Source organism: Apodemus sylvaticus, chromosome 3 (genome assembly GCF_947179515.1).
Source record: "Apodemus sylvaticus chromosome 3, mApoSyl1.1, whole genome shotgun sequence".
In the NCBI taxonomy this organism is placed as follows: domain Eukaryota; kingdom Metazoa; phylum Chordata; class Mammalia; order Rodentia; family Muridae; genus Apodemus; species Apodemus sylvaticus.
The window spans coordinates 135,224,053-135,475,435 of NC_067474.1; the positions used below are offsets into that span (position 1 = coordinate 135,224,053).

Genomic DNA, 251,383 nt, shown 5'->3' on the forward strand with positions numbered 1-251,383 from the left:
TGAGAGAAGGACACACCCTGCTCAGAACTAGGACAAACATCTCTGTGGACCAGAAACACAGGGAGTGAACCTCAGAGAGGGTGCGATTCCAGTAGCAGGGGACCCTCTGGCCTCCACTCCCTTAGGGCCAGTGAGGCTACGTAAGCCACACATAAGGCTGGGCAAAGCTCACACCTGTTCAGGAGCTGGTGTGTGAAATCCTCACTCTTCGCCCAAGAGTACTGAGTTGTCTATTTAAAACCTGATTCTGGAATCGCACCTCAGAAAAGCTGCAAAAGAAAGTTCCAGAACAAAGTGGGGAAATAAAACCTGTGGCTTGTGAATGATTCCATTGCAGACAAACGGCAAGTCATGAGGCTATATGAAAACAATTTCAAAATAAAGCCAAGAATAGGGATTGTGAGGTGGCTCATTGATGGTGTGTTGGGGAACTTGCTGTCAAGCCAGATGACCTGAGTTTGATCCCCAAGCTCACATGGTAGAAGGAGAGAATCGGTTTCTACAAACTATCTATCCTCTGACCTCCACAAGTATGGCATGCACACTCACACACTAAATCTAAAAAGTCAGTAATAGCAACCATTCATAATAGTAGTTTATATATTAGATTATAAATCTAATATATAATAGTAGATTTAAATTATATTATATATATTTATATTATAATAGTAGATTATAAATTAAAGATGTGTAAACAGCAAGAATAATCCCTTTCAAAACACTGACAGTGATAAATAGGACATATATGTATACCACTTAGATAACCTCAGGAGACAGAATAAATCCGATTGAATATGGTAAATGGTAGAATTAAGTATTTGGAGGCAAGAATTGAAGATTTCACTTAGGATACAAGAGTCAAATTATAGGACACAGGAAATAAAGAATGTTCTGGGGAAGGTTGGTTTGTACATAGTGTCAGTGAACAGCCTACATTCCCCTGAGTGACCTAAGCAGTCATTTAGAACAGCATCTCTGACCACAAAGTCATGCTCAGTTTATAAAGGGGAAGACAGAGTGCTAAAGCAGGTTGCCCCAGAAAAGCTGCTGGGCCAGCAGAAGACATCAGTTCTTGGCTAAATGCTTTGGCTTCCTTTGAACTGGTGGGATAGTTAGGTAGTCCATTTGGCACTGGATCCTTTTAATGGTTTGAATGAAAATGCCCCCCCAAAGAAAGGCTCATAGGGATTGACATTTTTTGAAAGGATTAGGAGGTATGGCATTGTTGGGGTGGATGTGGCATTGTTGGAGTGGGTGTGGCATTGCTGGAGTGGGTGTGGCATTGCTAGAGGAAGTGTGTCACTCGGGGTGGACTTTCAGGTTTCAAGTGCTCGAGCCAGGCCCAGTGGTCACACTGTCCACCTGCTGCCTGCTGATCCACTGTAGAACTCTCAGCTACTTTTCCAGCACCATGTCTGCCTGCACATTGATCGGCACGCTCCCTGCCATGATGATTGATAATGGACTATATCTCTGAACTTGAGAGCCAGCTCCAATTAAATGTTTTCCTTTATAAGAGCTGCTGTGGTCATGGTGTCTCATCCTAGCTTCATAGAAACCCTAAGACAGTTCATATCCTTGTCTTGTCAGGATAAGAGTCAGTTGTATCCAGCAGTAACTTGCTCATGGCCCAATCTTTTGCTAGTCTTTCCTTCCTGTCTCATGGGACATTTTAGCTGTGTTTCTGGGGCCCATCCCTTGAGTAAATCATTTGCATGCAAAGCCTTGTTCCAGAGTTTGCTTTTGGAAACTGGAATGAAGATAAATAGAAAAGAACCATTGCTTAAGGCTGGAGCGGCACAGCCTTACATAGTGTAGGGCTAAGACAGCTGCATAAAGTCACCCAGTGCTGCCCCAACTCCAGCCATCACACACATCTTTCCTCCAAAGGCCAGCACACTCCTTTGCATTAAAGATGTTTCCCCAAGGCTCCTGGTTGCATTCAGTCTAGAACTATTGAGAGTGTAGTTTTATTCTAAGAGACCATGCGCCTAATTAAAGGATAGATTTTATTTGCTAAGGAAAGAGAGGTTAGGTACTGAGAAGTAAGTAGCATTGTATAGCCCTAGCAGCTCAGAGATGCAGGTTGGCAGGTGCTGTGGAGGGGTTCCAGAACCGAGGGATTGCCAGAGATGCAAAACTAAAGCAGTAAAGACTAAGACTTTTGCAGGATTAAAGGGGGATTTGAAATGCATACTCAAGGATGAATGAGAAAAAGAAAAGTACATTCATGCTTTGCCTGAAGAAGCCGTTCAAGGCCACACTTCTTCATTCTTCGTTGTGGATGCCCTGTGCTGAGCCCCTCAGACTCTTGAGCAATGACCGCTGACTTCTCAATTCTGAGCTCCATAATGTCCTACAGAAGCTTGAAATCAGCCACCACGGAGAGAGAACACGCATCACCCTCAAACACCACAGAGCTCCCCACTTCCAAGAGCACGAGGCTGTGCTGCAAGAGTGAGTCACTCACTGGCTGGAAGGCAGGAACTCTCTGGGATGAGTGTGGGATTTGGAAGCGGTGGACTTGGTTGGAGCCAACTCTCAACTATATCCCTTTGGGGAATGATTTAACTTCTTCCACTCAGTGTGATACAGAGCTAGGCCTGAGAGGGTGACTGTGAATACTAAATCTGCCAAAAGTGTGCCTCCCCCTTCCCAGAAGCAGAATGACCTGACCCACAGTCCCCAGAGTCCCTCCCTTCTTAGAAGCAACAAGAATGAAAGCTCCCGCTTCAGATTTCCCCAGGTTCCTGGTCGCTCCTCTTCCTGGAAGGTCTCTACCGCCACCTACTGTTCATCGTTTGTTTCTGCAGGCCAGCCTTTCTGGGGAGAATGGCTTGCTCCTGAAAAAGCCTTAGAAGAGCACTCAGCTAGATGGAGCCAAAGACACATTAGCTGTCTTTACATTCACTGTCTGGCCTGTCAACAAAACCTGCTCCCTGTTGCCCTCCAGCCCCTGCTGTGTGCCAGCCTTGCTGTGCATGCTGAGGGCAGAGAGCAGAGTGCAGGACCTGTGTCTTCAGCATCCACTGCCCTTCTGGTGCAACCATTCTAATTCAGTCCTTAAGATTCATGTGCCCTTATTCCTTATCTGAAAAAATGGAGGCTGAAACCAGGAAGCAGCATTCATTTAAGGTTACTAAGGTTACTAGGTGAGCAATTGAGGTAAGATTTGGTTTCAGAACCTCTTCCTGCAAGTCCAAGGATCTAAAAAAAAATCTGCTTGCTTGTGCATTTATTATTTATTTATTTGTGTCTGTGTTGTGTGTGTGTGTGCGTATGGAGGCCAAAGGATAACTTGCTGAAGTCAGTTCTCTGCTGTCTTGTGGACTCTGGGGATTAAACTCAGATTGTCAGGCTCATGGGCAAGTGCCCTTACCCTTTCAACCTGTGAGCCATTTCCCTGGCCCAAGTCCAAGATTGCTCTTTTTTCCCACAATTACATCTGTCACAAACTAGGCATTGAGATGTTCAGTGGGTCATTCTATGTATTAGTCTCTTTTAAAATAAGGAAGCACTGAGCAGGGTCAGGAGATCCACACCCAGGGTACATTCTCTCATTAGAACTGGCTGAGTAGGGCTGGAGGGATGGTTCAGTGGTTAGGCACTGGCTGAGTAATCTTAGTGACCCTCAGTGCTATTCAGCATCCCCAGGAAGAAAGGATTGGATCAGATGGTCCCAAAGGTTACCACAAACATCTGGCTGTGACCTCCAAAGATACTGGCAGCACCAGCCAGTCTTTGTTATTTCATAGATGTGCCACCATGAGCAAGGTATTCGTCTTGGCATACATTTTTCCTCTCTTCAAAAATAAGAATATGAAAGTCTTCATCTAAAAGAACCTTTGCAAACTGTTTAGTTTTTTTTTTTTCTGTTTTTTTAAGTCAGGGTTTCTCTGTGTAGCCCTGGCTGTCCTGGAACTCGCTCTGTAGACTAGGCTGGCCTCGAACTCAGAAATCCACCTGCCTCTGCTTCCAAAATACTGGGATTAAAGGCATGTGCCACCACTGCCCAGGTGTTTAGTTCTTAATAGATGGTGATTTGTGTTCATTTAAATATATATATCTTGAGTCTGCATGCTCCCTAATTCCTTTTGTTAAGCTGCTGAGACTGACCATGTGAAAACCTGGCTCGCTACGGGCAGGGCTGTGTCACTTGCTGCAAGGTAAATCTGCAGCACTATTGCACACAGAGCCGCAGACAAAGCAGCTGTTAAAGTCATTTGTTTGACATGCACATTCCTCCTAAGATTGCCAGGATTTACAATGTCAATAAAATGTGACATTCTTAAGACAAAGTGATCCCCAAAGAGCAATGTTCTATCCTGAGTTTCATCGTTTATGATGGCTTTGCTATGTAGAAACCCAAATCCTAAACTGGGCTATTGTGGGGTCCAGTTTGTGAAGCTGGGACTAAACTAGCCAGTACTCACAAAGACCCTTATTGTGTGCCACGTCCTAAGTAGGTTTCCATATAACTAAGTCAAAATGCGGTGTGTATTGGCAAAGGGACAAGATACTGTCTTCTCCTGGGTCACAGATGACAGGTATCAGGCTAGGGAGATAATTTAATAGGCAAAGTACCTGCCTTGAAACCACAAAGACCTAAGCTCCGTCCCCAGAACCCAGATAAATAAGAGACGGTGTGATAGCATGTGTTTGTAATCCCCGAACTAGGGAGCTGGAGATAGATGGATGGCACTCTGGGGCTGCCAGCCAGCTAGCCTAGCCTAGGTGGCAAGCTCAGGCCACTGGGGGTCCCTGTCTCAAAGCACTACTACCACTGATAATACAAGGTGAACATGAAAAAAACAAAGGCAGCTAGTGCCTGAAGAGAAACACCTTAGACTGTCCTCTGACCTCTACATACATGAACACACACACACACACAGAGGAGTACACGTTCACACACACATGGATATGTTCACACACACATGGTCAGTACCAATGCTGAGGAATGACACTCCTCTCTACCTTGCTCTTTGGGATCTTTTCAGGAATGCAGAGGGAGTGGTAGATGCCTCTTTCCTCAGAGTTTCAGGCTTCAGAACAGCTCAGGCCAGCAGACCTTGTTGGATGGTATGAGATCTGGTGTCTCTGCCTCCCTCTACAGAGAAGAGGAGGCACCATCATTCTGGCGCACTTCAACGGGGCTCAGTTTGACTCTGTTTGCTTTTAACTAATTTAAACTTGAATTGTCTTATACCTGACGGCCACTGAACTGCACCCAACAGCTTTGGAGCCATAAGGGAGACGGCCACCTTCCTACAGAAACCAGCAGGCACCTGATTACTAAGACTTGGCCTGTCTGTAGGCATTCCGTGAGCCCATCTTCACAACTACCCTCCCTCCCAACATTGCCGTTACATGCTTGGAGATTTTTTGGCTCTACTCTAAAATTTTCTTTGCTTAGGTGATCTGATGATAGTGTCCCTCTGACCCATACATACCCAGTCATGACATCTGAGATTGCATGGTGAACTCATACTTCAGACACCACCACCCATTCCTTAGCAGGTCCTTTCTTCCAAACCATCTTCTGGCAGCCTTTGTCTACTTAGCTAGGTTTACTTAGATACAAATGTGATGTCGTTTGTATCTATTTTTCACCTCTGCTTGATAACTATCCTCTAAACACAGACAGGGCGTTCTTCTTCCTGCCTCCAGAACCAAGCACAAAAGGCTGTTCAATAAATGTGTGCAGAATTAACCCATCAAATGCATCAGAAATCACAGGCTTTATACAAATCTAGGCTTGACTTAAGAGGGAGAAAGGGCTAGCTAGTTACTAGGATACCTTGCTTCTGATTGGGTCTCAGGTAAAGCTGCTGTGTAACTGAAGGGAAATTGTATCCCCTCTCTGGACCTAAGACAGTTGAACCAGATCATTTTTTTTAAGAAAGATTTTTTTTTAAGATTTATTTATTTATTTACTATATGTAAGTACACTGTAGCTATCTTCAGACATACCAGAAGAGGGAGTCAGATCTCATTACAGATGGTTGTGAGCCATCATGTGGTTGCGGGGGTTTGAACTCAGGACCTTTGGAAGAGCAGTTAGTGCTTTTAACCGCTGAACCATCTCTCCAGCCCAAATCAGATCATTCTTACATTTATGGTTGTGAGCCCAGCCTTTAATAGCTGAGCTCACTCTACAGCTTGGACCAGATCATTTCTAAGGTAAGCCTCAAGTTCCTCTTGGGGCATGGCCTTGAGAACCCTTGCCTCAGATAATTAGGCAGGTAGAGATGGAGCCACTGGAGGAAGCCGACGGGAGCAGTGGCTGAAACTGGCCATCATCCAAGGGCAGAATGGCTAGATATGAGGCTGAGATGATGGGACTCTGCTACTGGGAAATGCAGTGTGTCAGCTGCTGCTATTGCTGGGCAACCGGACCAGGAGAGCCCCAGGCACGCAGAGCCCTACTCGGGGAAAAGCTGAGAAAACAGAAAAAGCAACACAGTATTGAGAAAGCCATTTCCACCACCATTCAACCATTCAGCCACACAGTACACTCCTTCATCTACCTAAGTACTTCTCAGTGAGGGGCTCTGAGGGAATTCGAAAAAGAAACTGAGGGCTTGGGTGAAGGACTTTCGGCAGCAGGATGAAGGGGCTTAAAAGGGGGAGTATAGGGGGTTAGGTGAGTGTGGCTAGGCGGCGTGGGGGAAGGTGTCCAGGCGGGCCCTTGCCTGGGCACCTCTGCCCCTGAGGGACCACACACACACACAGACATGGTATAGAATAGAGTTTATTCAGAATAGGGGATGGGAGTTAGTGGTAGAGAGAGAGAGGTAGAGAGGAGAGAGAGAGAGAGAGAGAGAGAGAGAGAGAGAGAGAGAGAGAGAGAAGAAGAAGAAGAAGAAGAAGAAGAAGAAGAAGGAGGAGGAGGAGGTCGGCCATGACCACATGGAGGGGGGAAGAGCCCCAGGGTCAGAGAGGTGAGAGAGTGTGGGAGAGCGGAGAGCAAAGAGGGAGAGGAGGAGCAAGTAGCCCCTCTTATAGTGAGCCAGATCTCTGGGGCGGGGCATACCTGGCTATTGCCAGGTAGGTGTGGGGTGGAGCTTAGACAAAACCCCAACATTGGGGACATAGCTCCATACTGTAGCATTTTTCTAGCAAGTTGGAGACTTGAAATTCCATCCTGTAATGGGGGTAGTTGCTGGGGGAGGGGTGCAGTGAAGGAAAGAAAAGAAGGTAGGGGAAGGGTAGGAGGCAAGAAACTGAGGCATAAGGGAGGAGATTCACCTGCTCTCAGTCACACTGGGGAGTCACTAGCAAGCCTGCAGCGTGAGACCATCACCCTCTCAAACACCAAAGAACTGTGCTGATGAACAGGATAACTCACTGCTAGGAGTCAAGGCTAGGACAGGGTGTGCCAGACCAGTCAGCACCGGCAGCACTTCCAGACAAAGAAAGAAGATTCAGGGTGTTCCTGGATGCTATCGACATATCCCCTGGCACTGTTTGTTTGTTTGTTTGTTTGTTTGTTTGTAGACAGGATTTTACCATGTAACTGGCTTGGCCTTAGATTCATCAGAGATCGGCCTGCCTCTAGAAAGCTAGGACTGAAAGTGTTCATCACCACACCTAGCTAGGCACTGCCGTTTGTGGACTGGGAAAAGCCACTAATCTTTTAGTACCCTACTCCATAAAGCAGAGGCAAAGGTCCTCCCAGAGTCATCATGGGGCTGAGATGGAGCCTCAGCTGATGCCCCGGGAAGTAGAGGAAAAGGCAGCCTTGCCGGCACGCACAGCCAGGCTATGGGATTCTCCTACGAAATATTCAGGAGTTCACAGAACACCAAGCCAGGCAACATGGTTGTTATTACAATACATAGAGACAAAATGTACCACCCTGTATCTGCCTGAGGACTTAACGGGGACCAGCACACTGGTCAAGATCATTAAAAAGGTCAAACATCTCCACCCCTGAGCAAAGTCCTGGCGTCTCCAGTACTGTACCAATTACAGCTTCAGCCCTGCTCCAGTCTTTCCTGTCTTAGATAAAAATAAAAAAGACCACCAACTATAGAGTTACCTCCGCCCTCTGCCAGAACATGCTCCCATGGTGTGCTGTGTCCTTTGTACAGTGTGGGGTCATGCAGCTTTGAGGACAGGATGTGTTTCTGGGAAGCTTTGTTGTGGAATGTTAGAAAAGATTTAAATGGTAGATGCTCATCCCTGTACCATATAATAATGGAGGAATAGATAGAAACACACACCTCGGTACTTTTTTTTTTGTCACAAGATCTTTTCTTTAAATTATACAGAGTGGGTCACTTATTAACCGGGGAATTAGAGAAACAGAGCCCCTGGTCTAACCAGTCTCTAGCAAAATTTGGGCAATAACTTTCATGGGCAAGAAAAGAAATGAGGACAAGGAGAGAGAAATATTGGCAGGAACCTGTTTGTCTGCCAGTCTTTATCATGTATTCCTCCGTGACTAACCTGGAGGTAAAGTACTATAGCTGTCTCCCAGCTAGAAGACACGGAAATAAGTCCACGGAGCTAAGTGTGAAGGAGGTGTCTGTCAAGCAGGACTGTCCCCTCATTGCCTGTCACTCTATCCAGGCTGTGAGCACCTCTGCCTTTCCCAGAAAGAAGGGATGAGAGCTGGCCCACCCCATCCAGGCAACTCTACTGCCTCAATGCGGCCTCCCCCAGCCCTGTTCACAACCCACAGGCTAACATGTAACACCATTCTGAGGACAACACACTTGTCCTTCATGAATTCTCACTTTGTAATGAAACTGGGTCCAGAAGAAGTGAGGCCCTGCTTCTATCTGGAATTCCACCAGATAGGGAGGGGAGCCAGTCCCTTCTATTTTGCAAGGGGCAAGGACAGGCGCCTGGTATTGAGGGACAGCCTAGTGGTAACTACATCAGCCTTGGTGTACGACTCTCCACTGTAGATGTCAGCAAATGCACAGACAGGATTTCCTTTTCCCTTTTTTTCACTTTGGGTTGTTAAAGAAGTTCAATTTTCAAACATTTGCCAGCACGCCATTGGCTTCTTCTCTCTGCAGGAGAAGGGATAATATGAGTGGGGATGCTTGGGAACAACTTTGAGTTTAATATTAATATTCATGTGATTTATGACTACTGATATCAGAACAATCAAAGGGTCTTATTGAAAATGTTTGCTGGGCTGTTCTGAGTCAGGAGCTTATAGAGGGAGACCCTGGAATCTGCCTTTTCTTTCAGGTCTCTTAAGATGATACTTTGGTGTCTGAGTTTAGTTGTCAAAACTTTTTTATCCTCTCTGTCATATCGAGGGACACCCCAGCTACACACAGCAAAGGTTAGACCATCAAAGGAGGTAAAATTCTGCCTATTTCCTGAATGCCTGCCATATACTAGCTGAAGATAGGGGAAGCCAGGGTCTCCATTGGTTCTCTTCCTCTGAGATAATGTTAGAAGCCTAGTGATGAACAGATGTTGGAATCAGATAGACTCTGGCTCACATCACCTTTAGGGGTGAGTTTGCCTGCTAGATCTTCTGAAAGAATCTATTAACACACGGAAATGCATGGGAGTTTCTTAGTTGGTTAAACAATTTGAAGTTAGAAGAACTAAGTTAGAACCTGGATCTAATTTATATGATGTGTGTAATAAAAGGCAACCCCTAACCTCTCCAGGACTCCATTGCCCACTCTATAAAACCAGCTACGGAGGTTTGAGAAAACCAAGCAGAATGCTGTGAAAGCCTGCTGTTCACACAGTGCTGGGTAGATGTCCTTTCCCCAGCTCACTCATTCTTGCTAGTGGTTCTTCTTAGCGTTATGAGAACTGTCTCTGGGTGTGCTGAAAATTACTAAATATTTCTTGTTGTGCATGCATTTTAAATGAGAATACTGAATATAAACCTCAACTGTCAGAACCAATAGGGAAGATGGGTAGATGAATAACAGCATAGACAGACAGACAGACAGGTAGATAGGCTGACCAATAAGGTCTTGGAGGCTGAAGAGTTCCACACTCCACTGTGTAATACCTGGAGTCACAGGACTACTCCTGCTTGTGTAGTTCACAGTCTTGTAAACCTGAAAGCCTGGGCAGAGATTTCAGTCCAGATCTTAAGTCTGAGGAACAAGAGCACCAAAGGCAGGAGAACGTTAGTGTCCCAGCTCAGAGAGCCAAAGTAATCTTCCTCTGCCTCTCTGTTCTCTCCTGACCCTCAACAGTGTGCATGCTGCCCAGACACTTGGGGTTGGGCAGGGTGGGGGTGGGGGTGGCTCTGCTTCAGTCAATCCAAATACTAGTCTCTTCTGGAAACACCATTATAGACATACCCAAGAATAATAATCAGGTATGTGGGCATCCCATAGGCCATCAAGTTAACACATATCATTGGTTGTCATATGTAGGTATGAGCCACACAAAGAAAAATAAACCAAAAAACAAACAAACAAACAAAAAAACAATAAAACAAAAAACAAATCCTAAAAGCACACACAGAGCTACACAGAGCTACTGACTGGAGATTGCCACAGGGAGGCAGCATGGAGTTATAAACAAACCATTAAGCCACTGGTCAGGAATTGAATGCACTTCTACAGAAAACTACCACAGCCTCAGAAATTTAACCCACATGCCCGTGACCTGGGTTCTGTGGGTCAGGAGTCGTTGGAGGCATTTTTCAGGGCTGGAGACTCCTCTGTGCTTGGCTAGGAGAGATCTGCTTCCATAGTGCTTGTGGTTTGGGCAGAATTCAGTTTCCCCAGTTGCAGGCTTGACAGGTCAAGGAAAGGCTAGCTCGATCCCCACCCAGTACACTCTCCTTTGCAGCTCTCTGAAAGCTTTGTTCCATTCAGGAAATCTTTGTCATTCAACAGTGGTAATTGATATCTACCAAAGGCTGGCCCCATACTAAGAGTTCAGGTTACAGAGATGTCAAGAAAAAAGAAAAAGGGTGTGGATAATCCTTAGCACATTTTGTAACCCAAAACAGCCTAATTCAAAGCCAGACTCAGTTACTTACTGGCCATTTGACCTTGACCAAGCCATTTAACTTCACTTTTTCTTAGTTAAACAGGAAATAACAACAGCTACTCTACACACCTAGCATTCTGTAGAAGATCATTAAACTTTAGTGGCCTTTTCCTTTCAAGGAGAATTGAAATCACAGGCACTAACACATAGCACACATCACGTGCTATGATCAATGCTGTAACATTCAAAAGTGCAAGGAAAGCAAAAGGAGATGTTTGTTCTACCAGAGATGATGGGGAGGGACAGCTTCCATCAGAGGAGCTGACAGCAATATTCCAGAGCAGGAAGGGAAGCGTAGCACAAAAGCAACGTTGTCCTATACCTAGTCTGTGCCTTCGTCTGCTTCCAAATGAGGCAGCTTCTGTGCCCTGAAGTTAGCTCAGAGATAAGACAATCTCTCCCTTCTGTGACAGATGACTGACATTTTTATTTTTGTGCCATGCTGGAAAAAGTGCTTTCTCTCTCAACCAGAAATATGAAATAATCTTACTTGCAGCTAAGTTAACGCTGAGAATTGAAATACATTGAAATCCCAAATTTTGATTCCAAGAAGAATGTCAGGTGAGTCTGAGAGACCCCCCAACTCAATGTTTTTAGATCTCTAAACAACTAGCCCAGCACACAGTAACTTGTTTTCTGCTTTCAGCTTGAAAAAGATAGCCCACCGTGTTCTAGTTCCAATGTTTAACTATACAATACCCGAAGGATGTTTGCTCCAGATAATCTCTAGCCTTCCTTCCTTACTTCCTCATTCTGTACTTCCCCATTCCGTGTTTTGTCCTCCTCTCCTTGCCTTGTGAATTGTGGCCTCCAATCCTTGCCTTGTGATTTTTCCCCTTTAAATACCCCTGACTTCAGTTGCACGGGGTCCTCAGTCCTCTACCCCTGCCTGGGGTATGGCTGTGGAACCCAGAATTCTGGAATAAAGAAATCCTCATGCTATTGCATCGAGACCGTTTCTCGCGAGTGATTTGGGTGTCGCCTTCCGGGATGTGGGGTGCTGGGGCACCCTCGGTTTTTGGGGGGGTCTTATAAGTCCTGCCCCAAGTGTGTGTGTAACACATCTTGGAAAGTGTGTTAGATAGAAATTAATGCTGTGAGACTGAGGCACACATATAACCTAGGAGCCTTACAGTTGCCATAGGTACACTTGGGATTACCTGGTGTTTATATAGCCAGAGTTGCATGATCTTAATAACTTAGATTCCCAGAATCCCAGATGGTTAGTACGAAAAGGCCTCTCAAAGTTAGATTCTGATGGAGAAATCAAGGTCAAGACAAAAGCATGACCCATTCAGGCCCACAGAGAAAAGTCCTTAACTTCCAACTCCGGAGTGCAGCCCTCTAAGCCTGACCCAGTCTTCTTGCTTTTGTACCCTCATTACTTCCAAGAGACTGGTAAGTTTACAGTGGGTCTTCTCAGATTTTACACTGTAGTCATGGATGCGACTCAAGTAAGGCGAGTTCCCTTTGGTCCAAGATCAACACTGACATCTCCCAGGCTCTTAGCAATCTCCCCAGTACTAGGACCCTGAAGGCGGCAGAAGTGGGCTCTAAGGGCAAGAAATGCATTTCAGATATTTATCTCCTTCAATTACTTTTCTACAAAATAAGCACCCTTCTTGAATGGATTCATGAGTGCATTCAGCCCTTCCAAGGGAATGCCTGCCATGTTTTTTTAAGACTCGGGGGAGCCTTAACTTACTGGAGACCCCCTGAGTGAACAGGAATCATGCAAAAAAATAAGAGGAATTTTACTTAATCCAGCATGCTGGTTCTGCCCTGCACATGGGGAGAGAATGACCACATTCAGCCCTTGTAGCAGGCCTTTATACAGACCTCAGGGCCAATGATCTTGGAATAACCCTGAATACCTCCCTGTGGTCTGAGGAATATAATTTAGGCTCTCCCTTCTGGGAGGGGCAAGTGTTCCATGACCTTTCTAAAGCTCCTGAGCTAACCCTTTCAGTTTGACCACCATTCCAGGCTTCAGTGAGCAGAACTCTGTCTGATCTGTCATTTAGGAGGAAGGGGAAGGGGGTGCTGCTCACTAGCTGAGCACACACCTGCATTACCTGAGTGAGGAACTGCCAAGGCAAAGGCTGGCCTGGGAGTCTGTCCGGTAGGAATTATGTGTACTGCCTTAATTCACATGGGGAGACCTGGCCGGAAGCGGGTAGCATCATTCTCTAGTTCCAGACCCCAAACCACTGAGAGCAGAGAAAGTTCACTGAGAACAGTACATACTCACATTGACTTCTCTCCACTCTTGCCTGTGCATGTGCTGTGACTAGCTGCTTCAAGTTCCTGCCTTGACTGGCCCCAGTAATGGAGTGTGACCTGGAACTGTGAGCTAAAATAAGCCCTTTCTCCATTAAGTTGTTTTTTGTCAAGGTCTATTATCACAGCAACAAAACCAAAACTAGGGCAGCTCACATCACTTTTGTAGAGTGCTTTGTAAAGTGGGTGTCTTCCGGGCTGAATACCTCTTATCTAACTTATTATACTTGGGAACAGAAGTCTCAGACTTCAGAGTTTCTTCCATTTTGGAATATTTGCATGGACTTTCCCGGTTGGGCATCCTTAATCCAAAACACCAGAATGTGAAACTTTTAAAACTTTTTCCATGATGGTGTTCAGAAGCTTGTTTCATCTTTTCAGATTGGGTGTGTTCTCCCCATATCTCAATTTATAAGTTTAAAATCCAAAAGGTTTTGAGAGTTTAGAGAACAGGCTCAAGTTCAGAGGTGACAGGTACCAGATTCACTGTGTGTGCTCTCTGTCTTCGCTGTCTCTGGTACGTGGTTCTTTCGTGCAGCCCTGACAGCAGTCTGTGTTAAAGCTTTACTTTTAAAATCCGAACATCCTGCCAAACACCTCCGAAGGCTCTTGAATGCCCACTTGAGGTAAACAGTCCAAACGGTTTAGCTGAACAATCAAGACCTTTGACAATCTGGGCTCTAAGAAGACTTGATGTGCCCACTTTACTCCACTCTTCCAGTGCCCCGAGGTTTCCCCAAAGGATGCTTTTGAGTCTTTATGCATTGTGCTTGCCGCCATCATGCCCTGCCCCTCTCTTTCTGCCTAAAGAAATCATGATTTTCCTGTAAGGCTCCTTCAGATGTCACTTCCCTAGTGACGCTTGCTCATTCTCTTCTAGCAAAATACTCTTTCCTCTGCTTTCTCTAGTATGTTCTAGGGCTTTCTGCAAGAGCCTCTTTGGCCTTGTCTTGGTCCTGGAGGTCTACAAGCCTCAATGACAGGTATTGTATTTTATTTTTCTTTGAATCCTCCATTCCCAGTACCCAGTAGCATCAACATTTATAGAAGTAAACAGGCCTAATCCTTTCACGCATTCGTTTTTCAGTTTTTTGAAGACTTAAGGCCTTGCCATACTACCATCTTAGTTATGCCGAATAAATAGTCTCAAATAGTTAATCTGTTTCTTAGAAGGTCTCATGTACAGATTTCTTAGCTGGTTATTTGCTTCCAGGTGTCAACTGGTCACTTTTCTTCTTTCTATGTATGACACCAAGGTTAACACTTGATGGCCCAGATATAGCACCGACAGGAGAGTGTGAGGACTCTGATTTGTGACCTGGAGGGAGTGCTTCCTATACCATGGCCCTATGGGATCCTGCTCCTCCTGTATTTTCTCTCATTCCTCAGTAATCTGGTAGGTGTTCTTTCTCCTGTTTTAAAGCCGACGATCCTAGCCATCTGGTTAACATCACAAGCCCAGAGTACTGTGAGCCTTCGGTCAACTGATAACTGTAGATCATTTTAACATCAACTACTGTCAAGTTATTATATCTTCCAGTTACCAGCTAGCAGTAGACTTCAGGGCAACCAAGGACAAAAGGGATCAGTGTCTTTAGAAGGGTACAAAACCGAAGCACGGAGAAAAGGCATGTTGGATTAAAGACCAGCTGCCAACAGTACCAGCCTTGATCTAAGAGCTTAGGCAGTGACAGGAGTTTCTCAACCACATAGCTTCCAGGAACTATTTTTATTTGGTATTTTATAGGGGGAGAGAGAGAGAGAGAAGTGTTTCAGATAAATAGAGAGGCCCAGGGCTCAGCCGGCCTCTACAAAGCACTCACCTTATCAGAATCTGCATATCAAATGGGTGGGTGCTACCGGGAGACAATAAGGAAACTGTTTCTCTGGCCTGTGGCTTGGGAGGGAGAGGGTCTGCTGTGTACCTCCATTCCTTAAACATCTACAAAGCAACAGTGCTATTCTACCTGTGAGGTGTTGGGGATAGAGTGGACACGAAGCTCCTCCCTCTGAGCATAGCAGAAGACAGAAAGAATAACAGGCAACACATCTTAGTTAAGCAATGGAAGTATGCGTCCAGGCTGCCAGGGCAGCAAGAGGAGAGCTAGTTGTCCCATCTCTAGGTGAGGATGCAAGAGACATAAGAGACATTTAACATTTCCAGGGAAGGCACTCCTCATTCATGTGTAGGCGTTAACCCAGTGAAGACAGTGGGGGTGGGGAGGACTTCCAGGTATGGCAAATGCAAAAACAGAATGAAGTTTGCTAAGTGTGGGAGGAATTACAAGCAGCTCAAGGTCGATAGTTCAAGAGTCTGGGGAGGTAGATAGGTTTAAGTGTCTGGTGTGTGTTAGACCTTGTGGTGAACTTTTTACATGCTTTATTTCTGAATATTACCTTACCCTATGACTATGACCTTACTACATCTCTCTGGACCTCACTGGTAAAATGAAGACTAGTGAATTCTAATATACCACTTAAGATGGTATTCTTGAGTAAAAACATTCAAGTCTCTGGTTGGAGAGATGGCTCAGTGGTTAAGGGCACTGACTGCTCTTCTGAAGGTCTTGAGTTCAAATTCCAGCAACCACATGATGACTTACAACCATCTGTAAAGAGATCTGATGCCCTCTTCTGGTGCATCTGAAGACAGCTGCAGTGTACTTATAATAATAAATAATTTTTTTAAAAAAGACATTCAAATCTTATGATCTGTCTACCATGTTCACTGGTTAACTTAAGTGACATTTGAGCATCATGGTGGTCTTGTACCCAGAAGTTGTAGACAGAGTATTCCAGAAGACTCTGTTAGGCTTAAAGCCATTTACCTATACCTGTAGGATTTGGAAAATGTAGATTATAACTCCTGCCTGCCAGATTCACTGTGATAAAAGCCATTGGAAAGGGTCAGATGGTGAACTGTGTTCATTGAGAGCTAAGAGAGAGAGAGCCTGGCTGCCTTGGAGGACAGGTCAAGGCTTCTTGAAAGAGAGAGGTTGCATTGTGGTAGGTCATAAGATGCAGAGTGTTGTCAGGAGAGACTGATCAGGGGCATTCCAGGCCAAGGTAACAAGGAGAGCTTGGCAAAATTAACCAAATACCATACACATCTAACTGCCCACCCCACTGCTCACTCCTTCTACCTTTGGAATTCCCAGCTGACATTTGAGATTCTCTGTAACTAGCTCATGGTTCTAGGTCTCCTCTACCTGGACCCTCTGCTCTGCCCACACGAATCCACTTGTCACCTAATTGAGCTTTTTAGCTTTGTGTTCCTTATATACATGCTCCATACAAGGCCCCACTCCCTTAACTCCAGGACAAGCCCCTAATCAACTTTTCTTCCCAATTGTTGAAGGTCCACTTAAAATCCCACCTTGTCTTTGTAATCCTTCTTGGGTCTCTCTTCTATACATAACAGCATTTTGATTACATACCTGTTGTTTCATTTTCCTGTCTTACTTCATAGTCTGTCTCCACTGGATTCTAAACTCCTTGAAAAATACATCTCTCCCAAGGGTCTTACACATGGAGCCCCTCAGGTGTAACTGAGAGGATCAGCTCCTCAGTAAACATGTGAGCTCTGAGCTCCCTAAACTCAGGCATGCGCACTGGCTGTCCAAGCCACATCCAGTTCCAGCATCAGAACCTTGGCTAGCTTTTGACAGGGGATGTGTTTCTGATGGGAGCCTGAGGATGAAGCTGGCTGAGAGGCATGGAGTGGAGAGGCAGGAATGAGTCTAATGGGTGTAATAAAAATAAAATTGGGGTTATGGTAGCACAAGCCTGTAGTCTCAATACTAGGAAGACAGAGAGGCAGGAGGATCATTAGTTCAAGGCAACTGAGAGGTTACACTGAGTTCAAGGGCAGCCTACACACTGAGAGTACTTCAAACAAAACAATCCATCCTAATGGTCCCACAAAGAATACTTGAGAGCCACTGTTTGGTCACATTTACCAAATTGTGATGTAGATACACCGTTTTTACTTTACAGATGAGCAGACTCACGGAGGTTTGGGGCTTGCAGAGGCATTAATAAGGTGCTTGTTCTTGTCCTGTGGGAGATCAAGGAGTCTGTGCTAATGCATTCTCTCTCCACTGTGTTGGACCTGCCAGGTCATGTCACGGTTTTCTGTGAGGAGACAGTAGGTTCAGAGTTCCTAGTAAATCAGATTTTAAAAAACGTTCAACCCTCCTTCAGGTCCAAATCTGGAAAGCAGATGATAGGTCTAAACTGCCCTTGTAATGACCTCAATCAGACAGCCTCAAAGCAGAAAAGCAATCCCAAAAGACACACGGGAAGATGTGAGCTGGGTGCTACCAGAATCCTGACGGAGGCCAGCTCCTGTCCAGGCCTCTCCTTCCCCTACTACCCTTTAAGGACCAGAAGCCATGCTTTTCTGCTGCCTTTGCCAGTTCTGCCCTGAGATTGTCAAGGGCACAATCAAAGTAAAATGCTGACTTTCCGTTGGCAATAGCACACCAGTCACTCCTGTTTGCTATTCTTCTAGAAGGCTCTGCCAGGTTTAATTCTTTAATGGAATACATGTAGCATGCCTTCCTAGCATCCTTCCTTTTTTAAAGAGCTTGCATCTTGATTAATTTCTCATTCCCTCATTCCCCATTGTCTCTGTTTTTGCTTATGACCCCAAGGTCACAGCATCTGTCCAATTTCACTCTCCAGCTGCTTCTCCAGCTTAAAAACCCATTGATCTCTCTCTCTCTCTCTCTTTTAAATCCAAACATTAAACAATTAATGACATCTATGATGGCTGTATCCTGGGATACTAAGTGGAGTATAAATGAAACTCGTGTGTCCAAGGAAACCAGCCTCACTTAAAATATTCCAATATAATACATTTCATACGCTGGTGCTTATGAAGTGACCACTCAGAGAAGGGAACAGTGAGCCTCTTTTTTTACTTTTGTAAAACGACATGTCAGAGATGTTTTGAGCTGGATCTGAGAGAAAAGCAGGGAGCAAAAGGACAATGTGTAGTTTTATTTACTTTTTAGCAAAGTAGTCGGGAGTCCTCCTTGCTCTGTGAGCACTGGAGCTACAGGTGTGAAGGAGGAGCCTGCCTCTCAAGCAGCCTTCAGCCTAGAAAGAGAGGTTGCAGCCAGTTCACAGGAGATCAGAGAAATTCAAAGGACTCAGGTATGTAAATGTGCAAGCGGCTCTGTAGATGAGAGAGCTCATGGCAAGGCCTTTAAAGCAGTTCTCAGTTAACAGTGAGCAACGACCATGAAGAAATGAACTCTACCAACAACCCGAAGGTGCTGGAAGCAGACCTTTCCCTCACTGAGGCTCCAGAGGCCTTGGTTTCAGCCTTGGACACACTGAGCAGAGAGCCCAGTCACACTGGGTTCTGACCTCCAGAGCTTATCAGTAGGTATTGCTTGAAGCTGCTAATTTGTGTCAGCCTCTCTTGCAGCAACAGCATTGTTGCCATAGCTATTTACACGTTTGCTTCCTAACAAGGAGTCTGTACCTATCTCTATTACCTAGGTGCTTCTTACTAACTAAATTTCCACTGAATGAGCGTGTAAGACTCGGAGATGCAGATCACAGACACATTGTGTCTACTCTGCTTTCCCAAGGATGAGAGTCACCCACCTTACACAGAAGGATCCTTGGACAGAGAACAGCACCCCTCCTCCCTCTAGGAGGATATTGCAGGGCCCGGCCCCACAGCAAAACAAGTCATCAGCTTTGAGTGTCCCCAAGCATGGGTTAGATGGACTTTTTCCAAGGTGCTCTGCTGACACAGACACCATCCATCAGTACACGTCTTATGACACGAGAACTTTAAACTTTTAAACTTTTAAATTTTTTCTACTTGCAACCTGTTCTTGCCTGAAAAATCTTTATGTGACTTTGGATAAGTTTATAAAATAGGCATACAAATCAAATGTTGACATCATAAATTTGTTTCACAACAATTCTTTGCTAAACATAATTTTATCATTTATCAGAGATTAAAAGCAGGATAGGTACACTTATTTTTGTAGAAATGGTTATGTCTCAGCTGAGTATTTGAAGCTATATAAAGGTGGGAAGAAAATCAACTCCACCAAGTTGTCTTCTAGCCTCCACATGCACACTGCTGGATGTGTGAACTCCCATCCCACATGTGCACCCCCCCATACCCCAGGCCCCCACATGCACACTGTTGGACTGTTGGACATACCCCTCCCATCCCACGTGTGCACCCCCCACACCCCAGCCTTCCACATGCACACTGTTGGACTGTTGGACATACCCCTCCCATCCCACGTGTGCACCCCCCACACCCCAGCCTTCCACATGCACACTGTTGGACTGTTGGACATACCCCTCCCATCCCACGTGTGCACCCCCCACACCCCAGCCTTCCACATGCACACTGTTGGACTGTTGGACATACCCCTCCCATCCCACCTGTGCACCCCCCACACCCCAGCCTTCCACATGCACACTGTTGGACTGTTGGACGTGCCCCTCCCATCCCACCTGTGTACCCCCCACACCCCAGCCTTCCACATGCACACTGTTGGACTGTTGGACGTACCCCTCCCATCCCACGTGTGCACCCCCCACACCCCAGCCTTCCACATGCACACTGTTGGACTGTTGGACGTGCCCCTCCCATCCCACGTGTGCACCCCCCACACCCCAGCCTTCCACATGCACACTGTTGGACTGTTGGACGTGCCCCTCCCATCCCACGTGTGCACCCCCCACACCCCAGCCTTCCACATGCACACTGTTGGACTGTTGGACGTGCCCCTCCCATCCCACAAGCATGCTCCACACACTCCAGGCCCCCACCGAGAAGTTGGATTCTGAATGATATTACACCCAAGGCAATCTCAGCAGAGCTGGAGTCTCACGGTTTTTATTTTCCCATAGCACACTGCCTATATATGACATCTTTTGTGGCTAAAACAGAGCCTTTTATTCAAAAGTCGAACTCCATTTATTGACCTCTAGAAATGTTTTATACTGTTTTTAACATGAAAAGTATAGCTATACTATGAAAAAAACTCCACAACATGAGCTTCCTACGCTGTGAAGTTCTGCTCCTCCTTGATTCCTTCTGTCTGTTCAGGTGGTTTTTTGAGACAGGCTGGCAGAGAGCTCTTTACAAAGCCAAGGACAGACAGCCTTGCACTTCCCATCCTCCTGCCTTCACCTCCCAAGTGCTGGGATAACAGGTGTGTGCTGTTGTACACAGCATGACTCTTTTTTTCTTTCAACGGTTCAAAATGTAAGAACAAAGCTGGGGCCATGGATCAGCAGGTGAAAGCATTTTCTGTGCCAGCCTGACAACCTGAATTAATTCCCCAGGTCTGTGTAAAATGTCTGATGTGCTGGTGACCTCAGCAGGGCAGAGACAGGGGAGGAAGCTGGAAGTTCTCAAGCCAGCTAGCCTGCAGTATTCAACAACTGCAGCAATAGGAATAGTGGCAGAGAGCCTGCCTCAAACAGGGTAGAGGGAGAGAACCAACCCCCTAAAGAGTGACCTCTGACCGCTACGTGTACACGGTGGCACATGTGTGTCTACTCTCCTCCTCTCTCCTATTCTTCCTCCTGCATGCACAATAAATAAATGACAAAATTTCAAGTTTTTAAAAATCAAGCCATTTTGAGTTTCTGTCCAGAGGGGTAAAATTTAGCGCAAGGACAATTGCTTGGTGATCCTGCTCCAGATAATTTGTTCCTTCTTACTGGTCTTTGCTTATATAGTCATTCATTTGGGAATATTTATGAATTGCCTACCAGGTTCTGTTGCAGATTAGGCACTAATTAAAAACATTCTTTTAAGAAACTTATTGTATATGGAGGAAGAAATAATCATGTTAACCAGTGATGAGGCAAAAAGTATTAATAAATAAATGACCTTGGAGAAGGTCAGAAGATTATATGGCAGGCTTTGAGAGCTAATGGAAGATGGGGAAATCATCTCAAATTCAACAGTGGTTGAGAAAGGAGGACTGCTTGAGTTCCTTTGTGTGGCCACCACTTTCGGTGTGACACTGGTACTGGCAGACCCTCGGACAGCTCCCTTATTGTGTGCCTCGGTTTTCTTACCTACAAATAAGAATTGTTACACTACTTACAGGTTTGTTGTGAGAAGTCTGTGTCCCAGGAATGAATGAGTTAAGACAGTATGTGTGAAGCACCTACTGAGTGCCTGGCTTACAGTAAACAGTGGGAAATGCTTTGATATTCACCATTATGGAAGACTGCATGAAGGCTGTATTGAGTCAGTTGCTTGAAAGACAGGGAGGTCTTAGACACATGGTGATGGGAGAGAAAAGCATTCTAAGTTGGAAAGTTTATGGGGAAGCCTGGAGCACACAGAGGACAAATTAAAAACAAGTCAGTCAAAGGAGAAGAAAGGAGGATAGTGGGAAATAAATTTAGAAATGTGGTTATACCATGGAGAGCCTTGAATGCCAGGCTGAGAAGTTTGGATTGTGGCCCATTGCTAATGAGGTCTTATTAAGTTTTATGAAGTAGGAGACACGCTGCCAGAATCTGGCAACTGTGGGCGGCAAATTGGAGAGAACACAATCTGGATTTAGGTTACAGCCCCTATAGTTACTTTATTGGACCTGGGTAATGAAAGGAAATCATTTCAAAACCACCATTATGGTTTGCATCTTAAATATCTCCTAAAAGTTAGTGCATTGAAGGCTTGGTCCTCAGTGTAGCAGTGTTTAGAGGTGGGACATTTTGGGAGGTGGTTGGATCATGAAGGATCTAACCTTATGAATGGATAAATCAACAGACAGATTCATAACTTAATGGGTCTGGGGAGAAGGCCTTTGCTGTACAAATGAGTCTCTTATTGCTTCCTTACCACACACATAAAAGCCAATGGGTAGGGACTAGCAAGGCGGCCCAGTGGGTAAAGAACTGGCTGTGAAATCATGATGCACCCACGTAAAACCCGACACGGGGATGGGAAGTGAGGACAGGCAAATCCCTGGGCTTCACAGACTAGCCAGCTGAGCTAATTAGTGAGGTCGAGGTTCACTGAATAATGATGAAAAGCAATAGAAAAAGACATTGGGTCTCTACAGGTACTCACAGGCCCATGAACACATACACGCATGCAACACACAGTTAGCCAGGTGAAGGAACAAGGCATGGAAACCTCTGGAATGGTAAGGCCAAAGCTTCCTTTGATTTCTCTCAGGCTCGCTGGCAACAGGGTGCAGAACACAACTACCATGGCTCTACCCCCAGATGGCTGAGAGGCTGGCAGTGCCGTTGCCTGAAGTGCTGAGCAGAGACAGGGGAGGTCTAGGGAAGTCACTACTTAACTGCTTAGCCCGTGAAGTCCATGGGCTCCACACGGAACTGTGGAGTGGAAATGAAGCTGAAAGTGAGCCGGTCTGAGCACAGGACTGATGGCTGAAGCCAAGCGCTCTGGGGCAAGCCTTTCAGCAGCCCGAGACCGGCATCTGAGAGGGGCTCTCCACTCTTTGTTTTACTGTTTTGTTTGTGAAGCAGGGTCTTGCTATGTAGCCCAGGCTGGATTTGAGCTGGTGACTTTCTGTCTCCGGCTCTCAAGTGTTGGGAGTGCCAACCCATTTGAAAGTGAGGGAAACTGAAGGCAGAGATGGTGAGGTCAGCCTCATAGTTTATAACCAACTGCTCTGCCCCAGGTCTACCACGGCTAGCCTTTTCAGAGCTCCAACACAAACAGCCCCTCAGACTTTTGATCACGGGCTACTCAATGAGATTCTGGATTTCTTACTGTCCTGTGATGGTATATATATACACCATGGGTAAAGCAACTTGGGAGAAAAGGGTTTTTATTTTGCTTACACTTCCAGGTAACAGCCCATTATTGAGGGGAGTCAGGGCGGGAAGGGAGCAGGAGGAAGGAGCTGCCGCAGACCCTAGAGGGATGCTGTTACTGGCTCAACATTTCTCCTTTTCCTGGAGAGCTGTGGGCACAAGGATCTTCACGCTGTGCTTCCAACGAAGCATTATTTACTTTTATTTTTTTAATTTTTTTCCAACAAAGCATTATTAAGAAGAAGATACCCCAGTTCACTGACCCCTGAAAGGATCTTAGGGGCACCCTGAGTCTCAAGGTGCATATTACCATGAGCTCAAAACACCCAATTTGGATGACCTTTCCTTCCGTCTCTGCTTCATCCTTTGACTCCATCCTTCCTCCCATGAGTACCTTGATCCCCCTTCTAAGACGCACTGAAGCATCCACACTTTGGTCTTCCTTCTTCTTGTATTTCATGTGGTCTGTGAATTGTATCTTGGGTATTCCAAACTTTTGGGCTAATATTCACTTGTCAGTGAGTGCACACCACGTGTGTTCTTTCGTGATTGGGTTACCTCACTCAGGTTGATATTTTCAAGTTCCATCCATTTGCCTGTGAATTTCATAAAGTCTTTGTTTTTAATAGTTGAGTAGTACTCCATTGTGTAAATGTACCACATCTTCTGTATCCATTCCTCTGTTGAGAGACATCTGGGTTCTTTCCAGCTTCTGGCTATTATAAATAAGGCTGCTATGAACATAGTGGGGCATGTGTCCTTATTACATGTTGGAGCATCTTCTGGGTATATGCCCAGGAATGGTATAGCTGAGTGGTCAGGTTGTACTATGTCCAATTTTCTGAGGAACCTCCAGACTGATTTCCAGAGTGGTTGTACCAGCTTGCAATCCCACCAGCAATGGAGTGTTCCTTTCTCCACATTCTCGACAGTACCTGCTGTCACCTGAGTTTTTGATCTTACCCATTCTGACTGGTGTGAGGTGGAATCTCAGGGTTGTTTTGATTTGCATTTCCCTGATGACTAAAGATGTTCAATATTTCTTTAGGTGCTTCTCTGCTATTCACGTTTCCTCAATTGAGAGTTCTGTTTAGCTCCATTCCCCATATTTTAATTGGTTATTTGGTTCTCTGGAGTCCAACTTCTTGAGTTCTTTGTATATATTGGATATTATCCTTCTATCAGATATAGGACTGGTAAAGATCTTTTCCCAATCTGTTGGTTGCCGCTTTGTCCTATTGACAGTGTCCTTTGCCTTACAGAGCTTTGCAATTTTATGAGGTCTCATTTGTCAATTCTTGATCATAGAGCATAAGCCATTGGTGTTCTGTTCAGGCAAATTTCCTCTGTGCCCATGTGTTCGAGGCTTATCCTCACTTTCTCTTCTATTGGATCCAGTGTATCTGGTTTTATGTGGAGGTCCTTGATACACTTGGACTTTAGCTTTGTACAGAGAGAAGGAAAGGCCATCCAGAGACTGCTGCACTTACACTTGGGAATCCATCCCATATACAGTTGCCAAACACAGATGCTGTCTTAGTCAAAGTTTCTATTCCTGTACAAGGTTTTTATTCCATGCACATGGTCATGATGACCATGAAGCAAATTGGGGAGGAAAGGGTTTATTCATTTATACTGTGGAAACACTGCTGTTGATCACCAAAGGAAGTCAGGACTGGAACTCAAGCAGGTCAGGAAGCAGGAGCTGATGCAGAGGCCATGGAGGGATGTTTCTTCTAGCTAGCTGCAAATCATATATGTTAAGGTGTGTCCTTGTGTGTTAGTCAGGGTTCTCTGGAGTCACAGCGTATCGGCAGTCTCTATATAGTTAGGGAATTTGTCGATGACTTACAGTCTGTAGTCCAACTCCCCAACAATGGTCAGCAGCAGCTGTGGATGGAAGTCCAAGGATCTAACAGTTACCCAGTCCCACAAGGCAAGCAGGCAAGGAAGACAGAGTGAGTCTTCCTTCTTCCAATGTCCTTATATAGGTCTCCAGCAGAGGGTGTGGCCCAGATTAAAGGCTTGTGATACCTCACCTTTAATCTCAGATGACCATGAACTCAGAGATCTCCTTGTCTTAATCTTCTGGTATTCATAGCCTCTATGCTTCAAGATCTCCATGACAAGATCCAGGTCAGAAACTTGGATCTCTCAAGCTTCCAGATTAGGATCATAGGTGAACCTTCCAATTCTGGATTGTAGTTCATTCCAGATACAGTCAAGTTGGCAACCAGGAATAGCCACTGCAGATGCTACTGAAGATGCTGGGAAGTGCTTGCTTGCAGGACCTGAGATGGCTGTCTCCTGAGAGGCTCTGCCAGAGCCTGACAAATACAGAGGGGGATGCTCGTAGCCAACCATTGGACTGAGCATGGGGTCCCCAATGGAGGAGTTGGAGAAGGAACTAAAGGAGCTGAGGGGATTTGCAGCCCCATGGAGGGGTGCAACAGTGTCAACTGGCCAGACCCCCGGGAGCTCCTGGGGACTGGACCACCAACCAAAGAGTTCACATGGAGGGACCCTTGGTTCTGGCCATATATATGGCAGAGGATAACCTTGTTGGACATCAGTGGGAGGAGCGGCCCTTGGGCCTGAGGGAGTTTGATGTCCCAGTATACAGGAATGTGTGGAGGGGGGAAGGTGGAGGATGGGGGGGAGCAGGAATGGGTGGGTGGGAGAGCAGCTTTATAGAGGCAGAGGATGAGATAGTGGGTTTCCTGAGGGGAGACCTGGAAAGGGGATAGCATTTGAAATGTAAATAAAGAAAATATCCAACTAAGAGGGAAAAAACCAATTTGAAGTTCTAATCTAAATGTGCAAGGAACACCCATGCTTTGGTGCCCCTTCCCTCTCTAATTTTAACAGCTTCACCTCCATGTTCCCAGAGCTTCGCTGACTGATAGCCACCCCTGCCACACCTTTGCTCTCAGCCTTTGCTTATGCTGAGATGCCTTTCCTTGCAGCTCCCCTTAGGAAACAGACTGAATGAGCTTGGGGCTGAGTGTGGGCTGCGCTCCTGGAACCCTCGAGTTCTGGTGTGAGGTCCACAGCTGTGATAAAGACCACTACCAAAAGCAACTTGGGAGAGGAAACGGTTTATTTGGCTTACACTTCCACAACACTGTTTAGAGCAGCAACATGGAGACAGGAACTGAAGCAGAAGCGCTGGAGGGACATTGCTTTACTGGCCTTTCTTTCTATCACTTAGGACCACCAGCCCAAGGGGCACACCTCCCACATCAATCTTTAGTCAAGAAAATGCGCTCTCGGACTTTGCCTACAGGCCAATCTGATGGAGACAGTTCTGCAACTGAGATTCCACCTTCCCAGATAAGTGTAGATTTGTTTCGGACTGATAAAAATCAGTCTGCTCTTTCCCTAACACCTGACCCTTGGGGGCAAGAGCACAGCCTTTGAAATTGTCCTTGAAATTGTGTGACCTTGGGGAAGTAACTCTCCCTCCTAGGACTTCAGTTTCAGGCCAAAACATCACATTAGTGAAATGCAATTGTGTGTGGGGTTGAGGGAGCATCTTTGGAAGAACTCAGGGTCACCATCTGTAGCATGCTAAGATTCAAAGCCAACTCCGGGGCAAAAGAGAAGGCCTGATTTTGTAAGTGCTGTTGCGCCTTTGGGGCACACTCATTTTCTCTTCCTAGCATTCTTCCTCCTGCTTGAGCATAGGAAAGAGAAAAGGTGCGAAGGAACTCTTTTAAGGTCACTCCATAGTCGGCCACCAGCCGGGTGGGGGCTGAGGGCCTACAGGATTCGAACCTGGAACCTCAGAGGGAGACGCGAGCCATACAGTGGGTCCCGGCTCTTCTTAGGGCAGGCGGTCGCGAGGCCAGGAGGCGCGAGCGGGGTCGCCCCTTCCCGCCGCCCCGCGCGCGCGCGCCCGCGCGCGAGCCCAACGGCCGCGGCGCGCGCCACCTCGCGGCTGGAGTCCCTGGTGGGCGGGGCCGGGCAGCTCTCGCCCCCGCCTCCCGCCCCTCGGCCGCCGCCTCGGTGGAGCCCCCCGCCGCCCGCCGCCGCCTCAGCCGAGCCGCTCTCCTGAGCCGCCGCGCGCCCCTGCCGGCGTCCTCGCTCGCTCCCTGCGCAGCGGAAACATGGCGGCTGGAAGGGAGTGAGTGAGCCGCCCGCGCCCCGCGCCGCTGTCGCCCTCAGGTAAGCGCCTCGCTGCCACCGCCAGCCGGGCCCGGGCCCTGAGGGGCCCGCCTTACGGAGTCCCCGCCCGGTGACCCCTCTGTCCGTGTCCGCGGCCCTCGGGCGGTCGTGTCAACCCGGCCCGAACCCCGGCGGCCTGCGCCGCATCCGCTCGGGCCCAGTGTCCGGCGGCGGCCTGACGCGCCGGGGTCGGCCGGGGGCGCGGCGCGCGAGTCCCCACGCAGGGCCCCTTCGGAGCGGGGAGCAGGGCTTGGGGCGGATCCGGGAAGCCTGGCTCGGGCCCAGTGCGGGGGCTCTTTCGGGTTGGTGCGACGCGTCGCCAGGGATTCGCCTGGCTTCCAGCAGCGGAGCACCGGGGGCCGTGGGCGCTGTGGACGCCGTGGGCTGTGTGCCGGCGTCCCGGGGCTGGGAGGAAACTCACGTGTGCCACCTGCCTGGAGCCGGGCCAGCACCCGGCGGCTACAGCAGGTTTCGAACCTCAGACGGGGAGCGGCGGACAACCTTGGAGCACAGCAGTGAAAGGGGTTCCCAGGTAGATGAGTGAACCCCAAAAGCGAAGAGGACTGAGAGTCATCCAGGTTCCCCCTACTCTATTCGGAATGGAAGTATCTTTTAAATTCCGAATAATACCCTAATCATTTGGCGAGCCTTTTAGGACGGCTTTTATTCCGTCCTAATACCTTTCCAAAGTAAGACCATCCAGGCTGGCCCTGGGGGGGGAATTTGGTTCTAGGTAGAAAGGAACGCGGTCTCCAGGCTGTCTCCCCGCTTTCTGCTTCGTTTCCCTCAGGGGCAGCTGTTAAGAGTGAAGATAGTAATCGGGTCCCCTGAGTCTTATTTTGGCTAACTCCCAATTCCTTTAGTCTTTCCCTTTCCTCTGGTCTTGGATCCGCTCCTTTGATGAGCACTAGTTTGCCCATATTGCCCTCACAGAAGAGCTTATTGTGAGCAGAGAGACCACGCTCAACCGTTTCTGAGGGAAGAGCTTGGACCCTATAGGACTGACCTTAAATAAAAAGTATTCTCCCTTCCTCATTTCGTGCTGCGTTGAACTTAGCGGGTGGGGGCTGGGAGCCGTGAGGGAAAGCCTAGAGTAGCATGTGTTCGCCCAAGCTAAAAGAGATCATCCTGTTTTGTGGTTTCTCTTCCTTTGAAAAATTGAACACTTCATCAAGTGAGCTAATGTATATCAAAAGATTGTACAGTGTAATATATCATGCAGATAAAAGAGATTATTTTTGCTCTAAAAAGGACTGAGCCCTAGATTGATGCCAAGCTGCAATTTAATATTTGCTTGGAGAGAGAACTGCTTTACTACAATGAACTCTGCCTTTTCCCCTGCCAACAGAAGGCCTCAACTTACTGTGAAAAACAACACTTTCTGTTGCTCAATAAAAAACATTTCTTTTTTTTTTTTGTTAAGTTTATTTCTTTTAAGTCACTTAGCCTTGGTGGTACGGTAGGGTTAAAGTACTTAAAAAGGATCTTTTTTTCAGTTTCTTAGACCCTTTGCCTAAGCATCCCTTCAAACAAGTAATTTCTTAAGCCCATCAGAGAAGTGATGGCCTTGTAGATAAAATACTAAGCTCTGCATCTGGGACCTTGTTCAAGATCTGAGTGAAGTTTCACTGTTTTTATAACTAAGGCGAGCACATACCAGCAGTCAGAACCATGTTTATCTTTGTTCTTACGTCTTTGATTCTTGAATTGTTTGGTGATTTTAAAGTTTGTAGAACGTTTGTCAAAATTTTTAAAAGTATTTATTTTTAATTTGTGTGTGTGTTTATATGTAGTTGTCCGTGGAGGTCAGAGGAATAAGATCTCCCTCCAGCTGGAGTTATAGGCATTTGTAAGATAACAGTTGGGTGCTAAGAGCTGGGCTTGGTTCCTCTGGAAGAGAGATACATGATCTTAAACACTGAGCTATCTCTCCAGCCCCACTCATGTCAGATTTTAATTTCTGGTATGTTTGTACAAATCCTGTTTCACTTTTGTGTAACTTGTTAAAAAATTATATGGCACCATTCTGTACAGAACTGTATAGGTAGAGAAGTCTCTGAATCCTCCAGTGTAAGGATTCAAAACTGGGAACACACTGGTATGAGCATTGCAATGAAATTTAAACTTGCTGTATTGTAGCCTTTATCCTTCCCTGCTACCATGTGTCAGGCATTGTGTAATGTATAGTGTGGAGCTGGACTGATGTGGTGCTTACACAGACTATCTCAATAAGAGACCGAGGGCTTTTGAACTAAATAAGCAGGCTTTGAGGGAGGGCTGTGGGGAGAATGAACCCAGGCTTTGGTGATAAGGGGGCCAAGAGGAGTAGAATATGCCTTAGAGAAAATAGAACAAATAAAGGAAAAGTGTGAGAAAAGGAGTGACCCCCCCACACACACACACAAAACCCACAGCATTTTGTGACTGCCAATAATGTAACAGTAGAGATAAAATGTAGTAAATTATGAAGCTGCAGTCAGGCAGAGGCTGTGTCATGGTGGACCTTGTATATATAAACATTGTGAAATTAATTCAGTGGGGGATGTTCTTTAATCACTGAAGGCTTACTAAAAAATCTAGACATGATTGAAGTAACATTAAAAATGGTCACAGGGATGAAAAAGAAATGAGTTTGAGAAAGGTTATGAGGTCTTATGTGTTTGAGGGAATAATTTGTGTTGTACTCAGGCCTTAGACTTGGATGACCATGGGAGGATGGTGTCATTACTTGAAACAGGAAACATTTGAAGATGGCTTTATTTATTTTTTATTCTTAGGTTTAGCAATTTTTTGAGTTAGACCAGGGGACAAATATAATGGAAGTAATGTGGAGGAAAATAGATTGTGGTTAGAACATAAAATATTAGTTTATTATTATAAATAATAAAGTTGTCTGATGTGGAACTGTTCTAGGTGACAACTAGATATGTGTGTATATATGTGTGTTCAGGGATGGCTAACTGAAATAAAACGGAAGCGAAGGTCATTGAAGTGGAGTATGACGGAGCTGTGAGGACAGCAAAGTGATTTAGGATGATGGGATGACCCAGGTGCAGTTAAGATAAAGGATTAATTGAGGTAGTAGATGACACAGGAGGCAGGCGGGCAGAAAATGGTATTGCCAGATGGCACAAGCCTCAGAGGAGGACTTGTAAATGCAGGAGTGGATAAGTCGGGTTTTTACCTTTCCTTTCTTACAAGCAGGGTTCTGATCTCATTTTTATTCAGGGCTCACATCAAATATTGTTTGCACCAAAGAGTCTTTTGAGTCTTGAAAATAAGGGAAAAATACTATACATTGAATCTTTTCTGCCCATATACAAAGAGATTTTTCTCTGATGCTTGTAGGTAAGTAGGAAACAATTAGATAAAGCAGTGAGATTAACCCATGTTTTTGGGACAGTCTAGTAGAAGAGTCTTTGGTTTTGGATTTAGAAACACCAGGATTCACATCTATGCTCTGTTGCTTTCTAACCTTATGACTGTAAATACCCTGATAAATATTAAAAAAAAATAATAAATGAATAAAAAGAAATTCTTATTTCATAGAATTTCAAAGTTTACATAACATAAGAGGCACTAGAAAAGCAACTGGCTCTTTATATAAGTAAAGTAAATGTTAATTTTCTTGTCTCTATTTTTTAATCGGCTTATGCTCTGCTTGCAGAAATAAAAGCTTTCCCCCCGACACTTACTAAATTATTAGGCAGAATGCAGTAAGTGCTCTTTTACCCAAGGGAGCTAAAGGTACAGTAGGAAAGAGCAATCGCTTTCAACATTTGGAAATAAGTTTAGTCTTCATATTCAAGATAAATTTTCTTTGGTCCCTGGAGATATTTCAGTAGATTAAATAATAATTATGGTTAGATACCAAGTATACTCTATCAAGTATAGAGTATTTTTGTTTCAAATTATTAGATTTGACACAAATTTGGGTCTTTGTTTAAGTCAGCAACAGGCTATGTGGCTAGAGAAACGGACTGAGCTGTTCTGTGAAAGCCTCAACACTTATCAGTTTGGAATTGGTTCCAGATATATTAGTGAGTGATAGGTTGTCCTCTTTACCTACCTCAGTTCACTGTGTGTTCAATTATACGCATTAATTCAGAAGTTCAGATTTTTGTTTGAAGTAAATAAATCCTCTTTGAAAATAAGTCCTCCTGTAGGCCAATTTCAGATTAACAAAGTAACTGTTATGGTTTGTTCTGAAGCTGAAGTTTAATCCTTGCAAGGACCTTACTTGGTAGATAGGTTCAGTCAGACACTGGATTTTATTGGTAAAAGAGATTCTTTCCCATTATACTGTCTTAGACTTAAAACAAAGCCCAGGTCTCTCATTGTTGCTTAATATTAACTGCATAGAGGCAGGTCACTTTGATTCTCAGACACTCAGCGGCTTCTTTCTTTTTTAAAGTTTTATTTTATGTATGTGAGTACATTGTAGCTGTCTTCAGACATACCAGAAGAGGGCATCAGATCCCATTACAGATGGTTGTGAATCACCATGTGGTTGCTGGGAAGTGAACTCAGGACCTCTGGAAGAGCAGCGGTGCTCTTAACCACTGAGCCATCTCCCCAGCCCCGACATTCAGCTTCTTTATAAAATGAGGGAAGGTATAGCTGTAAGGTTGAAGAGAGTGAGTAAATTCTTGGTAGTTGTTGGTCACAGAAGACACTGAAATGTTGGGTCCCCTTTCCTTATCTGAAATTGATACCTTAGCCAAAGCTTTAATGCTAACTCTAGCTATCAAGAACCTTCTGCTATGAGTTGTTTTGATAACCTTATGGTTGGATAAACCCAGAAACTGTTGGTCTCCCAGCCTCTTTAGTCATTTGTCATCTTTGGTATTATTGTTCTTTTTTGTTGTTGTTGTTTTGTTTTTTTGTTTTTTTCAAGACAGGGTTTCTCTGTATAGCCCTGGCTGTCCTGGAACTCACTCTGTAGACCAGGCTGGCCTCAAACTCACAAATCCGCCTTCCTCTGCCTCCCAAGTGCTGGGATTAAAGGCATGCGCCACCACTGTCCGGTGACTGTTCTTTTTTTTTTCCCCCACACTTAATTCTTTTATTTTTCTTGTGGTAAAAACTCCTATGTGGTAGCCACAGCTGGAGCCTGGGTCCTCTGAACAGAGACTCTGGTGTGGGTTTTCACAAGATGATCAGTGAATTCCTGATAAGGAGACTTGGTGAACACAGTCTCTTTCCAGAGGTCCGGGGTCAGGTAGCTTAGGTCTTGGAGATGGCATCAAAGGTGGCCTTGGCAAAGTTGCCCAGGGTGGCAGTGCAGCCCCTGGCTGATGTGTAGCAGTCGTCTATACCGGCCATCATCAGGAGCTTCTTGGGCACAGGAGCAGAGACAATGCCAGTGCCTCTGGGGGCAGGGATGAGACTCACCAGCACAGAGCCATAGTGGCCTGTCACCTTACACGGAACCGTGTGGGGCTTGCCAATCTTGTTTCCCAGTAGCCTCTCTGCACAGGGACGATGGAGAGCTTGGACAAGATGATGGCCCCTCGGATGGCAGTGGCGACCTCCTTGGAGCATTTAATACCAAGACCAATGTGACCATTGTAGTCCCCAATAGCAACGAATGCCTTGAACCTGGTCCTCTGACCAGTCCGAGTCTGCTTCTGCACTGGCATTATTTTCAGAACCTCATCCTTTAGGGATGCGCCCAGGAAAAAGTCAATGATCTCAGACTCTTTAATGGGCAGGGAGAACAGGTAGATTATCCTCCAAGGACTTGATCTTCATGTCCTTAACCAGGAGGCCCAGCTTGGTGACGGGGGATTCACTCCTTGTCTTCAGCTTTACCTCCATGGCCCCTGGCCCAAAGACCACTGCTGAATTTTCCGCGGAAGCCGCCGAGGCCTCCTAATCTTGGGCCCCCAGGTTCTCCAGGCCCTACTGCTGAACCGGCGTCATCTGCCATTTGGTGTTTTCCCGAAGAAGAAGAAGCAACTGTTCTTTTTTTAAAGATGCATTTATTATTATATGTAAGTACACTGTAGCTGTCTTTAGACACTCCAGAAGAGGGCGTCAGATCACATTACAGATGGTTGTGAGCCACCATGCGGTTTCTGGGATTTGAACTCAGGACCTTCGGAAGAGCAGTCAGTGCTCCTAACCACTGAGCCATCTCACCAGCCCCTGGTATTATTATTCTTGTCTGTCCTGACTTCCTCTTTCTCTCTCTCCTAAGCCTTATTCTCTTCTTCTTAAGCATTTTTACATGTTCTTCCAAACTCCTGTTTTCCTGTGTTGACCATTTCACTGGTGGTGGTGTGTGTGCCCATTGAGTTCTGACAAGGATATTGATTGTTCTGTAACCCTTTAAAATATCATCTACATTCATCTCAATGGGAAAATTGAGGATAACTAATTTTTCTGTCACCACTATTTCCAGACAATGTCTTTTCCTTGTTAAAATGCCTATGGTTTTCTGGAATAGGTGCTACACACAGATCTTCTTTATCATTTAGGATATGGCACACACTGTCCCCCTTACAACCTTTACTCTCCTCATTCTGAGTGACTTCCGTGTTCACATAGATTATTTTCCTCCAAAATATTGGTTTCTTCTACTCAAGAGATCATCCCTGTATCAGATGCATGTCCCTGTTTTATCCTTTGTCATCTAGAGCTGCTCACCTCTGAAGTGATCAATGAAAGTGAGCAGTTTTGTTTAGAACTCCTCCTCTGCCTGGCCTTTGATTAGCCTCATTAGGTCATCCAGCGACCTATCACTCCTTCTCTTTCCAGGTCAATTTTGTTAGCATACTTTTAAAATTCACTCTCATCATTTCCCTCTAGTTCCATGTTCCAGTTTTCTGTCCCTGATGGCTGAAGTCATAAACCTTGTTGACTCAGACTGACCTCTTTCTTTGTCTGCATCAGTGTTACCCAGCCTGAGACAAGCCACACCGTTGCACTGCTGCTGCCATTGGACTTTTACTACACACTTACTTCTTTGTCCTGTTCTCTATAATGTCTTCTGTAAAAAGACAACAACGGAAACCCAACAGCTCTCTTTTCAGGCTTCTGACCTTTTTAATTCCTCTTCTTTGTCTCAACATATCAATATGGCCAACTGCTTAAAAATGTAGATACCATGAAAAGGATATTTGTCTCATTTTCCTTCTAACAAAGTTGCTCTAAATTACATATCTCTGTTTTCCTACATCTTCTGTTTGCCTAAACTAAATCTCTGAGCCCCATCTTTTCCTGGTTGCTAACCTTTTTCTCTCTTCTGATGCCTACACACACACACACACACACACACACACACACACCTTATCAATGAAATCTTGTAAACTGCTTACCCTTTATACAAACTTAAGTTGTATACACTGGATACACTGTATGTGTATGTATGTATGTGTATGTGTGTGTGTGTATGTATATATATATATATATATATATATACTTTCTCATCTTTTTAATACATTTTATTTTAGAGGTGTGTGTGTGTGTGTGTTGGTGCACATGTGAAAGTCAAGTCACAGGTCCTGAGATTTAAACTCATGTCATCAGACTTGGCAGCAAGCACCTTCACATGCTGAGCCATCTTGCAGATCCTCACTTTTTGTTTTTACCATGTCTTGACTTAATAAGGTTTAGTTTCCTAATCTGAAAATAGAAGCAGTTGGGTGCTACCTGTTGGGTTCTATAGAACCTCAAGATTTCTGCTAGTTTTAAAAAAATTCATAATCTATGTGAAGGAGTGCTGTACATTGGCTTTTCGAGACAGGGTTTCTCTGTGTAGCCCTGGCTGTTCTGGAACTGGTAGAACAGGCTGGCCTTGAACTCAGAAATCCACCTGCCTCTGCCTCCCAAGTGGTGGGATTAAAGGCGTGTGCCACCACCGCCCGGCTGAGTGCTGTACATTGTATATTGCATTCATGTATATATTAGTTTATTGTTGCTGCTTGTATCAGTTTCCCAAATACTCATGAAATAATAGTCTTCCTATTTCAAAAATAAAAGAAACAGATTTAAAGGTTTTTGGAATTCAGTTTAGTTACCACTGTAAAGTGGCAGAGGCCTGGGAACTGCTCTAGTCAAGGTCATCAGTTTCCTCCTTGGTGCTAAAGTGGGCAAAAGTATGAAAGGCGACAGGTCCGTGTCTTAGCAGTATTTTACTTTCATGATTATCCTTTCTTCCCTAAAACATTTGTTTTCCCCTTGGGACTCAGTGCCCTTCAGTGTTTGGCTACCTTGCTGGCTCCATCACTGCATGCGGTGTAAGTGAGGACTTTTCTTCCCTTGCCTGCCCCTCCGTTACATTCTCTTATCAGGCAGCTGCTCACTTGGTTTAAGCCCACCTGCATACTTAGGACTCATATCCTTCTGCAGTCCTGATAGTTCTTTGGAGTGTTAGCCTATCTTTAGCTACCCATACGCAACTTCACAAACAGCTGTCAGCCATATCTCCCTCAGTCACTAAATGGCCTTGTTCTTGGCATTTGTTACAACAGTACTAGCAATTAACCCTCAGAGCAGTTAATGTCCAGTTTGGCTATGGAGGTGCTACAGGTCACAGTAGAAAGGTAGAAGATGTGGAGAAGGGAAGATAATTATAACTACAGAATAGTGACATATGTTGTGTACATCTTTTTAAATTTGAAGTATGTACTAATCCTAATAATGGGATGCCAGACATTGTCAACAGGATTTTCTGATGAGAAACTGAAGTGCAGATTGAGAAAATGATATGCCCAATTGTGAACAGCTAGGAGTGTCAGAATGACTCCTCCAAACCAGGTCTTACTACACTCTGTTTTGTTCAGAGTGGCTCACTGCCTCTTTTGACCTCTTTCTAAAAATATGGTGTGTATTACTGAACCTCACAGTGGTTTTCCTGATAGTCATCATTTTCTTAATTTTTGATGCTTATAAGTGCTGCTGCATTTTTTTACCCTCATTATTGATTATAAATATTATTCACTTTTTTGTTTGTTTTTGTTTTTGTTTTTTAAAGACAGGGTTTCTCTGTGTAGCCCTGGCTGTCCTGGAACTCACTCTGTAGACCAGGCTGGCCTCGAACACAGAAATCCATCTGCCTCTGCCTCCCAAGTGCTGGGATTAAAGACGTGCGCCACCACCGCCCCACCCAACACACCATTCTTTTTTTTTTTTTAAAGATTTATATATTTATTATATGTAAGTACACGCTGTAGCTGTCTTCATACACTCCAGAAGAGGGAGTCAGATCTCCTTATGGATGGTTGTGAGCCACCATGTGGTTGCTGGGATTTGAACTCAGGACCTTCAGAAGAGCAGTCAGTGCTCTAAACCGCTGAGCCATCTCTCCAGCCCCCAACACACCATTCTTATTGTACTAGCTAGTTTTATGTTAGCTTGACACAACCTTGAGAGAATCATTTGGTAAGAGGGAACCTCAGTTGAGAAAATGATCCCACCAGATTGGCCTGTGAGTAAGCTGATGGTGCATTTTCTTGATTGATGGACAGTGCCACCCCTGGGTAGGTGGTCATGGGTGGTAGAAGAGAGCAAGCTGAACAAACCCTAGTGAGCAAGCTGACAAACAGCATCCCTCCATGGCCTCTCCATCAGTTCCTGCCTCAAGGTCCCTGCCTGATTTCTTTTGATAATGGTCTGTGATAAGAAAGTGTAGGATGAACTAAAAACTGTGCTATCCCCAAGCTGTTTTTGATTAGTGTTTTATCACAGCAGTAGAAATCCTAAAACACTTATATAAACATTCCTCTGGGACAATCTAACATGGTGGAAATGGGACTGTTTTAACTGTTGTGTCCTGTGAAGTATGAGAGAAAACAGAAAAGTCAATATATTCATTCATAAACAAATAAAAAGTTTAGACTTCCATTTCTGATTTTGTAGTATTTTACTGTTCCAGAAAGTTTCCAAATAATATTACATTTGTTTTTCAAAATTAAAGCAAATTCCAGGTCAGGCAGGGTTATGTAGAAAAATCCTGACCCAAAAAATAGAATAAAAATTAGGAGTATAAACACTTACATAAAGGGTCATAATTCCAAAGTAAGAGAATATTTATTTGAGTTTAGACCCATTGTTGTTGTTGTTGTTGTTGTTGTTGTTGCAGTTTTACAGGCTTTCATTTGTTCATCAACAAATATTTATTTGTGTCTAATATTTATTTGTATCTAATAAATATTTGTGTTCAGACACTACTATGACCCATGTCCTATGTCTTAGTTGTGGTTACTATTGCTGTGATGGAATTCCATGACCTAAAGCAACTTGGGGAGGAGAGGTTTATTTTGCTCACAGTTCCGTATAACAGGAAATCATCAAAAGCACCGAGGGCAGGGACTCACACAGGGCAGAACATGGAGGCAGAAGCAATCAAGGCGTGCTGCTTACTGGCTTGCTCCTCATGGCTTGCTTATAGAACTCAGGACTACCAGCCTTGGATTGGCACCACCCACAAAATAAGCTGGGTCCTCCTCATTTTATCACTAATTAAGAAAATACCTTACAGCTGGATCTTAAGAAGGCATTTTCTCTATTAAGGATTCCTCCTCTCTGCTGACTTTAGCTTGTGTCAAATTGACATAAAACTAGTACGTAAACTATTATAAAGATGGATACCATAATTAAAAAAAAAGATACGTCATAGAGTTGGAAAAAAACTTGTGTTACACTTAATAGCCAATATTAATACAATAATAAAAATCCCTTTTAGTGGATTAAAACAAGACAAATCAGTAAACAGATAAGACAGACTAAATGTTTATTAATCATTTGGACAAATTACATTCTTTTTTTTTTTTCTTTCCGAGACAGGGATTCTCTGTATAGCCCTGGCTGTCCTGGAACTCACTCTGTAGACCAGGCTTGCTTCGAACTCAGAAATCTGCCTGCCTCTGCCTCCCAAGTGCTGGGATTAAAGGCATATACCACGACAAATTAAATTCTTACAAGATGCCATTTTGTATTTGCCAAATTGGCAAAAATGAAGCCTTGCAATATCAAAAGTTATTGGAGATGAAGAAGAGCTAAAAGAGCTCTTGGCTACTGTTGGTGAGACTAGTAATTACCCAACTACAGCAGAAAACAATTTGGCTATACCTGCTGAAAGTAAAATGTTACACCCTAAAGCCTCACCAGCATGGCTGCCTAAACATGAGTTGAACAGGGATAACAAGAGACATGCTAAAGAGGCCGAAGGGGAAAAACAGTGGGTAAAGGAGTGGGGAAATCCAAAAGACCTCCTCCCTACTCAGAGAACTATAGACAATTAAGGAATGCCGAGAATGGGAGAGAGAGTCTTTCCCAAGGAAGAGGACATCAATCGGTTATCCAATACGGAAACATTATTACCTGAAAACATACATGTGTATAACATTATATAGACTAAGCAAGTTGTACTTATGTATACATATATGTATGTAACAAGAATGAAGAACAGATATGAATTTGGAAGGGAGTAAGGAAGGGTAAGTAGGAGGGAGGAAAGGGAAAGGGGAAATAATGTAATATTATAACCTCAAAAATAAATCACTAAAAAACAGAAAAAAGAAACAAAAAATATTCACACATGATTATAGCAAAATAATAAAACTAAGATCGGGCATGACGGCACATGCCTTTAATGCACATAGGAGGGAGTGGTAAGTGGATTTCTGTGAGTTTGAGGCCAGCTTGGTCTACATATTGAGCTCTAGGACAGCCAGGGCTACCTAGAGATATCCAGTCTCATAAAAGAAATAAAAACTAATTCAAATATCTTTCAACAAAAGAATGAAAATATTGATATTTTACCTAATATCATTACATGTGATAATGAAAATGAACTTGTAAATCTCACAAAAATTTGAGCATAGAGTAAATTTGAGAAAATAAGTATATAAAGCTTAAGTATTTCAGCTATGTAGTGAATATATGTATCTTATCTATCCATTATAGTTAAAAATATGATCTCGCCAGTTGTGTTTTAAATATCAATGTATAGCCCTTTTTATGAGTATAGTACGGGAAGAAGATAGCAGAAGTATAAAGACATAAAATTAAGTTGAATCATATGAAATTTCTGGTTTTGTAGGTCTGTAATAGCCTAATACAGGCTGTATTAAATTACCTAAACTCTTTGAATCTAGCATAACAAATGCTTTGGTTGGAATACATTCAAATTACTATCAGAATACAAAAGTGAGAGCAGCAGTCTGCCTAGGCAGAAGAGGAAGAGACCTTTGGAAGCCTCTGTAGTGAGAACAGCATATGAACTTTTGAGAAAGAGCTAATGAAAAGACAGCTTCCCATAGGAAGAGATAAAGACCCCTTTGAATGGAATAGTGTTGGCCAAAGAAATGCCTTGAAAGAAGGGATTAAGAGGAAGAACAGGTACAACAGCATGTGTCTATATAGCACCTAACAGCTGCATAGAACTTTAAAAAGTCTGCTCAAGGCCAGGAAGTTGGCTAATAGTAAAACTAAGATTTGAACTCTGGCAGCCTGGGACCACATTCTATGTATATGATCAAAACTTCTAAACAAAATCAGTTGGAAAGAGTGTTTTGAATGTCAAGGGGACAACAATAAGTTAAACAAAAATAGTTATCAGTATGAAAGACCCAAGGTAGTCAAAACAAAAATATTAAAACAGCATTCACTTAAAAAAGCCATTTGCTTTTAGTACATGACACCAACATAATAGAGGTACAGTTCTCAGAATACTAATTATTCAACTTAACTACCATTTCTCTGGGCTAGTGATTATAATCCTATTAATTTAAAAAGATGATAGGGTCAGATATAAAGCAGAGTTTAACAACCTGGAAATTGGGGTCAGGAGAAATAGTTCAGTGATTAAGAGTGGGCATTGTTCTTCCAGAGGATTTGAATTCAGTTCCCAGCACCTACACTGGGTAGATCACAGCCTTCTGTAACTCCAGCTCCAGGGGGTTCCAATGCCTTTGACTTCTAAGAGCACCTGCACATGTGTGCACACATACCCTGCTCCCACAGATACATCTAATTAAAAAAAAAAAAAAAACCTCAACAGTCTGGACATAGTTGTATGACTTGGTGGTTTGAAAGTCCCTCTTCAATCCTACTCTTCCATTTGCTGGCTTTGTGATTTAGGCAATGGCAATGTCTAAGACTTTTTCTAACTCAGGTTCTGGGACTGGTAGTTAGTTGTTCAGTGATAAAATGAGGCCCAATGAAAGGAATAGCTTGGCAAAGGCATGAGAACCAGAATCTAGCTCTATTGACTCTGACTCAAATATCATCAGGTATTTGATGAGCTGCTGTATATCATGCACGAACTAGTTTTATGGAGTAGGGGAGGGGAAAGCATGGGAAATTGCTTCAGAGTTTATCCAATGTATCAAAGTGGCAGCCAGATCTTCTTTATGTGTGTTTGTACATATTTTGTCTTATTCTAGAGTATAGTTTTTAGGACAGCTTTTTCACATAAGGTACTAAACTAAGCAGGAGAGGAGGGTAACCTTTCTTGAGTAGCTTGGGTATCTTCTAGATACACTGAAACATAGGAACATTTTCGCTAGCTGCTTGTATAAGTATTATTAGTTCCATTTGATATGTTAAAAAAAAATAGACCACAGTCTCAGATATTTGGCCACAATTAAGAAATGTATGCTAGGACACAGTTGTTTTTGTTTTTTGTTTTTTGTTTTGTAGCATTCTTTCATTTTTTTAAAATTGAATATATTCTTTATTTACATTTCAAATGTTATTCCCATTCCTGGTTTCCTTCCCTCCCAGAAAACCTCCAACCCATCCTCCCTCCCACTCCGTGACAATGCCCCTCCACCCAACCCACTCCCACCTGCTCTCCCTTGATTTCCCCACTCTGGGGCCTCTGTCAAGCCTTCATAGGACCAAGGACCTCTGCTCCCACTGATGCCCAACAAGGCATTCCTCAGCCACAGATGTGGCTGGAACCATGTGTACCCCTTGGTTGATAGCTTAGTCTCTGGGAGCCCTGGCCGGTCTGGTTGGCCGACATCATTGTTCTTCCCATGAGGCTGCAAACCCTTTCAGCTCCTTCAGTCCTCCCTCCAACTCCTCCATTGGGGACCCCACACTCAATCCAATGGTTTGCGGCTAGCATCTGCCTCTGTATCTGTGAGGCTCTAGCAGGAGATAGCCATATCAGGCTAGGACACAGTTTTAAACATAGGCCAGCCTGGCTTAACTCCATTGCCTTTCCCATTTACACTGTCCCCAGCAGTGTTCTACAATTTTAGGACTTTTTAAGTTGATTTATGACAGTTAGCACATGTTTATTGAATATATATTATTTCATCAAACAGTATAGGCAAACTAGAATCCTGATGCTATAGTTTAGGTATCAAATGTCCCCGCAAAAGGCCTATTTGTTAAAGACTTGGTCTCCAGTTTGGTGCTTTAGATGCTATTGGAACCTTTAAAATAAGGGCCTAATGGGAGGTCTCTGGGCTATTGGGGGCATGTTCTCAAAAGCAATAGTGGGACCTCAGTATCTTTCATTTTTTTCCTGCTTTCTACCATGAGATAGACAGCTTTATGCTGCTACAATGCTGTTTTACCTACCACAGGCCCAGAATGACAGGACCAATAGAATGTGGGTGGAATTCTCAAAAATTGAGCCAAAATAAATATTTTCTCTTCATTAGTAGGCTTTCTTAGGTATTTGTTAGTGACAGAAAATTGATTAACATCTAAGTAGAAGAATGAATTGCTTCAGTAAATTAATCAAGATTCTTTCTGCTTGTGTGGTATCCTTGCAGGTGGGATGCATGCATATGGAAGCCAGAGGGAAACCTCAGGAATACTGTCCACCTTGTTGCTGAGATGGGTTTTCATTGACCTGGAGCTCCCTTGTTAGGCTAGGCTGGCTGGGTAGCCAGCTGGCACCCTGTGGATCCTCATCCTGTCTTAGCCTTCCAGTTCGAAGTTTATAAGTTCACATTACCATATCTGGCTTTTCTTAAAAAAAAAAAAAATGGGTTCTGGGGATTACAACTTGCTTCATGGCAAGCACTATACCAACTGGGTCATTTTCTCAGCTTGAGGTTAATTTTGAATTTGAGAAAAATGTATGTTCTTTTTAGAAGAGTCTGTACTCTGTCATCCTTTGGTCTGCATCTGTTTTCCCATCTCAACCTGTCACTTACAAACTCTCTAATGATACAAAGGAGGATGAGATAGTTTCTTCCCTTGATGACTTTATTACCAATTCACTTGGTGGGGTTCTTTTGCTCTATTAGGTTAGAAGCAGTGATTAGGCACAGCAAAGTGCAAGTGTTAGTCCTTGGCATAGTGCCAGTTGGCATTTGACCGCAGAGGACACCACAGTAGACAGGTGGAGAAGCAGCAGACAGAGAGTACCTTCTAGTGTTAAAGCTTTCCTGCAGGCTTCAGGAAGCCAGGCCCTTAGCTCTACAGTATTCCAGCTCCCTCATTGGCTTGGGAAATTGAGATTTCCTAGCCTTTGACAGTTGTCAATTTTACAGCTCCTGGCCTGGGGTGCCTGAGACCTCTGGCTTGTTCCTAAGGGCTTGTCAGCTCTCAGGAACTCTTCAAGTGACTAGGGGGGCTGCAGCTTCTCTTCTCGGGTTCCTTATAACCTTCAGTTCTTTGTCAGCCTCAAGTCTATTCTCTTTCTTTTTTGTTTTTGTTATGTTTTGTTTTGTTTGGATTTGGTTTTTTTGAGACAGGGTTTCTCTGTGTAGCCCTGGCTGTCCTGGAACTCACTCTGTAGACCAGGGCCGGCCTCGAACTCAGAAATCCGCTTGCCTTTGCCTCCCAGAGTGCTGGGATTACAGGCGTGCGCCACCACTACCTGGCTATTCTCTTTCCACTTCTGCCATTCTCCTTGTTTCTGCCCTAGATGTTCAGTTCCCTCTTGTTACTATGACCTCTTTCCAGTTGCTACTGCTCGGAAGGTGTCTTCTGATGCTTTCAGCCACCGTTGTTGCCATTGCTGTGTGTGCTGCACTTGACCACCAGTCTTGTGGTCCTGTCCATACAGTCAGATCTGCTTTTGCAGTTCAGAATCCTGGCTGTTCCTCTGTCTGCTTTTCTGCTGTCTTGCTGTCGCTCCTGCTCTACTTTCTTTGCTGCTTCTCCCTTTTTGATACTAGTTCAGCCCCCACTACTAGTAGACAAGAAAAAGCCACCCAAGAAGCTTTTACTTGTGCCTAATTTTGCAATGGCAGAGGACTTGTTTCTCAGTCAAGTAACCAAACTGCTTGCTCATATAGCCAGAAAATGGGCATTTGCACTAGTCATAGCAATCCTGGCATTAAGATGAAGGTTTGTTTTACACCAATTGAATCAATGTCTTTTCAGCACCTGCCACAGTAGTCCCACCAGGAAAAATGCTCCTTCTGTCTTTGTTGGAAATGGTTACAGGATCATCTAGGGTTTACTCTGAGGCTTATAATAGCAAAAAGACAGGTACAAACTGTTTTTAAACAGTCCTGGCCAAGGCTGTACCTTTAGGAGCCAGAGAAATCAGCTTTAGTCCTTATGCAGTGTTTTCAAAGTGTCCATGGAATGTTGGAAACAGCTAGTGTTCCTGAAAGAGTAGTCTGGCTGGCTGTTTGAGCCCACTTCAACAATCAAGGAAGCAAGAGAGAATTCAATTGTAGGGTCACATCCTCATCTCTTAATATCTTTGTTCATTTTTAAATTAGTTTTAATGTCTGTGGATGTTTTATCTGCATATATGTATGTTTGTGTACCACTTGTGTGTTTGGTACTTGTAGATGCCAGATGAAGGCATCAGATCTATTTGTAGTTGCTGTATGGGTTCTGGGAACTGAACTCTGGTTGTCTGGAAAAGCACTTGGTGTTCTTAACCACTGACCTATCTCTAGCCCCTGCAATAAAATAAAAAAGAACTTACCAACATTAATTGTGACCTTAGTAGTTATTTTTATGTGTATACCTGTGTGTGTGTGTATGTGTGTGTGTGTGTATATATATATATATATGTATATATACCAAATCCAAATAAATAAATAAATAAATAAAAAACCAAAAAAAAAAAGGTATTAATTTGTGTGACAGTCTCTCACTGAACCTGAAACTCACAGATTTGACTAGACTGGCTAGGCAGCAAGCTCTAAGGATTCTCCCCTATTTTCCCAGCACTGGGATTACAGGTACATACCACCATACACATTTTACCTGTATGCTGGGCCTCAAACTCAAGAACACATGCTTGTACAGTCATCACTTTATAGACTAAGCCATCTTCTTAGTTCCCAGACTTAATCAGTTTTAATAGTACTTTAACAATGCTTGGTATTTTAACAGTAACTGCCTGGTGCTCCAGAGAAAGACTTACAATAGGTGAGCTCTCTCACCAATGTATTTTATCCAGGTGAGAGGAACTTCACTTCAGTGTCTTCCTTTTTTGTTTGTTTGTTTGTTGTTTTGGATTTGGTTTTTTCAAGACAGGGTTTCTCTGTATAGCCCTGGCTGTCCTGGAACTCACTCTGTAGACCAGGCTGGCCTCAAACTCAGAAATCTGCCTGCCTCTGCCTCCCAGAGTGCTGGGATTACAGGTGTGTGCCACCACCACCCGGCTTCAGTATCTTCCTTAACAAGCCTATATCACCATCTCCTTATTAAAGAGCATTAAAGACAAGAGCATTAAACAAATCCTAGCTGAAGACCAGTCTGAGAAATAGCTGTTTGGTACTGTTCAAAAATGTGTACATGATAAAAAAAAAAAAGAAGAAGTGTAAGAAGCTATCAAGCCAAGCCAAGCTTAAGAATATAGAACAAGTAAATATATTGTAATCACTTAGTTGTCATCTTGGAACAAAAAGAGTGTGTTAGGTGAAATTAAAGAAATGTGACTAAAAGATTAGATGCTATTTATTTGAAATTTAATTAAAACATATTTCTTCATAATGATATGCCAAATGGTTGACTCATTTTATAGGTCTGACAAACTGCAATCTATAGATAGACTTATATGCCAGAGTATATGCTAACTGGATGTCATATAAATTTTCTCATATCTATGCCATAAACGTAGGTATCAAAAATATGCTAAGTGTAGGTCAACTGAAAGCATTCAGACAAATGTAAACAATTCTTACCATATAATATTGTTTCTTAATTGAAAACACAATGCCATTATTTGGCAGAATTGTGAATATGTCCTCATATTGGCTTGTGAACAAAAATGATTTCATTCATATATATATATATATATATATATATATATATATATATAGTTTTTATTTGACTTGTTTGTGTGGTGCTTAAAAATGTTTTAATAGTTATTACCTTTGTATATTAGCATGAGTTGAGTAGGTATGATTTTGTGTGTATGAAAAATATGGGATAGAGCAACCTGCACAGGTGAGACAGGCCCTGCAGATCAGAGGATCCTATCTGGAGGCCTCTGGCAAGAGACTTCTGGTTTCCACTTTCTGATCGGGAACATCCCTGGCCACAGCCTGCCATCTCCAAATGGCTCAGGAAGCCAGCTATACACCCAGCGGTGCAGAGGAGACAGCAAGCACAACCTATATCCAAAGTTGATCGGAGCCACAGAGCTACATACCCAAATACAACTACAAGAGAGTGTCTCAGCCTCCATCTTTGCTCCTGTGACTGTGTAACAGATAGGTAGGCAGAGATCGCCAGAGTAGAGGATCACTTGGGACACACCCAACCAGGACTCTACCTGCACCTAGGTGCTTGGCAGCACCACAGCAATTTGTGCCAGGGGAAAGCAGGTCACCCAGGGTTGCTGAAATAGGCCTGCAGGTACACAGGAGGGGCAAGCACCAGGCAGTAACAGCAAGACCAACTAACACCAGAGATAACCAGATGGCAAAAGGCAAACGTAGGAATGTTGCTAACAGAAATCAAGACAATATGGCACCATCCAAACCTGTTTCTCCCACAACAGCTAGTCCTGGATACCCCAACACACCTGGAAGGCAAGATTTGGATTTAAAATCACAGGTCATGATGCTGATGGAGAGCTTCATGGAGGGCTTCAAGAAGGACATAGGTAACTCCCTTAAAGAAAAACAGGTAAACAGGGAGAAGCCCTTGAAGAACTAAGGGAAAACACAACAAAACAGGTGAAGGAATTAAACAAAACCATTCAGGATCTAAAGAAGGAGGTAGAAACAATAATGAAATCACAAAGGGAGACAACTCAAGACATAGAAAACCTAGGAAATAAGTCAGGAGTCATGGATCCAAGCATCAACAACAGAATACAAGAGATAGAAGAGAGAATCTAAGATGCAGAAGATACCATAGAAAGCATTGATACAACAGTCAAAGAAAATAAAAAATGCAAAAAGCTCCTGACCCAAAACATCCAGGAAATCTAGGACAAAATGAGAAGACCAAACCTAAGGATCATAGGTATAGAAGAGAGTGAAGATTTCCAACTTAAAGGACCAGTAAATGTCTTCAACAAAATTATAGAAGAAAACTTCCCTAATCTAAAGGAAGAGATGCCCATGAACATACAAGAAGCCTACAGAACTCCAAGTAGATTTGACTAGAAAAGAAATTCCTCCCGTCACATAATCATTAAAACTCCAAATGTACTAAACAAAGAAAGAATATTAAAAGCAGTAAGGGAAAAAGGTCAAGTAACATATAAAGGTAGACCTATCAGAATTACACCAAACTTCTCACCAAAGACTATGAAATCCAGAAGAGCCTGGGCAGATGTCATGCAGACCCTAAGGGAACACAAATGCCAACCCAGACTGCTGTATCCAGCAAATCTCTCATTACCGTAGATGGAAAAAACCAAGGTTTTTCATGACAAAAACAAACTTCATAGTATCTTTCCACAAATCCAGCCCTTCAAAGGATAATGAATGGAAAACACCAACAAAAGGAGGGAAACTACACACAAGAAAAAGCAATAAACCAATCTTTCAATAAACCCAAAAGAAGATAACCACACAAACATAAAAATTACATCAAAAAATAGCAGGAAGCAACAATCACTACTCCTTAATATCTCTTAACACCAGTGGACTCAATTCCAATAAAAAGATACAGACTAACTGACTGGATTCGTAAACAAGACCCAACATTTTTCTGCATACAGGAAATGCACTTCAGTGTCAAAGACAAACACTACCTCAGAGCAAAAGGCTGGAAAACAGTTTTCCAAGCAAATGGTCCCAGAAAACAAGCTGGAGTAGCCATTCTAATATCAGATAAAATCGTCTTTCAACCAAAAGTCATCAAAAAAGATACAGAAGGACACTTTATACTCATCAAAGGAAAAATCTACCAGGAAGAACTCTCAATTTTGAACATCTATGCCCCAAATACAAGGGCACCCACATTTGTAAAGGAAACCTTACTAAAACTTAAAGCACATATCACACCCCACACAATATTTGTGGGTGACTTAAACACCCCACTCTCTTCAATGAACAGATCAGGGAAACACAAACTAAACAGAGACACAGTGAAACTAACAGAAGTTTTGGACCAAATGGATTTAATAGATATCTATAGAACATTTCATCCTAAAACAAAAGAATATACCTTCTTCTCAGCACCTGACCATATAATTGGTCACAAAACAGACCTCAACAGATATAAGAAGATCGAACAAATCCCATGCCTCCTATCAGATCACTATGGAGTAAGGGTGGTCTTCAATAGCAACAAAAACAACAGAAAGCCCACATGTGGAAGCTGAACAATGCTCAGTGATACCTTGGTCAAGGAAGAAATAAGGAAAGAAATCAAAACTTTTTAGAATTTAATGAAAATGAAGTCACAACATACCCAAATTTATGGGACACAATGAAAACGGTGCTAAGAGGAAAACTCATAGCTCTGAGTGCCTCCAAAAAGAAGCTGGAGAGAGCATACACTATGAACTTAACAGCACACCTGAAAGTTTTAGACCAAAAAGAAGCTAATATACCCAAGAGGAGTAGAAGGCAGGAAATCATCAAACTCAGGGCTGAAATCAACCAAGTTGAAACAAAAAGAACTATACAAAGAATCAACAAAACCAGGAGCTGGTTCTTTGAGAAAATCAAGATAGATAAACCTTTAGCCCGACTAACCAAAGGGCACAGAGACAGTATCCAGATTAACAAAATCAGAAATGAAAAGGGAGAAATAACAAACTGAGGAAATTCAAAAAATTATCAGATCTTCTTACAAAAGCCTATACTCAACACAACTGGAAAATCTGGAGGAAATGGACAATTTCCAAGACAGATACCAGCTACCAAAGTTTAATCAGGATCAGATAGACCATCTAAATGGTCCCATAACCTTTAAAGAAATAGAAGTGGTCATTGACAGTCTCCCAACCAAAAAAAGCACAGTACCCTCCCAACCAAAAAAAGCACAGGACCAGATGGTTTTAGTGCAGAATTCTATCAACCTTTAAAGGAGACCTAATACCAATACTCTTCAAACAATTTCACAAAATAGAAACAGAAGGAACATTACACTTTTTTTTTTTTGGTTCTTTTGGGTCCCCCCCCCACCCCCACCCCCACCCCCAGACAAGGTTTCTCTGTATAGCCTTGGCTGTCCTGGAACTTACTCTGTATACCAGACTGGCCTCGAACTCAGAACTCTGCCTGCCTCTGCTTCCCAGAGTGCTGGGATTACAGGCGTGTGCCACCACCGCTCAGCCCCAACTCATTTTATGAAGCCACAATTTTGCTGATACCAAAACCACACAAAGATCCAACAAAAAAAGAACTTTAGACCAATTTCCCTTATGAATATCGATGCAAAAATACTCACTAAGATTCTTGCCAACCGAATCCAAGAATACATCAAAAGAATCATTCACCATGACCAAGTAGGCTTCATCCCAGGGATGCAGAGATGGTTCAATATACGGAAATCCATCAATGTGATTCACTACATAAAGAAAGAAAAAAAAACACATGGTCATTTCATTATGAAATGCATTTGACAAAATTCAGCATCCTTTCATGTTAAAGGTCTTGGAAAGAACAGGAATTCAAGGCCCATACCTAAACATAATAAAAGCAATATGCAGCAAACCAATAAATAGCCAACATCACACTAAAAGGAGAGAAACTTGAAGTAATCCTACTAAAATCAGGGACTAGACAAGGCTGCCCTCTCCATATTTATTCAATATAGAACTTGAAGTTCTAGCTAAAGCAACTAGACAACAAAAGGAGGTCAAAGGGATACAAATTGGAAAGGAAGAAGTCAAATTATCACTATTTGCAGATGATATGATAATATACTTTAGCAACCCCAAAAAACTCCACCAGAGAACTCCTACAGCTGATAAACAACTCAGTAAAGTGGCTGGATATAAAATTAACACAAGCAAATCAGTAGCCTTCCTATACTCAAAGGATAAACAGACTGAGAAAGAAATTAGGGAAATGACACCCTTTACAATAGCCACAAACAATATAAAGTATCTTGGTGTGACTCTAACCAAACAAGTGAAAGATCTGTATGACAGGAACCTCAAGTCTTTGAAGAAAGAAATCGAAGAAGACCTCAGAAGATGGAAAAATCTTCTATGTTCTTGGCTTGGCAGGATTAATATAGTAAAAATGTCCATCTTGCCAAAAGTATTATACAGACTCTATGCAATCCCCATCAAAATCACAACTCAATTCTTCATAGAGTTAGAACAATTCTCCAGCCGGGCGGTGGTGGCGTATGTCTTTATTCCCAGCACTCTGAGAGGCAGAGGCAGGCGTATTTCTGAGTTTGAGGCCAGACTGGTCTACAGCGTGAGTTCTAGAGCAGCCAGGGGCTACACAGAGAAACCCTGCCTCAAAGAAACAAACAAACAAAAAGCAATTCTCAAATTCATCTGAAATAACAAAAAACCCAGGATAGCTAAAACTATTCTCAATAGTAAAAGAACTTCTGGGGGAATCAGTATCCCTGACCTCAAGCAGTACTACAGAGCAATTGTGTTAAAAACTGCATGGTATTTGTACAGTGACAGGCAAGTAGATCAATGGAATAAAATTGAAGACCTGGAAATGAACCCATACACCTATGGTCACTTGATCTTTGACAAAGGAGCTACAACCAACCATCCAGTGGAAAAAAGATTGCCTTTTCAACAATTGGTGCTGGTTCAACTGGAGGTCAGCATGCAAAAGAATGCAAATCGATCCATTCTTATCTCCTTGAACTAAGCTCCTGTCCTAGTGGATCAAGGACATCCACATAAAACCAGACACACTGAAACTAATAGAAAAGAAACTGGGGAAAACCCTTGACATGGGCACAGGGGAAAATTTCCTGAACAGAACACCAATAGCTTATGCTCTAAGATCAAGAATTGACAAATGGGACCTCATAAATTACAAAGTTTCTGAAAGGCAAAGGACACTGTCAAAAGGACAAAACGGCAATCAACAAATTGGGAAAAGATCTTTACCAATCGTACATCCTACAGAGGGCTTATATCCAAGATATACAAAGAACTCAAGAGGGTAGACTTCAGAAAGCCAAATAACTCCATTAAAAAATGGGGTACAGAGCTAAACATTAAGAAGACTTGGCACTATTGGTGAGAGGAATCTCTAGTAAATGTTGATTGCTAGGACTGTCATTTCAATTTATTTTCCTTGCATTGAGCACATTAAAAAATTGCCACAGTGGTAATATGAAAGTAATGAACCTTCTAGAGGCCAGCTGGGGCACTGAGTGCTAACAGGGACCTTTAGGGCAACTGCCATTGTTATGCACAATTTAGTTAAAAGAGTGAGGTTTCTGTTTTATTTCCTTTGAAACATATACTTTCCAAAATCCAAATACTGTTTTAGTGCTATGTGCTTTCTAACTTGGTAAGAGTGTACTTTAATTTTATTTAGTTTTAAATTTTATTTTAAAAATTTAACGTGTGTGTGTGTGTGTGTGTGTGTGTGTGTGTGTGTGTGTGAGAGAGAGAGAGAGAGAGAGAGAGAGAGAGAGAGAGAGAGAGAATTATAATGTGATTTGAATGTTTTAAGTATGAACCAGCTATAAATGTTGTATAGAAGAGGAATTATTTACCAACGGAAAAGAGTCAGGAAGGCTGAGAGAAATTTAACTGATTTTTTAAGTTGTAAAAAATGAGTTGTAAGTTAGCAAGATGTGTCCCCCCCCCTCCCCCTTTCCGGTGTGTAGCAGATGAGTCTTGTAGGACAGCTTGGAGGAAGAAGAAAAGAGAAGATGAGCTGGAAAAGTGTCCTGAAGCAAATCTTAAAACTTTGAGTTTGCTGTGTACAAATATACAAATAACTAAAACAAATAAGTTACTATGTGAATCAGATGACTGAAAATTATAAAGGATTTTGAAACTGGATGAAATCACTATAGTTGAATTTTGTAAAATGATTTTATTATCCTTATTATTTAAAGTGCCTCTCTACTATAGCTGAGATAGTAACTTTGTTAGATGCCTTTCAGCAGTAAGTGACAAAGGAGCTGTAGAGACAGCTTGTTGGTTCACAACCAACATCACAAAGTTAATGGTAGAGATGACTTAAAGAGCCTGTGCTTTCAAGCCTATGTATAGATTTTGATCTCCAACTTGGCTGAGCTTATATTAATTGATATCAAAATAATTTGGTTAAGTTATTCTGAGACTCAGATGTGTATGTGTTTGTAGGCAGGTAATGATGTGCGTATTTATGTAGTTGAGATGTCATCTAACTTAAGTTTTTGAGAGGAATGGTCATTCTTTATAAAACAGCTTCCAAGCAAGTGTCCATTCTCTCCTTCAACCTCCGTTGTAGACTGAGACCCTTGCACTACTGCTGTCCTTCATTAAGCTTTATGGTGGCAGCTTCAGTAAAGCATTTAAACTATTTTTAATGTATACACTATAAGGGAGGAAACCATCTTCTTATCATAGGTTCATTGCCTATCTCCATATAATGGAAGACATTAACAAGAGAAAAGCACCCATTTAACTCTTGTAAGTTTTACCGCGACATCTGAGCCTTTATAAGGACATAATAATCAATGGTTTGTGTATTTTTATGCCAAGTTTGATGAAGTAGTCAGGGAGAAATAAAATTAAGCAAAGGAGATGAAGTATAATGGTAGTAACTTAGGGGCTTCAGCAATTAGGGCCAGACAGTCTGTTCAGATTTTTCCTGGCATCTGTGCCTTTGATTACTTAACCTCCTGGTGTAGAAGTAACTTTTACTGCGAGGGTCTTAGGACTTGTGTTGAGGGAAAGTGAGGAAAACTTCCTTAGCTTTTATAACCAGCTCTAAGGAAGAGAATGGGAAATGTGAGAGTGGCTTCTTCTGCTTTCTCCTTAAAATATTTTTGGAGTCAGGTGGCCGCAACACACACCTTTAATCCTTGCACTTAGAAGGCAGAAGCTGGAGGATCTCTGAGTTCAAGGCCAAGCTGGCTTATAGAGCTAGTTCTAGGACAGCCAGTGTTATATAAAGGACACTTTGAGCTGGTCTTTTGGGGATGTCTCATTTAGAGTGGATATTTTAAATTCTAGTCTTTGCTTTTCCCCCTTTAAAGAACTTTCAAAATGAATAAAAACAGCACTGCACAATTTGGACCTAGTAGCCTCAAGTCCAACTCGGTAGTTTTAACTTTCATGCAGAGTGGGGTGTTAGCATGGAGTTTGGAATCTTAGTTCTTCCCATCTTCTCTCTCAGGAAAATTAGACCTTTTGGTGGATCCAAGCGGTAAATAGGTTTTGTGGGTTGTTTGATTATTTGTTTACTGTGTTTGTTCAAAGAGATGCTCAGCTTTGAATGATTTTTTTCCAAAAAGCTCTGTTTGTTTATTTATTTATTTATTCTTTTCTTTTTTTGATTTTTGGATTTGGTTTTTTTTTCGAGACAGGGTTTCTCTGTATAGCCCTGGCTGTCCTGGAACTCACTCTGTAGACCAGGCTGGCCTCGAACTCAGAAAGCCGCCTGCCTCTGCCTCCCAGAGTGCTGGGATTACAGGCATGCGCCACCACCGCCCGGCTATTTATTTATTTTTAAGATTTTTTTATTTCATGTATGTGAGTACACTTGCTGTCTTCAGACACAGCAGAAGAGGGCATTGAATCCCATTACAGATGGTTGTGAGCCATCATGTGGTTGCTGGGAATTGAACTCAGGACCTCTGGAAGAGCAGTCAGTGCTCTTAACGGCTGAGCCATCTCTCCAGCCCTGTTTATGTTTTATATTACAAAAGTTCCTTCAAGTTTCTAGTTCTTTGGTGACACTCTTCTCTATTTCCAGTGCTCTAAGTAGCTGTATATTGTATTTTAAAAATCTTTTGTTGGAGAGAGGAGCATCTCAGGGTAGGAAGAAGGAAGATGGCTGCTGATATGTACCCGAGTAGCGTTTTCCAGCCACAAGTAGCTATGATTTTACAAGGTTAGAAATATTGGAATAAAACTTTGATTTTATCACTATCAATTGGTTCTGAAATTATTATATTGACATCTTGTAAATTGTGATATTATTGATACATAAATCTGATTGGTTAATTAAAAATTTTTTTCATTATTTGAAGGCATGACTTTTAATCAGCTAGAATTTGCCTTTGTGTCAATAAGTTGTGCAAACTGTATTCAGAAGTCTTTGTAAAGCTGAATTACAATCATTGTTACTCATTTCCTTCCATCATGAACATACCTTTAAACAATGATCTTATGAAGTTACAATGACTTACAGATAGATATTAAAGTGTTCATCTTATTTTTGTTTAATTTTAGGAGGTTTTCTGTCTCAGTAATTAGTTAAACCGCTTTGTGCTACTGAGAAGTCAGAAGGTGCACACCTGTTTAAGAGCTATCCGGATTCGCAAATGAAAAATTTGCACGCGCATGTGTACACACACACACACACACACACACACACACACACACACACACACACACACACCAGGTAATTTTAATATACCTTGACTAGCTAAGGCTGGACAGTTCTAATCCTCTCCGTGGCTAGCACACATTTCCCTCCAGTACTCCTGGCTTAATCTCTCTAATTCTATATTTTATCTTTGTTGCCCTGGATCCTTTGGGACGACCTCCTAGTCTTTGCTGCCCAAGACGCTTCTGGGCAGCCCTTCCAGGGGCCACATTCCTTTTCACCTACGTTTTGGATGATTTTTCTTCTGCGGCTCTAAATCTGATATGTTTTCCCCCAAATCATGGCGATTCTCTCTTCTTCCTTTTTTCCAGTTCCTAGCCTGTGTGAATCTAAAAGTTCTGCCTCTCTCTCTCTTTCTCCCCGCCCAGCCATTAGCAGTTGGCTCTTTATTGGTCGATTAAAAAAAAAAAAAAAAAACAATTGAGGACAAGGACCTTCAGCGTTTGCACACACAAATTCCCAATTGGTGGCCAGATTAATTCAAAGCATTAGAACCAATCCTAAACAGTTTTCATTAATTATTTTTCTCTCAGAAATCTCTTCATGGATTCTAATTACAAATGCTTCCAAGAAAAAAATTAAAAATTAAATTGTGACTGCTATGTCCGTTCTTATCCTATTTTTAAGAAAATGTGTACTATTTTTCCAGTTACTAGTACTTTTCATTTAACTCATAAAACATGAAACATTGCAGTAATGCAGAGATTCTTGGCCTCTCAGTAGAGGCTGGAGCATGGAGTGAGTGGTAAGAGCTAAGGGGTGGGTTAACAGAGAGGTAGGGGGCTCAGGGCCAGATCACCTCAGACTGTGGAGGCCATGGGAAGGTACTCTCAGCCTTTGGAAGATTTTAAACGAGAGTGATATCGAATTTACATTAATATATAAACCAGACAGGATTCTATGAAATGGTCAATACTGAGAGCCTCTCATATGCAAAAGATTGCATTTTCGGCTAAGTAAAATCAAGTATTCTGGTTTTCTTGAACAACCTTAAAGGTAAGAAATTTAACCAAATTCTTAAAGAATTTAAACAAATTCTATTGTTTTTAAGTAAATGCACCATTAACTAAATGTGTAAACTTAAACTAATTTTGCAATGACCTCATCACTACTGTAAGAATAATAATAGCTCTTGCCTTTACATGTGAAATTTAGAGAAAATTTAGTACATGATAAACTTTAATAGATGCCTATTAATATTTATCCTTTCAAGCTTGAATGTGACTTGAATTACTGTTTTTTAAACTTAATATAATTTTAAATTAGAAACTAACTTTCATTTAGGTTCTTGGAAAAAAGTATGTTTTTGAATACCTTGCTTATATGAGATGTTTTTTCAATTATAACCGTAAAAACCAAAATACAGATCATGATTTTCTGATGGAAAATTCCCATTTAAATGGATATGAGTTATACTTATAACTGCATATCAAATTTTGAAGACTTATTATGAAAAAGAATGAGTTTTTTATTAATGATTCTTATGTTACTGAAAATATTGATGCCTTACTGTTGTGGTGCACACCTTTAATCCCAGCACTACAGATCCCAGCACTACTAATCCCAAGGCTACACAGAAGAACCCTGTCAGATTTTTGCCTTTTTAAACTCCTTTTTTGTTTATGGCATACATTGCATTGTTTGGTTTTTATATGGTGAACCATCTTTGCATTCTGGAAATAATTTTTCTGATATTTGTAGTAATAATCCTCAGACCATGTGACTGAATTTTGTTTGCTAGTATTTTGTTGATTTTTCTATTAAATGTCTGTTACCTGTTTTTGAACACAACCATGCCCATTAATTTTTGTGCTGCTTGTGGTTGCTTTCATACCACAACAGAACTGAGGCATTTCAGCAGATACTGCATGGCTCATCAAACTAAAAATATTAACATTTTAAAAAGATTTTTAAAATTTTATTTTATGTATATGCATATTTTGCTGGCATATAAGTACACCACGTGTAGGAAGTGCCCTTGAAGACCAGAAGAGGACTTCAGATCCCCTGGAACTGGCATTCCAGAAGATTGGGAACCAAACCCAGGTCCTCTGCGAAAGCAGCCAATTCTTAACTACTGAGCCATTTCTCCAGATCCCACTAACATTTTACAGGAAAGCTTTGTCACTGAAGTGGTTCTACTCTGCCCAAGATTCTTCTCGTTTTCATGTTGATTTGGCATAGATGCCTTGTTAAGTTGAACAGTTCTGGTCATTGAAAATTTTAGGATGGTTGGCTTTTTTTTTTTAAATGGTATCCTAGTTTCCTTTGTTATTGTGGGCAAGCATGGTTTTTACTCATAAAAAATCTATTTTTTTAACAGAATTAATATTAAGAGTTCATAAAACTAAGGGAAGAATCCTAGAAACTGGAATCCTATCCAAAGTGCTGCTCTTGGGAAGGGTCTGTTTGGATACTCAGTCTGATAACTTCCTGTGATTAGAAACCTAATTTCACCACAAGTCTCTTTTAATCTACATTACTTCACTTTTCTATTTTCTCTCTATATATGTTTTTGCTTCCAGATTTTTCACAGCTTTCTAAGGAAGAATGATTTCCTATTTGGTATAACTGATGGTACTGTGCAAAACCAGATCTTTGAAAAGGTCAGCGTCTGTGTACATGGTATGAATATAGACTTATCCTCTGTTTAGCTGTGTATGAATGTTTTGTATTACAAAAACATACTGAATAATGACAATTAGCCCTTCTTGCCAGCTCATTCTATAGCTTTAACAAAGTCTGTAGACAAACTACATAGCTCTTTATAGTTTGAAAAGTACTTTTCACAAAATTATCTCCTGTAATCTTCATACTTTATCCATCATACATAATTCCATAAAGTGAATTGTATTTGTTAACTCTGTTATAGCAGTTGTGGGTTAAGAGACTTTCTTAGATTCTTATAACTCTTAACTGCAAGGTTTCATCACAGATAGTTTTTGCCTCTAAATTTTACCATTCTCAATCCTTTGCAAATCATAATCAACATGATTGAGTAAAATATTTTTCCAGCTTAATGGACATTAGAAAACTTACATATAAAATCTATAAAAAGCATTAGGACATTTTTGTAGTTGTAAGATATCACCAACAAATCAGATAGGAATAGAAAATGCCTGATTAAAAAATAACACAGCTGGGCGGTGGTGGCGTACGCCTGTAATCCCATCACTCTGGGAGGCAGAGACAAGTGGATTTCTGAGTTCCAGGCCAGCCTGGTCTCCAGAGTGAGTTCTAGGACAGCCAGGGCTACACAGAGAAACCCTGTCTCGAAAAATACCAAAAAATCACACACACACACACACACACACACACACACACACACACACACACAAAGAAAGAAAGAAAAGAAAAAAAAGAAAAAAAAAAGAAAAAATAACACAATCTATGGGTTGATATTGAAATCCTCTATAAATTGCATCATAGTATTTGATGCAAATTAATTTTTGGTGTTTCCAAGATACAGTTCATTTCTTAATAAAACTACTTAGCTCTTCAGTACTATGCATACTATGTAAAGCAAAATAGGCTCACATTCTTTACTACTGTGTTTCTAAAAAAAAGAAAATAGACTACATACCAAGTTATATTGTGGTAGATAAAGGGTATACAATTGAGCTGTGTCTTGCTGCTATTACTCCTGAGACTCACAGGACCAAGGGGACCTAAGATATGCAAAATGCCAGTAAATGAGAGATAAATAAGCAGAAAGCAAAGATGCTGCTGTATTATCTGTTCCTGTGTCACATTTCAGTAAGCCATCTGAGAGAGCTGATATTGTGTGTGTGCATATATAATATGCATAAATAAATGTACATAAACGTTCTCCTCAGTATCCTGGCAAGATGGCTCAGCCCGTAAAAGCACTGACAGATCTTCCAAGGGTCCTGAGTTCTTTTTTTTTTTTGGAATTTTTGTTTTGTTTTGTTTTGTTTTTGTTTTTTTTGGTTTTTTGGATTTTTTTTTTTTTCTGAGACATGGTTTCTCTGTATAGCTCTGGCTGTTCTGGAACTCACTCTGTAGACCAGGCTGGCCTCGAACTAGAAATCCTCCTGCCTCTGCCTCCCAGAGTGCTGGGATTACAGGCGTATGCCACCACCGCCAGGTTGGTCCTGAGTTCAAATCCCAGCAACCACATGTTGGCTCACAACTACCCATAATGAGATCTGGTGCCCTCTTCTGGTGGGCCTGGAGCAAGCAGGGTTGGCTGGAGCAAGCAGAGGTCCTAAATTCAATTCCCAACAACCACGTGAAGGCTCTTCACCATCTGTACAGCTACTGTGTACTCATATACATAAAACAAATCTTAAAATAATAACATTTAAAAAAATTGTGAGTTGAAAATCATTAGTCAAAAATATATTTAAGTACATCTGGCCTACCAAGCATAGTTTAACCTAGCCTACTTTAGAGACACATAGAACTAACAGCTAAATGAAGTAATCTAACATAAAACCTAATTTGCAATTGTGTTATCTGTTAAACACTATACTGTGAGAGAAAGAATGGTTGCATCGGGTACTGTGGTGGTTCAAATGAGAATGACTCCATAGGATCAAATATTTGATACTTGGTCCCAGTTGGTAGAAATATTTGGGAAGGGTTCAGAGGTGTGGCCTTGTTAGAGGAGGTGTGTCACTGGGGATGGGCTTTGAGTGTCTCTGCCTCCTAATTGTATCTTAAGATTGGAGCTCTCAGCTATTGCTCCAGTGCCATGCCTGCTTGCCTGCTGCTAAGTTTCTCACTCTGAGAGTTATAGACTAATTCTCTAAAACTGGAAGCCCCAAATAAATTCTTTCATCTATAACTTGGGTTATGATGTTTTATCATAGTAACAGAAAAGTAAGTAAGATGACTTACTTACAATAATTTGTATTATTGTAAGTTAACTCACAATAAATCACAAATCTATACTCATATATATGCAAAACTTCAAGTTTTGCTTATAGTTTAAAACCAGGACTTAGATTTAGAATATCAGATTCGGAAAGGACTTTCAAAGCTGCAGTCTAGTCTCTTTTGAAGTGGAAACTTAAGGATTCTCTGGAAAGTCAGTTATATCAGATGTTTATGGGGGCATACGTGAAGGAACATTTCACTGAAGTAGACACAGGTAAAAGGCTAAGGCAGACTCATGAAGGAATGTTTCACTGAAGCAGACACAGGTGAAAGAATGTTCTGCTACAGTAAGCATGTGAAGGGCCCTTGATGAATGATTCTTCACTAACAGCGACATGCATATATTGGGCCGCATTACATTAAATAGTTGTTTGTCGAGACTCCATAGAGAGAAACCAAAAACCTTCTGGTGGTGTGCCACAGCTTCTTCGGGCTGGTTGGCAGAGTGATGCCAGCTGAGACAGACTCACCTGCTGAGGCAAGACCTGTGGAGGACACTTGATGTTTGAGTATAAATAGGACCCAGTGGACTGTGATGGAGGCTTGGCTGAGCTTGGTTGGTTGCATTGCTAAATGCTTCTTGGTTTCCTGTCTTCACGGATTTTCAGTTTGCTGAGAGAGGCACAGCTGAGAACTGCTCCTGACATTCCTGTTGGCTCTGGTTCTCCTGCTGACTCCTGCAGATTCTATTCTTGCAGGCTGTGCCACCACTGCTGCTATCCTCACACTACCAGGCTGAACTGCTAGTATATCTGTGAAGTGTTTGGGAGTAGATCGAGCTGCCACTGCTGACTTGTGAACTGAACTGCTGATTTCCTGACAATACAGATGGGATTTGCTGCAAAGAACCATTTCTAAATAGGTTGACTTGCCCTATAACCTTTCTTTCCCACTACCTTTTAGGGTGATGGGCTAGTAGGGAGGTTAAAGCGTTTAAGAACCATCATTAAAAGTAGACTATGAAAAAAAATGAAGTTATACTCTTTTGTTTCTAATGATTTAAAATCTTGACCAAAGAGTATCTTACTTCTGCTTCCAAAGTCTCTGTAATGCCAAATTCACCCTTTCCTTTACAAGTGAGCTTATCTCATTTTTGGATACCTTTGACTGCCAAAATTTCTAAGTAATGTGCTCACATCTTCCTATTTGTAACTTCCACTCTCTAGTTGGCAGTTTCCCCCTAGAGTAATTATTGAACAAGAAGAGGAAACCTCATCACTCCTCTACATAAGAGGCCTCCAGATATTTACAAACAGGTTGTATATTTCTTCTAAGTCTTTTCTTCCTAACCATCTATACTTTCACACCCCAGGCTGGAGAGATGGCTCAGGGTTAAAAAACCACAGGCTGCTTGTCCAGAGGACCCAGATTCTATTTCCACCACCAACGTAGTGGCTCATAACCATATAACACTCAAGTTTCAGAGGATCCAGGGCCATCTTCTGGCTTCTGAAGATACCATCCATGCACACATATAGTACATGGATGGGTATGCATGTGGCCAAAGCATCCATACACATATATTTTTTTTAAAAAAATCTTTAAAAAATAACCTTTCTCTCCTTGTTGCTTTGAAATGAGATTATGTACCTGTAGCACACTCAGGGTTGCAGATCTAAATTTGAACATAAGGGCCTGTCTCTGATGTGTTCTGACTGACATAGAGTAGAGCATATAAGGCTATCATTTCCTTTATTCCAAATACTAACAAGGTTGAGCTTAGTAATACTCTAAATTGGAGATACTTCAGAAAATTAACCATTTGAAGTTAGCTTGGACTGCATAGTGAGACTTCATCTCAGCAGACAGAAAGCTAAGTACTAACTGGGGGAGGTGATGGTGATGGTGGGACATTACTTACTTCATGATATAAGGTCCACATTTGTATTCCTGGAAATACAACATGGTAATATTGGAACCACTAAGCACAAGCCAGAAGCATTCTAAAGAACAATTGCTTCTCTCTTGCTGTAGCTAACACGGAAGCCATTAGAAAAAGTTTGCATTATATATGTTGAGGTCTGTTTAGGCACCTTCATAGGACAAAGGGCATTATTGCCTATCAGCATGAGCCCTCCATTGCTAGCTGCCTTTGGTTGTTGAAAAAAATGTTGACATTCTCTGGGATTCTTCTCTTTGTATGTACACACAGATGCAAGATTTGTTACAAAGCAAGTGGTGTAAATCTATTCTTGTTTACTCATATCCACATCCGCTATGTAGAGGAACCAGGATTGCCTGGTTTGCTGCCCTTCCTTCTCCTAGAGCATATCCCAGAGGAATATTCTCACTTTTTAAAAAAATATATTTTATGTATATGAGTACACTGTAGATGTCTTCAGACACACCAGAAGAGGGTATCAGATCTCATCATGGATGGTTGTGAGCCACCATGTGGTTGCTGGGATTTGAACTCAGGACCTTCGGAAGAGCAGTCAGTGCTCTTAACCTCTGAGCCATCTCACCAGCCCCTTAATCTCACTCTTGTCTCCAAATGAGATATATAAATTAAGAGGCTCTGGAGGTAGACAATTGGCTGAGAGGCACTAAGAATATCTGCTAATGGAAGTGGTTCATCAGTTGTATGTCCCACACCACTTCCCTGCCTGTTTCGAACAGGTGTTCTATACCCAGGACTTACATTTTGAACTCTGTATATACTGGCATGGAATTATGTTTTATCCCAAACCAAAGGGGCTGTCTTTTCGTTGTGGGTCATCTGAGGTATGTTTGATGCATCTTTGTTTTCCAGGTTCATTTTCTAGGGGACCTTCCCTTCTTTCCTATTCCTTTGGTCCACTTCCTTCCTCACCCCTTTACATTTGTATGTACATTCAAACCTTTGGTCCTTTTATATTTTTCAAACTTTTATGAGCATTTGAAACATGGTGCCTATGAGCATTCTGCATTTAATCTAGCTTTACCTTTAAAAAAATAATTCACTATGCCACTCTTATTCAGCATCCAGGTTGAGGTAATAAATAATAAGGCGTGTTAGAAGCATTCAAAGGTTTCCTTATGTCATTTTTGTTAGGGTAGGACAGCACAGAGATGGAGATACTATAGTTAAACATGAAGGAATAATAGAGCTGTAACTCAGTGGTCAAGAGCACTTTCTGGCTGAAGAGATGGCTCAGCGGTTAGGAGCACTGACTGCTCTTCCAAAGGTCCTGAGTTCAAATCCCAGCAACCACATGGTGGCTCACAACCATCTGTAATGACATCTGCCGCCCTCTTCTGGGGTGTCTGAAGACAGCTACAGTGTACTTACATATATAAAATAAATAAATCTTTAAAAAAAAAAAAAGCACTTGCTACTTTTACAGAGGACCTGAATTTGGCCCCCAGTACTTATCAGCTCAAGAGGATTCAACACCCACTTCTGACCTCCACAGGTACCCACACACATATTCAAAAACACAGACATACTAAACCACTAAAAATAAAAATCAGGGCTGGAGAGATGGCTCAGTGGTTAAGAGCACATACTATTTATTCTTGGAGCGGGCCCAAGATTACTTCCCAGAACCCATGTTAGGTGTCTCACACCTGCCTGTAATTCCAGCTCCAGGAACTATGATGGGTTCTGGCTATTGTAGGCATTTGCGCTCATATGAAGGCACCACCCCCCCTCCACATAATTGAAAATAAACATTAAATAAATAAATGGGATAAATGAGCTAAGTACCACTTCTTATGATAAGGAGATTTTTAAAATAAATAATTAAAATTAAGTTGGTTTTGTTTTGTTTTTTGGGGGTTTTTTGGTTTTTTGGTTTTTGTTTGTTTTTTTTTTTCTTCAAGACAAGGTTTCTCTGTATAGCCCTGGCTGTCCTGGAACTCACTCTGTAGACCAGGCTGGCCTCGAACTCAGAAATCCACCTGCCTCTGCCTCCCAGAGTGCTGGGATTACAGGCGTGCGTCACCACCGCCTGGCAAAATTAAGTTTTTTTAAAAGAAGAATATTGTTTGAGTTCAAATGATTTTTCTTTCTTTTTTTTTTTTTAGTTCCACGTGGGACTTTATTTAAGATAGGGAAGGGGTAGCGGGCGGGAAGGAAGGAGAGAAAGAGGGAAGAGAAAAAAGCTTCAAATGATTTTTCTAATGAAAGAAAGTTAATTGACCTTTTTTGGTATCATTTCCTTAGTAGTAAAAGAAGATAGTAATATTGTGCCACATGGTGAATACGCAACAAGTTAGTATCAATTAATGAAATGCTTAGTATACTATCTAGCATATGGTGGACATTTTAGTGATAGTGATATAATGCTCAGAATTAATAGTAATATATGTTACAGTTTACAACTGATTTTTTAAATAGTATTATATATTGAATTTGTCTAAGCTTTTCTAGCTTCTGGGGTGGTCAGGGTGATGTTTTATTCCATTTATAAAGAATGTTTCCATAACCCCGTTGATATTTAAGCCACATATCTTTCTTTTAAAATTTTCCAGAAATACATGCAAGTATAGTGGAACATAAAAATAATCCTAGCACTTGGGCACCTGAGAAAATGGATTGTGAATTCAAGGCAAGCCTGGGTTACATATCAAGTTTGAGGTTATATAGTAAAACTTTTGTCATAGAGATAACATGATCAAACATGCTCATTGATGTTATATTCATAATACCCTGAATTTGGAAATAATCTTTATGGCCCTCAACAAAAGAATGGATAACGAAAATGTGTTACATTTAGTTTGTTAAACATCACTCCTCCTTTAAAAATAATAAAATCAGCAGCCATCTTCCAGTAACTCGCTAAAATGACGAACACAAAGGGAAAGAGGAGAGGCACCCGATATTTGTTCTCCAGGCCTTTTAGGAAACGTAGGGTTGTTCGTTTGGTCACATACATGCAAATCTACAAGAAGGGTGATACTGTAGACATCAAGGGAATGGGCACTGTTCAAAAAGGAATGCCCCATAAGTGTTACCACGGCAAACCGGAAGAGTCTACAGTGTCACCCAGCATGCTGTGGGCATCATTGTGAACAAGCAAGTTAAAGGCAGATTCTGGCCAAGAGGATCAGTGTGCGGACTGAGTACGTCAAGCACCCAGAGCAGAGACAGCTTCCTGGAGAAGGAGAACGATCAGAAGAAAAAGGAGGCCAAAGAGAAGGGCACTTGGGTTCAGCTGAAGCACCAGCCTGAGCCACCCAGAGAAGCACACTGCTGGAGCCCATCCCAAATGAGTTCATGGCCTCATGTACAAAAATGAAATAAAGGGCCCATACTACAAAGTGTTTTCCTTAAAAAAATTTTTTTAAAAAATCATGAAACTTGTAGATAAATAGATGAGATTTGAAAAAAAAAAATCATCCCGAGTGAGGTGACCCAGTCCCAAAAGGACAAATATGATCAGTCCCTAGCTCAGCCACCACCCAGAGAATCATCAGAACAAATACAGAGTCTCACAGCAAGACAGTACACAGAGACTGAGAGGCCTTTCATCCAGCCCTTTGTGGGATGTCTCTATCAAATCCTGTATCTCAAGGCACAGGAAAGAAACACTGTGGAAGAGGAGGATGAAATGACGTAAGAGCCAGAGGAGATGGTGCACACCAAGAAAACAAGGCCTTCTAAATCATTATGATGGGTGTATGTATGAACTCACAGAGACTGAGGCAGCATGCCCAAGAAGAGATTACCAACAGAAGATGAACCCAGTTACATCTTTGGAGGTTCATTGTCTCTCAATGTCATGTCAGGGCATTTCTTATTTTAAATTCTGTCCTTTAAAAATTTATGGTGGTAGGGGGATCCTCTGTAAAGTCTCAGAGACTTGGGATGTCAGAGGATCCCAGGACTCAGTGGGTGTGACCTTAGCCGAAATGACCAACAGTGGGGAGATGGAACCTGAAGAAACCACCTCCAGTAGATAGAAAGGACCCCCAGTGAAGAGATGGGTTCACCAACCCACCTTCAACCTTTTGACCTAGGATTGTTCCTATCTAAAGGAAATACAGGGACAAAAATGGAGCAGTGGAAGGAAAGGCCATCCAGTGATAGGCCCATCTTGGGATCCATCCCATGGACATGCACCCAAGCCTGACATTATATTATTGATACTATATTGTGCTTGCAGACAGGAACCTAGCATAGATGTTGTCTGAGAGGCCCTACTAGCAGCTGACTGAGACAGATGCAGATACTTACAGCCAACCATTGGAATGAAGTCAGGGACCGCTATGGAAGAGTTGGGGGAAGGATTGATGAAGCTGAAGGGATGGCAACCCCATAAGAAGACTAACAGTGTCAACTAACCTGGAGCCCTAGGATCTCACAGGGACTAAGTCACCAATCAAAGAACATCCACAGGCTGGTCCATGGACCCCAGCACATATGTAGCAGAAAATGCCTTGAGTGGCCTCAGTGGGAGAGGATGCTCCTAATCCTGTAGATACTTGATGACCCAGGGAAGGATGATGCCTGGGTGGGGTGGTGAGGTGAGGTGGAGTAGGTGGGGGAACATTCTCAGAGGCAAAGAGGAAGGGAATGGGCTGAAGAACTCTTGGAGGGGGAATAGGGAGGGATGACAACATTTGGAATATAAAAAAAAATAAAATTAAAATTAAAAAACAAAACCAAACAAAAAACTTTTTTAAAAACATCAAAATCTCTATATTCTATATATCTGCAATTTCCAATACAGTGGCCACTCCCTATCACTGTGATTTCATTTTATAGTAATTACCACCTTATAAAACCTATCTCCAGGGAGGTGATTGGAGAACGGGTGGAGAGAAGAAGACTTATGGGACATATGGGGAGGGGGGGAACTGGGAAAGGGGAAATCATTTGGAATGTAAACAAAGAATATAGAAAAGAAAAAAAAAAGAAAAGAAAAAACCTATATCTAAATATGTTGTGGGGTTCAAAACATGTATAGTACAGTTTAATTTATAATCCTTATTAGATTTTTGTGACGTTCGCATTTCCTAGCTTTATTTGGTTAGTCAGAAACTATGCTTATTTTCAACACTTGTATAGAAACAAATATAAAAATATTTGTATTTATTTCTATGAGTGTAAAGAGTCATTTGTACCTGTTATACTTGTTTAGGGTACCTTCTAATTCTGCAAACTCTAATAGCAAAAAATAGGTATTAAAATACATTTTTTCTTTTTTTTCTTTTTGATTGGATATTTTCTTTATTTACATTTCAAATGTTTTCCCCTTTCCAGGTCTCCCTTTCATAAACCTCCCATCCCATTTCCCCTCCCCCTGTCTCTATAAGGTTGCTCACCCACCCACTCTTGTCCTCCTTCCCTAGAATTCCCCTGCACTGGGGCATTGAATACCATCAGACCCAAGGGCCTCTCCTCCCACTGAGGTCCAACAAAGGCCATCCTCTGCCACTTGTATGGCCAGCGCCATGGGTCACTCCATGTGTATTCTTTGGTTGGTGGTCCAGTCCCTGGGAGCTCGGGGAGGGCTGGGGTCTGGCCTGTTGACACTGCTGTTCCCTCCATGGGGCTGCAAACCCCTTCAGCTCCTTCAGTCCCTTCTCCAACTCCTCCATCAGGGACTCCTGAGCTTCTAGGCTGTGAGTTGCAATAGTTGGCTTCCGCCTCTGTCTTTGTCAGGCTCTGGCAGAGCCATAACCTGACAGCCGTATCAGGCATCAGCAAGCACTTTCCGGCATCCACAATAATGTCCAGGTTTGGTGACTGTATGTGGGATGGATCCCCATGTGGGGCAGTCTCTGGATGGCCTTTCCTTTAGTCACTGCTCCACACTTTGTCTCCATAGTTCCTCCTGTATTTTGTTCACTCTTCTAAAAAGCACTGAATCATCCACATTTTAGTCTTCCTTCTTCTTAGGCTTCATATGGTCTGTGAATTGACTCTTGGGTATTCTGAACTTTTGGGCTAATATCCACTTATCAGTGAGTACATACTGTTCTTTTGTGACTGAATTACCTCACTCAGGATGATATTTTCAAGTTCCATTCATTTGTCTGTGAATTTCTCAAAGTAGTTGTTTTTAATAGCTGAATAGTACTTAAATGTACCACATTTTCTGTAAGCATTCCTCTGTTGAGGGACATCTTGGTTCTTTCCAGCTTTTGGCTATTATAAATATTGCTGCTATTGACATAGTGGAGCATGTGTCCTTATTACAGTGGTATTTTGCGCTGTGGCACAGGATCAGCTCCGGGCACAGGCAGAAACCAGAAGGCTCCTGTCCCAGGCCACTCCTCAGTTCCTGTGCTCAGTCTTGTCTGCTCTCCTGGGAGGCTAGCTCTCTCTTGGTGCTATTTGGGTATGGAGACCTGTGGCAGAGGATCAGCTCAGGACCAGATGGAAACTGGAAGGTTCCTAAATACATTTTTCTTAATAGTGAAGCCCAGAATTAGTACTGAGAGGTCTCACCATGGGATTTTAACCATCTGCTTTCTCTCCACTCCCTTTCTTTACAGATGGAGAGATTAATACACAGAGAAACTAACTTGTCAGAGGTCAGAGCAAGGTATAGGTGGATCCAGGAATAAGTCCCAAGCTTCATCACTCCTTGCTTAGTTTTAGTCCGTTGACTATGCAGCCTAGTGGTAAGTATTTACTCACATCATCTTATCAGTAAATAAAATTAAGGAGACCTAACAGTGATTGAATTTAAGAAATTTCTTATTGCTAATTAAATATCTTATTCTTTTTGTCTTAGAGTTTTATTGCTATGAAGAGATACCATGACCAAGGCAGCTCTTATGAAGGAAAACATTTAGTTGTGGCTGGCTTATAGTTCAGAGGTTCAGTCCATTATCATCATGATGGAAAGCATGGTAGCATGCAGGCAGATATGGTGCTGGAGGAGCTGAGAGTTCTACACTTGATCTGCAGGCAGCAGAAGGAAATTGTATGATTATGAATAGCTAGAGCATATCTAACCTCAAAGCCTGCTCCCACAGTGACACTTCCTCCAACAAGGCCATACTTCCTAATAGTGCTACTCCCTGGGGGGGCCAAACCCATTCAAATTACCACTCTTTTCCATTTAGTTTATTTTTAAATTTGGTGTATGGATCTACATGCATGTAGGTTTGTGTAGATGAGTAAAGGTGCCTATAGAAGTCAGAAGAGGACATTGGATTCCCCTGAAGCTGGAGTTACAGGAGTGAGAGTCACCTGACATGGGCATTGGGAACCAAACTCTGCTCTTCTTAAGAATTAATTAAAGGAGTAAATGCTTTAATTAATGGTGGCTGAGTCATCTCTCTAGGCTTCTTTTTTTAATACCTATAATGCCTTGTTGTCGGTTGTCGTTGTCGTTGTTGTTAACATGAGTTTTCCCAGTTGGAAAAGGAGATTGGAACTTTGACTTTTTTTTAAATTTTATTTATTGAATATAATCTTCATTTACATTTCCAATGGTAAAACCTTGACTTTTCAAATAGCTAAAACTATTTTCCTTTTTGGCCAGACTAGAGGTTATTAAGACTGGGAAAAGAAAGAAACAAAGAAAAGAAAAACCTAAAACTTAATGAATTTCTTGTCTGTGTGAGCACCACAATCTAAGCATTTTTTGTTGTTGGTTTTTGTTGTTGTTTGTTTATTTTTAATTTTTTTGTTTTTTGTTTTGTTTTTTGCGACAGGGTTTCTCTGTGTAGTCCTGGCTGTCCTGGAACTCACTCTGTAGACCAGGCTGGCCTCGAACTCAGAAATCCGCCTGCCTCTGCCTCCCAAGTGCTGGGATTACAGGCGTGCGCCACCACCGCCCAATATTTTTTAATTTTTTCCAAGATTTATTAATTTATTATATTTGTAAGTACACTGTAGCTGTACTTACAGTCCAGAAGAGAGAGTTAGATCTCATTACGGATGGTTGTAAGCCACCATGTGGTTGCTGGGATTTTGAACTCAGGACATTCAGAAGAACAGTTGGTGCTCTTAACTGCTGAGACATCTCTGCAGCCTATTTTTTAATTTTTGAGACAGGTTTTACTATGTAGCTCTGGCTGGCCTGGAGCTTGCTGTGGAGACCAGGCTGGTCTCAAACTCATAGATTCCTCTGCTTCTGCCTCCTGGTGCTGGGATTAAAGGGGTGCTCCATCATTCCCAGCCCTTCATGCTAGGCACTGTCTTTCTTTTTATTTAAGTATAATAAAGTAAGCAGCCATTGCCTTGCCATACTGAAGCACACCAGAGACCAGTGCAATTGTGTATGTAATTTAAATTTTTACATTAAAAAGATAAAATGCAGGGAAATTAATTTAATAATATATCTATTTTTTATATCTAAAACATTATTTTGACATGTGACCAACATAAAAGTCTAATAAAAAGGTGTTTAGAATCTGTTTAACAAATCTTAATTCAGGTCCTAGGTTTATCAGAAATAACTAATTTGTATTTATATTTAAAAAATAATTACAGGCTGGAGAGATGGCTCACCAGTTGGGGGCGCTTGCTGTCCTTGAAGAGGACATAGGTGTTCACAACCATCTCTAGGCACACACATTGTAAAAACATGCAGGCAAACACTCATGCACATAAAATAAGTAAATCTGAAAAAAAAAAAAAGATCACAGTTGGAAAAGTAAGTTCACCTATCCAGTTTTGTTCCAAATATATTTTAAGTTTTCTCAACTATACATCTTCTCAGTAGCTGCAGTCAGTTGTTTTTTAATTTAAATTAGTGAGAGTACATAAAACTGCATACATACTCACCTCTTCAGTGACTGTAGTACATTGCAAGTACTCTGTTGTTGACGTGGCCAGTGGCTGCCACGTCAGACTGGGCAGCAGGTGCAGTACTTGGCTTCGTCTTTACTTCCTGTACTTCACGGCTTCACTTTGCTGTCAGGATTCCAGCTCCAAGACTCAACAGAGTATTGATTTTCCCTTACATGCTTACCTTTTCACCCCTTCCTTTACTGAACTGGATCTTACCCTCATGTCTTCCTTAAGTCCCCATGCTTTGTTTTAATATAACATCTACAACACTTTAATGTGTATATTTATGTGTCTTTCCCCCTTTTCTAGACCAAAAAGTGGATGTCTTGCTATTTTTTGAGTTCTTATTACCTTTAGGCTAGGACCTATGTGTTGTCAGTGAATTTTCATTTTAAGCATGAATGAGTAGAATTTTAATAAGGAAGTAGCGGACAGTTTAGAGATTTATTTTTAAAATAGTATATTTGAAATTTAATTTCAATCCCAAATTGAATGACATAGAATATGAAGACTTCACTGCCTTTCTCTCTATCCATTCATTTCATTGAATCAGCTGTATGGAATACGACAGAAGATATGGCATAATCTATGCAGATTAGTAGCTCATAAGCAGGATGGACACATACTCTTAGTAGACACAAAGACATAAAAAATGTATCCATCACTGCCATGTCAGTACCCAAATGTCCTTTGGTGCTTATGAAAGAGAATTCAGATGTTTACTAGGGTCTTAATAGTTTATTTAGTTACTTCTCTTGTCTAACCTGTATATTCCTTCTCAGCTTGGAAAGTTTTCCAAATCTTTGGTAATAAGTGTTCATCCAACCTTTCTACTTACTCATTTTAGGGCATGACTAACTACAGAGCAAGTCTCATTATCTAAAAGCTTTTGATATGGACCTCCTTGCAATGAATATTCTTTAAGATACCTCAAATAAGGGTCTGTGGAAATGGCTCAGCCATTCAGAGCACTTGCTGCTCCTCCAAAGGACTAGAGTTTGAATCCCAAACCCATGACATGTGACTCTCAGCCACCTGTAACTTTAGATCCAGGGGATCCAATGCCCCTTTTTTAAATTAATTTATTTATTAATTTTACATCCCATTCACAGAATACCTCCCTCACAGTCCCACACCCCCCCCCCACCTCTCCTCCTCCCATTCTCTCTTCTCTAAGGGAAAAATGTATACCAAACCACCCTGGCACATTTGATGCTCTTTCTTGACCTTCATAGGCACCCATATACACATGTGTACAGACACCACACACATATACATACATGCACACACACATACACATATGGATACACATATTTGTGGAACCCTATGTGAGCAAGCACACACACATACACATCTGAACAAATATTAAAAAATAAAATCTTTAAGAAAAGATTCTTCTAATAAAAAAGATATATTTTTTGAAGTCCCTGGTGAGCACACCACAGACTATAAGCTGGGGCAAGGGTTTATCTGCTTTATCCAGTGATCTTCCTGTTAGAGTAGTGACTGCTAAATAGCAGATGATAACTATCTGTTGAATGAATAAACCTACATAAACACGTTTACAGATGTTATTTTTACTTTTCTTATTCTTTGACAACCTCATCTATGTATAGAATTAATTTTACTCATTTTACCCCCATTTCCATTGCATTTTCCCTCATCCTCTTCTGCTGAATCCTTTTTTCTTCCTAAGAAGCCCCTCCCCTCTCTTACTTTCATGTCTTCTGTGCTTGAATGAGCATAAATAGGAGGTTATTTACTGTAGTATGGGCAACTTTCCACTGAAGAAAATGACACTTCTCTCACTAGCAGCTATCAACTGCCAATGGTCCCTTAGGTAAAGGGTGAGGCCTCATGAACCTGTCCTCTATCCATGATGAAATGTTGGCTGGCCCAGTCTTGGCTGGTCTTGTTCTGATAACCACAGCTGGTTCATCGGTGCATTGGCCTTGTTGTGTTAAGATTTTTTTTCACAGCATACCTCATCATCCTCTGGCTTTTACACTCTTTCTGTCCCCTTTTCCATAATGTTCCTTGAGTCTTGGAAGGAGTAATAAATGTCCTATTTAGAGTAGTAGAACACAGTTGCTTATTCTTGGCATGTTGAACATTTTTGAATCTTTGCATTAACTGCTTCCAGCACCCAATTCGAAGTTTCTCTGGCAAAAGTTGAGAACAATACCAATCTGTGGGTGCAAACACTAGTAGTTAGAAGACAATTTGATAACTTGTCCATTTAGCAAAGAAGATTTGGAAGTTTTCCTTTAGGGCCTATGAGCCTCCCAAGTCATTGACTCTTTAGTAGGTTTACAGTACTAGGCACGATAGTGGATGTACCTCAGATCAGAAGTCCACTGCATGACTATCTTGGTAGGTCACTACTGTACCTTGCAAGGTTCACTGCTGGGTAAGACTTGTTGGTTGCTCTTTTTCCCTTAGCAGCCTGCATGGTACCTTCTGACACATTGAGCTAGCTAGCAGGAAGGAAGCTTCCAGCTTAGATTCAACTTGAATTCTCTGTGTTCTGAAACTATGTGGTTACATTTACAGAATTTTCCCATCAAATTCTGATGGGCATCCAAGAATAGTGGCAAAAATCTGTATTTGTTGTTCCAAGGAGTTTAGAAGGCTCCTAACCAAGTAGGGAGGTATCCCACTAAGTAGTATTTCCATTTATATATGGATTAACTTTTTTTTGTAGAATGTTATTGTTTTATTATCTTTCCTTGCTCTTGCCCTAACCAATCCTTAATACACTCTAATTTCTTACCTTTAAAATGATACTGATAATACCTGATATGATATATATGAGGCAGTTTGCTCTGGCCTAGTTCATGGGTATAGTAGAAGTTAGTTGAATCTAAAATAAAATGAATACACAAGTGCCTAAGCCTTCCTTCATCTAGATATGTGCCCTGTCTTCTTCCCAAGTGAGTTAACAATCTTTTGTCATTAGATAATGAATTAAGGATCAACTTGCCATAGGTGATCGACTTGCCATAGGTAGGGATTTCTGTGAATCAGGATATGGAAAACTAGCCCATCTGAGTATTTTTGTATGTTGACAGAGTACTATGTTAGTTCCCACAGCATACTTGATAAGACCCTGTGTAGCTTGTTTTTTAAAAAGGGTGGTGGGGGAAGTTTGTTTCCTCTGTCTGTCTGTCTGTCTGTCTGTCTGAGGTTCTGGTTAACAGTCTGCATCCTCTCTCTAGAACTCTTATGCTGCTCCTGTAGCAATTTCCTAGCAGACAGTTATGATTATCAGGGTGGCTTTGGTAGCCTACTTGCTGCAGAAACAGTCAAGGTCCATTCACAGACATTTGGGAGTTAGCAGGACCATCTTAAAGCCAGCACAGCAACCCTAGTTACTCTTCTGTCAATTGTATCTTCTATCTATCCACTTGTGCAGATGCTGCTTCTAATCTGCTATATTACCTGGAAGTTCTTAATTTGAACTTCCAAATAATCATAGGAAACTGATGTTGTTTTCTCCTTTTCATACAGTCTAGGAACACACCCATTCACATTTGTTGGTGTAATGGAGAGTCTTCTCACTCTAACCAAAGCTAGAAACTAAAAAGATATTCCCAGAAATTTTAAGTGATCCTAGATCTAGTCAAATTGAAAATATTAACCACCAGAAAGCTCTCTCTCACCAACTTAACATCCATATATATCACTTTAAGCCTCTCCCATAGGTTTATGGAAATCTGATAAGGCAGAAAGCCTCTGGTCCAACAGAAAATCCCCTAGTCTTGAACAGATTTAAGGTGTAAATGCAGTATTTTCTAAGACTCATGTAGTCTCTTAACTGTGAACACCTGTAAGCACCTTCTATACGTCCAGTGTACACTGGCACAGAATAAACACTCCCATTCCAAAAGGAGGGAATGGGAATATACCAGGGAAAGAGCCAACTAAAGCAAGCTTGAACCCAGGGAAGATACCAAATCCTGGAACACTTGCCTCTTTCTTTTATTGTATAGAAAAGCTGAACCTTTTCAAATAAAACCTTTTTCTCTATTTGTATTATTTCCTTAGAATGAAATCTCTGAGGTGCATTTCTTTATTAAGAACTACTGATGCATGCTGCCACTAATACTGAATCTTGTATTTTATTTCCTCGTGACATATCCTTATCTCTTTCTGTAACTATAGACTGGAATGATGTGAAAAAACATAAATATGGTCACTTGTCAGAGTCTGCATCTCAATATCAAGGTAAGAAAATACTATTTAGCATGAAAAATTGTATTCAGTATCTCTCACCATAAAAGTTGTTTCCTAGAAGTCTGCGTTTACAACCAACTGGCTCTTTAAATCAAAAAGCATATATTATCATGTGTAGAGGTGTCTGTCAAAAGAGATCTATTTTCTTTTGATCTGGAAACCTAGATTCTGAGTATAAATAATCACAAATTAGTGTTTTTTTTCTCTAGGCACAGTTGCTTGGCCTCTGCATTTCCAGTATATTCATTTAGGCTTAAAAGGAAGGCAAGATTGAATGTTATGTTTCTGCAGTTATTAATAAGCTCTTTTAAAATGAAATAGTTGTACTAGATAAACATTTAAGCCCCTATTTCATACCAGAACTTCACCTTTATATCATTCTGTTACAGTCTGTTACCTAATGACCTATGGTTTAACATTTGTTTTTTTTAATAGAACCTGGTGACATCCTGGAACTAGGTAAGATATTTTTCTTTTTCTTTTAAATGAGGGACTTACTAGACCAGGGATTTGATTGTAAGTCGTTTTAATCCACCAGGAAAAGAACTCCTTGTGTCTTTGTTTTATAATCCAGGAATCACTGTTTGCCTAATTGGCATGTAATTAACTTAGGTGTCATATCAAGTCCTACTAATCAGGAGGTTAAAGACCAAGATAACAAAAATAGAAGGAGTATGGTTGATTATATAGAATACAGGTAAGATGGGAAGCCAAACCAAACTGGAAGTAACTCCTTAATCTACCAAGTCCTGGCTAAAACAAACCTCCATTGTTCATAATACATTTAGTGCAATTTTTCTAAAGAAAATTATTAATAGGATATGTTGAGCCAAAACTAAACATAATGATATCTTGCATTTAAAAACTACAGAAAAACACAAATACATCTTTTTAAATAACAAGCCAGACTGATATTGCATTTAATTTTTAACTTGCATAGTATATTTCAGGACTAAGATTTGAGGAATAAAACTAATGCTTATGGTTCTCAGTCAGCTTTTAAGGTTTCTACGTAAACACCAGTCAGTTTCTTAGGGTTCTATGATATCCTGTGTAGCACAGAAATGTTGATATTTGCTCAAGTTTTGTTACTTTAATTCCATGTGTTCATCCGTATTATAGTTATTATCTGCTCTCTTCATGTTGTCTGTTCTTCCTATAAGATATTTCTATTGATCCTGATACAGAAAACAGCAAAATAGAAGAGTAGAGGAGGAGTTCAACAGAATTCTGGGTTGTTGAGAGCTGGCTCTGCCATGTCGTCACTTGGTGGCTCTGGTCCTTACTTTTAGCATTAGTTAAACAGGAATAATAACCTATCTTGTCCAGTCACAGGACTGTAAGATCACATGAGGTAATGAATGTGAAAATATCATAAACCTTGCCTATTCCTTTACACTGGAGAATTGTAATGTTTTTCATTCCTCTCAGCAGCTGAGCTCACATGTTAATTACAATCTGACATTCTTTGAAATGAAGCATTATGTATGTGGGCTGAAGAAATGAATGAAGTGAAATGATGGAGGGCAAAGTTCCTGGGATTTGGTGAATAATTAATAGATCTTACTTAATTCTTTAGATTTTTTTTTTCTCGAAAATCTTTTATGGCACTAATGTGTAAGTGGGAAAAGCATGAACATCGAGTCACACAGACTGGGTTCAATTCCTGTTCTCTACTCCAAGCAAATTAATCTTCCCGACATAATTCCTCATCTTTAAAATGATCATGAAACAGAGATGCTGAGCTAATCTAACATCATCAGGCAAAGGGGGCGCAGTTGTAACTGCTGCTGATTTTGGTCTTGTTGCTTATTTGAATCTTGGTATCAGTTGTAGCTCACGTTACTGCCTTGGGCATGTTGTAAACAGTATGTTACAGGGAGTTTTGTTACTCATTTTACATGAAGGATATCAGTTGGCATGGGAGTTTATAATTTGAAAGTATAGTTTTCCTTATGAGAGTAATTGGTGACACGGGCGTATTCTTCAATATACATTAAGGCTTCATGATATACATTAAGGCTTCATGATCTATTTTTCCCATGAGAATTGAGAGTCAAAGACTTCCAAAGCCTTCATTCTGAAAAAGACCCTAAGATAATCTGCTTTGGCGGGCTGTGATATAACTCATTGATAGTGTGTCTGCCTGGCATATTCAAAACCCTGGATTTGATAAGAGTAATAATTACTAATGCTTTGATGTAGCATTTCAAAATTTGACACTTAAGATTGCTTATTGAATATCTTGAGTACCTCAAATTGTTAGGAATTTAATTGCCTCTTCAGGTAAGTTGCTTCATATTAGACATGCATCTGTTGAGCCAAATATGTTTCTTCATAATTTCTGGTAACCATGTTGTAACTTTGGGCCATACAGAAGGGAGTCTGCTTTCAGGTTATTAGATAGCAGCTCCAGGTATGCCTTCTCTCTGCTGCTCTGCCACTTTTATAGTGCAGCCACTGTCACCTCAGATCAAGGTGCAGCTAAAGACTGCCCCTTAAACACATGAGTATTCTATTTCTCTTTAACATGGTGCATTAGTTCCTTGTCTTGATGTTATAGCAGAGTACTTGACAAAAGCAAGTTAGGAAGAAAGAAGGGTTTATTTAGTCTGAATTCATACTCATGAACAGTGTGTGTACATACAGAGCAGGGAAGTAGTGGCGTCAAAAGCTTCAGACAGCTACCATATACACAAACAGGAAGCAGAGGGAGTTGAATGCCTCTACTCAGCTAAATTTCTCCATCTTAGGTATTCTGGAACCCTTTAATGGTGTTTACAGTTAGTGTTTGTCTTTCCACAGTAATTAGCCTAATCTAGATAAACCTTTACAGACATGCTCAGAAATTTGTTTCTAGGTCCTATTGCGTTGAATATATTAACCATGTAGAATATATAAACCATAAAGTAAAAACCTTTAATACTCACACTTTTTCTATCTATAACCTCTTTTTGAAACTTTTCTCTGAAACAGTTTGCTTTAGCTTTGACTCCTGCTTATCTTATCCTTTTATACTTAGGAGCCCGAATGTTATTGCCTCTGGGAAGCCTTCCACAAACCTTCTGCGTGCTCCTACAGCACCCTCCACCTCTCCAAGTGCAGCCCTCACCACACCTTTCTGCCATGGATCACTTAGTTTCTGTCCCTCACTAGACTGAAGCTCACAAGAACGAGGGCAATATTTTGATCATGGTTGTATCTGCAGTGCCCAGCACAATACTGTAAATAAGTCTTGGAAGAATGGGTGAGGAAATGACTCAGAACTTGCTTTCTTACTCGTGACTAATGTTAATGGATTGTTTCTTCCGTTGGTTCACAGGTGACATACTTTCTGACCTCTAACACAAAGTCACCATTTTTAATTCTTGTGTTCTCTCTCTCTCTCTCTCTCTCTCTCTCTCTCTCTCTCTCTCTCTCCCTCCTTCCCCCCCTCTCTGTCTCTCCCTCCCTCCCTCCCTTCTTCTTCTTCTTCTTCTTCTTCTTCTTCTTCTTCTTCTTCTTCTTCTTCTTCTTCTTCTTCTCTCTCTCTCTCTCTCTCTCTCTCTCTCTCTCTCTCTCTCTCTCTCTCTCTCTCTCTCTCTCTGAGTCAGGCTAAACTTAAGTGCCCACATTGATGTTACTAGTCCAGGACAGAAGTAGGACTTGTTTGCTTTTTTCTTGCTTTCATTTACCCAAAAACTTTGACTAAGCTGCACTAAACTTTAAGGCTCTGTGTTTAACAATGAGGGTTGAAGAAACAGTCCCCATCCATATAGCTCATGACAGTGATAGGACGGGATGATTATGAAAAGAGCATAAAGGAGATAAGAAAACAAGAAGGCTTTGCAGATAAAAATAGTGGTTTTGTTGAGTTACTCTCAATGTATAGTGGCGGTATGGTACAAGGTAGTTAGATGTGAGGTGCTACCTACGGTAGGAGGCGGAGCCAAGTATCCAAAAGTTTGTTTGAGGAAACTCTTAAGCTTCCATCTAGCATAAGTTTCATGATTCTGAACCTGTGAAGCCTCTTGAACCCAGACCTTTTTCACCCCATATTCCTTGCCTGAACTCTACAGAAAGCATAACTGTACTGTCTGTTTTTGTGTATCAGTTGACACAGGCTGGAGGTTGCACAGAGAAAGGAGCTTCAGTTGAGGAAATGCTTTTATGAGATCCAGCTGTAAGGCATTTTCCCAACTAGTGATCAAGGGTGGGAGGGCCCATTGGGGGTGGTACCATCCCTGGGCTGGTAGTCTTGGGTTCTATAAGAGAGCACACTGAGCAAGCCAGTAGAATCAAGCCAGTAAGAAACATCCCTCCATGGCCTCTGCATCAGCTCCTGCTTCCTGACCTGCTTGAGTTCCAGTCCTGACTTCTTTTGGTGATCAGCATCAATGTGCGAAGTGTAAGCTGAATAAATCCTTTCCTCCCCCCAACTTGCTTATTGGTCATGATGTTTGTGCAGGAATAGAAACCCTGACTAAGACAAGTTGGTACCACCATAGTGGTGTATTCCTGTGACAACCTGACCATGTTTTGGGGAGGACTGTGAAAGGACTTTTGAACTTTGAGCTATAAGAGCCATTGGGATGTTAAAGAGCTCTGTAGGATATTGTGTAGGAGGTTGGAAAATAATGTTGAGAACAGTGCAGAAGATGGAGGCCTACCTTGTGAAATTTCAGAGGGAAGATTAAAGACTTTTATCAGCCATTGCTATTTTAATTGTGAAAATTCTGTGGTTTTGGTTATCTGGGGCTGAAGAATCAGCTGTGATTAAAAAGATACCAGAACTACTAAAGTGAAACCTTTGTATTACTGGGACTATTGATTCTGGTTAGCTGGAGCTAAGAAATTAGTGGTGGTTAAGAAGAGACCAGCATCACTGAGGTGAAATCTTCTGGGAACTGTTTTCTGAGAGCACAAAGACTGTTTCCAGAGAAAGCCAAGATTGTACCTTGTGCTCTGGCTGGACTTGGTAATGTGTAAAAGTCACCCAGGTGGTATTGATTTTGAAGGCATGAAGGGGTCATGAAGAGCAGCTGAGGCTCAGCTCTGTGAGAAGCTTTGGAAGGCCATTGGTGAAGGTGCAGCCTCAGTTGCAATTGATGGCCCAGGACTGAAGGGGTCATGCAAAGGAGTTGAGGCTTGGCACCATGAAGAGAGCTTATGAGAGGCTATTGGTGAAGCCTAGTTACAGCAGAAGGCAGCAGTGTTCTGGAGATGCCAGTGCCATGAGATGACCACCAAGAACAGCAGCAGCAGTTGAGTACAGGCAGCTGGAGCCTAGAAGACAAGGTGTGTGTTACAAAGGGCAGAGCTGGAGAAATGACCCAAGTGCTTGGAGGAGCCTAGAAGATTGTGAGTGAATCCCAGATATTGGATGGTTGGAGTTTGATTTTGATTGGACTATGTCCTGATATTTTTCCCTCTTGAAGAAAGAAAGTATTTTAGTGGAGCCCACAGTTAAGAGACTTTTAATTATAAAAAGACTTAGGATTTGAGATTGGATATTTTGAGTTGAATTGCTGATTTATATGAAAACCTGTATTTAACCTTTTAAGGAGCTTCCACATTGATTTCTAAAGCAGTGGAAATGTACTCCCACAAGTGGTGTATAAAGGTGCTACTTCATGAGAGTATATTTTGTACTGCTGGTGAGCCACTATACAGGATCATAATGAAAATAATTACTGAAAATTATTGGGTTATATATTTGTCTCCATTATGGTCCAAGATTCCAAGTCATGAGCCTTTTCCTGAAGGATAATCAAACAAATATGCAATTCATCTTGAATAGTTCTCAGGGCTTCTGTTCTTCTACCCCCTTCCAATAACTTAATTTACCAGGATTTATTGAAACTAAAATTACTTAGGTCTTACTGAAGACTAATTTTTAAAAGAATCTTATCTGTACAATGTTTGCCAGCATCGAAAAATTCCCACTATACATGCCCACATGTGGATAGACATTGTATCATTGACATTGTCTTCAGTCAGCTGTTTCCCCACTACTCTTGGACTAACATAATTATAAGATAATATGAATTGGAATGTGAAGATGATCAAGAAATATAAAAGGTCTTATACATTTTATCCTAATTCATTGTTGAGATGAGTTAAAATATTAACACCTGGCTGGAGAGATGGCTTAGTGGTTAAGAGCACTGCCTGCTGTTCCAGAGGTTCTGAGCAACCACATGGTGGCTCACAACCATCTGTAATGGGATCCAACTCCCTCTTCTGGTGTGCCTGAAGACAGCGACAGTGTACTCACATATATAAAATACCACTCCTAGGCATATACCCAGAAAGTGTTCCTACATGTAATAAGGACACATGCTCCACTATGTTCATAGCTGCCTTATTTATAATAGCCAGAAGTTGGAAAGATCCCAGATGTCCCTCAACAGAGAAATGGATACAGAAACTGTGGTATATATACACAATGGAGTACTATTCAGCTATTAAAAACAACGAATTCATGAAATTCTTAGGCAAATGGATAGAACTAGAAAGTGTCTTCCTGAACGAGGCATCCCAGTCGCAAAAGAAAGCACATGGTATGCACTCCCTAATAAGTGGATGCTAGTTCAAAAGCTCAAAATAAACAAGCTGCAATTCACTCAGCACAGGAAGCTCCAGAAGAATGACTTAAGTGAGGGAGCTATGGTTCCTCTGAGAAAGGGAACAAAATGCTCACAGGAGCAACAAGGGAGGCAATGTGTGGAGCAGAGTCTGAAGTAAAGGCCACCTAGCGAGTGCCCTACCTGGGGATTCATCCTATAAATAGTCAGCAAACCCCTGACACTACAATGAGAAGCATGTACCAAAGGGAGCATGCCATGGCTGTCTCCAGAGGGGCCCTCCCAGAGTCTTACGAATTCAGAAGCTGAAACTAGCAACCAAGCTTGGACTGAGCTTGGGGTCCCCAACGGAGGATCTGGAGGCTTGTCTGGAGGAGCTGAAGGGGTTTATAGCCCCATGGGGGAAAATGACGTCAGACACCCCAAGACTCCAGGGACTGAAGCATCAACCAAGGGGTATACATGGTTCCAGCCAAAAATGTGGTAGAGGAATGCCTTTTGGGGCATCAGTGGGAGGAGTGGTCTTTGGTCAGGTAAAGGCTCAATAGAGGCCACAACAAAAGGAAACAGATTGGGGAGGGGGAAGCTGGGGGAAAGTGAGACTGTGTTGGGTAGAGGGGCATATACATGGAGGCAGGGGGAGGTAGGAGGGGGAGGGAATCGTTGGGGAGGGGGAAATTGGGAAAGGTTTTACCATTGGCAATGTAAATGAAGAAGATAATAAAAAAATAAAAAATAAAAGATATAAAAAACAACAAAAGAATTTGCAAAGACTGTGAGACTTTTAAAGTTGTTTAGATCTTGGGGATGAATAAGAAAGTAAGGCTTGAGGCTTAATAGTGATGTGTTTGTGTGTCTAGTTGACAAGGGATCAATTGTACTGGATGGTTTTGTGTGTCTGCTTGACACATGCTGGAGTTATCACAAAAGAGCTTCAGTTGGGGAAGTGCTTCCAAGAGATCCAACTGTAAGGCATTTTCCCAATTAGTGATCAAGTGGGGAGGGCCCACTGTGGGTAGTGCCATCTCTGGGCTGGTATTCTTGGGTTCTATAAGCAAGCAAGCTGAGCAAGCCAGAGGAAGCAAGCCAGTAAGGAACATCCCTCCTTGGCCTCTGCATCAGCTCCTGCTTCCTGACTTCCTTGGGTGATCAACAGCAATGTGAAAAGAACTTGCTTCTTGGTTATGGTGTTTGTGCAGGAATAGAAACCCTGACTAAGAAGACACTAGCAGAGCCTCTTTTGTTCATCACCTAAAAAGAATAGTAACATTGTTCTAGATGCTTTATTTCTATCACAACAACACCTCAAGTGACCTTTTTATTTCTTTTTTTTTTTCCTGAGTGAAGAAACTACATGAAAATATTTTTCAGTGTCACAGCTGAAACTTGTTTTGGTTTGTTTGGGTTGGTTTTGTTTTGTGAGGTTTTTGCTGCTGTTTTGGGTTTTGTTTAAATGTTTGGTTTTTGTTTTACCCAACCTTCTGCTCTAGTCTCAAGGCATTTGATGAAAGACTATACATACTAACTCACTTATTCTTGTCTGTGCATGAATTTTTTTAAAAACCCCAAACCAGATGGTTGGAATGTATATTAATGAACTCTTAGTGCACTGATTCTGGGAGCTGAGCTGCCACTTGAAACTTCCATTTTTTAGCCAGGGTATTTGATGAACACTTTGCTTTTAGATACTAGGTTTCTTTGGGACAAATTTGAGAAACACTAATAATATAATTAAGTTATTTATTTTCAGAGGTTATATTTTGGTTTGATGTTTCATTTTCATCTGATCCATTAAAATATCAATTAATAATTTTAGAGGGTTCTGGATGAAGTATTGTGAGTACTATTTAACATTAGACATTTTAGAACAACTGGATTTTATTAGCGCTATATATGCTACCATTTAACTCATATCTATGTATGCCAAGAACACATAGATATGAGTTACTAAAAGAACCCATTCAAGCAAATTATTTAAATTGATTATGAAACTACTTGAAGCAGTGTTTCTGATGCTGGGATACACAGACTAATGAGAAGAACAGAATGGCAACCAGAAATAGATCTCAGAATGTATGAAAAATTAATACAAAAGCAAGGTGATTTCAAATCCATGGAGAAAAGATGGTGTGCTCAGAAGATGATATTGGAGCACATTCATTAGGGAAAAAAGTAAAAAAGGAAAGCCAGATGCTTGCCTTGTTTATTTTATAAATTACAAATAGATTAAATGTTTACATATATAAAGCAAAACTGGAGACATTCTTGAAGGAAAACATGAGTTCATAATTTTATAATATGGAAGTGAGGAAAGTGCAGTGTGAAACCCAAGCAGCCATGAAAGGGGCAGTGGGGACATAGGGAGACCCTACCAAATGAGACGCGCGTCTCAGTGATATACACGATGGGACTCTGTCAGAAATGGAAGCTTGTTCCTCCTTTTTTACCAGGAAGATGGCAAAAAATAAAAACTAGGTACTAAGCCTCCAAAGGTCTTCAACCTTATTAGTAATCAAAGAACTGTCCAAAAATTATATTAGCATTTTATTTTGTTTTATTTTTATTTATTTATTTATTTTACTGTTTAGATTTATCAAATTTCCTAGCACATGAGAAGCTAAGGCAGTAACAGTGCTAGGTTGAGGTCAGCCTAGATAAGTACCAAGTTCCAGGTCAGACTGGGGGTATATAAGTGAGACACTGTCTTTAAAAAAAAAAAAAAGCTAGAAATTGTCAAAACATACTTTATAGCAAAGGCATGAAATACATACTTACATTCTTTATTTTATTTTATTTATCTATTATTTGAGAATTTTATACATGTATACAATGTATATATACAATCTACCTTCCATTCATGTACTTGTGATAGTAGTAGAAATTGGAATACTCTTTGTAGAAGATATTTCAGCAATATATATTTTGTGTCAAAACCTAAAATATCCAGTTTGTCTATTAGTCCTCCTCTTTGGTATTTCCCTAGGAAGATCATTTTAGGCTTTCATCACTAAAACCTGAGAGTAGGAGGAAGCAAGAGAGGGTGGTGGTGTGAATATGACCAAAATGCTTTGTATGCATATACAAAGTATCCTAATGAAACACATTGTGTATGATTAACATGTTAATAAAAGCATAAAGGTTAAATAAATAATAGACAAAAAGCTAAGAGAATTTAAAGGAGGAGAGATTTATTTTGGTTTGTTTCAGAGGTTTTGGTCATGGTCAGCTGATCCTATTGCTTTTAGGTCTATGGGAGAGCAGATGTATCAAGAAGGAAGGAAGGAAGGAAGGAAGGAAGGAAGGAAGGAAACTGATTGTCTCATTGTAAACAAGGTAAAGAGGAGTAACAGAAAGGGGCCAGAGACTAGATAAACCCTTCAAAGGCACACTTAGTAATCAGCTTCTTAGACTCCATCTACTGTTTGACCACTTCCCAGAAATCTACTGACAGTCTCAATCTATCAATAGATTGCGTCATTGATTAGGTCAGAACCTTCATGATGTATTCATCTGTGGAAACACCTCAGAGGCCCAGGAAGATGCTTTAGTAAGCTCCTAGGTGTCTCTTAATCCAATCAAGTTGTTAATAATTAAGATTAGCCATCCCAAAGATAATTTTTAAAAGTACAGATGGGGGATGCCGGGCGGTGGTGGTGCACGCCTGTAATCTCAGCACTCTGGGAGGCAGAGGCAGGCAGAGTTCAAGGCCAGCCTGGTCTACAGAGTGAGTTCCAGGACAGCCAGGGCTATACAGAGAAACCCTGTCTCGAAAAAACCAAATCCAAAAAACAAACAAACAAAAAAACCAACAACAACAACAAAAAGTACAGATGGGTACACAAAGATAGACACTAAGACATCAGATGGCACTTTTATTTTTAAATAGGAGATTTATTATTGAACATGATTTGATGGGGTATAGGAGAGCACTGTGGAAGCCTTCAGGAATGCAGGCCTCTCCACTTGTCCAGAGGACAATGATTGGGGAATATTTGACACCACAGCCATCAGGAATGAGTGGCTTCTCAGCAACCATGTCTTCAGATTCATCTGCATTAAACTTGGTGAATCCCTACTTCTTTGAGATGTGGATCTTCTGTCGGCCAGGGAACTTGAACTTGGCTCTGCACAGAACCTCAATCACATCTTCCTTATTCTGCAACTTGGTGTGGATGGACATGATGACCTGGCTAATGTGAACCCTGGCCACTGTGCCCTGGGGCTTCCCAAAGGCACCTGTCTGGAGCTTAGATGAGGGACAGCATTGTAATCAGAGACTTGATTATCAACTGCCAGAAAATTGTTTCCAAGGTCCCTTGAGGCAACCCATATAGACAATAGGCTACATACACTACTAAAGGAGGCTGGTATTGGCAACCATTGCACACCAAAGTCCCCATGGGGACAGGGGGTACTTAAATGACCATCACAAGTTGTTAGGATCTACTAAGTTACAGGGCATATGCACAATGAAACAGTGTTTTGACAGTAATCTTGGAGTAGAATTTCCAATCTAAAGACATTTACCATTATTATTGCTCTTAAGGACTTTTCTTTCTACATCTAAGTAGAATGAAGTAGAGTTCTTAAAAGGAACATAACCAGAATAGTAACCAGTTAGAGTAGCTTTAATAGTAACCAGTTAGAGTAATCAGTAAGCTTGCTTCTTTGTTTTTTACATCATCTTTTACACCACTTTATTCCTTCCTTTCAAATGTTTATTACATTTTTTATTTATGTGCTAGGTGTGTCTTATCATACACCAGAATGCAAGGTAAATTCCATAAGGTAGGGATTTCTGTTAAAGTGCCTACTCTGAAAGATGCTCAATAAACGTGTTGGATAAATAATTGAAAACTCAAATTATAATATTTGAATGTTTTAAATAACATGAACACTTTTGAACCCTTGTTTTATATGTGCTTAAATTATAAAAATACTATATGTCTGTTAGTAATACTAGATAAGTGATTGCAGATCCCACGTATAAATTTCCCTTTACTGGGGTTGGAGAGGTGGCTTAACAATTAAGCCCTTGCTGCTCCTGAAGAGGACCTCAGTTTGGTTCCCAGCACCCAGGTCAGGTGGCTCACCTATAACTCTAAGGAGATCGGAAGTCCTTTTTTTTTGGACTCTGGACACCCATACACATATGTGCCTACTCACACTGACATAACTTACATAATTAAACACTGACATAACATACATAATTAAAATAACAAAAATGAAATATTAAAATTTTCCTATACTACATTCTCATAGTGATCTGTTCTACCTTGTTAAACTTACAGTATTACTTGTACAAGTAAGTTTAATAGTCTCCTTATCTAGTAACTGGAAGTGTCATAACATTTAACACAGTTCTATATACTTGAAAGGATATTATGTATTTATCAAATAAAGCATTTATATACAATTGTATGCATTATATATACACCTTTCTCCACCTTTCAGATGAGTAAACTCAGGCTTGGAAGGTTAAATTTGCCCAAGATATTTGCTATTAAAAACAACATTTTTGACTTCCAGTATATGTAAAAATAACAGTATTCCATAAACACAACTTCGATTACCAGTGTCCTTGAAGCTACTTAGTGAATATTTTGAAGAAATGACAGCACTTAGGAACATGGTTTTGAAATCAACAAGTTAGACCTTGTGTTGTTAAACTAACTGTTGGAGGTCCGTACTGAGTCTGCCAGCTGCTTTTATCAAGGTTTCCTAGATGCAAACTTTCACTGTTACTTCCAACTGTCTGCTGCTGCTGTCACATCACAGTGACTTAGTGTAAAAGCTGTGACATGGGCTAGGTGGCTTCCATCACATAATAGTTTTATTATCTTTTTAAAAAACTAACTCTTGATATATACCTTGTTCACTGTCATTTCTTTTGTGATTATTTTAATGCTTGCAGATTCAGAAGTCATATAATTGCTGACTTTATGATAAACATGAAAGAATGTGTTTAAATAATCTGGTTAGGTTTCTCTCATTTCCTCCCTCTCCTTCTCCCTCTGTCCTCTCTCACACCTGTCAATGACCCAGGCAATCAAATAGAAGAAAAAACAGTTATGGTTCAAGTCAATGGTGGATGAACTGTTTTTAGCATATTTCTCTTTACTTAGTAATAGGAGATTTCTTACATGGTATATGCCTGGGGTTTCTAGGCTCTTTACCTTATAGCACAGGAACTGTTTAGCATGGTTGATATGTGTGATAAGCAACTGTAACTAATACCATCATAATTCTTAAAACTAGAGTCTCTTAAGTACTTTTGATCAGAACTCAAGCTAGTAAGAACAGTTACCCAGAATTGGCCATACCTTTTAACCTGTGCTTCCTGACACATTAGTTATGAGCCATATGTGCATTTTAAAATTCTTTGAAGTTAAATAAAATTTAAAATTTAGTTCCTTAACACTAGTCACATTTAAAATGTTCAGAAGTTATATGTAGTATATATCTTACTGGATATGTAGTTCATTTCCGCCAGCTCAGAAAGTTGAACTGGACTTTCTGCTGTAAATGGTAGAGAGCTTAAGGGTCTCAGTCCAGTGGAATCCAAGATTTAAAATTTGACTTAAATCTTTCATTTGTAAAGATATAATAATACTTTGCAATGTTTCCTTTTTTAAAAAATAGCAAGTAATGACAACATTATTCAGTCTTCAACTTAAGACCTTCTCAGCTAATAATTATAACATAATACTATCAAAATTAAATTTTGGTAACCTTTTCAAATCTTCATTCTAGGAAATTACCCTCTCATTTACTGTATGGGCTGTCTAGTCATGTTGTTTAATCATTGGCTTGTGAAATATTTCAGAGCTGATTAGGATTTCTGGTCAGACTTACTTGCTTAGTTAAGGATGGTGGGAAAGTGACAAAGCAGAAGGTATAAAGTCAATAGAGTGCGAAGTCTTGGCATCGTCTTTGTAGTGATTTAGATATCATTATTCAGTGACTCATTTTTATTCCCAGCATCTAGTGCTTTTTGCATGGCCCAAAGGGGCCCTGTGCTGCTCCACTACAGAGGAAAATTCAAGAAATGCTGGTTTGCTACAGTGTTTTAGCTTGTGAGAGTCTCTGGGACCTTCCCTGCTCCATCATGGGGTCACCTCTAGGTGGGTATTAGGGGGAAACTGTAAATTGTTCTAACTTTTAAATAAAGAATTTGGTAATCTTTTTGTCATTCAATGATATTTGTATATAATAGCCTATGCCTTTCTATGTTGTCCTGGCCCCAGGATACTGTCAGTCTTAGATTGATTCTCTAGTTCACTGTTCTTTACACTTTGAAATACTTAAGGTAATACCAAGAGACTAAAAGATTCTGTAGACAGCCAGTCTCTCAACCTTATTGCTGCCAGGATTGCTTCCCAAGTCCTACTTTGGGCTAGATTGTCACATTCTTTTCATTCCACACCACAATACAGCATTTGTTGCCTGGAGTAGCAATTTAACAGGTGAGGACTGGAGTGTATTTATCTCAAATCATGTTGCTTTCCCTCCCCTGAAGTCTTCTTTCCGTGTCTCTAGATAGTCTTTGTTTTATACTTCCTAAGCTGAGGTATGGGATTGAACCATACTGGGTGCTAAATCATGCTGACTGACGCATTCCAGGGCTTCTTTAGGGGTCAGACTGTTCAAAACAAACAATTCTCCCACCACCTTCTGCCTTTTCTGCTTTTATGGGCTTCTTGGTACTTTTTTACTACCCTATATAGGGTAGACTAATATACCCTACTTCAGAATTTTCAGTTAGTATAGGGAGTAACAGGAAAAACAGCAAAAGTCATCTTAAAGACTGATTTTAAAATGTTAATTTAAAAAGACTCACTCGGGACACTTGGATTCTTCCCTCTAAGATCACCTTTGATTAAGATCAAATAGGAAAAAAAATTAAATTTAAAATCCATTAATGACTTACTTGCTCTTTAATGTAAAGTACATCCTAAAAGCACTTTTTAAAGGAAGTTGACTGTGATTGAGATTTCTATTTCCCTTACAGGTCATTTTACCTGGGACAAATACCTAAAAGAAACATGTTCAGTCCCAGCACCTGTCCATTGCTTCAAACAGGTAATTGATTTTCAACATGGTTAGTAGGTAGGAGATAGTGTTTTCTAGTGCTTGAGTAATCAGAGCATGAAGTAGGAGCCCTTTGACTTCTTACCAAGGAGCTCAATGTGAAATTTGATTAGAAAGATTGATACAGAAAATGTGGTATATTTACACAATGGAATTCTGCTCAGCAATTAAAAACAATGAATTCATGAAATTCTTAGGTAAATGGTTGGATCTGGAAAATATCATGCTAAGTGAGGTAACCCAATCACAAAAGAACTCGCATGGAATGCAGTTACTGTTAAGTGTATATTAGCCCAGAAGCTCTGAATACCCAAGACACAATTAACATATCAAATCATTCCCAAGAAGGAAGGAAGGAGAGGGCCCTGGTCCTGGAAAGTCTTGATGCAGCTTTGTAGGAGAGAGAAGTGGGAGGGGATTGATTGGGGAACAAGTGGAGGGAAGAGGGCTTATGGGACTTATGAGGAGTGGGGGGAACTGGGAAAGGGGAAATCATTTGGAATGTAACAAAGAATATAGAAAATAAACAAAAAGATTCAAGTAAAAGTTGGACACTGAGTTTAGCACCAGGCATCTCCCTGACTTAGATCGAAGTAACACTTTCTTTTCTTCAAGGTTATTCTGTTACTGATTATACTGAGTCTTTTCTTTTCTAACTCTCTTAATTCAGGGAGATAGAAAAGAGAATTGTGGATTTTAGATGGTTCTTGAATATGGAGCAGTGTTTTCCTATATTCAACATCTCTGCCACAATCTTAAATTTCTTTAAGAGCACTGAACCCAGTCTTACTGAAGGGCATTTTTGGAGTAATTTAGAGCCACATAAAATTAAGTGTTCCAGACAGCGTGTGGGTGGTGTTGCCATGTCAGTGTGTGAGAGAGCTGGTAAGTGAAGCAGTGCACTGTTGCTAAACTGCAAGATATCACAGGTTCCTTGTATTTAGTCCTCAACTGGTCCTTATCAATGTTTTAAGTTTTATCTGTTTTCTAAGAAAAAGTACATATTTCTGGTTATTTGAAATAATAGTCTAAATTCATATTTTTACCTAAAATATTCTTCAGTCAAAATATACTAAGCAATCGCTTTCTAAGTCATCAAAGATCAGGCAACTGAACAGTGATCTGAGAAATGGGAAACAAATGAGCTAAACCTGTGTGATTTGCCTTCTTACTGCCTAGATCAGATCATCTTCCAAGGATGGGGAATCTTGGGCTATGCCACTAGACTCTCTAATTCAAGCATATGTAGCAGAGTCCAGAAACATTAAAGTAGCTAGAATTTACAGGGAAGGGTGTTGGAGAAGATTAATGTTTAGCATAACAAAACCCAGCAGGACTACAGAGGATCGTCTTTAATTATTCAGGAAAGTACTGCTGTTGAGTGATGAGGAACTACTTACAACCAATGGGAAATCAATCTGAAAATATTAGAAGACAGCCTGATACTCACCCAAGACTGAGCATAGTTTCTGGAAAACCCTCTCATTGATTGGGCTTTGGGAGAACACTCAGGAAGCCCTTTTGATAATATGAAATAGTTGTACTCTGATCACTGTACTATTCTTTCATAAAAAAAAATCATTAAAGTAATACTTGCAGGGCTCAGACTGCCCTTAGGAAACTTTATCTAGAAACAAGTTACAAGAAATCTATAGAAAAATAAAATTCCCAGTACACAGTGTTAAAATTCACAGTACCTAACATGCATTCAAAGATTATTAGGCATGCAAAGAGGCAGAAGAGTGCAATAAGTAGTAAAGAGAATAGTTAATTGGTTCAGATGACTCAGGATCATACAGAACACAGGACAGCAGGTAACCTTAAACTTATTTTAATTGATAGGTTCAAAATATAAGTAGAGAAATGAAATATAGCAAGACTCAATTATGTGTAAAATTAGAAACACTGTTAATATTAATGTTAGAAGAAAATACTAAGCTCTGAGCCACAGAAATTGTCCAAAGTGAACCACAGAGAGGAAGCAGTTCAGATATAAATGAAAAGATAACAGCAAGCATTACACATAGATGTGTAATTAGAGTTCCCAAAGAGAAAGCAAAGAGAAAAGAGTGTGTGAGGCTAACATATTCCCATACGTTTTTTAAATGTCTGTGATTTAAAAAAGACATCAAATCGGCTAAAGATAATGGTGCAAAAGGGATCTCATGCTGTTAGCAAAACTACGCAGTGCCTTATACTTGGTAGAAAGCATCATACTACTAAAGGGGAAATCGCCCTTAGAAATGAATAATTTAACTAGGAAATTTGCCTCAGTATTAAATTAACATTCTAGTCAATGATTTAAAATAATCCAACAGCAAAAAACCCAAAAAAAACCAAAACAAAAAACAAAAAAAATTCAACGAAGCTGTGTCAAAAAATGAATAAATTTTATCCATGACCAAAAAAATAAAATAAAATAAAATAATCTAACAAGATATATAAACTTCCACTTAAAAATAGCAGCCAAAGGGGTGAGGTGAACTCAGAAATATCCACCTTACATATAGAAAATATCTGGCCAAAATATGATCTATAAAAAATTAAAAATCACCTGGACAGTGGTAGTGCACGCCTTTAATTCCAGCACTTGGGAGGCAGAGGCAGGTGGATTTCTGAGTTCGAGGCCAGCCTGGTCTACAGAGTGAATTCCAGAACGGCCAGGGCTACACAGAGAAACCCTGTCTCAAAAAAAAAAAAAAAAAAAAATTAAAAATCATAAAAGGAGGCACTGAGGCTTAGTCAGTAAAGTGCTTGTTGCTCTCACATGAGGGTCTGGCCTCAGATCTCCTAGTTCCCAAAGGGAAACCAAGTGTGATAGCCTGTGCCTGTAGCCAGACATTAAGGTGGAAGATGACAGAGAAAACATCCTGATGTCAGTTGTAGGGTTCCATAGCTGCCTGCAGCTATTACGAAGTGGGTTTCTGGAACAGAAGCTGAGGAATAAATAGGGAAGAGGGGCGAAAAGAAGTATGGCAAAGACAATATTCACTGATCAAAGCCCGAAACTTTAATGGCGGCAGACCTTTTAACAGTTTGGGCAAACCCTTCCCCCCAGACTCCAGGCTGAGTTCCGGTGGAAGTTGTCTAGCTTCTCTTGGAGGTCCTCGTCTTGACTGCTCTGGCAGCTGGGTGGGTCACCTGCTTAATTCAGGAATTCCTAGACCTGGAGGAACAATGAACTTAACCTTTACTTCGAGCACTCGGCCCTAGGTGGAGCAGGATCCTGGCTATCTGGGAGAAGTTAACCTTGACCAAAGTCAAACTCTGACCCAGTGCATGACTGTCCCAATATGGCTCTGTACATGTCCTCCCTTTTTTTATTAATTAGAACACGAGGAGGTAGAAAACAAGTGGATAAATATCCTTCATAAGAAGGCGGGCCTTAACCAGGAGGCATTGACCGTAATTCCTCTAAATATTGTATAACGTCTTTTTCAGAGGAGGGGTAATAGGCTCCCTTATTATTTTAAGGACAGCCTCTCGACGTTAACCCCTATGCAATTAGGTGTACTTCCTGGGACTCAGAAGCAGAAATTCACCTCCCCATGCGGTGCGTTGCCTCGCACGTCTCACTGGTACCCATGTTTGTTCATAAACAAACACACATAGATCTGAGTTCTATGTGGCTCCCTCTTTGGAGATCCACTTGTTTAAGTTTTGAAGCCAGGGGGGTCTGCAAGTGTCTTTAACAGACATGTAATCTCTCCATCCAGGTGAGCCTGGGTGGAGACAGCCAGTCTGCTTAACAAACAAGGTCAAGAGTTAAAGGTGGAATAGGATTAACTTGTCCCTGAAGTATCCAATTCAGTTGCAAATTAACTTTAAGGACCCAAAGCTTGGCCTCTGGGGTGGGAGAGGTAGCCTTATGTATAAAGAGATATGCTGTTACTTCTCAGGAAAAGTGGAGACTATATGTTAAATTAACACAGCTGGCTGAAGATTGTTAGCCATCTTCAAAATTGGAATCCTCAATATTGGAATTATTTCTAGACCAGTCTATGGTTGAGTCAGCTGAACACAATAAGGAGAAGAGTCATTTTAACTCTTCTTTAGATTAATTTTTCCTAAGCTAGCTTAACAGTCTCCATGTTCTGTCCCACAAAGTCTAAAAGCTTGAAGCTAGGCAATTTATCTAACCTGGGACATCTGACAATTGAGGTAAGTCAAGAACATATACCCAATATAGCTCTTATGTTACCATGGTCTGGGCATTCAGCAAGCACACAGTCAGCATATCTTCTGCAGCATTCTGTGGAAAAAACATAGGGGACATGCCTTCTCCCCCAATATTAAATCAGGATCATGGCATATGTCAATAAGTGAATTCCTTCATTTCACCTAGACATCAATATGCCTAATTACAAGATGTCATATACATTTAGCAAGGAGTTTCTTGGCATCCAAATTTTAAAAATTTTCTTAAAAACATGCAAGCATAATATAAATGATATGCACAGGGACACGATTTCCCCTCTCTTCTCTCTTCCAAGAAGATATTGTTTTATTAATTTAAGTTGGAACACAAAGTATAACCCATAACATAGGCAATAACTATGTAATTATATAAAATAAACATAGCATTTTTAGTTGCTTTTTCTGTTAGAGCAGTTGCAACTAGACAGCCTAAAAATGAATCATTAGTCACATGCACATATTTTTTAATCTTCTAAATTAGAAATATGAATATCATTTATCTGTAATAACTAAGTCCTCTAGGATTAACACCATTACGTGGTAGAGGTAGAAATTGAGGACATCAAGAACAAATCTTTATAATTTGATGTGCACAAAATATAAAATTATTTCAAATACCTAAAGGACAGTCATTTAGAGAACATATCCTTTGTTCTTAGAATTTTGAATCACATTTGCATAAACTGTAGAAATTAAGAATTAGCAGTATTAAAAATGGACCAATTTTAAGCAATTATAAACCATGAGCTATATATATATCTACTATTATTAAAAGCTTGACTTTTAACATCTTAAAAATAGCTGCTATAGCACCCAATTCAGGTATCTGTGTTGAAGCAGGGAGAAACTTAAAGGAATAAACATGTGATCTGATAGTACAAATTATCTTTTGGATAACAATTATTAATTTTGCCTAAAAATGCTTGCCATGTAATAGATCAACCATTAGTAATAAATTTGATTGCTGCTTGAAGCAAGGAACAAATGTTTCCTACCTTGAAAACAGAGGTTTAAGACCTTTTGTGGCAAGCTTAAAATGAGGTAAATATAAGATAAAGCCAATTAATATATCCTAACAACTTTTGAAAGCCATTTACCTAAAAATTCTAAAAGTCCATAGGAGCAAGGGCCTGTAACAAACATTTTATGAACATTATACACTGAAAATTTTAAGATCTTAACTTCTAGTATTGAAACAGAAACAAAACATTTTTTTTTTATCTGCCCTAGGATCCACCTTTAGTCCTTGGCAAGGACTAGATCTGAGCCTTTTATCTAAGACCAGACCCAAACCTGCTAGGACATTTTGAGGGTCTGGCCTCAGATCTCCTAGTTCCCAAAGGAAAACCAAGTGTGATAGCCTGTGCCTGTAGCCAGACATTAAGGTGGAAGATGACAGAGAAAACATCCTGATGTCAGTCTCTGACTTCCACGTGCATAGGGTCAGGATGCACACACATGTAATAAGAAAGAACAATTGAGGAAGACATCTGACATTGACCTCCAGCCTATATATCATAATTGTACATGTGCACGCACATGCACAAACATAAATGTGTACACATGGAGTATACCACGTGTACAGAAAAAACATAAAAGGAAAATTTCAGAAATATAAACTTCTGTTCTTCAAAAGCCATACCCAGAATTTGTAGAAGAATCAGGAGAAAAACAAATGAAATAAAGGCTAAAAGAACACAACGGATAAATAAAATAATCCTTTGAAAAGATTAATAAGCCTTAACTACAAGTGCGGACCCAGATAAAATTCTAGATGAAAGTAGAAACATCATAGCTTAGAGTACAAAAATTTAAAGGGTCTAGAAATTATTTTTGGAAAAAAATAGGAAATTCTAGTAAAATAGAAAAATTTCAAGACCTGTATAACCTACCAAAGTTGAACCAAGAAGACATAAGAACCAGAATGGGGCTCTAGAAAGGTGGCTCAGTGGGGAAGAGCACTTGTCTTGAGGACCCAATAAAAAGCCAGGCATGGTATGCCTATAGGTCTTGGACTGTGGATCTCTGTGGCGAACTGCCTGCCAGCCTAGCTCAAGTTCAGTGAGAGAGTGTCTCAAGAACATAGGTGAATGATACTGCAGGACACCCATTGACCTCTTCTGGCCTCTGCATGGATGTGTGCTTACAAATATGCACTTAAATTATACCTCAGCATACCCAAAAATGTAATCGATATTAAATAATATTGAAAGATTGAATTAGTAATAAAAAGTCTCACTAAATAAGAGAAATAAGAGCCCAGGACCAAATTGTTGCTGAATTTAATGCAGCTTTTAAATTTTTCTTTTTCATGTATGCATGCATGTGTGTGTGTGTGTGTGTGTGTTCCAAGTTGGCCTCAAACATCCTATAGAGTTGAGGATGACCTTGAACTTCTGATCCTCCTGCATCCACATCCTAGTTTATACAGTATTGGGAGTTGAATTCCAGGACTTTGTACACAGTAGGCAAGCACTCTATTGACTGAACCACATCCCACGCTCCTGAATTTATCCAAACTTTTAAAGATCTAACACTAATGCATCTCAAATCATGAAAGAAAATAAGGATCATTGTGTATATGCCTACAACAGGGAAACAAGGTTGAGAAGTAAAGAGCAAGTCATACTTTGTTTGAAAATGTTATAATGTTATCTAGCACCTGCGTGTGCTGAGTTTAGAAATCAACTGAAATGGAGGGGGGACCCTTCTCAGCTATTCTGTTCAGCTTGAAATACCTGTTACCAAAGCCTGACAACACAACAACAAACCATAGAACGATAAGCCCTCATAGACAAAAATACAATTACCCTCAAGAAATTAAAACCAAAAGCTTGTCAGAATAAATAGAGTACATGTAATCCCATGTCAGGACTTTCCAAATGTACAGTTTACTATATGTCAATTATGTTAGTTGATTTAATATTAAAATAAAAAAATGAACCTCTAATGTTCCATATGGTAGATATAGAAAAAAGCAAATGATCAGCAGACATCATTGGACACTCCTACCATTTCTTGTACTAGTAATGATTCAATATTTGATACGTCACAGGAAAGTAACCTTTTTCCTTCATTGTACCTTCTCATACTTCATTTGTATAAAACCTTTCTTAAATGTTTGGGAATAAGCAAGGCTGGTTGTCCTTGGCCCAGGTATAACCAGTTTGAATCCAAATGCTTGTATTTTCAAGTTCCATCTCCTTAGCATTCCTGTTGGCATGCAGTTTATCCATAGTCTGCCTAATTCCCTTGTTTTGTTCTCCTCAGTCCTACACACCTCCAAGCAATGAGTTCAAGATCAGCATGAAACTGGAAGCACAGGATCCCAGGAACACCACATCCACCTGTATTGCCACAGTCGTTGGACTGACAGGTGCCCGACTTCGTCTGCGCCTTGATGGCAGCGACAACAAGAATGACTTCTGGAGACTGGTTGACTCCTCCGAAATCCAACCAATTGGAAACTGTGAGAAGAATGGCGGTATGCTGCAGCCCCCTCTAGGTGAGTAACTAGAGCCTTGTTCTCCCTGGCCATTCGGCTAGCTTCCCAAAAGCTAAAAAGAGAGACAGCATAAACCTCTTATCAAACCCAATAAAAGATGAGAGAGAAAATTCACCTGGAAGAAAGGAGTTAAGGAGTGCCTTATGTCCTCTCCTGAGTTCTTCTCTCCTAGTTCTTACTTGGCCCTTGGAATTTTTCTCATTAAGAATCCATCTATTCTTTTAGTTAAACTAATAGTCACACTTCTCCTTCAGATTATAGTCATTCTTTTTGTTTTCTCAATGACGGAGAAAATCAAGTCACCTCATCAGTTATTGACAGTTACTATTGACTGTGCTGAGTCTTCATGAGACAGAGTCAGGGCTTCTGGGACATGTTCCTTTCAGGATGCTGAGCTTTATTAACTGTGCTCAAGGGATAGGTATCATTTTTTTCCATGTAAAAAATTATGTGGGAAAGTTTCAAGTATGTACAAAAGTAAAGAAAACAACACAGTTTTGTCAGTCTGTCTTCTATTGTTACAGTCATCTATTTTATCTGTACTTGATTGTTTCTGTCCTAAAGTACAAATATAGTACTACCTTATCAGAAAACACTATATCTCTCTTATAGGCAAGAATATTTTTTAAAACATAGCTATGACACATTATCACATGTATCCCGTCCCGTGGGACCTAGTTATTCGGGGAGTCGAGGAGGACCGGCCTGAAAGAGAGATGGGCAGGAAAGAAAAGCAGAGCCAAGCAAAAGAGGTGTCTTGTCAAGGCCTCTTTAATGAAAATCTCAACGACTGGTTTTAAACACACCGTGAGAAGAAGTAGGAAGGGGCTGAGGGGGAATGCTAAAGGCACAGAAAGAGGAAAGGTCATGGGGGATGCTGACTGTGGCATCCAGCAGCTTTTCTGGAATGCTGGTTCCTCCTAGACAACCCCAGGTGTTCGGCCAGGATAAGAACCAGTTGATCAGCCTTGTGTGAAGAAGGGGGTGGTTCAGCTGTAAACCGCAAGGTCAGTGGACTCTCAAGGTGAGAGCTATTGAAAGTCTGGTTTCCCAGTTTGGTCTCCCACACACACGTTAACAAAATTATTTTATTTTGTTTTTTGAAACAGGGTTTCTCTGTGTAGCTCTGGCTGTCCTGGAACATGCTCTGTAGACCAGCCTGGCCTCAAACTAGAGATATACCTTTCTCTGACTCCTGAGTGCTGAGATTAAAGGCATGAAATAAGCCAGGCTTATTTCTTACTGCTGTTAAATATTTCGTATTTAGAATTTGCTATTGTCGTACCACCTTTATTTTCTGTGTCTTCTCTGCTCTCTCCTTTCACATCCTTTGGTCTCCTCACCACCTTCACTTATCTTTCCCTCCCTCTCTTACCTCCTCTCTTTCCTCCTCCTCATCTCTCATATCCTTCCCTCTCTTCACATCCTCTTCTATATTCTTCCTCTTTCTCTCTCTCTCTTCTCCTCTGACCTTTCTCATCTTGAATTTCCTTGAATAAGATTGTTTGGTATGAAGACAATATTGGTTTGTTTGTTTTTTTTGTTTGTTTAAAGATTTATTTATTGTTATATGTAAGTGCACTGTAGCTGTCTTCAGACACACCAGAAGAGGGCGTCAGATCTCATTACAGATGGTTGTGAGCCACCATGTGGTTGCTGGGATTTGAACTCTGGACCTTTAGAAGAGCAGTCAGTGTTCTTAACTGCTGAGCCATCTCACCAGCCCCAACAATATTGCTATTTGGATTAATTTCTGGGTGGCTCTGTCACTAACTTAAGAATTAAGGTTCATCTGTGCATAGGTGCGTACTTGCTTTTTAGTTTATTGGTTTGCAAAATATATAAGTATATATATTTTAAAGTTTATGAAACAAAGTATTAAAAATTCTTCTCAGTATAGTTTTTCCTTTTTGAATAGGTTACCACTTTCTTTAACTTTATTGTTTATTTTTCATTCATAAAATATAGCCACAGACTTTAGATATAGAGCACTTGCATAGCATGCACAGGATCCTAGATACAGTACCCAACACTGAAAAAGTAATATAAAAGCAAACAAAACAGTTAGGTAAATATATGTGTGCATACACGAATATATAATTGTTATATATTAATATGAATATATTTGTGCCAGAAGATTGTTATTAATAGCTATATCAGAGAATTAAAAATAATAAGAGTCTGTATATATACATATTTGCATGTATGTAATGCATGTATATTACATGTATGCTTATAAAAGATAGCATACTTTACATACTTGTCTTAGTTTTGTCTTTTTTGTTTACTAGTATGTCCTAAAGATGACTTTTCAGTGAAATAGAAATAATCCTACTGCCTCTTCCAGTTGCATGGTGCTATTTTATTGTGTTACTTTTGGATGGCAAATTAGATACATCTTGCTGGGGATAGTTGGTAAAATGCTTGTCTTGCATGCATGAATCTCCAGCACTTCAAAACAATAACGACAAAACGGTAATAACAAAAGGAAGCCATTGTATGGACTGGGAATATAACTCAGTGGTAGCTAACTTCTCACTTGCCTATCTTAGGGAATGAAACTCTAGGGTTCAATTCTCAGCACAACAACAACAACAAAAAGAAACTCTTTAGTACAGAGAATGTAGCTCAGTTGGTAGAGAGATTAACTAGCATGTATGAGACTAAGAACCTTGTTTCAACCCTAAGCACTGAATAAACTGAGTGTGGTGGTTCATATTTATAATCCCAGCACTCAGGAGATGGAGGTAAGGTCATCCTTGTCTGCGTAATGATTTCAAGGTCAGCCTGGGATTCATAAGGCTATGTCTCCAAACAAACAATGAAATAGAAACATTTTCAGAGATTATTAAAACTATGTACTCTGTGATAATGATGCTTATCTAAATAAAGTAATAAAAAATTCTTTATATACCAATATATCAAAAAAGAAAACAAGGGTGGTTAGGGTGGGAGGGGAAAAAAGAAAACAAATCAAACCATTTGCCAATTCATATAAATATCAAATATAAATTTGAGTTAAGAATACCACAAATTAAACAACATTTTCATGGGAATATGAAGCTCTGATACCAGCAGAAACTAGAATAAGCAGTTTATGCAGGCAGAAACTGTATAAAAAGGAAGAGCAATGGAAATCTAACATAGAAATAGACCATATAGAGTAGAAGATATTCAAAACAAAGCTGAGACCGTTGACTCAGTTGTATGTTACTACATAATAAAGCAGGAGGGTCTGAACTGATAGTGTGAAGGACTAGAAAAAGAAGAAAAATATTGGGGAGAAAAAACACTGCTGTGGGAAAGGAGACTTAATGTTCCAACAGGGAACAAGGAAGCAAAGAGTGGAATTTAAGTCTACGTAGAAACTAAGAGAGTAAAAGTCAAAAGACATCCCTGTCTCCTCATTTCTTTCCAAAGTAGTCTGTCTTCTAAAGAAACTACATTTCATTATGGCAACTCAGAAATTAAGTTCCTGCCAAAATAGAACCTGTGGATTTTATTAGTCTAGGAAAAATAGACTCTTGAAAATGATCAGTCAACATCCATAAAAGGGGAGAAAAAAGATGAGGGTAAAACTGCTTCAGTTACTGAAAATCTTGTTGCCAAAACCAGTGACTAATCAGAAAGAACCTTGCACAACAACCTAACTTGAACTAAACAAGTGCTGACTGGTGGAGGAAAATACCTTGACTTACGATGAAAATCAGGCTAGAAATATGTGCTAGAAGATAAGAAGTGGAATTGTTCAAACTTGGGAAACACTGATGAATCAAAATAATCTCAATTAAAACTTCAGTTCCAAGATGACCAATGAGACAACAGATCCAAATAAAAATACTATAGGAATGTTGAGAATTAAAAACATCCAAGGGAATCAATTAGACTATAAAAGATAAAGTCTTGTAGAAAGGACATATGGAACATAGACTATGGTCTACAAAGATCCACCCTGGGCATGTGGGTTTGTTTGACAAACAAAACAGAACAAAATAATTTTTTCAAATATATTTAAAGTAAAAAAGAAAAAGATATAAATCTATGTTTAAGGGGGCTATTTTTCACTTCTTGGGAAGTATACTTCAGATTGATCAACTCTGAAAACGATATTCTAGTAAAAACTATTAAATTTGAAGGAAGAAGAAAAGAAGAGGAGAAAAAGCCAAGTTTTTTAAAAAAATTACTTATTTACATTCCAGTCATTGCCCCAACTCAGTCCTCCTCTCACAGTTCCTCATCCCATTCCTTCTTCCCCTTGCCTCCCCCAGGCCTTCCTTCCCTGGGGCCTCAAGTGCATCTTCTTCCACTGAGGCCAGACCAGGTAAACCTCTCCTGAGTATGTTCCAGGGGCCTCAGACAAGCCCATGTATGCTGCCTGGTTGGTGGCTCTGTCTCTGGGTGCTCCCTGGGTTCTGGGTAAGCTGAGACTGCTGGTCTTCTGTGGACTCACTCTCCCTTTCAACTTCAATCCTTCCTCTGATTCAACCGTAGGGGTCCATGACTTGAGTCCAATGGTTGGGTGTAAGTAACTGCTTCTGTCACAGTCAGCTGCTAGTAGGCCTCTCCGAGGACAGCCATGCTAGATTCCTGTCTGTAAGCACATCATAGCATAGTAGTGTCAGGCCTTAGTGTTCCCCCCATGAGATGGATACCAAGTTGGACTGCCTTTCCTTCAGTCTCTTCTCCATTTTTGTCCCTGCAGTTCTTTTAGACAAACAATTGTGGGTCAGAAATTTTGACTGTGCATTAGTAACCCCGTCCCTGCACTTGAGGCCCTATCTACTGGAGGTAGACTCTTTGAGTTACCTCTCCCCAATGTTGGACATTTTGGCTAAGGTCACTCCATTGAGCCCTGAGAGTATCTCACCTCCTGGGTCTCTGGTACTTTTCTGTCACCTCCCATTCCCCAAGGCTGCTTATTTCCATTCATTTTCTTGGCCCTCTGGGGTTCTCTTCTATCCCCCTTTTCCCCTCCCATTCCCTTTCCCACCAAGACCCCTCTCTCCCTGTGCCTCCCGTGATTATTTCCTTCCCCCTTCTAAGTGGGATTGAAGCCTCCTCACTTGGGCATTTCTGCTTCTTATTCTTCTTATGGTCTGTAGGTTGTATCCTAGGTATTCTGTACTTTTTTGGCTAATATCCACTTATCAGTGAGTACATTCATACTGATGTCTATCAATTTGCCTGCAAACTTCATGATCTCATTTTAATAGCTGAGTAGTATTCCACTGTGTAAATGTTTCCATTCTTTGTATGCTACATGGCTCAAAGATGGCAACCTTTCCTCAGAACTATTGTTGTTATTGACCCATTCTTCTCAATGTTCTGTTTAAACAGTGCTTCTAGAGCAGTAGGTCTAGAACTTGGATATCTGCTAAAGTCACTAGGGAGCTTTAAGTAATTTCTTTATCTAGGTTTTAGATTGGTAAAGTCAGAATTTGGGGCAGTAAAACTGACCCTGTAATTTCTCCTGAAGATTCTACTGTCCAAATTAGTGAGTCAATGGTTTAGAACAGCACTAAACATGTAGAATAAACTGCCTGCTCAGCAACATTGTTGCCATCTGATAGGTGTGTGCTATGCTATGTGAAAGGAACTCTGTCTGTGGTCTATATTGTTCAATCTTTTCATTTGCTATATTGCTTTCAGGGCCAGTGGAGAGATTTTTTCCAAAGATATATTTGTTAATTATTAAACTCTATAGAAACTTGTAAATTTTTGTGGAAGAAAAACAATCAAAATATTAGAAGAGTCTTTTACCATGGTGCCTTAAATGCTTATTTTATAAAGGTAATTTTTAAAGTTTTCACTGACCTAGTCTGCAACAAGGCTCTTGGCATTGATAATGCAAGAAAAATTTGTTGGACCGCATCTGCACTTTTGGCCAACATCAAGATCAGTCACAACTCCTATTGCCAGTGAAGTCTGAGCTGCAGGTTCAGCAGGGAAGCTGTTGGAGGGTCTTTCCAGAACCAAGAGGAATCCTGGCAGTCCTTCCCATATAGTCTCCTCCTGAGCACTTCTCTAGTTCTGTTTCTTCTGTCTTGCACTCTTGGGCTGAAACTTTGCTAACTAAAGCATGCTTGGAAAGTAGTGCTTTAGATCAGCATCATGTCTGGCAAATACAGAAGTAGGGAAAGCAGAGGAAAGTCCATAGAACTAATGAGTTATGACACCTCTGTATGCACATTCACATGCCAAGCTCTTCAGATAGGCTAGGTGCCATGGAGTCCTATCACTAGCCACGGTTTCTAGTAACTTCCCAAAGCTTGTTACAGAAGGCATGGGTAATGGTAAAGTGGGGTGGATCCACCCTTTTCCTGCAGTGAGGAATGTTCTATGACTTGCTCCCAAAGCATTCAAATTATAGTTAGAGTAGATCTCTGTCCACCTACATTTAAATCCATGATACGATAGTTCACTGAACAGTTTGGCTCTACTTCTCCAGTGACTCCCACAACCTCAGAAACACCTGGAAACTTCTTGAAAAGTGTAAACCAATCCTAGCCAAGTGAGCCCGAAGCAGGCCATACCAGGACTGACTTAGCATTGTGTGGCCAAGGATAATTTGCTTTACCTTAATTTTAACCTCAAGTTGTTTAAACTTAAACATCATTAGTAAGCTTTTTAGTACATATGGCTTGTGTGATAATTAAATGGAATTAACACTGTAAATCAACCATTAATTTCTGACACCCAAGCTCCTTTTCAATGTAAAACTCAGATCTATGACTTCAAGTGTATTCAAACATCTTGAATTTGGATAGATAGGAAGAGAGCCGCATTACCTGGAAAATCATGGAATAAGATATTACCTTGTCAACATGTATATCTTGCCCTTCTACCCCTAAAGATGTTTGCTAGGAGGTAATGAAATAAGGCACCATAAGATACAGGTCTAACAAACATTTAGGCAGAGCTTGGTGAATTCTGCAGAATGTTGGGGGAAGGTTTGTAGGAGACTGGGGTCAAGCAAACCACAAGAAAACCCACAGAATCTATTAACATGGGCTCACGGAGACTGAACTGCAGAGTCTGACATAGGCCCTTTACATAGGTGTAGTTTGGTCTTCTTGCAGGACTCCTAATAGTGGTAGTAGCAGGGGCTGTCTCTGTCTCTCTTCCCAGCAGCCTTCAGGACCCTTTTCTTTCTACTGGATTGCCTCATCCAGCATTAATATGAGGGGGAAGTACCTAATTCTATTGCAACTTGACATGCCATGTTTGGTTGGTATGCCTGGGAGGCCTGCCCTTTTCTGAATGGAAACAAAAGAGTAGTAAAGGGGGTTGGGGGGAGGTAGGAATGGGGACAGACAACTGCGGTGGGATGTAATAATACATTTTTAAAGATAGGGCAAACCATCATGTATTGAAATCTGTCCCTACTACACTAATGTGACCTTGGACAACCTACCACTTTATCTCTGTTTTATCTTCTATAAACTGGTGTTAAGTCATTGTGTCTATCTTATGGTATTATAATTTTGTATGTTTAATGGCATGTGACATGGATAATACATTCAAAACACAATGACTTGGTAACTCTTATATGGCTGAAAGGATTTCTTTAGCTCCTCAAGTTTCAAATGAGATGGAAGACTCTCAGTCACCTTTCTTTAAAATGGGGTTGAGTACTCTGGCAGATACTACTAATTAGAAACTAAGAGCATGAAACCTACATTTCCTAATTTTGCAAGCATCTAATTGAATATGCCTCCATGTTATCTTTTACACACACACACACACACACACACACACACACACACACACACAGAGCAGTCCCGAACTTCTGGAGGACTTTCATTTAAAACAAACAAACAAACAAACAAAAACCTATAATCAAAGCAAAAGTAACAGTCAAAAAACCAGCTCAAGCCAGATTAGAGAAAGAAAAAAAGGAGGCAAGAATTATTTAATCATATAACCAAGAAGGCCAAGAGATTGCCTCCTATTATGTCAGAACAGAAGGCTTTAAATGCTATAATTTAAATCTCTCCATCCCAGACCTACTTTGGTCTTATTTGGGTATGTTTTTATGCAACAATGATCAATCTATACATATTCTTACAGCTGTGGTCTTTTCTAGCATAGCTCAGATTGTATCATTTGCATACTTTGAAACCTTGAGTGGTTTACTGTCGCTTCCTTCCTCATCTAGAAAATGAAGATAATTTCTATGTTTTGAGGCTGTCTTAAGGCTTCATTAGTCAGTGGAAAGTGCTCGGCACCGAGCCTCACACTCAATTGCAGTTTCTGTCCTTAGTTCCATATTTTCAATGCTACACAGACTGACTGTCCTCTGACTATGATGAGAAGGCTAAACTTGGGAGACAGTTTTAAAACCTTCTCAGGATAGGGAGTTGAAGCCAAATTCAAAGGAGGACTTAGGGACCAAATCTGAGACCAAGTCTAATATTGATCTGAATTTTTACAACTAATTCAATGTTACATTGACTGAGTAGATTACACTGGGCAATTGAATTTTTAAGGCTTACTTTTTGGAAAATGAATAATTTGATATAGAATGATCTTTAGTTTCACCATTTATTGTTCGTATTAAGATGATAAAGTTAAAATGTATGTATAACATGTGTGACTGTCTTCAGAGAGCCATAGGAAAATGGTGTGTTATACTGAGTGATGTATTATATTTATAAATTGGCTTGATCAGCATTTTTTCTTAAGAGACTTAGGTCTTCTTTTATAATCTACTGTCTGGATCACTTGCAAGTATCTATTCATCCTGTCTTATACCTGACTTGGATTTATGAAGGAAAATGTTTGAGGAATTATGGTAGTATTTGGCTTAAAGTCAAATACTTGACTTTGGTTTTAGAGTCTAAATTGGTTTTAGAGACTGTTGTACTACTTTCTGCATTTCCTAGGATACATTTACATTTCCTTCCAAAGGGCCTCCTTTTCTTCATCTGTCTGAGCCATTACTTCTGTTCAACTTAAATAGAGTCCCTTTTCTAGGGTCTCTGATTCTGTGACTGTCACAGCATAGGTCCAGCAGAAATAGCTAGATTCCAAAGGGAGAACATGATATCACCTTGCATTTTAGAACATTTTTTAACCTGTTCTGCATTATATTTACTGCAGGATTTCGACTGAATGCCTCCTCTTGGCCCATGTTCCTTTTGAAGACACTAAATGGAGCAGAGATGGCTCCCATCAAGATTTTCCATAAGGTATACTGTCCCTCATCTATCGCCATCTGTACGCTTCCTAAGATCAAATATTTGCCTTCCATCAATTTCTGAGTCTCTGTTGTCTCTTGTGGCATGGGAATGCTTCTCAAAAGCTAGTTCAGCATAAGATTTTTTTTAAAAAAACATCTATAATAAACGGGTGCTATCTAAGAATTATTCAGCTCAACAATTAAGGACACATACTTTAAAATTTTTAATTGCCTTTACTTTTTTTTTTTATATGTATGGGTATTTTGCCTGTATTAATACTACATGCATGTCTGGTGCTGCCAAAGGCCAGAAGAGGATGTCAGATTCCCTGGAACTAGAGTTACAAATGTTTGTGAACCACTATGTGGGTGCTGGAAGCCAAAGCTGGGTCCTCTGAAAGAATAGCCAGTGTCCTTACCTGCTGAGGCAGCTCTCCAGTCCTTAGGAAGCAAGCTTCTGAATACAGAACTGTTCAGAATCACAAAGCTAGGAAACAGGACAGGGATGGGTAAGCTTGTTACAGACCAAAGTCTGCCATGGGATAACCAGGATTCTTTGGTCCAGGAAGGCACAGGTCCAGCTGAGATGACAGACAGAAACAACTACACACACACAGAGGCGGTTTGAATCTGAATATATTTTGGAGCTCTAAAGCAAGGATTTTTATACACAAGGAGTTGGTATTACCATTTCAAAAAATGTAGCCAGTGAGTCAGGCACAATTATCACAACCATTTAGTACAAGGAAATGCAAAATCAATCAGGTACCACATTTCTCAATTAACAGATACAGAGGATCAATTCACAGATGCCATCAAACTTCCTAATTAGAATATAGAGTCACTGTTAGTTTACAATAAACCTTCAGAGAGTTTGAAGTTTCTTATACCCCCTGGGTCTTAACAAGTTCTTGTGAGAAATCCTTATCTAACATTTAGCCTTCTACCTTGTAAAACAAAACTTCCTGACTTAATGCTTTCAGTACCAGAGTGCCAGAGCCATCCTCATCCACATACGCACAGCCCTATAAACCTGCATGTGGTTGGAAAGTTGTAATTCTGTAAACTATGAGGCAAAGCATTCTTAAAAGGGAGTTTGGTGGTCAGTGAGTCGACTTCAAAGACCAGATTATCAACCAGGCTTTAGGAATCCCCATGAAGAGAGAAAAGGAGGAAGTCAGGGCAAGCTGCTTCTTGAGAACTACGGACCCATCTTAAATAGCTAGGAAGTAAGAGAGTATAGTAAATTGCCAAGTGAGATTTTCAGCTTCTAAATTTACAGAGAGTTCCATTATTCCCAGGAGACTTTTTTTTTTCCGCCTGTCTGTAAAATATCATTTTTACAGACTTCACTGGGCCACTGTGGCATAAGCTGTGTTATTCTTTCTGTCCCTCAAAAGAGAAATGTTGGCTTGCTGGTAGTTGACTTCTCTAGAGGGGTGACAGTTCCTGAGGAGATAACTGAGTTAGGTTTACCAGTGTTGCTAGTTAGAGATAAATCAATATATTAGGCCACTTAAAACCTCTTTCAGTGATAGATACCTTAAACTGTGAGGTAGTTATATAGGGAAGAGCCAATGATACTCTCTTCTGTTGTGGTGTTTACTAGAAAGTAAGAAAAGCAACAGTGTTGTTAAAACATGTGATAAATGCATGGCTGCTTTGGGGGCTCTGCCAAACTTACTTTACTGTAGAATCTCACTGTTACATACCCATGGTAAAAGGTAAAACACAAGAACCCATGCCAGAAGAAAGTAGATCTTAAAGCCTGGCCAGATCTGTTAAGTTTTTATCTCTAAAGTGAAAAAGATGATGGCATTTCTAAGGAAGAGACCCCGGGGGTGTTGGATGCAGCCACTTTTGATTAGTCTTCTCCCCTGGATTAGGTTGTCTAGGGACTTAAGAGTTATACGAAGGTATTGCTAGGTGCCTGGCAGAAGCAAACCCAAAACTCCCTAGATGGTTTGATGTCACAGTAATACAGTAAAGGACTGCTCAGAATAACCAATGGGTCCTGCCTTACAGAGATCCCAGAAACTTTCCAAACACATCTTGCATGATACAGATGTAACAAACATCACACATCCACATAGTTTCAGACAGTATAAATATAAGCTAAAGGGCATAAGGTAAGTATTTTGCCTGAAGAACTAGAAGAAATAAAAACATTTCTGGTTTTAAATTTATCTTTATTCTATTTTGTGGGGAGGGGTACATGCCATACATTCATCTGTGGAGGCCAGAGGACAACGCATAGGAGCAGGTTCTCTCCTTCCACTCTTTGGGTCCTGGGGATGAAGCTCAGGTTACAGATAGGACTTGAATTACCAGGCTTGTCAGCAAGTGTCAGTAACCACCAAGCCATCTCATTGGCTCAAAATATCATTTTTTAAGTGCCACATTTTTAAAAGGACCAAACTGAACAGCTGAAAATAAAACTGAGAAATTTCAAACCTTTGAAATTAAAAATCATTAACACATATGTAACTTGAAAGATGTCCACCGTAATCTCGCGCCCTGCCTCGACCCACAAGGAAAGACGCAACAGGACCAGGTTCTTCTCTGCAGTGCTTTATTCAGGACTTTTTCTTTCTTCTTTCTGGGGCCCCGAGCCCTCTCCCTGCCGCCCTTATATAGCCTTTCAGCCTCCTCTGCAGAAGATAGATAGCTAGATAGCGCCGCTTCCTAATAGGTGTACTAAGTGAATTCTTCATAAGCATATAAGTGTGATAACATATACAGCATACTGCACATGTACTAAAGTTGTTTACCACCAGGGAGCTGCATCCGGTCAGCGCCATCTTGTAATGGCGATGAACAAAGGTGGCTTACTACACCATAATACATATGTATGTGTATTATATATGCATATATACACACATGTATATATACACATATATGTATTTATGGAGATTCCCTCTCAGACTGTAACATTAAGAAGAAATGAATACATACTAAGGAGAAAAAACAATGAGATATAAGGAGGTTTCATATATGGAAATCATGAAACCCAGAAAGACTAGTAGAGTAAAAGGGAAGTAATATTTGGTTTTTTGGATTTTTTTTTTTTCCGAGACAGGGTTTCTCTATATAGGCCTTGCTGTCCTGGAGCTCACTCCGTAAACAAGGCTGGCCTCGAACTCAGAAATTCGCCTGCCTCTGCCTCCCAGAGTGCTGGATTACAGGTGTGTGTCACCACTGCCCGGCAGGGAAGTAATCTTTGAAAAGATCGTAAGTTTTCCAGCGTGTGTAATAGAAACAAATATACATTGTTATAATAGGTATTATTATAACTGTAGAAAACAAAGGCCAAAATAGAAGACCTGAGCAGGTAATCAGCAGGATGCCTTCACAGTGGTTACATTAGACAGCAGCAGTTCAAGCCAAAGGCAATGACTATGTTTCAGAGTACTAAGTCATCTACCTTGAAGCTGATATCCAACCACACTGTCATTTCAGAATGGAAGTGAAAATCAGACTATCAAACAAACCAGTGCAGGTAGAGCCTAGCATAGCCCATGAGTATATTTCAGGAAGAAAGAAATTGAACCACAAAGTAAGAATAAAACCAAGAAGATTTGGTGAAGAAATGGGTTTGTTTTCATGTAGATTATTGTATGCTCTAAGTATAATAACAAAGTGGTTAACTGGGAGTAAAAACAACATAGAAATTAATTACTTATCTCTTTATGACTTAGAATTAGTTAAGACAGTCTGAAGTTCTTTCATTGTCTAGGTCTATTAGGATGGGGTAGACTTTGTATGCCACCTATGCAGTTAAATTCTTAAGGGAATCCTTAAAAGATTATAAATAGAGTAACTTCTGAGTTGGTAAAGGAGCAAGGGGAGAAATTTTAATAGAGATGTTTTAGAATTGTTTTAATTACCCATAAAGTTAAGTTCTTAAAGGAATCCATCAAACAGCTATAAATAAGAATGTTTAACTTCTCAGTCAGTGAAGAGAAAGTGGTGGAAATGTAGTTCATTGAAAAAAGTAAAAGAACCATAAATAAAATTAAATAGACTCATAGGCAGTAAGATCTCTTTAATAAATTCAGATGGGCTTAGTGGAACCTGCTTGTAGTTTTCAGAAAGCTGAGATGGGGCAATCCCTTGAGCGCAGGAGTTTGGGTCAAACTTGGGAAACATATCAAGACCTCTCAAAACACAATTAAGTAAATATTCTATTACTATCATCACGAAAAATGTTTTAATTACAACATACTATTTGTAATATACATATTTAAGCATAATAACATAAAAATTTTGGTAGTAGCCATTGGACATGGTAGTACACACCTTTAATCCTGGCACTCTGGAGGCAGAGATAGAGGCATGTGGAGCTCTATGAGTACAAAGACAGCCTAGTCTATATAGCAAGTTCCAGGCCAGCCATGGACTGAATAGTAAAACCCTGTCAAATATATATATTGACAGTGTAAAAACATAAGATATAGTACCAAGCAGACTTTTATCAAGATAAAATTTATATAAAGTAGAAGGTCAGACAGAGATGTTGATACTACTAAAAAACATTAGAGAAGTCACTAGGTGATGAGTTAAAAGTAACAGTTCATCAAGAAATCAAAACAATCATAATAGTACATATGCCCCTTAAAATAGCCTTAGAGTCCATGAAGAAAAAAATGATACTCAATGGTGATGTGGCAATTCTTTTCCTAGGAAGATAATAGCAATATCCAGCCTCTCCTTATAAGACCCAGTGACAAATCTAACTCCAGGCTAGGAACCCAGTGAGTCAGTGGAGCATGCTGTAAAACATGAGTGAGGGGTTGCTTATAAAATATGGGTAACCTCACAGCAGCTGCACTGGAAAGTCTTCATCCAGGATGGGTGATGGCTTCCTCATATCTACATAGGTGGGTGGAGCGCCTCTCTCCAGTTAACCTTTCCCATCCTATGTTCTCTAGTACCTTGCTAGACCCTAAGATTATATGCAGTTATGGCAGGATTGCATATAAATGACTGAGTGCTACAAGAGGGAGAACATCTCAGAAGAGGGTCCAGTGACTCTTCCTCTGCCTTCCTTCTCTGAGGGAACATCAACAGGCTGCTGGTGGTGGTCTGTTGTAAGCAGATGCACTACTCTGATCAAGATGGTAGCTGTTTTGCTCAGAGAGCCTCATTCTGTAACACAACAAAACTGGAAAACCTGCTTGGCAGTAGTGGCGCACCTCTTTAATCCCAGCACTTAGGAGGCAGAGGCAGGTGGATTTCTGAGTTGGAGGCCAGCCTGGTCTACAGAGTGAGTTCCAGGACAGCCAGGGCCACACAAAGAAACCCTGTCTTGAAAAAAAACAAAACCCAAAAAACTGGAAAACCTGCAATCAGTAGGAAATGTATATCTCTCAGTGATTGATAACTAAAGCAGGCAAAAATCCATATACCAATCGAGCATTGGTCAACTTTTAAAGCATTATTCATTTCTACTTTAACTAATAGTTTAATAATTAAAAGTTTAAAATACCTTTCATGGTAACAGTGGAACATTAATATACCTAGAACAAATGTTTGTTAATAGCATGAGGGGCTATTAAATGGCTCATGGGTAAAGATGCTTGCTGACAACCCAACTTTTATCTCTGGGACTCAGGTAGTAGAAGAAACCAACTCCTATAATGTGTGCCATACCAATACACCTCCACACATACCCACAACAAAATAGGTAAATGTAACAAAAAATTAAAGCATGATGTATTTATAGAGGAGATTTAAATTTTGTATAAAGGAGATATCTGTATTAACAAAGTTTTAAGTGGAAGAAGGGATTCATGGTCATAGATTAGGTTTAATGTTATCAGTAATAAAAGCTATTTCTTCCCAAATCAATCTATAAATGCTTTGCAGTTCCAGTCAAGATCCAAATAAGATTTTTCCATCTTAACTGCAAAAACCATTTAATTCATTTGAAAGATGAAGGAGAAAGAACAACTCAAAATAATTCTGAAGAATAGCATAGAGGGGCACTTCCACCCAGGTACTTATGAGGGGAAAAGAACTGAGTGGACAGTGAATTGATTTGCAGCTTGATCTGTGTTAGCTACCTTACAAATTAGAGAAAGGTCTGAATATGTCTGTTTTTCATCTAGGAGCCACCATCACCTTCCCACAACTTCTTCAAACTGGGGATGAAGTTAGAAGCTGTAGACAGAAAGAACCCTCATTTCATTTGCCCAGCCACTATCGGAGAAGTTCGAGGCTCAGAAGTGCTCGTCACCTTTGATGGGTGGAGAGGCGCATTTGACTACTGGTGCCGCTTTGACTCCCGGGACATCTTTCCTGTGGGCTGGTGTTCTTTGACTGGAGATAACCTGCAGCCACCTGGCACCAAAGGTAAAGAGCCACCTGTAGTTCCCTGAAACCAAACCTCAGATAATAAGAGAAATCACCCAAATTTAGTGTGGTCAGTGTGTCTTTACTAGCATACTTCATTGTAGCCAGGAAGAATGAGGACTGGCTCCTTGGTCCAAACCAAGGGCTCCCAGAGAAAAATCAATGAAGCCAGACATGAAATTTGGGGAAAAGTAAAAAATTCTCTATTCTAAATATCCCAACTTATTCTCAGGAAACTCCTGCTTTTGACCCCAACCCATTTAAAAGTTTGGAAGTGTCATTCTCAGCCTCCAAGGGTTGAGAATTATGTAGTGAACTGAGACCCACTATCAATAAAGTGCTCCACTATGTTCATAGCAGCCCTCTTTATAATAGCCAGAAGCTGGAAAGAACCCAGGTATCCCTCAATGGAAGAATGGATGGAAAAAATGTGGTATACATACACAGTGGAGTACTATTCTGCCATTAGAAACAATGAATTCATGAAATTCTTAGGCAAATGGATGGAGCTGGAGAACATCATACTAAGTGAGGTAACCCAGTCTCAAAAGATGAATCATGGTATGCACTCACTAATAAGTGCATTTAGCCTAGAAAAACTGGAATACCCAAAACCTAATTCACACATCAAATGAGGTACAAAAAAGAACGGAGGAGTGGCCCCTGGTTCTGGAAAGACTCAGTGTAGCAGTATAGGGCAAAACCAGAACAGGGGAGTGGGAAGGGGTGGATGGGAGAACAGGGGGAGGGAAAGGGGCTTATGTCACTTTCAGGGAGTGGGGGACCAGAAAAGGGGAAATCATTTGAAATGTAAATAAAAAATATATCGAATTAAAAAAAAACACTAAAAAAAAAAGTAGAACCTTTGGAATAAGGGAACAGAGGATAGGCCATACCTCTGCCTGTCACTAGCAGTTAATTCACCTCTAAACCTCAAATTTCTGTTTATAAAAGAACACCTGCCGGGCGGTGGTGGCTCACGCCTGTAATCCCCAGCACTCTGGGAGGCAGAGGCAGGTGGATTTCTGAGTTCGAGGCCAGCCTGGTCTACAGAGTGAGTTCCAGGACAGCCAGGACTATACAGAGAAACCCTGTCTCGGGGGGGAAAAAAAAAAAAAAAAAGACAAAATTCCCGCATATGGAAAATAGCAAGCTCCAAGACAATTTCTATTTTATTTCTGTGGCTATAACTATTATATGCTATACTTATTATCATTACTATATTATACATGTTATACTAGACTACATCAGCATTGTTATAATACCATTACTATAAAATTAACCATACAAATGCAGGAGTATAGTACCACACACTAAAACATAACAATACTTCCAATAATGATAATAGATATGATCTGTTAATCTCACAGATGTGAGAAGAAAGACCACTGACCCAAATCATGGCCAAATTAATTAAGGCAAGCTTTTTTTTTTTAAATTCACATACACAGGCTGTCTCCCCTTAAAGGCAGGGTTCAAGAGAGCAGCATTGGACATGGGTGAGATGAGACTCTATAGCTGAGGAGTAGGGAGTAGTCGGCAGGCAAATAGGAAGGGTTGCAAAAGCAAAACAGAAGATATTTGAAAAATATCTTAATAAAATACATATCAATGGTATCATTGCTATCATTGAAATAATATATAGATCTATCATCCCCCTAATTTATTTGTGGAGAATTATTTTTTCAGGAAATTTTGTAAGGTTTTCAATTGCAACCTTGGGGGATAAGAAGGAGCCATGTAGGGAAAGAGATTACAAGCATACAGAGAGAACACTGACATTGTGCTACTAATAACATGCATGAGCAAAATGAAGATGTTCTTACTAGAGTGTGTAGGCTGAGGGGGAAGGGGGTGTGCGTAGGTGCTGTAGAGGCAGGAAGTGGCGTGATCATGTAGGCTTTATAATCCTGAGTGGCAGTTTTGCGCTGCTATAGATTAATTGGGGAACCACATACAGATATCAATGTTTTCAAATTATTGTCTAAAAGTATTCTGGGTTGCATTCACGCAGCCCAGATACATGTAGCCTGGCTTCAGATGTGCCTGCAAAGAGTGAAGAGATTTGATTCATTGTTTGAAATTACTTTATAAAGTATAAAAGAACACTACAGCTCAGTGACAGAAAAGATAACCCAATTTTAAAATAGACAGGATGTCCATTAGCAAATGATTACATTTTGTGTGGAACTGTCAGATGAGGAAAAGTTGAGGGGAGGGAAAAAGGGAAATGTGGCAATAATGTAATTCTTGCACCACAAAAATGGAAGGTGTGACTGTAAGTGGTAAGGAAACCAACCAACAAGAGGGGATGTGGGTATGCTGTGTGGGAGGGGGTGAATAAAAACAACATATAGTTATATACATGCATGAAAATGCTATACTGAAACTATTACTTTGTATTCTAACTTGTAATCAGGCAAATTATTTGGGTAGACATTCTTCCTCCAGAGAATATATGCCAATGGCTATAAGGCCATGGAAAGGTGCATCATTCATCATTCTGGAGTGCTAATCACAGTCAGGGCCACTTCACGCCCACTCAGATAGCTGTAATCAGAACATGAGTAGTGACGAGTGTTGTGGAAGGTATAGAACAATTGGACTCTTCATACATTGCTGGCAGGGTTGTAAAATGCTGCAAACACATTAGAAAACAGTTTGGAAGTTACAAGAACTGGATGGAGTTACAGTATGAGCCAGAATTTCCACTCACAGGTATATGCTCCCCAAAACAGAAAACATTTCCATAAAACATGAGTGTCTTAGCAGCACTGTTCATTATAGCCCAGAAGCAGACACATTTCAATATATTCACTTCGTAAAATAGTATTTGGCAACAACAACAACAAAAAAGAAATGGATAGCTGACTGTGCTCCAGCAGAGCTGTGCCATACAATTGTTTGGAGTGAAGCGAGAATGCCTTGGTTTCAGGTAGTGGTGCTGAAGTAGTGGGATCTTGAACCAAGGTGAGGGGAAACAGGCTTTTTAATCTCAGGAAAATGCCACTCTTCTATAGGCTGCAAGAAACATATATCCTAGGTCTGTGCAAGGAATGTACTGCCATCTCCCAACTTGCTTGCAAGGCTCTGGAAACAGAAAGTGCCTTGGAACTGGTACTTGAATTATTTTTGTTTACTTAAAGCTAAAACCAGATAAGTGCTGTTCTCCAGACTCTGTTCAAAAGAAAGGTAGACTGATTTCATACCTTCTTGTCTAGAAAGTTCTGTTCTGTTACTGGAAAATCTAGACCAGTCAGTCAGGCCACTGAGCCAAATGGCTGGGAGGTTGTATCTAGCCACTACACATACCTTTCTGACTGAACCCTTGCTGATAAGAAGCATAACTCACTGTGGCTGATGCTTCCAGAGGAGTAGGCTGGCAGCTGGCAACTCTCATGTGTCTTTCAGAAAGCCATAGACTTTATTTCAATGACAGGTGGCCAGAAAGACTAGGCTCAGAGAGCAGAGACCTTCTTCCACAGCATTTCCAGCATTTATCATTCATCTTTCCTCCAGTAATGCTTCTCTTTCCTCCCTCCTGCCTCAGTATGTACAAAAAAAAAAGAGATTTATTGAACTTCCTGTCCTGACTAGGAAGCAACTGACACAGTATGTAAGGAATGTGATTATGCAGTCCATTTCACAGAACAAGATGTGTTCTGTCTAATAGTCTGTTTTTTCTCCTTTCTGATTATTATGTCATTAGAATGCAATGTTTAAAAGTTCAGAGTAAAATAGGAATGTTTCTTGTGATAAGAAAAAGTCATGTTTACTTATTATTCTTTCAAATGTTTTATTTTATTTTATTTTTCCTTTAACTCTAAATTAGGCATAAATATTTTCAGATACATTTTACTTATGAGAAAACTGAAGCTGAAAATGACTTGGCAAATGATACATGAGGCTACAGGAAGAGACAGCTATCAGGCTAGTACACTGTGCCACACCGCCCTTGTACATCCTCCCCACACATCACCCCATCCTCTGAATTTTTTTCCATAGGCCTGCACTATTCAAAGCTTCATTTGAGATCCTAGATTTGAGTCCTGGTACGAAACAGGAAAGAGAAAGTATTTATACTAACAGAACTCTAAAGTAGGTTCTGGGCTCAGTGAGACCACACATGTGTTTTGTCTTTAAGCAAATAATTGTGAATGAAAGAGGCTTAACTAGAGTTTGGAAGAGCCTTAGTTTCTAGAAGTCCTATGTATTAATGATCTTGGGACCAGGTAGCAAATGACTCATGACTTTATCTCCTACTTGATTCCAGACAGTCAGCTCTCCTACTACTCTATCTATGTAGAAAGAATACTGCATGCTATTCACAGCCTCCCCTCTCCTTTACTAAGCCAGGCATATGCCTGTTAGCACCTAAACTCATGGCACCAGCTACCAATAGGCAACTAATTCAGGATTCTTGGTTATCAGACAACAGCTTTTTTTTTTTTTTTTTTTTTTTTTAGTTTATAATTTTTAAGTGAAACAAATCTAAAATAGTGCACACTTTATTTTTTAATAGGAAAAGTAATAGAATTCATCCAACATGACATACTGTGATGCTAATCAGACTTCAGTCATAAGTCATTTAAATTCCTCTTGATTTGATAGCAGTTTCAGTATAGCTTAGCTTCCTAAATACTTTTATAAGAGTAGTTCCTAAGTACTTTAAGTACTTTTATAAGAGGAAGAAAACAAATATACCCTACATCATACTTATTTTCTTTTAAAAACCAGTATATTGCTATCCTGGATTATACCACACATTCTGTTAATTGGGACTGTCTGCTCCAGTCCAATGTTCAGTAGAGATACCACTCTGGAGCACATCTGATGACATACACGGTTAGACAGACCTCCTTTTCATACTTCAAAGACCATTCCCAGTGATATGCTTCCTCCAACAAGGCAACACCTACTTCAACAAGACCATACTTCATCTTTCTCATCCTTTCAAATAGCATCACTCATAATGGATAAACATTCAAATAGATGAGCCTGTTGATGCCATTTTTAGTCATACCATCAGACAAGACCACACTCTCTTCCAGATTATGAGACACAAATGGAGTTGGTTAAAATATAATCCTAGACTACAGATGGGAAGGAATAGAGATAAGATGAGCACAGGTGTGGCAAACTTGAGGTCATGCCTGAGTGTTAAAAGCTGGATTAAGGCCACCCTGCCTTTAGAGGTCACAGTTTTGAGTAGGGAGACCAGTTGTAACTTTAGAGGATTAAATATGCCAAAGAACCTTTAACCTAGGTAAAAGGACTGGAGATTGAAGATTTGGAAAGTTGTAAATTAAGTAACAACAAAGCTAAGTTCTTTTTTTTTTTTTTTGGTTTTTGGTTTTTGGTTTTTTGGATTTGATTTTTTTTTCCCCCCGAGACAGGGTTTCTCTGTGTAGCTCTGGCTGTCCTGGAACTCACTCTGTAGACCAGGCTGGCCTCAAACTCAGAAATCTGCCTGCCTCTGCCTCCCAGAGTGCTGGGATTACAGGCATGCGCCACCATCGCCTGGCCAAAGCTAAGTTCTAAAGAATAGAAAAGTAGAGAGAGGAAACAGATGAGCAGAGGTACAAAATTTTGTTGTTGCTGGTGGTTTTTTTTTATTTTATTTTCAGTGTTTGAGTATTTTGTATATGTATGCACACTATGTGCCTGCCTAGTGCCAGAAAGGGTCAGGAGACAGCATTAGATGTCAGGAGCTGGTGTTACAGATAGTTGTGAGCCTCTGGGTAGGTGCTGGGACGTGAACCTGGATCCTGTAGAAGAGCAACCAGTACTCTTAACCACTGAGCTAGCTGTCCAGCTCCTGTGGTAGCTTTGTAAGACAAGGTCTCACTCTGTAGCCCCAGCTGGCCTGAAACCCACTGTGTAGATGGGTATGTCCCATTTTGCAAGCAAGAACTTGCAGCCATTTTCTTGTTTCCTATGGGTAAGAGATACAGATGTATATCAATCTACCTGGCTCCCAGAGTTTAAAACTATAAAAAAGAAGAAGTTGAAGACCGAAAAAAGATTGAGTATCTAGATCTTAAGGAGAGGAATGGAGATGAGGTCCGAGAGGAAGGCACATGGAATGCAAAGCTTCCATGGTGGCCATTTGACACCTGGGTGTTTCCCCAATAAGCTGGGAAGTGTCGAATGGTGGCAAAGTTAAAGGTCACGTTCATCTTCAGGTGACCCATCTTGGCAGCACAAGATGGTGTCCAGAGCCAATGGCAAGAAGTGTCAGCTAGCAAGCCACTGAAGTCACTAGTATTCCATGTGACAGAGGAGAAGCATTTCAGGGAAAAAGAGCTAAGACTGGAGCCATCTCTCTGTTTGTTAAGGATACTAAGATGTATAGGTAGAAAGTAATGATTATTTTCACACCTTTTTTAATGGTAGTTTTATATTTATTTAGTTGTCTATCCCTATAAACTGAAATCAATATAAGGTTTTAGTATAAGCATTAATGAAGATCTAAAGTTCTCTCTTCCATCTCAAGGAATTTAGTTTTTTATTAACCTATACCTGTGTTAAATGGAACTAATTTGTTACTTATATTTTTATATCTCAGCACATGTCACATGAATTACCATGTTTATTGAGTGATTTTGGTGAGATAGATTATACTACTATTTGATTCCAGTTCAGATGATGCTCATGTGATGTCAGTATTCTGACATTATTCATTTGATTAAAAATGGCAGTACTAATATTTACTAAGGTTGTATGAGCAGATTAAAGCCATTTTAACTAGTGTTCTTTTTCTAATTTTGGAAACTTGATGGCTAGTGTTAAGAATGGCGCATATCACCTCTGTGTTTATAAATAGGTGTACACCTCTATACCTGGACCACCTCCTGCTTCTGCTCAGCTTCCATTTCTGATAAGCTTCAAGATACTGTCTCTTAGGATGGGTCTCATAAGGAAGCATTCAGTACCCATGCCAAAAAGAAAAAAAAAAGAAAAGAAAAAGTATGTGATTTTTAGTTAATGAGTAAAGTCATTGATGCCCTGGATGAGAACAACTGCTTTTCTCTTTTTCTTTTTTACCCCTCATTTTTTACAGTCCCAATAAATGGCATGTCATAGCTAATAAACTAGTTGTCTCCACCATTTCCCTGAATTGATAGACTAGTTCCTCGTTCAGTTCACACAAAGCATACCAAATGTCATTATTCCATCTTTGGTCTTGTGATGTTTTCACACCTAGCAACCTTGACTTTTATTCACACATCTCCTTAACATGTGTAGAGCATCTCCTGTTAGCAATGTGAGGCTCGGTGGAGGTTATGGAGAGTGTCTGCTCTAAAGGTAGATTGAAATTTGAAATGAAAAGGTAGGCTTGTAGGTTCAAAGCACTATAATAAATGGCATACTATGTGATACTTATGCCTAAATTAAAATGTCCAGGCATCCCGATAAAAAAGGAATTACACATTCAGTCATGGAGTATTCAAATTTGATCAGGAAGAACATGTATTATTTTTTGTGATGTGAGATTTGTGCAGTGAGCTGAGCCACTGTTCCATAAATAGTCCTGTCTTGATTGCATGCTTATTGGCACAAACAGAAGTAGAAATATGGAGAAATGAGATGTAGTGTTTGCTCTGTAATGCAGCAGAGAACTTAGGTTTTCTCACTGATTCTAATTATATCTGCTTAGATGGCCAAAATATCTTGCTCCTTGCCTCTCTTCTAAGTACTTAAGCTGTCCCTTAGTGTCCTTGCTGATGCCCAGAGAATGCTAGTAGGTTTGGGTATATGTTTTAGTATCTTTCAAATCCCTAGAAACAGTGAGATGTGACTTAAGTAGTTCACAGAATTGATCAAGACTGCTTATTTTGTGGAAATACATAGAACTCAGGGTGGTGTGATTAACAAGCTTTTATTGTATCATGGACCAGCATGAGTACATACTGACTTAGAAGACCTCCCTGCTTTTTACATTTTTATTTCATTAAATATTTCATACACGTATATAGTGTATCTTGATCCTTTCTTCCCCTTTCTTCCCCCTTCCAACTCTTCCAAGGATCCCCCAATCATATCTCCCTCCCAACTTCATATGCTTTTATGTTTGTTTGTTTGTTTGTTTACTAATTTATTTAACCCACTGAGTCCAACAGTACTGCATATACATGTGTGACCATGAGTCACCCACGGCAGCATAGGGAATCCAGTAATAGCCACATTCTCTGGGAAGAAAAAGATTCTTCTTTCCCTAGTAGCTGTCAGCTGTTCAGGGTTGGGGTACCCTCTTCCTGCTTCGTGCTGGAATTGCTAACTGGGTTGGTTTTGTACAGGTCTTATGTGTATAGGTAGCTACAACATCTATAAGTTCATGTGTGCAACAGCCATTTCAAGGCTAAGGGTCAGAATTTCATAGCCCTTCCTTATCCTCTGGCTTCCACTTCCTTTCCATTCCCCTCTGGAGATGTTTCCTGAGCTCTAGGGCAATAACACAGCTGTCCCACCCAGGCAAAGGACTCAGAGTCACTTTTTCTTAGAGCTTAGACATCCCCACTACAAAAAATAAACAGATTTTATAATAAATAAATAAATAAATAAATAAATAAATAAATAAATAAATAAATAAATAAATAAATAAAATAGTCTTTCCTCGGTTCCCTAGTTGGCTTGGGAGAAAACACTACAGTTACAAATGAGGGCTCCATTGTTTCTTTTTAAGTAATGGTATGTTAAACATATTTAGGCGTCTTTTTCTATGTTGAATATTAGAGCCTTAAGTTTTGGGTCCTAATGATCAGTAACCAGGGGAAAATGTAAACATTTATATATATCAAGAAGACAAGGGGGCTGGAGAGATGGCTCAGTGGTTAAGAGCACTGTCTGCTCTTCCAAAGGTCCCGAGTTCAAATCCCAACAACCATCCATAATGAGTGTCTGAAGTTCTGGAGTGTCTGAAGCCAGCTACAGTGTACTTACATATAACAATAAATAAATCTTTAAAAAAAAAAAAAGAAGAAGAAGAAGAAGACAAGCCAGGCAGTGGTGGTGCACGCCTGTAATCCCAGCACTCTGGGAGGCAGAGGCAGGCAGATTTCTGAGTTCAAGGCCAGCTTGGTCTACAGAGTGAGTTCCAGGAGAGCCAGGGCTATACAGAGAAACCCTGTCTCGAAAAAAACAAATCCAAAAAAAAAAAAACCACAAAAAAATAAAAACAAAAGAAAAGACAAGAATTTAGCAAATTCTTAAAGCAATGACAAATGAGAGGTTCTGAGGAAAATACAGTGAGAAGGTAAGAGTTTGTGACAATTAAAATTGATTGTCTCAGGTTGGAGATAGAGCTCCGTGGTAGAGCACTTGCTCAACATGTAAAAGGACCTAAGTTGAGGTCTCTTAGTGCCACATTAAAAAAATGCTTCTTAGGCTCGGGAAAGCTGGAATATGTTTATATGACTATGGCTGACCAACAAACAAGCGTCTGTCATGATACCTCTCAGGGTAGTCTGGATGGACTTGGCCAAATCGGCTAGCAGACCACCAGACATCTTTCTGGGTTGCTCATTTTAACTTATAACTTTGGTCAACTAAGTCTGTCATATCTTTGAATTTTGGTAGCTTGAGGCGTTTGAAGTTGCCTTATGACCCTGTCATGTATGATTTTACTTATCTTTCTACTTCCCCACTTAGAAGTCTCTGGGGAAACATAGTGTCTTTGTAGTTGTAAAGAACCTTTCCCCAGGCCACAGAGATGAGAGTTTGTAGTATAAAAAGAAGTATGCATAGAGTGCTGAAGGGTTAGCTGACCGGAAGCAGCAGGCATCCAGGCTGTATTAAGAAAACTGAAGTTAGATGTAATAGAGTTTCAGCCTTGGTGTAAGCCTAGCTAGTAACACAAGTAACACAGCAAAGCTGAGCAAAGCTAATAGAGAACATATTTTCTATATCACTATGCCCAGAGTGATGAGAGACCGTTGTAGGCCAGGCAGCTTCTCCTTACTTCAGTTGTTCAAATTACACACACACACACACACACACACACACACACAGAGCGAATTATATTAAATTTTATTTATCTGTTTCTAATTCCATTTGCTCTGTTATTGCTGTAGAGAGGATGATAAAATTAGCAATAACTACTTCTTTAGGACACTTATGACCTCCTACTAAGGATTATTTAGAAAAATATAGAAAGCAGTAGAATCCTAAAGTCATTCATTATTATATAGAGATATGCTTAATTTCTTATCATTCTTCACTTTATGCTCTATTGTTTCTTTTTAAGTAATATTATGTTAAACACGGTGAGACATCTTTTTCTATGCCAAATATTAGAGCCTTAAGTTAGAGTCTCAAAAATACAAGATATTCAAAGAAATAGATTATTTTTAAGAACCTTGAATGCATACTGCATTCTTACCTTTAAAATGTATTTTTCATGTTTAGCCAAAAATCTTTCTATTAAAACCAACCAGAAAACAGTATCCAATTGGAATTTTGGCTGCTTTTATCATGTGGGTCTAAGAGGTCAGCATTATATAGCATACAGATATGATGTTCCTAACTACAATTATTGTAAACCAGAAGCAAATAGGTTGATGGTTTTTTGCCTGTACATTTGCATATACATTCTTATATGTATGCTGTTGTTCGGAAGCAGACTTTATTTGGAGTTGTGACTGTGAAACTCAAAAGTATCCCCAGGGAAGAAAATGTGCATAATCTGTCTAAAATCTCTGCCTAATGCTTTGGCAGCTGCATGTAATGTTGATTAGAGTTGTGAGTCTATACTAAGGACTTTTAAAACAGAGCACTGAAAAAAACAACATACAGCAAAATCCTGAACTCAAATGCTGGATTATATATTATATCTATGCAGCTAACACCTAGCATGGGTAAAGATCAAGTTTATTAAGTATAGGTAATAGTATTGTCCTTAGTAATTTACATTTCTCAGGCTATAAATAAATAAGCAAAAGGCTGAAGACACAGTTCAGTGCATAGTGTTTGTGTAGTATGTGTGAAGCCCTGGGTTAAGTCTCACAAAAGAATAAGAAGAGATACATTTTTTTCTGGGGGGGAAAAGGAGAATGGGAAATAATTATTGCTAGGGAAATGGGAACATGGAGGTTTGTTTTATATAAGATAGACATGGAAAGTTTCACTAAAAAGTATCATTTGAGAAGTTATTTGATATTCATGTGTAATTACACTTTGCCTGGGGAGATAAAACACACAGGTATGCTCACTCCAGATAGGAGCCCACAGCAGACTACAATGCATATATCACCAAAGTCCAGCTTGGTGAACTAATAAGCTTTATTGGGGTTATCTATAGGAATATGGGTGAAGGGTTACTAACACGAGCAAAAATGATTCAAAGACAGCATCATCACCAAAGCCCCCTAGCATGGATGACAGCTCAAACTTGGAGACACTGCACAGCCTACAGGCAGTTTAACAGGTTGGATAGTGTTCTTTCCAAATCACTCAGTAGGTCTGAACCTGTTCTGGGTAACTGATCTGGTCTCAGAGTCTTCTTTGCAGTTTGGTTTGTCTGAGCTTCCCTGGATGACCTCAGCAGTCTGTTGTTTATTCTAGGAGGGAGGAGTCTAGTGAATCCTGTAGATCCAGAGACTTTCTGAAGCTATTTTGGATTGTTTAGCTTCTGCTTAAAAAGCTTCCTTGCAGGGTAGAATGTTTCCATCTCGTAGGAAACTGTTATACAATATTAAGTAAAATAAATTTAGCAACTATCATGAAATATACTTTTATTAATTTCAAGCTGATTTACTTGGTACATCCTTTCACGTTCAATATGTGCATGTCTTCGTCAGTGAGGAATGTTTCCTGCAGACAAGAGTTTGGATCTTAGTTTTAATTTAATCAGCTAGCCTCCTGAAATCTATTAATTGAAGAATTAAGGCATTTAGGGTTCTTGTAGAGAGGCAGTCAGAGTCCTGGAACATGGTTGGTGTGAATGTTGTCCTTCTCTTTCTTCCCTTTTCATTGTGAAGTTTTCCGATTAACTGAGCATCCAAGTTTGACTTTTCCCCCCTACTTCTCATATGATCATCTATTTCTATTCATATTCTCAATACTATTGAATTTTCAAACTAAAAATCTTTTAACTGAATTCCACCATAACAGAACATTTGCAGAAATACAAAGAATTTCTTTCCATTTTTAACCAAGATTTCCCTAAAATTAGTGTTGCATGCCATGATGCATCAGAGTCTCATTATATAATGAATATTTTTCTTGATACCACCATTTCATTGCTGCATATAGTAATTTTAATTATTTGATTCAGGAAATGCCTAACAGGTTTCTTTACCACAGAGTTTTTTCCCTTGTAATTAAAGATCTTGTGGAAAAATACTTAGAGATAAGGAATGTCCTGCTTTTCTTTTTTCATTATTTTTTCTTTTTTTTTCAGTGCTGCTACTCAGTTTATTACCATAGGATTATGCTCCCATTTGCTCTCCTCATCATTATTTTTTCTTAATTTTTTAGTTAGCATACAGAATATTGAGTTCCTATATAACATTTTTTTTCTGTTTTTTTTTTTTTTTTTTTTTTTTTTTTTTTTTTTTTTTTTTTTTTTTGATTTGGTTTGTTCGAGACAGGGTTTCTCTGTATAGCCCTGGCTGTCCTGTAACTCACTCTGTAGACCAGGCTGGCCTCGAACTCAGAAATCCGCCTGCCTCTGCCTCCCAGAGTGCTGGGATTACAGGTGTGTGCCACCACTGCCCAGCTCCGTTATGACATTTTTATGTGTATATATGATAGTACTTTAAACCTAAGTTTAAATCTAAATGCCCAGGGCTGGAAAGATGGCTCAGTAGGTAAGAGCACTGACTGATCTTCCAAAGGTCCTGAGTTCAAATACCAGCAACCACATGGTGGCTCACAACCATCCGTAATGAGATCTGATGCCCTCTTCTGGTGTGTCTGAAGACAACTACAGTGTACTAACATATAATAATAAATCTTTAAAAAAAAACTAAATGCCCACATGCAATATTTTCCTCCAAATATCTCATTTTTAATCAAAATTTCACCCTGTAGTATCAGCATATATTGGTAATCTTGATTGAATCATTTATTTCCTAAATGAATTTTCAAATATTCTAATTTTATTCATATTCATTAACTGAAATGATCCCCACAAGAAAGTTAAGTTATTGAAAATATGCTAAGCCAATTAAAAAACTTTTAGTTCTTTTATTAATGTCCAGAACAAAAACAGGCTCATACTCTGAAAAGTCTGGTCAAGCTTAGAGGTACAGCTTTTAACATCAGTGTTTGAAGGACAGACTGGGGAGCATGGCTAGTAACATCTGCTTTTGTTTTTTGTTTTGTTTTGTTTTGTAAAGGTCAGTGGTTACTTCCTAGTCCTTATGTAGTACATTTGGCTATTGTCAAGATCATGGACAATCCAAGGAACATGGCCAAGGCAAAGGTGGCTGTTAGGGGTAGAAGGCTGACAAGTGACCAGGCAGGCAGGAAATAAAGTTAGCATAGTATGGTGTCGCTTTAGTCATTTCATTAACTTGAATTATGCAATTATGCACAGAGCTTTCTCTTCCCCCCTTTTAGTTACTTCAGCATGAACTCATGGGTTCTTACTTTAACTAGTTATAGTTTGCAACTTTCATCTGTTCAGATATTCAGACTGTCCACTATTTGGTGAGTAAAAGCCTCTTATAATGTACTTATGTGTTCTTGGAGCACGGCTCCACCCTTCCTCCAGTAATCTCATTACTTTCTGATCAAGGTGTCCAGACTACCCTGTATCCTCCTCACCCTTCAATTTGTTATGCAAAATTCTACCAGTCTTCTTGAGACTATTCTTCTAGTATCACACTGGGTTATTTTATATTATCTTGTTCCAGTATAGATCCTTGACAGCTTTAATACCACTTACCACATTCTCAGAAGCTAATATGGTCAAGGTAATTAGCACACAAACTGCTGCTCCCAGGGCTTCCATGGTGAGGAAGCTGTGATGGTAGAGTACCCCAGCTGTCGGCAGGAGTATGAGGTGCACTGCTCAGCAGTCAGAAGCAGATGAATGCTGGTACTCACTGGCTATCTCCCTTTTGCTCAGAAAAAGATTTTTTCTAGACTATATAACAAAGTACTAAAGACTAGAATCATGTCTAGCTCTACCACTTTAACTTTTTAAAATTTTTTTTTAAGATTTATTTTATTTATGAGTACACTGTAGTTGTTTCCAGACACACCAGAAGAGGGCATCAGACCCCTTTATAGATGATCTTCTAAAGGTCCTGCGTTCAAATCCCAGCAACCATATGGTGGCTCACCACCATGTGGTTATGAGCCACTCTATGTGGTTGCTGGGAATTGAACGCAGGACCTTTGTTTTTTGTTTGGAAGAGCAGTCCGTGATCTTAACCACTGAGCCCTCTCTCCAGGCCACCACTTTAACTTTTATGAAGCTTGCTCTCTCCATTTGTTAGTGGAGGCACAACCAGTCGGCCAAGTGAAAGCCCAGGTGTATTAGAACTTAAGTACTGTGGATTAAGGATTCAGTTCTCTCCACCTTAGTAGCACTGAAATGTGTTGGAGTATACTTATATCCTTCATCCTTCTCTGATATAAGACAATCATTAAAGTGGTTAATCATCTACATCTAGAAAAGTGAGAAAAGATTATGTTTAAATGACAAATTCAAGGTCATATCTTAAGGGACAGAACTAGAATTTGGTCCCTGGTCCCTTGATAACATCTTTTTTGTCAACTAAGATAATTAAGTTAGAATGTGAAAGGCAGATCAGGGCTTTCTAATGGGAAGAACTTCCAGATCTTCCCCTGGGATAGCTTCTTTGGATGTGGTTATTATGAAACTATTAAATTAGCCTGAAACCTCATCTCATCATTGCTCACAAAAGACACACATAACCTGTAATATAATTGCTTCCTCCCTCTCTCTCTCTCTCTCTCTCTCTATATATATATATATATATATATATATATATATCACTATATATATTTATATTTATATATTTCAGTCCAGCAAACACTATTTCCTCCCCAGTTCATAGTTGTGTACTGTATGTTTACTCTTCAGGGAAAAGGGGAAACAAATCTATTAGAATTGCTGAAAAGAACTGGGGCAGAGGACTGCTCTTCTCTTGCTGTCTGGCATCATTTCAGTTCTGTGGACATGTACAAAGTATCAACTGAGAACCCTGTTTGTCATATGATTATCTCTTTACTCAACTTAGGTTCATAGTCTATCACTATCTTGGGACCCATAATAATCAGTTTAAAGTGAGGCCATTTGGCTAAGGCAGAAAATAAGAACACTGAATTTAATGAGTTAAGGTTTTTTTCTATGCAAGAAAGAGAAGAACTTTCTCACAGTATTGCTGTAAATAGAGAGGTCTAATATTGTCAACTTCAGTAGTATTGTATGTGCTGGGCTGTGGATATTTATATTGTTACTTTTCCAGTTGTTGTGACCAAATACCTAACAAATGTGGGGCAAGGAAGGGAGGCTTTCTCTGCCTCACAGTTTGAAGACAGAAGTCCATCATGGCGAGGAATGTGTGGTGACAGAGCAATTCTAGATTTTGGCAAGAATGTGAGGTGTATTGCATCTGCAGTCAGAAAGTCGGCAGAAATTAGTGCTGGAAATCCACTGGGTTTTCTACTCTCTACTTTTTATTTGGTCTAAGACCCCAGCCCGTGGAACAGGACCACCTACATTTTGAGGGCGATCTTCTCAGCTCCTTCAGACTTTCTAGAAATACCATCAGAAACACCTAGAAATATGTCCACTAAATGATTCTAAATCTCATCAAGTAGACAAGATTAACTGTCTAATATATTCTTAAAGACTTCAAGGAAGTTTTATATATCTTCGTATTGCTGCAGAAGAAATGAAAACATAGAACTTTAAAAATATATTTTCTCTGATTTATTTTTGTATTCTGTGTTTGAATGTTTTGCCTGTGAGCCTTGTGTGTGCCTGATGCCTAAGGAGGACAAGAGAGGATTTCGATCCCATGGGACTAGAGTTACAGACAGTTGTGAACTGTTGTGTGGGTGCTAGAACAGTTTCCAGCAGCTCTTCTGGAAGAGCAGCCAGTGTTTTTAACTGCAGAGCCATTTCTCCTGTCTAGACTGAACTTTTAAAAACAGGAATATACAAAGACATATTCACAGAAATAAACCTGGTGTCTATGAACAGATAAACAGAAATGTGGCATATGAAACTCAGTGTTAAAAAAAAGACTGGGATGAAGGGAGGGAGAGAAAGAATGAATACGAATATGAATATGAATGTTCTCTATAAATAATATGGACAAACCCAGAGGGCTTTTTCCTAAGTGAAATTAATCCAAACATAGAAGGATAATACTACATGATTCTACTCATGAAGTATCTAAAATAGTCAAATGTGTAGAAACAGACTAGAATGGCAATTGCCAAAGGGTATGGGAGAGAGAAATACGGGGTTGTTACTCAGTTGGTGTAAAGTTTCAGTGATGCATGGTAAACTCCAGAGACCTACTATATAACATAATACCTATATATACTGTGTGCTTAAGATATTGTTAGAAGTGTAGTTCTCATGTTAAATGCTCTTATCACATACACACAAAATGAACTCATAATGAATGAGAAACTTTTGGAGCTGATGACTATGGTTTTACTTTGATTATGGTATCATAAGTATGTGCATGTATCTAAACTCATCAAATGATGTACATTAAATTTGTACATAGTTATATACAAAAAATGTTTTTATTTTATTTTTATGTGTGTGTATGTTTTACATGCATGTATGTCTGTGTCCACAGGCCAGAGGAGGACATTGGAACTGAAGTATGATTGTGAGCTGCCGTATAGCCGTTAGTAATCAAACCTGAGTCCTGGAAAAGAAACTCAAGAAGGATCTTTTCCCTTTTTGTGTCTCTGTGTATGCATGTTCATGTGTACCAGTAAGCATATACATGCATGCACATGAGTTTGGAGGCCAGAGGCCAAACTTGGATATCATTCCTCTTCAGGCACTGTCTGTCTTGGTTTTTAGAAACAAAGTCTCATATCAGCCAGTTTCAGAGATTTATGTTCCCATCTCAACACTATTTGTAACAAGCACATACTACAATGCCTGGCTTTTTATATACATTCTGGTGATCAAACTCAGATCTGTGTGTTTGGGGAGCAAACACTTTACTGACTAAGCAGTGTCCCCTGAAATTCCCAGACCACAGTCTGAGAACTGCTATCTTCATAACATTTTTTTAAGACAGAGTCTCATTCTATGGTTCAGGCTGACCTTGAATTCACACGGTCTACCTGCCTTGGCTCCCCAAGTGCTTGTGATATAAATGTGAGCCACCATTCTTAGCTTAAATAGCATTTAAAAATCTGTTCCTCTTTTTTAAATGTATGTGTGCTTTAGGACAAACCCAGGACTCATGATGCTCACCAACACATGTTCTGCCAGTGACCAGCCTAAATCCATTTCACTAATAGTGCACATTTGGATAAGTTCGCCTTTTCAGATACTAAAAAATACTACAAGAGGACTATGTCTAGGTCCATGGTCCTGCTGCAGCCAAGAGCTATACTGATGCCTGTGGCTCTTTTACCACGAAAGGCCGGGTAGACATCCACTCTGTGCTGCCACCTGAAGCCGTGCTGATGCCCATGGGCCGGGCTGCCATGGCTGAGGCCCGTATTAGTGTCCATGGCCTGTGCTGTGGCTGAGGGTCATGTTGATGCTTATATTTTTGGCCTGTACTGTCACCAAGAATTATAATGGTGGCCATGGCCTGTATTTTCCCATAGGCCACATTGATGTGCATGATTTGTACTGTCACCAGAGACCATGTGGACACCAAATATGTTCTCCCTTACTGTAAAAGGCAAAAAACCCTACTTTTGCAGTTGCATCGATGACTGTAGACTTACAGTTGAGAAAGGCAGACATAGAAAGCTCTGACAACTCCAGCCACCCACTCCCACCACCTCCAAAAAAGTAACAATGTAGATGGCAAGCCATTGAGGAGAACTCTTAAAAACTGTGATAAAGTGATGCTGAAGTGTAGCTCTCCACAGTTGATAGCGTCTGGCAGGGGTGCATGTGAGGAAGGACTCAATTTCTTTAAGAGGCTGATCACTGGGAGTTTCACTGTGCTCCAATGAATATAGGAGAAATATAAATTGGGCGCTGCCACCACCTCCACTGCCTCCTCCTCCTCTTCTTCCTCTTCTTCCTCCTCTTCTTTCTCAAGGGGAGTCACAAGGGTGGGGAGGCAGACCTGGGAGAACTGGGAAGTGAGTGTGATCTGGGTACATGGTGTAAAATTTCCAAATAATCAATGAAAATATTATATTGGAAAAATATTGATTTTAACATACATGCTGATATATGTGCGCAAGAACCTCCCTGGAGTTTATACCTATGATTGCAATTGCTAAATCATATGGTAAATACATCTGATTTATTCAGTAATTCATATGCTGCCCTACCATAGTGTGACTCAGCAAGCCACATTTGATATCAGATGTTGCCAAAGTAAGTATGTAAATCCTCTTTTTTGTTGTTTTGTTTTGTTTTGTTTTTTGGATTTGGTTTTTTCAAGATAGGGTTCCTCTGTGTAGCCCTGGCTGTCCTGGAACTCACTCTGTAGACCAGGCTGGCCTCAGAAATCTGCCTGCCTCTGCCTCCCACAGTGCTGGGATTACAGGCGTTTGCCACCACCACCAGGCAAGTATGTAAATCTTATCAACTGATCTACTATCCCTTCTCAAATGTATATTCCCCCAGGCTCTAAGCCAAACTCACTCACTCTCTCTCTCTCTCTCTATATATATATATATAGAGAGAGAGATTTTATATATATATATATAAAATCTTTAACTGTATGTCACCTTCACCTTCAGAATATAGAATAATTCCTGTATTTTTCTCTCTGTAACATTGACAAGGCCAGTTATTTTGTTAACCAAACCTCAGTTTTGATGTTTTGGTGTTTTGATGTGTTTGACCTAAAAAATAACTGACTTGAAGGAAAGATGATGTAAATGTGACATTCTTGGTCCATCACATTGTAAGATAAACTGGGTGATGTTAGCCTTGATCACTAGGTCAAGGTGCTGGCTTTTCCACCTTTCTGGAGCTTCACACTCAGTTTCTTTTGGGCTCAGTTTTAGGCCACTCTTCAGTCTCTTTTGCTAGCTTGTCTTCTTTCTAACTGATGCATATTAATGTCTTAGAAATTATCTTTTTTCCTCTTTTCTTGATTATGTATTCATATTCAACAAAATCTCATTTAGTGTTATGGTTTTACATATCAGTAAACACACTGATGATCCTCAAATTTATATCTTCAAATCTAGCATCTCCTTTGGATTCCAGATTCAGATATATAACTCCCTAATTAACATTTCCATATTTTAACATCTAATAGGCAGCTCATAAGAAACAAGTTTAGAAATTCAATTCCAGGGCTGGAGAGATGGCTCAGCCGTTAAAGGCTAGGCTCACAACCATAAAATATAAGAAATTCAATTCCAGATCTTTCTCCAGTGTTTTCCATCTCAATAAAAGGCATCATTATTCTCCCAGCTGATCCAACTAATAACATTGTATCATGTATAACTCCTCTTTTGCATTAGATATAAATTAATTGAGTGTGTTCAATATATTTTCTGGTTTGATTCTAATGCTTGGCTACATCTAATCAAATAGATGTAACTTTTATGTGAATGCTGGGGATCTGAACTTGGACCCTCATTCTTGTGTGGCAAGCCTTGGCCTTCTCCTCAACCCTATTTTGTCTCCTCTGTTTCTTTTATTCTGATGCAGATCATTTTAAGCATCTCAAAATCTCCCTCGTAGTATCCAGTTTCTTCAAATTAATTTATCTTGTCAATCTAGATTACTTTTTTCTGTTCTTAAACTTCATAAATTATGTGTATATTCTGGCTTTTTCATATTTAATTTTTATTTGGCTTCTTTCATGCAGCATATTTCTATGAGTAGAGCTATGTTGTCACATATAAAAATGGTTAGCAGTAATTCATGTGTGTTTCTTGTGATGTTCTTCTGTATGAATATACTACTTTTTTTTTTTTTTAGAAACCTGTTCTTCTGCTGTTTGTCATTTGGATTGTTTCCATCACTTACCTCACAAAGTAATGTGATAAATGTTCAGCACATGTCTGTTGGTGGCCATATCTTTTGGGGGGTTATAAGGTATACAACTAAATAATTTTCCAGAATGATTTTTGTTCAGACTAGCAGTGTTGAATTCTAATTGCTTCACATCCTTCCCCACTGTTAGGGATGGATTTTATTCCTTTTGATTTTGGAAATTTTAATGGGATATAATTTCAAGTGTTTTGTATGTTTGTGTGTATATATTTGTTGTATGAATGCTAGAGATCAGAATTCAGATGAGCGTCCTCGTACAGCAAGCACTGTACTGACTGTTAGTGCGCCCCTTAGCAGCCCTCCAACCTGGTTGTTTTGTTTTGTTTTGTTTTGTGTTTTGTTTTTGAGATGGGGTCTCATTGGCCCAGTTTGCCTGGTAAATTTGGCTAGCTGACCAGTGAGCCCCAGGTGTCTTCCTATCTCCTGCCTTTCCAGAGCTAGGATTACAAGCACAAATCACCACACCTACCTTTTTTTAAATGGATTCTAGGTTCAGATAGGTCTTTGTGCTTGCATAGCAAGCAGTTCAGTGGCTAACCTATCTACCCAACTGGTTCTACTCAGCCCAATGCTACTCTTCTCTAACCTACTCTCCACATCGCTACTCATGTCCAGCTATTCTAACTTCAGACACACGAAAGTGTTCCCCTGAGGGAAAACTGTCTGTTTTGTTCACTGTTCTGTCTATCCCTAGGATTCAAAACCGTATATAACCAATAGCAAGTGCTCAGTTACTATTTGTGTGATGAATTAAGTATTCCTTCTCTCTAAATATTGTCAATTTAAGGAGAAGGTGAATGATTGGCATAAAACTAAGAAGTCCTATAACACAGATATCCACAGAATACTTTAGAAGTGTTCACTTAGTGGTATCCTGGTCAGAGAGGACTTACGTGAAAATGTGGCCCTGTATTAAGCTTTGAGAACTAAGTATTGATGCATGTGTAACCAAGAATAATAAAAAACTCAATACATAGGACAACTGGGATATAAAAGTAGATGACACAGTATGACATCAGGCATAACTAGAGCACAAAGCAGAGGCTAAAGCCCATACTTCTTGGAAATCACAATAAATAACCTTACAGTTAATAAGGAGCAAACATTTTAAGTTAAGGAGAATGATTTCCATATGGATTGTTCACTCCCCTCACTGCAGTTACAATGTGAAAACCTCAACCAAGGTGATGTGGTCTTGGCTGGCCGGACTCAGTTAAAAACAAAAGTTCTTGCTTTGCTGAGTAACCTGGGAGAGACATCACTTCCTCTTCATTTAGATCTTTATTCTCATCAGAAGAAGGGTGCAGACATCTGAGATCTGTCCCAGTTCTGAGCCCCTGGAACAGAAGTACAAGCTCTTTTTCCTTCTGTCTGGCTGATGTGCTGACTGATCTTATGTCAGATTTACACAAGCTAGTGTTATCTGAAAGGAGGGAACCCCAACTGAGCAAATGTGTTCATAAGATTCTGCTGTAACCATCCCTAGGCTGGTGGTCCTGGGTTCTATAAGAAAGTAGGCTGAGCAAGGCATTCAGAGCAAGTCAACAAGCAGCACGCCTCCAAGGCCTCTGCATCAGGTCCTGCCTTCCTTCAGTGATGGACTGCAATGGGGGAAGTAGTGTAATCCCAATACATTTCCTCTCCAACTTGATTTCTGGTCATGGTGTTTCGTAGTAATGGAATGAATCAGACAGATGGAACACAGTTAGAGAGATGATGGAACGAATCTTTTTTTCTTACAGTTGTGATTCCAAAGAATCCTTCCCCTTCGTCTGATGTGAGCACTGAGAAGCCCAGCATCCACAGCACCAAAACTGTCTTGGAGCATCAGCCAGGGCAGAGGGGCCGCAAACCAGGAAAGAAGCGGGGCCGAACACCCAAGATCCTTATTCCCCATCCCACCTCTACCCCATCCAAGTCAGCTGAACCTTTGAAATTTCCAAAGAAGAGAGGTCCCAAGCCTGGCAGTAAGGTAGGTAAAAATGTGGGTTTCCCAGAAAGAGTACAGGAAAGCAAAGAGTCAATTCATTTATGTTTCATCCCCCAAACAGCACATCTAGCCATCTTGCCCACCTGCTGATGGGTTTTAAGAGGAAATTCTGTATTATCATTCCTACTTAGCACTTATATGGAGTTTGCTAATGTTAGAGTAGGAAACAAATTTTGGTTTTTGAGAAGATCTATCTAATGTCTTCCATAGATAATGCCTTTCATTACCCTTCACAAAATAGATGTCTAACATGTAAACAGTACATCAATTCTATAAATACATTTCTTTTGTTATTCCTGTCATTTCTTTTAAAGAACTCCACTTAATTACTTAATGTCAGGCTATATTAGATGCTATCACATCCATATCATGATCATCACAAATCTCTGGGAGATACGATTAGCATTATTTTATTATGGAATAAGTTAAAACTTAGACATCTGAAATGATTTAAGACTGCAGTGATAGGTTCCTAGATCTAGTTCCAAGATGGCTACAGCATACACACCTTCTATACCTAAGAGAAATTATTTTCTTCTAATATGGGAAAAGACCAAGTCCAGCTTCACTAAGCATTGTTACTGAAAGTACTACTTCTTAAGTCATTCCACCTATTTATGGCTATCTTCCCTAGCAAAAGCAATAGTATGAAAAGCTTCTCTTTGGCCTCTGTTAGCATCTCACCTCTACTTGACTCTCAACGATCAAAGATTTCTCAGAGCCTCCTTCCTGACTTGGATTAATTGAATCACCCTATGGGAACAATACACTGTTCACACTGGATTTCCATTGCAGTTTCTATATTTCCCAGGGTTATTTGACTGACTTATTTTTATGCTTATTAGTAACTCTAACCTCTGTCCTTATAGAATATAAGCTCCTCAGGGTCAGTTACCTAATCTCTTTTCCTCCTGCAGTGCCTTATATCTCAGTCTCTTGGGAGATGTTCTATATATGGAAGATGCATGAATGCATGGATGGGTAGATAGATGGATAGATGGATGGGTATATGGATGAATGATTTTAGTCATGATGTCACCACTCTTAGTTGTCTATTTTTTGATTGGATAGAAATTCTCAATGTAACTGATTAATCTTTCTGGATAACATACAATGCTATTTCTGATCTGTTGCCACTAACACCTAACTTTTATCTACTACACTCTTATTAGTATTACTATTACCACCACCACTACCGCTTCTGCTTCTATGTCTTACACAGTTACTTTATTACACTCTTCTCTTTTTCATGTTGTAGAGGAGAGGCTGAAGGCCTTAAGGAGATGCCAAGGCCAGAGAGGAGGCATGAGGGTAATCAAAAAAGTGAATGTATGTGTCTGAGAGACTCCAAAGACAAAATAAGAGCCAATAAGTGGGAAATCACACGGAAGGTTTTCGGTTCAAATACAAGGAACTATCTCAAAGTAGTAGTGAGCCCTGTGGTTGCCAGTGTTTTCTCAGAGAAACATTGTAAGAGGCGGTCTGTAAGAGGGCTATTTCAGGAAGAGGAAGACAGAAATATTGAAGCTGATTATATTAAAGGGTTTTTAGGATCCTTTAAAAACCAAAACATACTATACTATGATTGCCTCTGCTCTGCCCCTCACAAAGTCTGCAGCACAGTAGCCCCTATTCTCTTTTCATCTTCTTGAAAATAACCATTCTCATGGTATTCTGTGTTTTGTCTTCTAACGTCTGATCCTAATTCCTCCCTTTTATTCTTTAACATAAACTATAAAATTATGTGCCTTCCATGTGATGACACCATTTCTTTTTGAAACAAAAAGGAAGTCTTAGAAACCAGATAGATGTAGGCTTTAGTCTCCTCTCCATTTATGGCCAAGTATGTGACTTCGGAACAGCTTCTTTGAGTGGGGTGCTGAGCCCCTTCTCCCTTGCAAAATGCAGCTAAGTTAATGCATGAATCTGTGTAATATGTGTGATTACACCTGTCTAAAATGCTAATAATACCTTCCATATTTTGACTTTGTTCTTCAGTATCCAAGTACTCCACTTACCAGGCTGCTTCCTGAGGGACCCTGGAAATCATAGCACCAACTCATTGAAGTTGAGCTAGAATTTATTTCCCTTTGATTCTGACTACTTACATGGAATTCTACCTTCAAGAGTATCTGATGAGATGAGCACATATCCATTTCTCATTTGTTTGGTTGGTTGAGTTGGTTTTATTCCAAGGCAAGGTTTCTTAGTGTAGCCAAGTTTCTGGTCACCCTGGAACTCCTTCATAGATTAGGCTGGCCTCTAACTTAAGGGATCCATCTGCTTCTGCCTCCCAAATGCTGGGATTAAAAGTGTGCACCACCACAACCTGGCTCATATGTCCATTTCTTTTTGTTTTTATTCGATCTATTCTTTATTTACATTTCAAATGATTTCCCCTTTCCTGGATCCCCCCCTCCCCCCGAAAGTCCCATAAGCCCTCTTCTCTCCCTCTGTTCCCCAATCAACCCCTTCCCACTTCCCTTTCCTGGTATTCCCCTACACTGCTTCACTGAGCCTTTCCAGGACCAGGAGCCTTTCCTTCTTCTTGGGCATCATTTGATATGTGAATTGTTTCTTGGGTATTCCGAGCTTCTGGGCTAATAATCCACTTATCAGTGAGTGCCTACCATATGTGTTCTTTTTGTGATTTCCCCAGCATGTAATAAGGACACATGCTCCACTATGTTCATAGCAGCCCTATTTATAATAGCCAGAAGCTGGAAAGAACCCAGATGTCCCTTATCGGAGAAATGAATACAGAAAATGTGGTATATTTACACTATGGAATACTACACAGCTATTAAAAACAATGAATTCATGAAATTCTTAGGCAAGTGGGTGGAACTGGAGAATGTCATCCTGAGTGAGGTGACCCAATCATATGTCCATTTCTAATAAGGGTTTTGCATGATGGCTTTCCCATTTGAAGCCATTTGATATATGGTCACTGCTGTCAGCAGATCTCTCTAGATTATGTATCCTTAGAAGGCAAGCACATTTATAGAGCTTCTAGCAGTACACCTTACACAAGCACTTTGTGAGAGAAGACTTTTGGATCTTGGTAGTGATTGTGTTTTCTTTGTATTACAAAAGGCTTTTAGAAACTGTTTCTGGAAACATTCTGAATTCCAACATAAAAGAGATCTGTTTCTCTCATATCTCATCCCCTTTATTTTTAATCTCTACTATATGATTCATGAGAAACACTTATTAATACTTATATGTCAAGTGCCATGTGAGGATTGGCACTCAGACTCTCAAAGAGTTGTAGGTTAATCAAGGCCATCAGTGGGTAAGCAGATAGTAATAGTTACACAAATATGGACAAAGGATGGAATGAAGAGGAAAGGTAAGAGTAAGAGAGGACATTTCCTATTGAAGAAGAAGCTTAAAATTCTAAAGGTGTTAGGCAGATAAAATTGTAGGGTTTTTAGAGAAGTAATATGTTTAGGGACTTTTAGATTATTAAGGGAAGCAACAGCAGGTAATGAGCTAAAGAGGCGGAAGGCAGAGGAAAGCATTTGGTAGAGTTAGAGGTTCATTGTTATTACTTTGTTCATTACTTGTTCATTGTTCATTGTTATTTCTTTGTTTAGAGAAAGAAACATTAAGCCATAGCATACTTTCTGCTTTTATATGCCCAAAGAATTTGGAGTTCTTATGATATTGAATCTAACATGGAAGCTCTTTCTCTTCAGAAGATCAAAATTATATACATACATTCAGAAAATGTTCACTAAGGACTCTCAATACATGCAACTTTGGGGCCAGTTACTAAGTAGAAAATAAAGATGGCATGTGGTTCCATTCATAAATATGCTGGTTTCATGGGAGTACTGAGTGATAGGGGTAGAGGAGGAGAGAAGTCTCCTGTAGTCACGGTTGCAAACTTTTCGGCATCCATTTCAACAGAGGAAGCCTCGGACTTTGCTTAGCCCACCACCCACCTCACCAACAACCAGCACCCCTGAACCGGACACCAGCACTGTTCCCCAAGATGCTGCCACCATCCCAAGTTCAGCTATGCAGGCCCCCACAGGTAAGAGCAGAGGGTGGGACTAGTTGCCGTTCCCAGGGGCATAGTCTCTACATTTCCTGTAGTCTTCTACCAAGGATGAGCCCTGTCCGTTTGTAAATCTAGGTAGGATTTTTTAAAAAAACAAAACAAAACAAAACAAAAAACTCTTTGCATTTGAAATTGTCTCAGAGAAGCTTTCATTTGTCAGAGCGGGGATACTAGGGCAACTGTTGTGTGAGCTCAGAGCTGGGGTCCAGGGATGATCTCACTTAGTTGGAACACTACCTTCTTTATATGATCCCTTATAGCATTCTAGTGAGGCTGCCACCATTCAGATTTGGATGAAAAGCTTCTTCTAAGTTTTAAAAAAATCTTGATAATAGTAAAGATGAATATTACTTTGTAGACCAGCTAACAAATGAATGATTCAAAGCAAAATCTAGTAGTTGATGAGGATGAACATCAACCTGGGGGCTAGGTTGTGAGTGCAGGTGCACATGTCCCCATTTTATAAAATATCTATAAAGGTAACTGTGAAATACCTATACCTTTAAAGCATATGCATACCATTCCAGTGGGGTGATCTTGAAGTACTCATTTGTATGTATGCATTGAGATACTTGTGTGAAAACTTATGATTACCTAATAGACATCCTTGTGGATGTCTACAAAATTAGAATGCTCTCCATGGCTGCTAGAGTAATCTTTCTCTTAGAATGAGTTAAGTGTATCTCTGTACAAACCCCCTCACAAGACAGAGGGGGTACTCAGCCATAGTTTCCCCTCCAGATAGCTACAAAATGCAGGGCATGCACAGGGTCTGTTGTCTAGGTGTTTGGTTGTTTGACTTTTTGGTTGGGGAAGGGTTCACATGAATTTTCAGTTTTTCAACACAATTTATTGAAGAAACTGCCTTTACACCTTTGTCAAAAACAAGGTGAATTCCTGTAAGTCTATTTCTGGACTCTATAATATTTTCTTCTGTTTGTCTATTCATTTGCCAGTATACACTCCATGGTTGCAATAATGGTACTAAGTTTTGAGGTTATGAAGTTTCAAGCCCCCAACTTTATCTTCACCATTAATATTCTATTGGATTGACTAAACCTCCTTTAGCTCCCAATTAAATGGTGTTTGTTTGTTTGTTTGTTTGTTTGTTTGTTTTTATAAGAGTTGCCTTGGTCACACTTGTAAGTGGTGGCACAGGCCTTTAATCCCAGCACTCAGGAGGCAGAGGCAGAGGCAGGCAGATCTCTCTAAATTTGAGGCCAGCATTATCAATATAGTATGTTCCAGGATAGCCAGGGCTCTGAAGGGGGAGACCCTGTGTCAAGAAAAAACAAAACTAAGAAACAAAAAAGAGTTGCCTTGGTAATGGTTCCTCTTCACAGCAGTAGAACAGTTGAATGACTACGACATTGGTATTAATCATATCATGTATATTTAAGCATATATGTATATATTCACATATAAGCACAGGTATCAAATACATTATTGATAATTATTTAAAATAAATTGTAGTAATTAAGAGTAAAAACATTTGTCTTCATTTAGTCTTTCTTATTTTCTTATTTATTTGTTTGTTTGTTTATTTATTTATTAGCTTTGGGAATCCAGCCTAGGGTCTTGTACATACTAGGCAAGTATTCCATCACTAAGCAATACTCCTTAGCCCTTCCTTTTTTATAATCTAAATTTCTGATCTATATCTTACTAAAGAACTTAACATTTCTTAGAAGATGCTATTTTAGCTTTTTTTTATTTCTCCTTCACATTTGAAAGAGAATTTTACAGGGTTCAGAAGTCTATGTTGGTGGAGCTTTTCTTTCAATAATTTAGATATTTTATATGTTCTCTTTGTATGATTCTGAGATATTATCCCATAGATATGATGGGGTTTTTTTTCTACCTGACTTTTAATTTTTCTTGTTCTGGTTTTGGTTGATGAGCTTTTTGTTTGTTTTGATTTTTTTTTTTTTTTGGTGTTTTGAGATAGTCTTTTAGCATTGTCCAAGTTGACTTTGAATTCTTTGAACAACTGATTCTTTGTTCATCCTAGTTTAGATTTTCTTATTGCTATGATAAAACAGCATGGCCAAAAACAATTTGAGGAGGAAAGGATTTATTTGGCTTACACTTTCACATAATAGTCCACCCTTAAAGGAAATCAGGGCAAGAATTCAGGGCAGCAACCTGTTCCTCAGTCTGCTGTCTTACACCATCCAGGACCACCTGCCCAGGCTTAGCACCGCCCACAGTTGTATGGACCCAACCACATCAATCATCAATTAAGAAAGTAAATGAGCAACAGATTTTCCTATAAGCCAATGGAATGGAGGCTTTTTTTTTTTTATATTGAGATACCTCTTCCCAGATAACTCCAACTTGTCCTAGTCACACACCCACTATTAATAGAAGGTTAATAAAGTCTAGTGGTTAGAAAGACTAATGCCCAGGCCCCAAACTTAGCATAGTGTTATTTCAACCATATTCTGTTGGTCAGTGAACTATGAAACCTAAATTTCAAGAATAGAGAATCCCTAATTGGACCTCACCTCTCAGTAGAGGAGGATTAAAGAATCATGAGCTATATTTTAAAACTACCTCAGACAACTCCCTAAATAGAAATTATTTATATTTTTCTTACTTGAGAAACTAATTCTCAGTCCTTCACAGTCCTTTCATCAAAAGTATCTCTTTACAATGTCAGGCAGCAGGTACCTCTGAACCTTCTAAGTCAATATTAACAATCATTCTAGCAAAAGAACTATCTTAACAGTTCGAGGAGTTTTTCTGAGTAGCATCAAGGTTCAAGGTGAGCCACAAGGGTCTTGAAGATAAACCCTTCTCTGCTTTGTGCCTTCTGAAGCTACAGCTAAAGGTTAGCACCTCGGAGAACCTTAATAAAGAATAAGAGGCCGTGAATTTGAGAGGGAATGGAAGGAGGAGTAAAATTTACATAATTGTATTTTAATTAAAATATTTTAAAATTATTGTATAGCAGAGTCTGCAAGGATTCCCCTTAGCAAATTCCTATGGAAATCCTTGGTCTAAAACAATTCTATGAAGCTTATTCTTGTATCTTTCTGACTTTTGTTTGGTTTGGATTTTTGAAACAGGATCTCAATATGTAGGCCTGGTATTCATGATGTAGACCAGCCTGACCTTAAACTCAGAGATCTTCCTGTCTCTGATATGAATTCTGGGATTAAAGACATGTGCCACCATGCCTCTTCTTTCTTGCCTCTTAAAAAAGGATTTTCTCTCTCATTTTACATTTTATCTTAAGCAGTAAGAAGACAGACAATGCTTTGATGGCTTTAAAAAGCCTTAGCTATTGCATTGAGCTCATCATGTACATTTGCTGTTTTGTTATTATGGACAGAGATCGTATGAAACCTTCAGCCCCTTCCAAGCACATTGTTCCCCCACGCCCATCCTTCACCTTCCAGTCACATTGTCTTCATTGTCCTTTAAACTCTCACTGATAGCTTTCTGGGCAACTTTAGGCTTCCATTAAAACTCTCTCAGTAGTAGCTAAGCACTTGCTTAGCTTGGCTGAGGCCCTGGATTTGATCCCCAGCAGCACCAAAAGAAAAAAATAACCCAGGGGTATGAGTTCGCATTAGTACTTTGCTTCTGGTGCTTTCTACCTCTGGTTCCAAATCTAGTGCCGTATGCTTAGCATTTGTTACTGAAGCATCTTGTATTAGAATTTATTCTGGGGGCTGGAGAGATGGCTCAGCGGTCAAGAGCACTGATTGTTCTTCCAGAGGTCCTGAGTTCAGTTCCCAGCAACTGCATGGTGGCTCACAACCATCTGTAATGGGGTCTGATGCACTCTTCTGGTGTGTCTGAAGACAGCGACAGTATACTCACATACATGAAATAAATACATTTTTAATAAAGAATTTATTCTGATACACTTTTGCTATGTGACAAGCTACTATAGAACTAAATTTTGAAACACTAAGGGATGGTTGTGCACAGATAGCTCATCTGTTGTGTACAGTGCTAGATTGGGCCAGGGAGGAGGGACCAAGTAGGTTTGGGGATTCACTTTTATACATGGCTAGCTTATGGGTTCTGCCTGTCTCTCCACATGAACCTCTCCACACAATAATTTGTTTTCCCACACATAGTAGTTGGGACCAAAGAGTAAATATCCCAAGAAATAGGAAGTAGAAGCTGCTGTTTTCTTAATCCTAGACCCAGACCTACTGCTGTCTTTTGGTCAAGTGTGACAGAGATCAGTAAGAGGCTTATCAAAGACTTTCAGAGCCATGTTCTAACATGGACAGTCTTCTAGAGGTTGCATAGTTTGGTCTTTGGTATTTCACCATATGACCCATGTAGAGTTAATTTTTAAAATCACTATTAGAATAATTATATAAGATTTACCTCAGTAAAATATACAAATCTTAGTTGCCAGTCTGTTGTACACCCATATAATTTGCTGAGGTTTAATAACTCTCAGCACCTGTGTAACTCCTCCCCACCCCCACTGTGATGAAGACACAGGACACCTCTGCTGCCCCAGAAGGCCATCAGGCTCCTGCAGTCAGTTTCTGCCTCCACTCTGATTGCAGTATTTCTACCACAAATTCACAGAGTTCACAGAGCTGGAATTTGATGTAAATTAGCCATGCCATCTCTATATGCTCTTGCATCTCATTTCTTTTATTCAAAAAACAGTTTTGAAAGTCATTTATATTGTTGTTATCCATACTTGAAAGTTTTCTTTCTACTGAGTGGTATTCCTTCAGATGAGTTTGTGTGTTCATTCTCCTGTTGATGAATACCTAAGTTGGTTTTAATTTGAGGTTATTATAAATAAACTACTATGAATATTTGTTCTTATTAAGTGTCTTGTCTCAGAGTTCCTCCATTTTTACTGATTTTAGAACAAAGGCTATACTGCCAAACATGAAAATCCTTTTTTTTCTTTTTCTTTTTCTTTTCTTTTTCTTTGTTGTTTGTTCTCTTACATTTGGGGAGGCGGGGTGAGTCTACTTAATTACCCCAAGCTTGCTTGAAACTCAGAATTCTGCCTTAGCATCCTAATGCTGGGATTACAGATGTTCAACAACATGCTCTGTTTGTTTTTTCTTTTCTTTCTTTCTTTTTTTTTTTTTTTTTTGTTTGTTTTGTTTTGTTTTTGGGGGTTTTTTTTGGATTTGGTTTTTTCGAGACAGGGTTTCTCTGTATAGCCCTGGCTGTCCTGGAACTCACTCTGTAGATCAGGCTAGCCTCAAACTCAGAAATTCGCCTGCCTCTGCCTCCCAGAGTACTGGGATTACAGGTATGTGCCACCACCGCCCAGCTTGTTTTTTTATTTTCGTGTGTGTGTGTGTGTGTGTGTGTGTGTGTGTGTGTGTGTGTGTGTGTGTTGTTTACTTACATGTGTATGCGTGTAGAAGCCAATAGTTTTCCTCAATCTCTTTCTACCTTATTCACTGAGGCAAGGTCTCTCAGTTAAACCCAAAGCTCATCATTATAGGATAGTTTAGGTAGCTAGCAAGCTCCAGGGATCTTCTGACTGTGCCTTCTAAGTGTTTGGATCAGAGGTGGTTCACCATGCCTACCCAGCCTTTACGTGGATTCTTGGGGTATTAACTCCAGTCCTCAAGGTTATACAGCCAGCACATTATCTACTGAACATCTCCATAGTCACTGTGCACATTTCTTAGCAGACATAGACCGATCCCTCTTTTCATAGATTGACCCTTATATCCGCCTTCATGGGAACACTGTAAGGTCTTTGGGTTCTTTGTTTCCTATAGTTTGTATCTACTTGAACAAGAGCGGCAGCACGGGCCCCCACCTGGATAAGAAGAAGATCCAGCAACTTCCCGACCATTTTGGGCCAGCCCGCGCCTCTGTGGTGCTGCAGCAGGCTGTCCAGGCTTGCATTGACTGTGCTTATCACCAGAAAACTGTCTTCAGCTTCCTCAAACAGGGCCATGGCGGGGAAGTCATCTCAGGTAAACACTTTTGGGCTAGTTTGGCCTCCTAACCAGAGTGGCAGACCTTCATTCTGATGAGAGATCTTAGTCCTGAGTTCATACTCAAAGGCTCTGGAGAATGTAAAAGTATCCCATTCCTCAACAGTCCTCATTGCCAGCTCCCAGGCACTGCTGAACATATATAACCTATATGCCATATGGTATATATCATATAACTCTGCCAAAAATAACCGAACAGACTACCTAACAACTTCTAAACTTGGGTCCCAACAATGAGTGTTGCTTAAAGCCACTTCGTGGGGAAAATACATAGGGCTTATGTTGTTGCAACAAGAGGATTTCCTCAACTGGCTTCAGAGGACCTCTGCCCTCCTTTCATTCCTTTGCCTCCTAACTGTCTGGGTCTATAGGACCCAGACAAGGGAGCTGAATTCCAGGATAGAGGGGAATGTGAGCCTGATCTAACAGTTTGGTAGTTTTTCTGCAGTAACTGACAATGCTTTCCTGATCTGCTCTGTTTCTGTTTCAGTTTTCTTAATTCCAAAGTCTTATATTTATCCACCAAGCCTACAATGGCTTGACCTATCTTATACCCTCCAGTCCTTACTCTAGTGCTGCCTTACAGTTCCCTCCCTTTCCTTCATAGCAAGCTGCTATGGCATTACAGAACCAGCTGAAAGGGAGCATAAACAGCCAAATGGTCCTTTTGGCAAATACCTGTTGAGCCTTTACTGTGTGGCAGATGTTTCTGCCACACACTAGCCAGGAAAAGGGAAAACAGACTATGACAGGCTCATGTCTGCCATGGTGGAAAAGAAAGTCTGTGTACTCTGTGGAAGGGGGACAACAGAAATGTTACAGAGGCAAGTCTAGGCAGTCACCGGGTACATGGAGGATGGGCACTGTGGATACATTCAAACCCATGTCTTCTGAAGCCCAGCCCACACCCAGCAATCTTGCAGGGTCTGAGTCTTCCTAACTGCCTGCAGGTGCTTGTCACCTCTACTGCCTAGAGTTCTTCCTGTTTAAAACCTTGTTGAGGGTGATTTATCTCCCCAGATTTCCATTTCCTTGCTTCCCTCAAGGACAGTTACATGAGCTTTCTGCTTTTTAAAAATTATGACAATATTTTGATATAAATAGATAGTACATAAAAATAATAATAAGCATGATACATTTCCCAATGTTGCCCAAATCCAGTATCCTGATATAGATTGGAAATTGTATACCTAGGTTGCTGCTAGCAATGGCAGTATTATCTTCTGCACAGTCTCCCTGTTGTTGGGTAGTTTTCTTGTGAACACAGCTCCCTAGGTGAGCACACTTCCTGAAAGAGGCCCAGCCAGGTGATGAAGCCAATAGCATTATGTTGATGGTTGTTTGCACAGGTTGAGTCAGATCATACCAAAGCCCTGAGGGTGCAACAGACCTGGCCTGGCACTCCCATGATTACACACCCTTTGGAGTTAGAGGCAAAAATCAAAGCCCTTGAGCAAGGGAAAGCAGCGGGAAGAAGACAAGTGGGCAGGCAGCCTGGCAATGCCTTTTGTAGCCTGCCAAGCCCAAGCACACAGTGAGCTAAGCTTCTCCAGCCAGGACAGCACAACTTACTCGCTTTGTGTACTTAACTCCACAGCCGTGTTTGACCGGGAGCAGCACACTCTCAACCTGCCAGCAGTCAACAGCATCACCTATGTCCTCCGTTTCCTGGAGAAGCTCTGCCACAACCTTCGGAGTGACAATCTGTTTGGCAACCAGCCCTTTACACAGACTCACTTATCACTCACTGCCACAGAGTACAGCCACAGCCACGACAGGTACCTACCAGGTAGGAGCTGGGATGGGGCCTGGGGCTGAGATATGGCTGGGCAGCCAGCAGCACCTGTGAGCCTAGCACCCATTGTGAGCCTAGCACCCACTGTCCAGACATCTGGTTTCTGCCTTTCACCAGTGCCACATCTGGGTTACAATCTATGGGTTTTTGGTTTTCTGCTACTTTAAGTCTTCAGTATTTTGCTGTCACTCTAGAATTTCTCTTTCCTCTGGATCCCTGTCTCTAGAAGTTGTCCTATGATTTCCTTCTGTGCAGCCCATGAAGTCCCAGCATATCTCCCAGTATGAACCAAAGGTCTCATGTAGCTCTCCTTTGCTAGCTACAAGGTTTAGTCTTAGGCTAGAGATTGAGAAAGTTGTTCCTTGTTGATTGGCCATCCGTTCTTTTCTTTGGCACGTGGCCCTAACTTCTAGCATTGCCAGTCTAACAAGTCCATTCAAGTTCCTGCTGTTTCCAACTAGACTGGAAAATAACTTTTTAGTTAACATACCAGGCCCACAATGAGAAAGCGGATGCCACGTGGCTGGGTCAGTGACTAAGCACTTCCCAGAGGCTTGGAGAATGAGTGGGGCTCTGCATCTCTGATCTGAAATACAGGACACAGAACGGAGGGAGGAGGAAAGCTGAGAGCGGTAGGTTGCTGTTAAGAGGGAGGAATTGTTCTTTCAAAGACACTTGTGATGGTGCCCTGAGCAGAGGGCCTGGGGCTACTCTGTCTCTCTCAGGGTGCATGAGTCTGAAAGGTGCTTGGGGGCTTCTGCATGGGGCTCACTCCCACACTGCCTTTCCTGTCTTTTCATCAGACCCTTAATGAAAAGATTTCTGATGAAAGTATTACTTCTGGAGAATGTCTTCAGGGAAGAGACCATAAAACCAGTCTCCTGTGACCCCTCTATACTTCTGCAACAAATGAAAATTGATTTGAAGTGATTTGAGGTGAAAAGATACCTAAACTCCTTTGCCTGCATGTCAACCAAACATCTGGTCCCTGTAGCTCTGCCATGCCTCTCAGGTGGTTCTTTTTTTCAGAGGAAACTTCTTAAAACTACCTGCTCTAAATTGCTTTTTTTTTTTTAAAAAAAAAAAAAAATCAGAACCTATAAGAACAATCCTTCAGTTAGAATGTTGTATTGGATAGGCTAGAGTTGGAACAAAGACAATGTGTTACATATCCTCAGCCATTGTCATTTGGGAGCCCTGGGCTCTTGTCTCACTAATGAAAGGCCTAACTGAAATCTGAAAGAGGAGGTTCATGAGAGGGAGCGGCATGTCCAATCCGGCAGCTGCTCAAAGAAAAGAAACTCAGAGTAATGTTTACATAGAACACTGCCCCTCATGAGCCAGGAAAGTACAGGGGCTGCAGCACTCAGCGACCACTTGGGACATGCCCACTGTGGGCCTCGAGTCATGACAAAGAGCAGTGACACAGCTGTGACTGTGTCAGACAGGATACACCTGCCTCTCTGCTCACCGAGTTGTTCCTCATGGGACGTTTTCAGCATGTTGTCTACGTGCATCCTGCCTTCTGTTTGCTTCTTTGAGGTAGTTTTAACTGTGCCCAGACAAGCCAGAGCGTTGTCGAGACTTCTGACTCCTCTACTCTGTAGCTTGTCTTCTCTGCCGACCTGCTCCTCTGCTCTGATGCCTCATTGGCACCTATCTTTTTCTGGTCATTTACCTGCCCTCTGCAGAAAGCTCCATCAGTACCCGGAGCTTTCTTTGCTTTTCCTTTGAACCTGTTTTGTTGCCCTTCCCGCTCCTCTGCCTAGTCACACAGTTCTTGGATATAGTATCCATGCCGCCCATCTGTGTTAACTCCATCCTGGAGCCCTTTCCCTTCCTGCCTTGCCACCACATTGCCCAACCTCTGTGGACTCAGCTCAGCTGACCACGTGCTTACAGTGTAACAGCCATCAAAAGTTCATATCCTTTTAAGCTTCCTTACCTACACTGGGACTTACTGTTTTCACTGCTCTATTTTGGAAACATTCTGCTGGCCCTCAGGGCTTCAGTCCTTTTCCCTCCCCCAATGTCAGATCAGGTTCTCCTCTCTCCCTCCCCCCTCTTTCAAACCCACGGAAGAATTACAACAAAAGTAAAACGAGTGCTTCGTCAAGAGTCACTTTTAACTTTTTGCAGTATTTGCTTTGTTGCACCGTTCACACATATATTTGTATCTATATATTTAATACTTATCTATGTATATGGCTTTTGTTTATTTAACACAAGAATAACTGCAAGCAAAATTTTTGTCTTGTTTGTTTTGGTTTTTCAAGACAGGATTTCTTTGTGTAGCCTTGGCTATCCTGGAACTAGAACTATAGACTAGGCTTCCTTGGACTCACAGAGACCCACCTGCCTCTGCCTCCCGAGGGCCACCATGGCCCAGCTAACCAGTAAAATATATTTCTACATATCTCTTTTAAAGAGCATAGAACATACGCACATACCTGTAATCCCAGCCCTCAGGAATTTGAGGTGAGAGGTTCACAAGTTAAAGGGTAGCCTGGGCTACACAGTGAAACCCTACATCAGAAAGAGAGAAAAAGGGAGAGTGAGAGACAGAAGGGGGTGGAGGGCAAAAGGAAGAACATTAATTTTTGTGTTCAAGAAATTTAATGTAGGGGCTAGAAAGATGGCTCAGTGGTTAAGAGCACTGACTGCTCTTCCAGAGGTCCCAAGTTCAATTCCAAGCAACCACATGGTTGCTCACAACCATCTGTAATGGGATCTGATACCCTCTTTTGGTGTGTCTGAAGACATCTACAGTGCACGCAGATACATAAAGTAAAGAAAAAAATCTTTAAAAAGAAAATAAATTTAATGTAAATAAAATACTCCTGGGCTTCTATACCATCCAGATCAGGATTTCCCCAGTTGTCTTAATGATGTCTTTTGTAGCTGTTTTTGTTTTGCTTTGTTTTCTATAACTTAGGATGCAATAAGAGATCATTTGGTGCCTTTCACTGTCCTGTCTCCTAAGCTTCCTTTATCTAGAGCTATTCTCTATCTTTCTGTCTTTGCTGACTGCATTAGCATTTTGAAGGACCCAGTCCGGTCCTTTTAGCTTTAGATCATCAAACATTTATTAAATCCTCACTCTTTGCCAGATCCTATACTAGATTTTAGGACACAGAGGTAAGACAGACTGAACTCCTGCACTCTGAAGCTAAGAGGGGAAAGGCATGTGGTTAGCAGCATGGATCAGAGATGCTCCAGTCCAGCCACTTACCATCAGCAAAGACCATGAAAGAGTGGATGAGAGGACTCCCGAGTGAGGATAGGTTAACAGCGGGATCCCTTCTGCAGAGTTACATGTGCTCTGGGTCAAGTGCCAGGCATGTGGAAGCTAAAGGAAGGAGGAGCTCCTTTGGATTCCCTAAAATAATAACAACATGAGGCAGGAAATTTATTTTAATTCAGCTAGTTACTGTGGATATTCACATTAGCTGTGACTGGAATCTACCTTGTATTAATCTCTAGATCTGCTGCTTTGAGATTTCCGGGCTGCTACCTGCTAGGGAAAGTAGTGCCTTTGTTCTGGGCCTCAACAGCTTTGTTTCTGGCATGATCATTCATCCACCCTCTGTGCCCTTTTTCCTGGGAGTCTGCTTGTTTATCTATTCAGAGATAGAAGATCTCTAACCATCCAGTGTTAGTGTAAATTAGTTTTTCTGCTGTGATGTTGGAGAAATGAGGGTGTGCCACTGCTCTGCTGGATGTCAGTGGGCAGAGATGAGGCCCTTGCTATGTGCGCACAGCATCAATAAAGGGCAGCTCTTCTCCAGATCTTACTGCAGAAAGGTGCCCTATAAGCATTCCTAGTGGCAGGGAGCCAGCAAGGAGTGAGGAAAGGGGAAAGGGTGAGGAAGGAGAAAAGTCATAGGTAACAAATACTCCTAGGAGAGCCTGAGAAGGCAGGGAGAGCTCAGTACAGACAGTAGAACAAGGGGATGATTTATAAGAAGACAGATTCCAGCTTTTAAAAAAAAAAAAAGGCATTTTAGCCATTAGAACTCTCAACACGATGATTTTTATGTTTGTGTGGATATCTTCTTTTGGGTTTGTTGGAAGACGATTACTTTCTTGCTTAAGGGTGTAGTTTCCCTCCTTGTGTTATCATTTTCCATCTATTATTCTTTTTTGGTTTGGTTTGGTTTGGTTTGGTTTTTGTTTTTTTCAAGACAGGGTTTCTCTGTGTAGCCCTGGCTGTCCTGGAACTCACTCTGTAGACCAGGCTGTCCTTGAACTCAGAAATCCACCTGCCTCTGCCTCCCAGAGTGCTGGGACTAAAGGCGTGCGCCACCACCGCCCGGCCTCCATCTATTATCCTTTGTAGGGCTGGATTTGTGGGAAGATATTGTATAAATTTGGTTTTATCATGGAATATCTTGGTTTCTAACAAATATTTTTCATGTAGATCTTCAATTTTAGCCAGGCAGTGATGGTGCACAGAGTGAGTTCCATGACAGCCAGGGCTATACAGAGAAATCCTGTCTCGAAAAAACCAAAATCCAAAAAAAAAAAAAAAAATTTTTTTTAAATCTTCAATTTTATCAGAAAATGTTTGTAATTCCTCTTTCAATTAAGTTAGTAATTTTTTAATGCCTACCATTTTATCTGCATTTTTCATGATAATCTTCAATTTAACATGTTTTTCTATATATTTCTTTTATCAGAAATGTTTGCCATGTAAATCTCTGATTTTTATCACAAAATGTTTTTAATTCCACCTTCAATTCATTTACAAAGGTTTTTTATGTCTACCACTTTATCTGTATAATTTTCCATGAAATAGTCAATTTTAATGTGTTTTTCTATATATTTCTTGAATTTTACCAGAAATATTTTCCATGTAAATCTTCAGTTTTACCTGAAAATGTTTATAATTCCATTTTCAATCAACTTAGAATTATTTTTATGCCTATCATTTTATCTGTATAATTTTCCATGCTAATCTTCAATTTTAACATGTTTTTCTATGTTTCTTCTATCTTATCAGAAATAGTTTCCATGTAAATCTTCAACTTTATCAAAAAATATTTATAATTCCACTTTCAATCAACTTAGGAATACTTTTTTTTTAAATTATTTATTATATGTAAGTACACTGTAGCTGTCTTCAGACACACCAGAAGAGGGCATCAGATCTCATTACAGATGGTTGTGAGCCACCATGTGGTTGCTGGGAATTGAACTCAGGACCTTCAGAAGAGCAGTCAGTGCTCTTAACCGCTGAACCATCTCTCCAGTCCCTTAGGAATACGTTTATGCCTACCATTATTATATCTATATAAATTTTTCCATGATAATCTTCAATTTTAACATGTTTTTCTACATTTTTCTACAATTTTATTAGAAATGTTTTCCACGTAAATCTTCAGTTCTATCATAAAATGTTTCTACTTCCTTTTTTAATTAATTTAGCAATGTTTTTATGTCTGCCACTTTACTCTTTAATTTTCCATGAAAACTGTCAATTTTCTATATATCTCTTCTACTGTATCAGAAATATTTTCCATGTAAATCTTCAATTTTATCATAAAATGTTTTTACCTTTTTAATAAAAGAACATGCTTTTCAGACCAAAAAAAAAAAAAAAAAAAAAAAACCTCTCAACACTGACATGATTACCAAAAGTCCTCCAAGAGAGCAACCAGTCATGGGTGAAGGGTAGTGTTTATCAAGTAAAGTTCAGAGAGCCACTAAGCCTAGAGAACATTACATTCTGCATGGCTTATTCAGCCTGCTTTCTTACAGAACCCACGACCACCAGCCCAGGAGCGGCACCATGCACAATGGGCTGGACCCTCCTACTGCAAAAAGAAATACCTTATAGCTGGAGACATTTTCAACTGAAAGTCTCTCTTATCAGATAACTCTAGATTGTATCAAGTTGCATAAGACTAGCCAGCACACCATCCTAAGCTTTAGGTTAGACCTCAGCTTTAGGTTCCACAACATGGTGACTGGGTTCTATATTGGCCATAGAGATGTATAATCGTCATGGGATTCCCTTCCCAAAGGCTTTCAGATGTTCACAAACGCCTTGGAAGGCTTCCTGTGTGTAGATATACTTCTTCAGGGTTTCCCACAATGTAGTGAGAAGCATTCTTCTAAGTGTCAGAACCAAGTTCTTACCCTGATCCACATCCCTGTGCCTGAGCTGCCCCAGCTTCTTGGAATGTTTCTGTAGAACAAGGTCAGTACACATAGATGACTAGAAGCATTGAAGGAACAGGTTCTCTGCAGACAGGCTTTAATCAGGTATAATGGAGTATTCCTGAGATGTCCTGTTGATCAGCATCTGCTCTAAAGAATCCTCATTGAGGATTTGCTGACTCAGTAATTAAAAGCACTTGCTCTGAAATTGTGAGGATTTGAGTTTGGATCCTACTACCCACATTAAAAAGTGGCTGTGGCTGGATGTGCTGGTAATTCCAACACTGGGGGTCAAGGACAGGCAGATCTTGGGATCTCACTAGCCAGCCAGCCTAGTCCAAGAAACAGTGACCTTCAGGCTCAGTGACAAATCCGGTCTTAAGAGAATCGAGCAGAAGTGACCCAGTATCCTTTGGCCTCCACATGTGTGTGCATGGGAACACACATACAGACCCCTCCTCTGAGCAGTTCCATCCTTCCCACAGCCCTTACCCTCTTTCTAGCATCTTACGAGAAATAGTCTTCCACCGAAAGTAATTCTGTTCCTTTTTTTTGGGGGGGGGGAGGGGGAGTTGAGACAGGGTTTCTCTGTGTAGTCCTGGCTGTCCTGGAACTCACACTGTAGATCGGGCTGGCCTCCAACTCAGAAATCTGCCTGCCTCTGCCTCCCAAGTGCTGGGATTAAAGATATGCACCGCCACTGCCGGGCCAACTCTACTCCTTTTAAGTTATCCTTATCCAGAAAAGGACTACTACTATCACAGGCCAAAAGGAACAGTCTAGAGAAGACTCCAGGAAGGAATCCAAGTCCTGAGCTCCTGAGCCAGGATCCATGAATGGTACACAGGCATCCTGAGCCCTTGTGGGCTTTATGTCCTGCTGCCTCTTGTTCCCCTCAGGGACGCACCTGGCGCCAGCACCCTGCCGGTCCCTTGAGGCAGTTCCTACTTTAACTCTGCTTTTATTATTTTCCAGGTGAAACCTTTGTCCTGGGGAATAACCTGGCTCGGTCCTTGGAGACACACACAGACCCAATGGACTCTGCCTTGAAGCCTGCCAACCTCATCAGCACGTCCCAAAGCCTTCGGACTCCTGGCTATCGGCCCTTGCCTCCCTCCTGTGGCCTCCCGTTAAGCACCGTCTCTGCTGTGCGCAGGCTCTGCTCCAGGGGTAAGCTGATCAGGGCTTTGTGCGCCTTGTGACTCCCTGCCCTGTCTTCTTCCCTTGTTCCTGGAATGAAAGAGTACTAAGGGAAATTAGTCTTGCTGCCCTACTGGGTGTTAGGACTGGGGCTATGCTCACCTTTGTGCCTTGCCCAGCCACCTGGGATGTTATTGGTGTTCAGAGCTTGGTTTAAAAAACAAACAAACAAACAAAATCCATAAATTGGAAGCCAAAGACCTAGAACTAAAAGGGACAGGGAAAGGGATTGTTCTTCCAGCTTTTAACTGTTTATTGAATACCATCTGTCTTTTGTATGGGATTATACAAATTAACTTTTTAAAAATATCTTATACAGGAGATATGTATACAGGAGATAAAAAGATACTTGTAAAACTGTAGCTGCCCGCAGCCACATGTAAACCGGGTTACCTGTTGAGAGAATTTTGGGGTTATAGGGAAGAGGGGCGAAAAGAACGTACGGCCAAGTCAATGTTCACTGATCAAAGCCGTAAACTTTAATGGCGCCAGACCTTTTAACAGTTCGGGCAAACCCTTCCCCCCAGACTCCAGGCTGAGTTCCGGTGGAAGTTGTCTAGCTTCTCTTGGAGGTCTTCATCTTGACTGCTCCGGCAGCTGGGTGGGTCACCTGTTTAATTCAGGAATCCCTATACCTGGAGGAACAATGAACTTAACCTTTAGTACGAGCGCTCCACCCTAGGTGGAGCAGGATCCTGGCTAACTGGGAGAAGTTAACCTTGACCAAAGTCAAACTCTGACCAAGTGCAAGACTGCCCCAATATGGCTCTGTACATGTCCTCCCTTTTTTTATTAATTTGAACACGAGGAGGTAGAAAACAAGTGGATAAATATCCTTCATAAGAAGGCGGGCCTTAACCAGGAGGGGAAGCATTGACCGTAATTCCTCTTAAATATTGTATAACGTCTTTTTCAGAGGAGGGGTAATAGGCTCCCTTATTATTTTAAGGACAGCCTCTCGACGTTAACCCCTATGCAATTAGGTGTACTTCCTGGGGACTCAGAAGCAGAAATTCACCTCCCCATGCAGTGCTTTGCCTCGCACGTCTCGCTGGTACCCATGTTTGTTCAAAAACAAACACACATAGATCTGAGTTCTATGTGGCTCCCTCTTTGGAGATCCACTTGTGTAAGTTTTGAAGCCAGGGGGGTCTGCAAGTGTCTTTAACAGACATGTAATCTCTCCATCCAGGTGAGCCTGGGTGGAGACAGCCAGTCTGCTTAACAGACAAGGTCAAGAGTTAAAGGTGGAATAGGATTAACTTGTCCCAGAAGTATCCAATTCAGTTGTAAATTAACAACTTTAAGGATCCAAAGCTTGGCCTCTGAGGTGGGAGAGGTAGCCTTGTGAATCAAGAATTAAGCTGTTACTTCTCAGGAAAAGTGGAGACTATATGTTAAATTAACACAGCTGGCTGAAGATTGTTAGCCATCTTCAAAATTGGAATCTTCAATATTGGAATTATTTCTAGACCATTCTATGGTTGAGTCAGCTGAACACAATAAGGAGAAGAGTCATTTTAACTCTTCTAATTAATTTTTCCTAAGCTAGCATAACAGTCTCCATGTTCTGTCCCACAAAGTCTAAAAGCTTGAAGCTAGGCAATTTATCTAACCTGGGACATTTAACAATTGAGGTAAGTCAAGAACATATACCCAATATAGCTCTTATGTTACCATGGTCTGGGCATTCAGCAAGCACAGTCAGCATATCTTCTGCAGCATTCTGTGGAAAAAACAGAGGACATGCCTTCTCCCCCAATATTAAATCAGGATCATGGCATATGTTAGTAAGTGAATTCCTTCATTTCACCTAGACATCAATATGTCTAATTACAAGATGTCATATACATTTAGCAAGGAGTTTCTTGGCATCCAAATTTTAAAATTTTTTTTAAAAACATGCAAGCATAATTTAAATTATATGCACAGGGACACAATTTCCCCTCTCTTCTTTCTTCCAAGAAGATATTGTTTTATTAATTTAAGTTGGAACACAAAGTATAAACCATAACATAGGCAATAACTATGTAATTATATAAAATATAGTTGCTTTTTCTGTTAGAGCAGTTGCAACTAGACAGCCTAAAAATGAATCATTAGTCACATGTACATATTTTTTTAATCTTTTAAATTAGAAATATGAATATCATTTATCTGTAATAACTAAGTCCTCTAGGATTAACACCATTACGTGGTAGAGGTAGAAATTGAGGACATCAATGAATACCATCTGTCTTTTGTATGGGATTATACAAATTAACTTTTTAAAAATATCTTATACAGGAGATATGTATACAGGAGATAAAAAGATACTTGTAAAACAATAAAGATACATAATTAATAATATGAAATTGCAAAAAGGGACACCTAATCCCAGTTGTGCCTTCAAGGCCCTCTTCTTTTGAGAGGGACATTTTGTTTGAGACTAGATAAATGGCCATGCCTCTCCTGGGGAACAGGGAGAACTTCCCAGAAGAACAGGATGGAGCTAAAGGTAGGGTGTGGAGTGGGTCATATCAGAACTGTATGGTTTTGGTATTGCTAAAATGTAATGTCAAAAGTGAGGCCTTATATTATGGAAAACTTCCAAACTGAAGAGTTTAGAGTTGATCATGCTGACAGAGCTAGGCCACCAATGGTAGCTGATCAGAAGCAAGACACAAACAGAGCTCTCTCTGAATAACAGAGTGTTGGCTTGAACCTGGACTTGAGGGACAAGACTAGAAAGAACGGGCCAGAACAGCAGTGAGAAGAGCCTGAAAATTAGGACAGTGTTAGACGTGAAACTACTCACTAGATTAATTTAGAAAAGCTTGAAGACAGTGAGGAAGGAGAAGTGGGGACTGTCCCCTATGTTTAGATATCTAGATGCAGTTTGCTGAATGGTGTGCCATTCACTAAAAAGAACTAGAGATGGAAGGGAGCGGCGCATGAGGCATCTTGGAGATACACAGCAGACAGCAGCTAGTGTAGGTCAGATTCACAGGAAGAGTGCAGTGCTGAAGTTAAGTGTTCAGGAGTCATTGGTACATCAATTACTGTTGAAACTTTACAGGTAAGTGAGTTCCCAGGAATAAAAGTGGGATGAAAAGAGCAGCTTACCGAAGATGGGTGCCTAGTAGGTAAAGTTGAAAAAGTGGGAGCAGGAACAGGGGGTTACTCAGGAGGAAAGGCACCCAATGTGAGGAGGAGGAGGAATTGGTTGGATGGTGGCTGGACACTCCAAGAATGTTTAGCAGCAGACCTGAGGAATACCTGCACAACTCGATAAATGGTAGGTAGTTGGTGATTGTCGTATCAAGAAACAAAGGGAAGGCACTGCCATGAGTTGAGAAAATATCAAGGGAGAATTTGATCAAAATAAAGACAGATGAGAGAGCCTGTGAGTCAAAAGAAGTTCGTTCCGAGTACAGAGTGCAGAGTGCTTGGGCCTGATTGCAAATAGACAACTTGAACTTGTGGGAGGTTGAGATTATAGCAGAGAAAAAAGGAATAGCAGGAAGTAGTAGGGGTCCAGAGCACAGGCAGATGGATTAGAAGATACACTCTCTCTAGCACAGGAAAAAGACTGCCAGCAGTGAACAGAGAAAGGACTGAACAGGGAAGGCTTTAGGAGTAGTGAAAGATTAGACCAGACATCCAGACAATGAGAGACAGTGGGTAAAGAAAAGAATGTTTGCCAGAAATCTCAGGGGGCCAGCTGTGGGTGAAGACTAGCCTGTAAGAGCTAAGATTTCTTTTGTTTCTTATTGTCTCCTATAGGAGGTGAGACAAGACAGCTTGGAAATCAAGGTTTATGGTGTGCTAGTAAGATAAAAGAACCAGGAAGGAGGACAGCGGAAAGAATTCAGCAGAAGCACAAGGGGGATCATTGGCAGCTCAGCATTATGGCATAACAGCTCTGGGATCCATCTCAAGAGAGCTAGAAAGAGCCAGGCACTGGCACTGGTGGCGCATGTCTTTAATCCCAGCACTTGGGAGGCAGAGGCAGGTGGATTTCTGAGTTTGAGGCCAGCCCGGTCTACCGTGTGAATTCCAGGACAGCCAGGGCTATACAGAGAAACCAGGTCTGGAAAAAAAACGAGAGAGAGAGAGAGAGAGAGAGAGAGAGAGAGAGAGAGAGAGAGAGAGAGAGAGAGAGAGAGAGAGAGAGAGAGAGGGAGGGAGGAGAGAGAAGGGGCGAGGGAAGGGAAGCAGAGGAGAGGAGAGATGAGGAGAGGAGAGATGACCAGGTGATATCAGAGAAGAGCATGGTTAAAATTCTGAAGCAGTTTGTTCCCAGTGCTGACATAACACAGAGCTTTATTGATAAATAATAGTGTTCAGAAAGAACAGACGGTTGGATATGGGCTTAGCCTCTGAAACACATGAATTTCATAGGAAGATGATCTGGAAATACCAACAGAAAGCCGGGAGGGTGTACTATCCTCAAACCCTAGCCTCCCCAGCCCAAAGTGTGTAGAAAGTGTAGAAAAATAAATAGATCCCAGTAACAAGAAGTAAAAGGTGACTTTATAAGAGAGATTTCATTAAGCTAAGACAGACATGCTCCCTGTCTGTTATACCCCGACCCTAGCAGGGGGCAAAATGAAGTAGAAAGAGCTGTCAGGCAGAGATAATAGCTAAGACCTGGCTCCCTCAATTTCCTTGCCTTGAGACATGGATAAGTTGTCTCTCTCGCCTCAGGTCTCTCTTATATGCAATGTACTCCCATGAAGAATGGAAATTCTCACACCAACCTGGTCTCTCCACAGGAGTGTTAAAAGGAACAAGGGAAAGAAGGGATGTGGAATCATTCTGGAAACTAAATCATTCCCCAGGTATGTGGGGAGTTACAGTATTTTTCATCTCCACCAAGGCAGGCTCTGGTCTTGGTAGGGATGCATTGTGATAGGCTTTCTCTCCTTCTTAGCACACATGGTACTGGGGTATCAGCTTTCTCCTCTTTAAACATGAGTCTTTCTGCCAGGTTATACTCAACTCTCGTACATGAAGAACCTCTAATGCTGGATTCTATCTGATGAGCTCTAGATTGCTTGACTCAAAAAAGAATTTGAGTCTTATTTCGTTAATTCAGAAGATCAGACATAAGCGCACTGCCCTGCTCCCTTACAGATGCTCTCTACCTGACCCTGTCATACTCAGACTGGTATCGTTGGTCTTCCCTGAGTGTGGAGGTGAGGACCCTGAGGTCAGCAGGAGCAGGCAGCTAACTCATCTCCTTAACTGGGTAGGCCTAAGCTAGTCCCTTCACCCCGCTAGACCTCAGCCCCTCCTTTCTATGCTGAAGGCGGGTTAACACCTCCTTCAAGGGATGTTTAGAGGTCACAAGAGCTGAGACAGTAGGTCTTCTAACTTGTAGACGACTGTTGTGAGCTCCAGCTACATTCCTGACTGCCTCTGCAGTACTCTCTGCGGGTATCTGTCGCCTAGGCTGTCACCAAGACTCCCCTTGCCCTGAGCACCTGTCTTCCGCGGAGCCTTCTGTGTTAGAGCATCACTCATCTATGAAAGCCACCTGAGCACAGTCAGTGACGCACGTGCTTCTGCGTCCTCCCCGCCCTGCCCCTTCCCTCAGTGAGCAGATATGCCACACATGTCGCCTCACATTGTTTCTCCTTAATCCCCTCCCTTCCTGCTAACCTTAAGCAGGCCAACTGTTCTGCTGCTTCAGGTCATTGCTCAGATGTCATTTCACCAACACCTCTGGTATCAGATTAAAACTCCTGCCACCTGTCTTATTGAATTTATATTCTAATAGAAGTTGGCTGACAAACATAAACACATAATAGTATTCAATGTGTGAATTGTTACCTCCTTTGTAATGCTATGACAATTACTATAAAGTAGGTTGCTCACAAACAACAGAAATTTATTTCTCCCAGTTCTAAAAGCTGGAAAGCCAAGATGAGGTGTTGGCACGTCTGATGTGGTCAGGACCAGCTAGCCTCACCTAGCCTGCAGACATGGTGGGTGTTCTCCCTCCGGCTGCCTTCAGACAAACAACACTGACCTTTTATTAAATTTAGGCTCTGCCCAAACTCCTAATATAATCACTTTTGAGGGTTGAGAATTTCGACATAGGAATTTGGGGAAAACATAATACAGTTAACAGTATGTTGTGCAATGGATATGTGTATAAGCCTGCATGTGTATTTATATGTGAACACACATACTTCCTATCCCTGAGTAAAGGCTTCAGCTGGATGGTCCAAGAGGGACACATTTATACAATACACGGCTCAATCACATCTCCTCTCTCCAGACTATCTGCGGCTGGTTTCATTTTTGGCATCACGAAGGACTAAAGTAAAGGGGAAAGTGACTAGTTCACAGAGCCCTCCCACTTCCAGTCTTCTTAGCACCTAAAACCCTCCTAAGGGTGTCCGTGCCTCTAATCATCTGCTGTCTTAGACTTTCTGCTTTTGTCTGCTCAGTGCCTGACCACAAGCTGGAAGGAATTGCTTGAGCTCTACTACCCATAAACAAAAAAGGCAAGGTCAGGCTGGGCCCACTAGTGTGCTTTAGCCCTAAGGACCCAGACTGAAGTCAGCAGGAGATTCTCAGCCTCAGGAGGAGACAGGGAAGGAATACCATTCTTCCTTTATGTGTCTTGTTTGTTTGTTTGTTTGTTTTTTTTTTTTTTTTTTGGAGACAGGCTTTCTCTGTAAAGCCCTGGCTGTCCTGGAACTCAACTCTGTAGACCAGGCTGGCCTCCAACTCAGAAATCCGCCTGCCTCTGCCTCCCAGAGTGCTGTGATTACAGGTGTGCACCACCCGCCCAGCTTCCTTTATGTGTCTTAGCCCTGCTCCCGGGTAGTTATGTGACACAGGGTATCACGTGTGCTGTCTACAGAGTTGTAACCAATACAAATACAGCTTTGAGGGACTGTTTATTTCAGCTTTGAAACTGATGTGGTCCTAGGAGCCAAGACCTCCTTAGATAAGCTGGAGTTTGCCTGAAGAGATGAAGAGACTGAAGGAAGGGAAAGGCACCATGTGTAAAGATATACCAAAATAATCAGATACCAAATCACACAGGGACAAAGAAGAGCTGTGTTGTAACCACAATTGAGATAAAAGCTGTAAACAGGGTCCTAAATTAATACTGAGATTCCTGGCAGCCAGGGCAAAAATTGTTTTGTTTGGTTTCATTCTGCCCTAGTATATGAAACTATAGGGAAGCCATGTATTCCTCAACCCTTGGGAAAGGACCCAGAATATGCTTTATCAGTTTTATCTCTAGTCCCCAAAGAACCAGCTATAGTTTCACACAAATACCATTATTTCTCTGGTCCCAAAGCCAAAGCAAAGGTAAGTACCCATTTTTTCCTGTCCCACCACCAAACTTGGGAGTAGCCCCTGTCTTAGACAGGGTTTCTGTTCCTGTACAAATATCATGACCAAGAAGCAAGTTCTTTTCACATTGCTGTTGATCACCCAAGGAAGTCAGGACTGGAACTCAAGCAGGTCAGGAAGCAGGAGCTGATACAGAGGCCATGGAGGGATGTTCCTTATTGGCTTGCTTCCCTTGCCTTGCTCAGCTTACTTTCTTACAGAATCCAAGACTACCAGTCCAGGGATGGCACCACCCACAAGGGGCCCTTCCCCCTTGATCACTGAGAAAATGCTTTACAGCTGAGTCTCATGGAGGCACTTCCCCAGCTGAAGCTCCTTTCTCTGTGATGACTCCAGCCGGTGTCAAGTTGACACACAAACCTAGCCAGTGCAGCCCCCTTATATTGATACCTACCTCAGGTTTAAGGTAAACCACTGCTCCAGTATAAAGTTTCCAAAAGCTGGACCTGCATTACAGAATGAAGGGGTGACTTCTCCTTATGGAGACGTTCTTCATTCCCTGGGCAACCTCATATCATCTTCGTTTCTTTTTTTTTTTTTTTTTTTTTTTTTTTTTGGTTTTTTGGATTTGGTTTTTTTGAGGCAGGGTTTCTCTGTGTAGCCCTGGCTGTCCTGGAACTCACTCTGTAGACCAGGCTGGCCACAAACTCAGAAATCCGCCCGCCTCTGCCTCCCAGAGTGCTGGGATTACAGGCGTGCACCACCACCGCCCGGCTCTCCTATCATCTTCTAACATTTGAATGTTGCTCTGTCACTTCTGGGTCCATGGAGTGTGCCAGGGGACCAGTGGGCACGGACGAGCAGTCATTCCATGCATTGTGCTAAGTGCCCTTGTGTCTTCAGGGTCAGACCGACATCTGGAGAGCCGAGATCCACCTCGCCTAAGTGGCCGGGACCCCTCCTCATGGACAGTGGAGGATGTGATGCAGTTTGTCCGGGAAGCCGATCCTCAGCTTGGATCCCATGCTGACCTCTTCCGAAAACATGTAGGTGCCTCTGACTGACTTCTGTGTGTGCTCTAACCAAGAGATCTTAGAGGGCATGGCTGTCTGCTCTGTGTCCATTGAAACATAATGCAAGCCATGCTTTCTTAGCGGACCCCACTGGGCACTGTGTTTACCTCAATCTCAGCACAGGCTCTCCCACTGGGTGTGTGGCCTAGGGCTCAGTTTCAGGTTACAAGGATCTCTTCCTCACTCCTGTCTGCCTTGGTATGAGATTTCAGCCCAAGTTAAAGAGTCATATGCTAGCGGCCCTGCTTCCTTCTTCATGGGTCCCCCTCCTCTGCCAAACTGTGGGCCCAGTGCTCCCTTCAAGACATCACATGGTTCCATGGCCAGGCATTGTTCTTGCCCTCCGCTCTGACCACACCCCAATTTTAGGGCTCAAACCCATTTCTCTACCTCTGCTGCTGCTTGGTGCCATTCTTCCTATGGTCACAGACATAAAGTCTACTCCCGTCACTGAGCATGTAAATCTTTTAGGTAGGTGGGTTTGCAGAGTCTCTAGAGCAGGCCTAAAGGTCACCGCTGCCTCACGAGGCCTTGGGTTCAGTGCACAGAACATTTTGCTGGTCAGTGTCAACACCATCTGCACAGGTACACTGACTAAAAGCTTCTTAGGGGCTTAGGACAGGAAAGCAGCCCCCAGCATCAGAGAAGAACAAGGTGGAAGCAGACTGTCCTCTAGTGCCTGCCGGGGGAGAAGTGCCCAGTGACAGGAACGGGAGAGGGCACGCTTCAGGGTCCCAGCAGCCCGCTGCACTGTGCACCTACACTGCTCTGGATGGCCTTGGGGTGGCACCTTAGGCAGTCAGACCTCTGATGGTTGCTCTACCCCACCCCCAGGAAATCGATGGCAAGGCCCTGCTCCTGCTGCGCAGTGACATGATGATGAAGTACATGGGCCTGAAGCTGGGGCCCGCCCTCAAGCTCTCCTTTCACATCGACCGGCTGAAGCAGGGCAAGTTCTGAATAGGAGGCCGCCAGCCAGCTCCCAGGCACCTTAGCTCTGGGTGACCTCAGGACTCTAGGAGGCTGGAAAACCACCACTGCTACCCTTCCTGCCCTGATGTGTCCTTCCATGAAGGACGGAGGAGGGGACAGTGGGCCCAGGGCCGGTGCTGCGCTTCCCCTTAGCCTGCTGTGGCTCCCAGGCCCTTCTATTTATTTCTCAAGGCTAGCCAGCCTCTCACCACAAGTTTAGACGAGCACCTTCCAAGAGATGAGGAAGACGCCAACCCCAGGACCTTGAAAGGCCCTGGTACCGAGGCCCCTTGCCACCTCCTGGGCTGGGCATAGTGCCCTATAGCCCAGCTCACGCCTTCTCACTGGAGCCCCAGACTCTAAACTTACGGTGCAGACCTTTTTTAGAGATTCTTTCTTACTGCTAATTTATTGCTTCTGGCGTTTGGACTTAATGCTTCTCTTGCACCAAACATTTTTTGGAAGAAGGAGACCGTCCTCTGTGGTCCAGAGGGCCTCTCCAGATAGGTGTGTCCCTATTTCAGAAGACAATGCCCTAGGGCATGTCTTCTCTGGAATGGACAAAGTCCATGGCTCACTGAGCATAAGGTGAGGGTCCCTCTTCCTACACTGAGTCCTTTGTAGCCCCAGTCTTCATCTCTGATGGAGTTTCCCCTTGCCCTGCCCCACAGCTCCCTGCCCTGGTCAGAATTGCTGCAAAAGATGGGGCCTAATGCCGTTAGGTCACAGGCCCCAATGGTGGGACGGAGGACCTCAAGGCCAGAGGGGTTTTGCCCTCCTCTAGCTCCTGTGCTTCCTCCTGAGCAAGTCAGCAGCACTGCTGCCCCCACTGCCATCTGAACTGTTTTATGTCAGTTTGTTTATAAATAAAATCCAATACAAATGTCCGTGTCTTTTTAACTAGTTGACATCCAAATCACTCAGCAAGCAGTTACCCCTTCACTTCATCTTGGTTCTTACACATATATAACAAGGAGCCTTGAGCTAGATTATCCCTGGGAACACCTCTTGACTCACAGTCCAAAAGAACAGGCTATTGTCCACGTGCTCACAGACCCAGCACCTTGCAGGCCTCAGGCTCTTCCACCAGTTGCTTCCCTCGGTCAGGTCAACTATATCAAGCCAAGAAGCAATCCAGAGATAGCAACTCCCAGAAGCCTCCATAGGCTGCTTTCTCCTCCTCGTGGAGAAGAGAGACAATACAGACAGGCCTTCAGGGACCCATGCACTAGCCAGGGCCTGGCACTACAGATCCTATAGCCTGTTGGCCCACAGTGGGAGCAGATTTACAGAGGTGGAGAAGGCTGCCTAAGATAACATCCAGGGAGCCACCAAGCCTCACTGTTGCCCAGGGAGGGAGAGCGGCGAGACAGCTGGGACAGCCGTGGCCGACTCTGCCACCCTGTGAACTAGCTCCACCTCTTCCTTGCTTGTACACCATTGCCTTTTTATTTCCCTGCAGCTCCCTGCCCAAGCATCTGCCTCCAACCCTACATGCAACAAAGGTTCAGGCATGCCTTCAAAATGGCTGCCCACCAGAAGGCAGACAACTACTTGACTGAACCAGTCAGTCTCTGTGGTCTCCCCCTTGTCCCCAGTAATCAGGGACACTAGAAGTAGAGTAGGGAACTGTGTGTAAAGTATTTATATGGGAGCTGACAAGATGACTTAGTAAATTGATCCCCAAAATTCAAAGGTAAGGAGAGAACCAACTCCAGAGTTGTCCTCTGATGGCCACGTGTGCGCCGTGACCCATGCCCCCTTTCCCCACATTATACACAGTAATAAATCAGTTTTCTAGTAATCATAAAAAGTCCTTAACTAAGCTAAGCCATCAAGGAACCAGCTGCCACACTGGCAGAGGCTGCATGTCACTCAAGCAGCAGGCAGCTCTGTCCTTCAAAATGGCTAGCTGATTTTCGGTTCCTTCTAGATAGCAGCAAGTGTCTGTTTGGCATACAGAGAAGACTTGTGTCAGAGGAGCCCTGGACCACACCATGTACAATTTTGGATCATACTGGGAGCAGCTAGGTCCTGTCAGTGTCCAATGGGGATTGGGGACTAAGGAAGGAAGCGGAGACTTTAGACAGGAGAGCCTAAGGTAACTGGTGGCTTGTGTGAGCACTGCAGCTGGAGAGGTGGCGTAGAGGGAAGAAGTGTCTTCAGGCCCTCAGTTCTACACGGCCAAGTGCGTAGCGGGCGAGCAGCTGTGTCTGCTTACATTGTCTAGCAAACACTATGGTTGTTGAAGACTGTCTCTTGCTTGGCCTCCCCACCCTGCTTGTCTGAACCAGAAGGCATTGTTGGCCTTGGTGAGATCACAGAGGCTGTTACACAGGCCCCGCCCACTCCCTAGCCCCTGATTCTGTCTCCATGCCTAGTCCTAAGTGTCATGGGTCAAGGGTTGTGGGAGCTCAGGGCTGACACCTCCTATGCCCCTGCAGGAGCCAGCAGGACATGAAGATCATAGGCCTCCTCTTTCCTCCTCTTCCTGCTTGCCCTGAATACCCCCACTGCAGCTGTGGTGGCTCTTGGACTCTGACTGCCTCAAAGACCCAGTCTGAAAAGATGCGGGCTGGTGCTGCCTGCCACCCAAGTTGGAGGCTGGGGGTGTGGGGGTGAGTGGAAGCTTGTGTGTGCCTGTAGCACAGCCTGTAAGGAAGCTCCCAAGCCTAGGGTAAGGAGCACGGCGCGCTCTCGGTCCTGAGCCACCTCGAGTTTTACGTATATATGCAAAGGCCCTTTTTATGGGGAGGGACCATAGTTTTCTGGTGCCAGAACCCCAAAACCTGCCAACCCAATCATAGTTTCAGTGACCCACACTAGATTCCTAGCAGGTTTGAGTTGGTGGGAAAGGCTGCCCTCAATTTAGAACTATGGCCTCTTCTCTGAGGCCCACTTTAAATACCTTGCTAAGGCCTGGAGACTTTTAAGAACCTTCTGGAAGTCAGGAAACCCCATATAAAGACTTCAAAGATTCCTCCTAACCCGTCAGGCAAATCCCTTATCTGCCCACCGGCCCAGAGGCCTGGATCAGTCCCACCTGGCTCTTTCCTGGGCACCCAAGGGAGTTACTTGGTTACTTGCCCTCTGCCCTTTCTTTCTGACCCTGCCTAGCCTCTGCCCGTCTACAAGCCTCCAGAAGCCTCAGCACCTGTGAGTCCATTGGGAAGCCCCAGCCAGTCTGAGAGCCAGGCCCAGGAGGAGCAATCAGCAGTGAGAACTACCAAAATCCCTTCTGAGGAAGACCACCATGAGCCTCAGGAAAAGATCAGCACAGACACAGATGTGGGAGTCTCCTGTGATGTCCCAGGGGAAACAGTCCCTGCTGGAGCGGCCTTTAAAAGAGTCCCTGCCCAAGGACTCTGGCCTCAAAGCAGCTCCCAGCACACATACTCTTTATGTGGGCCACTTAAACCCCCAGTTCTCTGTGCCCGTGCTTGCTTGCTTGCTGCGAGACACACTAGAGCGGCTGGAGCTGCCAGTGGCCCGTGAGCAAATCGAGGTAGTGAGGCGGCCACGGAACACTTACGCGCTGGTCCAGGTGGCTGCCCCCAAGGCAGTGCTGGCCTCCCTCCCCTGGCGCCTGCAGATGGCCTTGGAGGAGCAACTAATCCTCAAAGAGCTCACAGCCCGCGGCAAGGAGCTGGTGCTGAATGAGGGCTTGGAGTCGGTACACCACAGGGAGGTAAGTGCTGGTTAGGGCATGAAGAGGCCCTAGTGTGGCTGGCTTGAAGAACTGCACACCCAGGAGGTGTGACTCAAATGACTGACCCTCCACTAGGGAGACTAACTCTTAGGGACCCTTTTGCATTCCAGTCAGGTTTGGGCCTGGAACATACCAAGTCCTGTTTTCTCCTTGTTCCTCTGACAAACACTAGAAGCTAAGCTGAGGTAGGCAACCTATGCACAGCCCTTGTCAAACCCTCCAAGAACCTCTGCCAGTCCCCAAACGAGGTGGCTGTGTGAGAACAGGCAAGCCCTTACTGCCCACTGGCGAAAATTTTACAGGGGACCAGAAATCCAGTTCTAAGGCTTGGAACTTAGGAATCACGGAAGGCAGAGAAAAGATGCTGGGGTAGTGACATGCAGGGCAGGCTGTGGGTATGTATCTCTGGAGCTCAGGCTGGAGGTGGGGCCAGAAGGCACCCAGACCTGCACATGTAGCAAGGGAAAGCATGGAACAGGCCAGTTTTGTGGAGGTAAAAGGTTATAACCAGTTTCCTTGGTCTTTTATCCCAAGGACAAATCCATGGGGCTTGAACTGTGGAACTAAACGGCTCTGTGATAACCTTTTGATACATCTGCACCTACTATGTTTCTAAGTTCCTCTTCTCTTGGGAGTTGCTGTGCTATTAGGGCTCTGTCCACCTCCACGAACTGAACTAGCTGAGTGTCAAGCCCTGTAGAGGTGAAGGCACCAGAGACCTGGGAAATGGGAGTGGCCACTGACTGGGCATTTGCTGCCGAGGGCGGTAAGAGGAAGGTGACTGGCTGTTGAGGCCCTATGGAGGAGACCACGCAGAAACAAACTGCCAGAGCCCTAGAGACAAAGCAGAAGCCACAGAGGGACTCAGCAAGGGCAGAAAACGTTAAGATTCGGAGGACTTTTCATTAGCCAGGAAGTAGCTGGCAGACATTCAGGGACAACAAAGAAGGGTCCCTCAGGTCAGGGGCCTGCATCTCTGCCCAGATGCAGGGACATCTGGGCTGAGAACCTTATTACATTCCAAGCAGAGAAAGACTGGCCCATGGGTATGCTGACTGCCAACTTCAAAGTGGCAATCATCTTACCCACCCAGGCATCTTACAGCAGATGCCAAGGAAGAGCCCAACCCAAGAACTGGCTTGAGCCCTTGGGCCAGCACTAGCTTTTGCACAAGTGCAAAATTGGGCCTGGAAGAGGACTCTAGCAAGAGTGTGATGGGGATCTGGCAGTCTAAGTTAGGGTCCCCTGCCTTCTGCCTTTGCCTATACTTCCAGTCTTTACCCTCACCCCAGCAGGAGGACAGTGGTCCAAGCCCAAGCCACAGCCCCGGCCCAAGCCACAGCCCCGGCCCAAGCCACAGCCCCGGCCCCAGCCCCGGCTTCAGGCGCTCACCACTGCCCCACGTGGCAGAGCCTCCTCCTAACTGGGGCTCGGCTGGCCGTCGGCAGATGTCGCAGATGTCTCAGAACCGACCCAGTGGCGTACGCTCTGACAGTGCCATTGTGCACCAGAAGATCCTGGGCCAAGAGCAGCTATTCCAGGGTGCCTTCCTCGGCAGCGAGACACGCAACATGGAGTTTAAGAGAGGCGGTGGTGAGTACCTGAGCCTGGCTTTCAAGCACCATGTGCGGCGCTACGTATGTGCCTTTCTCAACAGTGAGGGTGGCAGCCTGCTGGTAGGTGTTGAGGACAGTGGCCTGGTGCAGGGCATCCACTGCAGCCATCGTGATGAGGACCGCACACGCCTGCTGGTAGACTCCATCCTGCAGGGCTTCAAACCCCAGGTCTTTCCTGATGCCTACACCCTCACCTTCATCCCTGTCATAAGCACAACCATGACCAGCACGCCTCTCAAGGTGAGCTGCAGTCACTGTGCAGGACAGTGACTCTGCCCTGTGATATTGCTGAGCAGCACGGGTGGGAAGCAGCAACAGGAGCTAGCTGAAGGAAAGGAGCCTACCAGGCTGCCTTCAGGAGCTAAAGTATGGGACTACCCAAGGAAACTGGGACTACCACCGTCGACGTGGCACCCTGAGCCTTCACTGCCCCTGCTAAGGTACTCCGCCTGACGGTGCACACCCCCAAGGCTCAGGGTGAGCCACAGCTGTACGAGACAGACCAGGGAGAGGTATTTCTAAGGCGTGACGGGAGCATCCAGGGCCCACTGTCCGTTGGCGCCATCCAGGACTGGTGCAGGCAGGTGAGGAGGATCTGGCTAAGGTGGGTTGTGGTCAAGCTGACTCAGACCCTACCAGCCATTAACCCCAAAATGCTAGGCAAGCCTAGAGAAGGGAGGGCTTGGATAAAAGGAACCCTGCCCACCTCCTCCCACAATTCACAGCTCAGTGGTTAGAGGGGAAAGTCCCAGCAGTCATTTTAAAATTTGTACCCCACTGCACAGTACAAAGCTACACCTACCCAAACGGCTAAGGGATCAGAAAGACTAGACTACTGAGATCCTATAATGAAACCAGAAAGGGGGTATGCACTGCACTGAGGGAGGGCCGGGTGAGGAGGTGGGGGAGGGTTGAATCCCAAGGAGAAGCCTTTCTGTGAAGGAACCACCAGATGGTAGAAAGCAGAGGGGACACAGTCAGGGTACTCAGGTCTATCCCAGCCCTTGAAAGGCTGCACGGGGAGCTCCATAGTGGATGGTAAACAGGCAACCTCAGCCCATCCCTGGAGGGAGGACAGCCTAAGACGAGGGCAGCCTAATTACTGCCTCACTGTCCTCAGAAGTGGACAATGGAGCTGGGCAAGCTGGAAGAGAAGGTGAAGGTGTTAACGCTGGAAAAGGAACAGCTTCAGCAGCAGTTGAGACAGCGGCAGCCACTGTCCTGCAGCTGCTGTGTCCTGTGAGGACATGAAGATGTGGGCTAAGACTTGAAATAAAACATTCCTGGGCCACCTCCCCTCCCTGGCATTGCACACACAGGAGCCACATGGCTTCACCCCAGAGTGGGCACAGTCACATAGCAAATAAACAGCACATCTGCAAGGAGCTCTGTTTTCAGGAAATTTGGCTAGTCTTCAAGAGCTGAGCTCTAAGGGACTACAACTCTAATTCCAACTAAACGCACCTTTTGCCTAGGCCAATTAGAGGGCTAGGGACTCGGTCACCTTGGAAAGGCCACTCACTTGCAGTCAGCAAGACCTACGTGGTAACCAGTTACAGGGCACGAGCATGCTGCAGCTCTCAAGCAGTCTGCGGGACTTTCGTGCCATTACTCCTTCACTGCATGCACTGGAATCCCTGGTTAGTTCTAAGACACTTGGCCAGCTGCCAGAGGCTGCTGCATCACAAGTCTCATGCCCAGCCCACACCTGCACATCTTGCACTGGCACAGCACTGCAACCACTCAGCACCACTGCTCCGCACTAAGACCAAGGACTTAAGGCGACAGTGCCTACCTGTGAGACAGTGACAGTGGGCAAGGGGCATTCTGTCACCATCATATAGTATCTGGCATCTTGCTGGCTGTAGCAGAAAAGCCATTCACAGAAGGGGTCTAGCCAGACAGGACTACTGCCTCTCCACTAACACACACAAAAGCCAGAGTTAGATCCTGCCACACCTGACCTGTCCACATGCATTTTGTCTTAAGAAAGCCACCTGTGCTAAATCTTCCTGCTGTCCTCCCCACCCCCCACCCCCACACCTCTACATTAGATAATATCTGCCTAGCACCCACTTCCTTCAGAGCTGCAGGACTTTAGCTTCCCCTCCAGGCTGGCCTTGAACTTGTGGCACTCCTGCTTCACCACCACACCCCAAATCCCAAGATGCTAAGATTATAAGCAAGAACAACTTTTTATCCCCAGCTCCTTTTTTTCTTTCCATAGCAATGTCAGTTTCTCCCAATAAAATACATGCTGCAGGTTGGGTATGGTCTGTGTTCAGAACACATGCAGGCTTGTGGTGGGTGCCTAATAATTACCTAATGAGACAATCTGCACTCTGAGCTCCCAGATAATCATGGAGTATTGACAACATTTTACAAGAGAAGGGTTGCCATGACAGTAAGCATTTAGTTATCAGCTCTCTCCTGGAGGCTGATGGCTATATTCAGGGTAGGCACCAAAAAAATGCTAACAAGCACTGGATCCTCTTTGATACATGTGCACTCATGAGCTGGTTTTGGAAATTCAGTTCCCATAGCCCACTCACCAGACACTGGACACCCCTGCTTACTAGTACAGACCAGGTTTCCCTGGATAACTCCTGCCTGCACTCACAATGCTTCCAGGAGCCAAACATGATCATAAATGTTCATGACAGATCACCAAACTCTCTTTACACACACACACACTGGTGTCCCCAGAGGCTGAGTTGTGGCTCAGTGATAGAGTACTTTATTCACTAACATAAGTAAAGTCATGGGTTCTAGCCCCAGGATAGCCAAAATAAATGAAAAAATAAAGCCATTATTCAAAAGGTGAGAGGAAAGAATGTTTCTGGGCACCACACATCCATGTGCCAAGCATGGATGGTACCACCCTCAGAAGTACTTTCTCTGGAAGCTGTTTTTGGTAAAAGCAGGTAGGCATCGGAACACAGATGCCATCTACCCTTGGCATCTAAGTCCGAGGTCAGCACACTAAGGACACGAGGGAGAAGCCACTGCGCACTGGTAATCACTAATAATGGAGGACTGCCTTCCAGCACCATGGTCAGCAGTGTGGCAAGCTGTGGGGAGCCGAGGGGGCTTCCTTTTGCTGCACAGGTTATATATGTAGCTATCATGTGGCAACTGGTCAATAGTGAGGCCATCTTCATCAGGACAAAAACATTAGAGATGACTCTTCCAAACCATTCCACACCCAGCCAAGCCCTCACTATCGTGACAACAGCAGTAGATCCTCGAGTGGGAAGAGCCTAGTAAATCATCCCAAAACCAGACAGGATCCATATAGAAGAAAGCTTGTGAGCTCACAGAAATGAAAGCAAATACAGGATAGGATGCTTTTGAACAGGATTTAGAAGGGTGGGGCTCTGGGTCTCAAGGGTGACTGACACGAATAGGGAATGAGGAACCTGAGGTAGGAGTTAGGCAAACACATGGTGAGACACATTTTCCTCCCCAATGCCCCGACTTAACTTGTAGCAAGTGAAGGATGTCACCACCTATATGCAGCTAGGCCTGCAGCCCAAGTGAGTACCAATGTCACCAACACTGCACCATTCACTTTGGAAAGAACCCTGTCCTAGGACCTTTAACTTCTTTCTGAGCCTGAACTCTTGAGGTCAAGAATGAGTGCAAAGTGGGAAAGAAAACAGCTGGTTTAGACAGCCTGTGGTCGGCCGCCTGGCTGTCTGCAGCGTGTAAACAGCCCTGTTCAGACGGCCCATGGATCCTGCTGAGTAGCATACTGCAGCACCTGGCTTTTAATCTTTTAACCTTGCTGAGAAGTCCTCACTGCTACAAGACATCTTAGCTTGCTACTCAGACTGCTCAGCCTCCACTGGCAATGAAGCTCAGTGCCCGTGGAAAAGCACCCCCACTCCTGACAGGAGAAAACACACCAATGGTTTCCGCATTATTTATTAAGTTATGAGTATACATCAAGCTAACCACCATACTGTAGGCACATGCCCATGCCCATTGCTATGTCACATTAAGAAAATAACTTCAAATTGCATTTCAACTGCAGTAACACCGTTCTGGAAGAAAAAAATACCCTCAAATCAATGGTGCATACACAACAGAGGGCTTTAGAACCAGTTAGCCTAGAATTCCTTGTTTCTTGACCCCTTGATGCAAGGAGTTTTCTCAGCCCCAGGAATAGAAAGTGTAGCCAGAGACCCAGGTTTTTATGTGACACTTTATACAGACAGAGCTTGTCTGATGTACCAAAGAACCAAATATCCCTCTGGATGGCGAGGGCAAGCACAGCTGGCACCTAGTCTCCTGTAACTCAGCAGTACTGAGACTGCAGCAACACCCAGTTAGCAGCCCAGCACTGGGAGTCCTGGCAGCCCAAGGAAACAACAGCAACTCACTCCAATCATAGTGACTCAAGTGGTTGGAAAACAAGGTGGTTGATGGCCCTTCACCAGCCAGTGGCTCCCATCAGGTCCCATCCAGAGTCCTGTTTCCCATCGCTGAAGCACACAAACTGCAAAGGTTTTGTCGCACAAATGCATGTGTTGCAGGATCCAGTATAAAGACAGGACACGCAAGTGACAAAGTTTTCCAAATGCCTTTCCCCCATAATAAAATAATCTTAATAAAAACATAATTTAAAAGAAGTGTCAAAAGCAGGATGTAAAATCATAGCTGTAAACTATCAAAAGTTGAAGTTGAAAGCTTTCTTGAAGGATTTCCTGTTTAAAAAAAAAAAAAGCTAGAATTATATGATGTTTATTAAAGTGTCAGAACTTAGTTGCCAGCACACATAGGAAACAAGGCCTGTTCCTGTGGGAGAATGACAGGAGCCTATGTTTGTAAATCCACAGACCTTCAAGGCCTTGCAGCAGCCTGTCTCAGTCAGATGCAAGCACTATGTCCACAGCACCAGCCCACCGACCATTTCAAGGCTGCTGAGGGACAGGCAATTCCCAATGATTGACAAATGGAGAAATGTAGGTGTATGCTCCTCTGCATGTGCTTATACAATATGTGGAAGGCAGAGGTAGACAGACATCTTCAGAATCTGCAGCTCACAGGAAGAGCTAAGCTGGCTGGCCAGTGAGCTCTTGGAGAGTCTGTTACCACTTTTTCAGTTTTCTACTAAACCTTAAAAATGTCACTAACTGGGGCTGGAGAGATGGCTCAGCAGTTAAGAGCACTGACTGCTCTTCCAGAAGTCCTGAGTTCAATTCCTAGCAACAGCATGGTGGCTCACAACCATCTGTAATAATGGGATCTGTCTGATGTCCTCTTCTGTGGTGTCTGAAGATAGCTATAGTGTACTCATATAAATTAAAAAAAAAGTCACTTACCATTATCAATCCTGACTTATTGATGGAAACTTCAGTTCAGTGATTTCAGAGTCAGGGGAGCTGCTCCCACTCCTATCACTGTAAGTGTCCCTGTGGAATTGAGAAGGTTTACTTATCTCCCATCAAAGACTCACTTTACTTCCCCACCTTTGTAACCATCGTTATACACAACATGTGTCCACATGTGGCAACTATCTCTACCACATACTTGAGGCTGTGGAGGGAATTCCTTTCTCTAGCTGCAAGAGAGACAGCCCCTCCCCAATAGTTCAACACTGATATACCACTCATCTAGAGAAACCAGTTTCAGATAAAAGAAATAATAGGGCATATGCCTACCTGGCGGTGACCAACTTAACAAGGACAGGATATGCTCAAGAGCAAAAACAGAACACAGAAAGAAACTACAAAGATGAGACCTGGCCAGTAAGATAGGGGCAGCCTAATAAAACCCAAGGGAAAGAATGGGAACCTTCACAGTATACCGAGGAGTATGTGGTCATGTACACAATGAACAGGCCATGACACCTATAGCTTTTTCTTAGGGCTGTGTAAAACCTCACTGTGGTGAGTTAGCGTTCCCACCTGGGTGAGAGCCGGCAACCTTTCTGAAGGTAATGTGGGAGACGTCCCACAGAGGCCAGGAGGAGGCCAAAGTAGGGTGGGGAGGGCTTGATAGGCCTGGACAGGAACTCGGGGTGATACTGCACTCCAACAAAAAACGGATGGTCTGCAACACAAATTTAGAAGGAATAATTAGCATTTGAAAAAGTCTATTATCAAAATGTAAGAAAACGGAACCCCCATCAAAATGTAGGAAAAGGGAACCCCACAGCAGGAGACAGCTAACACATTGCTATGCACTGTGTAACTCAAAGCTCAGCCCCTGCTCTCCAGAGTCTCATCTGAATATCCTATCACTTGCCTAGGCTAAACTACACTGTTCACATGAAAGCTAAAGAGCATTTACCACTCAGTCCAGCTAGGTTTTCCTGCTACATAGGTGCTGTAGAAACGTACATAGATACGTGCCTCCCACCTCTGGAACCTTGTCAAAACCAGGGCAGGAGAAAGCCCAACAACCTTTTCTTTTTCTTGAGATAGATCTGGCTCTGTAGCCCTGGCTGACCTGAACTTATGATTATCCTCCCCCAGCTCTCCAAGTGCTGGGACTGCAGGTGTGTGACACATTTTTTCTGCTTTCCCACATACCAAGAAAACCTCACTGCACTTCGTCCACTGAGTTATCACTACCCAAACAGTCACCTTCCAACTCCACGATCTCCATCCTCTCGCCTTCAACATCTTGGCCAACAAACTTCAAGCCTTGCTCTTCCAAGCACTTTTTCAGGACTGGATTCACCTGGTGGGATAAGAAAACATTGTTCTGGCCTCTCCAGTACCTTCTTTGCAAAGTTACGTAAGGAAGTGGCTCACATCCTCACCTCAAATCGGTGGCGGTGCCTTTCTTCCAAGTAGTCTGTATCTCCATAGAGTTTCCCTGCAGAAAACCAAGCAATTTGTGACTCCTACCTGCACAAAAAGTCTATATAAACTACTAATTATTCCCAATTCATGTAAGTAAACCAGGCTACCAAACTTCTCCTAACCACATTTGCCTGCTCTTGATATAACTCAGAGGACTAATTCCTGGGTCTCTGGCTCCTCTGCCCAAACCAAGAACCACAGGAAGAAAAAAAAAAAAAACTTTCACCACCTCCCTTGAATACCCACTGCTAAATGCTAAGCACTGTGTTGTTAGGAAACTCCAAAGGGACAGGACAGGCCCTCCCAGAAAACCAGGTCCCTGAGAACAATGTGCGGGGAAGGGAAATGAAAAACTGGTTTGTGGTGACTGTAGATGAACAAGCACAGTGTGTACAAATTGGGTGCTTATTGAATGAATCACTCCTACTGAGACCCCAAACCCATGGAACAGCACAGATGGAAGATCCTGAAAATGGTACTCAAGTGATTCTCAAACTAGTCTGACTGGAACCCCCAGGCACTTCTACCCTTGGTTAAAAGAGCAATGCTCCCATTGGGCATATTTTCCTCCTCCAGTTCCCCTAAGTTTTAACTTCAATTGCTATTTGTTAGAATAAAACATTTATATTAAACTAAGTGAAATTGATTGTTTTGTTTTTTTTTTAAAAAATCACCAAATTCCACATAATTCTATTTGCTAGTTTAAGAAAGTAATCATAGATTGCAATGGATTTAACCTAATGGCCTGTTTTGTTAAGTTACCCACACCCAAGGGCCCAGATGCATTTACCAGAGACCATCTACCATAAACAAGCATGAGGAGGAGGAAAGACATGCAAAAATAGCCACACAGCGAAGAAAAGGCTGGCCTGGCTCTTTGGAGCTTTAGAACCACCTATCCCACATGTCCTGCAGACCAGGACACAAGCCAGACTCATGTGAAACAACTTACTCATGACTGAGTTCTTGGTCTGGAACAGGGTTCTCCTCTTGCCCAGCCTCATGGTTCCACCCATTTGCCCAGGGTTATGTTCTGGCATGTCTATGACCTAGAGATATTCAGAAAACAAGTCTGACTACCAAACTCTGCTTCTGTTAGAGCTAGATCTCCTTCCCCAAGTGGAGCCCTCCAGGGCAGGAACTCAATGCTTCTGCCTCCCTCATAATGGTGTCCCCTGCTGTAGCACTTGGGATGCCAAAGGCTCTAAACTAGTCATAACACAGCCATCCTCTGGACCAACAGCCACTAGCAAGTCTGTCAAGAGGTAGACTGGCACCCCAGAGGGCGCTGCTTCAGTCATCTATTGGCCCAGGGTATGTAATAAACCCCTCCAGGCCTCCCTGTGTTCCACTCTCTCACCCAATCACTGTTCTTACATTAACAAAATTTCAACTTTAGAACAAATAAGATCAAAAACTATGTCCAGCTTGTCACAGTATCCTCAGTGACAAAAAGAGTACCTCACATACAACCAAGGCATGCCTGTCATTCATGGGGTAAGGATTCAAAGACAAAGACACTGCCTGTCCCTAGTGAGCCTTAGTGTCACCACAGGCTGACTAGGCCACATGCCCCAGGTGATCAACAGCAGGATTACAGCCTGGAAAGCTTCACCTACCAGTAAGAAATCACCACCCTTTAGCTCGTTAACCCTGAGCCTGTCTACCCTCTAGGACTGGCACTGGGAAGAACATCAACTGTTAAAATATGGAGCTCTGAGAACAGTGGCTACCAGGCAGCAAGCTTTCACACGCACCTCCTACCAGAAGCTGAGGGGATGTGAGGATATTTCACTTGGGAACCTCCTCTCGCTATTTGGGAATACACCTATCATTTAAAGACTTCCAATGGTAACCTGGAAAGACTGGTGAGGAATTAGGTGAACAATCCTTGTCAGGAGGTCTGAAGGGTCTCTGGGACATAGTGGCCTCACTGCCTGTCTGTTATCCCCTGCTTCACAGATGTCCTTCCACCCCTTCTCAGCCCGAGAGATTCAAACACTAGACTCACCACAGGATGACTAGTCTTAGGGTCAAACTCTGTAGAATTGGCATCTGAAAAGTTAAAATAATTGAGTCATGAAAATAGCTATAAACAAAACTTTAGCTACCTGTTTCCTGCTAAGCATCAAATCACGAGCTCTCTCAGTTTAAAGTTGATGATTATAGGCCGGGGAGAAAGGCCACGTACTTAGAGCACTCACTGTTCTTAGTGGGTGCTCTCAGAACCACTGTGTGGTTCTTAGCACCCACATGGCAATTTACAACCACCTATAATTCCAGTTCCAGGAGACCCAGTGCCTTCTGGCCTTCATGGACAACAGGCAAGCAGAGTGCACTTACATACATATACATACAGGGAAAACACTCATTTGCACAAAATAAAGAAAAAAAATTATTAGAAAACTATGGGACACCAATAACCAGGTGTGGAGGCACATTCCTTTAATCTGAGCATTAAGGGGGACGGATATCTGAGAGTTAAAGATTACATAGGGTTCTAGGCCAGCTAAGGCTACACAGTGAGGCTTTCTCAAAAGAAAAAAATAGGAAAAAGAGAGAAAACTACTAACTTTAAAATATAATCATATTATTTCCCCTTCAGGGAACCGCATCTTTAAGATAAGACAACACAGGTGAATTTTCCCTACCAAATGTTCAGCTTTCTGGGAAGTCAAGCTGCACAAAGTGGATCAATATCAACTTATCATGTTTCTTTAATAACAGTTCTTACATTAATTTTTCAGTTCGTTACAGCTTCTCTGCGATTAACAAGAGCTGCTCTCTCTACCTTTCTTTCATCCTGAGCATCTAATATGCTGTCATCCTCAGCTAAGGTAGGAAATAAATGGTTTATTATTTTTCTTTGCAATACTGATACTGAATCCAGGGGCTTACCCAGGCCCAACCCTTTTTCATATTTAGTTTGAGACAGAGTCTTGCTATAGTCAAGACTGTGATGAAACTCACTCTGTGGTCCTCCTCCCCCAGTCTCTGAAATAGCTGGGAAATTAACTGACTTCAATAAACTTTATTTTATGGCATGTACATAAGCAAACAGGTGCCAGACAAAAAAGGTAGGATCAAGCCCTTGCACTGTGTACTGAGTTTTTCTGTAAGGTCCTGTCCCCTGCCTGGACCCAAACCATGATAACCACATCACAGCCACACACCCAACTATGAACTCCGTAGAGAGGCAGGAGCCTGAGCAGGAGCTATGAGAGCACTCCAGTAATCCCAGACCAGTCCAGCTTCCCAGATGCTCACTGCCTGAGCCAGACAGCTTTTCCAACCTACAGGTTGCTTCATTCTGTATCAGCCTCAAAAACAGCTCGGAGATGTGCTCCCATGGTCAAACCAGTCAGAGGGAGCTATCACACTAAGCAGGTTCCATCTCCCAGGAACTGCCAGGGACTCTTTGTTTATATTACTTCTCCTACTTTTTTGTTTTGTTTTGTTTTTTGTTTTTTTGAGACAAGGTTTCTCTGTGTAGCGCTAGCTATGATGGAACTCAACCTGTATACCAGGCTAGCCTTGAACTCAGAGAAATTAAAAGCATGCAGCACCACCACCTGGTTTCACCTGTTCTTTTAAATGTACATTAATGTTTTACCTGCAAGTATGTGTCTATGTGAGAGTTACAGTTGTGAGCTGCCAGGCTGGTGCTGGATTTGAACCTGGATCCTCTTGGAAGAATAGTCCGTAACTGCTAAACCATCTTTCCAGCACCTTCACCTACTTTTTACAACTGTGTGAAGTAGGAATCACTTTGATGCCCATTCTACAGGCAAAAGAAGACAAAGTTGCCTAAAACTACCCACAATTAGTGAGAAAGCCAGAACTTGAACCCAAGTCTATAACTGCACAGCCCTTCAGTAAACTAGTGGCTTCTTGCTGGGTACCGTCTGGGTAGTAGTTACTATGTTCAAAGTGAGGATCTTCAGACAAGAAAGGGAGGGTCAGTAGCCAAAGGCCTGCTTGCTTGCTTGGTGCTCCCTCAGATATGTAGAGTGATTCACTGTGAACAAGGCGCCCACTTCACTGAACACTGAGAAGTGCTGAGAAAGCAGGCATCATTCGCAAAGTTCCCAAGCATATTCACACAATGGCTGTCGGGCCCTCCAGGAATCAGTTGCTAAACATACACTTACCTTGCCATCCCAGCACATTTCTTGAAAATTCTACCACTGCTAGCTGCATTCCTAAGCACACACCTTCCAAGAGAATGAAAACATGTCACTCTCCAATGAGAGGGCAACTCCCACATTTCCTAACCTGTCAGTGTCTTTGTATCCTAAATGGAAATCACACAACATAAAGAAACACCCAAAAGTGTTACCTGTACTGAATTAAAAACAGGACCTATACATTCATGAAGATTCAGGGTTCTGCAAAGCTACTCAGTTAAAGACTCTATACTCAGTACCTTAGAATCCAAGTCCCTAATCCTCTCTCATTAAGTTCTCATTTACAAATTGATCAAGTTGAAAACTGCCTAGATCTGCGGCAACAGGAAGCATCTAAAATCACTTGGCCCAGTTATTGCCTGGTTTACCAAATGAAAACACAAAGCCCGGCCTTACATGTACTGCAAATAGTTATTTCCTACCTGACAGTCCACTTTCTCAAAATTCCTTGTCATCTGCATGCAGCTCTTAAACTTTCCATATTGTGAATCTAAGGGCCAATGAGATGGCTCAGTAGGTAAAGGTACTTGCCACCAAGCCTGATAACCTAATTCCTGGGACACAAATGACAGAAGGAGAAAACAGACCTTGGCAAGTTGTCCTCCAACCTCTACATTTGTGCCATGGCATGGGCCTATGCACACATATATAAATAAACTGAATTTCCCCCAGAAAATTCCTTTCTGCTTACTCATTCTTTTTTTTCAGAGTGAAGCGGGCACGGCAGAACTCCTTACCCAAAAAAGGCTTCTTCTGTTTCCGAGCCCAGGCAATTGCTTGAATTTTTCCTTCTGTTCCCCGAACACCAAATCCTCCTGGAACCAGCACTCCACTGCAGAGAAAAAACCACAGAGCAAATTCCTTTATCAACTAATCCAGCCCTCAGTCATGTCAAGGAAGTCACTGCCAAGACACTGAGGCCCTGAACTTCCTTCCCATCTAGCTCAGACCCCAGGGACTGGGAATGTAACTAAAGGACTGTGGATGCACTTTCTGTGCTTATAAATCTACAAGGAACTTAATGCAAAGACATGAGCACCATCACACCTTCCCCCAAATTCTTTATTTATACTTCTTTTTTGAGATGGGTCTTTCAGCTAGCCCAGGCTGACTTCAAACTCACAATCCTACTGCCTGAGCCTCCTAAGTACCAGATTGTGGGTGTGTTCAACTTCAATTTCCTCCCAATTTCAACACTCCTCTTAGATTCTGTGAGGGGACTTTCTTCAGCAGTGTGTCACACTGACCAAGCATCTAAGCAGAAACTTCGTTGGTTTTTTACTATTTAAAAAAAAAAAAAAAAAAAAAAACCCTAACTGGACATGGTGGCACATTCATTTAATCCCAGCACTTGGAAAGCAGAAGCAGGAAGATATCTGAGTTTAAGGCCATACTAGAGTTATGGATCAGCCAGAGCTAAGCAAAGAAACCATTATCTCAAAATACAAAAAGAAAGGAAGAAAGGAAGAAAGGAAGGAAGGAAGGAAGGAAGGAAGGAAGGAAGGAAGGAAGGAAGGAAGGAAGGCAGGCAGGCAGGCAGGCAGAGACACAGACCTGGGGATGTGGTAGAGCATTTGCCTAGCACATGACCCTGGATTTGATCCTCAGTATCTCAAAATAGTATTAGTAGTAACAGAAGCAGCTACCAAAAACAATTTATGAGACTCAACTGATGGTGACTCATCAAATGACCTGGATGAAAAAAATCTTTAAGCCTCAATGAAGTCCTGAGTTCAATTCCCAACAACCACATGGTGGCTCACAACCATCTGTAATGGGATCTGATGCCCTCTTCTGGTGTGTCTGAAGACAACTACAGTGTACTCAAATACATGAAATAAATAAAATCTTAAAAAAAAAAAAAGAGAGATGCATAGCAAGAATCAATACAATGAGAATATGCTTTCCTCATATCCAACTATAATGGTGAGCTCCATTTTTTATAACTTAGGCCATTTACTAGGCAGTCATTAGACATTTTTACAGGCAAGGACCACCTCCCTCAGCACTAGAAGCAGAGGTCCAAATCCACTGGCACGAGTGCCAGGGCAGAGACGACCACTTACTGAGCACTGCAGAGCTTCTGCCACGCCTCATGGTAGCGCACAGGCTCTTCCTGCAGGGTACTTGGCTCCAGGTCTGTGGAATCGATGTACTAGTACACCAAGGCAGGCAGAGAAACAGCAGCTTATGAGTCCAACCATACTCTCAACTTTCAAATAACATTATCAATGTTCCATTTCCCTTCATTTCAGTCTTCAAGTGACAACATAACTAAATTCCCCTTTCCAACTACTTAGCCTTTAATTCCAGTTCTACCCACTCCATTCAGAGTGTTTAGATCTTTTTACAAGTAAGCCACTGGAGGACACAAAAATGACACTCTCCTTAGGCCACCAGCACTCCACTGGTTGGTTTGTTAGCTGATTTTCATTTTTTTTTCTATCTGAATCAAAACATGACTTATGAACAATAAGATATAAACATTTTAGGAGGGCTGGAGAGATGGCTCAGTGGTTAAGACTGCTCTTCCAGAGGTCCTGAGTTCAAATCCCAACAACCAGATGGTGACTCACAACCATCTGTAATAAGATCTGATGCCCCCTTCTGGGGTGTTTGACGACAGCAACACTGTACTTACATATAATAAATAAATCTAAAATTTAGGGGCTGGAGACATGGCTCAGTGGTTAAGAGGACTGACTGCTCTTCCAAAGGTCCTAAGTTCAAATCCCACAACCACATGGTGGCTCACAGCCATCCATGAGATCTGATGCCCTCTTCTGGTGCATCTGAAGACAGCTACAGTGTACTAGATAAATTAATCTTTAAAAAAAAATTTTTTTAGGAGTATTTGTCCAGTGTACCCTGTACCAGATAGTTTTATGTCAACTTGGCACAAGCTAGAGTCATCAGAGAAGAAGGGGCCTCAGTTGAGAAAAGCTTCCTTAAGATCAGGCTGTAGGGCTGGAGAGATGGCTCAGCAGTTAGAGAACACTGGCTGCTCTTCCAGAGATCCTGAGTTCATTTCCAAGCAACTATATGGTGGCTCACAGTCATTTGTAATGGAATCTGATGCCCTCTTCTGGTGTGTCGGAAGATAGCAACAGTGTACTCATACATAAATAATTCTTTTAAAAAGAAAATAAAAATATCAGGCTGTAGGCAAGTCTGCAGAGCATTTCCATGATTGACATGATTGATGAGAAAAAGCAGAGCCCATTGTGGGTAGGACTGCTGGTCCTGGGTTCTATCGAGAAAAGCAGAATGAGCAAACCAGTAACAGCACCCCTCCATGACCTCTGCATCAACTACTACCTCCAGGTTCCTGCCCTGCTTGAGTTCCTGTCTTTGCTTCCTTTTGATGAACTGTGATGTGGCAGTGTGAACTGAATGAACCCTTTTATCCCCAAGTTGCTTTGGTCAGTGTCATCACAGCAATAGTGATCCTGACTTAAGACATATCTGTACCACATGAAGACAGAATGTACCCTCTATCCAGTCAAAGAAATAATACTGTTGTCCCAAAAGACCTTTTCAGCCTAGGGACAGCTGTTCCTGGCTTCTCAATTTTAGACAACCATGGGGCTGATTCTGCCACCAAAGATTGGCCTTGCCTCTTCTACATACAACTCCATGTCTCTTGTAGAACTCCATGTAAATGGAAGCACACAGCTATAGTCTTGAGCCCAGCTTCTTTTGTTCAGGCTGATATCCATCCATGCTGCTGCACTATGAGATGTTTGTTTCTCTGTATTGCTGAATCAATTTCTACTACATAAACACATCACACTACACACTGACCTGATATAGACATTTAGGTTGTTTCCAAACTTGAGGTTGTATGCCTGTATCCATTTGTATAAAACCGTTTTTTGTTTTGTTTTAGGTTTGGGTTTTTTGTTTTGTTGCTTTTTTAAACAGGGTCTCCTATAGCCCACTTATCTTAAGTAGCTGAGAATGACCCTGGACTTCTGATCCTCCTTTCTCTACCTCTCAAGTGCTGAGATTACAGGCACAACACCATACCCAGTTTTATGTGGTGCTGGGGATTGAACTCAGCCAACCAAACTACCTCCTCAGCCCAAAACATTTCCATTTCTCTTGAATAAATACTCAGGTGTGAAAACATAGGGCCATGCCACTCTACTTTTATATCAACCTTCACACTGCTTTCTAAAACAGTGCCCCTTTAACATGCCTTCCTGGCAGCAAAGCACAAGGTCCCCTGTCCTCTCAGGTGGGTATGTGCCACCAGCTCATTTGAATCCACTGGCAACTATTTTGTGTGAAAACCAAGCATCTCTACACAAGCGTCTTTCCTTCCTTCCCTGATTCTTTCCTTTTTGAGACAGGTTGCATATATTTCAAATTCAAGTCACAACTGTTTGACCTAAAAACTGCTCAGATTATATCTGGTTTATTTCTTGTAGCATTCACTATTTTTAAAATAAGATTCTTTCTGCTAGTGTTCCTAATCTCCCCTGTCTAATACCTTGCAGTTATTTCCCAAACTTCAGGGTAAAATCTATCTGACCCAGTTCATGTCCTCACCACTACCTACAGACTCTCATACCAAATTCCCAAATATTCTTCATCCCCAGGCCCTTGGACAATCCTCCTTCCCAGTGCTTTCCCAACCCCTTTCAACCTCCTCAGGACCTTCTTTGAAGTCTACCCGTCTCATATATCTACCAAGGCAGGTGCTCCTCTTTCCTAGGTGTTCTCTCTGTCTGAGAGCCTTAGTATCCCTAAAAAGCCAGGACTTTTTATTCTTCTTTATTCTTCTCTCAGCTTCTACCACTGAACACATGGTGGCCACAAGCTAACTTCAAAGAGATAAAATCAATTATGGAAAGAACTAGTAGCCCCCCTCCCAAAAAGAGTCAAGGGTTCTTCTATTTCTTAACCCATATACCACATCACTCTATAGGAACTATGTGCCAGCACATTCAATTATCATAGAACTATGTGGAGAGGCAGGAGGCAAACCTTAACACCAACTGAGGGCACAGCTACATGTACCCTTGGGCACCAAGCTCCCACTCTCCTGTCCTCCATCTCCTCCTGAAAAGCTCTAGCTAGTGCAATAGGAACAAAAACTGAAGGGATTGGCCAGCTAACTTCCAAGTGCAATGAATACATCCAGTAATTACTACATATGGCAGACTCAATCTCAGCAGTTCCCAGCAAACCATTAGTTTGTTTTGTTTTTTTTTTAAACCATTAGTTCTTAACCACAGGAGGAAGAGCTATCATTATCCCCTTTTAAAGGAAACTGAGGCATGAAGTTAAGATATCTAAGTTTGCTGGGCGCTGGTGGCGCATGCCTTTAATCCCAGCACTTGGGAGGCAGAGGCAGGTGGATTTCTGAGTTTGATGCCAGCCTGGTCTACAGAGTGAGTCCCAGGACAGCCAGGTGTACAGGGGTACACAGAGAAACCCTGTCTTGGGGGGGAGGGGGGAAGAAAGAAAAAAGATATCCAAGGTTACACACAGAGCACTTGGGCACCAAAGCCAGTACCCTAGGCCTGGCCACCTGCTCTGTAGTCTTGAGTCCTTAACCATGACACTTGCTAGGAGCCTGTACTGACATCTCATCAGAGCAGCTACTGGGAAAGAGATCTTACGCAGTGCCCTCAGCTGTACCTGTATCCACCAGGCCTCCCATTCCACAGGGACTGACACCCAGACCCACGCATTAAGGCCCTTTCATTATTTCTGGAAAATGTCCTAGTGCCTTCTTGGTGCCAACAGTCAATACAAATCTTTCTTATCCCTAAAAATGAATGCAGAGCTCCAAAAGCCATAAAGCAGGAAAGCTTAAGTCTTTGGATAATTCAGTGGGAAAAGGCATTTGTCACCAATCCCAACAACCTAGTTTAATCCCTAAAACTGACATTGTGGAAGAAATGTGACTTCTACTAATTGTCTTCTCCATACGTATACCATGGTACACAAACACAGACCCACATATACCTACACCCCAAAAAAATGCCTTAAATGTTTAGAACACATACACACTGTCTCCATTTACTCCTCGGCTGTACCTACACCCCACTTCCTTACCTTGATCTCCAACTTATGGTTAATAGCCAATGCAGAGTGCTCTAGAGCTTTAATGACAGAGGCATACGAGTCTGAGAATTTGGTGTATTTGCCCACAAGAGCAATAGAGCAGGTCTCCAGCAAGCGATCATATCTAGCAAATAAAGATCCAGACAGTTACTTGTAATATCCACACCATCATAAGACTAAAATTACATGAAACAGAAAACATGCCTGGGGAGATGATAACCAGAGAGTATCACTGCAGTACTGTACACAGAGCAGTAAAAATGACCCTCAGATCAACAGGGCAGGCTTTGCAAAGAAAGTAGGACTAGAGCTAATGAGATAGCTCAGTGGTTAAAAGCACTTGCCATACAAGTGTGAAGATGTGAGCTCTATCCCCAGAACACACGATGGAAAGAAAAAAGAAAAAACAGATCCCTAGAAGTTGTCCTCTGACCTCCACATACATACTGTAGCATGCACACATTCAAGCACAAACATAACCAAAATAACTAAATGTCATTTTTAAAAAAAGGCCCTGGGGGTTGGGGGGACCTAAACAAGCAGTTCATAAGAGTTAATATGATAAGTCGAATTATGGTACAGTCACAGAAAAAATTGCCACACTCATTAAGAATTTTCATTTTGAAACATAATAACAGACTAACAATGTTTCATGTTTTATCAAAGTGACCATTAAAAACTATAGGCTGTTTTTATAGCTACATGCAAATGGACACAACATACCACATAAAAGGCCAAAAAACAAAGTCAAAAACTGTTAAAGTGAAAGCAGTTATCACAGACAGAACAAGTGCTCTGCTTGCTCTGTGTACTTACACTGCCACCACAGTGATGTCCCAACTACAGCTGGGTTCACCTGCTCTACTGCAGGAGTAAATACCTTAGAAATGAGACAATCTCAGAGCATCAGGACAAGGTGGCAGCAGCCCACCCCTATTTAGCCCTTTCCTGTAGAATGAATGGAATATTCCCAAACACAGCTTAGATATCAGAGAAATACAACAGGAGCGCTACAGCTAGGGCTCTGGGAATATACGTATCCCTCTGCCCCTGGGCTGCAGTTGGTGCTGTTGAGCTGCTGAGATAGTATTATAATCTGAACTCTCTGCCTGAAGGCCTGGGAAGAGGCCCCACCTGGCCAGGCCTTCTCCTCAGTGCTATGACCACATGCTGACTATAAAACCCTTCGTGCCCTCTCTTCCTACCAAGCACCTTTTCTATCAGGAGTGCTAACACATTATTACAGCATAGTGGAACCCCTGCAAAAGAAGTCATGCATGTGAGGAGGCAAACCTGTCTGCCATCTCTTTCCATTTCATCAGCATTTTTCGTGACTGTCTCTCAATAGGAAGGTCAAGTCTCCGAAGAAAGTAGTCTACAACCCCTTGCTCTTCTAACAACAAGGGTACCCGGTAGATGGATGAAACATCATGAACACAGATCACCTGGTTTTAAGAAAAAAGTGACTTAATAGGTGCCTTAAATTAAAAAAAAAAATAATAAGTAATTTTGGTTATATCTATATGACCTTGGGGTGGAGGAACTTTAATTTGGAACAAAATAATATAATTTCCTAGAAAGAAAGAAAGAAAGAAAGAAATAATTTCCTAGAAAAAGATAAATTTCAACAACTGATTCAAGAAAAGAAAATAATTAGTGGATAGGCTATTATGAACATGGATGCAAAAATCCTTATAAAAGAGCCAGATGTGGTGGTACATGCCTTTAATTCCTGCACTCAGGAGGCTAAGCTTAGGCTATCTCATAATACTTATCTCAAAACAACGAAAGATGCCCAGAGAGGACTGTTCCTGAATCCACAAACAGATCAGTGGTTCAAGCTCAGCTGTATAGAAGAATCTCTGAGGAAATTTGTTAAGAATCCTAAGCCTATGCTGCACCCACAACCAATCAGATCCAAGTCTCTGGAGGCAGAGACTCCCCACTTAGTGCAATGTGCAGTGAAACTTGAAATCCACCACACTGAACCATTTTAAAATGGAATTTGGCTACTCTCCCATTAGGAGACATACAAGACATGAAAACAAGATGGTTCACACAGTAGGTAAAGGAGGAAGAAACAAATTTAAAAGGGGGTGGGGGTAAAATCAGGCTAGGAGTGGTTACATACACCTTTAATCCCAGTAGGTGGATCTCTGTGAATTCAAGGCCAGCCTGATCTAGAGTGAGTTTCAGGATAACCAGGGCTACACAGAAACCCTATCTCAAAAAACATAATAATTTTTAAAATAAATAAATATTATCAAAATTCAGGATATAAACATAAGGAAATTCTATTTTTAAAAAGTTTATCTTTCTATACAATGAGTATGTGCCAATTATTAAGAGTAACATGCCACATAAGCACATTAAAAAGGAGAAAAATAAAAAGGAAATCATCTCTGTGGATACAAATGATCACAATTTAGAAGATTACAATTCAGAACATGTTCATAATAAAAATACTAGGTAAATCATGATTAGGGAAATTCTGAAATGGAAAACAGCCTCAGCCTGACACTGGCTATCTCTGCTTATTAGGGGATAGTCTAGGGAACTAAAAAGAACAAGAAGGTACCTGAGATGTCACCCATTACAATCAGACAAGAAACACAATGGGATTTGAAAAACCACAAGCAACTGATACTGCATAACATGGTCTCACTACTTACTGCCTCTGTGTGCCCATAGAAGACAAGGAATTACAGTTAGCTGTGTCTAACAGATTTTTAGTAGGATGCTAGACCATGAATCAAAAGAAATTACTAGAGTGCCTCATGTACGGGCCATTTCTAATGAAGAATACATTTTTTAAAAAAATCAGCCAGGCAGAGGTGGTGCGCGCCTGTAATCACAGCACTCTGGGAGGCAGAGGCAGGTGGATTTCTGAGTTCAAGGCCAGCCTGGTCTACAGAGTGAGTTCCAGGACAGCCAGGGCTATACAGAGAAACCCTGTCTTGGAAAAAACCAAATTAAAAAAAAAAAATTGAGGAAAATCTTTATGATTGTGATTAAGCAAACTTCTCAAATAGCCAGAAAGTAACACAACCCACAAAAGAGAACATTGAGCATTTAAAAGATTTTGTGGGACACTAAGAGCTTAAAAAAGCAAACTAGAGGCTAAGAAAACACTGTACATCACATATGTGACAAAAAAAAAAAATCACATTCAAACTAACCTCTTAGAATGTGACAAAACAATCCAATGTTTAAAACAGGCAAAAGATATATAATTCAAATCTGTTATAAATGAGGGAATACTCATCTCAGTGAATAAGAGTGAAGAGTTTTCACAGCTTTTGGGGTTTTTTCTGCATTCTGTTTTTGCTTTTGTTTTATTTTGGGTGTTCTGGAACTAGCTTTGTAGATCAGGCTGGCCTCAAACTCAAGAGATCTGCCTGCCTCTGCCTCCCAAATATTGGGATTAAAGGCATATACCACCATATCCAGTGAATAATTCTTCTGAAAGTCAGTTCTGCTAAAGAAAGCAATCTCCCCTCTCTTTACTTGTAAAGACAGAAATATCTGAAATAAAGTATATAATAAAGGGTCACTTTGAAAAAGTGAAAATTATTCTATGCTCTGTGGTTTGAGTATAAAACAGAACCTGAGAAGGAGCCCCTGGCTTAGGAGTCATGGAGGAACCTGACCCCAGTCCCAGGTGCCTTTATCCCAAGGCCTGAGTCCCTCCTGGAGGAAGCTATCTGTAAAGGTCAAGGACTTTCCCCAGGCTCCATGTTGGGCTCTCCTGCTGTCTCCTGACCCTCAGTTATGGAGCAGTAAAGCAAATTCTACATACTCTCATCTGCAAACTCCTTTCCTGCACCTTTCTTCTGATTTCCTTCAGGCAATTCTTTTTTTTTTTTTTAAAGATTTATTTATTTTATATATGTGATTACACTGTCTCTGTCTTCAAACACACCAGAAGAGGGCATCGGATCCCATTACAGATGGTTGTGAGCCACAATGTGGTTGCTGGGAATCGAACTCAGGACCTCTGGAAGAACAGTTAGTGCTCTTAACTGCTGAGCCATCTCTCCAGCCCCTCAGGCAATTCTTAGTGCTATGGTTTCCATATGGTTTGAAGCCCTTCAAGTGCCCATGTGGCTGGAGGGTCAAGCCCAACTGGCATAACTGGAAGGTGCTGGGGAACTCTTAAGACAAGGCCTAGGAGGTACTTGAGATGTTGGGAATCCTGCCCTTGGAAGGAATTATGGCACTCTTCCTATAACCCTTGAGTTTTCATAAGGAATCTGGTCCCTCAGTCTCTCTGCAGCTGGAATAGAAAGTGGGTCTTTCCAACTCCTGCACTCTACCAGCAGCCACTACAGGTCCTTCCCAGAGTCTGTACAAGACTCTGTTTAGACTTTCAGTTTCTAAACTATAATAAACCTTTATTAAATTAAGTTGCCTCAGGTATTTTGCTATTAAGAATGACTAGCTGGGGTTAAAGAGATGGTTCAGCTGTTAAGAACACTGGCTGTTCACCCAGAGGACCTCCATTCAAGTCCCAGTAGCCACAAGGTAGTTTGCAACCATCTACAACTCTAATTCTAAATCCAGTGCCTCTTCTAACCTCTACAAATAACAGGTTTGCATACTGTGCAGAGATGTACATGCAAACAAAACACTCAAACACATAAATTTTAAAAAAGAAACTCTTAACACATTGACCAATGCCATAAGCTCTATTTATATCCACCAATGTTTCCATAAATAAGCGCCATATTTAGATATCACAGGATCTATTAACACTGCAACAGACAAAAAATATATGGGAGCCATAACATCCAGGACACCAGGTTACAGGAACATAAAATGGATTACACATCCATGTGTATGTACATATCAAGGGGCATAAGACAAGTTCATGACCAGCATATCTGATACATACAAGCAACCCAGAAAGGGAAGTGATTAGTTCTGAGGGTTAAGGAGGGTATGGCAAAAGCTTTTTATAAGTACTGAGGCAGGCAAACAGGAGACAGTTTAGCTTGGAACCCACATTTGGTTTTGGGTTATGCACCCCTCCCCCATTTAATAATGCACTTAGCAACCTCATTCCTTCACTTGCACATATTATGCATACAAACCCATCTTCAAACAAACAATGCACCTAGCAACATCAGATTCCTTCACCCTGCACCAAGCTACATGTACTACCATCTCTGAACAATAGTGTAAATTTCAATCAAATTTAGACAGTTTGTAGTCAAGGAAACTCCCAACATATCAGGGTATGAAAAAATAGAAGAGTTGGTCTGGTCTGAACTGGTTTGGGGTATACATGCTTAAGTAAGGCAAAACTACATTCTCTAGCAATCTTTTTTGGAGATCCCCTATTTACCATGTATCACTGTATAATTGGATTTACACCAAAAGCACAAAAGCAAAGCTAGGTTAGGGGCACACACCTTTATCTGAGCACTTGAGAGACTAAGACTAGACAAACATAAAGTCAAGCATGAGTCACAAAGTAAAACTACAGGCCTGAGATAGCTCAATGGTTAAAGAACTTGACTGGCGTGCACAAAGTTCTGGGATACCAAGAAGTAAGGTGAAGACAGTCACCCCAACAGCATAAAGAACAAGGGATGGGAGAAGAGAGGAAAAGTAAGTCCTAGGGGACAGTTTTCTGTCTCTTACCAATGACATTACAAGTCTTGAGAAGCAGATTATGGTCCAGGCTTTAGCTAAGTAGAAGTAAGAAGCCTTTTCCAGAGCTGAAATTTCACTTACTTGTTCAGGTTCCACATGGCAAAACATTGATATTTTCTCTTTCACAGATGTGTCAAGAGGATTTGAGCACCTGCACACCACCTAGCAATTAAGAAAACAAGAGACTCTGAGCAGAAAGAAGGGTCAAAGTAGGGCTTTTTCACAACTGCAATTAAAATAGAGATGAAAACGTCAGTTCTAAGCACAGTGCACAGAACACACCACTATCTGTTTTTCTCACCAAAACACCTACATCCCAAGGAGAGTATGAGAGACAGAAAGGAGAAAGGAGGGAACTACAAGAAGCTAGCGGACTAGTTTTCCTCCTTAATGGAGGGCAGCAAAAGGGAAAAGACCCAGGGAGTGCACACAAACTCCAGTCGCACTCTTGCACTATTACCTCCACCACCCAACATATGCTGATAAACGTCCATCCTGCCTTACAGGCCAGAGTTTAAGTAGGAGATGACATCAAAACCAGGGACTTAGGAAACCTTACTAAGTCTGGAGAAAGCCCGAGTCCTCTAAGTTCGCGAACACTGTTCTGGGTGGGTTTTGTCTTCTGTTCCCCTGTTGAACTTGGCTGTTTTACAAAAGGGAAAAAGAAAGTGGTTCATTTCTCTATGAAAAATTCCTAGCACTTTTCTTTAAACCTCTTGAAGAATTCAGCTGTACAATTCAGCTTAGATTTTTATTGAAGTTACATATGCATATGTTTTAAGAGTCTATTGGTTCTATGGGGTTTGGCTTAACAGACAGTATTACATGGCCCTGTCCTCCCACTCTCCAGAATGCCTCCCTCCTCAGAATGTCTCTGCTTATGTCTGTATTTTGGGCATATCTGACCCAGGGCTCTGCTCCCACTCAGGACAAGGGTGGCCATGGAGCTGACCCCCATGTTAACTCAAGTCTTCTGCTGCGTTTCACTGCTACTTCTCAGCATTTGTCTAAGGCATGCTCTGTTTAGCTCTCTCTGTCCTGCACCAACACCTTCAAATGTGCACTTTTGAGTATGTAAAGAAAGACCTGCTCTGTTAACTCAACCCCAAGTTAACCCCATGTTAACTCAAGTCTTCTGCTGCGTTTCACTGCTACTTCTCAGCACTTGTCAAAGGCATGCTCTGTTTAGCTCTCTCTGTCCTGCGCCAACTCTTCAAATGTGCACTTTTGAGTATGTAAAGAAAGACCTGTTCAGGTAAGTCACATGCCATATTTCCGTCTATAGTAAAGTATCTTTATTCTCTTCCTACACTTAAGACAAATCTGCTACATTTACAGTTCTCAGAACCTTCCCTTAGAACAGTGATTCTCAACCTGTACCTTAAGACCTAATCATAGGGGTCACCTAAAACCATCAGAAAACAGATATTTACATTACTGATTCCTAACAGTAACATAACTAGTTAAAAAGTAACAACATGAGGAACTGTATTAAAAGGCTGTAGCATTAGGAAGGGTGAGAACCACTGCCTCAGAACCCTTTAATGCCATGGCTCCACTTTCTTCTGGCTCCTAGTTTTGCCATACTGACTTCTGATTTTTTTCCTTAGTGCCTTTGAGGTCTTCTGCTCCATTATTCTGTATTCTCCTAGCATTACCTTAGTAATGGGCATTTTACACCCAATATAGTGAGCACTCAATGGGCTTTTTTAACCTAGAAACAGTATCTTGAAATTTCTTTGTTCAGAGCAGAGGTCAGAAAACTCTGAGTTTTAATAGTATTTTAGGTTTCAGCCTTGCATCATAGCTCATGCACATTATCCTAAGTTATTAGCACACTTAGGATGCTAAAAGTTTAAGGCCAGAAGCCTAGACTACACAGTGACAGGGTGGACAGGCCACAGGTACATTATGACACACTATCTTAAAACCCATTACTATTATTTTAAGCTTTGTGAATCATATGGCTTTTCATATATACTCAACTCTGTTGTTTCAGGATAAAGCAGCCAAGATAACATATCCACAAAGGAATATGGCTCTATTCCCATAGCCAGTAACCAGTGGCCCCCAACCACACCATGACAACCTGCTTCAGGCTACATTTCCCTCTTCATTTCTTTGTTGTAATTTAACACATCTGGACCAATCCTCTAACGTTCTTACCACTTCTCTCCTACTTTCTGGGTATTCCTTCAACCTCCCTCCTTTATACTTTCATCTTTGTTTACCTAATTCTTAACTTCAATTCTTGCCTGTCTCATGTTCCTGTCTTACATGGTATCTAGCTCCTGCTGAGCACATGCAGTCACTGCCTGCTGACTCTTAAGCAAACTACTAGTTCCCTATAAGTGACAGGCTGGTGACTGGATAAGTGTCTTCTCCTAGACTAGTCACACATAGGTCTCAGAATTCTCATGCGGAGGGGCCCACCCTGGCTCTGAAGACTCTGGAACCAGCAGGTAGAATACATCAAGGCCTTTTAGCGACACAGCATGTTTATGGTCAGCATCACTGCTCTCAAGTGTCCTGCCTGTCAGGAAACGCCGCCCCTCCCCCCCTGGCTATCTTATGGCAAGAAAGAAACACAGATGACTGACTGAGCACATAAGCAAATAAGTAAATAGTTCACCTCTCCTAAAGCAAATAGTTACAGTGAGCCTTTATTGGTATCTACTCCCAGAAGAGCCGGAAAGCCTCCCACTGCCCATCCTGAGCCTCTGGAGAGCCCATGGGAAAAAGATGATTTCTCAACATCCTCTGCTGCAAAGCGGCTCCTTCAGCAGTTTTGTGAATTCCTTATTTTTATTATAACCAACTATTCTCCATGCTATCTTTTTAAAATTTCTTTTCTTTTTCTTTCTTTTTTTTTTTTTGGTTTTCTCGAGGCAGGGTTTCTCTGTGTAGCCCTGGCTGTCCTGGAACTCACTCTGTAGACCAGGCTGGCCTAGAACCAGAAATCCGTCTGCCTCTGCCTCCCAAGTACTGGGATTAAAGGTGTGCACCACCACCGCCTGGTCTTTTTTAAATTTCTGTCTTAAAAAATTATTTTACACCGGGTGGTGGTGGCACACGCCTGTAATCCCAGCACTCTGAGAGGCAGAGGCAGGCAGATTTCTGAGTTTGAGGCCACCCTGGTCTACAGAGTGAGTTCCAGGACAGCCAGGGCTATACAGAGAAAGAAACCCTGTCTCGAAAAAACCAAATCCAAAAAACAAAACAAAACAAAACATTATTTTACTTTGACAGACAGTAAAGACAAGCATGTAAGTTCAACCTACCATCTTTAATTACAACTGTCCTGTTCCATTTTTTTAGATGTTTTCCATTTAATCTTTCATATCATAGACTGGCAAAAAGGTTCTGCAGGTATGAGCATGTATGCCCTCCACCCACCAACACACACGCCAAATAAGTAAATGTAAGAATGTGACTGCAATAAACTCACAGGAAGTTCTTTATGTCCTATTTCCAGCTCCTCCAGTGTTGAAAGCTATTAGAGCCAAACTGCATGCCTTACCTGAGGAACCAGACTAACATGGATATTACAAAAGTTCTCCCTCTTGACCTTGAACTGAAACTGGCGGAAGGCCTCGATGAAGGGCATGCTTTCAATATCTCCCACTGTGCCACCAAGCTGAAAGGACACACCATGTCAGAAGTTAACACTGACTCTCTAACATGTGCTGTCTCTCAATTCAATGCCCAGTTACAATGTGACTACAAACACCTAGTAGCCCTGCAGAAATCAGCCTTCAGACACTGCTTTGTGCTCAAAGGTGATGCTGTTAGAATCTCTTGATTACTCCATGAATATTGCAGAAATGCCACAGCATTTTAGGAAAATGGTCGGGTTTGAAAAGTACCAGGAGCTAAGCATACCTTTAATACTAGCACTTGGGAGGCTGAGGCAGACAGAATTCAGTAAGTTCAAAGCTAGCCTGGTCTACAGAGCTAGTTCTAGGACAGCCAAAGGATACACAGAAACCCTGTCTCGAACCCAGCCCCCCCCCAAAGAAATGTACCTGAAACTAAACTTAAGAATTAAGTACCTTTAATTCACTTGAGAGCCACAAAGAATAGAGTGAAACCTAGATGTGTCCCCTTAGTTAAGTATAAATAACTTTTTAATAAAAACTACCAGTTATAACAAAACTGTTGGGACTTGTGAATGAAAGGACAGTAGAACAGAAACAAAGCAAAAGACACTAACAAGATAAACTCTGCCATAGGCAAGCAAAGGGCTGCCAACATCAAGAAAGGAACAGAAATGTGTCCTGCCACTACCAGTCAAGTGTTAGATCGTCCAGCACACACAGAAGGGAGCACCAATGGGACAGCATTGCTTCCCCTGAGCTGCATTCCACCTGTTGCAGTGCACTGCATGGACAGGAATGGAAGGGTGGGATTTCACTGGGCACAGTCCTATTGGTGGCTAAGGAGAGGAATGACTGAATTAGTTCACAGAGACAAGAATCATACAAACCTCAATAACACACACTTGAGGTTCTAAGCCATCTTCGTCTACAGGTATTAACGCCTGTCTCATCACCCACTCTTGGATTGCATCAGTGATGTGAGGGACAACTGAGAAAGAAAAGAAATCTGTGACTTGCACTTGCTGTCAATCAGCATTTATGAAGGTAAACACATTCACTGATAAAACAAACTAATATATTTTTTGCCTGGATAAACAAACAATGGGGTACTTTTTTGCCTAAATAAGCAATATATGATTATAAAAATACTTTGGAAGAACCTTTAAATGACTCAATAAATCTTTGGACTCACACTTCCCTAGTCCTCCTCTTTCCCGATTTGTAGGTTGTTGCTGGAAGTCAGTAAAAAGAATGAAGCCAAGACTGGTTCCCTACTCTCCTCTCTCTGCTGCTTCTCCCCAGACTCCTGGCCCCCATGGTGACTTCACACTCTACTGTGTTGTTATGTCTCTTGCAGTAGATTGTCTATACTTTGCTAAACTGGAAACAAATGGCACAGGGTTCTGGTAGACTGTTGGCTCCTGGAAAACCACTCAGGTGTGATGTACCCATTGCAGCCTCAGCTAAGAGCAGTAGGGATGGTCACATGGTCTTGTGTCCATGTGTGGCCTGAAGAGTAGACTGTATAGGGTAGGTTTTCTGAGGTCCTTTAGGGAGCCAGGCTTATTTTCTTAAAGACTGTATTGAAGACAGGATTATTAGGAAGCTGCTCTTGGGTGAATTCACTAGTCCCAAGGACTGAGGCCAGGGAAGTCACCATGGGTCAAATCTCAGTTCACCACTCACTAGATCTAGCTCAGTGATTTAATATAAAATATAAAAATAAAAAGTTTCCTCTATTTTTAAGCTTGGTGTCTCCATCTATCAAGTGGCAGTAACTGCTTTCTCTACTTGTGAGAATGTCTTTACAGCTGCACATCCAGGACTCAGTAATAACCAACTACTATGGGACACTTTAGAATCAATCACAGTTGAACTCAAGAATGCAAGTCCCTAAAGTACAAAGGTGACTGTTGGGAATGATCTGGGGTTAAGCATGGATAACCATTATCTATGTCACAATGATCAGCCAAATGATCTATAAACACTAATCAGAACTCACCATTCCACACTCTAGTACTCAATGAAAGCATCACAAGATCCACTGAGTGACTCTCAGTTGCTCCAGACTGTAGTGTCTCAGCCACAGCTGCCTCCCCTCTAGCCCTTGCCTAAAGACCCCTGTGGTCTGAGGCCTGTGTATCTATGCCTCCTCCTTCACTCTTCTTAACTGGCTCCCAAGCTCAAGCTCTCTCCTAGATCCCCAAGGCACCTGTCTGGAGTGGCTTTCTCAGCCATGCTTTCTGGCCCTACTCTTTATTTTTATCACACCTTCTATCAGACATCTCATGTGATTTGTTTTCTGCCTGTCCCATGGCCTATTAACATGAGGACAGTGAACTCAATGATCTCTTCATCACATATACTAAGCTGGACCAGTAAGGGTCTAACCACAGTTGAGTATTCAGTAATCATTTCTTGATAATAAACAGAAAAATAAATACACCAGAACCAGAAAACTGTACATCTGACATAACCTCAATTCACAATAGTCCCTTCCATGTGTCAGAAAGGTGGAGCAGCACCCTACTGATGCAGTCCTTTAACTCTTAACAGCCCAAGTAGCAGAAGTCTTGGCCACCTCCACTGTACAGAAAAGGTGTTCATAGGGCTATTAAGTAACAGAGCTAAGCCCCAAATTAACAAATGATTAAGCCTTGATCTAGCAAAGGCAGCCCCATGCCAGAACCAGGTGTCAGGCTAAACCTGAGCTCTCAGTGCAGCCAAGGGAAAAATCAAATGCAAATTTGTTCTTATAGCTCAGAGGAAAGCAATGGCCCAAACTGGCATATTGTCATTCCACTAGACCAATGGTATCCCAGAACCACCTTTTCAAATGACAACACTTTTCCCAAATGACTACTTACAGAAAATCTCAGAACAGTCAACAGATGTCAGCTGTGCTGGTAAAGCTCCTGAGGGCCCCAAGAGCCCACTTCTCAGACTCCTACCAGCCCACATGACACAGAAAACCAACATATGCCATGGAAGCTCATTTCCTCCTCACTTACACAGTCACTTGGCACTTAGGCCCCAATCAAGCTGCCTTCATTGCTCAGCATGTAAAACTAACAGCTCACTGACTCCAACCACACCACCATGCCAGATTAACACCACCAATGCCATTACAACAGCTTTCTCAAATTATTTCTTGAGTGAACAACCATACGATTCTGAATTTTTAACTAAAAGAATATTTTGGTAATAATACCTTGACAAAATAATGAAATCGCATAAATGTAACTTTTCAAACTCAAAAGAAATTAAATTGGCTAATAATTTATGCCTTAAGGTAAATCCAGTCTTACCCTGAACAGTTTTCCCTAAGTAATCTCCTTTGCGCTCCTTGTTAATGACATACTGGTATATCTTCCCAGTGGTCAGATTATTGTCCTTGGTGAGGCGGATATCAAGGAACCGCTCATAATTTCCCAAGTCAAGGTCAACTTCTCCACCATCATCTAGCACAAAGACTTCTCCTGCAGTAAAGAGTGAACACGTTCAAGGAAATGAAAAACACATTTGCCGTGGCGCAATTTCAATCTTGAAATATTTGAAATATAAACACTTAGAACAAAGTCTGTATAATCTGATTACAAAACAAGGACATCATTTCTAGAAAATTAAGTATGTCACAAAAAGGAAAATTACCAATTAACCTCCAAGAGAATGCTTCGTGCTTTGAGCCTGAACTCACTCTATATGGGCAACAATTAACTAGCATGGAATGGAGGGAAAGAAAGGCCATCCATTAAAGGCTGTGGGTGAAGGGACTTTATAGCACCTTGAACAAAAGCGCTACTTGAGCAGAAAATGTCCAAGAACAGAAATGGGACATTTCAAAATCCCTAGACACATACACAGAAAGGTGGTATTGAATTTACAAGCCAGCCTAAACTACACTTTAGTTCTAAGTAGTTATTCAACAGCCCAAGTTGCTCCATCCTTTGTTTAACATTTACTCTTTATAACTTACTGGTGAAAATACTACCTAGAATGATTCATTCCTACCACTAACAGAGGACATGCTCAAACAGGGAAGGAAACAGTCTTACTAGTCTTATTAGTCCTTTTGGAAAAGGAATCCATCCACTGTTCAAGAACTTTATATTAAAATCCCTCCAAAGGGGCTATCTAGAGGGTGCTATCTATTTATCTGTATCTTAGAGATAAAAAATATCTATCTAGAGATAGTGCTAGCATACACAAAGCCCTGGGTCCACTCCTCTAGAAATGAGAGAATAGTAGCAACAAAATATCTTTAATCTGACTAATTGAATCTTCTAATGCTATTTATTACTAATGGCAGTATATATCCTTACTGATTTTTACTTCAAAACCAGAAAACAAATATATGGAATTTTAAAACTTGAAGGCAAGCCTGGCTTGGTGGCGCACGCCTTTAATCCCAGCACTTGGGAGGCAGAGGCAGGTGGATTTGAGTTCAAGGCCAGCCTGGTCTACAAAGTGAGTTCCAGGACAGCCAGGACTACAAAGAGAAACCCTGTCTCGAGAGAAAAAAACAAAAACAAAAAAACCAACAACAAAAAACAACTACAGGACTGCCACCAGACTCAGCTTTAAGATTTGTTTCAACATTGCTTCTCCAACTTTAAACAAAGATTGCCGGATATACCAATTATTCATCATACCACAAATAAGAATTCATAGCCAGGCAATCCACTCGGGAGGCAGAGGCAGGCAGATCTCTGTTAGTTCCGAGGTCAGCCTGGTCTACAAAGCTAGTTCTAGGGTAGCCAAGGCCACACAAAAGAAACCCTGTCTCAAAAATCAAAATCAAAAAGAAAAACAAAGATTGGAGACACAAAGCAGCATATTCCATCTTCTCAAATGTCTCATTTTTCAAGGGAAATGAAAAATTTTATTCAGCTGCCACCACCCCATCTCACCCCCATATTTCACACGTATTATAGAAACTCCTGGGTTATTTATTAAGATAGCCGCTTCCTCTTAATCCAAGAGAGAAAAAGCATCATTCTGTTGCACTAAGGATCATTCTAGAAGGCAGGAAATGGAAGTTATACAAGATATATACCTAATGCCCCAAAGCTAGCATGTTCTCCCAGACACATTACTATTTAAGTGAGAAAAAAAATCCAGTTTTCTTACCATGTTCATAAGGAGAGAATGTTCCTGCATCAATGTTAATATAGGGGTCAATTTTAATTGATGTTACATGTAAGCCACATGACTTAAGTATTGTGCCCACACTGCTGGCGATGACTCCTTTTCCAATTCCTGATATAACACCACCAGTAACTAGAATGTACTTCATTTTTCTTTTAACCTAGATGGACATATTTACATATAAATACACACATTTATATACATCTGTCTTACAAACTTTGTAGCTCATTCAAGATTGTGATTGTTTTTCCCCCACACAGGGTAAATTTTGAGACACTTGTCTGGTATGGGGGTGGGGGGAGGAGGATCACAATATTGAATGAACATTCAAATTTTCCTTGAAAGAATGTTTTTGGCTATCACACAGAGAGAACAAAGTTCTGGAAGACTGAACAACAAAAAAGAACTGTTGAGTCTTAAAAAAAAAAAAATCTACAAAACCTCCAGTTCCTTCAATTACATGTAGTTCTCATCTGTTGCTTCTTGGCAGCAGTCTCTCCCAGGTATGCCCTACAGAAATGATACAGGCTGCAGGAAATGGGACTTGTGAAATAACCCAGTCAGAAGCACACACTGAATAGAGAAGATGACATTAAACCCAGAGGGTAACAACACAAGTAGTGGCAGGGAATAAAAGAAACACGTGAGACAAGTAGAGTGGATGCAAGACCAGCAGAGTTGAATATCAAGCGAAAACAGCATCAACAAGCAAAGACATACTGACATCAAGGATTTATCACCAGCTCCCAGCTTCAGAGGTCACCAATTGGTCAGCAAACCCAAATGTGACCAAAAAGAAAATGTCACCACCAAGAATCAAGAAATGTTTGCTTTAGCATGGAGAAGACACTTTCCTTCTCTAGAAACCCTGTGTAAAGCCAAATTAAAACAAAAACAAGCTAAGAAACAAAGAAAGGGGAATTGTGCTGGACGTATTTCCTAGCTCCGCTCCTCCCAGGAACAAGAATGAACATACTTGGCAAGGAAATCGTAATGCTTGAAATACCTTTCCCCTCAAACAGTAAGGAATGCTATCCTGCTTTTTCTACCCTCTGCTGCAGTCATTTCAAAAGTATATTTCTGCAAAATACAACTGGGTTTTCCAGAAAGGGTTTGACTGGGTGTGGTACTCCATTCCCGTAAAGAAAGGGGCACTTGGAAAGAGGAAGGAGGATTGTCCCAAGTTCAAAGACACCCAGATCTACATATATATGGAGATCCTATCTCAAAAGAGGGGAAGGTGACTTTATGGATGGAAAAAACAAAAACAAACAAAAAAGAGCAGAAGAAATGATGACTAACCTTTAACCCAAGACCTGCAGGAGTGTTTAGTATGCTAATACAGATTGTGAACCCCAAATGGGTAGACAATACCCTTGAGAGAAAAACTGTCACCTCATAATTAAATGGTTCCTTATTAATGCATTTAGCAAACTTGGCTATATTTTAGATATGTCATAGCCTAGCATACCTTAATAAGACTGCAGCCTAGACTCACTGAGTCAATTTCTGATGGTCCTACAGATTCCTCAGTTCAGAACAGGTTGCCACCTCATCTTGCTCCAGCTTTACCCAGAGAGTCTCAGTCAGTGTCTGTCTGTCTGTCTCTCTCTCTCTCTCTCTCTGATTCTGGCAGTCTCCCAGAGTGACTGGCAAAAAAGTTCCTAAGAGCCACAAAGAGCCAGTTGGAAAGGACCTAACATTTACAAACTACCTATTATAGGAGAGATACTCACATGCTGGGGACACCACAAACATAAGTCCAATCTGGGTCCATACTTAGGTATCCCCAGGAGGGATGACCTGGACTAAGGGAGGATCCAGGAGCTCCTTTTGAAAACCTGCCTTGTAATGGGCCGGAAAGGCTGACTGACTGAAATGAGCTAAGAATCAGGCAAGCAAGAACAAGCAGGTGAGCACACAGGATGCACCAAAAAAAAAAAAAAAAAAAAAAAAAAAAGAGGATGAGGGCAAAGGGATGGCCAGTGGCCAAATCACAGGCAAAGTTGAATGTCCACGCTGCACTTTTTTTCTGAAGATGACAAGACACAAAAGGTTTTCCAAGTACAGGAGCAATATAGATCAAGGGGCACCAGAGAAATTCACGAATGAAACACTTGAAAGCTTTTGTTAAAAAACTGAAGTCGGTGAAAATCAGGCGTCAGGATCCACCGCTGAAGTGCTGAGATCTACATCTACCCCCGAAGCGCCTGATGCCCGGGTTCGCACCGCCGTAAAAAGTGGGACGAGAACCACAGCAGCACCCACGTCACCCGGCTGCTGAGGATTTAAAATAATGAGAGTGGACGTAAGGGAGCCACGCTGACGTAGTGAACCCAAGAACGTCAGCATCTTCGCCCTGCTGGAAAGAGCTACAGCGGCCGGGCAGCCTAGGCCCAGCGAACCTACAAGCCCCTTCCTCCCGCGGGGCAGGGCCGGGAGGACCACTAGGCCGCCAGTCGGGCCCTACACAGGCTGGGGCTCTGGGAGGCCCTCCGCGGCGGCACTCGGCATTCTCCGCCTCACCGAGCCCGTCTGCCCACGCGGCCGGACTCGGCCCCTCTCCTCAGCCGGGCCACGCGGCCCGCGCGCGGGAGCCGGCACCTCGCGTTCCGGGACTGCCCGCCCCACTCCCGTTAGAGATGCAGCCCATTGGGCAGAACGCCGGGCCAACTTGCCCCTGATTGGTGAGAAGAGGCGTTTATCGCCCCGGCGGCGTGGCCGTCCGCGCCGGGCTCTGTCGGCGCCACAGGCTCCTGCACCCGGGAGCCGTTCCTCCGGGATCCTTGAAGTCAGCCTACCTGAGGCCGGCTTCAGAGTCTCGTGTCAGCTACAGCAAGGGCGACGCGCGCGCGCGGTGAGCCTTGGACAGCCAGTGCTCAGCCGGGCCGCATGCGCCAGCCGTCTTTCTGAGAGGCGGACTCTAGGCAGTGCGCACGCAGAGGGCGGGGAGGGGCGGGCCCAGGGGAGGGTGGGGCCAGGGCGCGCATGCGCGGGACGCCTCGTCGCGGCGTGTGGGGTGGCTGCGGCGGTGGGTTTCAGGAGTCGTGGGTTCCATGGATCTCCCTGCCCGAGCTTAGAAGCTGCTGGTGACTCACATCTAACCGGAACCCTGAGGGCCTTCGCCTCGTCCCTCAATAGCCGGTGCACACTCTCGCCTCCCATCCGCCTTCCCTGGGGCTGCGGGCCAAACCCCGCACGGCCTTCTCCTGGTGTCTGCTCCCTCTTAGGCCGGGCTTCTTGGCTTCACCTCCCAGCCAGCTACCTTTCCACACAACGAGCCCTGACGGTGCCTGCATTAGAACAATGGTTGCTAGAGTAGTTTCATCCGGCACTGAATGTAGAGAGGCAAATTAGCCCACTTCTAACAATCGGGATTTTCACAGATACCTAGGACTTGAGTTAGTGTCCAGCGGTTGTGAACACGTGTGAGATTGGGTCAGAAGCAGAAACGTTTACTGGCAAGGAAGGGAGGTAGGGATAGACAACGAGGCAGAAGAAAAGGCCTGTGTGAACACTCCAGGGGAGGCCCAGAAGAGCCTAGCAGAGAAGACAGAGCAGGCTGGAGAGGTCAAAGGGCAGCCCCATGCAGAGCATTGTAGACAAAAGGTTTTCAGTTCCCCTGGGGAGAGTGGAAAGCTATAGACACATAGAAGGTGATGATTTTGTCTTTTGAATAGTACATAAGTCCATGAGAGTTTTTAATACTCTCCACCCTGCAAATAAATACTAAACGAAGGTTTCCATAGAAAGTACCTGGTACCTTGAACTCCATCCAGTAGGATTGTCTCCTTCCTTGGGAGCAATTCACCACCTTTTTTTTCTGTCTTTGCTGAAAAAGTTAAAAAAAAAAAATGACCATGACCGTACTGGTTTTTCAGGAAAATGACTCAAACAATTGGAATTCCAAGAAACCAGAACTGCAGGGGCTGTTCTCAGAGACATCTGGATTCTTCTAGATCCCAACCCAAAGCACAGTCTGAATCTGCCCACATAGCCAAACAGCTCTGCTCCAAGAAGCTTCTGTCAGAGGTACAGAACTGAACTCCTCACCCAGCCACTCTTCTGGGACCCCTCTACTCTCCCATATTATCCCCATTGGTGGTCTTGTTTTTCATTTGCAAGAAAATGGAAGCCAACAAGAGAACTTCTGCCTACCAACCTTTCCTGTGTGCCCTGCCAGCAGCACTGTCTTTCATCCTGGTACTTCAGACAAATGGCTGCAGGGGAGAAGGCAGTCTTCTCTCCCTATGCTTCAGGTGCCATACAAACTTGTCAACTCACTGATGTCTGGAACGGCTCCTCTTCCCACATCTCCAACTTTCTCCTTCTACTACGGGAAAGCAGTGTTACACATTCTCCCATGTGTGCCCAGGGCCCTTGTTTGGGTGTCTACAGCCATCTCTGGTTCACCTCCCATTCTGTCACTTTTCAGCAAAACTCAAGAAAAATGTTGGGCTGGGCAATGGTGGCGCACACCTTTAATCCCAGTACTTGGGATGCAGAGGCAGGCAGATTTCTGAGTTCGAGGCCAGCCTGGTCTACAGAGTGAGTTTCAGGACAGTCAGGGCTACACAGAGAAACCCTGTCTCAAAGAGAAAAAAAAAATGTTAGCACTGACTACCTCTGGGTTTTGTTTTCTGCCTCCCTCCTTTGGTCAGCCATTGTTCATGTTCTTGTTAACTAAACTTTTTTCTGCGTTTTGGTCATGAGCCATAGTCGTTAAAGCCTCAACTGTCCCCAGCCCAGTTTATGTTCTGTAATTCCACCAAAAATGTTTTGTTCAAAAATCGAGTTCATGTTCCCAAACCTTTTCTCTGAACACAGGATACAGACTCTCATCTCACATCTGTCCTCAGGCCCTAAAGGAAGACAGTGTGAACCTGACGTGAATGCATTTGTGTGTGCACACATACTTGTGATGTGAATGCATTTGTATGTGCACACATACTTGAACTGCTTGTTTTCCTAACCTTAGACTCAGTCTTCCTGTAGGTGTCTATGTGCAGCCATAGTGTGTCCCCAAAACTGACATCTTCTATAGCATCTTATGTCCCAGCTGGTCATTCCCTCCCTAGAATGGTCTTCTCTTGGCTTCTAGGAAATTATATTCATTTTTTCCCTCATTTATAGGCCTCTCCTGCATCTGCCTAGATCCTCTTCTTGACCTGTAAATACTGTTCTGCTGCCTCAGGCCTTATTTTAAAAGTGTCTCCACTTAAAATCTTCAGAATAATCATGTTCAAATTGACAACTCTGGGATTTATATCCCCAGTTCTTGAACTTCATGAGTAATTCACCTCGTAGTGCCACCACCGCCCTGTGAAAACTGTGTTTCAATAAACCTTTCCTTACAGAAGTACAGAAATGGTATGAAGGCCAAAGCGTGCCAGTCCCCAAATGAAACATGCATACTACCTAGCTTCTTCCTTGCCCTGTGTTCTTCCCCTCGCTCTGCCAGGGGCTTTAGCCTAGAACAGGAAACATCTTCCACCCATAGCCCTTCTCACCCGAGAAGTAACCCTGGATATATAGGTATATAAATCAAACATTTGCTGTAATAGATTATAAATTTAAGTTACCTCTGAGCTGGGCAGTGGTGGCACACGCCTTTAATCCCAGCACTTGGGAGGCAGAGGCAGGCGGATTTCTGAGTTCCAGACCAGCCTGGTTTACAGAGTGAGTTCCAGGACAGCCAGGGCTACACAGAGAAACCCCGTCTTGGAAAAAAACAAAACAAAACAAAACAAAAAAACAAGGATTACAGACATGGACCACCAAGCTTTTTGTGACTGGTATTGTGCACTGAGCCAGGGCTCGCACTATAACAGACAAGCACTCTACCAACTCTACACTCTAACACAATACAATCGAAATAATACAAATGTGATACTTACATGCTAAGGAATGATGGCAAGCAGATGTTAAAAGTCTTTGTTTTCTCTTTTAGGTACTAGGCTTCTATATGACCATGTCTATACTCTGCATGTCTTCTGCAGTTTACCCATGCAACAGCTTTAGATCTGAACAGAGGTGTTTCAGGCAATATGTCGTGCAAAGTGAGAACACATGTTGAATATATAGAAACATGGCTATGGTAAAAATTATATAGCTCAGGTGAGCACATCCAAGAAACAGATTTGTCACACACTCACTTTTGAGTTCCTTTTGGCACTTGTGCACTCAGAAACTTTATAGAGCACTCACATTCAGTTATACAACTCCATCTGAGGCTCTGAGTCACAGTTAAAAGGAGCTGAGTCCTCCAGGACTCTTCAGTCATCCATTGACTCAAGAGCCCCACCTCAGGCCATGTTCCCAGGAGACCCTAAGATAGCACCCTTCCCACACATCATCAGCTTACTGGATGCTGCCTGAGGTGTTTGTTTGTCACAGTAGGCTGGCATTGCCTATTTACCTGTCTGTCTCCTCTACCCCAGATTGGAATCTCTTTGAGGTTATTTAACCTTTCTCTGACTCCATTTTTTTTTTTGCCAAGTACAATCTTGTTCACCTTTTAATAAACAGGATCTAACATCATTCTCACTAGAACCCTCTAATGACAGCACCACTATTATCACTATCTTATAGATGATGAACAGGTGGCAGTGAATGCAAATGAAAGCACCGTCATTATCACTATCTTATAGATCAGAGGTTCTCAACCTGTGGATCTCAACCCCTTTGGATTGAGTGACACTTTCACGGGTTACCTAAAACCATCAGAAAACACATTTATATGATGATTGCTAGCAGTAGCAAAATTGCATTTATGATGTAGCAATGAAAATAATTTTGTGGTTGGGGTCAACACAACATAAATAACTGTACTAAAGGGTCGCAACATTAGGAAGGCTGAGAACCACTGTTACAGTTCATGAAGACAGACTGCAGTGAGTGCAAATGGCCTCCCTCCCAAGGTAAGCATGAAGATCCCTGAGTCCTCCTCCTTGCTGTCTCCCTCACTCTGCCCAACATGGAACCTTTGACTTTTACATCACCACATCCTCAATCTCATAGATTACCTTGGTGAGAGATGGAGCAGGAGAGAAAGACAGAAACGATTTACAAACGTGTTGTCAGTTTTCATAGATTGACAATATTCTAAAATTATAGTTTGCCTTTTTAAAAAAGCATATACATGACACAAATTTCAGGAGACAAAAAGGAAGGTGTGTAAAGACCATGCCTGTGACCCTGTTCCCAGTTTCTGCTCAGAGTCAATCACTATTCCTAGTTCCTTGTTTATCCATGAAAGGAATACCTTCTTGTCTGTATGTTGTCATAATACGACTGTCAAATTAGGTCTCCTCAACAGAGTTCACTTTTTTTCCTTATTAAGATGAAAATTTCTGTTTCTGCTTTTTGTTGTTGTTGTTGTTGTTGTTGTTGTTGAGACAGGGTTTCTCTGTGTAGCCCTGGATATCCTGGAACTCACTCTGTAGACAGGCTGGCCGCGAACTCAGAAATCTGCCTGCCTCTGCCTCTGCCTCTCAAGTGCTAGGATTAAAGGTGTGCACCACCACTGCCCACTGAGTTCACTTTTTTTAAATTATGTTTTTAGTAAATTCGTGATTCTTTGATTACAAAGAATTTAAAGTGCTCTGTATATGTGCATGTGTGTGTGTGTTTGTAAAATATGAGAAATTTAAGGAGAAGCAGTCATACAATGCTGAACAGTAAAATTTGTGACCTCATTAAGGATCAAGCCATAGAACTCAAGCTTTGCAGTTTCTGGACTGAGTAGGCCATGACAAGGTCTTATACACCTGTAGACTGTCTTAGCTACTTTCTGGGATCTTCCCACCATTTATTCCCCCCAGTTTTGCTCTCTATCTCTAGATAGAAGAGAAAGAAGGAAGTGGGAGAGAGATAGAGAGAGAGGTCTTGGAATCTAGTTTTTTTTAAGGATTTGTTTATTTTATGTATATGAGTAGTACACTGTAGCTATACTGATGGTTGTGAGCCAACATGTGGTTACTGGAAATGAAGGTTGCTCGCTCTGGTGAGCTTTGTCTGCCTGGTCCCCCTCGCTCTGGCCTGCAGATTAATTTATTATTATATCTAAGTACACTGTAGCTGTCTTCAGACACACCAGAAGGAGGTGACCACCACCCACCCTGCCTCTTGAGGCCCTAGCATTTATGTACTCTCTGAAAAGTTCCCAGAGTTCCAAATGTCATGCAATCACAGAAACCATCTGCAGTTGACAAAACTAAAGCAGGAAGCAAATCATAGCCAGCTGTTGCAGACAGTCTGGAACAGCCCCACACCCCACACCTGGGACTAAAACGAAACATCCTTATAATATTTCTGTGTTTTTTTTTTAAGAATCCCCAAATCCAGAATTCTCACATCTACCCAGTAGGGAGCTAATGAGGGCTCTGGACTCACACTCCACCAATGACAAGGTGCTCGAGGCCCTAATGAGCTCTATGAGCAATGAGATGAAGATTCTGGATTTTGAACACCTAGTGCCCATGCAGACTGCAGACTGTATGACCCAGAAGAAGGGCTGGGAACCTATGAAGATTATGCTGTAGGACTTCAGATGTTTGACAAGAAAGGGAGTGGCACTGCCGTGGGCCCTGTCTGTCATATCCTTGGCACACTTTGCATAAGATGAAAGGAGTAAATGGATATGTGTCCATCATGACAAGCTTGTCTGCATGGTGGTAAATGGCTGAGGATGTTGCCAGTATTCCCAGGGCCTGTGTCTTGCCCAGTAGAAGATTACTCTGGCCCCATAAATTTCACAGGTTCCCTTTTCACAACACCTTTCTCATCTGGTCTCTCGGATGCTATTTGCCATCGGCATTCAGTCCCCACAAAGGGTGGTAATGTGTATAAGAGAGATGGACAGATGGACCAAATCTATTATATAGCTCTAGTTGTCCTGGAACTTTCTGGGTAGATCAGCTTGGCCTCAAAATCACAAAGATCCACCTGCCTCTGCCTTCCGAAGAACTTCAATTTTTAATGTCATCGCCCTCAAGATAAAATTACATACACAGACAGACACAGACTAGGGCTGGAGAGAAAATAACTCATGCAAACATGAGGACCCAAGTTCAATCCCCAGAATACACATAAAAGTGTCCCGTGTAGTGGTGAGATGCATGTGTAGAGCCAGCACTTGCAGAGACAGAGACAAAAAGACCCTGTGCTCACTAACCAGCCTGTCTACTCAACTGATGAACTCTAGGCCAAAGAGAGGTTGCTTCAAAGGAGGTGGACAGTGCTTCTGAGGAAGAGACCTGTTGTCTTCTAATCTCTGCACAGGCACTTATACACACATGATTTAAATTTTTTTTAATCTCTTAGAAGCAGATCTTATGCCTGCATTTCCTTGATGCTGAGATAGAAGCCTAGAAATGAATAACAGCCCCCAGAACCATTCCTGGAAACTGCACCAAGAAGCTTCTTCCCAGCTGAAAGCCAGCCATGCTCATTGCCGGCAATGCTTGTGCTGCCTGGATGTCCTTCCCGAGCACAGTGTTTAACCATCCTCCTTTAAGGATGCTTTACAACTATCTGTAATGAGATCTGATGCCTTCTTCTGGTATGTCAGAAGACAGCTACAGTGTACTTACATATCATAAATAGATAGATAGATAGATAGATAGATAGATAGATAGATAGATAGATAGATAGATAGATCTTTAAAAAAAATAGTTCACTTCTTCATCTACATCCCCCCCCCCCTGTTTATTGGCTCTATGTTTATTTCTGTTTGCTCAGTGTCTCCCTGGTCCCAGCACACAGTAGGCTTTTAGTAAATGGTCGTTCCACAAAGGAAATGAAATTAGATCACAGACTTTTTCAGAGGTGAACTGCAAACTTAACTTTTTAACCTTTCCATTATTTAAGCTTTCTAGAAGCCAAAGTGAAAAGAACCAGTGTGAATGAGTAGAAAACATATAACAATTACTCAGGAGAAACATCTCACCCTCAGCCCCTGTTAGTTCTTGGATTTCCTTTCTTGCATCCTTAAGTCCCCCCAGGTTTTCCTAGTAACAGTTATCGAAATTGTAATACTTGACAAAATAATTGGTAAGTTGAGTTGTGTCTTCACTACTTCACTACTACAGACATTTGCAAGTCTATCCACAGCATCTCATACTGTCTGTATACAATAGACACTTAGGAAGAGGTTATTGAATAAATAAAAGACCATTATTCCCGCCCATGAGCTCAGAAATCAATTTCCCCAGCTAGTCTTCATGGAGAGGACACACAGGAAAGAGTCACAGGCCTGTTCCTTATAATGACTTGAGATATAAGCTCATAGCAATGTCACCAAGTGAAAATTTGTCAAAACAGCCTCACAGAAAGTGAAGGTGGCACACACTGTGATGCTGGCTTGCTCAGGACAGGCATAAAGTATCCACCACTATTCCTCTACGATGCTTTTTCCTGGACACTAGGTTAGTGAGGGACCGTGGACCTAACGTTAACTCTGAGCTAGATGGAAGTAAGCTGTTCTGTATTCAAGTTAAATGCAGAAGGCCTACAGCCAGCAATTAGGCAGGAAGGTGAACTTTATCTTCACCTCAATGCCCTTAGCAGGGAGCACTATGAGATGAGAATAATCTGGCAGTAATGTCTGTCCTGTGTAAGGCCTATAATAGTGCACATTGACAGAGCCTGTGACCAAACGGTATAATCATGTACTCGCCACTTTATAAAGGCATGTGCAGGGGACGTGGCTGAGTTGAGAGTGTTCTTACCTAGCATTCATGAAGCCAAGGTTTCAATCCCTAATGTAAAACTGACTGAGTGTGGCGGCTCACTCCTGTACTCCCAACACTATGAGGTAGAGGCAGAAGGGTTAGAAGCTTGAGATCATTCTTAGATACTTAGCAAAATCACAGCCTGGGTGGCATTAGACCCTCACTTAAAAAAAATATCTTGCCAGACAGTGGTGGCATAAGCCTTTAACTCTAGCACAGAGGCAGAGGCAGGTGGGTCTCTGTGAGTTTGAAGCCAACCTGGTCTACAGAGCTAATTCCAGGACAGCTGGGGGGTACACAAAGAAAACCTGTCTTAAAAATCCAAAAAAAAAAAAAAAGAAAAGAAAAGAAAAGAAAGAAATGGGCAAGTACAAATGAAAATTTTTTGCATCATATGATCTGACTTGAGATTAAAAAAATATATGAGGGCCAAGCGTGGTGGCGCACGCCTGTAATCCCAGCACTTGGGAGGCAGAGGCAGGCGGATTTCTGAGTTCGAGGCCAGCCTGGTCTACAGAGTGAGTTTCAGGACAGCCAAGACTACACAGAGAAACCCTGTCTCGAAAAAAAATATATATATATATATATATATGAGGAAAAGGATCGTCCCTGCCTAGGACACCCACGAGCTTGGTCTACTTAGTAGCCTCACCTGTGAGTCTGTCCTATCACCCCTTCCCCTGTTGGCAAGTACTAGAAGTAGTAGGTAGCCCTCCTCTGACCTGCAGAACCTCTTTTGATTTCTCTGTCTCAGCACATGCAACATGTGAGATGATATACAGATTTCTGCTTTCTAGACCAATGCTTTGTTTTGGTTCTATAGCAGTAGGAGGAGCTAACCCTCAACTTTCACAAGTCCTCCAGAACCACCCCTGTAAGACCCCAAAAAAACCCAGGGCGCCCCAGCACCCCACGCTTCGGAAAGCATCATCCAAATCACTCGAGAGAAACGGTCTCAATGCAATAGCATGAGGATTTCTTTTATCCCAGAATTCTGGGTTCCACAGCCATACACTGTGCAGGGCTAGAGGACTGTGGACCCTGAGAGCAGAATTGCAACAGCTTTTATAAGTTTACAACAAAGCCCATGAATCACAAACCAATTATTCCTTAGCATCAAGAGACTGAGAAATGCGAGCCAATCGATTTGTACCACTCTTTAACTTTTAGACCAATTAGTTTAAATTATCGGAGCCCACTCAGTGGACCAATTAGTTTCCTATTGGAGTCTATAGTTGTGTGAACTCCTGGATAGGGATAATGGCGTAAGCAGTTTACAGAAGCAAGATAAGCTTAGCTCTTTTCCAGTAACCTTGTGGGGTCAGGATCACCTATTCAAGGCCTTTTTGTCTAGCTCTTAAAGGGCGGGCTCTGGACTGTGACCTTTTACCTAGTTTCTAACAAAAAGCACAAAGAGCGAGCTCTGGAATATGAAGTGTTTGGGGCTCCTTAGAAGGCTGGAGTTAGGCTGTATTATTTTTTATCCTTTCACCCCGAAAATGACTATATTCATTATAGGACAGACTGAGAAGATGACCTTCAACAACCCTTCCCCAGCCTAATGGTATCCTAACCAAATGGTACCTTTTCCAATATGGCAGCTCTAGAAACAGTATTTCTTTGCTTTTGTTTGGGGGATATTTGGGTTTTTTATTTGTTTTGGGTTTTTTTTTCTTTTTCTTTTTTCCCAAGACAGGGTTTCTCCATATAGCCCTGGCTGTCCTGGAACTCACTCTGTAGACCAGGCTGGCCTCGAACTCAGAAATCTGCCTGCCTCTGCCTCCCAAGTGCTGGGATTAAAGGCGTGCACCACCACCGCCCAGCTTTATTTGTTTTAACAAATGTTTTAGATTTATTTAATTTTATGTTTGAGTGTTTCACCTGCATGTATGTATGTGTACCACACGTTTGGGACCCACAAAGATCAGAAGGGGATGTTGGATGCCCGGGAACCAGAGTTATAGATGGTTGTGAGCCACCATGTGGGTACTGGGAACTGAACCTGGGTTCTCTAAAAGAGAGTGCTTTTGATTGCTCTCTCCACCCAAATCTGTTTGTTTGTGTTTGTTTTTGTTTAAGTTAGGGTGTCTCATAGCCCTGGCTTGCCTCTAAATTCCTATGTAGCCAAGGATGACCTTGAACTTCTGAACCTCCTGTTTCCATCTCCCAAGTGCTGAGATTACAAGAATTTGGTGGGAACTGAAGCTCAGGACTTCCTGCATGCTAGGCAAATACTCTATCAGCTGAGCTATCTGTAACTGCCCGAAGTTACGTCAAATGGATTACCTGGAAGGGAAGCTGGGCGTGTGTGGGAAGGCAGCAAAAAAGAGAAGGAGACCAAGATAACACCTGCTATTCAAGGTCTCAAAGTTTAATGAAGAATTCCCTGTATATTTAGGCAGGGGAAAAGTCTGGAAGCTTCTCAGCAGAATCAGTTCAGTTGCTCCACAGGTGGCTAATGTTTCTCAGGAAACTGCAGGTCCTTGAAGAACAGGCTTCACCTTTGTCTGAGCACTCCACCCTAGGTGGAGGGGATTATGGCTGTCACAGGAGTTCCCACTCAAAGGCTAGGAGAGGAACTTCACATATGGTCGATATCAAGTTCCTGGCTTGGCACCTCAATAAGACTCTCTATAGCTATCTTTCAGTCTTAGAAACAGCACTGGGCCCACTGTTCCCAGCACAGAGCTGGGCACATATCAGCCCCTCAGTTATAAACTGAATTAAAGCTCTGAAATTACCTCGTGGCTATAAACTTCTCCATGGTCTGGCTTGCATCCATCTATCTGACCAAGACAAATCAGCATTCTTGAAAGCAAACCAATTATTGTATTTCAGTTGGTTAGAAAACACCACAAAAACCATCTTTGCATCAGCTCAGGTCAATAACTGGAGGGTCTTGAGCATTGCCAGGCAATGTGTCCCAAGGGAGGTTTGTGGCCTGGGTGTTGTCATGGGTCAGTGGTGTGTCTGTGTGCTCTGGGTACCCACTCCACACCCAGCATTCTCCCGGCTGACACAGCGCCCAGTGAGCTAACCTGATGACGTAAAGTGGAGAGAAGAGATTTTGCATCCACCAAGCACTCACTGGAGCTATTGTATATATATAAGACTCAATAGTTGTAATTTCAAATTCTGGGCCAGGCTCCAGACATCTGTACCCCAGATCTATCTAAGAGATGTATTCTGTCTCCATGAGAGCAGCTCATACTCCTGTCATTAGCACATGAAAGGCGTGCTTGAAACCTGGTGGAAAACAGGGCATCCAACAGCCCTCACGTTCACATAATAAGCACTTGACTTCCCATTGCACGTGAGAGTTTTTAAGTGAGTCAACCTTTTCAAATAACTGCATTCAACATGTGTTTAACTGATCTGAGCTCAAAGAAACAGAAATGCTCCCATCTGTGAGTTTGAATTCTTTTGCACACTAAAGACAATTTAAAGAACAAAGTTTGAAACTGGTAGGTTTTCTTCTTTCTTTCTTTCTTTCTTTCTTTCTTTCTTTCTTTCTTTCTGGTTTTTTTGTTTTGTTTTGTTTTGTTTTTTGTGTGTTTTTTGTTTTTCGAGACAGGGTTTCTCTGTGTAGCCCTGGCTGTCCTGGAACTCACTCTGTAGCCCAGGCTGGCCTTAAACTCAGAAATCTGCCTGCTTCTCCCTCCCAAGTGCTGGGATCACAGTCATGCGCCACCACACCAGGCTCGAGTTTTTTATTTCATGCTATGAAGTTTAATATTATATTCGGAGGGTTGGTGAGATGGCTCAGCAGGTAAAGAACATATATGTACCATGTCATGGGTGAGTCCACACACATGACCAATACATAAGTAAATATGTGTCAAAAGATGAAAATCTATTATTGAAAGGATAGAAAATAATACAGCCTAACTCTAATGACCCCAAGAAGTCAGAAGTTTAAAATGCTATCTCACTTTGTTAGAAACTAGGTAAAAGGTCACATTCCAGAGCCTGCCCTTTGTTTAGACCTAGCAGAAAGGCCTTGAATAGGTGATCCTGGCCCCACAAGGTAACTGGAAATGAGCTAAGCTTATCTTGCTTCTGTAAACTGCTTACACCATTACCCCTATCCAGGAGTTCACGCAGCTATAGACATTCAAGAAAATAGGAAACTAATTGGTCCACTGAGCGCGGGCTCTGATAATTTAAACTGATTGGCCTAAAAATTATGGAGTGGTACAAATCGATTGGCTCGCATTTCACAGGCTCTTCATGCTAAGAAATGATTGGTTTGTGATTCGAGGGCTTTGTTGTAAACTTATAAAAGCTGTCGCACTTCAGCACTCATGGTCCACAGTCCTCTAACCCTACGCAGTGTATGGCTGTGGAACCCAGAATTCTGGAAGAAATCCTCATGTTGGGCTGGAGAGATGGCTCAGCGGTTAAGAGCACAGACTGCTCTCTCGAAGGTCCTGAGTTCAAATCCCAGTAACCACATGGTAGCTCACAACCATCCGTAATGAGATCTGATGCCCTCTTCTGGTGTGTCTGAAGACAGCGACAGTGTACTCACTTAAATAAATAAATAAATCTTAAGAAATGCTCATGTTATTGCATCAAGACTGCTTCTTGCAAGTGATTTGGGTGTCGCCTTCCAGGGCGTGGGGTGCTGAGGCACCCTCGGTTTTTTTTTTGGGGGGGTCTTACATTATATGTTTAAATATTAGTTTTAAAAGTATTTGTTTAGAAGTTTTAAAAACTTCTAAACAATTCTAAAAAATTATTAGAACATAATTTGATAAATTCTCCGTATTTGTTTCCCCAGGGAACTTGGACAGCAGACTCCGAAACAACAGAAGCCTGGAAGCCCCTCAGTCCCCTCTAGTTGCCATTCTAGCATAGCCACAGCCTTGACCTCTAATGCCATTGGTTAGGTTTCTCAGTGCTCTTTTGGGGATTGGGAATGGGGCCTTGGGCATGGGGGAGGGTTCCAGTGGGTTCAGGCACATGGGTATGCCGGGGTGCCTTTTTAAAGCTAAACTTAGAATAATGTTATCAAACCTCTGAGGAGCCGGGCAGTGGTGGCGCACGCCTGTAATCCCAGCACTCTGGGAGGCAGAGGCAGGAAGATTTCTGAGTTCGAGGCCAGCCTGGTCTACAGAGTGAGTTCCAGAACAGCCAGGGCTACACAGAGAAACCCTGTCTCGGAAAAAAACCAAATCCAAAAAACAAACAACAACAACAAAACCCTCTGAGGATCATTGTGTAAACGTGTCAGTATTCCCATTTTGTAGAGCTGAGAGTTGTGCCTGTGTGCTCGCTCTCAGGCATGTCCTCTCCCTTTCTCTTTCACTCACTAGTTACGGTTTTTTTGGTTTGGTTTGGTTTGGTTTGATATTTTTGGTTTTTGTTCGCAGGCTGGCCTCCAACTTGCTATGTAGCCAAGGCTAACTCCCAGGTCCTGTGCTCTAGTGTCTGCCTCCCAAGTACTGAGATGACAAGAATGTAACACCTGTTCTCTCTTCCTTTGATTGTCACTATGCAAGCAATTCAAAGGAGTGGGTAGGGCGGGTATGTTTTGTTTATTCTTTGACCGAGCATTTAGTGGTGTCTCCCTTGGGCCAGACTCTGCCCGAGTCACCAAAGTTACAGATACTGATATGGTTTGGGAGCCAAGGTCAGGGCACTGGTGTGGTAGCTGTTGAGATGCCTTGGAATCCTGAGGAACGCATATCACCTACCCACATGCCCCAAACCTTCCCAGAGCTGAGTCTCCAAGGATGGGCAGAGGTCATCCCAGAGAGGAAGTCAGGTGAGGCCAGGGTAGTGAGGGAGTAAGGGGTGAGATGGGAAATGGGCATGGGTTCCTGCAGGAGGCAGGAGGCCCAGGGCACTGAGGGAATAGAACTCTCAGTGCACATGAACCAGGACAGTACAGAGGCCCTGGAGTGAAGATGGTCGACTGAACAAACACATCAAAACCTCATTATTTTTACAGTGAGATCCACACAAGCAGGCCGAACAGAGAAGCATATAAGAGTAAATTTTAAGAAGCAACAAATTGGATGAAAATCTGAGGAAATTTGCCCTAAAACGACACAACACAAAACAAAAAGGGTCAAGAGACTAGTGAGGGAATGAGATCCTTTTGATTTGCACAGATAGGCACAGAGCAATGTAGGAATTAGGCCCTGCGCAACAAAGGGGGCGCTGGGGATGTAAGAGGGGGCTGACTACAGGCCTCCTGAGGAGCTGTCAGGGAGGACAGCTGGAGCTGCTGGGGAGCCCTGACCAGCTGAGGACAGCCAGCCTGGGGGAAGGGCACCAGTGGGGAGGACTGTACAGCTGCAGCTTCTGTGAGGTGCACCTGGTTGGTATCTCTGTGGTACACAGCGCCAGAATGTGGGAAGAGGAGGCCCTTGTGTGGCAGAGAGAAGGCAGGTTGGAGCCACCACACACCAGCAGCAGCTTCCTCGCTGTCCTCACATCTGCTCCTCTTCCAGCCAGACATACCAGGCCTGCACTGCTCATGCTTGGACACGTGGCTGAAGAGACAGAACTTCTATTTTGCTTAAGCTACGAAAACTTGAGGTTGGTTTCTTCGGCTGAATGCATACCCCTTATTGTAGTAGCTCAGCCTCAGGGGAGACTGGAAAATATAGTTCCAGGCCGGGCAACCAAGTCTCAGATAAACTAGTTCTATGAGCTTGCAGGAGCTCACAGCAACCTGGCTACCATTTCAGGTCTAGAAGCAAGTACTCCTCACTAAATGCCCTTTCCACCCCACTTCCTGCCACACCTCAGGCTCAGGCAGGAGCCCCCCCCCCCCCCAGGTGTTTCACAAATGCTGTGAAAAAATAACATTCCAAGGTGTGGCAGAAGCTGTGAGTTCCCTGTCCAGGTCCTTAGTCCTTCAGGGCATGTGACTCTGTCCAAAGCAATGTCTGCATCACCCATAGGGGAGCAGGGAAGGGTTGTTTTGCTTTGTTAGTTAGTTTGGTGTGATGATGGTGCTGTTCTGTTTAGTTGGTGTGTGTGTGTGTGTGTGTGTGTTGATTATGAGATCCACTGTGCCCAAGAGACCACTGGGCAGAGACTAACATCTCATTAATTTCAGTTCCTCACCACTGACAGACACTGGCCCAGACACTGCACCAGACAATGAAGAAAAATACCAGTTTCCTTTTGCTCACACTTTCCCTGCCTTCCTCATTTGGTTCTCACAGATGCGTTTTAGGCTGTTGGCCCTCTTCCCCCAACTTCACACATGTAGAACCTGAGTCTTAGAAAGGATAAGTACCTAGCCTGATCCCCAGCTCTAATCAACAGAGATGGGGGGGGGCAATATGAGTTTGTTTGTCTTTAAGAGTGTTTCTCTTTTTAGAAGCATAGAGAACTGGGCAGCTGAGAAAATAACTCACTGTGCATGTTGGGTTCAATGAGCAGAGTGCAGAAGGCGTCCTGCTGCCTCCCTGCTGGAGGGAACCAGCTGAATACTGTCCCTGGTAGTCCCTCCGTCATCCTGGGATGATTGTCAGTGGAGAGGGAAATACAATTCTGTATTTTAAGCCATTATTTTGCAGCAGGACAAGTATTTTAACTGGGTAGTCCCCCAGTGTTTCTCATGTCATGGGTGGGACTTGTGGAATATAGAAGTATTTTAAGACACATTAAAGAAACTCTGGAGTTGTCACTGTCCAAAGTCGGCTAAGGACTTTTCTGGTCACATTTTCTTTAATAGCGCACATAAAAAGAAACGAAGCACAGAGAATTTCAGAAGGCAGTAAATATTTAACTTGGATAAAATGTCCAAGTAATATAGTTTCAGAGTTTTTAAGAAAAAAAATCAGCTTTCTTCTCCAAATATGTTTTCTATATTAGATTTTATGCTTGAGATGGCTACAAAATCCTTGGATATGTTTTTCTAATTATCCTTTCATTAAATTTCTGGTCATGGAGAGCATTGACAAGAAACCACACAATGCAGAGCCTGCAGACTGCGGTTACACCCATCACACCCCGCCCACCCGCCACTGTCAGAAATGGCTTTCTTGTTCTTAATCCAATTAGGGTCTTTGGAGAGCTTCTTCCTGGCAGGATTGTTCTCTGATCTAATAGCTCCGCCTCTTCTTTCATGGGCAACACGCAATGCTGGATTGGTTGAAATGACACAGAGGCATCAGAACACAATGGCGCTTTGGTTCATTGTCTTCAATTCATGCTGAAATTTTCTTCATGCACAGACACAGCTCTCTGTAGTTGCAATAATTTTTCTGTCTCACATAATTCCAACTGATTCACAGATAAACATTTGTAATTTCATCCTTATAAAAGCATCTTTTCTTTGAATCTGTAACACATATTACTGTTGGGGGTTGGATTTCCCAAGACATCTCTAGATCCGATGACTGGCTGAGTTTAAAATGGCTGCAGTACCTCAGGATCATAGTGAATAGATAGAGATTAAAGTCAGAAAAGGAGAAATGCCCGGATAAATCCAGTGCAGAGGTTCTCAGCTTGGGCGGTTGTGAACCCTTTGGGAGTGTTGAATGACCCTTTCACAGGAGTCCCATATCAGAAATTCACATTACAATTCATAACAGTAGAAACTTACAGTTATGAAGTAGCAATGAAAATAATTTTGTTGAGGAGCTGCATTAACGAGCCACAGCATCAGGAGAATTGAAAGCCACTGGTCCATGGAAAACCAGGCTCAAGCTCCCACTGTCCTTCAGTAGAGCCACTGAATTTTCCCCAGAGGGATGAGGAAACTTGGATGAAGTGCTGCAAACCAGAGGAGCACCCCTCAACCCGGTACCCAGGGTGTTTAATCAAGAGCTGTCACATAGGAATTTGGGTCACTCAACCCAGCTCAGCACCACCCACAGAAGTCAGTGGCAGAGCTGTCTAATGCTTCAGGCACAGGAAGACCTTCAACCATCAGGAGATCCCACAGGCACCAGGGTTGTGTTCCAGAAACTGATCAAGGGCCAGGCCATCTGGAAGAAGCAAAGCTCTAACTCCTCCCCAGAATCAACCCTCCTCCCCTCCCCCCCCCCCCCCCCCGTTCACCTTTCACTAAACACATCTGTTGCACAGTTCTTGAATTTCTTTTATCATAGATTCAAGCATGCTCTAAGTTAGATTTTTGAGACCTCAAAAAACTATGAAGTGAAAGTGATTCCTAATTTTCAACTTTTCTTATTTCTTTAAGCTTATGTGACAAAACTGTTCTTTGGGTTAGGTGGTGGTGCCACATGCGTGTAGGGCAGTGGACTGTGCCACCAGACAGAAAACTTGGTAAGGTCAAGCAGATTCAGAAACCCCAGTAATTCTCGTATCTGAGAATGGTAGGTATTCTTCTACTCCTGTCCAGGTTCCAGTCCTGGAACATGTGACCACGACACCCCTTGTTGAGGACTGTGGCAATTAATCTGGTAGAGGGAACACCTGATACCCCTTCATAAGCAGATGAGGCATCCCTAACATCTCAGACCCAGTCGATAGAAAGCATCTGCTCTTAGAACCCAACCCACCCCGAAATGTATATAAGACCTTATTCACAAGGAATAAAGTGCACGAGTTATTTCATCAAAGACGAGAGCGTCTGCCTTATAGAGCTGAAACACTCTGGGGAAGAGAATTCTCTCCAGAAGCTGTCCTCCATGGGAAGATGCTCTAACCTACTGCAGTCACTTCCAGCCTGGTGGCCTGTTGCCCAGCCATCCTGTTGCTGAATGCCAGTAACTCCTACAGAGCCTTGATCCGACTCCCACTCCCCTTTGGAGAGTGTGACTCTTTGGCCACTCTGGCCAGGCTAGAGCCTCAAAAATCCCCAAGGATATCAGAGACTGGCACACCCTTTAGGCCTAGCACTTGGGAGGCAGAGACAGGCAGATCTCTCTATGAGTTTGAAGCCAACCTGGTCTATAGAGCAAGTTCCAGACAGCCAGGGCTACACACAGAAACCCTCTCTCACAATAAAAACAAACAAGCAGCCGGGCGGTGGTGGCGCACGCCTATAATCCCAGCACTCTGGGAGGCAGAGGCAGGTGGATTTCTGAGTTCAAGGCCAGCCTGGTCTACAGAGTGAGTTCCAGGACAGCCTGGGCTATCTCGAAAAAACCAAATCCAACCCCCCCCAAAAAAAACAAAAAACAAAAAACAAACAAACAAGCAACAACAACAAACCCCCCAAAACTATTCTTTGGACAGTCCACCCATTTTGGAATGAAAGTGAGGGTAGCTCTGTGCTGTCTCTTTGCACTCTGCTGACGCTAATGACAGACAGAGGTTTGCTTTATTATGTTTAAGCAAAGCCTTTCTAACTTGTCAAAATTTCAGTCAAATATCGCACCACATTCAAAAGGCAGACAGGCATACTATTACAGACTATAAAGTAACAAAAGAGATTTCTGCAATTAATTAAATTCTATGGTATTTCTAGAATAACCACAAAATCAGAAAAAGAAAGTTAAATCTGAAAGACTAAAACCAGTGTTGGCAATATCTCTGAAAGCTGCACTTTCTGTTGCTGTGTTATTTTGAGACAGTATTTCTCTTTGTAGCCCTGGCTGGCCTGGAACTCTTTGGGTAAGCCACCATGCCCAGCTTGAATGCCAGTGCCTTACATTAACTTACAAACTGTTGCAGGGGACCAGATGACCAGCCAACCACCTGGACTGTCTGCCGTGTGACAGAAGTGTAACAGTGTGCTCATGATCATGACAAAGGCTTCCCGGAAGCAGGTTTTGAGTAAACCTAAGATGCTAAAATGATTATTACTGGACTCAGGATGTTTCTAGAGAGAGCCATTCCATACTACTTAAATATATTCTCATCTGTGGCAAATCTCGAGGAGTTGAACAGGCCAGTGCGCCTCTGACTCATTCATGGCCGCCGACTCAGTAGAAAGCTGTGTCCTAATTAATGGAAATTGGGATTCCAGAACAAAGCATGGACTGTGGCTAAATAACTGAAGAAACTGTGCTAAGTTAAACTGCAGGTTCAATAACTCTGCAGGAATGTCTGCAGCCTTTTTTAAAAACCCTCCACATAACAATAGATGGGGCCCAGAAACACACAGATCACATAAACACATCCAAAAAGCATTCCAGTGTTGTTGCAAGAAGCAAGGGGTAGAGAGGAACACTGTAGCTCTAGTAGTCTGGAGGCAGAAGCAGGAGAGTCACAAGTTTGAAGCCAGTCTGGGCAGCCATAGTGAGTTCAAACTTAGCAAGATGCCAGCTTTAGTTTTTTTTTTGTTGTTGTTGTTTTTTTGTTTTTTAAACAGGTCTCTCTGTGTAGCCCTGGCTGGCCTGGAACTCACTCTGTGGACCACCCTGGCCTTGAACTTGTAGAGTTCTAGGGCACCTGCCTGTGCCTCCCCAGCATTGGAACTAAAGGCGTGTGTCAGCCCCACAAATTAATTATTGAATTAAGGAATGGATGAAAGTCAGTAGGAGGCTAAGAATGTGGCTCAGTTGGTAGAGTGAAGTCCTATATGCACCCAGAACCCAAAGCTCAGGGTTTGACCCACCCTGGCCCCTCCCACCCCCAGTGTCCTATAAAAGCAGGGTGGAGATGCAGAGATCCCAAAACACAAGAGATAAAGACCGGAAGATCAAGAGTTCAAAGTTGTCTCTCTCTCTGTCTCTCTCTTTCTGTCTCTGTCTCTGTCTTTCTCTCTCTCTCTCTCTCTCTCTCTCACACACACACACACACACAACACAAACAACAACAAAAACTCTTCACAACTAAACAATTACTCAGTAAAGCAAAATAGACCTTTTCACACAGAGAATTGGCAAACTTGAGGAAGACTTATACTATCTGGTGGTTAAGTTTGAGCAGGACCTCTTTTCGGTTGGGAAGCCTGTAGACAGACATATGCTCTTGGGAGGGAGTATGCCCCAAAGCCAATCAAATAAGTGGTTATTACTTTTCTCTCTCTCTCTCTCTCTCTCTCTCTCTCTCTCTCTCTCTCTCTCTCTCTCTCTCTCTCTCTTTCTTTCTTTCTTTCTTTCTTTCTTTGATTTTTTTTCCCGAGACAGGGTTTCTCTGTGTAGCCCTGGCTGTCCTGGAACTCACTCTGTAGACCAGGCTGGCCTCGAACTCAAAAATTTGCCTGCCTCTGCCTCCCAAGTTCTGGTATTAAAGGCGTGCACCACCACTGCCCAGCCAGTTATTACTTTTCCACCACCTCCCAAATGTCTAGAGCTAGACGTCCCAGGCTGGTAGTGCCACAGATCTTCACAAAAGGCTTGGGCCTTCTGTGTCTAAGTTTTGCCAGGCTTAACAGAAAACTTCTCTTTTCAAATTCACCTTCTCATGATCTGGTTACAAGATTTCCTCAGGCCCCAGGTTCACATTCCAGGCAAGAAAGGAACAGCAAGGAGGAAGAGGTGATGCCTCTATCAGGACAGTGCCTGCTTTCTCAGAGGCCTCCAGCAGACATTCCCTAACGGCCTGTCTGCAGCTCTGCCTGTTGCCTCTTTGAGAAGAGTCAGATGTTGAGCCCTGAGCAGCTTCTGAGACCTTTGATCTCCTCTTCTGTGGTGAGTCGGCCTTTGATTCCTCTTCATTGACTAGAGCAGATGTGTTAACCAGGAGACTCCATTTCCTCTTCCCCTCATCCTGTGTGTGACTTTTCTACTCACTGCCAGTGCCCAAGGCTCTTGAGGGAGCCATCATTCTCCCTAGCTGCAGCCCTGGAGCCCACTCTCCCCACATGCTCCCGAGAGGCCTTGAGTCCCTGGGATGGCTGACACCCACCCAGGGCAGAAGGACAGGAGTTAGTGCATCTCCTAACCTTGCTGCGGGGCATGACAAACCCTGTCTGAACTAGAATTCCCAAGGTTCCCTTAGAGAACCCCCAGCAGGATCTTACTTACATTACACAACAGTTTGCTTGCCTTCCCCAAAGGCCCCCCCCACCCCTAAAGGAGCATTCACTTTAGATTCCTCACAAAGAATCCTCACTCCAGCTTCTGCCTCTAAGCCGCTGACCTTCCTGCTGACCCTTGAGTAAGTGAAACTTGCAGACTCTTTGCAATGGCTTCTCCAGATGCCCATGTGATGCTCACCTTTGTTCTAGCCTTTACTCAAACGTCACTTCACCAGTGAGGATTCCCCTTAACAGCACTGCCTCGGACAGACTTATCCTCTGGCCTCTGTTCCTTGTCTGCACGTGCCACTGCTTACCAGAATGTAATATATTCTGCTTATTACCTTCCTACCCACCAGAGCTGACCCTCAGAGGTTAAGACCTGCGTCTCCTTTATCCTCCCTTCCCTGTCCACCCTGCACTGGGACTAGTGTCTAGTGAATGGTACTGGAGACTCTAGTTTGTTTTACAGAGGATAGCCTCTTTAGATTCCCTAAGTCACGTATAGAGACATCCAAATTGGATCAGGACCTCCAAAAACCTCATAGCCTCAGGGAGGATCAGACTCTTCAATCGGGTACTTTTGTGCCACTGAGGTGGCACACAGAAGTGTCCCCAGACAGTAAATAGCTAGGGACATTGATTGATGTCCTTTGTCTCAAAGGCAGTGGAAAGTCACCCGTAGGGCTTAAGCTAAGGGAGGGACAAATGGAGTGTAGCCAAGGCTGGGTGGTAACATAGGTGAGGTCAAGAGGGAAAACCTGGAGGCTGAGAGGTCAGCTAGGGGCTCCCTTACCAACCCTCACTCACCTGCCTTAGCAGTGCCAAGTGCCAACCTGAGCTCTCGGCACCAGAGGGCGCTATAACCTAGGACACAGGCACCTTCCCGGCACGCTCCGACTCTGGCTTCTAGCTGCTCATAATCGCCAGTTTAGTAAGCCTCCCAGGAGCCCTGAACAAACCAGGCAGCTTCTCCGACTCTCTCAGCTCTAAAAGGAAACAAGGAAGTACTCTTGGAAACTCTTTACGGACAGGCGAGCCAACAGGAACTCAGCACACTGGCCCTTGGGCGATCTTTGTACAGATCTGCATGGGCTCAGCTGAGTTTCATTTTTCTATGTAATAACCATTGAGGCGTGGAGTTCCTGGAGCTGGGGAGATAGGTGCAGTGGGAAGCACAGGGTACTTACTGATGGTTGCCAGTGGGTTTCAAAGTGGGTTTCTGGAGCCAACAGCATCAGGGATCCTTAAGAGTATGTGAGAAATACCAGAACCTAGTATCACCTACTGATCTGGGAGGTAGGGGTGGGCTGGGGGCTCACAGTCAGGTACATGCAGGAGAGATTGTGAGTTGCTGGTTCAAAATGTCACAGCATCATGTATCCAGAGCTGCAACAGACTCTTCCAAGGCCTGTGGAGCAGAGCAAGGGCCAGGGAAAGCCTCCCAGAGCCCTAGGAACCAACGGAGAGGCAAGAGGTGGGCCTTCAAGCTTTGGAAGATAGAGTTCCAAGATGGGGGAGAGAGGGGAAGTGGGGGTGTGTGATATTAGATCCTGGCAAACGCCAGCTCCAGGGGTCCCCACGAAAGGCTCAGCCTTCCTCCAGCCAACGCTGGGCTTTTCTCTAGGCAGCTCTCTGGCTTTGAAACCTGTCTTCCAAACAAGTTGTCCATAATTAATAATTCATTCACTTCCACCACTTATTAATCAATACCCACGGAGCTCCAATCGGAGGTTTTGATTAGCACGGGATGTCCAGACTTCCTACTCTGAATTAATAATGATAGTACTACCAGCTGCTTCGGTCTGCCAGGCTCGCCGCCAAGCACTCCCCGCGGACAAGCTGTTCCAGTGACCACCATAAATGGGTGCTCTTATGGCCCTCGTTTTACTGAAGAAACTTTCACCAAAAGAGGCTAAATCCATTCCCTAAAAGCACATCTCGGGATGATGTCTACCCTAATCTAGTCCTCCCTGCCAGCAAACACGGGCCACATGCTGTCTTGTGCCCCAGGAACGATGGAATTCTGGCCCCAAAGACACCCAGCCTGCCATCCCCTGAGCAAATGCTAGCTTCGTTCCATGCATTTAGAAATACTGAAATAGCTCCTGGTACGTGTTTCTATCTTGGGAGTTCCCTAGAGTTCTGGGGCTCCAGGTCTGAACCAGCGAACTGGTACAACCTTCTCTCTGCATCCCTCCCCAACCTGCTGTACACACGGGAGTGTGCAAACCTGAACAGGGGTGGGGTGTCACAGTGGGAACCGCCCCCTAATGGCCTCCCTCAAAGCATCCTGACGCCGCGGTCCTTCAGCCATCATCTCTATGTTCTTCCTTTCTGCTCTCTTCTCTGCCTTCTTGCTTCTTTCTTTCTCAAGTATTCACTGAGCTCCTACTCTGTGCCAGACCCTTGTGCTGGGGGCAGAACACATGAGTTCTTCACTTTGTGGTTTCTGTCTCTTGTTATCTCCACCATGAAGCAAATTCCAGCAGATGTCAGCAGCAACACTAACCAGGATGGAGTATGGGAACACAGAGTCTTCTGCACCCATCCCCCTGCACCCACCTCCCCCTGCACACATCCCCCCTGTACCCACCTCCCCCTGCACCCATCCCCCCTATACCCACCTCCCCTGCACCCATCCCCCTGCACCACCTCCCCCTGCACATATCTCCCCTGAACCCATTTCCTCTATACCCACCTCCCCCTGCACCCATCCTCCCTGTACCCACCTCCCCTGTACCCACCTCCCCTGTACCCACCTCCCCCTGCACATATCTCCCCTGCACCCATCCCCTCTGCATCCACATCCATCCCCCCTCCCCTCCTCCTACACCCACCTCTCCTCTAGATCTATCTCCCCCTGGGAAGACTCTGCCCCCCCCCCCCAGTCCTTCTCTTCCTCAAAGAAATCATCTGATAAGGAGGCTGGAAGGATGGCTCAGTGTTTCTGAGCACTGGCTGTTTTTCCATAGGACTGGGGTTCAAGTCCCAACACCCACATGGTATCTCACAACTATCTCTAACTCCAGTCTTAGGAGATCTAATGTCTTCCTTTGGCCTTCACAAGCACCAGGTACACACATGGTACACAGATGACATACATGTAAACAAAACACCCGTACATAAGCCAGGAGGTGGTATCACACGCCTTTAATTCTACCACTTAGAAGTCAGGGACAGACAGCTCTCCGAGTTTGAGGCCAGCCTGGTCTACAGAGCAAGTTCTAGGACAGCTAGAACTACACAGAGAAACCCTGTCTCAATAAATAAATAAATACACACAAACCACACATGTAGAATAAATTAATTAAAAGAGAAAGAGACCATCTGGTAAGCTGATGTCCTGGATCTCTCCTTTCTCCTGCATCCTGCCACTAACTGTTTCTAGCCAGCTTTCTGTCTTCCACAGATCAATTTCATAGCCAGGCTTCTCCATCAGCCTGGTGGACAAGCTCACTTAGTCTATGTTTGTGTTCATAAACTAGTTTTCCTGGAGGTTGCGTGTGTGTGTGTGTGTGTGTGTGTGTGTGTGTGTGTGTGTGTATGCACTTTGGTTGAGACAGGATCTTATTCTATAGCCCAGGTTGGCCTGGAACTTGCTGTGTAGTACAGATTGGCTTCGAACCCACAGCACTCTTCCTACCACAGGCCTCTCAAGTACTGGGATTACAAGTGTAGGCCATGCCTGGTGTGGTGGCACTCAACCTTAATCCCTGCACTCAGGAGGTGGAAGCAGGTGGATATCTGGGTTCAGGCCTCTGAAAGAACCTGTCACAAAAACAAACAAACAAACAAACAACAACAACAACAAAAAGGACAATACTCAAGGACAACACTGAGTTTATTCTCTGACCTCCACACACGTGCACTTGCACATACATTGAACATGCTCACACACAAATGATCCTGAGCATTGCCTTGAGGGTGCATATACAACTGGGGAAACTCACAGAATAGAGAAACAGTGGGAATCTCAACCTTTTACTTCAGTCAAATTATTTAGCACATTTTTGTTTTTTGTTTTGCTTTTTCAAGACAGGGTTTCTCTGTGTAGCCCTGGCTGTCCTGGAACTCACTCTGTAGACCAGGCTGGCCTTGAACTCAGAAATCCACCTGCTTCTGCATCCTAAGTGCTGGAATTAAAGGTATGTGCCACCACTGCCCAGCTTTCTTCAGTCAAAATTGTTATTAATATTTTGGTGTGTAAGTTTTCATATATATCATGACATATAATCCAATGAATACATATATGTCTGTTTGTGAATAAATATATGGAAAGTAAAGAGATAATTTTTCAAAATGTAAGTTTAAATATAATGAAATATTAAAATATAAACTATGCTTCAAGCTACAATGTGCTATCTTTAATATAACACACACATATTGCATGACACATATTGCATGTCAGCTTGTTTTCTTTTCAGTTTGGGACACTGAGTCATGGACTTCTTCCTGCACTGGCATGTGTGGACAGACATATCTGTTGTTCTTTCTGCCACTCCTATCATGTGGACACACTGGAGCGTGAACTGCCCAGCCCTGTTCAGGCTGCTGTGAGGCCTCAGCCTTTCATTATTCCAAGCAAATCATCTGCATTTATCTTTGCTCGCTTTTGCTAGGATTTCCATAAAATAAATCCCCAGACATGACACTAATTTGATCAAACGGCCTGTAAGCATTAGGTTCTAATGGACATTTACAGTTCTTTCTCCAAAAATAATATACCACTTTACAGCCGTGCCAGCAGAGCAAAGACATCTGTAGACACTCTTCCAAAACTTGGTTGGCTTGTTTGTTACTAATTTGATAAATGAGAAATATTGTCTGGGTGTCACATTTGCAATCCCAGCTAAGTAGCTAGCCTAAGCTATTTAGTGAAACCCTCCCTCCAAATAAAAAGTAAAAAAAGAGGGGCTGGAGAGATTGATCAGTGCATAAGACTGCACTACTGTTGCCGAGGACCTGAATTAAGTTCCCAGCATCTACATCAGAAGATTCACAACTACCTGAAACTCCAGCTCCAGGGCATCTAACACCCACTTCTGGTCTCTGCAGGCACCTGCACATATGTAGTGCACATAACTAGCGCGCACGCGCGCTAGTTATAAATAAAAAAGAAGTGTTTTGAGATAGTGTCTCATTGTGAAGCCATGAGTGTCCTGGAACTTACTATGTAGACTAGGCTGGCCTTGAACTCATAGAAATCTTCCTGCCTCTGCCTCTTGAGAGCTGGAATTAAAGGTGTGCACAACCATGCCTGACTAAACTGATTTTTTAAAAGTAAAAAGATGGCCAGGGATATATAGTTCAGTGGTAGAGTGCTTGCTTAACAAGCTTGAGTCCCTAGATTCAATCCCCAGGACTGAAGGAAGGAAGGAAGAGAAGGAACAGGAAGATGAGGAAAGCAACCAAGGGAGAGAGGGGGAAGGAAGGAAAGAAGGAAGCAAGGAAGGAAGGAAGGAAAGAAGGAAGGAAGGAAGGAAGGAAGGAAAGAAGGAAGGAAGGAAAGAAGGAAGGAATACATTTGAACTTTTTCTGCAGAGTAACCCATCTTAGTAAGATGTATTTTCACCTTCTATAAAGTTCCCCATATGCATTAGTTGTTTATTTCCTTGTTATGACGAAACACCAGACTGTAGTGACTTAAGGGAAGTTTTATTTTGCCTCATGGTGTTGGGGAGTTTCGCCCATCTTGGCAAGAATGGCACAGCTGTGGGAACAGGAGGTGGCTGGTCACGTTGTGTCTACAGGTGAGAAGAGGCACAAGGTGAATACTGGCGGTCAGCTCCCTTCTGATTTTCCTTCTTAGTTTCCTTTCCAGACCTTTCTTGCTGGATCATCTAGGAGCTGCACAGCCTTCCTCTGACTTTGTTAATGCCTTTAGTGTGTGTGTGTGTGTGTGTACAGGCATCTGAGTCTGTGTCTGTTGTGTGCAGAAGCCAGAGGATCGCCCCGGTTCCCTGCTCTGTCACTCTGCCTTACTCCTAGAGGCAGTATCTCTCACTCAGCTTGGAGCTGGACTGATGGGCAGCAAGCCTTAGCGATCCCTCTTGCCCCTCCTCGACCCCACCATGCTGGTGTTCAGGAGCACACAGCCACATTATGCTTTTATTTTTCCCACGTTGAGTTGAGACTCTCACTCAGGCCCTTACACTTGCTCAGCAATTACTGTTACCTGCTGGGCCACCTCTCCAGACCCTTGTTGAGGTCTTTAGAATAAGGCCAGGATGTCTTCTCACAGTGACTTATATCTCTCTAATGCTTGTTCTTTTGTTTTGTTTTGTTTTGTTTTTTAAGATTTATTTATTGTTATATGTAAGTACTCTGTATCTGTCTTTGGACGCACCAGAAGAGGGCATCAGAGCTCATTACGGATGGTTGTGAGCCACCATGTGGTCGCTGGGATTTGAACTCAGGACCTTCGGAAGAGCAGTCAGTGCTTTTAGCCGCTGAGCCATCTCTCCAGCCCATGCTTGTTCATTCATTAACTCTTTACTGTTAAGCTGCCCCGACTCTGAGCCATGTGGGATCTGTGGAGGCATGGCCCTGCCTCACATGGTGAATTCAGAAATTAACTCTCAAGGCTACTGTGAGTTCCGAGGCTCTCATGTTCCAGGAACAATTTCCTATCATTTCCAGGAGCTCTTCAGGAATCCATGTTCAGATCCAGTAGCTTTTGGATTTCCTTCATCTATGGGTTGGCCAAGGCCAGGGATAGCAGCCAAAAGAAGATGAATTTTAAATAACCCTAACTTCAACTCCAACAGTGTTGGAGAGACCCTTGTCTGTCTCATTGTGTTCCCATCAGATTAGAGAAATTCAAAGCAGAAAGAACTTCGGGAAACAGAAAAACTGAGAAAGCTAACATTTAGAAATTCTCTGAATTCCAGCAGCAAAGGGCAGCCAGATGTATAACCTTGGGTGTGTTGCCAAATTTTCCCAGGTTCCACGAGCACAGATTCAATAGGCGTGGCTCCGGGAGCGTCTCTTACTGACTGTTTTACTTGAACCTCAAAATGCTCTCTGCAGGTTGTATAATCCCTCCTGGTTTATACACAAGAGCCAAGATGCCAAGAGAAAAGTGTGGTGTCCAAAGTCACTCGTTTAGAAGGGCCAGAGCTGGCACGCAGTAAGGATCTCCAATCCCCCACCTGTCTGGCATCCCTACAGGTGTTTGTGTGTGAACTACCAGCCCTGCCACGGATCTGGGGACCTTGCTGCTTTCTGGGCACGTTTGAGCCACTATGAGGCTGGAGAACTGGCTCAGTTGTTAAGAACACTCACTGCTCTTATAGAGGGCCTGGGTCCAATTCCCAGCAACTACGTGGTGGTTCACAACCATCTGTAACTCCAATTCTAGGGGGTCTGATGTCCTCTATGACCTCTGCGGGCACCAGGCACATACATGGTGCACAGATGTACAACACAAACAAGAATGAGAACTAGACATATGCATCTGGTGCTTTAAGCCATTAAAATATGGAGGTTTGTCCTGATACAAATGCGTGAAAAATATCTTTAATAGGAGCTTGATTCATAGGCTGCGATGTGCTCACATGTGCAGTGCTATAGACAGCAGTCAGATGTATTAGCTGCAGAGACATGCCTCAGATAGGGATTGATACACACACACACACACACACTTACAAGACATGAAAATAGGAAAGGACTTGCTTGTTGGTAAAACAAGGTGTTGAATGGGAGTGAGAGGGGTTGAGAAAGGCAATGGGGATAAAAATACCAAAATACATTTTATACACATACAAATTTGTCAAAGAATTTAAAAGACATGGCTTTATATTGCGAATCTAATAGTGATTGAAGAAGATTATATGCCAACAGGGTCTAGCACACTCTTTCATGAGGTTTAAAATTACTAACTTTGGACATAACCTTCTGTCTTAGGATTTTACTGCTGTGAACAGACACCATGACCAAGGCAACTCTTTTTTAAAAGATTTATTTATTATATGTAACTATACTGTAGCTATCTTCAGACACACCAGAAGAGAGCATCAGATCTCATTATGGATGGTTGTGAGCCACCATGTGGTTGCTGGGATTTGAACTCAGGACCTTCAGAAGAGTAGTCAGTGCTCTTAACCACTGAGACATCTCTCCGGCCCAACCAAGGCAACTCTTATAAGAACAGCATTTAATTGGGACTGGCTTACAGGTTCAGAAGTTCAGTCCATTGTCATCCAGGTGGGAGCATGGCAGCATCCAGGTACGCGTGGGGCGGGTGGAGCTGAGAGTTCTATGTTTTCATCTGAAGGCTGCTAGTGGAAGAGTGGCTTCTAGGCAGCTAGGATGAGGGTCTTAAAACCCACACCCACAGTGACACACCTACCCCAACAAGGCCACACCCACTCCAACAGGGCCACACCTTCTAATAGTGCCACTCCCTGGGCCAAGCATATGCAAACCATAACACCTTTTCTAAGGAACACTTAGACTTAATAAACTACAATACGGAGGCGGATGAGATGCAGAACTGTGGTCCCTCGAGTGAACATGGAATCCATGGAGGGGCTGATTCATCACAGGGCACAGTGTGTGTGTGTGTGTGTGTGTTTGTGTGTGTGTGTGTGTGCCACTCCAGGGCCCTCCATACTTTCAAGGACCCACAAAGATATTTTAATTTCTTTAAAATAAGAAGGGAAGAGTAAACTTTTAGATTAAAGAATATGTTTTAATCTATAAATACATATTTTGCATACTACTAAGTACTATGATATAAATACATACACACACACAAACATTTGTGGATGTGGATGTGTACACACAATGGCAGAAAAGGCCTATAAAGGTGAAAGCATCTGGTATTCATAAAATCAGAATGGGGGCTGGAGAGATGGTTCGGCTGTTAAACAACACTGGCTGCTCTTCCACAGGACTGCTTTTTGATTCCCAGCACCCACACGGTGGATCACATCTGTCTGGAATGCCAAGTCCAGGGAATCAGACGCCCTCTTCTGGCTTGCATAGGCACTGCATGGTCGTGATGCATGATGCACAGAAACACTTGCAGGCAAATACCCATACTCAGAGACAGAGACAGAGACAGAGACAGAGACAGAGACAGAGAGATAGAGAGACAGAGAGAGACAGACAGAGAGACAGAGAAAGAAATGGAAGGAAGGAAGGAAAAAGGAAGAAAATTAAATAAAAATGTGGTATTAGGAATGGAGCACGGGGCACAGGATGTGGGGATTTGTAGTCATACTTGCATGGTCTGGTTCTGATCAAGCTTTGGTTTTAGGTGGTATATTACCAAAAATAACTATAATGGTAAACTACAGGTACCAATACAGAAAGTGTGCCATAAACACCTATTATGTTGATGCAGTTGTGTGCACCTTTAGCTGGCGCCTATGATCGTGTACTTTTAGATCAGATTTTGTATCTGAAATGGTTGCAAAAATTCATCAAGTTTACTTTAAAAGGTAATTTATCCTACAAATGACTATCATATTTTTGCAACCATTTAAGCAATTAGGACAATTGGAGCTTTTCTCAAAGACTCCAACAGCACTTCCTTTTCTGCCATAAATGAGTAGAACCGCTTGAAATGATCGAAGTGAATGTTAAGTTCAATAAAGCTTTGTTTATTAAGTATTTCAAAATACTAATAAGTGCATATTGAGAAGAGTTCACTCTTAGAGAATTCAGCCTTGTTCATTGTTAGAGAAGTCAGCCTTCAGTCACCTTGGGTACTGACCACTAAGGGAACAGAGCTTGCAGGCAGACCCAAGTGGTGTGGAAACCTGGGGTTTATATAATTTTGAGGATCTAGGGGTGCTTTGAGAAAAAGGTTTCAGAGTAGGAGTGGTGGTCTGTGCCTATAATTCCAATGCCCAGGAGACTGAGGCAGGAGGACTGTGACTTAGAGGCCAGTCTAGTTTCATAGCAAAACCTTGTTTCAAAGACACACACACACACACACAGGAAGGAAGGAAAGAAGGAAGGAAGAGAGGGAAGGATGGAATTTTATGTCTCTAGAGAGAGAAACTATATCTTCTTTACAGCATAGTTTATTCAAAATATTTTTTTCTGGATAATTTTTGGAAAGTTTCTTCTAGCTTCACAATATGCTATAGGTCATGTTGTGTTGTATAAAAGAAGGGAAAAGGGGGAGGGACAGGGAGGAAGGAAAGAGGGAGAGAAAGAGACTGAAAAGTATCTCCTCCTCCTCCTCCTCCTCCTTCCCTAAGGTCTTCACTCTCCTGTCTCTCTAATGGTGTTATAGATCTGGCAGTTGTGGCCACTAAAGAGTCACGAGTTCGGTTCCACCTTATCAAGCCTGGGCTTGGCCATTGCCTTTCTCGGGGCAGTGGGATTGAGCAGAAGGGATGGCTTGTGTCTAGGTATTGTCCTCTACCTGTTAAGCACCCTGCTCCCTGCAGGACACTGCATAACACGTGGAGAAGAGTCATCCAGTGTCCTGGCCCAGATAACCTAAGGCCTGCCCCCTGTAGACCCACACAGACCCTCCCCTCCCACATGGCCTTACTGTAGCCTACTGGACTGGATCTGCAGATCTATGCAAAGCCTTCACTGTGGTTAGGGGTTAGGAGCCCCTGTGCCCTGGGGCGGTGTCTTACAGATTGGAATTGCAGTGTGTGTTGGATCTGCAGATCTATGCAAAGCCTTCACTGTGGTTAGGGGTTAGGAGCCCCTGTGCCCTAGGGCGGTGTGTAACAGCAGTATTGTGCAAAATGTGAAGAACTGTGGGCAATGAGGGAATAAATCCCAATGAGATAAAAACAGTTTTTAACAGTTGGCCAATAGCTTGGCAACCATGGTGGACTTTAGAAAATGCAATATTTTCTGGTTAACTGCTTGTCTGTTTTGTCTCTATAACAATTTTTTTAACCTTTTTATTTTCTTGATAACTCCCAGAAATTTCTTCTAGCTTCATAGCACACTCTGGTCATGCTGCAGAATGATTAGAGCTGCTGTTGATCTTGGGAAAACCTTTAAGTTTCTTTGAGGACATCTCCAAAGATGTCCTTGCACAATGACTGAGCCTGAACCCTTTCAATTGAGCTCATTATCCTGCTTCTCCCCAGCAGCCTTCTAAAGGGCTGTATCTTCTTAGCAGCTCAGTAATTTGTGTAAACTAGGGAGAATATTTACATTTTGTTTACCGATGTCAATGTGCCTTTTGCCAAGGGACCCTGGGGCTCCGCATACCTGTTTTCAAATGTCGCATTCCTTTTCTCCTAGTGTTCACATGTGTGTTAGTGCGTGGGGCAGGCAATGCCGTCCCATGGAACACCACCCACCTTCGTCGAGGCAGGGCCTCTCTCCGGCCCGGAGCTCACCGTGGTGGTTAGAGGGGCTGGCCAGCAAGCCACCCCAGGGATCCCCCAGTCTTTGCTTTCCCAGAGTCAGGACAGGATTATGAGCACAGACCGCCGTGTGTGTGTGTGTGTGTGTGTGTGTGTGCGCGCGCGTGCGCCCGCGGGACACCATGCTCCTGCGGCAGGCACTGCCCAGCGGAGCTGTCCCTGGCCGTCGAGAATTCTCAGGGAGCTTCCGCTTCCAGGCCGCGTGGAGATGTTTTCAATGCCATTTGCTTTATCCCACTTGATTTCTATCGGTTCCGTTGTTTATCTCTATGGCTTTTATTTCATATTATGTTGCCTTAAATATTTTTATGTTAAGTAATTAACATATAAACACAAAAACAGAAAGGTGGAGTCAGTGAGTTGGGTCGAGAGGTAAAAGTTATTGCTACACAAGATGACCCGAGTTTGGCCCCCAGAACCCAGGGTAAAAGGAAAGAGCTGACACCCAGAAGATGGCCTCTGACCACCACAATACAGGTACTGTGCGCGCGCGCGCGCGTACACACACACACACACACACACACACACACACACACACACTGTAATAAAATAAACTTTAAAAAACGGAAGGCGGGGCTGGGCTTGGTGGCGCATTCCTGTAATCCCATCACTAGGGAGGCAGAGGCAGGCAGATTTCTGAGTTCGAGGCCAGCCTGGTCTACAGAGTGAGTTCCAGGACAGCCAGGACCACACTGAGAAACCCTGTCTCTAAAAACCAAAAAAAAAAAAAAAAAAAAAAAAAAAAAAAAAAAAAAAGAGAGGAAGGCAACCCCATATACATTGCCAAATCTGAAATCTGCGAGGCGTGGTGCCACAATCACAATCTCACAATCCCAATATTTGGGAAATGTAGGCAAGGAGGTCAGGAGTTCAAAGTCATCTTCAGTTACATAGTAAGTTCAAGGCTATACCAGTTTCAAAAACAAAATTAAACTAAAGAAACAAACAGCCTGGCAGTGGTGGCACATGCTTTAATCCCAGGACTTGGGAGGCAGAGGCAGGCAGATTTCTGAGTTTGAAACTCAGAAGTCTACAGAGTGAGTTCCAGGACAGCCAGGGCTACAGAGACCCTATCTCAAAAAACAAAACAAACATAAAAATAGTGTTTGGTGCTGGAGAGATGGCTCAGAGGTTAAGAGCACTGACTGCTCTGCCAAAGGTCCTGAGTTCAAATCCTAGTAACCACATAGTGGCTCACAACCATCTGTAAAGAGATCTGATGCCCTCTTCTGGTGCATCTGGTGTGTCTGAAAACAGCTACAGGGTACTTAGATATAATAATAAATAAACCTTTAGGCCAAAGTGAGCGGGGCTGACCAGAGCAGAGGCCCTGAATTCAAATAGCCAGCAACCACATGATGGCTCATAACCATCAGTAAAGCTATAGTGTATTCATATCTTTTATCTACATAAATAAATAAATAAATCTTTAGAAAAGAAACAAACAATAATAACAAAACTAAACAAATAAGCTCTCCTAAAGAGCACATAATTTATTAATTGTTTTATTAAAAAGTCAAGTTTCCTTTGGGCTGGGGAGATAGCTCAATTGGTAAAGCATTTGCTTCGCAATCTTGAAGTCCCAAGTTCAAAGAACAATGATGTCGGCCACCCAGACGCCCCAGGACTCCCAGGGACTAAACCATCAACCAAGGGGTACACATGGTTCCAGCCAAAAGTGTGGCAGAGGAATGCCTTGTCGGGCATCAGTGGGAGGAGAGGTCCTTGGTCCTGTGAAGGCTCAATAGATGCCCCAGCAAAGGGAAATGGAGGGGAGGAGGTGGGAGTGGGTTGGATGGAGGGGCAGATACTTGGAGGCAGGAGGTGGGAGGAAGGGTTGGGGGTGTTTGGGGAGGGGGGAATCCGGGAAAGGTTTTAGCATTTGAAATATAAATGAAGAATATATTCAATAAAAATTTTTTTGAAGTAAACAAAACAAAAAGCCAAACAAACAAACAACAAAGAAGACCCACGTTCAATTCCCAATACATGTGCAAATATCTGGGTATGGAACACATGCTTGCAAAGCAGCCTTGGGGAGGCAGAGATAAGAGGATCCCAGGGCTCTCTGGACAGCTGAGCCTAGCCTAATTCATGAGTTCCGCATCAGTGGGAAATACTATCCCCCAAACAAGGCAGAGAGCTGGGGAGCTGGCTCAGCGGGTAAGGTGCGGGCTGTGCAAACATGTGGACCTGAACTCAGATCCCAGAAGCCATGTAAAGCCAGGAATGGTAGCACGCCTGTAATCCAGTGCTCCACAGTGAGAAGGGAGGCAGAGCCAGGAGAAGTCCCAGGAACTCACTGACCAGCTAATATCAGCCAAGGACCTGAGATTCTCTCTCTCTCTCTCTCTCTCTCTCTCTCTCTCTCTCTCTCTCTCTCTCACACACACACACACACACACACACACACTCACTGACACACACATACCTCAAATATACATATTTTTAAATCAAGGTAGACAATACCTGATAAATGATAGAGGTTGGCCTCTGACTTTTATTTGAATACCATGCTACCTTATGAGTATACACACACACACACACACATACACACATATGCACACACAATGCATGCATGCACACACACATACACATGCACACACATGTACACACACACACATACACACACACACACATGCACAAACCAGTAGCCACCCCTTCAGAGGACCACTCAGAAGCCTCCTTATCACTGTCTAGTTTGGACTCTTTCATCATTTCCTTAATTGATCTGTTGTCAAATTACATGCTGACACACATCTGCTGTCTGTGTCTTCCAGAAAAAGCCAAAGGCCTTGCATTCACATTACTGTTGTGCCCCTCCAAGGACAATGACTGGGAAATATTAGTTTATTTTTGCATGGATGGATGAATCTCCTGAGAGACATCACAGGAGATGTCTGGACTGTGACTTCTGTCAGCTGTCTTGCTGTCTGCCAGGACCCCAGGAAGGGCGGTGTAGGGATCCGCGGTAGGCTTTCTCTCCTTTGTATTCTAACTGGCCTCTATCTGAATCTCTTCTTCACAAAAAAGGAACTAACTATCCTCTGCCCCAGCCCTTTTTGCTGTAACTCAGGTGATGCATGCCTGCCCCTTCCCCCAAGCCCAAATTTCAGTCAACCTATAATTACCTCGCCTACTTTTGCATCCTTAATATAGTATGATCTGACTCTCTCTGTTATTTTTACCTCCCTTAAGTGATTAACCCCATCCGCAACACTGCTCAGCGTGTCCTAGACAGAAGACAACACACCTGCTGTGTGGAGCGACTGCTTCTGCCAGACTCTGATGTGTGCTGCTCCCTTCTCACCACACACTCCAGGAGGAGTCACTCCGTCCTGGACCTCCTAGTCACTTCTTCCCACAGTGGGTTGCAGACCCAAGTCCTCAATATGCCCCTGCCTCCGTGCAGAGTCGCCTGCTGTCCAGCTCTCTCGCCCCTCTTCTCCTCATTTTTTTTTTCATCCTAGAGCACAGCATCTCTGCTCACGCTGTCCCTGCTGTATGGAAGGCCCCCCTCCCCGACTTCACATCCTCTTGGACCAGTCCACAGTCACTCAATCCCATCTTGACCCAAACTCAAAACCCTCTGAGAATCTTTCTCTGAAGCCCTTGCCAAGCCTGGCTTTTATACTTTATGTTCCCATGATGCAAAGCACTGAGACAAGGTCTCCTAATGTAGCCCAGGCTGGCCTTGATGTCCTGGTCCTCTTGCCTCAGCTTCTGGAGGGCTCAGACAGGCTTATGTCACGACATCCAACTCTGGCTTTTCCCCTTGACACTTAATGGAGACACTGTGAACTAGCTACATGAATACTTGCTAACTTAATGTCCATCTTCCCCACAACAGTAAGCTTTGTGAGGCAAAGCTACTACAACCATAGCATCTACCTACTGGTAGGCCTTGATATGGGCTAGGTACTGCTCCTCGGTGGTACCCTGTAGGACACCCTTGACCCTTCACTGCTATATGAACAAGGAGACAGGGTGAGTAGCCTGCCCAAGATAACTTGAGCAGGGGCTTGGCACAAGCTGGACTCGTGAATCTGTCTCCGTGTATTTAGCAGTCAGTACCTTTGAAGAAACAGATGCTACAGAATGGGAAAGAGAGTTGGATCCTCTCCCCTCCACCAAGAATTCTCTCAAAGGAAATCTGAAGGTGCAGAAAGGACTTTGTTTTCCCTGCATTGGTGTTTTGCCTACGTGTTTGTCTGTGTGAGGATATCAGATCTTGGAGTGACAGACAGTTTTTTTGATCTGCATGTGGGTGCTGAAAATTGAACCTGGGTCCTCTGGAAGAGCAATTTGTGCTCCTAACTGCTGAGCCATCTCTCCAGCACTACAGGAAAGGCTCTTAGGGAACGTGCTTTTTGATGTAGCCCAGGAAGAGGAGAAGCTGAAATGGGTGAGGAGAGGGTTCAGGGCTGGCAGGATGCCCGTGGTGCTGGGACTGCCTGGGCACATGAAGACCGTCAAGGGAACCTGGCAGTCTGCACTCTGAAACGGTCCGGTGAGGAAGTCCAGGCTGTGGAGAAAGGGACCATGCACAGAGCAGCGCAGGGAACCGCCAAGGCCCAGGGCGAGAGCAGGTGCTGTCAGCTGGGTCTGAGAATCAGGCTCCATGGTCCAAGCCTTTTGGGAACTCCTGGCTTGAAAAGGCTAACCAGGCTGTTTTCTTGGGTAATTCCTCAGTGCCTTGGCATGGTGAGGTGCCTCAGGTCCCAAGATAGGGATTTATGAGCCTCGTTTTCGACACGGCTTGTTAACTCAACAGTACATTTATCATAAAGGGGGAAGCAGGTGGGCCAAATGGCTTGGAGCAGAGGAGGAGAGTCCTAGGGCTCTCCTGGAGAGCAGCTGGAAGGCTGAAGGGGCCTTAAGCAAGGCAGACAGGGCCGAGCTCACACGCACACCCATGTGCCCTTCAGGGCTACTAATCTGGTTGTCAACTTGACTGAATCTGGAATCAATTAAAATCCAACCCGCTGGACACTCCTAGGAGGGTTTTTCTTGATCCAATTATTTGAAGCAGGAAGAGCCACACTCACTGTAGGTGGCAGGGTCTGGTGGCAGCCTAGAAGGAAGGGTATGGAAGAAAGAAACATTGCTTTTTGCCTGCTTACTTGCACTCTCGCCTGCAAGTCCACCTACCCTGCTGCTGTATAGACTAGTCACACTGCATCTGGTAATCTCTCCTAATAAATCCCCCTTTTAATAACACCCATCTTATCATCTCTGTTCCTTTAGAGACTGACCAATACAAGCGCTCTGCAATGCCCATATGGTTTCCCCTACACTAAAGCGGGGAAACAGGAGACTCATAGAGACTGATGGCCCCTCTCCTCCTTGCAAGTGGTAGCCAATTAAGAGATCTGGCTAAAGAGCTCAGGGTGGCCTGTTTGGGGCAGGGACCCAGATAAAGAGAAGCTCTTGGTCCCTAACTGAGCAGCTTCCAGAGCTTTCCATAGAGAATGAGAGGCCATCAGTGAGCAGCACAGACTCCTCCCAACAACACACCCTCAGGAGACCAGAACTGGAGTCACCATGTTGGGGAGGAGTGTGGGCTTCGGACTACCGGTATCTTTCTTCCCTACTCTGTCCCCTTTGTGTGAATGGACAGTCATTCGGGGTTCCAGACATCTCTGCCACCTTCTGCTGGGTAAGCTGGGCAGGTCACCGCTCGTCTCTGAGTCTCAGTACCACATGTATCAAGATGGCAGCTCTTGTTCCTCCTGCTATGTGGCTGAGAGATGGCTCAGGTTGGAGAATACCTGTCTAACACACATGAGGCCGTGGGTTCAATTCCCAGCACCACGTAAGTCCAGGTATGATGGATGGCACACATCTGTAATCTCAGTCCCCGAGAGGTGAACACAAGAAGATTGTTGTACTTTAAGACGCACCTGAGCTACATAGTGAGTTCAAAGCCAGCCTGGGCTACAGAGTGAGACCCCCCCCCCTCTCAATTAAAAACAAAAACAACAAAAGAAACAATGACTAAAGAGGAGTGCGCTGTTGTGCGGGGTAATAATGAGGACCAGCATTGACTGAGTATATAACATGGCCCCAGGAAGCTTTCTGAGCGTCACATCCAAAGCCCCAGAGCTGGGATGCGTACCCAGGGCCCATGCTCTCAGCTGCTCTTCATCTTCTACAGCGAGTGCCCATAGACTCTGCGGTAGACCAGGAGAGTCATAGTCGCCAGCAAGCAGTTCCCCGGGCTCCTGCGGAGGCCTGGCCCAGAGAGTTTCAACAAACTCGTGCATTCATCTCCTCACCCTTACTCTTTCCAAACGTGTGTGTGTGTGTGTGTGTGTGTGTGTGTGTGTGTGTAGGGCTGAGGAGATGGCCCAGTTGGAAAATGCTTGCTACTCAAGCACGAGGATCTGAGTTCAATTCCCAACACCATGCTCTAGAATGAGAGTCTGGGTATTCCTTTGTGTGTTACTGGGTATTCCCAAGTGGTGTTCCCTTGTGATCTCACCGCTAGTGAGGTGGAGATAGATCCTGATGCTGGCTGGCTGTCCAGCCCAGCATACATAGCAAAGGCTGACAAGGGACCTTATTTATAAAAGTGGGGGGTGGGGTGACACCCAAAGTTGACCTTTTGTGGGGCCAGGGGAGCCATGGAGCCATGGGCAGCAGGCCTGGAGCAAGAGTGGGGTTGAGGTGTGTCCAAATCCCGGAAATCTCCTGAAACTGACAGGAGTAAGACTCCTCCTCCCTCCCTGCCCTGGGCCTGTATATTCCAGCTCACATGGACCCATGCTCTGACCTTTGTCTCCACTGGAGGAGGTCACACAGCTGCTAGACAAGTTAAACTTCCTTTCCCCAGCAGTGTGTGGAATTCTTCTTATGCAAATGAGACATCCTTAGAACCCTGGCCTGGACCAATGATGTACACTTATCCCATAACCTCTACCCACTGCCCAAAGGCTTTAATAACCTTTGTTGCCCACAATTAAATGAGAAGCTCAATGAAGCCTGCCTCCTAAGAAGTCTGTTTCTTTCCAGCCTCGTCTGAGGTCATGCTGTTAAGGGAGAGGAAGCAGGTTGGGAACGACAACCTCGACAACCTCTGACCCCGCCCCCCCCCCCACATCTGCATTCATATGAACACATGCAGTGTCTGTTTAAGTAACACAGAACTCTTAGGCATTGTTCTAGGAGCTAGAGCTGGCAACAAGATGGCAGTGAAGACCCCATTTCCATAGCAACACCACAGGGCTATAGGTACTCTACAACCAAGAAAAGCAGCAACAGTGCCACCTCACGCATAGAGTTCAAACAGGATTGCACAGCAAGGATTGGCTTGGGGTTGAGAGGCAGCTCTCAGTCAGGGGTCAGAGGTCAGGAGTCAGGGGTGTCCTCTCCTCCAGCTACTGGCCAGCTACCGGAAGGAAGTGCCCTGCAGAACCAGCAGTTATGCAAAGGTCTGAAGAACAAAGCAGGAACCGAAGGATTCCCAGTGTGGAGCCAGCGTGCAGGTGCCTCGTGGAGCCTTCCTGAGCAAGGGGTGTAGAAAAAGGCAGAGATAAAGTCAGGAAAGCTGGTGAGGAGTAAAGCAGCCTCCAGGAACCTGATCAGTGCTGTGCATGGCCAGACTAGTGGGAGAAAATGGGACCACAGACACCCCCATTCCTGGGAACCTCTAGGAGCTGCTGGTAGACAGATGATGACAGGGAAATCATGATAGAATTAGGGGTCAATGTGACATGGGGTTGAGCCAGGCTTGGAAAGAGCAGGATATTAAAGTTTCCCTAAGTAAGGTCTCCCTTAAGGTTCCCTTTGTTTAAAGTATGTTTTTGTTTGTTTGTTTGTTTTTTTTTCAGAACAGAGACTCCCTATGTAACCCTGGCTGGCCTGGAACTCACTATGTAGATCAGGTTGGCTTTGAACTCACAGAGCTCTGCTTTCTTTTGCCTCCCAGGTGCTGAGATCAAAAGAGTGCATCACCATAGTGGTGGTGGTGGTGGTGTGTGTGTGTGTGTTTGTGTGTGTGTGTTGTTTTGTTGTTTGTGTGAGACAGAGTTTTAAATAACCCAAGCTATCTTGGAACTCAATAGCTGAAAGATAACTTTCAGCTCTTGATTCTCCAGCCTCTACATCCCAAGTGTTGCAATTATAGATGTGTACCACTCCATCTAGCTGTGGTTTTTAATTCACTTAAATTTTCTCATTGAAGACCTAGGACCAGAGAGATTGCCATTGTGCCCAGGACTACACAGCCAAACTTCTTCTTGGATGGCAGGCCTCCAAGGCCCTCCCCCAGGAGCCATCATCAGCCTCCAAGCCCCTCCCCCAGGAACCATCATCAACCTCCAAGCCCCCTCCCCCAGGAGCCATCATCAGCCCCCAAGCCCTTCCCTCTAATGCCTTGTTAAGTATTTTCTCCTCTTGGTGGTCATTTTTGGTGTACAATCAATAAGCCACTCACAGAAATAAAAGATTTCCAGATTTATACACTGCTGACTCCCTGCCTGGAAACCCTGCCCTGTCCTTCAAATCCTCCTGGCTTCTCATCACACTGGGAAAATCGAAGCTATGGGCCTTGTTAACGTTCCTCGACCCTTGAATTAGCTCAGTTTATTTTGGTCTCACTAGCTACCTCAAGCCAAAAATAGATGGTGGGGAGTGGAGTGCTGGCTATGGATTTCTTAGAACACAACAGGTAGATAGAAGGTGGGGAGTTGGATTGATGGTCAGTATGATTGGCCAGTCAGCACAGGCCTCTAGAAGCTGCCACTCCATTCAGCTCCCAGAAGCACTGGCCTGTCCCTGCTCAGGTCAAGAGAACCCCTCACCCCTGCCCTCATGAGGTCCTATAAAGAGCATGGTGCCACCTGGTAGGAGCAGGGTAGGAAGGGCCCCGTCATGGTAACCCTCCTTAGAGGCAGAATCTCCCCAATCTCCCCAAAGGTGGAGAGGCCAGACCCTCCAGACAGTCCATTATCCCATACCCTGGGATCCCTCAATCCCAGCACCACACTCCAGAGGTGCTCCACAGTTACTCCTTGACATACCAAGTCTCTCCTCCATGCTCGGCTCTTATGTTACATAGCTCCAAACTGATACACTCTCTCCTGAAGGAAGGGGGAACATCATAATTGAGCTAACTTGGGCTTAGTAGGTTAGATCACATAACGCTAATGACCTGGAGCCCACCGTGAAAGGAAAGAACTGACTTCTCAAACCAACTCCCCAAATTATCATCTGACTTACAAACACATGCCATGCTACTCCCAAGCCTGTAGCACACACTCACATTCACACTCCTCACATGCATGTACAAACACACACACCAAAATAATGTTTGTTTGTTTGTTTTTGGTTTTTTGATTTTTCGAGACAGGGTTTCTCTGTGTAGCCCTGTCTGTCCTGGAACTCACTCTATACACCAGACTGGCCTCGAATTCAGAGATCCACCTGCCTCTGCCTCCCAAATGTTGGGATTACTGGTGCGCACCACCACCGCCCGGCCATAATAATTTTGTAAAAAACTCATGAAACTTAGCATGCCAAGGCATGTCCATGGCATATGCAGTGGTGTGTGCGTGACTATTACAGTATTAGGCAATGGCTGAGTGGCAGGAGGAGGCTGTCTTTGGTGGGGCAGTGCACAGGTTAGGCAGGGAGCTCTGGTGATGCAGCCTTTGGGAGCTGCACCCGCGCTGGGGTGGGTTGCTCCGTAAGTCAGCCCTCACTCCAGCTCCCGTCGGAACCCCAGGGAGCGCATTGCTTCAGCAGTCAGACTTGCATGAAAGGGCTTGTTCATCTGTCGGTGCTCTTCCTGGGGAAACAGACCTTCGTTCACGTCCCCCTCAGGAAGTCACACAGTGATGTGGGACCCCACTGCTGTTCTCTTCTGTCTCCCAGATCAGTAAAGCCCTGTTCATATGCATGGCTAAAGAAATGCAATGTCCTGATCTACCTTGCAGCAGGGGCGACTACACAACCAAGGTCTGACTGGGGCATTCGTATACAGGGGGCGTCACACATACAGCCTTCTCTTAGACCTTGTCTAGGAAGGGGCGTGAACTGCCCATCAAGGATGTGGATGTGGCACACCAGAGGCATCCAGCAGAGAGCACAGGGCCTTGGTACCCGAAATACATCATATCAGTTTGGAGCTGCTTTCAGGAGGCCATAAAACCTTCTTTCCTCTCCAAGTTTTCCTGCAGCCTAATATAACCCACACTAATAATTATCCCTAACTTGATGGCTGACACTTGGTAAGTTCTCAATAAATTATGGTTGAATTATTGAATCAATTACAAAAAGAGAAACCCTCAATTCCAGCATTTAACACACCAATTGTCTACATATTCCCTCTCAGCTCTTTGTGACATGCAGAAGATAGTCTTAATAGAGGTGTAATTAGAACAAAAATAGAATTTTTATATCCAGCATCTTTTCGGTAATAGTAATTATATAATAAACATTTTCCATGTTAAGTCATATTATAGTTGTTCTAAGTGGGTGTGTAGATTTTCCAACAAAGAAATCAACCCTAATTTATATAACCACTGCCTTATGGCTTGATATATACATTTCACCAGGTTTCATAATTGTGGGGAATTCTATCAGGAACTGATTCCAGGTGGCAGTTCACTTGGGAATGAGATTGTTGCATTTGTCTAATATCTTAGAAAACTCTTTACTTTCATGAGCCAGGCTGAACTTTTATCATTTCCAGCTCACTTCTGGGCAAAATGTTTGATAAAAAGAGTTCAGAGGAAGCAGCAGCTGTTCTCTATCGACTACGTAACATACTGTGCTCAACACTCTTCATGTTTCTGCATGTGAGCACACATACATGTCACATGCACACACACACACACACACACACACACACACACGCACACACACACAACTTGGACTGAAATCTCAGTGAAATTTCTTCGCATCTATGAGACCTGGAATATATTTCTTCTTCGCCTGCTGAGCTTTCATTTTCTTGTCTATAAAATGGGTCCTAACGTTTTTTCATCACGGGGTTGCTGTTAGGATTAGATAAGGTAACAATAATAGCTCCATCAGGCGTGGGGTTAATTGTCTCTCTTCTCACTGGAGCATTGTGCAGACACAGCACCCGAGGCCACCTGCCAGCAGGAACACGGAGGAGCTGAGCAAGTCCCCTGTGGTCAGGCTGACCTCAGGGTCACTGTGTGCCTGAGGGGATTCTTCGCTTTTGTTTTGTTTTGGTTTGGTTTTGTTCAGAGAATACCCTTCACTCTCAACAGTTTCCTGCCTCCACTCTCACTGTGTATGTGGGGGTGGGGGGTTGGGGGGCAGGAGGCCACAGATGTGTCCGGTCCTGCCCAGGCGAGACAGTCTTCTGAGTACCAGGCTGAAACCCAGCTATCCCAGTGAAGCCCTTCTGCCACCTCTGTGCTGTCCTACAGCACACCAAGGGCTTCCGTCCTCCCCACAGTTACCATCACGGCCTGGAAGGTCCTAGAAGCTCAAGTGGGAACAGGCATCAGTGAGCATTTGCCTGGACCAGACCTGCGCATGGTACTATCAATATCTCAGGAATCCTAAAACACTGCTAGGGGATGGTGGTACACACTTTTAATCCCAGCCCTAGAGAGGCAGAGGCAGGCAGATCTCTACGAGCTCAAGGTCAGCTTGATCTACATAGTGGATTCCAGGCCAACCACAGTTTACACAGTTACACCTTGTCTCAAAATAAAAAAGTAAATAAAACACTGCTAGGACACAAGCACTGTCACATGGCACATACATGTTACACACATACAGAATCACCTATACATACACTAGAAATGTACAACATAACATACATAATACATACACTATAGTTACACACACAGATATATATATATCACACCACTACATATCACACACATGTCATCATACAAAAACACACTATGTATGAACACATATGACATATCATACACATATTATACACATATCATATACACACAACATACCACACAACGTTCCATATATAAACAGCATCTATATGCCCTATACACATAGACCATATATGTCCATATACTCGTAAGTATCGTATATACAATATACCATACATATATACTATGCACACATACACATTATACACATACCATATTGTGTGTGTGCACACGTGTGCACACACACACACACACACACACACACACACACACACTTTACAAGAGGAAGCCAGGCCTATATAAGCAGTCGCTGAGTTGTAGAGCAGTCAGTCCGCCCCCCATCAGTGGGGAATACAAGCCTAGAACCCTGCTGTCCTTACCCTCAGCTCTTGGGCAGTGATACCTAGGAGACAGAAAGCTATGCAGGGATGCTCCTTATGTCTTCACCTCTATTCTAGAGCACCCACAAAGAGCACTGGCCCTGAGTTCATGGGGGCCTTCTGGCCTCTCAGGCCCAAGCTACAAAGACAGGGCCAGGATCCAAGAGAAAGCTGCCTAGCGTTGTTCTCTGGCGGCCCTGAAATAGCCAGGCTTTGCTCCCAGCCCCTGGACTGCGCTGACAGGCAGATCCCAGAATAGCTCTTCCTGCCGCAAGCTGACCTACTTAGCAGATCTCCTGTCATGTGAGCTTGGCTAGGCAATAGGTTCACTTGCCTCCCTCTACCTAGAGCAAGCCCATCCCAGCATTCTCCCAACACACGGTTTCTGCTTCTCCTGCTGTTCCAGGAACAGACAATAATACACTGCAGGTGAAAGTGTGCACACAACCATCACTGTGCATCCTTGTCAGGGCACTTGTCACTCCATTACACAGTTGATGCCATGCCACAGAGAAGGCAAGCAATGCGAGCAGAGGTGCACAGCAGACAGACCCAGCACTGTACCCTGTCTAAGGGGCTGGGCTCCTAAGTCTCCCTACCCACCTCAAACCTGCTGCCCTGATCCAGCAACCCAGTTCCTGGTGGCAGAGCCAGTAAAGATCAAGGCTTGGATGCCTACTAGCCTGGGAGCTAGGCTTGCCAGGCATGGAGAACCATCTGGGTGACCTCTGGCACACTGTTTCACCTGTCTTACTCACAGGTGGCATCCTCAGGGTGTTAGCAGAAAGACAAGAGACGGTCTCAGTTTGCCAGATGATAAAGCAGGTACTGGTAGCTGTTATTGCCACTGACACACCGAATTAAACTCAAAAGAAAACGTTTAAAACTGCCTGGTGCAAGGCAGGAGTCACTGGAGCCCAGGCCTTTGTGACACTTCTCACTCGGCCATGTCATTCACACTCATGACATTATCAGGGAAAGAGCGGTAGTTACAGTACACAACTCTGTGCTAAGCGCTGGGCCCTGGCTCGTTCTGCTTGGTGACTCCTGGCTCTGCGGAGTTAGTGTCACAGCAACGTCCTTCTGGATTCTCATGGCAGGAACCCATTGTGAGAGGGGAAGGCAGCCCACTCTTGCATGGCCTTGTCCCAAGCCGGGTCCTGCGGGCATGCTTGTTTACTTTGGTATGACACAGGCAGGAAGGGACAGAGGGCGGAATGCCTGCTTTGATGATGTGTGAAAACAGACCATTCAGTAGGGGAGAAGATAGGGAAGGAAATCAGGGTCAGGCTGGGCATCTGAAGACCAGAATCCCATGCCTAAGAAATGAAGTGATTCCGGGTCACTAAGATTGGGCTGGAAAATAGCTCACTTGTTAGGGTACTTAAACATGCATAAAACCCAAAGTTCAGTCCTCAACACTGAATAACCTGGGCGTGATGGGGCATACCTGTATGTGTACGTGTGAGAGAGAGAGAGAGAGAGAGTGTGTGTGTGTGTGTGTATCAACAATTAAAGAAAGAGGCCATTTATTTTAGAGAGAACAAGAGGGAAAGGTTGAAATGATATAATTCTCTTATTTGTTTTTTAAATCTAATGGAGCTAGGCTCCAGGGTCATACAATTTCTATTCAAATTCCATCCCCATGACTCTTTCGACATGAAGTCACTCTGAGTCTCAGAATACCCATCTATATAAGTGTCCATAATCCAAACCTCATGGAAGGGCACTGAAGATGAATCAGGTTGCCTCTGCCTGGCATACAACTGGTGCTAAGCAAATCTTTGAGAAATCTGAACCTGAACCCTCTAAGTGATGAAGTCCACCACCAGAGATAGCATATACACATTTGGAAGGAGGGAGACAATGGTGGTCAGTGAATAAGGAAGGCTGCAGTGTGATCCTGGATTGGCCAGGGAAGGATGGATAGATATCTGTGGAGAGGGCTTCATGAGCTGGGGGTGGGGCATGGGGGCAGGGGTGATGGAGGGCAAGCACACAGAACACTAAGGCTAGGAGGCTCCTGCAGAGAAGGCAAACTTCACTGTGCCCTTTGCTCCCTGCTTTGGTTCTCATCCTGTTACAGTGCCACCTCACACAGTGTCCCCTCCCTGATATACATACACACACATACATGCATACATACATGCACATACATATACACATATATACACATACATAAATACATTCATATATACACACATACATACATTCATACATACACACACACACACACACACATACATACATTCATGCACACACACACACACTGCCCACTCCCTGACCCCTGAGCTAGAGGATTTTCCTAGAAGCACCCTGCACACTCTGTTACCATGTTATTTAGTCTGTTTTGGAGTTAGTTGCCTGATTCCCCGAAGCAGCTCTGGGTCCTTGAGCAATGATGGTACACAGCTCATGCTTGGTAAGTAGGGGGAGCAGGTGGGTGTCTGTGCAGTGGAGAGTCAAGGCCAGCAGGAGGGAGCATGTGAGAGATGGTTTATGCCCAAATTAGGGAGTGCTGGGACATCCAGCGAAGGAGCTTGAGTGCCAAAGATCCAACAGCCAAGGAGGTGGTTCGGAGCATAAAGGGCTCTCTGGGAAGTTTGATGACTTAAGTTTGGTCCCCAGGACTGACACAAAGGTAGGAGGAAAGGTAAAGGGCTTTCTGGGAAGTTTGATGACCTAAGTTTGGTCCCCAAGACTAACACAAAGGTAGGAGGAAAGAGTTGACTAAATAAAGCCGTCTCTGACTTCTACACACAGGTGCACAAGCACCCCCTAAAATAAAATTTAAAAAAAAAAATTAAAATTTCCGAAAACCCAGGCATGGTGCTTTGTGCCTACAATCCCAGTTTTTCAGAAGGCTGCGGAGGTGAGCACGGCTGGAGTCTAGGAGTTCCAGGCCAGCCTGGGCTACACAGTGAAAGAGTGAGTTGGCTGGGTGGTGGTGGTACACGCCTTTAATTCCAGCACTTGGAAGGCAGAAGCAGGCAGATTTCTGAGTTCGAGGCCAGCCTGGTCTACAGAGTGAGTTCCAGGACAGCCAGGGCTATACAGAGAAACCCTGTCTTGGGGGGGGGGGCGGGGACGAGAGTGAGTTGGGGTTGGGAGGTGGGAAACAGACCACCTTAGCTTTCAAGGTCTAAGTGGACTTTGTTCTCCTAGACTGCCCTGTCTCTCTGAATCGAGTTCCAGGTCAGTCACAGGGTTGTGGACAAGGACACACAGTGCTTCACCACCACACGAGCTTCTGTCCAGATACGACCTGGTGGAGCAGCAAGTTTTCAAGCCGTAGGGAGGGTTTTAACACACAGCCTGGGGCTCCGCTGCCCACGAGAAGGGTACAGAAGGGTGTCGGGCTTGAACAACGACAGACTAGAGAAAGGACGCAGATACCGCGGGGGAGGGAGGGCATTCTGCCCTTTGTGTCCCTTTTGGATACCTAGGAGAGGCTCTCAGCCTGGCTGCCTCTCACCTGAACACCTGTCCTGTGGGCACGGACACGAGGGGAAGAGGTGTGGAGCTCAACAAAGACTCATTCTCCCAGCCCTGACAGGAATCAATAGGAGCTTGTTTGCCTTGTTTCCTGGGGAGCAGCCAGGCGTGCTGGGGTGGGGACCTGGACAGCAGGTGGGAACACAGAGTCCTCAGCTAGGCGAGCATGAAGCATTGTTTTGGCTCCTGGGAAGCCACACCTGTGTCCTTGAGCACCCAAGCTGGTGGCTGCAGGCTGCTTGAGAAAAAGAGCCACCCTGCTCTCCCTCTAGGATTCAGGGCCTTCCTTAGAGCCCTGTGCCCGACAGGAGAACATTATTTCCAAATTTGTCCCTAGGGGAGGCATAAAATGCTACATTGTCATTCCAAAATCTTCTTTGTATTTTTGTTTTTTTGTTTTTATTTGTTTTGTTTTGTTTTGTTTTGTTTTGTTTTGGTTTGGTTTGGTTTGGTTTGGTTTGGTTTGGTTTGGTTTGGTTGTTTTTGAGAAGGTTTCTCTGTACAGCCTTGGCTGTCCTGGAACTTGCTCTGTAGACCAGTCTGGCCTAGAACTCAGAGATCCCTCTGCCTCTCAAGTGCTGGGGATTAAATGTGTGTACCACCAGTGCCAGATCCAACCTCTGATTTTTAAAAGGCATGTGCTCAGGAGAGAGGTATCAGTGGTTAAGAGCTGGTGAGGCTCTTCCAGAGGACAGGAGTTCCGTTCCCAGCACCCACGCTGGCTGATTCTCGACTTTCTGTAACCCCAGCTCCATGAGATCCAGCGCCCTCTTCTGACCTCTGCAGGCACCGGAGCGTGTGAGCTCACACAGGCATGCACACACATGCAGGGATGGGGGAAAGGGAAGGGAGAGAAATGTCTTTCTTTTTTTTTTTTTAATTGAATATATTCTTTATTTACATTTCAAATGTTATACCCTTTCCCGGTTTCCCCTCTTCCCGAAAACCCCCAAACCCATCCTCCCATTCCCTGTCTCCAAAACCCCCTTCACCCCAACCACAACCTCGCCCCCTCAATTTCCCCACACTGGGACATCTATTGAGCTTTCACAGGACCAAGGACCACTCCTCCCACTGATGCCCGCCAAGGACAATCTTTTGACTGGAACCATGTGTACCCCTTGGTTGATGGTTTAGTCTCTGGGAGCCCTGGGGCGTCTGGGTGACCGACGTCATTGTTCTTCTCATGGGGTTGCAAACCCCTTCAACTCCTCCATTGGGAACCCCTCGCTCAGTCCAATGGTTGGCTGCTTGCATCTGCCTCTGTATGTGTAAGGCTCTGGCAGGGCCCCTCCGGAGACTGCCTTAACAGGATCCTTTCGGTATGCACTTCTTATCATCCATAGTAGTTCTGAAGTTTGGTGGCTGTTTACAGGATGAATCCTCAGGTAGGGCAGTCTCTGGGTGGCCTTTCCTT

General features: G+C 42.6%; 3 protein-coding genes, 1 non-coding gene and 2 pseudogenes across 12 annotated transcripts; 3 read left to right on the top strand and 3 right to left on the bottom strand.

Moving 5' to 3' along the window:
• The first annotated feature begins 26,975 nt into the window (after window positions 1-26,975).
• Scmh1 (Scm polycomb group protein homolog 1) lies at window positions 26,976-163,358 on the top strand. 4 transcript variants are annotated; one of them, XM_052177218.1, is made up of 16 exons: window positions 26,976-27,240; window positions 67,407-67,535; window positions 73,822-73,884; window positions 74,329-74,352; window positions 88,471-88,541; window positions 96,018-96,252; window positions 105,355-105,443; window positions 111,544-111,787; window positions 133,694-133,923; window positions 137,857-137,983; window positions 143,746-143,946; window positions 145,565-145,756; window positions 152,900-153,094; window positions 157,882-157,947; window positions 161,330-161,472; window positions 162,334-163,358. In XM_052177218.1, exons 2-16 carry the CDS (start codon window positions 67,523-67,525, stop codon window positions 162,457-162,459), a joined length of 2,019 nt encoding a protein of 672 aa, XP_052033178.1. In that variant the 5' UTR covers window positions 26,976-27,240; window positions 67,407-67,522; the 3' UTR covers window positions 162,460-163,358. The 4 variants fall into 4 exon arrangements, with proteins under 4 accessions (XP_052033178.1, XP_052033180.1, XP_052033179.1 ...); XM_052177220.1 differs by lacking the exons at window positions 26,976-27,240; window positions 67,407-67,535 and adding exons at window positions 76,916-77,140; window positions 87,441-87,583 and having other exon boundaries at window positions 73,821-73,884; XM_052177219.1 differs by lacking the exons at window positions 26,976-27,240; window positions 67,407-67,535 and adding an exon at window positions 87,441-87,583 and having other exon boundaries at window positions 73,821-73,884.
• Window positions 32,303-33,172, bottom strand: LOC127681205 (40S ribosomal protein S2-like; annotated as a pseudogene).
• Window positions 63,707-64,201, top strand: LOC127680367 (60S ribosomal protein L21-like; annotated as a pseudogene).
• LOC127681882 (small nucleolar RNA SNORA70) lies at window positions 84,758-84,886 on the bottom strand. The gene has a single exon (XR_007977227.1). It is a non-coding gene; the product is annotated as a small nucleolar RNA SNORA70 (small nucleolar RNA).
• On the bottom strand, window positions 130,039-202,233 carry Ctps1 (CTP synthase 1). 4 transcript variants are annotated; one of them, XM_052177225.1, is made up of 19 exons: window positions 202,083-202,233; window positions 199,264-199,441; window positions 197,442-197,612; window positions 195,021-195,121; window positions 194,055-194,171; window positions 191,094-191,177; window positions 190,616-190,696; window positions 186,170-186,321; window positions 184,868-185,000; window positions 180,865-180,953; window positions 179,536-179,630; window positions 178,763-178,825; window positions 176,623-176,666; window positions 175,564-175,660; window positions 174,569-174,624; window positions 174,390-174,486; window positions 173,709-173,853; window positions 173,124-173,213; window positions 130,039-130,062 (listed from the first exon to the last, which is right to left on the bottom strand). In XM_052177225.1, exons 2-18 carry the CDS (start codon window positions 199,427-199,429, stop codon window positions 173,129-173,131), a joined length of 1,776 nt encoding a protein of 591 aa, XP_052033185.1. In that variant the 5' UTR covers window positions 199,430-199,441; window positions 202,083-202,233; the 3' UTR covers window positions 130,039-130,062; window positions 173,124-173,128. The 4 variants fall into 4 exon arrangements, with proteins under 4 accessions (XP_052033185.1, XP_052033182.1, XP_052033186.1 ...); XM_052177222.1 differs by lacking the exon at window positions 130,039-130,062 and adding an exon at window positions 171,708-172,505; XM_052177226.1 differs by lacking the exons at window positions 130,039-130,062; window positions 202,083-202,233 and adding exons at window positions 171,708-172,505; window positions 201,960-202,050.
• Slfnl1 (schlafen like 1) lies at window positions 165,601-169,065 on the top strand. 3 transcript variants are annotated; one of them, XM_052177227.1, is made up of 5 exons: window positions 165,601-166,159; window positions 167,021-167,048; window positions 167,534-168,036; window positions 168,237-168,380; window positions 168,917-169,065. In XM_052177227.1, the coding sequence occupies exons 1-5, from the start codon at window positions 165,725-165,727 to the stop codon at window positions 169,037-169,039; spliced, it is 1,233 nt and encodes a 410-aa protein (XP_052033187.1). In that variant the 5' UTR covers window positions 165,601-165,724; the 3' UTR covers window positions 169,040-169,065. The 3 variants fall into 3 exon arrangements, with proteins under 3 accessions (XP_052033187.1, XP_052033188.1, XP_052033189.1); XM_052177228.1 differs by lacking the exon at window positions 168,237-168,380; XM_052177229.1 differs by lacking the exon at window positions 167,021-167,048 and having other exon boundaries at window positions 167,692-168,036.
• Window positions 202,234-251,383: the final 49,150 nt, after the last annotated feature.

Coding starts and splice junctions, on each gene's coding strand:
- Scmh1 (XM_052177218.1), top strand. Junction 137,984..143,745: donor AGCTATGCAGGCCCCCACAG/GTAAGAGCAGAG, acceptor TGTTTCCTATAG/TTTGTATCTACTTGAACAAG. Junction 145,757..152,899: donor CCACGACAGGTACCTACCAG/GTAGGAGCTGGG, acceptor ATTATTTTCCAG/GTGAAACCTTTGTCCTGGGG.
- Slfnl1 (XM_052177227.1), top strand. CDS start 165,725: ATGAGCCTCAGGAAAAGATCAGCACAGACACAGATGTGGGAGTCTCCT. Junction 166,160..167,020: donor AGTCGGTACACCACAGGGAG/GTAAGTGCTGGT, acceptor AGAGCCCTAGAG/ACAAAGCAGAAGCCACAGAG. Junction 167,049..167,533: donor GAAGCCACAGAGGGACTCAG/CAAGGGCAGAAA, acceptor GCCCCGGCCCAA/GCCACAGCCCCGGCCCCAGC.
- Ctps1 (XM_052177225.1), bottom strand. CDS start 199,429: ATGAAGTACATTCTAGTTACTGGTGGTGTTATATCAGGAATTGGAAAA. Junction 195,122..197,441: donor CTTAGGGAAAACTGTTCAGG/GTAAGACTGGAT, acceptor TTTCTTTCTCAG/TTGTCCCTCACATCACTGAT. Junction 190,697..191,093: donor TCGGGCTTTCTCCAGACTTA/GTAAGGTTTCCT, acceptor CTTAATTGCTAG/GTGGTGTGCAGGTGCTCAAA.